The 288,358-nt window shown below is 36.3% G+C and overlaps 2 long non-coding RNA genes and 1 pseudogene across 4 annotated transcripts in view; all 3 read left to right on the top strand.

Moving 5' to 3' along the window:
• The first annotated feature begins 78,266 nt into the window (after positions 1-78,266).
• LOC122220186 lies at positions 78,267-237,335 on the top strand. Of its 3 annotated transcripts, none has more exons than XR_006202712.1 (7): positions 78,267-78,635; positions 88,658-88,750; positions 200,367-200,505; positions 200,702-200,782; positions 209,559-209,746; positions 210,109-210,270; positions 237,265-237,335. It is a non-coding gene; the product is annotated as an uncharacterized LOC122220186 (long non-coding RNA). The 3 variants fall into 3 exon arrangements; XR_006202713.1 differs by having other exon boundaries at positions 200,699-200,782; XR_006202714.1 differs by lacking the exon at positions 209,559-209,746.
• On the top strand, positions 136,900-137,778 carry LOC122220185 (annotated as a pseudogene).
• A 32,148-nt stretch (positions 237,336-269,483) lies between the features above and the next one.
• LOC122220184 overlaps positions 269,484-288,358 on the top strand; it is a 24,775-nt gene continuing 5,900 nt past the window's right edge. Inside the window, exon 1 of the long non-coding RNA XR_006202711.1 lies at positions 269,484-269,625. This is a non-coding gene — a long non-coding RNA (uncharacterized LOC122220184). The remainder of the gene's footprint in view (positions 269,626-288,358) is intronic.

Genomic DNA, 288,358 nt, shown 5'->3' with positions numbered 1-288,358 from the left:
GAGTCTAAGGGTCTTGTCCTACGAGGGTTAATCAAAGGAAGTGAAAAAATTAAAGTATTGTGAGGGGAAAGAAAGAACAGATTTGAAACAACTAGCAGTAAAATCACAGGGTCAGAAACATGAGTTGTAAGATAGAGCACAGGCTCTGGTGAGGGCCTGTGGAAGAACCGTATTCTGCTCTCTCTAGGAGTTGAAATTCCAATGATGTCCATTAAAATTTCATATAGCCCCCAGTGAAACCTGGGTGACCTAAAAAGCTGCTGTTTGGCTCCCATGTACATAGCCTGGTTACAGTAAGTCTCAAAGACAAGTGCAACAAGGTGACCGAGTGGCAAAGTGGCAGAGACTGGGGAAGGAGTCCCAGCAAATGGGCCCTAGGACAATGTGGAGAGTCCCTGAGAATGCTGTGTGTGAGCATAGTGGAGGACAGCACAGTGTGATGGGACGTGTTTCTGCTTCAGCAAAGGCTGTGACAAAGACAGAAAATGACTTCTAAAAGTCTAGTAGGACTCCTGTACCAGACCCGTTACTCACTGATATTTGGTTCTCTTCCCCTTCAGGCCACTGGGAAAGGTTACATTTTGAAGTTAAACATGGCAATTGGCCATTGAAATGTGACAATTGGTAAGGTGCTAGTGTGTGTGAATCTCTCTCTCTTCCCCGCCTTGGCAACTGTGAAAACATGTTTAAATGTCACCATCATAAGAGGATGGAGCCTCCGTCAACCTGGGTCATTAAGGGGCAAAGTTAGTGGTAAGACACTTGGGCAAAGCCATCTGTGGACCCACTGTGATCCCATAACATGAGAAAGCAAGTTCTGTTGCTTTAAGCACTGCGATTTTGGGCCCGTGGGACCATCTCCCCTGTTTTGGTTAATTCAACCAGCCATCGAAGAGGGCAGCCATAGTGTGGCTCTCAGACAAGACTGTCATCTCCTGATGCCAGGATAAAAGAAAAGTCCTGCCGAATGAAATCGTTTCAATGAACAAGGGAAGAAAAAGAAAAGAGAAGGCTCTGAAAGCAGACACATTTTAAAAGACTAAAGACAGAGGGTTAAACTGGTGGCAACTGTGTTCATGAATTAGCAAGATTCAATTTCTCAGAATCAGCAGAAATAAAGACAAAGTTCATTCAATTAGGGGAAAATAAAGGTCATATTCATATACACTATTTTAGGGATTAATGTGGCCATTAAAAGTTATAAGGTACAGAAAATCATAATTTTAATGATACAATCAATTTAATTCAAGAATATATGCTGGTGAATAGGCCCAGTGAACTCTTAAGAACACAGTATTACAGAGTAATATTTGTGATTTCACGAGACCTCAATGTTACTATCTGTCCTTTCATGATTTTATTTTAAATAAAGGAAGTATTTTTCAATTGGGCTCTCTATTCATACTGAGATGATTATGTCCAGGAATATATACCTTAAAACAAAAGAGTATATAGAGCAGCAGAGGAGAAAAATAAAGATACCCAATATTTTTAAATGAATGAATTTAGAGGTCTAAGTGTGTTTGTTTGTTTGTTTTTGAGGGAGAGAAAGAGAGATAGCACATATGAGGGTCAGAGAGAGAGGGAGAGAATCTGATTTTTCTGTTTGTTTGTTTGCTTGTTTTAACTCAGGTTAGTTAACATATGGTGTAGTCTTGGCTTCAGAAGTAAAACCCAGTGATTCATCTCTTCATATGACACCCAGTGTTCATCTAGAAAAGTGCCTGTCTTAATGCCCATCACCCATTTAGCCCATCCCCCATCCATCTCCCCTCCAACAACCCTCAGTTTGTTCTCTGAATTTAAGAGTCTCTTACAGTTTGCCTCCCTTTCTGTTTTTATCTTATTTTTCTTTCCCTTCCCCTATGTACATCTGTTGAATTTCTCAAATTCCACATATGAATGAAATCATATGATATGTCTTTCTCTGACTTATTTCACTTAGCATAATAACCTCTATTTCCATCCACATTGTTACAAATGGCAAGATTTCATTCTTTTTTCATTGCAGAGTAGTATTCCATTGTGTGTGTGTGTGTGTGTGTGTGTGTGTGTGTGTGTATGTGTGTGTGTATATGTGTATATATATATATATATATATATATATATATAGTATATATATACCACATCTTCTTTATCCATTCATCGGTAGATGGACATTTGGGCTCTTTCCATAACTTGGCTATCTTAAGCAGGCTCCACACCAAGTGCAGAGCCTAGTCTCACTATTGTGAGATCATAACCGTGAGATCATGACCCAAGCCAAAATTAAGAATCAGATGCTTAACAGACTGAGCCACCCAGGCACCCCTAGATGTCTAAGTTTTATAGACGTTGTTTGTTTAAAATGTTGGAAAGTGGTGAACACTCAGCAATGGGCTTATAGTAAGGAATGATACCTACAGTGGTTGGCATAAAATTCCAGCGACTGTTCAAAGAATTCTGAATACCTATATTGCTGTGGAAAGGTACTGAGGCCACTAATCACACTCCTCTTATCATCCTTTGCCAAGTAAGTAATGGCCATGTTGCCAGAATCGCTAGCTTCAAAGGATAGACAGAATTTGATCTGTCATTTTAAATTATAAACTCAAGCCATTATTTAATAAAAGTATTTATTATATCAACATATTAATTTATAACATGACAACATCCTTAACAATAAATATCAATAAAATACAACATGCTTTTTATTATGGCTTATAGTTAAGTTATAATTGATAATTATAATTATTATTTTACATTATAAATAAATTGGATACTTTCTCATTTGAAACTGACTTTACCATTTATACATTAGAATTTTCAAGACACATTTAAATGACAAATTAAAAACAAATCTTCTGAAATAATGAACACTTCAAAAAGAAGGAAATCCTGCCATTCATGACAATATGGATAGAATTTGAGGGCATGATGCTAAGTGAAACAAGTCTGACAGGAAAAGAGAAATACTGTATGATCTCACTTTTATATGAAATCTAAAAAACCCGAAGTCATAGAAACAGAGTAGGATGGTGATTACCAGGAACCAGATGTTGGGGAAAAAGGAGAGACATTAGTCAAAGAATATAAACTTCCAGTTATAAGGTAAATGGTAACTATTTAACAATACTGTATCACATCCTTAAAGGTTGCTGAGAGGAGATCTTAAATATTCTCACCACACACACAAAAGGAGAATTATGTGAGGTAATAGAAGTGTTAACCAACCTAACTTTGGTCATCAGCTCACAGTATATATTTCTCAAATCATCACATTGTACACCTTAATCTTACATGATATTATATGTCAATTATATCTAAAAAAACCCTTGCAAACATTTTTGAAGTACACGCGCACACACACACAATGAATACTTCAAAAATGAATTGTGTGGCTTGGTGGCTCAGTCGGTTAAGCATCTGACTTCAGCTCAAGTCATGATCTCACGGCTCATGAGTTTGAGCCCTGCATCGGGCTCTGTGCTGACAGCTCAGAGCCTGGAGCCTGCTTCGGATTCTGTGTCTCCTTCTCTCTCTGTTCATTCCCTGCTCGCACTCTGTCTCTCTCTCTCTCAAAAATAAATAAAGATTAAAAAATTTATTTATTTATTTATTTTTATATAATTTATTGTCAAATTGGTTTCCATACAACACCCAGTGCTCATCCCAACAGGTGCCCTCCTCAATGCCCTTCACCCACTTTTTCCTCTCCTGCACCCCTGTCAACCCTCAGTTTGCTCTCAGCATCCAAGAGTCCCTTACGGTTTGCCTCCCTCCCTCTCTGTAACCTTTTTTTCCCCCCTTCCCCTCTCCCATGGTCTTCTGTTAAGTTTCTCAAGATCCACATATGAGTGAAAACATATGGTATCTGTCTTTCTCTGACTGACTTTTTTTTTAAGTTTATTTATTATTGAGAGACAGAGAGAGACAGAGTGTGAGCAGGGGCAAGGCAGAGAGAGAGAGAGGGAAACTCAGAATCCGAAGCAGGCTCCGGGTTCTGAGCTGTCATCCCAGAGCCCGACGTGGGGCTCGAACTCACAAACCGCGAGATCATGACTGAGCTGAAGTTGGATGCTCAATGGACTGAGCCACCCAGGAGCCCCCTTACTGACTTTTTAAATAAAAAAAAAAAAGTTTAAAATTTTTTTAATAAAAAAATGACTTGTCAAAGCTGTGGGTGGCTAAAACATGAAGATAGTAGAACCTGCTTTTAGTTTAATAAAAATAACTATTGTTCACAGTCCTCAGATATTCACACTGTGTATCACACATTCACACATTGTTGCTTTCGATTGCAAGTGTCCTGAAATTATTTTAATTTTCTAAACCAAGTACTCCATACTACGGTGGTATACTTAATGTTCAGAGTTTGAGAAAGAATTCATTTTAATCGTGAACTACTCATGTGAAGAAGAGTGTAATGTTATCAACTTTAAAAACTTATTCATTTTTACATAATTTTGAATGAAAACTCTCTACATGCACGTATGTGTTAGTTAACAATATGGAAAAAGAAGAAAACATTTGCTGTCGGAGCTCAGCTATCTTTATTGTCTATTTTACTGCTATTCGAATTGTGGTCTATAAACTGTAGATTCCTAATCACTGGTGAAATAGTGACAAAAATTGAGAGTGAGAATTTGTAAAGTTTCATGACAGTTTGGCATTGCTCATGACATACAAACACAAAAATCAGTGGACTCATCTCATTGAAGAAGGTATAGACCGGTTCCTATTTGGTTTAACTTCTGTCTGTGTGAGTCACTTGTAGTTCAAGCTGCCTAGTTAGACTGGTCTAAGATAGACTGGAGGGAAAAAAAAAAAGGAATAAAAACTGATTTTTACCATGGCTAATTTGAGAAGCACTGGTCTGCATCACGCATGATGGATGGTAATCTCAGGTCAAGATAGTTTACTTTTTGGCTTTTGTTATTAGCATTTGTTTACATGATTCTCTAAATTAAGCTGCAGCTGATTATCAGAGTAAGTAGCTATACAAAATGCTACTTTTCTTGTAAATAATTTGCATATACTTGAATATAGTTAGAGTGAATTTTTGAAGTTACACATGAATGGATTTAATAACTAATAATAATAAATATAACAAAATAGCTAGAGATTATATAGCACTTGCGACATGCCAGGTTAAACACTTTAAAATCATTATGTCCTTTACTGTTCACAATAACCTTAGAAGTACTGTACTTTCTACTAATTATTTAGGAAGCCAAAGCACAGAACTGTTGAGTAAATTACCCAAGGTCAAATATTTAGGAGGTGGTATTTCAGGGATTTGAATTTTGGATCAATAATACGTAGGCTCTGTACCTCATTTCAGTGCTTCCTAAACTTTACAAGAGCTTTTTAAAGAGATTCCCAGTCCAACAAGTCTGAGAATGACTGAAGAATTTGCATTTCTAACAAGCTCCCAGGAGATGCTCCACGTTGCTGATAACACACTTTGAGGGGATTCCATCATTCAATCAGAGAGCATTATGGGACCCTCTGCTATGGAGAAACTGGGCAGTCAGGGTGCCTTTCTCTTCTTACTAGGTATGCTATGCATTGTGAAAAGATGATGACACCATTGCCCAATAACTACAATAAAAAGCACAAAGCTTCACTTATTGTGGGAGAGCTGTTCTGGTCAGGCATGGCCTCTCTGGGCAGAGCAGAGGACTGATCTCATAGGATTTGGGGGAAGGGTTGAGTACGGGCATTGACAAACGTTCATGACATCCTCTGTAGATGCTTAGTTAGTGGCTCCTTGTTACCGCGGCTACAGAACAATCCATCTTTTCTTAAATTTGTGGAAATGTTTTTCTTCTCACCACCAAACCCATATTCGCGTATTGCAAATATACTGCCACCAAATTCAACCATGATTTTCAGACCACTGTTCTCCCATTTGTGCGAACATATTTGATAGCTGAGTCTAGGCGAGCACCTAGCTAATTATGTGACAAAGCCTTGATCCATCAGTGTTTAGAGAGTTCCTCCTGGATTTGTAGTAGATGCTCAATGCACGGTTGCTGAAATCGTAAACTTGGTAGAGGATTTGAAACAAAGTAGAGGAGTACCTGGGTGGCTCAGTCGGTTGAGGGTCTGACTTCAGCTCAGGTCATGATCTCACGGTTTGTGAGTTAGAGCCCCACATCAGGCTCTGTGCTGTCAGTTCAGAGCCTGGAGCCTGCTTCAGATTCTGTGTCTCCCTCTCTCTCTGCCCCTCCCCTGCTCATTCTCTGTCTCTCTCTCTCTGTCAAAAATTAAAAAAAAAACAAAAACCAAAAAACAAAAAACAAAACATTAAAAAAATAAAAAAAAAAAAGAAACAAAGTGGGAATCTTGAGGATCAAATAATGGGAATAAAGGAAACATCCATGGGCATACCTAGCAGATGTGGGAAAAGAAAGGCTCTTCCAGAAGCTCTCATTCATATATATTCTAATTCTCTATCTGGGATGCATAATTTTAAATATTTTTAGTCTTCTATTTATTACCAACATAATCATCAATGTACTACTCACTCAGGATACTGTGTTTGTATGCACACTGTATGTATGTATATAAATTTATGTATATCCATGCATATGTATGAATATGCATGTATATAAAATATATCACATGATAGACAACAATTTCTCTTTTTTTCTGGCATATGCTATTTTTATTCTTCTTGAAGTTAGACCCTGAGAATGATGAATGAATTCGCTCATTACTAAATATTTAAAAGTACTAATTGAAATATTAACAACACCACAGAAATTCTGTGTGCCATGTAGTTAAAGTTAGTAAATAACATCACTGATTTGTTCTAGTTTCTCTTATGGGTCTGACTGAGCAATGGGACTTACTTTTAGAAATATAAGACCGATGTTTAAAAGTGACAGATAACTCACAATTTATGCAACTACTTGTTTTGCCCTAGAACTAATACTTTTCTCTATGAAATGTAATTTTGTAATTATTTTCTTATTAAGTGCTCTGTGACTGATTACATGTTTTTATGCTTCTTTTCCAGGGATTACCCTGGAAATACATAACCAGAGAAAAAGATTATTCTAAATAATACTAATACTAAGTAGGTAAAATACTCATTTATTAATGACCATTTAGGTAATACCACCATTTCACCCATTCTGAATAGGTAAAGAACAAAGGTTTAATGTAATATGTAGCCATCAATATGTAATTCTTGGATGCAAAGCCCCAGTATTTGTTTAAATTATGCTGCTTCACCAAAGAATTAGCAAGGATGATGCACCAAAATTTTCTGTAGCAATTATGTGCTTCACTTGCTCAAGGACACGAGGATTGAAGCTCTTGGCTACACTAAAGCAACAGTTTTTTGCATTGAGAAGAGTTTGGTATACAGTAAGTGCCCATATCTTGAGTTAATGAATGCACTTCAGAGTAGTCTTGTATGAGAACTTAAGTCACAGAACCAATAAATTCAAAAGCAGGTCCCTTATGGAGAAACCACCTCGAAGTTGTTTCATCTAGTGTTTCTCCAATGTTAACATGACTTGTAAACAACCTGGTGATCTTGTTATAATGCAAATTTTCATTTATTAGGTCTGGGCCGGGCCGGGCCAGATATTCTGCATAACTAACAAGCTCTCAGGTGTTGGCAATGTAGCTGGAACCTGAGTGATAATTCAAATAGTGAAGGTTTATTCACTTCTGCTTGAAACCAGCCCTGACCCCTTCTTACACAGTAATTGTGGCAACTAATTGCATTATAAAAAATGGCAAGCAAATTCTATACTGGGCATATGAAAGTAAATAAAGTATAATGTCATGTTATTGTTCATGGTTCTCTTTGTAAATTTGCTTTGTAGAACTTTGTAGTCTTAAGTGATTACAAAGCCATGGAGGAAGTGTGCTTTTTCTTCTAACAAAAGGGTCTAAGTCTTAAATGGGAAATAGACTGAAGTTGCTGTCAGTTAAGTTAATTGATAGTTCCTGCTGGAACCTGTGAATTGCCTCAGGTGAGTGCAGTGAAAAAGTCACTTTGTTTGAATAAATCTACTTGGTTGACACTTTAGGTCCTCATTCACCCTTCCTCTCCACAAGGGAGAAAGTTTGTTTTTATGTGGCTTAGTCCTTTATTTCTTTGAATAGGATTTTCCTATTTAGGAAGTTTTTAGAAAGTGTGGTAAGTTGGCCACAATTTCTATTGTATGAATGTAGAGAAAGTAAACGTTTTGTGTTGGCAGGACTGTAGCCCATTCCAAACTTACGGAACAGACGAGAGCTCTAAAATATAGTCAATGGAATAGAGTAATCATACTTGGGGTATAATGTAGCAAAGAAACAAGACTCTCCAAGCCCCTTCTGTGGCATGTTTGATCACCCTAAAAACAGGATATGAAAACAACACTGTAACATCCTGCTGCTTTTAAAGTCTGGGTGGCTTGACAATGCAGAGTGTATTGAGCAATACACCAGATAATCCTCAAGCTACCTCTTTTTCAAGGTCAAGCCCATGCTAGCAATTACACTAATGTTTGTTGAAATTACTTGAATGGCAGGTATAAAGGCTGCCACTTTACCAAACTGGTTGATCCGGTGACCTTGTGAATTTTGCTTCTGACTTTTGCTTTAAAAGAGTCACTTGTGTGGAAAGAGAAAAAGTTACTGGCCTAGCCCAGTTAACTATAGAGCTAACAGTGACTTGCAGATAAACCTATCAAGCATCCCCACATAATTCAACAAAATCCATTCACATTTAATTGAACACAATCCTTAGATTCTCACCATGTGGACAGCCCAAGATTTGGGAATAGAAATAGTCATTGGTGTTCTTCAGTTGTGATTGTATTCACTGAAATAGGAACCAATGAGAACAATCTCAATGCATATGATTAGATTTTTAAATTTGGGGACAGGCAAGGGTTGTGTGTGTGTGTGTGTGTGTGTGTGTGTGTGTGTGATGATTGGGCCTCTAAGTCCTAATATCTTCTCATTTTTACCCTCTGTCACTTTTGCATACCTGTATATGTGAGATGATTTGGGAACAAACTCACCCTAACTAGCACCTGGCATAAACCAAAACAAAATATTTTGGCTGGAAACTTTTTCTACACAAAGCAAGTATACTCGGAAGAATGACATTTTAATGGTGACCTTAAATGCAGAAAACAGATCTTTCAAATAAACTTGAAGTATATTGTGAGTTACCATACTTATTTCAATATAATTTACTATAGAAACTATAAAATAGTCCTTGATTATCAACATTATCACAGGTCATCATTTGATTGAATAGATTGTATAGGTTAGTTGTAAGTATTCATCCATTATGAAAGTAAATATTTGTTCTGAGTGTTGGTTGCTTATTACATGCTTGGTTAATATCAATTTTCCTTGGGATGACCAAAAGATACTGTGTTTGTGAAAACAAGTTCTAAATTAGTATTTATACTATCAAATCAATTTTGAATAAATCAAAGTGAAAGCATTTCCACATACTCTTACTTATCTCTAAATGTATGTTTATTTGCATGGGTGCATTAGCCAGGGTCAGAAGGATTTTTCTGTGGTAAGATACAATCTTTAAATCTCAGTGATTTAGAGCAAGAATTTGATGGTTTACTGGCACAGGTTCATTGCGAGTGTGGCAGACTGTATTACCAGGGTAACTGTCCTCTCCAGTGACTCAGTGATCCTGACCCCTTCAGTCATCTTCTCTACTGCCTGGACAGAAGTTTGCTGGTTGACCCAGTAGGAGAATAAGGGAACTTGAGAACTATACAGGGCTTTGAACACTGTCTTTGCTTAGAAGGGACAAATACCATTTCTCCTCAAATTTTATAGACATAATTACTGAAATGGACTTGCCTAACTATAAGGAGGCTGAGATATGTAGGGGAGTACATGGCATATTTGGTATTCTGTATTCTCACAGTAGGAAATGGCTAAAAAGAGACGTCCCTACTTGTTGGGGGAGTGGAAGAGAAGTGGCGAGGAGACGTTACTTTTTATTTTATTCAAATCTAAATTATTTGTGTTTTCAACAATGTTTTCTTTAAAATTAAAATATATTTTAAATTTTACAAAACCTTATAATCGCTTTTGAGGGAGCAGGGAAGTTCTTTTAGGCTTAGTTTTTATAGAAAGGCTATGACTAGTTCAGCATCTTGTATGACATTTAGACTCCTTTTCACTCATAATTGTCCTTTTAGTTTTCGTTCCTAGTTAACATTTTCGTAATGTGATCAATTCTCTCTTTTTTAAACAATTTTTTAGAGAGATAAAGAATGCATGCATGCGCACATGCGCACAAGTGGGGGAGAGACGGAGAGGGAGAGAGAATCTGAAGCAGACTCCGTGCACAGCACAGAGCCCAATGTGGGGCTCGATTTCACAACTGTGAGATCATGACCTGAGCTGAAATCAAGAGTTGGATGCTTAACCGACTGAGCCACCCAGGTGCCCCTCAATTCTCTTTTTATAACCAAAATGTTCTGGACTTTTTTACTGCAGGTCAATGACTTTTGATATCCAATTTGCGCCTACATCCTTAATAAAATAACTCGAAGGTAGACTTTTCTAGAAAGTCCTCATGAATCCCAGTGGAGTTCCATCAGAGAAAGAGTGACCTGTAACCATGGGAGAGTGTTTCCAATAATAACAACTTCAGATATATTTTATTGAAAAAGTCAGAATGTAAAATTCTGTAAGTTGGATAAAGCCCTAGGAAGTCACAGGCTTTTACCGCTCACAGTAGGAAAGAGAAAACTGTTTAGTGAATTTGCTTGCAAAATGACTTCAGGGAAATCCCAATTTGTCTTTGGTTAGCTAATTTAAGAGCATCTGACCTTTTCTAGGCTTTTATGTTCCCCTAGCTCACTTTGAAGGTATATAATTTGTTATTCTTTTAGACACATATTATGTATTCTTTGGATGTGAATAGTGTCATATGAATGTAATACTTAACAAGTGCTACCTATTGTTATTTTACATATAATATAATTATTAAACAATTGCCACTACCAAGTTTTAAAAAATGTGTATAGAGTCAGGCAAGATAGGATAGACTAAAAGTAAAAAATCACAATGGAAATTTGAGAACTCAGTATTCTTCAAAGAGTTATTTGCAGTAAGAAAAGAAATATTAAGTTGAGGTAACCATATTAGGAAATGTAGGATTTGTTAAAGGAAGCCAAGACCTAAAATGTGCAAGCAAAATGCAGGCTGAAGCCTGTATTACAAATAAATCTGACTTAAAGTCAGATGTCTCCCTGATCACTGCATAATATTTTCAGGGACAAATTCTTACGTGAGAACCATATTAGTTGGAGAAAACAAACTTCACTGTAGCTAATATAAGGGAAATAAGGGCTATGTAGTTCACAGAATCTTTAGAAGACTCAATGAATCGGGTTAAGGCATTATTATAGCTCAAAGCTACACAGAAAAAAAAAACAACTCGGGAAATTGTCTAACAACCTAGGTATTGCTACTTAAGGTATAGTCAGTACCTGCTACTGATCCACATACTGTTACTAGTCTGGGATGAGAAAAAGGGCTTGCACCAGATTGCAAATGAACTGTGTTGCTAGGCACACTATTTAGTTAAGCTGACAATTATTTTCACAGTGCGATTTTCTCAGTAAGGAAGTAGTGAGGTAATTTACATCCAGGTGCAAGCTAAGATGGGCACATTAAGCAGAGACGTTCGAGGGTGTACCACTGCCTTCACAACCTGCCACTTGTCACCTATGATTCTGAAAGTGGAGGCCAAAACACTACATTGCAGCCACCCCAGAAGAACCAAATGGCTCCATCACCTTCTCATCAGGAGGCTCAGTGCACTTTTGAGCTACAGATGCTCACCAGGCTTCCATCTGCTTCCAGGTCTTCTGTGTGGGTTCCTCGTCTTGGGGGAATTGGATAGTTTCCCAGTCCCTAATGTGCAAGGGAGTCTGGAAATTTGGTTTTTAAGCTGTTCAGCACCTATAACAGGACGACAAGGTAAAAGGAAGTTGGAAATGCATGGGACCCTAACACACACTACCTATGACAGTGAACCCTCTAAGGCAGAGGAATATTTGAAAAGAGATATCACTGAACATTGCTGATGTCTCAAACGTGCAAAAGGGAAGAGATGTGTAAAGGAATCAGTTAAGGCTAGATGACGGACAAATAAATGAACATATGGAGTCTCTGCCAAGGATGGGCTCATTTCGTTGAAAAAGCATATGGTATTATTTTTCTTAGATTTTGTTAGGAGCACATTGGTGATTTATTTAAGTTATAGGGTTTTTTAAAAAATAAAAAGTCTGAATTATTCACATGAATCAAGAAGTTAAAGGGTTACCATATTGGAAGGGAACTTTGAGGCCAGCTAGGTAAGCCTTCTTCATTAAAATGTTTTTTTGAATCAGATGACAATCTTTACCAAAGTATATAGTAAATAATAACTAACAGCATTGTCAAATAAATTTCTTTGGGGCATGTCTTAATAAATAGTATGGTATGTAATTAACACATCTTTTTATGTGAATAGTGATTCTTAAAAATTAGTTGGCTTATTTAAGTGGAATAGGCATTTACTGTGAAAGTTACAATTGTTTAGTAGGTCAAGAAACATTATGACTGAATATCCCTCTCAAAAAGTGGTGTCAAATTAATTAGTTTTTTTTTTGTATTTATGAAGTGGAAAATTAGGCATATTACTCATATGCTCTTATCATTGAACACTAGTTATACATACAAGCTGATGATGGCGAATAAATAATAGTAAAAAATAAAGCGTACTGTTTAATCAAATATTTTGAGTAATGAAAAACTATCATCTAGAACATTGCTTCATAACACTTTTCAGGTCATAAATTATTTTGAGAGTATGATAAAAGCCATGGATGCTATTCCCAGCAAATTGCACATACACACAATTGTACATGGGCTCATAGAAGATTTATGGACCTTTCAAAGGCTATCCTCAGACTTAGGATAAAAAATCCTGATCCAAAGTAAAGCAGAAATTACCAATTTTACCAATAATTTGATTTTAATATATAACTCTATATTTTTCATAAAATGATATTTCAATTTGGAGCTGAAAATTGCAATTTGATTTATAACTCTTACTGGCAACATGATGTGGCCATATAAACTCTTCGAATCTCAATGATCTCACTTGTAAATTGGAGATGATAATCATTATGTCACAAGATTACTATATTTCCTTTGATATATATCTAGCACAGTGCCTGTCACAAGAAATATCTAATAAATGTTCATTTGCTCATTCATTCATTCATTTATTCATTTTTTGATTATTAATAAGATTGCTCAAAATCTCTTGATTACTTTGTGGTTATGCAATTATGTTCAACAAAAATTTATCGAATGCTCATTTTGTACTAGGAGTTATGCTGAATGTACCCATAGATGACTAGGAAAAAATCATTGCTCCAGAGGTATTTATAGTACAGTGCCCTGTGAAGAGGAGAGTCTAATATACTGTAAGAGATATAAGAAATGAACATAAGATCATATGGGAGCCTGTAGGATAAAAGGAGCAGTGTAATGGATACTGAGGATTCATGGAAGGACCCATGGTGGAGATAATACTTAACTGGGGCCAATAATATTAATAAAATAAACTTTCTAATTGCTTACTGTATGTTGATTATTTTTCTGAATATCCCATATGTACTATCTAATTTGATCCTTAAAAAAAAAACCCATGAGGTATATATCTATTTCCTTTTTAAAACTACCCACTTAACAGATGTGGCCACCAGGCTAAAACAGAATGAACAAAATTTCAAGAGCCATACAGTACATTAGTGACTGAGTTTGAATTAGCTTTGGTTTCAACCCTGCATTCCTTAACAGTTGAAGAGAACTGAAACAGCATTTCATTTAGGGGAATTATCTCCAGCGAGGCATAGAAACATGGAATTACTTGAATAACAAGAACTACACAAAATAACAATAATAACAATTTTAATTTTGTATACGTTTATTTCTGAGAGAGAGAGAGACAGTATGCACAGTGCACGTGCAAGTGGGGGAGGGGCAGAGAGACAGGGGGACAGAGGATCTGAGGAGAGCTCTGTGTCGACAGCAGAGAGCCCCAGGTGGGGCTGGAACTCAAGAACTGTGAGATCTTGACCTGAGCTGAAGTCAGACACTTAACCAACTGTGCCACCAAGGCGCCCCATCAATTATAACAATTATAAACACAAATTTTAATAATTGGCCAGACACAAGCAAGTGATAATCCCACATAATATAAAGATTAATTTGTTATATAAAAAATAAAAAGGGTAAGTAATCACAATTGAGTTATAAGTGTCTAATTTGTGGATTATAGTTCTAATGGGGCAGGAGCTAGTTTAGGTGTGGGAGGATGACGCAACCAGGATTGGATAAGTTAGGACATCCAGGAGGAAGCTGGATATAGATGAGTTCTTAATCCAGAGATATAGTCAAAACTAGAGATAAACTATGGTTAACATTAAAGATAGCAAAAAAAATCATTAGAGTACATAAAAACACCCAGTAATATAGAAGGAACACGGCATTGAACAATGTTTATTTTGACCAAAAAACACCTATATTCCAAAAGATACAGATGTTAGCTTCTTATTCATTCTTTATAAATTAATTAAAAATTATTTTATATTGCCTGTTTGCAAACAAAATGTGATAAAAGTAGAATCTATAGCTAAAGAAGGTTAAAGAAGTCTTGGTTGAAAGTAAAATTAATCAATTATCCTGTTTACTCAGTGAGACTATGTTCAAAAAGAGCACTCTATAGATGAATTTACTGAAGTTCATATTAGAATAAGTACTAATTAAGGGGCGCCTGGGTGGCTCAGTCAGTTAAGCATCTGACTTCAGCTCAGGTCCTGATCCTGTGGTCTGCAGTCCATGGGTTCGAGCCCCACATCAGGCTCTGTGCTGACAGCTCAGAGCCTGGAGCCTGTTTCAGATTCTGTGTCTCCCTCTCTCTGCCCCTTCCCCACTACACACACTCTCTCTCTCAAAATAATAAATAAACATTAAAAATTAAAAAAAATAATAAATACTAATTAAAATAAAACAAAACAAAAAAAACTTCCCCCTTTTTTTCTTAATTTTGTGATTTGAGTATAGTTGACACACAATGTTACATTAGTTTAGGTTTACAACATAGTGATTCAACTTCTCTATATGTTATGCTATGTTTGCCACAAGTGTAGTTACCATCTGTCACCATGCAACATTGTTACAGTATCATCAACTATATTCCCTACCTGTGTCTTTTATTCCTGTGCCTTATTCATTCCATAACTGGAAGCCTGTATTTCCCACTCCCCTTCACCCATTTTTCCCATCTTCCTCCCTCTTTCTTTCTGGCAAGTGTCAGTTTGTTTTCTGTATTTCTAGGTCTGATTCTGCTTTTTATTTGTCATATGAAACTCTGTGTTTTGGGGGTGGGGGGAATTTAAACTAATCTGGGAAGAGATGATCGACAGCTTTTTTTGTTTTTGATCCTTTGTGCCCAAATTTCTCCAGATGATCCCATTGATATTCTTATTTATAAATCTCTTATGATAATTTTTAAATTTTAACTTATTTCTCAGAATATCTGAAGGTAATATCCTGAGGCTGAAAGAAAGCTGGACTGTTTCCTGATAATATAGTCCCTTAGTAGAATGTTCTGTTTAGAAGACAGTTTTGTTAATAAGACTGCATTTCCCATCTTAATAGTTTAATTAAAGGTTAAAGGAGACCACGTGAATAGAAAGTTTTGATTTTCCCATTGCATTTATTTTCAAACATTCTTAATATTATTATAGTCAACATCGTTGGAACACGAGAGGGATAGGTGACTTGTAGGAAGACATTTTCTGTAATTACATAGTAGCCTCTCCAGACTTACTGATCGTTTCAGATACATGTGTAGGTCCATTGACCACAAACTTGCTGCACTGTTAAATGAACACATGTACAGTTATGAATCTTGGACGGGATCCACATGTAACCTCAAGAGAGATCAGAGAAGGCCATGAGAACATGACACATCATCCTGTCTTTAAGACTTTGGAAATGTCAGGGCAAGAGAGATGCATGTCTAAATGTGCCGGGAAGGGAAATCCAAATAATTGATCTTTTTTCCATTAAGTTTTGAGTTCTTAAAGCAAAATTCTCATCTGATAAGTAGTTCACTTATCACTCCACTATTGACTGGAGCCTTGTATGTTTGTGAATGTATAATTCGCATGTCTGCAAATGTATGATTCTTCCTAGGCCTTTCAAAATTTTTATCTTTCAACTTTCAAGCTTTCCTATGGTTTTCATTGTTTAAACACAAGGATGGGGCGGGGGTAGGGGGAGATGGTTATTCCATTAGTGCATAAGAGAAGGCAGTCCAAAGCCAGGTTAGAGAGATATTAAGCAAAGGCCAAGTCGAACTATTCATGAGCTTATTAAAACGGATAAATAAAAAATGAAGACCTCAACAGCAGGAATAAAGCCACTCTTATGAGAGAGATTGATATTTCAAATATGAGGTTGGCTGCAGAGGTAGTGTGGTAAGTACAATGCTATGTGCCCAGAAAACCCCAAATGCTAACTTATTGAAAACATGTTGAGTGTGCATTTATAATAGAAATAAAGTCAGCAATGCGGTTATGGGCAGTATTAAATATTCTAACTTGGAAACACTTTTAATAATGACACTCATTATCTTCTTGAGTCTTAATATAGCTGAAAGTTGGTTGTATGTTTTAATTGTCAGGAAATAACCTACAGAATGTATCTTATCTGCAGCTTTGATTTTTGACTATTCAACAACCTGATTATAGCACAATAAATTTGTGGCGAGACAAATGAATTGCAAAAAAAAAAAAAATTGGAAGATAATTTGACTTTAAAAAATTATTTGATGCTTTAGACACAAAGCTAACTGCACCTTTAACCATTTCTTTCATTTATGTGTTTTTAATCTTTCTGCTGAAACAGTCCCCACTGAGATTCATGATTAGTGGAATATAATTCTAAGGGAAGAGGTCAGGGAGATTAATTTGTGTGGAACCATCTCACTGGAGATCTCGGTGGCAGAAATTCCAAGTTGAGAGATAAGTTTACCCCCAAAGATCAACTGTTCTATTTCAGCTTTTTGGCCACCTAAAAGAAAAGGGGCTGTGCATAAAAAGAAGAAACCAAAATATGTCACATGTGAGAAAGCTAGTAAGTTGATAGCTACTGCACTCTACCTGAGACTCTGAAAACCCTGAGAAAGTCTCTAAAGTCTCTTAATAAAGGACAACAAGAAGAAACTATAATAAGCTTAACTAGAAAATTTTATTTAAGCTTATATGTAAGAAATGTAAGAATGACAAGTAATCAACAACATGTATGAACAATAATATTTTATATATTTTATATAAAGTGCCTGTTTATATAAGGTGCCTGTTGGTGTTTAGAGCTGGCTAGCATTATGTAAGCACACCTATTCTCTCTATCTACTTCCCTCACCCCTCAAAAAAGGAAGAAGATAAGAACTAAAGGCTTTCACGCATTAAGTTAAAGTTTCTTTTGTAGAAATGTAGAGATAAGTTTATTGAGTTTGGCTGATGAAGGATAAGGTTATAGATTGGAAGTATGTTACTAAGCTAGCTAACTAGTATAGTTTTATATATCACATTCTCTCCTTTATTACTAATTAATAGACTTTGTTCTGTTTCTTTATCATGTTGATATGTAGTCACTATAATTTATCCAGTAATAGATTTCTTTTGCCCTCTATAATTGCACATTATAAAGCACTCTTGTGAAATTCACTGGCATATAAGTAGAACTTAATTCTTTGGGTAATAACTTAAACTTTGGTATTTATATATTCAGATCAATAGATTTCCAATAACCTAGGTGATATTTAACCCACTAAATACCTATGGACGAGCATTTCTTTAGCATCCTGATCCATTAAATTTCACTTTATTTCAAATTTTAAGACTTTTCAGGTAAACATAGTTCCTTATCTTTTATAACTTCTTTAAAAAAAAATTCCTGGGGCACCTGGGTGGCTCAGCCAGTTAAGTATCCGACTCTTGATTTTGGCTCAGGTCATGATCTCATGGTTCCTGCGTTCAAGCTGGGCTCAGTGCCAAGTGTGGGGAGCCTGCTTGGGATTCTGTCTTCCTCTCTCTGCCCTTCCTCTGCTCATGCACACGTGCTCTCTCTCCCTCTCAAAATTAATGACGTTTTTAAAAAAAGTCTCAATGGTTCCAATCCCCATTTTGACCAGCAAGTTCTGTTTCTTATCTTTCCTCCATACTCAGGGTCTCCTGGTCATGAGGATACTGCATAAAGTCTGAGCCCTGGACTATGCACAATTGGAAAAGATCCCAAAGGCAAGAACAGCAACCCTCTCACCTAGTCAGCCGGCAGAGAAGATAGTAAATGCCAAATGAACACTGCAAAGAGAAAATAAAGAGGATACTCTCAACTCGTTTTACTTTAAATTATTCTCAGCAAACTATAAAATTATAAAATTAAAAATTAAAAAAGGAAAATTGCAATTAAGCCTCCACAAACAGCTGAGTAATGTAAATATTTTAGGCAAAATGATTCCCAGAGATCCATTTAAGTGCATCAATTGGGTTGAATGGCTGTTTATTTGTAGTTTGTTTTCATTCAGCCTCTTAACTGAAAAATTGGAATGCATGGCTTGGCAGGAGAGAGACTCTTGTAAAATTTGGTATATGTTTGAATATTACCAAATAAAGATACGAAGTTTTTTTGTTGTTATTTTTGTTAAGACATGAAGTCTGATTGCTCTTACACTGAAAGAGCCTCATTTATACAGACATAGTCAAAAATGGGTACAATCTATGTTTTTATAGCTATGTAGTCCTATACTTCAGCTTTATGTATAAACATATATAAACGTGTAGCTGTGTAAACATACAGCTCTGTCGTATTCAGAATTTTTAAAAATTTATTGGGACTCCTTTGACAATTGTAAAGAACTTGAAAGTTAAATACATATAATAATGTTAGGTAGTAAGGTTTGGAGAGTACTGTCGCCATTATTAGGATAGACTATTAGGTTTTACTGAAACCATATTTCTCTAAAAATAGTAAGGAGAGTTTAAATTTAATTTAAATAATGTGTTAGCACCCAATAAATGTTACAAATAAACTTTTAGGAGAATTTCTCCTTATATTACCCCTTGCCTCCTAAAAACCCTTAATTTTTAAATATTACTTTCATTTTCTTCCTGAATTTTTTTCCTCTAAGTTTGTCCATTTTGAAATAGGAGAGTCATTTCAGTGAAAGTGAAATTTCTGCAATATTTTCAAAAGATACTTAATCGTAAGAAAAGAAACACGAGTATAAAAGAAGCATGTCTGATTATCTTATGTTTGACTCATGCTCCTGGCTAGCATGGGGATGAGGCCAGTCAGTAATCACTACACTCCTTAAAGCAGACCACAGCTATTGATTTTCATTATCTAGTATGGCATCTATTACTGTGCACAATTCTTAGATTTTAGAGGACACAGACTCCCAAGCAGAAAACTCTAACTTAAAAAAAAATCACTAACACCAATTAAAAGATGCAGAATCCAGATGATTTCAACTCTCAAAAGTATATATAATTATTAATTTTTATATGTAATTTAATTTAATTTTAATTTATATTTAATTTTTATATTTTTTAAATAATCAATTGAAATCATTGATCATAGATCTGTCTTAAAATAATATCATGACTTAAATCCTTACATCTTGGGGCCTCCTGAGAGGCTCAGTCTTCAAACGTCCGACTCTTTATTTCAGCTCAGATCGTGATCTCCTGGTTCCTGAGATCAAGCCCCGCATAGGGCTCCATACTAACAGCATAGAGCCTGCTTGGCATTCTCTCCCTCTCTCTCTGGCCCTTCCCTGCGCGCTCTCTCTCTCTCTCTCTCTCTCAAAATAAATAAACTTAAAAAATAAATCCTTACATTTTGTACATACATAATGATACTTTTACCCACTAACCTAATTACAATATTTTAAACCTATTAATTTACTCTTCACCCACTTTGCTCTTTTTCTCTTCTATGGGATTTGTTTTGTTTGCCTATTCTTAAAACATAACATGGTTTTAAGATAAAAGCACTGTATTTAGATGGCAATATTGCAATACATAAATGTATCAAATCAACATGTTCTATACCTTAAAAAACTATATTTAGCTCTTCACTTCAAGGAATCAACTACTGATTACTTACCATTTATGAAATAACTTGGACCTTGTTCCTACTTGGGAAAAAGAAAATTACATAGGATGCAGTTAGCACTACCATAGAGGAAATTATGAAGAGAATGAGTCTTAGCAAAAGGAACACTCTTTAATATTAATTGCTAATTTTAAATGTAGGTCTATAATATTCTTTAGCAAAGAGCTAAGATACTGAGATGGCATCCTAAAAAACTCTTTGGGACGGCACGGCAAAATCCTTGGTTCTCAGTATGGTGTTCTATGTGCAAGTTGGCTCTGCTTTAAGTTTAAAGAAAGACATCTGAATGACTTAAAGATTATAAATGCATGGTTAGCTTTAACATTAATGACACCATTCTGATGAAGTAGGTGGATAATGAATATGGATGTTTCGATTACACACTGCATATGTATAAAGTAAACATGAATGCAGGGGTGAAGTTGTTGAGAACTCCTGCACACCCTGATAAATTCTGTTTTAAGTGGCTTTGTTCAACTGCCTACAAACTTATTTCATTCTGTCATCACCTCTGCGTTCTTTGATCCTACCTGACTGACATGCTAACGCTTGGAGAAAGGCGGAGAGATTTCAAACGGAGGAAAATGTACAATTTGATTTTCAAAAAGGCATTTAAAACATATGCATCTTCTTGACCCATTATTAACTTTCAAAACATTATCTTTCATTAAAAATGGATGCCCAGTTTTGTATATTTATGGTACCTAATGAATAATAAAAAGCTATGACTCACTTAATAGACGTCATGCTAGACAATTTCAAATTAAAACCCTGCAACACTCTGTGTCGGATAAGCCACGATGGAAGCAGAAAGATTCACAGTCTCCAGTACACCCTTAGTAGCTGCTGGTAAATGAGTTACTGGTAAAGTGCTGAGAGGTCATCTGGCTGGTTTCACGGAGAAGCATGCTGACCTAGACAATGTGCTACCCAGGGAGCCTCTTGACCTTATAGCTAAGATTGTTCACTTCAACTCTCTTAGGCAAAAATTTGTGGGACCAAACAGGCAGTATCAGCATGACTGTCCTATCTTAACTATTCTATGATGGCAATCAAGGTTTTCAAGGCACAGATGAAGGCAAAAGCGACTATGATTATTCTTCCTCCTGCTGTAACTTTTGAACCAATGTCCTGGCACGATTTAATGTATGATATTCTGATATGAGTGCTCATTCTCTCTGGACAGGAGGCCAGTGGTGAAGGAAGCTATCTCCCGGCCTGACATCGTCGTGTGTGAGCCCTGCATGTTACCTGCCATTCTAACACCTTAAAGGATGCTTGATGGGCTACTGATGCCCCTGTCTTGCTCAAAATGTTTGCTGCCGCATGAAGCAGGAAGATACTGTGAAAGAAATGATTTCATAGGAAGAATATGAATTTCTCATTGAACTTAGTTATTGGGAGGGGGAACAACTATTTGCACAAATGAACTGGACAGTTAGGATTCTAATTTTATTTTGTGAATTCTAGTACCTTATTACCTTTTTTTTTTTCTAGTCCAAAGGTGCTTATTAACTCCCCAGATTTCTCAAACTATTATCTAGTGGATCAGTGATAATACACACCATAAAATATCATGGTCCCACATACTTATTTTCATTGAATTTGACTTTAAAAAAGCCATTTTATAGTCTCCTTTTCCTGTCCTCCTTTGTCCTGTTTCCCACACCAGGTGATTTATACTTTAGTTATCTGATCAGGCCTGACTTTCTGTTGGAAGAATGAAGGTTAACAACATTTTCTCTCTTTTTTCTATCCTCTGTTACCAAATTTCATCTTTCAGTGGATGACAAATCGACTTTTTGATTAATACAATGTTAAATGTAGAACTGCTGGATCTTCTATAATAACAAATGTTGTCTTGTTTTGGGGAAATATGAGAAAGAATTTGTGGAATAAATGAATACGAATTTTGAATGTTTATGGAAAAAAAGCTGTCTGAAGATGTGGGAAAATGACTAAAGAAGGAAAATATGAGGGGCCCTGTTGGCTTGGAGAGGTAGAAGAGATCTTGAAAAACAATTTGGATTTGATGTAAGGAACCATAATTTTCCAGCTGGTGCGGAAAGCATTATTCTTGAGTAATCGAAGACAAAAATATCTGCCAAAGGCATAAGGGAAGTTGCATTTATATTGAGAGAATGGGAAGAAGTGAGCAGTAATAAGAGTAAATGAGTAGATCTGAAGGTGAGACATCTCTTAATCCTTGGTTAGTGTCAGTCCAGACTCACGTCTGGGCTGGATCTTAGGAATCACTCTTATTTTTCCAGGGTGCCTAAACTTCCACTTTTATTCAAGGGGCTGAGTCACATCAACCCTGGTGATGACCAACCATATGCTCTATTCGCAGCCCTTCAATTTAGTTGTCAAATTATTAGACATAAATAGGTAAACATTTAAATAAAAAGTACCATTAGAGGTTCATATTTTATGGACAAGAAATGGAAATACAGAGGGTTGAATGATTTTCCCAAGGCCACCTAGATGCAATTTTAATATCTAACTCTTTTGTACAATTTTATGCCTTACTACTCATTTGCAAGCACACACTCTTATGAGATCTATATCCACCCCCGTGAAATATTATCTGAATGAGCACACACCTTTTGCAATGTCAGCAGATAGGCTTAAGGGCCAGAGCTGGATCATGGCAAGACAGGGTCTAGTATAGCCCCAGCTCTTTTTACTACATTGTGTTTCCTCCCACACTCACAGCTTGAAAAAGCAGTGAGAAAAGGCTGACGGTAACAGATTTACTACTGCTATTAGTATAAGGTGAGAGTAACTAAATTATTTTTTTAGTGCAGCAATCATCTAGCACTATTATATGTGTTGTTCAATAGCAATATCAAGGATTTAATTCACTTTTAACAGAAATATTTTCAGCAGAAGTATGAAGAGTAGACTATAACTTAAATGAAAAGTATATCACCCAATTATATTACCCAAAGTACCTATGGGGTCCTGTGTGTGTCTCTCTCTCCCCAAACACCAGCAACTCTGTAGAGTACAAAAGGGTAAATAAAACACAAGACTGCTCTCTGTTACCTAGAGGGGAACAGACAGGCTTATATGAAATAATAGAGAGTGCAGAGTGAAGAGTGATTCAATGGAAAATGTTTAATTTAAACCATTTCCCATACTTTTAGAAATGTAGTAGGTCTTCAAGAAGCCAGAAGTAATCTGGGTTTCTTCTGAGAATCTGATCAAGCTTTTTTTCAGAACTTCCAAAGGGGTTGAGTAAGAGCATCATGTCAGCATCCCCTTGACTTCTTCTTCTTCTTTTTTTTTCCCCCTTTGAAATAGGCTAAGAAGATCTCAGGTTAAAAATTTAAGATCTCAACTATATGTTTCAGAATCTTTTGACTCTTATAGTCTGTAAATTCAATTAAACATTTTCAAGTAAAATGCATGATGCATCGGCTTGACTTTAACCCCGCTCTACGGGTAAACTCCAAATATTAGGGAAGGTTTTATGTGGAAGTAAATTTAATTTTTCTCCTCTCCATTCTTTGTTATGGCTATTCCAGGTAACCACTCCCAGTTGCAACTTCATATTTCTATCCTTATAGGTATGAATCATAATGTAACATATTCTTATGGTTTAAAAACAAAGCAAGCAAAGACAATGACAATAGAATTTCCAGGCTACCTAGTTTTGTTCATCAAGCTCTGTCTAAAAACCAGTTTCAAAGCCTGGATGAGCTCACCAGAAACCACAGATGAAAGGACATGTGTCTGTCCCCTTAACGACAAAACAAACAACCGACCTGTAAAATGATATGGCATCCTAATGAAATGAATTGATAACATGCCGAGTCCTGTCTTGAGTGTGTGACGTTATCTGCTTCTGTCTGTATATGTGTGCAATTCTTCAGGGCGAAAGAAGGAATGGAAAAGGAGAAAAAGAAAAGGATTAGAGCCTTAGGTCACGGTGAAATTGCAATGCTCTTTTTAGTGTGGTGATCAGTTGTAGACATCTGAAACCATGTAAATGATATTATAGAAATATTAGCATGTTGAAAATGCTGGCAAGAAACTAAAGGTCTAGGTTCTGTTTGTACTTCCTTACACATGTTTGTTTGTTAAATATTCTGAGGAAATAAATTATTTAAATCTAACTCTATCGGGCCACTTTTCTTTTTCCCCTCTGACTTTTTGGCGATAAAGGGATTCAAATGAATGTAGCTAGTTGTTCTAAGCACTTTAAAGCAGATATTTAAAATCTAAAAAAAGTCTTTCAATTACTGTTTTAAAAGCGGAGAGCATTTTCTTAAAAAGGAATAATGATTGAATACATTTCTCATCAAAGTGAAGGATTAATAGCAGCGAATAAAGTTTCTACAAAGTTTTACACAATGTGCTGCGAAATTTCATTTCCTTCTTTTTTTCTCTCTGATGTTTTGGCTCCTTGCCCTTTATACTGCTAACACATTTAGCTTCGTCAAGTTGGGGAAAGCCCAGTCGATCATTTTATATGTGAACTAATATTTGTGTATGCCCTTTTATTGTCCAACAGTAAGAGTAGTCTGTGGTCATTGGCTTTTTGCAAAATGATGGATCTAGCTAATTGCACATAATTTGTGTTTATTGTTTATGGAATTGGTAGAGTTTCATCAGGGAGCTGAAAATGTTCAGTATCATTAAAATATTTAAACATTCTCTGAGAAATTTAGAGAAGCTCACTGGACATTTTAAGGACTTTTATATTGGCTCCCTGACTTACCAGCCTCAGATAATTACTTTTAATTAAAAGCAGATGGAACATCAACACAATGGATGGGACATTTAGCTAGACATTTAGCTAGACAAAATCTGAAGAAGGAGCGGTTTTTAACTATACTTAGTATTATATCAATGCATTTAAGAATGTGACTGTATTGTTCAAGTTTTTGTACGTAAAATTCCTATGTAAGGGAAAATAATAATTTATCTCACTAGCTGTGAAATTAAAAGCTTTTGTACAATGAGACAAACTTCTCTTTCTGAATAAAGATGTACCAATTTAAGAGATGATTTTTTTTTAAGACTACTTTGGTGTTTCCAAAGATTCTATTGTTTAATCTGCCAAGAAATTCCACTGCTACATCAGTAGAAATTTTAAAACTCCAACATGACCATACTATTTCCTCAATAATAGCAAGGGAATTAACTTTAATGCAGTAAATTCACAAGAAACTCCTCTGATAAAAAGACGCTGCTCAGTGCTATTATTTAATTGATCTTTTTGGAACAGTTCATTTGTACTCCAGAAAAAAAATAATTAGATGGGTTATTAAGTTCTTTCAAATGTATGAAAACAATGGTGACTAATGCCCAGATATCTTTTTATGAAAGGCTTTTGTATTTGAACCTTCTAAATTTTAATCTCTAATAGGTGGTTCTAGGCTTACTGTTATTATTATTTAAAGCCTTAAACTTCCTTAGTGGCATTGAAATAAATTTCATTTAAATTCCTTTTATTCATTTAAGACTGCATGAAATGGATTTCACTTGCACAATGTGAAATATGTTAAATTTCAACGCATCTGCTTTACTCTTCATTTCCTGTCTAGTCATTTAGAGAAAGCCATACTGTGTGGCAGAAAAAAACACCAACTGAGCAGTCAGGAGACATGGGTTCTAGATATTTGACCTTGAATTAAACTTCAATTAACTTCTTTGTGCCTCAGGGTCCCTATCTGTTACAAGAAGGAGTTGTCGGGGGTTGCAAATCAGCAGCCCTGACTAGATTCAGCCCACAGATATGTTTTGCTTGATCCGCATATTAAAACAATATGAATGAAAATCATCGTATCAACTTACATCCATCAGCAGGGCATGGGAGCCAGTCGCTCTATATGTTTACCAATACATGATATGGTCAACCTTTTTCAATCTAGATATTTTGGTGTGTTTGTAGTCATATTTCATTATGGATTTAATTTACCTTTTTCCTGATTACTAATAAAGTCAAGCATTTTTTCATGTTTCTCAGCCTTTTGGATAGCTCCTTTTGTGAGGTGCCTGTTTGATTTTTTTTTTTTTTTTGCCTTTATTTTGTTGTTGTTGTTAAGTTGGATTGTCTGGCGGCTTTTCCTATTGATGTGTTAATGAGTTCTTTAGATATTCTGGATATGAGTCTTTTGTTGGATAAATTAATTCAAAGCAGGTTCTCTCCCCTGCCTTTTCACTCTCTTGAAGGTGACTTGATAAACTAAAATTCTTAATTTTAATGAAGGTCGAGTTTTCAAACGTTTCCTTATAGTTATTGGTTTATTTTAAAAATTTAAGAAATATTTGCTTCTTTTAAGTTTATAAAAATATGTGTCTTTGTTATCTTCTAGAAGCTTCATCTATAAAACATCTGAATTAATTTAGTAGATACTCCTTGCCACATGCTATGATTCAAGTAATTTGATTTCAAGGTATATACCTGGAAGAAGTGCATACATTTGTGCAGCAAATAATATGTGCAAGAATGTTTACAGATTCATTATTCACAATGGCCCCAAATTGGAAGCACTTGTGGATCAATTATAAAATGGATTGGGATATATTCATATACTGGAATAGTATATAGCAAGGAGAAAGAATGAACTACTACTTGCAGTCAACATGGGCAAATCTTACAGATGTAAAGTGAGAGAGCCATGCATGAAAAAGTAAATGCTATGTGATTTTATTTATGTAAAATTCCATACTAAGCAAAACAATTATGATAGTTGATGACTGAATACTGGTTACCTTTTGGAGACAGGAAGGTTAATGCTGGAGGGGTAGTGGAGGGAAGATGCCGAAAAGATACCTGGATGTCAAAGAATATTTTATATTTGGATCTGGTTACTGTGTGTCCAGGTCTGTCCTCCTGACAAAATTCATCAAGTTGTACACATAAGACACGCCCTTCTCATCATTATTGAGTATTAAGGAAGAGAGATGCTTGCTGGGGCTAATATTTTAGGCATATATAAGGATTATAATATCACTGATATATGGAATAGAACTAAAATATTAGTTCAGAGTAATCTCTATTAATCTATAAGGTTTCTAACCAGTCATAGTTCTAATTTTCTTGCTTAATAAAAATAGATTAATCTTAACAAAATACTCACTTTCAAACATATTGCCTGCCTATTTAGAAACCTTTAACAATGTCCATCTAGATAATAAACTGTAAATGTTAAACACTTAAAGTACTGTATCTGTTAACTGGAGGCTGGATGAGTGTGAGAAGTAACCAATAGGTAGTGGGAACTAATTACAGATCAGGTGCATTAAATTGGTTACTTTAGTGAATTTAACCCTTGCATCAAACCTATAACTTAAATAGCATTACATCAGATTTTAGGTTAAAGATACTAAGTTTCTACACAACAGCAGCAGCAATAGGATAAAAATATAGGTCTCTAGGACTCCAAAGCAAATACTCTTTTTATTAGACCATGTTGCACCTACAGTCTCATATAAGTTCCCAAACTACTTTATCCAATTTCTCATCTTCCTAACCTCTTTATTCCAAATTAACTTTGTTCAAAATGTGCCTCCCTCAATCAGTCTTATACTTGCTGATCTCCTAATTTTTCCTAATCCTGATTTCCTCTTCAAAGATGTGAAGTATTTTTAAAAACATTTTCTATCTGCATATGTGTTATTCATTCTTTCAGATCACTTTGAAAGTCTACCTTTATTCTAAGGCTTTGCTTAACCACCACAGTCTGAATCATCCTTCTCTCCTCTGAAACCTTAACTGTAATTATTGCTGGTTACACATCATTCATGATGTATAACACTGTGATATTTCTTTCATATTTCCTTGAAATGTTATTTAAATTCAGGTTTTTTTTTTACTTGATGATTTTCTTGTTTCTTAATTATGTTGAAAGTTCCTGAGTGCAGAGAAAATGTTTACATTTTTTCATCTCCTCCCTCAGAAGTATTAAAAAATAATGGAGATTTAGTATGATCTAGAAAAAGTACTGTAGCAGTTTGAATTTTATAGTTTGAGGGTAAAAATACATTTCATGGGGATCAGTTTTATATGAAATCCATTATGCTCTTTATTTAGATAGATAGATACATGGAGCATACATGATAAATCAATAGCCTAGAGATTTTTCTAATTTATTAAAAAAACAGTTCTTCCTATCTCCTATTTATTCTCTCCAATTCACTCCCATTTTTCGGTTACCCCCCCCCCACCCCAGCTCCCACACTAATTGGGTTGCTCTTCTCAAGGTCAACAGGAAGTCACTGGCCTCATTTCACTTGGCCGCTCGGGAATTTTCACATTGGACTAGTCTTCCTTTTGGAACACTATTGTCTAATTTCTGTTGGGAAACGCTTGATTTTTCTCGCACTTACTACTCCATCACAGTCTCCTTTGCCTCCCCTCGCCCCTCTACCTTCACTCTTGATGTTGGTATTCATTCAATAATGTATTCATTCTTTTATTAAAAAGTTTTATGGAGTGTCTGCAGTGTGCTAGTCATACAGTCACTGGCCACCCAACAATGAGCGATTTTTCCAATATCCTGCTTTCACGGCATTTTCACGGAGGAAGATAATTAAATAATAAAATACAATGGGTTAGAAGTCGGTATGTACTATGGAGAAAAAGAAATCAAGGTAAAAAATAGAGAGAGGATTTGAGCTGGTAGTTACAAAACCAGCTGTATCATTTCTGGGGCCCGGTGCAAAATAAAAATGCAGGGAACTTGGTTCAGAAATTGTTAAGATCTTCAAGACAGCAGTAGCAGAGCATTAAGCAAAATGATGCACCCTTTTAATATTGGGATCTTGTGCAATTATACACACCAGATCCTGAGTGGTGGCAGAAATCACTGAGGTAATATTTGAGTGAAAACCTGATGGAGGCAAGGAACTGAGGCATATGCGTCTACAGGAGAAGAGCATTCCAGGCAGAAGGAACATTAAGAGCAAAGATAGGAGGCGGAGCACGTCTGGTGGATTCAAGCAATGGTGAGGTTAGCGCTATGGCTGGCTGGGGCACAGAGATGGAGGGGTGAGTGGGAGAAGATTAAATCCAAGATCTAAATGGGGGCCAGATCAGGTAGGGTCTCACCGGTCACCATAAGATTCCCCCATTTTTTAAAACGTTTGTTTATTTATTTTGAGAGAGAAAGAGAGAGAGAGGCAGAGAGAGAGAGGCAGAGAGAGAGAGATGGGGGCTCGATGCCACAAACTATGAGATCGTGACCTGAGCTGAAACCAAGAGTCAAGAACTGGACGCTTAACTAAGGCACTCAGGTGTCCCAGATCCTCCCCCTCCCCTCCTTTTTTAAAAAATCTGAGGAGCATTTAAGCCACATGACTTAATTTCCCCCAGGACCATCTCACTTCTATGTTAAAGAATAGATTTTAGGAAGCAAGAGTCAAAATAGGTGGGAGATGATGGTGGTTCGAAATAACCTAAAGATTTGGAAGGGAGTAGTGGCTGGATTGGGCCTATGTTTTGATGAACTTCAGTATTTTGTTCCAGGACTTCTTTTCTTCTCTTTTACATGGTATTAGCCCAGTCTCATGGCCTCACATGATATTGAAGACCTGATGCTTCCTATGTACATCTCCAGTGTAAGCCGGACATGTCAAGTCCTACCTGACACCCCATTTGGCTTTCTCACAGACATTTCAAATGTAATATGTCCAATAAATAATAAGTGATTTCCTCTCCCTAATTTGTTTCTCCTCAATCTTCCCTTTATCAAAAAATGGCATCAGTATTCATTCAGCTGTTAAGCTAGAAACCTTGATTCTTTTTCTTCTGTAATCCCCCACATTTAATTAATCAAAGGCCTATCACTTATCCCCAGAATAGAGATCTTAAATCCATCCACCAAGCTGCAGCCTTCTCCTGTACAGCAATAAACTCCTAACTGTTCCTTTCACTGTTTGTGCTGTTTGTAGCAGCTCAAGTATTCATTTTAAGATGCAGATAAGATTGTATCTTTCTCTGCTTTAAAACCCTTCAATAGTTTCCCATTGTATTTTGAATATAAGCAAAACTGCTTGCCATGTTCAACAAGGTTCCATATGATCTGGTTTTGTTCACGGTCTCCTGCTCTGCCTCGTGCCCCTCCCCATTAGCTCACTAACTCCCCATTATCCACACTGTTCTTTTGATGACTTCTACACAAATTTTAACTCTATAGCAGCAGTAGTAATTCATAGCAGGTGAACACTCAGAGGAAAGATTTTCACAAATATTTGGCCACATATTTAATCATGTAAAATACTTAATGGTAAGAAGAAGGTTCTCTTGGTCACCATTGTATCACTAGCCAGATTAAAGTCAGTACAATATTTTAGGTATACTATAATATGCAGTGATTGAATAAATACATAAAAAGCAAGTGCTTGTTAGTTCAAGCTCTAGTTCTTTCTGAAGCAGTAAATGTTCTACTAAGTGGAATTCATAAACTTACTTTATGTCTAAGACTTTAACTAGTTTGTGATACATTTTTCAAACACATGATACTATAGAAACATAACATTCTTTTCTTTTTAACCTCATTAACATCTAATAATCTCCTTAAACCATATGCAATACTTGCCATACCTATGGTTTTCATTTCTGAACGTGAAAATAGTTCAAATGGCAGATTGACTTGTTTATAAGGTATTTCATAATAACTGTTTTTCAGTACAGTAATTTGGGGACACAAATAATACCTCTGAGGTGAAACTTAATTATGTGATATAGCAATAACATTATATCATGAAGAACTAGGGAAAAGATTGTCCTACACATTTCAGAGTGGCCATATACTTGATAATATAGTATTGTGTTTTGGAAAATAATTTTTAATTTGTTTTGCAAAATTTTTGTCCTTTCCATTTGGGTTATTAGTTACAAAAGAATACTGAAGGGGACATTTTTGAGGTAAAACTGGGATAACATTGAATGTTAATGTATTTCTCATGGTAGGAGGACAACATCTACCTATTGACCTTCAGTTTTTACCTTCACCTCTATATGTATATTACATATACTTCACCACATTGGAAAGAGTCACAGGGCAACAAGACAATGTGAAATGAAAGCCACACTTTTAGCTGCCTGTTTTCACCATGTCCATGATGATCTTGATTGGATGGTGACTGTAGTTTGTGGCCTTTTCATGTCACCAGGAGTCTTGAGAGAACCTGATAAATTGAACAGTTGAATATGTCCAGTCTCTGCCTCTCAGAGACTCTAAGAGACTCGTTAGCAAACTGGGGTGATTTTGTGGAAACGAATGCACTTGTGGGCCTGGATTGAAAACTTCCAGGAAAGTTTTATCTTAGGACATTCAGCAAACTTTACCGTGTCGACAGTAACAAAAGAATTTGAGAATTGTAATGATTATAATTCTAGTGTCCTTGAGGAATTCACAATCTCATGGAGGATGTGATAAACAAACATAGAATGCTAATATTGTTTAGTAAGCAGGATATAAGATAGAGGAGCATCTAACCCAGTCTGGCAAAAATATCTTGAGGACAAGGAAGTCTCTTTGATGAGATAATAATGATGAAAAAGTGTGGAGAAAAAGAAAAAGAGAAGTGGAGGAAGAACAGTGCATTCCAAAAACTGAAAACCCTTGGGATAGATGATCCCTTGGGTTGAGAAACTGGAACACATTTGGAAAAGTCCATTTTCATGACAGGTAAGAAAGTGGTGATACTATAAGACGGAAAAGAGGGACGTCTGGGTGGCTCAGTGAGTTAAGGCTCTAACTTTGTTTGGCTCAGGTCATGATCTCACAGTTGGTGAGTTCAAGCCCCACATGGGCTCTCTGCTCTCAGCATGGAGCTGGCTTCAGATTCTCTGTCACCCTCTCTCTCTGTCTCTGCCCCTCCCCTGTTCATTCTCTCTCTCTCTTAAAAATAAATAAACGTTAATTTAAAAAAAAAGATGAAAAAGAGGTTCCAAAAGATCTCAGGATCAAGATTGATCTCAGGATCAACCTACTCCATATCTGATTTTGTATGTGTGTGTGCGTGTGTGTGTGCAGGTCTAAGGCACCGTCTTAAGGATATTTCTGTTCTGACTTTCTTAAAATGAAGATGTTCTGAGAAATGCCCTTGTCTTCAGCGACAACAGTGTCTGTAGGCCTTTATTGTTTTCCTATAACTCTACTCTGATACTTTAAATATTTCTTCCTACAATGTCTCTATTCAAATACTAACAAGTCAGAACGTACACTAAAAAAGATACATTACTGCTGCAAAGTTGTAATAATAAGATTACGGCTCTCAACACCTAAATATGACACCTTTGAGAAAGAATTTCAATCTGCCTTTATTAAAGAATCACATGAAGAAAAAACTGAAATCTGAACTCCTTCTCCTTTTAGGTTTCTCATGCTTTTTTGGAAAGTATGCTGCACTTGCATTGAAAATTATCCTTTGATCTTCAGTGAGTACAGATATTCTGTATCTCATTTATGCTTAAGACAATGCAACATGTTTGTTTTGTCATTAACACTAATCCTGCTTTGATTTCTTTGAACTGTTGGCAACAGGTAATTGAACTAAAGTCTTTTCTAGACAGATTTTGTTCTTTGTTGGATGATGAAATTTCTCTGGTGTTAACATCTAAAAAGACTGTCTACTTTCCCTTTCCTCTTCTAATTATTGGATATAGTGTTAGACTGCATCCAAGAAACCAATTTAGCATTTGAATTGAGGAAGAACATTTTAATTTAAGCAGCTTCTGACCTGTCTTAAAAAAGAAAGTTCAAAAGACAATCAAAAAGTTAACCTAAAACTTCTAGGATTAAAAAAAAGAGATAATCCTTGCTAACAAATGGCTGGGTATGATCATTCATATGTCTTTTTTTTTTCTATTCTATATTTAATACTGTTGTGCTGTAAGCATACTGGAAACGTCCAATATAAAATATATTATAAATTAATTGCGTTCCTTGTTAAAATATCAATGACTTGGCAAAAATGTGCAATGGTGAGCATAGATAAATACGTTTTTCATGTATTCTAAACCAGGCCTATTTACCAAAATAAAATTTTAATCAATTTCAAAATGAAACCTCATTTATTCTTAAAATTTTCCAGGCAATATATATTTGTACAAACACTTGGCAAATTTCTAGGTATCACATCTGGTAGGTGTGGATGAAATTCATTAGACTAAGTCTTCTGAGCATCAACGTTTGCCAAAGCTTTGATATGACAAGCACTTATTCCCAATGGCAGCCATTTATTCTTTGCCAGATCATAAGTGCTTCCTTCTAGCAGTGGATTGCATTTCCGCTGGCATTTGAAACATTGGCGACCATGTCACTGTATATTCGAATACATGGGCAGAGACATGACTACCAATCCAAGACAGCAGAATGGAAGCTGCATTTTCCAGAAGTTGTTGAGCTAAAAGTCAACAGAGGACTCTTGGCTTTAGGGAGAGAATTCTAATAAGGGAAGGAAGTACACATACATGACTAACGGGTCCCTTCTTGAGTATTTGATTACAGACAGAAATAGGTTTACTTTAAAAGGTCTTTTATTAGGGGGAAGATAGGAGTTAGACAGTCTGATAACAGAAAAAAAACCTTCTGTTTTCTACTTTAGGGTCTCCCTATAAGCAACTGGAAAATGCTCTGCATTTTTCTTCAAGTGGACATGGAAGCAAGTGGTTATCATGGGAGCTATTTGCAGATATGACTTAGGTGCTAGGAAGAAGGGTTGACAAGGAAATGATTCGCTTTAAAGTGATCCTAAACAATGAATACAAGATGCCCATTGTTAACTTGTCTTTCTTCCTCAGCATATGTTTTGAAGAGATTGAGCCTCTAAGACTGAAGTAATAGATGCTTATAGAATGCTTTATTTGTAAGAACATTGTGATGACACCTGGAGCAGATAGGAACAAAGAATATATACACGTGTGTGTATGTATATTACATATATATGTGTGTGTGTGTGTGTGTGTGTGTGTGTGTATGTAGTGTATGTATATGTGTATCTATAATATGTATATGTATAATATATAATATATAATATATATGTGTAATATACATATTATACATATATAATATATAAAATATATATATGTATTCTGATACTAAACTGTAAAAAAAATACTTCTACCCCTGGCCAGATGTTTAAAATAATGAGATTTTAGAATATATACCCTCAGTGACCAAGTTTGACCCAGTCATTTCCTATCCCAGAATGTACTCTAAAAGAGCGTAAAACCAATGTGTCTGATTTTTGTAAATAATGTCATCTTTTGTGTACATTCTTTAAATTATCCCGGGGATGGGGGAGTTCTTTTGGCCTCTATGTAGTTTAGTTACTTAGAAAAGTCACTACAAAAGCATTTGCAATACTGGCGCAAGTAATGTATGCTTATTTGTTTGTATATGATAGCTTTAGTTATTTTTAAATTAAGGGATGCGGAGACTTTATGTGGCACAATGCTGAATTTTAGCAACTGAGTAATGTCTACTGTTGTCACTAGATGTGCAAAAGCTAGTTAAATAAGATTTGGCTTGACACACGAGGTACAATGCTATCATAAATTATCTTGGACTCACTAGAGAGATTTTGCTTATATCCAAAGCCAAAATAACCAGTCATGTAAGTAAAGCAACTGTCAATTTAGGGAAAATGCCAGTCATATATGATGTTTGCCTCAAATTATCTAGCACATTAAATAAAAACATAACCAAATAGAATCCAGTTACATATCAATGGTGCACAGGTCAAAACTCTCACAAATTAATAGAAGCGTGAAAAAGGACTACTACGATGAAAATCAGAAAGGTCCTAGAAATACATATTTGGAATTTAGTGCTTGAAGAAATAACGACTATTATCAAACCTGTTCCCACACTGTCTGGGTCAGCTCCGTCCAGGAATAGCTGCGTCATGTACTTACTTCTTAAGGGTCAGAGGAAATTAGAGACAGCCACTCAGGGATTTTTAAGTACCAAAGGTGATGTAGAGACTGCATTAGTTAGAAAATCAAAGAAAGACTTAAACAAAAGTCAGAATTTTGCTTGGTGGAAAATTCCATTTAATGAATTGTAGATGCCAGTTGTTATTTGTTAGTAACTCCAAATGAACCATTTCAAATTTCGATCTCAGTTTTCAAGTGAATCTCATTCTGGAATACATTTTACAAGGGAAACACACACACACACACACACACACACACACACACACACACTAAACTATCTTAGACCTAGGATTCTAATACTAAATAATAGAATAAGTCAAAGAGTAGAAATTCTGAGAGAAATGTGATTTAAACATGGTAGATTCGTATCTAATTTCTTAAAATTAGCTAGGATTCTTCTATGAAGAACCTCCCCCGCGCCATAAAGATAATGTGGCCTGAATCATTTATATGGAGCTTTTCAATACTTAATTCACTGACTGAAACTCCTTTTTAGTTTCTGTTTTCAAGTATTCCAAATTCCTTGCACTACAAAAATAAAACTTCGTTGTCAGGTTGTGGAGAATTTGGAATACCTTCAAGTTCAAGAGGTCTTCTAATCCTTTAATTGGAAGGTACACATTGCTGGAAGCCACGCTTCCCTGTGATAGACTACCTGTGCCACGGGGGTGAAGCTTCCTTACTCTGGCTGCTCATACTGAATATAGTCAATGTTCTACTATATAACAGGTAGCACTCTAACCCCTCTCAGCATGTAAATTTACCTCCAGTTCTTCCAAGAAAATTAAGAATATGTGACTTGAACCAAACCAGTGTCCTACTTCCATAACTATCGATTCTTCAAAATCTATTTTGTGTCTCTTCTGGTTGCAGATGATGAAATCTTTAATTTCTCCTTAAAAGCTGATACCTCTACCTACATTTTGACTCAGTCTCCTGACAGTTTGTTGTTGTTGTTGTTGTTCCATGAGTTAACCCCTACTTTTCTGGTTTTCAACGTTTCAGTCTGTATTTGCTACTTGCCCTAACATTATAAATCATCTGTATTGTTTGTTTATTTTTTGTTTGTTGGTCGAACCTCAAATGACAACATTAAGCAAAGAAAGAACCATTACCACAGAAAAGAACAATAACAATGACACCAAAATTCTGAAAGGTGTTTTGATAATTGAATAACTTAATAAAAATAAAGCCCATGGGTCTGTGCTTAGCATATACAGAATATTATATAAAAGTTGGCTGTATTGTATTTTTTTAAGTTTATTTATTTATTTTGAGAGAGAGAGAGAGAGAGAGAGAGAGAGAGGCAGAGACAAGGAGATAGGCAGAATCCCAAGCAGGTTCCACAGAGCTCAGAGCCCAATGTGGGGCTCAAATTCACCAACTGTGAGATCATGACCTGAGCCAAAACCAAGAGTCTGATGCTTAACCGAGAATTGGCTATATTGTTATAAGAGTATGGCACTTACTTATTTTCTCTTTTAATTGTGGTTACCCATGCAAATTTTTTTTTTCACTCTGAGTAGTCTGCAGAATATAGAATAAATTAGTTTGATGAGTGAATCTGAAGCGTTCCAAGATTATAATTAATATTGATTAGTAAAAATTTTCATTCCATCTTTGTGTTTTCTTTCCTTCTCCTTTTAATAATGAAAACAAAGAAATTGAGTTGAGCTAACAGGGAAAAAGTTAACCAGAGAAAAGTTGGAGAGAAGCAGGATTTTGCTGGCATGCACAACAATCAATTGAGGTGGTCAGCGAGCCTAGTCGGAGTCAAAGCACAGGACAAATCTCTCAGGGAAGGTTTGAAAATCAAATTAGTTTATAAAGGAAGAGAAAACACTTCTCAGACAAGTTACATAAATAAGGTCCAAGATGAATAGAATTACAAATCATAGATAAGCTACATATTTATATGGTTACCTGTGTGTATATATTGGTTGATAGATTGCATAATCTAAATAGGCTCTCTAGACTTGTTTTGGTGTTTTCCTCCTAAGTAACAAATTTTAGGCACTGGTAAAGAATACACACAAGGTTTTGCCTAGTAGCAGTTGGTACCTCCCTAAAGTTTCTAGAATACTTCTCACTGATTAGTTTACACAGCTATGTAAATGGATCCTCCAGGTTGTAAACAACTATATTTTAAACAGTGAAACATGTCGTACACATCCACTAACCCCTATGAATTGTTAACTCTTGTTTCTGCCCTGCTCACTTTTGCCTTTGCTAAAAAGGATTGAGAAGGCTTACACAGGCCTGTGGCAGATTAACTATGATCTTGCATTGAAGTCGGAGAAGGATAAGCCGGGTTACTATGTTTTTTCCTTCTAGTTGAAAGGTAGTTTATCTGCTTTCTCTTGTTTCTACTCACAGAAATGTTCTTAGGAAGAAAACCCGCATGTACCTTATAGTCCAAGATAGCATTACTTCACAACTATTTTTTTATATTATTAAATACCATAGGTTCCTGACTGCTGAAGTAGACACACACCCACACACAGGATGATAGGCTACTGTGAAACCTTCAGTAGAGAACAATCCTACTGACAGAAGTTCAGCAGAGAATTTAGTAGTTCAGTTTCTGGTAGGCACTCCATTGATAGAGTCGAAAGGGGCCACAGGGCACAGATCAAGATTTACTAGGGTGCATACTGAACGTTTAGTCATCAGATGCTATCTAGCTGGAAGGTGCATCTAGCTTCTTAATCTATGGGCTGCATCTTGAGATAGAGAATGACATGTAAAATTAATTGTTCAAGAAGTATCTTTTAAATATCATAGCTGATTACAAGAATAAGGTTTGGAAAAGCTGTCAACTAAAATCTAAGCTGATTATTCTTTAGAAATTTTTTGGTACATTAATGAACTAATCACCAGGAAATGAAATGTAACAGAGTTTGCTCAGGCATAGAAGGTGATGGCGGAAGTTTGAGCGCATCCAATACTACACTCGTGCTAATAATGATTGAGAACAAGAAGGGAAGCATCTTCAGCAGTAGAGTTTTCAGGGATAGACTTGCAAGCTAAGGAAAGATCTCATTCCATGACTTCTGCACCAAGTTGTCCGGGACTGGAGTGCTCAGAACACAAATAGGGCTTTTGTGCCACTGTGTTGGAGAAATGAAATGACTGAGAAAGCAGTATCTTGTCTGGGCCCAGTTTCTCACTGGGCTTAACAGAAACACGGGACAGAAGGATTTCACTACAGAACTCATCTCAGTACAGGTATGTTTTATCACTTACTACGTACAGGGCAGGAAGGCGGCAACAAGACCTCCAACCAACAAGTCTTTTGACTCGTGTTATTTCTAGTCAGACCAGAGAGAAGAAAGTCAGGAATATGCCATATTTGGGGGATGCATTCTTCACATTAAGAGACATTTTGCAGAAGGAAAAAAAAAACTTGCCTAGTATATGTTCATGGTTTGGCAGTTAGTCCTGGCAATCTAAACAACAGTAAATTAGGAAGTAAGAAGTCAGAGGGTAAAAGCACAGAGCAAACTGGGACACATGTAAAGAAGTGGAAAATCCTTCAAAAGATTGGTTTGTTTTGTGAAAATAGCAAAACTGAAGAGAAATCATTTGTTCCTGGTTCAGCTCTGAGTGCAGCAAAACTTCTTGAGCACAGTAAACGTAGCCCACAATAAACCATACTTCCTAATTCTACTGAATTTCTACTGCCTTTTTATTGCCTCCACCCCTTGAGTCTAGGCTGGGTCTGGGACTAGCTTTAACTAATAGAATATGGCAGAAGTAACACTGTATCAGTTCTGGGCCAGGTCCTAACAAAGCCTGACAGATTTCACTTTTGCACTTTTGGGAGTCCTAAGCCACCACGTACGTACGGTGTCTGGCTATTTTGATTAAGAGACTGTGTGAAAAGACCACATGGAAAGAGTCCTTGAGACTATGTTGAGATGGGGAGAGGCCCAGCCATTTAGCATGCCAGGCAAATGTCTGGATGACTTCATCCTCAGCTGACATCTGAGTGCCACACCATTATTCCAAGTAGAACAGCGGAAAACTGCCAAGGTGAACCCCATCAACTCACACAACTATGAGAGTTAACAATGTTGTTATTTTAACATACTAAGTTGTAAAGTTGTATCTTTTTCAGCAGTGTATAACTAAAACAATAGCATTCAGTTATAAGGAATAGAGTCAGAATAGAGACATGCTAATTAGATAAAATTTTTATCCACATATCCTATTTCTACTGAACACTTTCAAGTGGGATTGGAGTTTGTTTACTAAGAAACTGTATATAAACATAAAGCAGTGCATCTTTAGAAGGGCAAAAAAAAGACAAATTCATTTTGAGGTATGTATTTTTTCTTTTTCTTTGTACTTTCTAAGCTTTGAACCATATTTTCTTATGATCATTTATAACAAACCCCAAAGAAAGACATTAAACGTTGAACTGCTTTGATGAAATGATAGTGTAGCCTGCCCACATGTCCACTCTTCCCTCTCCATGGAACCACTAAGACTCTATAGAACACAAATTAAAACCACAGATTTTAAGGGTAGAAATAAATATTTACATTGTGAACTTGGGGTTAACTCATCTAAACCCAAATTAGACAACAAATATTGGTTACAAATCTCCCTCCCCTCCCCATGACAGAGAGCACAATATGTTACAAATCATTGACTGATGAAAAGAAGATTCTAAATTTGTCTGGGGGAATAAGGTTGAGCTGGACTGAATTATTTAATTATGGGCGGATTTTGTAACAGATATTCTTTTGTAAGGACTGTATGTTAGTCATCTCTAACCTGACAATGGGAAGCGATTTTTGTTGTGAACGGATAAGTTATGTCATCAGTCAAAACCCAAATGTTTTCCATGCCTCTTACAAATACATGCTAAAGAAGAACAAATAAAATCATAGAGGTGCCTTCAGCATAATCAGAAGGCATAAAAACATAAGACTTCAAATTATTTAAGTTAAAAAAAGCAATTTCCAACAGAGCTTACTCTTGAGCTCCTGTTGCAAACATTTATGGTGGCTTGGTTGCTAAGGTGGTGCAGGAATGCTGTGTAAGAGAGAGAAGACAACAGTAGATAAAATTTCCTTCCAGAAGGAAGGCAACTCCAAGTGGGAAATACTAAAAAGCCATAGTTAATCAAAGTTCTGACCATAATGAAGGGTCTTAAAACTTCCTTGGGATTCAGTAAATTAGTCTTGATAAGGCAATGCTTCTAATGAAGAAGATAAAATGAAAGGGACAGGAAAATTTGGAGACTGTTTAATGGAAAAAAAAAAAAAAACCTAGTATGCTTTTAAAAGATACAAAATTAACTTGAAAGATAGTCCTTATTCTGCACTAAATGACTCAACATCATAAAGATGTCATATCCCCTAAGTTAATTTATCAATTTAAGAGATTTTGAAAAAAACAAAACAAAACAAAACAAAACAAAACAAAACAAAACAACCAAATGGGGTGCCTGGGTGGCTCAATCGGCTAAGCATCCAACTCTTGATGTCAGCTCAGGTCATGATATTGCATTTCGTGGGTTCGAGCCTCAAGTCTGGCTCTGTACTGACAGCGTGCAGCCTGCTTGGGATTCTTTCTCTCCCTTTCTCTCTCTGCCTCTCTCTGTCTCTCAAAATAAATAAATAAATAAACATTTCAAACACAATAAAAAAAAAAGCAAAACAACTAGCTTCTTAGGTAGCCATTGTTGATGCTTAGGTTCATATGGAAAATAAACATTCAAGGGTAGCTAGGAAAATAGTGAAAAGAAAAGCTGTAAGGAGTGCCTGGGTGGCTCAGTCGGTTAAACTTCAGACTCTTAGTTTCCGCTGAGGTCATGATCTCTCATTTTGCGAGTTCAAGCTCTGAATCGGGCGAAGAGCCTGCTTGGGATTCTCCCTCTCTCTGCCCATCCCCCGCTCACTCTGTCTCTCTCTCGAAATGAATAAATAAAAAAGAAACTTAAAAAAAAAAGAAAGGAAAAGAAAAGCTGAGAGGGCACACTGATTCCAGCAGGTATTAAAACATACTGTGAAGGCTCCACCATTGAAACAGTGTCATGATGATGCAAGTGGAGACACAGTTTACTGAAATATCAAACAGTTTTTTAAAAGTGCAGAAATAGGTCCAAGCACATGGAGACATTTTGATGTGATCGAAATTTTGCAGTGATTAAAGTGGCATCTAAAATCATCCAGGAAAAAGATGAGCTGTTTAATAAGTGGTACTGGGACCCTTGAGTAACTTTTAGAAAAAATATTAAATTAGACTCAGGCCACACAATATGCCAAAAAGTAAACTCCAAATAATTCATATATTTAAGCATAAAAAATAAATCATCACCCACGTATTAAAAAAGGGTGACATCCTGTACAATCTAAGTTCAAGGAAAGCTTTTCTAACTATGAGTGAAAATTCAAATGCAATGAAAATACATTCATCTACCAAAACCCCTACATTTGCATTGTAAAAACAAAACAAAACAAAAAACCAATGTAATCAAAGAAAAACTGAAAGACAAATGACAGAAAGAAAATATTTGCATCATATATGCAGATAATGGGATGATGTCCAAAATACACAAAGAACTCTTAAAGCTGGAGGAAAGCAAAATAAATTAAACTTGATACAAAAGCAGGTAAAAAAAAACATGAACAAATTATAAAATATAAACGTGGTCTTTAAGTTTATGAAACTATAACTACTCAGTGATATAATTTTTCCCCTATCAGATTGACAAAATGTTAAGAATTTGACAACCCAGTCTGTTGGCTGAGAGCTACGGGGAAGTTGGCATGCTCATTACTGGTGGGAAGAAAATTGGTATAAGCTTCACGGAGAGGAATTTGGCAATATGTAACACATGATACATACATTTTCTTTATTAAAACAGCAATTCAACTTATAGGAATTTGTCCTGATGTTCCACATTCAACAATTTAAAAATATATGCACACAGTTATGTATTGTAGCATTATTTAGAATTGCAAAATTTGGGGAACAACCTAACTACTAATGTACCAAAGAGTTTTTGAATACACTATAATAGAAAGAAATGCTATGTAAATATAAAACAAAATAAGGGAAATATGTAGGAATATATATGGAATGGTTCTCGTGATATATTAAGTAGAAAAGAGCAATGTGAAAAAAGTACCTATAGTAACAAATTTTGTGTAAGAATGGAGGGAATGTATAAAATTCTATCAGATGGCTTGAAATGTGGCAGAAGCAATGGGGAGTGAAAACAGAGTGCAAGGGAATTAGGAATAAGAATAGGGGGAAGTAAGGAGTTGAGGAACACTTTTCTGAGTACACCTAATAGTATAGCGGCTCCTGGAACCATGTTAATGCTTTACATACTAACTACCAACACCACCACCAATAATATATCAACAAATGTGTAGGGAAAATTCTAATATTAAATACTAACAGAAAGATACTAACAGAAAGGAGTAACTCTAACTCAATTTTAAAAGAATAATATAACCACAATGATCAAGTAGAAAAAGAACCAAACTAAGCCAAGTAATATTGGAAAACATGTTGACTATACATCCTTAGGCTAAAGACAGAAAGAATTACAAGCAAACATTGAACTCTGGTCAGTGGGTTTGATTTTGCAGTCTCTGAGAAAGGTTGGCAATTTTGAAGCTACTTTCAGTGCACTCTAGAATTGAGTAAATAAGTAAATATATTGAGTATAATGGGAGCCGGATTTCATTCTCAAGGGATGAGAGAGATAAATATGGAAAGAGGGAAGGCTAGGATAAACTCTTTGATGTTGATTTGGAATTGGAGGCATCAGCATGAACTCATGGCATGTATAGATACAAAGATAAAGTAGAAATAACAGATATACATGTGTTGGAGAGAGACAGAGACAGAGACAGAGACAGAGACAGAGAGAGAAGAGCATAGACCTGTTAGCTCTCTGCTGAAAGAACCAGTAGTCAGTGTTTTTCCAGTAGCAACAAGCATACCTACTGCTCACATCTTGGTATTTGAAACATTCTCCACTACGAGAAACCAAGACTACTTGGAGAAATGGCTGACTCCAGGTTGGTGTGGGAAAAGGAGAAGATGGGCCTGAAATATCCTGGAATATAAAGATGGACAAAAAAATGATGAGGGCATATCAAAAAGGCCCAAGGGCCTGCTTGAAGGGGATTCTACTGGCCAAAGCGGGGACCATTTGAATTTCCAAATAGTGATAACAATGGAATAACTCATTAAAGAAAATGAAAATCTTGCACCCCCTGGGTGGCTCACTTGAATAAGCAAGGGACTTGATTTTGGTTCAGATCATGATCTCGTGGTTCATGAGACGGAGCCCTGCATTGGACTCTGTGCTGACCAGGCAGAGCCTTATTGGGATTCTCTCTCTCCCTCTCCTTCTCTGCCCCTCCCCCCACTCGTGTGTGCTTTCTCCCAAATAAATAAACAAACACTAAAGAAAAAGAACATGAAAATCTGTAACTTCATACTGATAGAAATAAAAATATAGGGAGAAAGAAAAGCTCTTCCTTACAAATAATAACAATAACAATAAATAATAATAAAATAAGTAACAATAAATAGTTATTTGCAAAGGGAATAATAGCAACTTTATAGTGGAGAAATGTGGCAAGCACCACCTTAACAAGTACTCAAAATTAACATCTTGGAAAACAGGGCAAACCTATATGAGGGCTTCCTTTCTAGGGTGTAGAAAGAAATACACGTCACTTCTGGGTTACTGTCCAAATAAGCACAGCTCTATCTAATTATGAGGAAAGTCAGACTTGCTCAAGCTGAGGAACATTTATAAAATAGTTTCTCTGTATTATTCATATCTGTCCAGGTCATGGCAGTCAGAGAAAATCTGTGGAACTGCTCTGTATTAAAGGAGCCTAAAGACTGAACATTTAAATCTAATGTGTGATATTGGACTGGATCCAATTTATTTTCCTTTTACAAAAAACTTTATTGTGACAATTGGAATAATTTGAATAAAGTCTTAAGTTAGATAATAGTATTGCACTAATGTTAACTTTCTGATTTTGAAAGTTTAAGTTTGTGTAGTTGTATAGTTAAGAGAATGTCTTTATGAAATATACACGGGAGTTTTAGAGTTCAGGGGGCATCATATAACCTTTCAAATGTTAAAGCATGTAAAGAATGTTAATGTCACTAAACATGTCTCAAAAGAATAAGATGCTAAAAATTGGGATGTGATTAGACACTGAAATCAGAATAATTTTTTCATATACATTAAAGAAAAATAAACAAGCAGAATATATTTTCTAGAAGGCTGAGCAAAATATCAGTGTCCTTCTTTGCAATATCATTACATTGAATGGTAAATAACTTATGAAAAATATATAAATTTTGAAGTTATGCCAACATTCATTTCTGAAAAGCATGAGATTAATACAGGTGATGCATTCACCTTTTTTCAATAGGGCCAAAAACATCTATTTTGACACCTATGTTAATAGCTTTCCTCTGCTTCCTCATGCAGTGCCTTCCTGTTATGTTAACTGAGATTTTCTTGTTAAAATTTAATTTAAACTTCACAAAACTAGGCTCACAGAATAAATTCTTAGGACATAAGGAATATTTTGCTGTTAAGTGGCAAATGGAAAGTTGGAAGATGCCTGTCATCTCATGTCATGGTGGAAAACTCCTACTTCTTTTTCCTAACCACTTAGCAAAACTTTATTCTATAAAGGTAATCATGTAAACTTCTTTTATTTATTCATGCGTTCAACAAATATTATTGATCTGATGTAAATTGAAACAAGCAATTAAGCAAAGGGGAAACTCAGTCAGCATGAGTCCCAAGATTCTCATAAAAATGAGCTCTTACCAGGTGAAATCCACAAAACCACTCCATGTTTAAAGGCTACAAAATGACCAGACTAAACCCAATGCATCTAATGCAATCTGCTGTACCGATGGGCTCTGTGAACAATTACTATTATCACCACAATGTTTCTAAAAACATAGATGACATTCATATAAAAATAAAGCCAAATCTCTTAAGCAAGGAAGGGCTTAAGAATCTTTATCCTATAGTCATAAGTATAGACAAATATACTGCCTAAGAGATTTCAATTAATTAATTTAGCATATTGTTAAAATAAGAAACAAATAATAAAAAGAGAATTTAAAAGTAGAACAAATCGGGAATTGCCTTGGATGACAGAGAATAAAGCCAACATCCAGGAGTGGGGCTGACACTTATGTGGTGAGAACAGGGTCTTGGGCCCAGACCTAAGCCAGAAGAGTCAACTAACACAGAAAAGCAAAAGCCATCTATTTATATTGCTAATGTCAAGACTTTGAATTATGATCAATTGTATCAGATGGATCAAAGGCTTTAACAAAATACTTAAAAATGTAGTGTCCTAAATATGATTAAAGTTTACTTTGCTGATCCATAAATCTAAAGATGATTGGTACAACTCAGTGAGTTTCCATGTTCCCTCTGACAGTTCAAGAATCTAGATTTCCTCTGTTTTACTGTTCCAACTTTTCCTAAGGTGTCTCTCCCTTTTGCATGGCCAAAATAAAATAGCAGCCACATAAGACCAGAAAAAAAATACAGTCCAGATATTTTATTGCATCCCTTGTTTCCACTCATATCTCCTCGTTCTGAATTCAGTCACATGGCCTATCTCATTGAAAAGGGGGATGAGAAATGTACTTTCAATCCTTACAGACGTGTCCAGGAGAGCCTATTGCCCAAGGGGAAGGGGAAAAGAAAAAGGGAAAATAGTGGAGACAGTTTGTAATGTCTGCCTCACATATTATTCTATGAGATAGAATCTTGATTAGAAGTGTTAGTTCGGAAAACTCAAAGTGGGAGAGAAAGTAAATCTAACAATTTACTTCCAGGCTTCAAAAGCAGCTTAAATCCTGGAATCAGACAGAAGGAAAAAAAAAAGAATAAAGACACCAAGAATACATTAGAAAGCTTGAAAATTCCTTCAGCACCCATAATTATTTGGTAGAATGACTTACTAAAATTTAGGTATCTTAAGATAACTCCTTTAAAGACTTTTTTTTCCTGCTTCACTTTAATTAATCTTCTCACTAGCTCCTAAATTCCAAAATGTTTTTAAAATTTTTGCAAGGGGAAAAAAAAAATCAAGCACTCCCACCTGGTGAATCAGCTTCATAAAAGTTTTAACACTTGGTATGATTCAGATGGAGTTCACATTAACATGTATTTTTTCTATGTATCATGCTGATCATGTAAATGTAGCTAGCATTCTGAAAAAAAAAAAAAGAAGAAAGCACACAAATTGTAACTGATTAGATGCTACTGCAATCATACAGAACCAGTCTTTTTTTGGGGGGGAGGGAGGAGGGGGGAACTGAATATCACTTCTGTATGAATATAAATAAACTTCACTTTAATTCGAGATTATTTTGTCCTTATGAAGGAGAATGATTGAAAACGTAGAGAGGAGGTTTCCTGTTTTGTGTGGAGAGACTGCTGTTTGAGGAGGAATGGAAATGCTATAAGTCATCTGTCTGGTCCCAAATACATTCTGTTCAATTCAATAAATATTTATTTAACTCCCCTTCCGGACATGGCATCTAAAAATGGGAAACTCAGCTTTCCATGGGCTTCCTGTAGGCTTCCATGGGTGCAGGGGAAACCCCGGTTCTTCCCTGTGTTGCTTCCCTGTGAGTGTCCTCTCCTAACTCACACAAAATGATATCCGACAATTCTGGTCAGCAAATGTGTGAATATTTTCCCCCACACCAAATAATATTCTGTGACATCGGCTGGGTGTCCCACGATCCCACCCAATTCTGACACTATCTAGGGTTTCAGGAGCTCTGTGCCAGGGACAGAGGTTAAAGGCTCATATTAGAACAAGAGATGCTCCAAATGTTCTTATCACTGAGGAAATTACAAGGGCTTAGGGGCTCTGTGCCAGGAATAGAGGGCAGAGACCAGTGCATATTTTCTATTCTCCCACAGCCCACATTGGAGTCTCTGGCCACAGGCCCTTCATGGCAAAATGGTAACTAACTCGAAAGATATTGGCACATTACTTGAATCCTGTGCAATCATCCGTAATCATCCCAATCCATCGTCATATCATATGAAAAATGTCTCCCAGGGCCTAGCCTCTCAGATCTGTAGGCTCCCATGCTGTCTTGTCAGATTCCTAAAGCAGGAGTGTTCCAGGTAAACAAATAGCTTTACCCTTTCAGGCAACCGATGTAACTGAGCTCAGAGACAATAGCATCTCTTATTCAAAGCCTCTTCTGAGGTGTTAATGTGATATTGGATTTCTCTTATTAAAGAACTTACTTATTCATTACTTTACCCTTGGCTACCTTTCTTCCTTCTCTCCATTTATCACCAAACTCTTCTACCTGTGAAAAGGCCTTCGGGTTTGCCCAGTGTGGAGGCCAAGTTGCCTCCCCTTCAGCCCACTCCTGTTCACACAGAGTAAGGTTGCTCAGGGGCAGAACTAGTGAGCGGAATTCACCACCAGGCAATGTGGCTGGCTTCACCGTTAGCCCCAATTTGGTCAAATGGGGTGAAGGTGCACCCTGACCCATCAGGCCCTTAGGCATTCTGATAAAAGGTTTAAAGTAGAATTGCAACTTCTTGCTGAGAAAGCATCTCCGTCCCAGCTCGTGTAGTTGCAGCCCTCATCCTAGGCCCACTGCATCAAGTCGGGGAAAAAATTGAGGGGATGTGGTTAAGAAAGTAGACCAGCATCTTCCCCAGCTTTTCTTCCCCAGATCCACTAGAAAAGCAGGAATCCATCCAGAGGGGACACGTTTTTAGTCTTTTTTTTTTTTTTTTTTGCACACTCATAAAGATGTGTAAGCTAGCCCTTCATGCTTTTATCTCCTCCCTTTTAGACAACGAATGTTTCAATTACCTGTTCCAATTCTCTGTAAAACTAGTCCTCTGAGGAGGATATCTCTCTGCCCTTAGTTGGATACTATAAGCTGTAAACTGTGCCCCTTGGTTTAAAGCCATCCAAGTTGGTGCAATATCTTCTGTTCAGGTTTTTTTTTATAGGATCCTGAGCATGAGAATCTACCACTGGGTAAGCAAAGCCCAGTCTAGCTAGAGTCAATGCCTATTCCTGTTAGGACCCATTTGTCACCCCTGGGGCCACCAGCATCAGTCTTACTTGCCAGCTGTGGTCATGCCTCTCCCCTCCCCCACCTAGGGAATTTGCCACATAGCCATCTGCAGTGATTGTCTCTTTTGCTAGGGAACAGAACAGTTCTTACTGGCACCTTGTGCCTCAGAGGGTGCAAAGAGATTATGTGCAAATTCGGCCCATTTCTGCACAGCTGCAATACTCACACATCCATTTATTTCATGGACCCAGGTGTCCACCTTAGCTGAGCATGCAGGGATATCTGCTTGTTGATTTCAATCAGCTTCTAAACCTGGAAGGGGAATCTTGCAATGGGCATAGTCATGTCCTACTTTAATGTACCCCTCAAAGGCCTACAGTGATTTCATTAGGGCTATTTCCCATGTGAATATCCCTTTAATAGGCCTGGTTTCCATTGTCCTCCTGCCAGAGCATATAACCAGGCCATTGGCCACTGCCCAGTAGTCAGTAAAAGCCCAAACACTGGGGCTCTTTTCACCACATTCTTCCATCACTGCTAGAAAACAGTGTACAATGCAGCCAACTGAGCTGATTTATTTTCACCTTCTTCAGTCAGGGTGGTGACATTCCAAAGAGTATGTTGTCCTTTCACTGTATAACTGCCATCCACAAACAAGCCGTTCCATGTCGGTCAGTTGAGAGCTGTTTATAGAGCACTGTCCAAGTGACAATAGTATCCAGTAGTTCTCCACAAAGTTCCAGAATCAGTTCTTGGGAGAAAGAGACTTCCTGCTCATGAGTATCTCCTTCTTGCTTTTCCCAGGCAGCATGATCCTGTATAAACCATTTTCATTTAATTATGGAAATCTTCTGGGCATGGCCATCCCCATTAGAGTGTTTTCCTGACATCACGCTAAACATTATGGATGTTTTAGTGTTTTGTTTTGTTTTTCAGAGAGAGAGAGCAAGTGGGGGAGAGGGGCAGAGGCAGAGAGAGAGAATTTTAAGCAGGCTCCATGCACAGTGTGGAGCCTGAGGCAGGGCTCAATCCCATGATCCTGGGATCATGAACTGAGCCGAAATCAAGAGTTGGATGCTCAACTGACTAAGCCACTCAGGCGCCCCTGGATATTTTAGGTTTTAAGATCATTTTATATCATTCATTCATCAGGGTCACTTCAACTAATGTCTGATAGCAGGGTAATAAACACCCTTCAATGGAAATTCTCTAATCCAAAGTTGCAGTGGTCATTGCTGGGAGTTGCCCACAGGCTTTTGCCATAAGACCCAAGGTAGGCGGCACATCAGGCTGTGACACAGAGAGTTTGTCCCTACCAGAACTCCAGCTTCTATCACACACGGTGTTCACTCAGGCAATATTTCTGGTTCCCATTTAGCATGTCCAGTTAATATTGCTTGAAGGGTGAATTTATATGCCATCTGTTTTACAATGTTAGGTATGGGAAACATTCTCTAGTCAGGCACAATGTCTATTCCCCAAAATACAATCAGGCGATCTAGCCTGTTCAAACATAACAATTCTCCCACAAACTTTTACTGTAACTGCATCAACTCTTATGTTCCCAGCTGTAGCCTCTATTAGGATTTCATCAACAGGTTTTGGTTTTACAATGCTAGGTAGGAGGAGTATTCCCCAGCCAGACATAATAGTCATTCTTATAAAACATTCAGGTAAAAGAGACACAACCACTTCACGTAAAGCCTGTTTGAACATTCCAACTTTCATAGTCTTATTGGCTTTCACATTTTTATGTTCTCTCAATCTAACTGTAGCCTATGTCAGGACTTCACCAATGGATTATGGTCCCACAGTGCATGGGCTCCTGTATCAGCGAGTGCTGGAAATGTCTCTTTTGCACCCTTTGACCATCCTACTCACTCTGTGAAAAAGACTTTGAATCCCTGTGAGGGCTCAAGCCAAGGGACCTTGGCCTTTTTACCCCAAGGGACCCTGACACTTTTGTCAACCTTGAACTTGAGTAATCTGCTTGCCACAAGTATAAGCGATCATTGCTCAGTTTTCCCATAACAATTTTTAAAAGTTTATTTGTTTATTTTTGAGAAAGAGAGAGGGGCAGAGAAAGAGGGGGAGAGAGAATCCCAAGCAGGCTTCACACTGTCAGCATGGAGCCCAACATGGGGCTCCATCTCACAAACTGAAAAATCACGACCTGGGCCAAAATCAAGAGTTGGACGCTTAACAACTGAGCCACCCAGACACTGCCGGTTTCCCATAACTTTTAATCTCTGCCTTCATGCTCTTAAAATTTTTCTGAACTCTGAGAAATAGACTGGACTTATTGGGGCACCTTAATATTGGAGTGCCACCTGGGATTCCTTTGCTCACCCACCCTTTGGTAGTGCTATAATAAAACATTTGTTCTAATCCCTTCAGTGTCCATTTTATTCATCCCATTTCTTAATAGCTATCTAAAAATTTTCCCTGCTGGGGTGAATCCCATGACTCTTCTCTTTCTTTTTCCTTTTTGTTTCATTTCTGTCAATATTTGCTTTATTCATCTTATTCTTTAATAACTTTTTAAAAATTCCTGCTCTGTTAAGACTGGTGTCTTAATTCTCTTCTCTGCCTTGTCCCATGTCCTGTTAATTAACCCAATATTTTGTTAACATCTCTAAGACCCATGAGGGGAAGATGAGACAGCAAATTCAATAGAGCTTTGCAACTGTCCTTTGGTTTTGCACCAGTGAAGTTATATGGGGTGCCACTTGGATGCAGCCCCCTTAACTATAGCATTTACCATGACAGGATAATGGGCATATTCCATGAGCAAATATCCCATTCATCATAAAGCTGGTCCCACATGGTTTATATACAAAGCATATCAGCTGCTTCCTCTTGGTTATTCTACTTGGTATTCATAGGTAGAAATGGACAGTCCTCCTTTTCAGATTAAACAGACCTTACAATGGCTTTTAAGCACTTCACCAGATTGGTTGTTTCCTGGGGAATAACCTCCTGTGTGTCTGGATCACATATAGCCATCTGTGATTATCCAATAGTGAGCTGTGGGTCTTATATCAACCCAAACATGCGTTACTTGAAACCAAAGAGCAGCCCCCAAATTTATCACTCTCACAACTCACTTCAATAGACGTTCCTCAGGAAGCTGCTGACACTGATTAATAAAATGAATTTCTTCCTTCATATTCTACTCTGGTTCCAATAGTTTCTTGGTCTATCCACCCCCCGCCAACCTTGATTACCATGTTGGCAACCAGCAGATTCAGAAGTAATTTCTACTGTCCCTGCACAATTTTGGGGGGAGTGACTTTGGGACTAGTAACTGAAACTCAGTCTCAGTGAAATCTGAGTTTGGTTTAGCATCAAGATCCAACCCAGCATGTTCTTTTACTTTTAGCTATCATAGATAACAATAACCAAAAGATAGAATATTTTGTCTTTTTCTCTGGTTTGTATTTCTTATGCATCAAGTGAACCGACTTCCCAGGTGTTACATCTATCTCTAAATTCCATGGAGAACTTTTACCTTTAGAACTGATTCCAGAACAGCTGCTGCCCTATATCATGGGTGACTGAAAGAAAAACTCCAGTTTTTTTTTCTTCTTCGTATATAAGGAAAAACCCAGTTTTCCCCTACTATGGATTTTTATCCTGTGAGTCTCCTTTACTAGTCATACAGAATTCTTCACTTCTGACACTTTGTAGTTTTCCTACAAATCAACTCAACAGATTCCACAGGTTAGGTGTTTAGTCCTATGAGACTAATCCCACCTCACTTTGGATGGCAATCATCCCATCAGCCAGAAGTCAGAGGTTCCAATGCCCCCCTCCTTGGGTTCACTTAATTTGCTAGAGTGGCTCACAGAACATGGGGAAACATTTATGTTAGCCAGTTTATTAAAAGATATGATAAAGGATACAGATGAACATCCATATGGAAGGGATGTGTAGAGCAAGGTATGTGGAAAGAGGTGCAGGACTTTCATGCCCTGTCCAGGCATACCACTGTCACCACAACTCTCTCTACTCACCAACCTGGAAGCTCTCAAACTTCTTACCTTGGTGATTTTATGGAGGCTTCATCATGTAGGCATGATCAACCATTTCCAGCCCTCCTCCCTTCATAAGAGAATGGGGGTAGGCTGAAAATTCCCAGATTCTGTTGATGGCTTGTTCTTTCCCATATTAGCTCTCATCCAGGAGCCATCCAGGAACTAACCTAGAATTGCCTCACTAGAACAGAAGACTTTGCTATAATCCAGGAGACTGCAAGGTTTTCAGGAGCTCTGTCAGAAACAGAGGTCAAAGACCAATACTAGAACAAAAGATGTTCCTACTGTTCTTATCACTTAAGAAATTACAAAGGTTTTGGGAGCTGTGTATCAGGAACTGGGGGCAGAGACCAATGCATATTCTTTCACAGCATTGTTAATGTACTTTGGCTTTTGACTAAATAAAAAACTGATGAGGGGACACCTGGGTGGCTCAGTTGGGTAAGCCTCCAACTTTTGATTTTGGCTCAAGTCATGACTCACAGTTCTGAGATTGAGCCCTGCTTTGGGATTCTCTCTCTCCCTCTGTCTCTGCCGCTCTCCCTCTCACTCCCTCTCTCAAAATAAATAAATAAACATTTTTTTTAAAAAGAATGAAGTGAATATCTTCACTTTCACATCTGAACCGAATTTTTCAGATTCAGACATAAAATTAAATAGCTTCTTTCTCTTTAGATGAAGCAACTTTTCACAGAACATCACGGACCCAGTGTATGAATACAACAAAGCTAACTTTCATGTCATGTCACCTCCTGTCGCTGCCAAAAGCCATAGAGATGAAAAGGGGGGACTTCCCGCCAAAGAGTGTTACTGGAACTTCATGGTTTCCCTCACTGCAAGGAGATTAGCATTCACACAGGCAGCTGGAAATGGGTGGTGGAATCCTTTCCTTACAAGCCAAAGGAAAGAGAGAAATCCATTCAGTGGTTTCTAACACAAGGAGTGGCACGGTGGGTAGTTGCCCCGTTGCTCACTGTGATCTGAAAAGAATCCACCGACATGCCACCTACCTATCATGGCCCAGTTCCCTCACAGGACCACTTGGGTTTGGTTTGACTTTTTTTTTTTTTAATTTTTTTTTTTAACATTTATTTATTTTTGAGACAGAGAGAGACAGAGCATGAATGGGGGAGGGGCAGAGAGAGAGGGAAACACAGAATCGGAAGCAGGCTCCAGGCTCCAGGCCATCGGCCCAGAGCCTGACGCGGGGCTCGAACTCACGGACCGCAAGATCGTGACCTGAGCTGAAGTCGGACGCTCAACCGACTGAGCCACCCAGGCGCCCCTGGTTTGACTTTTAAAACAAAGCTTACTTATTTAGTTTGAGACAGCGTGTGCGCGCTTTCATGAACCATGAGATCACGACCTGAGGCAAAATCAAGAGTTGGTCGCTTAACCAACTGAGCCACCGAGGCACCCTGGGTTCGGTCTGACTCTTAATGAGAGAGTCCATACTAGGAGGGACTGAACTGCTGATGACCAAGTGTGTGGTATTTAGGCTGCACTTACCTTACACTATTGTTACAAATATAACATTTGTATCTGAGTACAATAGTAATATGAGAAGTCTACATTAATCAACTTTACATCTGATGCTTACAGCTTTCAATTATTAGGAGAAAGATCTAGGAACCAGATACAAAAGGTCTCATTACAAATGGCATTTACCTGGAAGTTCCTTAGCTCCAGAGGTAATAGTCTCACTAGAAACTAGCTGAAATTAATCAGAGAGGCTATTTTATATAGTATTTCATCCCTATATTCAGAATTCTTGTGTTAAATGAACTGCAAGTATAAAAACCCTTATTGGAAGGGGACAGAAAAAAAAAAAAAAACAACCTTTATTACCTAACTTGAGAGGAACAGCAAAATATTTGCAAGATGGAACTCAGCTAATGAAAATAGCATTTGAGTTTGCATATTGACTTAACATAATCTTAAATTAATTTTTTTCTTAAATTAAAAATGCTTCAAAAAATACTTCACAAAGTTGAAAAGGTGGAAGAGGCACATACATCTTGTCTCCTATCCCTCCCCAGATTCCCCCACCCTCACCCCCAGAAGCATAGTTAAATCGAACGTGAAGTGTATTGAGACTAGCCTTGGCCCTGTCCTACATCTGGAAGAAACATCACCTGCCCTTTCTCTTTGCTCTTTTATTTTACACTTCAGAAAAAGAAAAAGAAAGTAACAGAGAAACAAAATTTGATGGAAATAGCACCAGCAGCTGAGTACCTGTAGGGTAGGCAGAGGACAAGTGGACAACGGGACTATGAATGAGCCTTTTTCTGAGTGGGAAGGAAACAAGTCTCTGGAGAACTATGAGAACACAGGTCAAGTGGTCTGAAACAGGATCAAACAGAGAGGAAAACAAGGCACAAGGAAGTGAGAGAAATCTGAGAGTGCTAGATTCAGTCGTTTTTGGTGAGGGAGATTAGGCATCATCATGAGAAAAACTAGAAAAACATAATGTGCATTGATGAAGGAGGTGGCAGTCAGGACAAGAGAATATGGAATAATTCTTTTCCTTGGAGTCAGAGGCCATTTGTAAAATGATTATAAAAACAGTCCGAAGCACTGTGTGAAACGCTTCTACTGAAAGTGGTGTGTGTGTGTGTGTGTGTGTGTGTGTGTGCATGTGCGTGTGCGTGTGTGTGTGTGTGTGTGTGTGTGTGTAGACAGTGAGTATGAGGTGGAAGGTGGTTTCCTGTGTCCTCAATTATTCAGTAAGACATCAGTGTCCTGTGCTGAAAGCAGGCCTACCAATAGAATTCACCATTCTGGGTGAGATATTTGTTTATACATTTTTAGATCTTCTGTTCTAAGGACTGAACAGCTCAAAAAATATTTTGAGGGGCGCCTGGGTGGCTTGGTCGGTTAAGCGTCTGACTTCGGCTCAGGTCATGATCTCACGGTCCGTGAGTTCGAGCCCCGCGTCGGGCTCTGTGCTGACAGCTCAGAGCCTGGAGCCTGCTTCCGATTCTGTGTCTCCCTCTCTCTCTGACCCTCCCCCATTCATGCTCTGTCTCTCTCTGTCTCAAAAATAAATAAACGTTAAAAAAAAAAATTAAAAAAAAAATATTTTGAGTTTAACCAGCAGTTAGTATATGTGTGTGTATATGAATTCTAATTTCCTGATGAAAATCATCCTGTACAATTATGATCTCTACGAACTTACTCAGTGAAAATAATGATCTGTATGACTTGAAATGGACAAGCACAGTCAGATTCATCTACCTTGGGTGATACCAGAATTTCGGAGGAAAAAGCACTTACCGAAATTATTTGAAAGCCCTGAGTCATTTAATGAAGTAAATTAGCACCAAGTAATGTGACTTCTTCAAAAGACTGCACAGATGAGAGTTTTGGGGGCCACTAGTCTCAAGTATAATGAGAAACTGCTGCTAAAAGAAAGGCAAAAAGAGAAAAACCGAGGCAGGCCAAATTAACAAGTAAATATAATTGACTGAGGCTTATGTGCTTTTGGAAAAGTGTTTCATACCAAGAATCAAACAGAGAGGTAACTCTGGTAAAAACAGCAATTAGGCACAGTCTTGCCTGTGGATGGTTTACCATACTAATTAAGTCAGTCTACTTTCCTGTTATTTATCAGCTACTTCTAAAGAATAGGCGTCAAATAATTTGCTTCAGGCTTAAGGTTTTTAAACTATAAAAAGATATTTGCTTCCATAAAATAAAATCTTTCAAATGCCAAAATTTCACCATCATATATGTGCCTCAGGATGAACTAACAGAGCTTAGTAAAAATATACCAATGTGGGAAACCCATCTTGTCTCACTTGCATGCGGATGTGACTCCAGAGACGTGATGCGGAGCCCAAGATTCCATATTTTTATATGCTGCGCAGGTAGTTCTGATGGGAACATCCAAAAGATCATATCCACAGTCTTTGCAAAGGAACCATTTAGAAAAACGTGGCCAATGTAGGGTGAGGTCATGCATAGTTACACAATCCCCCTTTTTCTTTGTTTAAAAATCTTGAGTTGTTCCATAATCATTTTGCACTTCTGATAAATTATTATTTTAGAATTCTGAACTCAAATGGACCTTGCTAATGCATTCCGGTGCAAACAGCATATAGGTGAACATGGATTGTAAACTGCAAAGTGATTTATAAACGTTGTGATTGTCATTCCATTACAGACAACTGTGGTGTGCAATCCGAGGAAGCAGGACTTGTGTCTGGAAATGTTGGTTTTCAGACTTCCTGCACCCAGCTCATCTGGAATTATGGTGTCATCTGCAGTATGACATAAAGGGAAAGCAAAAACTTCACAATTTTTTCAATAAGCTTCATATTGTGCTTAACATTAAAGGCGCATTTGTAATACTGCCTAGTAGGAAATACTCAAAAAGCCAGAGAGCTCGGGGAAAATTGTGACTTGTGTCATAATAGCAGGTATGTTACCTTCTCAGGATAGACGCTAGACGTTCAGGGCGTGGGGTAAGTCCTCACCAAAGTCCCTGGCATGAGATTGCAGAAGATAAAGAATAACTCTGTATTATTTGTACAAATAATTTTGAAAGGATAAGTAAGCAATACATCCATGAAATTGAGAAAACTCCATCTTGGAATGGTTGTAACAGTCAAGGGACAGAGCGATGGTAAGTAGGAAGATTTTCCAGATTTGGAGGGATCTATTTGGGAAAACATTACTTCAGTTTGCCTTTCACTAATTCTGAAAAATTTAGCCACATTGCTTTGTTGCAAGTGATGCAGCTGCAAAGCATTTACTACCTTTCTTTAAAAAAGAAAAAAGACAAATATCCCAAAGTCCAGCAAATATGAATGACTGAGTGTAACGTCTGTGGTTACTGCTGGATTTCCCATCTAGTCCTGTGTCTCCTACTATTTTAATTTGTGTCTGTAACCTTATCTCTGGCACATACTCATAACTGATCACTGTGACCCACTGTTCATTTAAAAATTCTAAGTTATGGTTGATAATCTGAAGTGCAACTAAGACAATTCTATGTTCTGATCCTCATCTCACAATATTTTTACTTAATGACTACTTCTACATATTTTTGCACAATTTCAGTTTTGCCAATATATACAACAGCAATTTTTATTAAGATCTTTTTATTGCTTCTAATGGCTTTTGATGTAATAGGCTGATACCAAGGTTAACAAGGATCACATATGTTTTCAACTCATCTAGTTGAGGCTTTATTTATATTGCCTAAACAAGAGACTGGAAAATGAAAGTAGTGATTCCACTTTTTGAATGGCTCTAGGTTGAATGCTGCTGGAGTTGTGAACAGGGGCTTAATCAAACATGGGCATAAATTTGGGCTTAATTTATTAATATGCAAATTCCATAAATATTTATTAAACACATGCACAGTACGAGGCTATTTTTTGGCTCTTAATATTATAGTCAAGGCGCTGGCCCAACAGTGTATATTTACTAGTATATTTACTAGTCTCTGAATCCCTGTGGTCCTCACTGGTCCCACTCCTTCCTTGTTCATTTTGTAGATGTTAAAAACCATTACTTCTGCCGACCTCATCAATAAATCATTAAGCATTTTGATAGAAATTTGAGACAGGTGGAAGTGGATGAATCAGAGGTTCTGATCTCCAGGCATCATTAATCTTGAAGAGATAAAAAATAAATGGAGATGGTATAGAATCAAATGTTAAATTCTATAGGTGACAGAAGTTTACAAACAGGATTGAACAGTGTACATTGAAATCATCAGTGAAGACTTCAGAGCACCAGTGACATTTGAGCAAGAATGTAAAGGATGGGTACAATTTGGAAAGGAAGAGAAAAGTTGATAGTGCATCTCAGATGGAGCCAACACATTCAATTAAGAAGAACTGAAGAAAAGAGAGCAGTGGAGAGTGCTGGGAAGACGCCTTGTCTAAGGGAGGCGATCTCTCATAAGGGCATAGTGACTTCTCTAATTTATTCATCAATAAGGAAATTTGTCTTCAGCAACCATTGTGAACAAGGTGGTGTACAAGGATCTTGAGATAAAGTGATATTCCAGCGAAGGAAAAACCAATTAAAGAGCTACTGAAAATTGAGAAGGGTTGGTGAGAAAAGATTTGCCTAAATATATAGGATAGGGACAGGTTATAAAACCCAGTGGTCCCCAAATGTATCCTGGCTGCTACTCCCTTACTGTAATGATATAAGATATAAGGATAATTTCTGAATACAGATTTAAGTGTTTGACAACTTTTTAAGTTCATGTTCTTTCCTTTCTGTCTTTTTTTCCCCCAAAAAACACATTTGCCTAAGAGAGGCAATCATACATCGCTTGATGTCTCTGAAAGTTCAATACATTGATGAATTTGGGCTTGTTTTAAGTTTCTATGGATCCAGAATTCCTTTAGGTTGACAGGACATTGTCTTATTAGAATTTCCTCCTTTTAACTCAGTACTGGCTGCCAGAGGCCTCCGGTGGAGAAGGCAAAGCACGCTAGACTTGAATTTAGATCACTGACTGTATTTTTGCAACGTAGGGCTCACCTACCTAGTCATTCGATATTTCCACACATGACCCTTATGTCTACATTTAAAAAAAAAATAAAATGTGAGTAAGATAACATTTGAGATAATATTTTAACCTATAAGGAGTTATATAAATATAGATGCAAGAGTTGTCAGTTCTACCCAAGAACCTCTGCTTTGAATTCTTTTCTATGTATGCTCTTGCCATTAAGACTGCTCTGCTCCTCCCTTTTTTCTGTGACTTTTCTTCACCTATTGTTGCTGAGCTCTGGTAAAATGTAGGAGTTTAAGGGGCCAGGGAACACTGGTAAAATGGAAGAAGTCCCTTCACTGCTGACTTAGGGTTGAGGGCAGTGGAGCTCAGGCCTGGCACACTTTCTTGAAAAGTATAGATTGAGTTAGATGCAGACTACTAGACAAACATTCTTGAGAGAATTATGAAATAAATTTAATTTTACTAGGTGCAAAGTAATAGAAATTAACTAGATTATAGAAATAGATAATTTTCCAATTTTGATATTGTTATTGGCTGAAGATTATTTGTTAGCAGTTCAAGGATAGTAAGTGAAATTAAAGATAATTAAACTATGGCTCCTAACTTCCATATCCTCTATCACTGCAAAATGAAATAGAAGTTTGAGGGAAAATATAAGGCTCACTCGGTTTATTCTTATTAAGAGAAGGCTAGAAAGTATTTCCCAAAGAATACTCAAAGTAACGTTCATTACGTCAGAGAATTTTCAATAGTCTAGGTTAGGTTGTCGTCTTTAGCAACAAACAAACAAACAAATAAAGTTAAATTTAAAAGGGTGATTTGATTTGATTTGATTTGACATAAACAACACACATACATTTAAATGTTGCATGAGACATGTTTATACTAAATATATATATAGAGAGAATATAAGTATAATATAAATATACGTAATATATGTAGTATATAAATACATGTGTTTAGTATAAGTATGTTCCATGCAACATTTGGATATATATGTGTATGTGTATATATATATGTGTGTGTGTGTGTGTGTGTGTGTGTGTATAGGGTATATATAGTATGTATATAATATTTATACCAAAATACATTTATGTGTACATGTATATTTAGTATAAATATGTCCTATGCAGTATTTGGGATGCACCTAAATTTCGTTCCCTGTTTATCTGAAATACAAATACATCTGTATATTCTGCATTTTATCTGACAACCCTAGTTCAGGGTCTGGTCCTCAGTTCTCTAGACTAAAACAGAGTGCTGCTGGCACATTGAAAGCAGATCAAATCTGTCAAGGTAGCCTCACGTTAAGGATCCCCCCAAACTGATGCATTCGGGTACAATGCAGATTTATTACTTGTGAGGTGAGACAAATAGCAGTGATAGGAATCTCAATATCCTTGTTAGCTTTTCCTCTGCAATCTAGAAATACCTCCACAGCTACCATCCTGGCTCAAGCCCCCATAATTTCTCACCCAGACTATTGAAATAGTCTCCTAACACTCTGCCTCTATCTTTCATTTATTTATGTATTGAGTTAACAAGTATTTATCAAGTGCCTGCTAAGCGCCTGGCACTATCGTAGGCTGTGAGGATATGATAATGAGTGAAAGGAAAGCCCTTTTATTCATGGAACCTATTTTTAAGTGGGGAGAGACAGGTAAGTAAAATATATCATGTGGCAGATGGTGAAAAATAAAGTAGAAAATGGGGAGAGCTGTTGGAGGAGTGTGCATTTCAGTTGGTGATCAGTGAAGGCTTCCCGGAGAAGGTGACATTTGGACAGAGCCTTAAAGGAAAAAGAAAAGGAATGAGCCAGTGACAATCTGGGAGAAGAATATTTCAGGCTGGGGAAACAAAACAGGTAAAATTCTGTACTAAGAGAGTTTTAGGAACATCACGGAATCCAACAAGGGGGAGGATAAGAGAAAGTGGAACATGTTTTTATAAGCCATGGTAAGGAATGTAGACTTTACTCTGCTACTTAGAGGTATGATAGTATCTGACTTATATTATTTTACTTATTTGAATTATTTAATACAGACCAATCCTACTACAGTATTAGAGGACTATTGTAATAATTCAGGAGCGTTGTGTTGGTGGCTTCGTCCAGAAGGTAATAGTAGTGATGATGAGAAGTTGTATGTTTCTGAATAAATTTTGAAGATAGAACCAAATGATTGGCTGACTGATTTAGATTTTGTGAGTGAGAGAAATCCACGATGACTTCAAAGGTTTTGGCTTGACCACTGCAAGGACAGAGCTATCATTTATTAAAATAATGATGAATATGAAAGGAGGAGAAGTTTGGGGAGGGAATCAGAAGTTTGGCTTTGGATCAATTAATTTTGAATCATGTATCATTCTTCCAAGTGGAGTGGCCAAGCCTGGGAAACAAAAAAGAGCCAGGCTGGAGGTATGAGGTTAGGAGTCATCAATGGATATGTGCTATTTACAGCTTGTAGACTAATAAGTAAATGAGGAAGTGAGTATAGAGAAAAATGACTAGTGTCTTAATGTTGGAATTGAAGGTCTGAGAGATGAAGAGGAACCAGCAATATTGTCAGGTAGGATGGAAAGCAGGAAAATGTGGTGTCCTGGAAACAAGTGAAGAAACGTTCCATTAAGAAAAGACAAAAACTGGGCTAAATGCTGAGGCTAGACTGAAAGATTGAGAAGTGACATGAGATTGATCAGTCTGGACCTCATGAGTGACCTTGACAAGGCAGTCGTAGGGGGATACTGGGGTAAAAGGATGGCTAAAGTGCATCTAAGATAAAAAGAGGGCATGGAATTGAAGAAAGACATCATGGAGAACTCTAGGGAGAAGTTTTGCTAGAAAGAGGCACAAAGAGTTGGTGCAGTAAATAAGGGAAAAGTAGATCAAGAGATGATTATTTATCATAAGATGTGACTGTTAGCACGTTTTTGTTTCCTTTATTTGCACATTTGAGGAGCTGTCTTACTGAAGCAAATGAGTATTGACACACAATGTTCACATGATAGTAATATCAGAGACACAACATTGGGCTGCACCGGTTGCCAGTTGGACAAATAGCAGCAAATTTCTCGCATTCTTACATAATTAATGAGTTTATGTTAGCGCATTTAAAAATTTTTAATTGTTTTTTAAAGAATAAATGCTTCTGAAATTCAAAATCAGCTTAGGTGCTTCATAATACTCCTCTAAGGCTGTTGTCTTCATCTTTGTCTAAAATACGTGAGCTCAACCCGATTTCCGTGAGGTCTGGGATTATGTTATGTTCTCGTGATGGGATTTTGATAACATGGAGATGTGCCTTTGTTATCTGTCTCGAGTATAACACCCCAGCTCTATCCTGGCTCTACTCCCAAGATCCCTGGTGGCTAGCACTTCGGAACAAATAGTGTGAGCATCAACAGCCTAAATTTAGACCTGTCTCAGTAGAAAGGGAATTTAAGCCAGGCCTGGCAGCAGTGGGATCATGACTAGAAGTGGTAACTCACCTCTGCCAGGCCTTCGATTTCCCCAAGAATAATAATAGCAGGGCCAACGACTCAACAGACAGGAAGTGACTGGTGAAAAGGAGAGAGAAGGACACGGTGGGAGATGGTTGGAAGGGTCCAAAAGATCAATATTACCTTGTCCTTACAGCTTTAAAGGTTTAATTGTATATCCTATCCAAATTTAGAATCTTTACATTTGCAAGTTTTCCCTAGAACTACAGCCTGATCGGTTCTCCTCTTTCTAAGCCTGGGAGGAAGACCCCCGTTATCATAATCCCATACCCATTCTTCCCAAGCAGAATTAAATCCCCTGCCTAGCAGGAGTCCTGCTGATAAATGAACATTCCGAGGGGGTCTGGCAGTATTTGGGAGCCCCAGGACAGAACTGTAGCACAATCGTAGCGTTGGAATACTAACACATATCTTGGGTGCATTTTATCATGTGTATGTTTTCAAGGCTCATAAAAAAATACACACAGCAATTTGTCCTAGTTCTAACACGCGAGTCAGGCATTTTTGGTTTTGCTATTGTTTTTGAATAAAATTAAGAGGGTTACATAATGTGGGAGAGGACAACTGAAAGCACAGAAGCAAGTGTAAGATTAGCTTCACAACTGGGCCCCACGGAAACACCGCACAATTTAAATAATCAACGATTATTTAATGATAAAGTGATTTTTCTTATCTTCCTATGTTGCAGCAATTTGAAATGCTGCTCTGGGCAGGACAAAGCAACACAGGGGATAAAATGTTAAGGGAAAATGACAAAGTGCAACATCTTAAACAATGTGTAAGGTGTTCTATGAAAACACTCTAAAATCATCTAGCAGTTATGTGGAAAATTAGGATGAGACATTTTCTTTATTGTTCAAATTGCTGTAACATGAACGTGCATGCTATCACAGACACTTTTTTTTTTTAATGGAAATATGTCTCGGAAATAGACTGCGTGGGTTAAGCAAACTTTTTATCTTGAGAACTGACTTTATTGTGAAAATTCTCCTTCTTTATCTAACTTTGTGTAACGGAGCTAGAGTCAACTAATACCTAATGCTCCTCAGCTCCAAACAAACAAAAATGACCCATGCCTTGTGCAGGTTTTATGGAGCTGAGCAGATGTCTGAAGCAGCTGACAAGACAGAAAGTGCCTTCTAGCAGATAACAATACTAGAGCACATTGTTTAGAAACGTCTCGTCTCACTTTGCTCCGCCAGCGAGTTCAGGGAGTTAACAATCAAAACTGCCTCATGTATTTAAACTTTGTGCAGTGGGTCATATAAACATTCTTTGAGTTAAATGGTGTAATAGATCTAAAAATCTCATACCCACTTTCTCTTCTCTCTGAGATTTATCATGCTGTGATATAAATACCCACAGTATTTTACAAGACAATGAACTTGGCTTTTTCTAAGGCCAGTAATTTGTGCTGAGTAGTGGAAAGCTAGAAAGCTATAAAATGGCTGCCTGACACAATTTTGAGGCTTTTAGAACTGCATCTTTAGAATATATTTGAAATTACAATATGATCCTATTTCTAAAACTAAAAACATCTGAATATACACAAATAGTCAGAGAAAGGATAAAGCATGCCAACATCCCATGTCTAAGAAAACTGCTAAATCCTGACAGGTAGCCAGCCCAGAAAACTTGTATTAGTTAATTATCTGCATCTCTTTATTTCTCTTTTCTTACCCTTCTGGGGGATGGGCCAATTGGACAGAAGTTGGGGATGACGGTTTAAAAGTTTTAGTAATTTCTCCCTTCTTGTCTAGTGTAATATGTCACGTGTCTGTCTTGTGCACTTTTGCCAGTATTAGCTGTGGCCCTCTGGGGAATTTCATGGTTTTAAGGGACTGTTTTCCTTTTCCCCTCCTTCCACTGTTTTTCATTACGGAACGTGTGATGTCATCGCAATGGTCTATTAGCTCTACTGTGACCAGAGAAGCACATTATCATAATACAAGGGCTCCAGTGCTCATTATCAGGGAAGGGACTTGGTTCAGGAGTTGCCTTTTCTCTATGTAGAGAGAGACCTGTACAGAGGGAGTCTTGGAAAATGAAGACATCAAACACTATTGGGATCCAATGGCATTCCTCTCTTCAGTCCTCACAGAGTGGGCCTGAAAAGCAAGTCTCCACTTATTTGGGTCCTCACAAAGACTGAACAATGGGTGGCTGTGTGCAAAACCTTTTTTTCCTATCCAATCTGTAGGCATTATCCAAGGGATCTCCATTCACATGAAGATAATGCCCAGGCCTCTCTTCTTGTTTAAACTACAGCTCACTCTATCTGAGGCCTCCTCTCATTTTCTTTTTGCCATTTTAATCCTTAGACTTAGAGAGTTACTCAAGAATCAAACTAAATTAGAAGAAAATGTTGATGTCTCCAGTCATGGAATCCTAAGATAAAGGTATCTTTGTTTTTTCTCCTCCAGATGCTAACTGTATTTGTGTTAAGCATCTTCAATAGGGACAACTGTGAATGATCTTCATTCTGAATCTCAAGAGGGAAGTTGGGAAGTAATCACCCTCCTTTAGAGCCATACTTGCTCTGCTGGATATTATCTAAAAAGGTTTATTTTTAATTTACTCTCATCTGGCAACAGTCCCCTTTGGGGGCAAAGAAAGTTTATTTTTAGAAGTAAAAAAATAGTGTTTTGCTCCAGCAAAACATGAGATGACATTTTCAAGAAAAGCTCTTATTATATATTTGATTTTTGAAAATGTGCTTATTGAATACTTAATTTATGGATAGACATAAATGCACACACTTGGGTGGTTTGTGAAGAACATGAAACAAAAGTTACAGCTTTTTGAGCCAACCGCCAAGCCATTGTTACATTTATAAAATAACTAACCCATATATTAAAAGAATTTCAGTAGGTGCTTCATAGTTGAACTGAGAAGGTATGTCATCTACCACATGATACAGTAAATAAAACATAAATATAAACTGTAGTAAGTTGGAAATTGAAAGTAATAATAGCAATCCAGGGTTCAGCTAAGAATCTACTATCGATTTAATTTCAACTCCGTTTCCCTTAAAAAGTTTTCTGGACTCTTGATTGTTAATACCATAGATTCTTAATTATTTCAAAGAAATTTTAAAATCTATGGAGTCAGTGAACCCCAGCCCAGGTATGTCTTCTTTCTATGGTCATTTCAATCGTAGGTTTGGTCTTTTCAGCAAAGGAAAAATGACTCCAATAGGTTTGGTAAATTATAAACAATTTCCACATGAGGCAGGCAAAATAGGATTCACCATTTAGATATGTCTCATTAGTTTGATATGTCTCAGTCTTTACATGTAGAAATGAGTGAATCTCTAAGGACTTTTTGTTCTTGAAAAAAATTCAGTTTGTATAGTTGTACATGAGAGAAGTTCGATTCAAAATAGTCCAATCAAAAAAGAAGGAGGAGGAGGCAAATGTTGGGGAGAAAAAAAGCAATTTATTGACTCAAGTAACTGTGAAGTTCTAGGCTGGTTTAGTAGAGGTTGGTACAGAACCTCAAAGCCTGCCTTCCATCTTTCAGCAGTCCTTCCACTGTGTATTGTCTTCATGGTCTCCTACAGCGTGATCTGCAATCAGAGAAGACAGAGATCATCAGCTGTGGACTTATAAAACCCCAAACTGGTAATCTCAGAGGAAGAGAATTTATTCCTCTTTTTAAAATTTTTTTTTGATGTTTATTTATTATTGACAGAGAGAGAGAGAGTGAGACAAAGTGTGAGCAGGGGAGGGGCAGAGAGAGAGGGAGACACAGAACCTGAAGCAGACTCCAGGCTCTGAACTGTTAGCACAGAGCCTGACGTGGGGCTCAAACTCATAGACCACGAGATCATGACCTGAGTCAGATGCTTAACCGAGAGAGCCACCCAGGCACCTGGAGAATTTATTCCTCTTGATTCAATGTGTCAAAGGAGGAAGCCATTTGATTAGGCCACATCACAATGTCAAAGAGCATAAGGTTCTACAATTAATCAAGGTTGGGTCATGTGGACCCCTTCTCTGTCGTAGAAAGACAGTTTTAACACAGTGAGAAGACAGGGAAAACAATATCCTGGGCAGCCAAATCCAAGAGAGTGCCTTCTAATAACTTACATTATGAATCTAAATAATTAATTGTGGAAAATTACAAAGAGTATTTACATTTAAATTACTTTCCCTTCTGAATTATTTGCCATAGCACATGCAGAATAAGATTCACAACTTAGATATGTATTTAGCATCCCAAACTTTAACATGTTCCCAACTGAGACCTCCCAACCCTGCGCTTCCTGTGATCTCAATGTTAGCAGATGGCTACTGCATTTTCCTCAGCTCTGTAGACCCAAAACCTTATGGTCATCCTCAACTCCTTTTTTTTTCTTCTCAGAGCCAACACATCAGCAAAATCTATGGGCTCTATGGGTGAAATATATCCACAATCCAATGATCTCTCACCATCTGTACCAGTACCACTCTCAACTAAGGTGCCATTATTTTATGTCAGGATTATTGTAATAACCTCTTAACTAGTCCCCCTGCTCCTTCTCATGACCCCTTTCAATCTGTGTCCTCCACACAGCAGCCAGAATGAACCTTTAAAATCCAACTTCAGTCACGTGACCCCTCTGTACAAGACTCTCCAGTGGCATCTCATCTCATTCAGAATAAAAGCCAAAGCTCTTCAATCATCTAGCAAGGCCCTTTGGGAACTTGCTTTTAGGTACTTTTCTGATTGCATCTCCTATTACATTCCCTAAGCTGCCTCTCTTCCAGTCCATGGGCCTCCTTGTTCTTGAACACATCGGCTCTGCTCCTGCCCCCTGGCCTTTGCATTTGCTGGACTCTCTGACTGCAATGCTTGCCCCAAATTTCTCCTCTCCTTCACTTCCACCAAGTCTTTAACTTTACTTTTTTACCCATATTTTCTTCAGCTACCCTATTTAAAATGGCATCCCACCGATTTCTGACCTTCTCTCCCTATTTTTTCTCCTCAGCACTAATCAGTATCTAACATTTCATGTCTTTTACTTAAGGACCTTGTCTCTTCCATATAGGCACCATGTCTACAATAGTGCGTACCACACTGTGGGTACTCAATAAACATTTGCAGAATAAATAGATGAAAAAATGAACAAACCGCTCAAGGAGAGGTGTTAAAGACTATTCAACTCAGAAGGGATCAGGCCACCAGAACAGTAAATTCACCTCATCATGGACCACAAGGTTCAGGTGTCACAGCACATGGGGCACTGATGGAACGGATAAACAGAGTGTATGGTGATAGGCATACATGTATATTACCACACGCATCCTGCCTTTTCTTTTTCTTCCCTTTTACTGGTGTTTCTCAGTGATATTTGATGGAGAAAAGTTTCTGTTCCGATCTGCTTTTGTTTATGTTTACTTACCGGAGGAAATAGGCACTCATTTCCTGTTGGAGAAGGATGTGAACATATATGAATGGAAAGGGTAAATTTGGTAAAAATTTTCCACAGTTTGTAAAGGATTTAAATGATGATATTGTTTGTAAGGCTGATCTAACTAGTCCATCACCCTTATTTAAATAGAAAGTAGGGTCATATCATTACAATAGCTATTCCACATCTACGCTTCTCAAAGGAACTTTTCAGCGTTCACTGGTAACATACGCCTGAAATTATGGCAATTTTAAAACTAATGAAATGGTTTTAAAATGGATCATCTTTCTTAATTTTCATTGATTATTGCTCTTTCCTTCTGGTAGATACTGTCCCCACAGTTAACAGAGAGCTAAGGATCTTGTGCACTCATGTAATTACCATAATTTGTTACAGCTAACTGACCATTTCCCTGTGTGGATTAGTTTGAAAGTTGCATGTGGCATATGTTAATCTGCAGCAGCCTTTCCAAGTATGTTGAATTATGAGCTTTGCAGAACTCTTTTGATGCCTAATTTCATCCAGCCTCACAATTTGCCAAGTTATATTCCTTTCCTCTTGTAGCAAGTGAAGAGTCTACTAGCTCTTGCCCCTCAACCCTGAACCCCCATGCTTTTAAGATTATCCCTTGGTCTTTGTTTTTCCAAAGTTTTACTATGATGTACCTAATGTGATTTTCTTTAGATTTATCCTAGTCAGTTTGGTAGGGATTCTTGCCTTTCAGGTCTGATATCTTTTGACAGTTTTGGAAACTTCTTAGTCAGTGACTATTCAAATGTGATTACTGCCTATTGTCTTTCTCCTCTTCCAGGACTCCACTGATACTTCGTTTTGGAACTTTTTATTGAGACCCATATGTCTCTTACCTTCTTCTGCATATTTTCCATAATTTTTGCTCTTTGAGTAAGCCTGATATTTTCCATTGACCTATTTTAGAGTTCACTAATCCTATCTCCTGCTATTAAATACATCTATTGAGTTTTTTAATTTCTATAATTGCATTTTCAGTTCTAGAGTTTCCATTTGATTCTTAATTTCTATATCTGTCATCTATTTTCTTAAGCCTGTTAATTAGAGACCATATATGATAACTTTACTAACTGGGTTGTCTCAGTTAGTACAGATTTATAAATAACAAAAATTTATTTCTCATAGTTCTGGGGGCTGGAAAGACCCAAATCAGGGCATCAACATGGTCAGGTGTTCGTTGAGGTCCTAGTTCCTAAGGGCACCTTTTCACTGTGTCTGTCTTCACATGGTGGTAGAAGCTAGAGAGCTCTCTGGAACTTTCTCTTTCTTTCTTTCTTTCTTTCTTTCTTTCTTTCTTTCTTTCTTTCTTTCTTTCTTTCTTTCTCTTTTCTTATAAAAGCACTAATCCCATTCCTGAGGGTTCTACCCTCAGGATCCAATCATCTTCAAAGGTCCTTAGTTTCTTACATCATCACTTAGGGGTTAGATTTCGACATATGAATTTTGGGAGAACACATTCAGACCATAGCATAGGACATCTGTAGGTCTGCTGATTATCTATTTTCCCCACTTTGGGTTCTGTTTCTATAAATGCTTAGTAATTTTTTAAAATTAGTTTTTAAGTTTATTTATTTGAGAGAGTGAGCGTGCAGGGGAGCGACAGAGAGAGAGACAGACTTCCAAACAGGTTCCATGCTGTAAGCTTGGAGCCCAGTGCAGGGCTTGAACTCACGAACCGTGAGATCATCACCTGAGTAGAAACCAAGAGTTGGTTGCTTAACTAACTGAGCCACCAAGGCACTCCTAAATGCCTAGTAATCTTTAATCAAATGGCTAACTTTGTATATGAAATAATACAGAGGTTCTAGGTGGTACTATCTTTCTCCAGAGGGTTCACACCCTTCTGGCAGATATATAGAATGGGGGTTCTACCTACTAAGACTGGGCCAAGTTTTCATAAGACTCCATCAAAGTCTGGTTCTCCTCGATAGGATTTGGTCCTCCATCGGTCCCAGTTGGGAGGCTGGAGTCTTTATTATGGCACTTCCTTCTCAACATTTTCTAAAAGCCCAAATTTAATTCCTTGGAATCATAAAACAGACAAAAACTTCATTCTCCTTTGGAGACACTGTTTGCTTAACTTTTTGGTCTCTAGTCTTGAATAGTTTAAAAATTTGGCAAATAGCTGAAGTGGAAATTCCTTAGCATTGGGTTCACTTCCTTGTTGTTTCTTTCTCTCCGAAATCTTGTACCTCAAATCCCAGATGTTTAAAAGTCCTAAGCCCCAATTTTTGTATTCCATCCCCTGAAGGCCACCAGAAGCTCTGGTGGCTTCTCTGTCTCCCAGAAGAGGACAGTGGATTCTCTAACTCTTTTATTTCAGCTCACATCTTTGCAAAGACCTTCCTCCTAGGTTTCTGCTCTCGAGTATGGTTTGCCTCAGTAGTTCTCTGAGGTCTTCGAATGATTTGGGGGGGTGGGGGGGTAATAAATCTGGTTTCCATGGTTGTTCTTAACAAGACAAATAGTACATGACATTTAGAAATGGAATTTGGGGATTAAATTTCTCTTTTGAATTTTTATTTTAAAATTCCAGTTAATGTGTGTGTGTGTTTTAATAACTTCAGCATTTCCCTTTTATCAGTCTAGAGCAACACTATTCAACAGAAATAAATGAAAACCACAAATGCAAGACATGCATGCACTTTTCAGTTTTCTAGTGGTCACATTAAAAACAAAAGCTAAACAGATGAAATTAATTTTTATAATATATTTTATTTCACCCAAATGAAATATCATCAACATAGGAATTTAAAAATTATTAATGATACATTTTACATTCTTTCTTTCAACCTCAGTGTGTGAAATATAGTGTATATTTTGCTCTTCAATGTCAATTTGTACTAGCCATATTTTGAATTCTTGTAGCCACAGATGGTTAAGTGGCTGTTGCACATGACTATGCATATCTAGACAGACAAGAAAAATAGATTTAATCAGCAGTGGGGTGTATATAGAAAAGAAAAAGGTAGGCTAATTGTATTTTGAAAGAAAGCTGTCACTTTTGGTGATATTTCAGTGAACTAACTTTTTGGTTTTTATTTACTCTATCCCTCTTAGAAAACTAAAGAAGGGAAGTGGAACTTAATTGAAAACCTTTCCTTAGAATAACAATCATGTGAACAATTTAAATAAAGGAGGACAAATTAACAATCTTCTATTGTCCAACATTGAAGAAAAACAATTTTTTTTGAAAAACACATACCAATCATCATTTTTAATGCTTTGATATCTGCTTTACATTCCTGAGAGTGTTTGCACTGAGCAGGCTGTCTGTGTAGGTAGAATTAGTAAAGTAAGGCTATCTACTCTGTGATATGAAATCACACCTTTGGGCCTGAAATTCCTTTCCAACTCATTCAGAGCTGCTGCCATATCTGTGACAGATGGCAAATGCTTAATTGCACAATTAGAGAGGGAAAAAATACCCTCAAGAGTTAAATAGCACTGAAAGGGTAACACATTGACTTAAATTTTAAGGGAAGAATAGAGTCTTTCTTGACCTTTCTCCCTTACAAATGTTGATGGTGATATAAGAGAACCAAGCATTTAAGCAACGGGGACTAGAAGATAAGAGGGAGATGGGGTCTGGTAAAGACAAATTGTCAAGCATTATTTGCTAATATTTATTGGGCACCTGTTATGCTTCAGACTTTGTTCTAAGATTTGACATTGATTAAGTCTTTTAGCTTTATAACAATCTCTAATGCAGGTGTTATAATTATTCTCAACCATTCTGAAAATGAGGAAATCAGGGCACAGAAAGGGGACCTGTCTAAAGTTCCACAGACAGTAAATGATGAAAGTGGAATTTTAACTGAGATTGACTCATTCTGAAGTCTGATATCTGAATTACTACCTTCTGCTGTTTTCTACATATAACATACAATTTTGCCTTGACCTAGATGTCCTGTTAAAAACTGGCTTTTAATTTTCTATGTAATGCATTGCATAGGCATGTCAGAATGAATTTAGATCACCTATAAATACCTATTAGATTTTCTTTGAATCATTATATTTTATCTTCGTAATTTTAAGGAGTATTTGAATTTCACCAGTCTTGAGAAAACAACAAACCAACAGGAACAAAGGATGTCAGTGTCCTGGGTTTTGATTAGATAACTGCCATTTTTCCTATAATTCAGGGCTCTCTGACAGCTAAGTCAATATTAAAAATATTAGGGTTAATATTGTTTTGCCTGTTATGCTCAACAGGGCATTATGCAGTAAATGATTCTGCTTTCATACCCCAAGATATTTTGTTATCAGGCAGATTCCATTTGAGCCATCATTTCATTAAGCTGTATTAGCTTTAAAGACAACCACACACTGGACTGCACAGTGTGAGGAGGAAAATGCTTATTCTATTCTATTTTTTGTTTGTTTGTTTGTTTGTTAACATTGTTCATGTGCCTGGGTATTGTATTTCATTTGAACATATCATAAGTCACTCCAGCGTTAGGAATGAGCCCTCTCCACAGCCATGTCACTTCCATTTTCCCACTGTGCTGCATCCTGTATCTTTAGAAGTCTCATCTCTCCGGATTACTGCTACACACAATCACTTTCTAATGAAGATCCTTCTCACTCTCTGATGTTTGTGTGGATTTTGCACTTGTGAAAAAGGTGCCAGACTGACAGATGACACTGATCTCTTTGTCACAAGAGTGGCTAGGAGGCAGGCAACCCTCCCTCTTTATGATAGCCTGCCAACATGGCTGCTTCTGGCCAGAAAGGAGAGATGCTCCATTGCAGCCTCTTTGCCAACCGTATCATGGCAAATGCCAACTGTGATTATGTGTCTGCTAGTCTCAAGCTCCAGGACTAATACAGAAGGAATAAACTAATAAACAAAAGGTTTCCCTGGACTCCCGTTGAACTATCTTTATGTCCTCCTGCTTTATCAAAGCAACCTATTTCAGAAATGTTGCCAGTTCCACAGCTGGTCTGGCTGCTGTTGCACACCTGTCTCTTCAGAATAGATATCTCATAAGAGTCCAGAGCTGGTTCTGAGTGCTGACTTTTAAACTGAAGAAATTAAAAAAAAAAAAAAAAAAAAAAAAAAAAGAAAACAAACAAAAAACCCACGCTATTTATCATCAAGTGAGTACTTTTTTTTTTATTTTGTCTGTTCATAAACTGGAAGAAGTGATTAACACCAAGTGATTTGAGGTCACTTGTTTTTAAACAAAATAACAATAAAGAACTTGAGCTATGAGTTGTGGGTTCACTTTAGCAAAGTAGTGGTGGCAAAATAATTTAGTACTGAAGATGTGTAACACGATACAATCCCACAATCGGAGAACTTGAAGTATAGTATTGTAAACTCAGATTTTCTTTCTATCTCTTATTTAACTCTGCAAATGAACAAGTAAAATGAAATCCAATAGGGTAATCTCAGGAAGATAGCAGTCTCTTTGGTAAGTAGTCTCATAACATATAGTCTATGGTCAATGAAACATAAAGAAATACACTAGAATATATTTGATTCAACTCTCTACAAGAAGAACATTTTGAGATTGAAAAAGAAAAAAAAAATTATTTTTCCAACAAGTGGAAATCTTTATTTAAAAAGGAGGGGATGGGTGCTTGGGTGACTCAGTCTGTTGTGCATCTGACTCTTGATCTCAGCTCCGGTCATGATACCATGGTCGTGGGATCAAGCCCTGCATTGGGTTCTGTACTGGCATGGAGCCTGCTTAAGATTCTCTCTCTCTCTCTCTCTCTCTCTCTCTCTCTCTCTGTCCCTCTGCCCCTCTCCCTGGCTTGCATGCTCTCCCTCTCTAAAATAAAAAAAAATGAAAATATTTTTAAAAAGGAGGGTAAAAATATCCCATACCTTTCACAAAACAATTCCACCTTCAGGAAACTATCTTATAAATGTATATGACACATAAGGATGTATAAAAAAAAATTTTTTTTACTATAGTGCCATTATAAGTAGGTGGAAAAGGGAACTTCCTCAATATTCTTCAATAGGAAAGTTGCTGAACAAATTGCTGCATATCCAGTATAGAATATTTTGCAGTATAGATAGCTAATGACTTAAGGGCAGATACTAGTTGTTAACTTAGGAAAGGAAGTTTAAGAAATAAAATATATGATCCCATTTTGATGAATAAAATGATTTTTAAAAAAACAGCCTTACATCCCTAATCTATATACATGTGCAGATAATGTCCTTGTATGCACATGGAGAAAGACATGAAAGGATACAATCCAGAGTTTAGAAAAAGGCCATGCAAAAAGGAAGAGAACTTAAGCAAAATCATTAAAAATGATAAACAAAAAGATACTTAAGCTCAACTCTGTGAGGCCATCTGCATGCTGCTATCATAGAATTACTTAAATACTCACCCATTGCCTGTCATAATTTCTTAATTTTCCACAATAAGAATAATTCTGGTGATTTTGTGAATCTATACATGCAAGTCTATCTGTGAATAAAGTCATTAAGAGCAATCTATTTTTATCACAGTGATTTGTCAGGTGAGGTAAGTGAGACTGAGAGTATCATCAGGTATTCCTGGGAGGTGAGTCCTAGAAGCACAGATAGTTGAAGCAGGTCCAGGCATCTCCAACTCACATGAGAACTTCCAAAATAGGGTGAATACTCAATTTGGCATATCCTTTTAGAAGAAAAACTTTCCCGGCATGTGCTCCTAACATCTCATTGGTCTGATTGGTATCACACCCAAAACTAAACTAGAATTGTCAGGTGGAATGGAACTTTCCTAATTGGCTTAGGTTGATTAACATCCTACCCCTGGAGTTGGGGAGGGGGCCCATGAATCAGATGGCCTCTCAGTTTCTGAACAAAATCAGAGTCCTTAGTAAGAAGCAATGTTATAGCACATCTGGAGTGTTTTCCAATACCACCATGAAATTCTCTAATTCTTAGTTGATACTAACTGGGCCTCTTACAAATTTAACTGATTTCTGGCACTAGTTCCCTGAAGATAGCATCAGATTTCACAGGTTCAGGGCTCAGCCCTGCAAGACTGCCCCCACTTCCAAAACCAATCACCAAGTCTAGGTTTTCACCTGTACTTCTGACCTAACAGCTGTAAATTGGGTTCCCATGACTCCTGTCTCAGATTTGATCATTTGCTAGAATGGCTCACGAAGGTCAGGGAAACATTTACTTATGTTTACCAGTTTATTGTAAAGATATTATAAGGGAGACAAATAAACAGCCAGATGGAGAGGTACATAAGGCAATGTTTTGAAAGGTCCCCAAGTACAGTGGTTTCTGTCCCTATGAAACTGGAGTGTGTCATTCCACCATCAGGTAGATGCATTCACTAGCTCTGAATCTCATTGTTCCAGAGCTTTTATAGAGCTTAATCTCTAGTTTCCTCTCCCTGTCCCTAAAATTTGTGGGTGGGGCTGAAAGTTCCAACCTATGAATCACTTGGTCCTTCTGGTGACCAGCCTGTTCCTGAAGCTATCGAGCGGTCCCACTCTAAGTCACCTCGTTAGTATAAACTGAAGTGTACTCAAAGGGGTCCTTTATGAGTAACAAAAGACGTTCCCATTCACTTAGGAAATTCTAAGGGTTTAAGGAAAACAGTGCCAGAAACTGGGGACAAAGACCAATTATATTTCTTATTACACCACAGTAAGACACAATGGCCAGAGAATAGGCTTACCAACATTGGCTGCCACAGTTTTAGTTTATATATTTTACTGAGGCTGGTTTGCTTGAATGACTGTCTTCCTACTAAATCAAAATCCCCTTGATAACAGTGCTGAGTTTATTCTTTTTTATATCCCTTGCATTTAGCACTTAAAGAATGCAATGAAAATGAACCTTCATTTATATGATACTCAACAATTTTGCTCAATGCCGTTTTCCTCTTACCCCATTGTGAAAAAAAAGCTATTCTCAGGTGCCACCTTGCTCACCGGTATCTACTTCAAAACTTTAGAAAAGTAAATGTGCCATGGTTTCTGTAGATTCTTTATGAAGTTATGCATGGCTGCATGACTGATTCATTAGTTAGCTGAAGATAGTAGGAAAGTTGACTTTTAATTGTTTTTTTAGTATAGGAAAGATTGTGAGTCACAAAGTTAAATTTTTAGGTACCCCGTTAAAAAGCTAATGATATCACATGTAATACAATAGTCTCTTTTGTAAAAATGGATCATAGCTTTTTTCTTGAACAAATTCACAGATCTACATTAAACTTTTTCCTTAGATTCTCCCCCACCAATTTCCAACTCCATCTTTTTGAAAAGTTAGAGAATCAAAATTATATTATCAAGTATTCTCCCCCACTGCCCGCTCAGTTTTATTGAGAAAGAAGAGACATGTATCATTGTATAAGTTTAAGGCATACAGCATGATGGTTTAGTTTACATATATTGTAAAATAATTATCAAAATAAGTTTAGCTAACATTCATCTTCTCATATAGATACAACATAAAGAAAACAATGAAGAACATTTAAAAAAAGAAACTACACTTTTACTTCTCCCCCCTCACATTTTAGGTTGTTGTTACAATTTACATTTTCTTGTATTATGTAACTAACAAATTATTCTAGTTACAGTTATTTTATTGTGTTATTTTTTTTAACTTTTAAGCTAGAGTTGTAAGTGAATTATGTACCATTATTAATCCATTACCAAATTACAGAATCTAACTTTATATATTTATGATTAATAGTGAGTTTTATGCTACCTTTTCATGTTTTTATGATGTTAATTAGTGTCATTTACTTCCACTCAAAGAACTCCTTTTAGCATTTCTTGTAAGGCAGATCTAGTGGTAATAAATTCTCTCAGGTTTAGTTTGGAAAAGTCTCTTACCCTCCTTTATTTCTGAAAGACAGCTGTACTGGATATAGTATTCTTGGTTGATAGTTTCTTCTTTCAAAAATTTGTATATGTCAATTCATTCTCTCCTGGCCTAAAATGTTTCTGTTAAGAAATCTGCCTATAGGGGCACCTGGGTGGCTCAGTTGGTTAAATGACTGGCTCTTGATTTTGGCTCAGGTCATGATCTCACCGTCTTGTGGGTTCAAGCCCCACATCAGTCTCTGCATGCTGACCATGCACAGAACCTGCTTGGGCTTCTTTCTCTCCCTCTGTCTCTGCCCCTCCCCCAATTGCTCTCTCTCTCTCTCTCTCTCTCAAAATACATAAATAAACTTACAAAAAAAAATCTACCTATACTCCTATACTCTTGTGTGTTATTTTTTCATGTATTTTTTCTTAATTCTGTTTAGTTGTCTTTGTGTTTAGTAGTTCATTAAACTTCTTTAAGAGGGTTATTTTGAATTATTTATCTGACAGCTCATTGAACCCATTTCTTTAAGATCAGTTTTTAGAGCTTTATTAGTTTCCTTTGATAATGTCACATTTACCTGGTTTTTCAAGATCCTTTATTCCTTATGTTGGAATCTTCAAATTTGAGTAGTTGGGTTTCTCTTCTTCACTTTGGAAGAGACAGACCTTCAACAATCAGCTCAGTTTGGGTTTCTAGGTATGTCTACTGGTAATGTCCTTAGGCAGGTGGGATCTTCTATTATGATCCATTTTTGGATAAGGCAACTGTTCCAGCTCTGAGATTGGGGATGGAAGGTTGGCCACTGACAGAGAACGGCTGAATGACCACTGGCTTGATTTCCTACTCAAGTAAGGGTGTAGGATAGACTCTGTGGTCACCTGGATTCTCAGGTGAGGCTACCCAGATTCTTAGGCATGGGTACTATAGTAAATTATAGATGGGACTGGACACCTGGGCAGCTCAGTCAGTTTAGAGTCTGACTTTGGCTCAGGTCATGATCTTGTGATTTGTGAGTTTGAGCCCCACCTGAGGTTCACTGCTATCAGCGCAGAACCCACTTCAGATCCTCTGTCCCCCTCTCTCTCTGCCCCTCCTCTGCTCATGCTCTTTCACTCTCTCTCTCTCAAAAATAAATAAAACTTTAAGAAAAATTATAGATGGGGCTATGAATTAGTCAAGGCAGGGAAGCAAGGGGGCAGCCCAAGGCCTATATGGCTTGTTGTTTGGGGACCTGAATCAGACAAGAGTAAGCATGAAATTCTTTGGTCAAGTGAGGCCAACATTTTACTCTGCAGGCAGAGAAAGCAACCAGCTGTGTTCTCTTTTCAAATGCAGTCATAATCAGGGCTGTTGGAGGGGCTGTGCTGTTTCTCATGTGCTCTGATTAGGTTCCCTGATCAGGCAGGTAGAGGCTGTACTCAGTAATGAGTGGGGGCTATCAATTAGTTCTGTGCCTGAGCACAGTGAGAGATGCAGCTCTAAGGCCAGGAAAGCTCTTTGTTGTCCTAACCCAAGCCTTGCCCCGAGTTCCCTGGCCTAACAGTTTCACTGGCTTTGCTCTGCAAACTATCAGTTCTGCTTACTCTTCTTTTGGCTCAAGTGTCATTGTGTCACACAGCTTCCAGGTGTCCTCACTAATCCTTCTGGTCAGATACAGCTAGGAGCCACAGCAGGTAGGTGGAGCTATGTCTCAGTTCCCTTGCTTGGACAGGAAGGGGAGGGCCTAAGCCAGGCAACTCTCAATTTCCCAAGCAGGCTTTCTGGTTAGAAAGAGCTGGAAACTACCCTTAGCCTTGGCTATGAATTAATCCCCCTGCTTGTGCATAGCATGGGACTTCTCCACCCCTGGTACTGGCTTTGCTCTGGGGGCAACAGCCTAGCCTTGCCACCTTGCCTCTCTGCTCAAGAACCACTGGGCTGCACAGCCTCCTGAGGTTCTCTCCAGCCCCTCTGGTCAGATGTGGTAGGGAGGCACTCTCCACAGCATGTGAGGCCGTGACTCAGCTCCTTGCTTAAGTGTAAGCAAACTAGGCTCTAGGGCTGGCAAACCTCCTTATTTAAGATCAAGCAGATCTGTACCCTGCCAATTTCTCTAATCTGAGTGCAACGCCAACTTGGTTTTGCAGATAAGCAAAACCCCACTGGTTCGGATTACTACTTGGATGCTGCAGGTATGAACTTGGTCTGCCAAGATCCACATACTGGTTGTTGTAAGACTCTCTCCTCTCTGTCATAGTCAGATTCCTGGTGGCTGGGGCACCCTGAAATCCCCGTGGTGCGAGTTCAGACTAGTGGCTCCCACGAAGCGAACCACACCTGCTGGGGGTGGGTCGATAGTTGCCCTCCCTGGGTCCTCCCTGGGTTCCCCTTTCCCAGGGGAGGAGCAGGAGGCTCAATGGTGTCTTGTCCTTGAGAAGTTGCTAGTTGTTTTTGTGAAGGGGAGCAGAGTCAGAAACAACCTATGTTGCCGTTTCGGCAGTGTCGTTACCTAGCGAATATGCTCTTTTCAAGGTTATATGTGAGCATTTTTACATTACTTACCACACTTATTCTTGTAATTTTCCAGGACTCTGTAACTTCCAAGGAGGGTTTTGGTATTAGTTCTGACTTCTAATTTAAAATATTGGATAGCTAATGAGTTCTAATAACAAAACAAATACTGGAGTAAGCTTTAGATAAATGGTTTTCGGAGAAATCAAATACTTATTTGTGCAGAACTCGTATCATATTTACTTTTGATATAAATTTTACCTCAATATTTATTACATTGAAGTTATGCTAATCTTTATTTTGAAAGCCAAAAAATAAAGCAAAAAGAAAAACAGCTGAAAAAAGCTCATTTTCTTTAAAGTGTGGTAGGTAAGAAATTGTTTTGAACATGCTTCGGAAAATGAAAGGCAAAAATACGTTTTTCATGTATATATTTTATAACACAAATATCATTTGAGACATGCAAATATGACACAAATTTTTATCCAAATACTTGTTATTTATGTACTAAAGTGGCATAGGTATCAAACTTTCTTCTGATTTCTATGAAAAGCATATCATATTTTACCTTTCTCATTTTCTCTTTCTATTTTTTGGTAATCTTGTAAATGGTAGAATTGACTATGGGCAATAGGGAAACCTTGAGTTTACTAGAATGTATCCACCTAGAATAAAAGAAAGATAGGATCAAATTTCTCAGTGATAAAACATAAGAAACTGTGCCATATTGTAACAGAGACTAGCTATAGTCTAGATTCTTTCTAAAGTATATTTCGTGGGTTCTAGTATCTAAAAAAAAGTCAGCTAAAAGAAATAATATGTAAGATCCTTTGAAAGATATATAGTGCATCCATTGTTTTGCACAGTAAGCAATATACTCCTAAATTAAGCCAGGCCATTCCAAAGCGTGTTAGCCCCCTCGTAGGATGGCATTTACTAAATGAGGTCTTCGTAGGAAGCCATGGGATGACAACTATGACAGATAAATCTATGGAGTTCTTAATGTTGCTTACCAAGAGGTAAATGCTACCGAGTATTGCGCAATATTACACTATGTCCTTCTTACAAGTATTCTTTAAAGAAATTTCTTTCTCATTCTACAATCAGAGAGAGATGTCTGTGCCTCCCTCGGTGTTTGGTTTCACACTTTCTTAAAAACATTGAGAATCTGATCATGCAACCAATCAAACTCTTCCCATCCAGCTTAAATTCTGTTCATAGCCAACTTTTGGAAAGTGTACGGGATAATGGCATACATTTTTTTGAGATCTTCATGTCTAGCTCTTGTTCTTTTCCTTGGCCTAATCTTGTTATGTACATGGAATTTATTTTATTTGTCCTTATTTTGTATACGTTTTAAGTTTCTTTGAATCTATTTTGGATCAAGTTCCAGATGTATACTTAATTTTTTTTTTTAACGTTTATTTATTTTTGAGACAGAGAGAGACAGATCATGAATGGGGGAGGGTCAGAGAGAGAGAGGGAGACACAGAATCTGAAACACGCTCCAGGCTCTGAGCAGTCAGCACAGAGCCCGACGCGGGGCTCGAACCCACAAGCTGTGAGATCATGACCTGAGCCGAAGTCGGACGCTCAACCGACTGAGCCACCCAGGCGCCCCTCCAGATGTATACTTTAAAGAAAGAGAAGGGGAGACTGAGAAAATGTTGCTTTGTACTCTTCCTAGTATGGCACATAGCATCTTGAAACAGCGTCTAGTTGAAAAAGAATCGGTACTTTCCCCTCCACTTTATAATAAGCACATTTTTTTCCTGTAGAAACTGGAAGAATTTGTCGATTTGTTAAATAATACTCAGATTAACTTCCAAGAAAGCTATGGAATTAGATCAAAATAGTTTGAGTTTCAGATCAAAACAAAAATTGGAAGGTTTAGCAGTCGATAAATAGGTTTTATTAACTATGAGTCTGGACAGACTAATTTTAGGAATTAAAATAGGGTGTTATTTATACATTTATACACTTAAGCGATATCTGGATTATTTTCAGGTACAGATTCTACCCTCTCTTCTGGTCCATGATTTTGGGTTTTTCATTGAAACCCATTACCATACTGAAAAAGATTCCTTTAAGAAATTGTTAAATCATATCACCTCCTAACAAGATACCAAAACAGCAACTCTATTAGGTAATTGTTAGCATGAACTTTACTGATAACTAAGTTTTGAAAAAAGACAAATGATTTTTGTTTGGGTGGGATCAAATGCATTTCATGCAGTTTATATTATTTTTCCCCCAAGATTGGAAAAACCTCGGCCTGATTCCAGAGCTATGAAAAAGAATCAACTTGAACGTTAAATGCTAAAGCATTCATTGAAAGATGCAGTCATTTGAGAAAGTTGAGTTCAAAACAGGAGAAAATGAAAAACACAGCCTCTCAGACCACTCCCTTCTTCCACCTTCTCATATTACAAATACAATATTTCCATTATCAGAAGATCCATTTTCAAGTAAGAGCTGCTGCTAAAACAGCCTAACTGGAAAAAAAAAAATGGCAAAACGGTAAAAGAAATGCTTTGTAAATCATCCTTCAAAAGCTGTCCTGGGAGGAATGTGATATACCTCAGCATCTTAAGTGTTTAGCAAATAATTTCAGCTGTGCATTCTAAATGTAGCTTTCCCTCCTTTACCTAATTACCGAAATATGTGCTGCAGTTTGCAGAACTTTGCCACTGTCGTAACTTTTCTTGAAGTTCAGCCAACCAATGATAATAAAGCTGTCACGAGATTAAAGGGGGCTGCAAGTCATTGCCTCTGACATTTATATGGAACATGGGAAATGCAAACAAGTATGTGGAGTTATTAGTAATATTATGGGCTTTGAATCCTTAAAATAGAGTGCTTAAGACATCTGCCTCGGCAAGGAGGGTGAGAATGAGGTAAATCCAAATTGCGTCCTCCTTTTGTTTAGACCAGGCAACAGCCTGAAAAAGCACAGGGAGCAAGCAGCTCATTTCATTTTCTTTGGATAGCATCAGTATGAAGCCTGTGCCTCAGATGCCCGCCCTCAGAAGGGTTAAGCTTGACTGTGGAGGGAAGAAAATTGTCAAACTTTACAGATGACCCTGGGGCCCCTTCCTGGTCTGACCTGTTTCAGTGCCAGCTCTGGGCAGGGAGCAGCTCAACGCGGTGTGGGGGAAGTGGGAAAAGTCTCCTTGGAGGGCGTACCTCTACGCCCAAATTTCTTCTGTTTGTTTTTGTTTAGTGAAGGATACCAAATAACAAAAGAGGGTTGAGAGAAAAAAAAAATATTGTGTTGTTTTAAAATCTGTTGGGGAAAAAAAAAACAAAAACAAAAAAAAAATAAAATCTGTTGGGGAATCACCCATTTCATCCTTGAATTTACCCCCTTTTTTTTTTCTTACTCATGTCTCTCAATGGGTTGGGGGTGTATCAAGAAGGGAATCGTTGAAGGTCTGGACCATGTTTGTCCTTTACTCCAATACGTAGAAAAGACAATGCATTTTGTTGTCTTTGATGATGATGATGATAGACGGCCCACATCTACCTGATTAGACTGATTTGGAGCTTTGCTTCATCAAACACTAGAAAACTTTCGCTTTTTAAATTGTTATGTTGATGCCAATATTCAGGTACAATTAGACCTCTGGCAGGAAGTCCATGAAAGAAGAAAAATAATGGTTATTTGTGGTTGGTACTCTAAATAATTTGAAACAAGGGCCTTTTCAGGAAGGTCTCTGATAATACTGCACACAAGCCTTCCTGATTTGTTCATCCCTTTCCTGCTCTTGGAAACAGCAGTTTGAGTGTGATTAGTGCAAGAGTGATCAATTGCCTCGGACAAGGTGCTGCAGGTTTATAAGGGGAAATAGGATATGGGGAATGGGACTGAGAGCCCTGGAACATTTGGTCTAGTTCCAACTCTGCTAATAACTATAATTATCACCAAATGAGCACCTACTATATTCAAGGCAGTCCCGTTAGGTGTTTCTACAAATGGAATTGCATTTAATTAAGACTTAATTTTTATCTGCCATGATCTTATTTAAGAACGCAGTGATTTTTTTTCTTCAAATGATTAAACATTGCCAAGAGTAAGTTTTGCTTTAAATCTAAGTTCAGGACTAACTATCTCCATTTAGGGGATGAAAACAAATCTGACTAATGGTTCCTGTTTGTTTTATAATTACCTATTGTGAAGATGAATGAACGAAAATGGACTTGAATCTACCAGTGATCAAGGAGAAAACTGCTTATTTATGAAAGTCTGCGAATGATTCTCTTCATCAGTACCTTATTTTAGTCAGCTAAACATTGTATTGTGTTGTCAATATAAATTAGCACGTGTCTGTCTAGAAGAAATCACTGGGCTTAAAATAGATCAGACTAACAGAAATGTCATCGTTTTCCTAATACATTGAACGTACCACTTAGGATGGTTAAGTTATTATCAATGGTCTAGTAAATAATATTAAAATTGGCCTCCGGTCCAAAAATATTTGGGAGGTGAGTTATAGACAGTGAGTATTGGGAAAGTTTCATTAGTGATGGGCTTGTTAAAGAGCCTCCTGTAAGCACACCCCTCCCCCACCATACATTTTTCTCTCTCGCTCTCTTTGTGTGAAACGATTACCTGCCCACAGTGGACCCTATATGCATTTTAAATTATTTTACACAGTTTTTTAAAAGTGATATTGGACTTGCAGGAGTGTTACTATATGAAGAAACTACTGTCAATTGCAAAATTTCAGAGAAATTGAATTGTAACTTTGAATTCAAATTCTGTCTTAAGGAGGAATAAGTTCAATGAGGTGTACAAAATGACTCACAACTAGCAAATACAAATTATTAAAAAAGAAGTGATAGCTATGTTATTATTATTATTATTATTATTAATTTAAGTGAATTACTGGGGCTCTAAGGAACATTGACATGTAAGATTTCAAACTTCTAGAGCAAAAGCCTTCTAAGCATTCACTCTAGCAAGCCCTGACTTTCTCTGACATGCTTGATGTGCATTTTCACATGACCTTTTCAGGGATAGAACTAAGACTAAGAAGTTTTACCAATAAGGGAGAAGAAAAGAGTCAGGCAGAGGAGCAAAGCAGAAGTGTAAATAGTGAATACGGTTTGGAATGAAGATATTTGAATCTGAATAGTGAGTTAATGATTCAATTAGTTTTTCACTTTGTTAAACTACATTAATCCTTCTTTACCAGGTCCCCATATTGAAGCTCTTTGAAAAGAAAAATGCAAAGGATCTTAAGAAAAATTCTTAGAGCCAGAGCCTTTTAAAATCATTAATGCTTCCCAAATACATGCTGCCTAGAGCAAAGGATGTAGATTCAGGAAAGAAATTGTTTTAGAGATCCCAAGACTTGAATAGGGATAGTTCAGTGGCCATACAGTAGTGGAGAAGTGGTTCCTATCAGAAGGAGACTTAGAAAATATGCGCTCCATGGAAAGAGACAACTATTTTAAGGGAAAAAAAAAACTGAGGAAAAGGGGATTTGAAAAGAGAGGATAACATCCATCATCAGAGTACTTAAAAAATAATTACTAAATGGGAAAGGCAAAGGTGACAGTGTTGAAAATGTTTGTTGTGTTGTTTTACATTTCATTTTGCATTAAAATCTCGAATAGCCGCCTTAAGTTATAAAATAAATCCAGAGATTTAAAGCTTCAAACTTAGATTATCACTGTCATTTTTGTCATCCATCTAATCATCACATCAAGCTTTTTATTAAACATTCAGGCATACCTGATGCTAGTCTCACAAGTGGAAAGGAAGACCCTATCTTGAATATTTGCAGTTTAACAGATGTTAAGTTGATTTGCTAAATATGCTAAGGGTATGAACAGCAATGGAAAATTACTAAAAATTAACCCACAGGATGTGAAACACGACCACGACAGTCTAATCATATGGGGTCAAATTGCCAATTAGAATTAACTAAGATTTCGAATTTTTAACAGAAACAGGTTTTATTTCAAATTCACACAAAGCTAAAACTCCAACTCTGTTAACAAAGATATGGCCATGGTCTGTTGGAATTCACTTACAATTATGCTATAATTGCCTCTATGTTTATATGTAGATATATACATTAGACAAACATTTGTTTTCTTTTAGCATGCTAAGCATTTTTCAGGGATATACTGTTAATATCATTTACTTCCTAAGTTATTATTTTAGTTCACTGGCCTATAGGTCAGACTAGTCCACTTTTAAATGATCATAAAAGTTGGACAATGGCTGTTTTTGATAATATGGAGCTGGCAAATGAATGTAGTGAATAGAGGTAAGGAAGAAAGAAAGAAAAAAGAAAACCATGAAAGTGACATGTTTTGAATAATAAGAAAAGTAGATCTTTTCTTATAGGAGTTTTTTTTTTCTCTTTCTTCTTTTTAAAAATTCCATTATTTGGAATACCGGAGGCTCTTTTTATTAGAGTCATTTTTATAGTGCTTTTCAATATAATTTTCACACACACTGATTTGAGCAAGAAGGTATTTTGTTTTCCATGTTAAATGATGCTTCACAGGTGTGAAGGTAGAGTCAGGGAGGAAGATCAGACATGCAAATGAAGAAAATGAAAGAAATAATGTAGGTGAAGTTAGATCTACAGGTGATTCACAACTGTCACACACACAAAAGAAATTGTGCCTCTGATTTTACAAACCTGGGGATTACCATCAAAAACATGGCCTCTGAGGTCTGCCATCTTGGTGAATATTGAGCAAGTCATTTACACAGTCTGTGACTCAGTTTCTTCATCTGTAATGTGAGGATAATTATAATTCTACTTCTTAGACCTGCTCTGAGTATAGAGGGAGAATAAGGACACAAAATTCTTAAGTCAGTGTCAACAACTTACCAACTACTGGATAAATATCAGCTATTATTATCGAGATTTTCTTGGACAAAACTTGCCATGTACATTTCTCACTTTAGGGTTGAAAATTATGACTCCAATAGGATAGGCATTGGAGGAGTGGGAGGGAGTTATCTGAGAGAATTTAGTGGAAAGTTTTCAGAATCTCTTTCAAATATATAAAGACAGTGGGTACAAGCTTTCAAGTTAGATATTAAAAAATTCTGTTACTTCATTTGTTAAGTTTTAAGAAATAAATTATTCCACTTTTCTCAATATCTTAAGAACTGTTTTCACATTGTGTTTTTCATCAGGTGTTTTTTAAACTTTTTTCAAATTTCATTCTTTATATATGGTAGATGAGTGATTTCGTTTTAGTATTTTTTTTAAGTTTATTTTTGAGAGAGAGACAGAGAGCGTGAGCAAGGGAGGGGTAGAGAGAGAGAGAGACACAGAATCTGAAGCAGGTTCCAGGCTCTGAGCTGTCAGCACAGAGCCCAACAAGAGACTCAGACTCATGAGCTATGGGATCATGTCCTGAGCCGAAGTTGGACGCGTAACCAACCAAGCCACTCAGGCACCCCTAGATGAGTGATTTTAGAAGTCCAGATCTGAACTAATTCAAATAAAGGCCTTTTGTCTTTAATGATTAACTTTGGGCAAAGAAAGTTAATCTAAAACTCCGCTAATACGTGTGATTTTTAAAATACTTAAAAAAACTACTTTTCAGCCTGCCTTTATACACCCACTGTTTGTAATCGCCAAGTTAACTGTGAGTTACGATCATTTTTTTCCTCTACTGATCATATATCTCCTATATCACCCTTTTATAAATCTGACTAGGAATCTACGCTCCCCCTTTTTCCTGGCTCCAATATGGATTATTGCACTCCATTTTGCCTCATAACAGCTTTTTCTGGGGATCAAACTACTTTTCTTTCTGATCCCAAAACCTAGCGTAAGATGAGTAAGCAACATGTCTTTGATCCCTACAGAGCAATTAGGCTGAAAACATTGGATCCTGTTAGTCTATCAATGCAGGGAGTAGAGCATAGTTTATAACACATGGTTCCAACAAATCTTACTGAAGTATTCCCCAGAAACTCCAGTGCCAAACATTTACAACTTTCACCAAATTAATAATCCTGAGCTTCTTTGAGAAAACAATTAGAAATGTGGAACTGATTAACTTGCAATAGGTTTTTATCAAAGTGACTTTAACAAAGGCTGAATACTTTCTCTTGTATGGAAAAATTAAAAAAAAAAAGACACTGGAAACAAAACAAAGGACACAGAAATCTATAATTGTGAGTGTTCTTTGAAACACTGTAATACTTCATCAAAAGTTAACTTTTGTTAGGACTGCCATTTGCTAAACATTAAATCATTGCTGAAGAGTTTTACAAACAATGTAAATGTTGAATATTTGGGTTTTTTGCCCAAGGCAAGCACTTTATATCCCAGGCTAACCTATCCCAGATTAAAACAGTTAAAAAAGAAAACACAGGCCCATCCCTCTTTCTCAAAAAGGAGAACCACATTCTTTTATTACTGCTAAGCGTTCCTCTCAGAATTAAGGGAAGAGGGCCAAGAAAATGCAAAAACTGGATAACTGCAGATGGGACCTCAGAAATTTTCCTTTCTCCAGGCCTTCACCATCATGGCTCTGGTTGCCAATATTATCGGAGCACCAGTCACACCTGTAAATAGCAGAACCCCTCCAGTCTAACTCTGGAGTCATCATTTATGCGAAAACACTCCCCATGCAAGAACTCCGCCATTCCTTTCTCATCGTCCTCTCAATTGTCCCTGGAAGAAGGCTTCAGTTTGCGACCAGGTTATCATCCCTCCTTTACTGCTTAACAGATGAAAATCTGTAATTGTGACTTTTTATAACAGAAACAAAAACTGCTTGGATTTCAGGAATGCCAGTTCAGCATTTCTTTATAGCCACGGCTGTTTTCCACTTCTTCCTGTTCCGCTAGTTATTTGATTAGAGTATATATGTTCGAGGCTGATCTTTCCTGGGTGGCCACTGGTAATTGGCTCTCCCTTATGTGTAAGCCTTTAGAGGAAGACGCTGATGAAGAACAACAGGCTGTGCTTCTACAGATTGAGTTTATGCCTTCTTTCTTTTAAACGCGTTGTCTTCACAAATAATGTTTCTGGTATTAATCTATTCTACTCCCTGTTGACTATTTGGTCAAATTCTTTTATTTCTAGTCTTAAAGACTTATATGGGCTTTTCAATGCTCTCCTGGCACCGAAATGTTTGGGCCCAGGCATAGCGACTCACTTATCTTGCAGTACAACCCCAAGTATTCAAGCAGTGTGAGCATGTTTGCATTACTTTAAAGACTTGAAGGGGGGGCGGTGGATGGAGAGGTGAGTAAAGCAAGATGTGTTTCAAAGGAGTTCTTGAATTCCACTTGGAATGCATTTTATTTCTTATTAATTTTGAACCTCAAGGCACATGTGCTTCCTTACCTCCAGATAAGACTGACCCCAAAGGGAAGTCGTCATCAATGACTGTACTTTATAAAAATTCAAAGGTCATTTGAAGTTAAAGATCCATCAGAGTTCTTGAGAGAGAGAGGCAAGGTGGGCAGGAGTTAAGAGGGAGGAGGTGACTAATGCATACGAAGCACTTAAGAGATGAAAAGCCCTGATGAGTGTTAACAGTGATGATAAGTATTATAACACACTCTGGAACATTTAGTCGGCTACCTCCTCCACAACATTTTTGGGTTGGGGGATTAAGTGGTTTCAGTTTAAAAAGAAAAAAAAGAAGAAGAAGAAAGGTGGCACATTGGATGAAGAAAAACTAAATGTGCTTAAATCATTGATAGGTAACCAAGCCAAAGTCTCAAGGACCCTTAATGTTCAGCTTCAAAGAAGTGAGTAAAATAAGCAAGATTAGCCTGGCCAGTACTGGATAAAGGGTAAGTACAGAACCAAACTGCTACTCACTCCATGAAGTTATGAGAAATGACAGAAACCTTTGTCATATTTTGTCTATGAAAGTATTTTTTAGTTGTTATGGCTGAACATGGATTTCTTTATAAAAATGACCCTCCTATCATTTATAATTAAAAAGAGAAGACCTATGCTTTTATCATTTATTAATTTTAACCATCTTTAAAACCTTCCACTATAGCACTAGCCTCCAGGATTATTACTAACTCTATCACTGGGAGGATCATGTCCCTTGTAAGATTGCTTCAAGATTTAAACATTAATAACATGTGTTAAAAGGAAAGCATGTTATCATTAGGTTCAAATTTATGGGGTAAAATAAAAGTTAATAAAACTCTTAATGAGTTAAAAATTTTTAATTTTTTTTTTTCAACGTTTTTTATTTATTTTTGGGACAGAGAGAGACAGAGCATGAACGGGGGAGGGGCAGAGAGAGAGGGAGACACAGAATCAGAAACAGGCTCCAGGCTCCGAGCCATCAGCCCAGAGCCTGACGCGGGGCTCGAACTCACGGACCGCGAGGTCGTGACCTGGCTGAAGTCGGACGCTTAACCGACTGTGCCACCCAGGCGCCCCATGAGTTAAAAATTTTTAAGTTGGTTATGTAGCTTAATAAACTTAAAACAACTTAGTTTTTAAACTCATAATTATGGTATTGAATTTTAATAAAAATTTAATGTTTCATGACACTAATGCTTATTATACCAACTAATTTTACTTCTGAATTAAGTGTTTTGAGTGTGTGAGTACACCCTATTGGCCAATTTACAACTACGGTGATTTCTATGAATCTGTTTGAAAATAATGTACATATGCACATTTTAAGGAAGAAGGTAATGATTCTTCCCTGGTCCTGGAAATTTCATGAAGAGGGCCATCCATTAGTGAAACACTCATGGTGCCTCACCTCCCCCTTACTGACCTATGAGAGGTAGACAGAATACTGTGAGACTCAGGAAACGGATTGAGTTACATGGTCTCAGCCAAAGAGCTAATGTCCACACAGAGGACTTTATCATACATGTTTCTATGGCTTGGTCTTGAACTTAATGGATGCTGGCATCCTAAAATATGTGTACAGGCTCTATGGAATCTTGGCAGACCAGGCAGGATACAGAGGCCCCAGAGCACAGATGAGGTTCTAGAATGAGGTTGTTAGTGTCGACACCGGCAGACAGTATACAGAAGAAATGGAAATCAAGGGCTTTGTGGTGGAGAAAGAAAGACACCTCAAAAAGGACCAGTCATCACTGCAAATTTATAAACATTGCAAGATGTTTTCAGTATCTCAAATACCACACTCAAAGAGAGGAGATGTGCTTGATGGAATTTTCCCCAGACAGTGGAACAGCCATAGTGCAGAAATTAACATCTTGCTCAGAGAATTCTCCCGGTTAAATAAATTCACAGAAAATTAGCAAAGACTGACTGGCATCCTCGTGAGGCTATAACCAGGAAGGTTTATATTTGTCCTACTTCACTCAAACACTTCTGAGTCATTGCTATATCTTTGGGAACATATTTACTGTCTTCTAGGAATATAATTGTATCTTGGATAATCACTGTGGAAGCTAGGAATGGCTTCCTTTGAGGCCAGTGTTATGATCATCTTGCAAATTACATGAATTTATTAGGGTTTCTAAAAAGTGTGGCATATTAGAGATCTGGCATTGAGCTAATTCAACTTCTGAAATCTTTAAGAAAGCACAGTTATTCCCATGGAAGATGGCACGTAGTTGGGTAAGGAAATTTTGGCTCCACCTAAACATCAAGAATCCCTATGGTTGAAACAGGATTATAAGTAAGAGGTGGGAGGAGTGCAGATATCTTGGATTTTTAGCACAGAAAAGTATGTTGTGTATTAATTCTCGCTGGTCTTTGAACTTGGTCTTACAAGTAGTTTTGAAACAGTCTGAGAATGTGATAAAGCAAGGTGTTTTATTGACATGTGGGGCTTCTTTCTGATATTGTATCATTCGAATGTGTTCATGTAATTATTAAAATTCATAATATGATATGTAATATATATTATATATGATATAAAATAATTCATGTAATTATTAAACTACCTCTGTACTATTATTAAACTTTATATTGCAGATTTCTGGTGAGATCTAATGGAAAATGTGAAGACACATAATTTGGAATAGGAAATAGAGCAAATCATGTGCAGACTACACTGGTCACTTGGGTACAGAGTAGTCTTGTGGTTGATTTAATGCAGAGTTTAAAACTATTTAAAGCCCTTTTATGGGCAAAATCTGTTTGTTGTTGTTGTTGTTGTTTGTTTTTTGTTTTTTTGTTTTCTATATTGTTCCTCAAGAGAATACCCAGAAAGTAGTGGTTGGCATGGACCCAGGAAGATACTAGGAAGCCCTGTTTTAATAGCCTGTTCTCCATTTGATCCCCCAAGGCAATAGGCACTCTCTGGGAGATAACAGGCTAAGTGAGACAATAGCCTAATCAATGGATTAAATTGGGAAATCTTAGGATTACAGTTAATTCCCCTTCCTAAGGGTTCCTTGCATCTAGAGACACATGCTAACATAGCACTCCTCCTCTCTCCCCACCCCTCCCTCATTCCTTCCCCTGAGAGGAAGAGAAATCTACAAGATCTTACTGGTAAACCTAGAAAGAGAAAGTAGCCAGGTCTCTCCTCTCCTTTCTTTGGGACTGAGCTGCCCACAGAGCATCTGCTCTGTGACACACTACACGCTGTGCCCATTCAGAGGGGACACTTCAGGGGGTGGAGCCATTCAAGGACCAGGGAGGATTGGGGAAGCAAGCCTGACTCTGGTGTCAATATTCGAGGGCTCAACCATGCTGCATGCATGTCACATTCTCCAATCTCAGCTCTGCCAGCAATGGATGATTTTTTCTGCATCTTCCTTATTTTCTTGCTCTATTTCTCAGTTTGCTTTGAGTCCAGGTGGAGAATAGGAGTGCCATTATTGGGACCCCCAAACCTTCAGCGTTATATACGTCATATTGAAGATGTTACCAATCTTGCACGCATATTCAGTAATAAAACTAAGGTAGGAAGCCTCTTTCTTGGGTTTGACATTAATTTATGGTTTCTCCTGCCAAATCTATGAAATGGAACAATGCCAAATTCAGAAATGTATCTGTCACAAAGAGAGAAAGACTACTTAATAATTGGTAATAAAACGGCAAAATTATTAGGAGCAAGAGAAGCTGAATGCCATCCTCAGATCATATTTCATTTGATGGCTTTCTTTCCAACATGTGATAAAGAGAGATTAAGAAATTGGTTCCATGGGTTTAGTTTTTTAAAGAAAGGATAAAAAAGCAGAACTGAATGGAATATTTTGGTACTATTATTGACTCCCCCCCCCCAATTCCATTTCCTCCCCCTGACTCTTCCTGTGCACACCCACCTTCCCCCCAAGTATTAATATTAGTTAATTCTTATTGTGTTCTGACCACATGCGGGACAGCATGCTGGGTTCTCATACATACATCATTTCACTAAGTATCACAATTCTTTAAGTACGTACTATTTGTTTTTCAGATGAGACACCTGAGGCTTTGAAAGGTTAAATACATTTTCTGTAGTCACAAATGTGGTAACTGACAGAACCCAAATTCAGAACCAGGTTTGTCTGAATTGAAAGGCCAGATACTATGCTGACTTTCGGATTCTGTTACCAATGAAATTAACATGTGGAATGACTACAGCTGAGATTTCTTGCACCACCTGTGATGTTATTTTCTCAATTAAAAAATAATATCATCTGCATAATACGTTACTGCAGAGGGAGTTCAGCCTCTTTTGAAAAAAATATAAACAACCACATTATATCTCAAGTCTCATTTCCTTGTGTCTCATGAAGGTTAAGATTCCACAAATTCTGTCTCATGGATGCTTTTTTTTTTTTTTTCAAAGCTAGAAGAAAACAGAGTGGCAGCCTGTGAGAGTTTATATATTCTGTGTCTCTTTTCTAAAATAAATCAAAGACAATTGTCTTGACTAGTCGGACACAAGATCTGCTCACAAGGACATAACTGTGTAAAATGATTATACAAGAATATCTCCTGAAAAAAAATAGAAATGATTATACAAAACAAACTTTTCTAGGATTATTATAAAGAAAGTAAATAAAATCACGCAAACCCAGCATTACACAGGCAATTTGAGATCTCTCCTATTTGTTCCACAACCAAATTTAATAGAAGACTAGGACTTACATTAAAAATTTAACTTGACATGTTTCGTTCTTTCTTGAAAATGCATTTGCTCATCATATGCAGACTAATGGTTTACATGAAAAATGCAGTTTATAATGTATTATAGAATACCACTAAATGCTTTCCACTCTTAAAAATGTTTCTTTCTAATAATACAATTCGGCATACATCATTTAAGATCAATGCCTATGCTAAGTGTATATAGTTAATTTTGATTTAGGTTTGGCACCTTACAGAGGACACAAAACATTTTGATTCTGAATTAAACACACACACACAAAATATCTGCTATGGTAAGTTGTGACACAGATTTCATTTTGTGCAGCGTTTGGGGATAAAATTCTATTCAGTGCCTATATTGCTTACCATAAGTCAGAAACCAGGTTTGACTAAAAATTCCCAGCAATTGAGGCACCTGGGTGGCTCCATCAGTCAAGCATCTGACTTCAGCTCAAGTCATGATCTCAAGGTTTGGGGGTTCAAGCCCCACGTCAGGCTCTGTGCTAACGGCTCAGAGCCTGGAGCCTGCTTCAGATTCTGTGTCTCCCTCTCTCTCTGCCGCTCCCTTGCCCATGCTCTGTCTCTCTCTCAAAAATAAATAAAAATTTAAAAAAAATCCAGCAACATTTTGAGGTAAGTCTGATTTACCCTAATTTATAGAAAATAAAACTTTACCCCAGAGAGGTTATGTAAAATGGGCAATGTCCTACAACTAGTTAGCATCCAAGAGGATCCAAGAAGTACAAATCTGGCAGCAGGGTCTATGCTTTTATTCACAAGGCTCTTTTGCTGCCCAGTATGCTAAGGATTGAATCTCATTAACCTTTTCTCCAGCAGTCTATAGTTGCTACCTCCTTCATTTCTTAATTGCAGAGTTTCAATTCTTATGAGGTTTTTCTTTTAAGTGTAATTTCTTTTTCAGCTTTATAATCTTCCAGCTCTATCCCAGAATTCTTGTAACTACTAAACTGGATTAAAGACTGGAATTTAGATAAGATTAAAGATGAAGAAGCTTGAGGATAACAAGATAAACATTTAATAAGTTTTGTCTTCAGAGTAGAAATGTATAAAGCTTAAGCATGCAGAGAGATGGACAACAACAATATGACAACTGCTTTGGGCCTTTTCTGAGTGTAGAGAGATTTCAGTATCACAATTAAGCCATTTTCTCAGGCTGCAATTCAATCTCTTAGAATCCCATGGATCTCTACACACCCCTCGGGTCAGTGAACTTAATCTCCTCCAGATAAAGGAATGATGGCCCCTTAGAAATAATTTTTAATTGTCTTAATCCTGCAAGACTGTACTACAGGTATGAAAACATTTCTCCTATCATTATCAGTGAGTTTGCTTTTCCTTTCTTAATTGCTCTCTACTTAAAGGAAAGATTCAATTATAGAGTCAGCTGATAAGAGAGTTTTGCTTTACATTTAGAGGTGGTTGTAAGAGAACCCTGGGATTAAATTCTTTTTCTTGAGTTTTTAATTAAAAAAAAAAAACATACAATTTAACTATCCATACATTTTCTTGGAAAAATAGTTAAATGACTACAGTGGATTATTTAGCATTTCTGTGAAATTGTAGCAAAGTCTAAAAATAACTGCATTTTTGTTCTCTTTGTTTCATTATTTCCATTGTTCAGAATTGTGTTTTCATAGAACATTAGCTAGACCTTCCAGGGCAATGCTTGCTAGTAATGGTGATGGTAGATATTCTTGACTTGTTTCTATTTTTTTCCAGCTTCCTAAGAGAGCATTTTTCTCTTTCTTTAAATTTAGAAATTGATGTCAAATCTTATCTAATATGTTACCAACATTTATTAAGATAACCCTTCTTTTACCTTAAATCTCATAGTACAGCCAAATGCTACAGTAAAATGTTACTCTATTTCTGGGGTAAGTCCACCCTGGCCATGATGTAATAAACTTTTATCCTTTCCTTGAATTCAAACTATTAATATTTCACTCATATTTTTTCCTACATGTATTCACATGTAAGTATGGGCTAGAGGTTTTGTGTGTGTGTGTGTGTGTGTGTGTGCATGCACGTGAGTGTGAGGTGTATTCACTACCTTTGTTAGGTTTTCACAGCAGAGTAATGTTAGAATGAGTTGAAATATGAAGTAAATTTTTATGCTATGGAATAATTGAGATGATAATAATAAACTATTCCTTGAAGGTGTGATAGACCTCACCTATAAATCTACCTTGATCAGATGCCTTTTTTGGTAGATCCTTGGCTATTTGTTACATTTCTTTTGTGTTTATTGGTCTATTTGAGTTTTATATTTTTATTTTCCTGGACCAACTTTGATGATTAATATTTTCATGAAAAATTTTCTCATTCATTTGTTTTTCCAATATATTGAAATAAAAGTATCTCTACTGGTCACAGAATTTTTTAATCCACTTATCTCCAACTTTGTCCCTGTTCTCCTTCTTAATGTTATGCCTATTCGTTTTTTAAGTATGGGGTCTGAATAGCAAAAAGAAAAAAGATTAGCTTTAAAATTTTTTTCTTTTTTTGTTAACATATTTTATTTTATTTTGTTTTGTTTTATTTCACTTCATTTTAGAGAGAGCGCCAATGGGGGAGAAGTTGAGAGGAAGAGAGATAGAGACAGAGACAGAGACAGAATCTGAAGAAGGCTTCACTCTCAGTGCAGAGCCTGACATGGGCTCGATCCCATGACCCTGGGATCACAAGCTGAACTGAAATCAAGAGTTGGAAGCTCAGCTGACTGAGCCACCAGTTGCCCCTAAAATTTTTCTATTTTATTAATTAGTAGATGTCATTAATCTAATTAATTAAGGCTTTTTTTGGTCCCCCTAGTTTCTTGAATTATATACTTAGTTCATTACTTTTTCACCTTTCATATTATCTAATATGAATATAGTATATCACTTTCCTGCTCATCGATCAATTGACTAAACCTCATGCTTAGGTCATTTGAAATTTTAATTCCAATTTTTTATATAGATTTTTATATAGTGAATCAACAAACTTTATGCTTATCTGTGTTAGTTTATTTTTTTTTCTTTTATTTTGTTACATTTTCCACACCATTGTTTCTTGTAATCCATGCTTCCTTTACTTTGGATTTATATTTAATTTTTACTTTGTTTTGTTTTATTACTATTTCAGAATTATGTATTTATAAGAAACATGATAAATTACTTCATTTCAAAAAATGTCTACAACTTATCCTCATACTTGAACACTAATTTGATTTTAAAAGGAACTTGCGTTTCAAAATCGTTTTCTCCAGTAGCCATTGTTCCCTATAGCCTCTTATAGCCTTTGTCTTATACACTCTAGTTAGTGAGAAACCTAATATTAGTCTGATTATTAATCTTTAGTAGATAGCCTTTATATTTTTTATATCAGTGTTAAGATATTATTACACTGTGTTTCTATTGATTTAAATTTTTTTTAAATGTTTTTATTTCTTTTTGAAGGAGAGAGAGAGACAGAGCATGAGCGGGGGAGGAGCAGAGAGAAAGGGAGACACAGAATCCAACGCAGGCTCCAAACTCTCAGCTGTCAGCACAGAGCCCCATGTGGGGCTCAAACTCACGAACTGTGAGATCATGACCTGAGCCAGAGTTGGACGCTTAACCGACTGACCACCCAGGCCCCCCCTTTTTCTATTGATTTTAAAATACCTTTAGTATATTTTAGTATCAGTCCTTTTTTTTTTTTTTTTAAACAGAAACTGGTGAGCCCTTTTGATCTTTGATGTCTGTTCAATTCTTGGAAATTATTTGATAATATTCATTTTTTTTTCTATTATTTCACTTTTTGCTTTCTTCTCTTCATTGTCCCTATGCTTTCCTTCCAGAAATCTTATTATATGGGTGTCAAATCTTCTAAATTTGTCTTCTGAATCTCTTAAATTTTCATTTATTTTTCAAACCTTTATCTCTTTATGATTTATTGTAGAAGATCATCTTTTTACCTGACTAACTAGCTTTTTTGTTGTGAGTATTTAAAAAAATTTAAATGTTTTATTTATTTTTGAGAGAGAGACAGAGACAGAATACAAGTGGGGGAGGAGCAGAGAGAGGGAGACACAGAATCCAAAGCTGGCTCCAGGCTCTGAGCTGTAAGCACAGAGCCCGATGTGGGGCTCCAACCTATGAACCATGAAATCATTACCTGAGCCGAAGTAGGACACTCAACTGACTAAGCCACCCCCTGGTGTCCCTGTTGTGACTAGTTTTCAACTTGTGGCTTTTTCATACTTATTTTGCTAATAAAATAATTTAATTTCCAATATTACTAATTATTTCTTTTACAGTATATCTGTATTTATTATGGATGTGATATCTCTTTGAATATCTCTAAGGATAACCGTTTTTTTTTTTTCCTTTTAAAATTTATCTCTTCAAAAAATGCTTTTACGTCTTACACCTCTTGGTCAAGATCCTGGCTTTCCTTAAATGTTTTCTGATGCTTGGTTGTCTGTTAGTATTTTGTCTGTAAAAGACTTTTTGCCCGTCTTTGGATGCAGGTTACAATTAGAGGAATTTACCTTGTTGACTGGAGAGAAAGCAGAGGTCTGTTTGTGGTGGCAGCACCTGATAGAGGGTGTTCTGAGTTTTTGTAATTCCAGGAAAGACCATCGCTGCTTGGGCATGTTTATTTAAAAATTCTATTATCTTTATAATAGAAATTAACTTAATTTGTATGTATTTAGTCAAAATATACATTGAAAATAATTTAATGGACCAGAATACAAATATAATTTAAGATTTAGCTTTGTACTATACTCAAGTATTAAAGCAGAATGTATTATACAGCATAGTATGTCTCCAGGCTTTAGAACTGAAAATAATTATTTCTGAATCCTAAATCCTAACTCTGTCTGTGTTTCTATCTATGAGAATTTGAGCAAGTTATTTAACTTTTCTGGGCCTGTTTTCTTACCTGTGAATTGTGCTTACAATAGTAGGTAGCCAGTATTTCATATAAACAGGAAATGCTATTAAGTGTTATATTCAGAGTAATGCATAAACGATATTTGGTGCTCACTCAATATTGGTTCCTATGCATTTAGATAGGACAAAATAGCATAATCTAGTATAAGAAAGTGGGTCTTGCTCTGTTTGGTGATAGGAACAGCTCTCCTATTATGAACTTAAGTTTATTAAACTCGTAGATATGTCTGTTATTATATGGACAAAAGGGCTTAATTCTTTATTGGAATTCTTGACTGGATTATTGAAAAGAACAAAAAGAATAGCTATACAATTGCCTGGCTGTCAATTTATAGAAGCTAGTTTCTAGATATTAGAGTCATTCAGTAACTAGTGAATGACTATTATGTTCCAGGCACTGTTCTAAATTCTGGCAGGGTGGAGTATTAGTAAATGTGTATTCTCATTGATTTAATTAAGATACTGTTTGGAAAAGATAAAAAGTAGATAAAGTAGATCCAAGTCTGCTGTTATTCCTATTAAGCAATATGTGATCAGCTATCCAGTGTCATATGAAGCATACTGGAAATGCCCCCTTCCCTAGAATATTATCCCACATTGTACATAGATCTTCACCAAATATTTTCATTTGATAAAGAATACTATGAACTCATACTGTGGTGTTAAGCCTTACCATTGCATGGTCACATATTTTTATAAGATGTAAATATTTAGTGAAATGCTGAAACATTTAGTAATCACAGGTTAATGCTAATTGATTTGTCATTTAATTATCTTTCCTTATGTCAGTGGAGACCTAGGGAAGCCTGAAGGCATTAAATTTTTGGAGGAAAAAATGCTGAAAATCTATAATGAAATGAACAAAGGAGATACAGCATGGCCCTATGGTGATTGCAAAGATTGTATTGAATACAGACTTTACCCAATTTACAATTACTTTATTGAATTGTTTTGGATGCTGAATCCACTTAGCACTCATATGTGAGCCTCTTTTAAAACGGGTCTACTTTCCTTACTTTTACCTGGCCACCGAGGTGTTGGAAGGTCCTATCCTGATTTTTGACCTTTTATCCTCTTTCAAAGCACATGGGTTTATTTACCCCTTTAAAGTTTTCCAGAACAAAAGTAACAATCCCATTCCTAGCCCTAAAACAAGAGATTTATTAGATTTATTTTTTTAACTTATTATTATTATTTATTTTTAGAGAGAGAGAGAGTCTGAGTGAGGGAGAGGGGGAAGGGAAGAAAGGTAGAGAGAATCTTAAGCAGGCCCCATGCTTAGTGCAGAGCCTGATGAGGGGCTCAATCCCACGACCCTGGGATCATGATCTGAGCCAAAATCAAGAGTCAGATGCTCAACCGACTGAGCCACCCAGGCACCCCTATTAGATTTTTTAGAAAGCATACCATGCAGCAAGGATAAAATATGTGGTTAACTGCAAGCAAACAAATTCTAGATGCTGTCAGATTGGCTATTTGGTGTCCTTGAAGGGTCACTCATTGGTTTCTATCACATTTGTCCTGGCTCTGACAGCATTTCATGGAGTTTTGTAAAGGGCGGTCAGAGGGTTCAGCGGACAGATGATATTGCAGGTTTAATTTCTGACTTTGTTAAGACCCAATAGCCTCTCCTGGGGCGGGGTCTCACAAAGCAAAATTGTCCTTGCCTTCCCTCTTCCCCTACTCCAACCACTGTCACTTGCTTTGCTACATATGCACTGCAGTCTTTCTCCAAATCAGTAATGTGTGAGAATTGAGACAAAAATATCATTATTTTCTGGGCTTTCAAAACATAAGAAATCTGTGATCAGTTACCTTCCACCCAAGCAACAGTTTCTTAAATAGGTTGTGGATATAGAGAGGTGTTAGGAAGTTGAGATTGCACAATTTACCAAGGACCACAAGATCCAGGAGGACAATAAATCATTGTTCCCATAATCTCTTCAGATTAAAACCAAGGCATTTCTTTGTTTACAAAAAAATACTTATTTGGTAAGGGAAGTAGGATGTTGCATAATGAATGTTTTGAAGAAAAATGTCAGAGTGTGTGTTTGATAAGTATTTAAAATAGGCCTCTTGGACTACTTCACAGGTGTGGTTCACCATCTCTCCTTGTCTGGAAGGAAGGGTATATCAAGGACTTTCCTTTTTAAAGAAGAGGGATACTAAGGACCTAGGAATAAATATCTGTTAGTCCAACCTCTTTAAAACATTTCCTTTCAGATGGCTTATAGTTTTGATTTGAATCTTCTAAAATATGCCATAGTAATCACAGATTTATAATACTGATTCCCTACTTATGGGAATCATGATGACTCACTTGTTTGCTACATTCATTTTTTTTTCATGTAAAAATATTGTTCACTTGTTATGTGAGTCACAATAGACCAGGTTATGTTGTGTAGATGAAATCTCAATGAATTAGCACGTAAGAACTCGTGCAATGTCTGCTGCATATCCAAAGTCTTCCCAGGGTGGCTCCCATGTGATGAATCAGGAATCCATCTTTGGCTCCATGAGTTTAGCATATGGCTTCCAGGTCACCATAGCAGGAGAAGAGTGAGTATGGACTCTCAACTTCTCTTAGATGTTGGAACTCATAAGTGATACACCTTATTTCTGTACACAGTAAAGATCACATAAGTCTACCTAACTAAAAGGGACAGGGAATTGTGGTGCAGCATATTTGGTAAGTAAATAATGCCTCTACCTTACTTGGGCAAGATGTTTCTCTCCCCTTTGCTCCTCCACATTTATCATACCTTTAAATCGTTATTTCATGTCAGTCTCCTTATTATGTATATGGAGAAGGATAATAAGTTGAAAAACTTTCTCATTCTACCTATTTAAAAAGCCAATCATCACCAGTGATAAACAGTAATGGGTTAATTTAGAAAAAAAAAAACAAATTTTGTGCTTCTATATAATAAGATACAATATATGCTTCCAAATAACAGAGATGAATGATGATCACAATGGACATCTGGAGATTTATTTTAAATATTGAAGATTAAGAGGATAGCCCTCAAGAAATAAATCTCCATTGCTCTCTTTAAATACAAACAAACAGTGAGACAAAGTGCCAGAGACATCGCTACAAGCATGAAACCTACGTACATCACAATGACTCTAAACCCATATCTTTCTATAGTAACACTGAATGTAAATGGACTAAATGCGCCAACCAAAAGACATAGGGTATCAGAATGGATAAAAAAATAAGACCCATCTATTTGCTGTCTACAAGAGACTCATTTTAGACCTGAGGACACCTTCAGATTGAGAGTGAGGGGATGGAGAACTATTTATCATGCCACTGAAAGTCAAAAGAAAGCTGGAGTAGCCATACTTATATCAGACAAACTAGACTTTAAATTAAAGGCTGTAACAAGAGATGAAGAAGGGCATTATATAATAATTACAGTGTCTATCCATCAGGAAGAGCTAACAATTATAGGTGTCTATGCGCCGAATACAGGAGCCCCCAGATATATAAAACAATTACTCATAGACATAAGCAACCTTATTGATAAGAATGTGGTAATTGCAGGGGAGTTTAACACCCCACTTACAGAAATGGATAGATCATCTAGACACACAGTCAATAAAGAAACAAGGTCCCTGAATGATACATTGGATCAGATGGACTTGACAGATATATTTAGAACTCTGCATCCCAAAGCAAGAGAATATACTTTCTTCTCGAGTGCACATGGAACATTCTCCAAGATAGATCACATACTGGGTCATAAAACAGCCCTTCATAAGTATACAAGAATTGAAATCATACCATGCATACTTTCAGACCACAATGCCATGAAGCTTGAAATCAACCACAGGAAAAAGTCTGGAAAACCTCCAAAAGCATGGAGGTTAAAGAACATCCTACTAAAGAATGAATGGGTCAACCAGGCAATTAGAGAAGAAATTAAAAAATATATGGAAACAAACGAAAATGAAAATACAACAATCCAAACGCTTTGGGATGCAGCGAAGGCAGTCCTGAGAGGAACATACATTGCAGTCCAGGCCTATGTGAAGAAACAAGAAACATCCCAAATACAAAATCTAACAGCACACCTAAAGGAAATAGAAGCAGAACAGCAAAGACAGCCTAAACCCAGCAGAAGAAGAGAAATAATAAAGATCAGAGCAGAAATAAACAATATAGAATCTAAAAAAACTGTAGAGCAGATCAACAAAACCAAGAGTTGGTTTTTTGAAAAAATAAACAAAATGGATAAGCCTCTAGCCAGGCTTCTCAAAAAGAAAAGGGAGATGACCCAAATAGATAAAATCATGAATGAAAATGGAATTATTACAACCAATCCCTCAGAGATACAAACAATTATCAGGGAATACTATGAAAAATTATATGCCAACAAACTGGACAACCTGGAAGAAATGGACAAATTCCTAAACACCCACACACTTCCAAAACTCAATCAGGAGGAAATAGAAAGCTTGAACAGACCCATAACCAGCGAAGAAACTGAATCAGTCATCAAAAATCTCCCAACAAATAAGAGTCCAGGACCAGATGGCTTCCCGGGGGAGTTCTACCAGACGTTTAAAGCAGAGATAATACCTATCCTTCTCAAGCTATTCCAAAAAATAGAAAGGGAAGGAAAACTTCCAGACTCATTCTGTGAAGCCAGTATTACTTTGATTCCTAAACCAGACAGAGACCCAGTAAAAAAGGAGAACTACAGGCCAATATCCCTGATGAATATGGATACAAAAATTCTCAATAAGATACTAGCAAATCGAATTCAACAGCATATAAAAAGAATTATTCACCATGATCAAGTGGGATTCATTCCTGGGATGCAGGGCTGGTTCAACATTCGCAAATCAATCAATGTGATACATCACATTAATAAAAGAAAAGAGAAGAACCATATGATCCTGTCAATCGATGCAGAAAAGGCCTTTGACAAAATTCAGCAACGTTTCTTAATGAAAACCCTCGAGAAAGTCGGGATAGAGGGAACATACTTAAACATCATAAAAGCCATTTATGAAAAGCCCACAGCTAACATCCTCCTCAATGGGGAAAAACTGAGAGCTTTGTCCCTGAGATCAGGAACACGACAGGCATGTCCACTCTCACCGCTGCTGTTTAACATAGTGTTGGAAGTTCTAGCATCAGCAATCAGACAACAAAAGGAAACCAAAGGCATCAAAATTGGCAAAAATGAAGTTAAGCTTTCACTTTTTACAGATGACATGATATTATACATGGAAAATCCAATAGACTCCACCAAAAGTCTGCTAGAACTGATACATGAATTCAGCAAAGTTGCAGGATACAAAATCAATGTACAGAAATCAGTTGCATTCTTATACACTAACAATGAAGGAACAGAAGGACAAATAAAGAAACTGATCCCATTCACAATTGCACCAAGAAACATAAAATACCCAGGAATAAATCTAACCAAAGATGTAAAAGATCTGTATGCTGAAAACTATAGAAAGCTTATGAAGGAAATTGAAGAAGATATAAAGAAATGGAAAAACATTCCGTGCTCATGGATTGGAAGAATAAATATTGTCAAAATGTCAATACTACCCAAAGCTATCTGCACATTCAATGCAATCCCAGTCAAAATTGCACCAGCATTCTTCTTGAAACTAGAACAAGCAATCCTAAAATTCATATGGAACCACAAAAGTCCCCGAATAGCCAAAGTAATTTTGAAGAAGAAGACCAAAGCAGGAGGCATCACAATCCCAGACTTTAGCCTCTACTACAAAGCTGTCATCATAAAGACAGCATGGTATTGGCACAAAAACAGACACATAGACCAATGGAATAGAATAGAAACCCCAGAACTAGACCCACAAACGTATGGCCAACTCATCTTTGACAAAGCAGGAAAGAACATCCAATGGAAAAAAGACAGTCTCTTTAACAAATGGTGCTGGGAGAACTGGACAGCAACATGCAGAAGGTTGAAACTAGACCACTTTCTCACACCATTCACAAAAATAAACTCAAAATGGATAAAGGACCTGAATGTGAGACAGGAAACCATCAAAACCCTAGAGGAGAAAGCAGGAAAAAACCTCTCTGACCTCACCCATAGCAATTTCTTACTTGACACATCCCCAAAGGCAAGGGAATTAAAAGCAAAAATGTACTACTGGTACCTTATGAAGATAAAAATCTCCTGCACAGCAAAGGAAACAATCAACAAAACTAAAAGGCAACCAACAGAATGGGAAAAGATATTTGCAAATGATATATTGGACAAAGGGCTAGTATCCAAAATCTATAAAGAGCTCACCAAAGTCCACACCCAAAAAACAAATAATCCAGTGAAGAAATGGGCAGAAAACATGAACAGACTCTTCTCTAAAGAAGACATCCAGATGGCCAACAGGCACATGAAAATATGCTCAACGTCGCTCCTCATCAGGGAAATACAAATCAAAACCACACTCAGATATCACCTCATGCCAGTCAGAGTGGCCAAAATGAACAAATCAGGAGACTATAGATGCTGGAGAGGATGTGGAGAAATGGGAACCCTCTTGCACTGTTGGTGGGAATGCAAACTGTTGCAGCCACTCTGGAAAACAGTGTGGAGGTTCCTCAAAATATTAAAAATAGACCTACCCTATGACCCAGCAGTAGCACTGCTAGGAATTTACCCAAGGGATACAGGAGTACTGATGCATAGGGGCACTTGTACCCCAATGTTTATAGCAGCACTCTCAACAATAGCCAAATTATGGAAAGAGCCTAAATGTCCATCAACTGATGAATGGATAAAGAAATTGTGGTTTATATACACAATGGAGTACTACGTGGCAATGAGAAAAAATGAAATATGGCTCTTTGTATCAATATGGATGGAACTGGAGAGTGTGATGCTAAGTGAAATAAGCCATACAGAGAAAGACAGATACCATATGTTTTTGCTCTTATGTGGATCCTGAGAAACTTAACAGAAACCCATGGGGGAGGGGAAGGAAAAAAAAAAGAAAAAAAAAAAGGAGTTTAGAGTGGGAGAGAGACAAAGCATAAGAGACTCTTAAAAACTGACAACAAACTGAGGGTTGATGGGGGGTGGGAGGGAGGGGAGGGTGGGTGATGGGTATTGAGGAGGGCACCTTTTGGGATGAGCACTGGGTGTTGTATCGAAACCAATTTGACAATAAACTTCATATATTGAAAAAAATAAAAAATAAATACAAACAAACAACAACAAAACATACACACACACCACAAAAAACCAAAAAGGAAACAAAACAAAAACAACAAATCAAATTTGTCCAGCTTTAAAATTCTCTCCTTCGTGGAAGTCTGAGCAACTTTCTTTTTCTCATTGTTCTTGATCTCCATGATCCCCACTTTCCTTGTAACACTTGGGAATAAAAACTCCAGCTCTTTATCTTTTCAACATCTACCTCTTATGGTCAGCACTACTGAAGAAAGTAACACATATGGCCACCATTTCACCATCTCTAACCTTAAGTGGGCCTTAACATTTTACCCAGCAGTCCTACTCTTCATGTCTCTTCTGAGCATCTAAATGACCTCCATACCACTAAATCCAATGGACATTTTCCCTCACCATACTCCTCATCTTCTCTTTTTCTCCTTAGGGTGACTACAGTTTCAGAGGTCTCTGAGGGAGGCATTCAATGAGATAACAGCCCAATTTTTTCCTTCTGTCAATTGGGCACCCTTGCTTCCATTGTCCAATGCCGACTGTCTGGATGCTCACCTCCATCTCAATCTGCTTTCCGGAAAATGTACTCCTTGACACTGGTTTAACTTCATTTTGCAGGTCTCAGTTTAATGTTCTTTCCAATGACAGTGCTTTCCTATTTGTTCATTCTCACACATATATCAACCCCTCCCCATAGAAATGTCCTCATATGGTAATCTATTGTTTCTGTTTATAATTCTTATCATGCTTTCCTGTTTATTTATATTTCTTACTTACTATATATTTCCTTGCCTTCTGAGGAATAGGACAGGAGCAATGTTTATTTGATTTTCCAGCGTATCTGTCCCCAGTGCCTGACACAGGCGTTAAAAGATTGGGAGAAGGATTACCGTATCAGGGCTGATTGCTGGCACCCAAAATATTTTCTGGGCATGCAATATTTTGAAATAGGAGTTAGGAAGGAGAGGAAATAGAAGGTAAATTGGAGGAGGAGAGAATAGGTCTAGTTGTTTGTTTATCTCAGAACTACTTTTCACAGAATGCCCATTAAAATCTCACAGAATACTAGGGTTTTTGGTATAATTTTAGCAGCACGAATTGAATCTCAGAGTGTGTGTTATATTAGAATACTCAGAGAGTGGACACAACTGTCATCCTTTTTGAAGGAGTAAGTCTATATTGCTTCTGAGTAAAGGTAGCATTTCCCATATGTGCTTTATATTGGAAAAAAATTACATCCAGATTCTTGCATTGTGATTAGTTCGATCTTTTTGAGTAATTAACTATTTACTTATGTTAAGTAATATACATAATTCCACATAAGAGTGGCAGTAAGCTTCACGGTTTGGACAAAAAAGATTTTAATAAAGTCTTTCATATCTTGTCCGTGACTGATTAGATAGTAAATGACACAGCGAATTTTAGATAATTTGCTGCAGAAAAAGTGAAAAGTAAAACATTCCTGATAGTTTCAAACTACAATAACGAATATAATTGTGTTTAGTGCTTTTCATTACATGACGAGCTTCTCAAAGGTATTATAGAGATTTACTCATTGTTGAATCTCTGAATAAGCCCAATATCTGGCCCATAGTTGGCATGTAATTAATGTTTATTTGAATGAATATATTAACAAATCAATTAAAATGTAATAAATGTATGTACTTTCATGTGCGTGATTTCATTTTATTCTAACAGTAGAACTGTGAGATAGGCAGTTGACTTGTTACTAAATCCATTTAACAGTGAGACAACTGAGAGTCAGATGGTTTAAGGAACTCAATATCTTAGTCAGAAATTGTTGGTTGAAATGAACAAAACATCAGTCTCAGGAAGAAATGTGAGTTTTTCCAAGGACACAAGAAAATGTCACGGAAAAGTGGAGCTGGAAATAGTGTCAGGACTCAGAAGTCATTGTAAAGTCACAAGAGAGCTAATCACATACTCTCTCTGTCCGTCTGCATCTCCCTCTGACTCTCTTACTCTCCAGATACATGCTGTCTTATCTCTGCTTCTTATTCCATCTATTTCTTCTTTCTTAGAATAACTCTCTGTTTTCTCTTGGTCGCTGTTGACTCAATGACTTTGGCTTTCTGGTATATTTAGTTGCCTTGCCATATTTCCAATGGGCTTTGATGGACTCCATATGACTACAGGCTACTACCATTTAAATGAAGTCTTTTGATTGTAATTATGGTAAGAAAATCCATGACTCTTCAACCAGCCAATGAATGCGAGGAATGTGCCATCCAAGTATAACTACCCATGAAGCTGGGAGTCTACAGCAGTGCCCCTTCTGTGGTCTGAGGATAAGACCCATATACTAATCAAAGTTCAGACTGCTAGGAAGTAGCCAAGTAAAAATTGAGTGCACAGATTTCAATTCCTGGTTTAGTCCTCTTTCAAATGTTGCATGGGTTAAAGAGCAGTAACTATGTGCCAAGAACTGTGCTATGCACCAGGCAATAATACTAAGCAAAGCCAGAGTCTATTCCGACGCTCATGAATATAGTAAGGGAGGTAGGGAGTAAAAGTGAAATTAAAAAACATAAATGAGCTAAGTGTAATGAAGTAAGGGTACGTGGGAGCTTGTGATATATCCAAGAGACAACCTCCAGGTGGCAGTTACAGGCAGTTATAGTAAACAGAAAGGGATGTTCGAACTGATATATTAGAAGGTGATGGATTTTGAATGGGGAAGTGACATGATAGTGTTTGTATCTTGAAAATGTTACCCTAAATAAATCTGGAGGCTAGCCGGGAGGTCAGAAGGTGGGAATGTAGAGAAGAGTGTGGGTGTTATTTCAGTGGTAACTGATACGTTCAGATGAAGCTATGCAAATTAACTATAATGTATATTTATATAAAACCATATACATTTATATTTATAATTCATATTCCATAACACCAAATAACCTTTGATAAAGTTTTATTTCCCAAATTTATTTGCAGTTGTTCATTTTTAAACTTCTAAATAAGAATTGTGTATGTGTATCTAAAGCTTAAAGTTCACATTTTTTTCAATTAAATCTGATTTTTACTGAGCTACAGTAGAAATTTACTTCCCAAAAGATTATTTTCCATTGGATCAGCCTTTTATTTCTCTAGAGATTTTTTTTTCAACTGAAGCAGAAAGCATATTGCTTATTGTTGTCATTAGTGAACATATTGTAAACCTTCACACTAATCATAGAGAATTATGTCAATATTTCGCTATCTAAATAACAAAAAACCCACATTGTAGTATTTTAGGTCAAAAGTTTTCTTATTAAAAAGTGTCAAAATATGGGACTCCACAATTAGAGAATAACAGCTGCAGTTGAGTTTTTTTAGGCTAATGGTTAAATAATCTGTTGTCAAAATTAATTCTTACATGCGCATATGTATTTAGATGATAGACCAAAGTGACTTTGAAGAATTGTTATGGTCTACTTGATAATTAATACATTTAAAAATAGGCATACTATGCGAAATCACATGTATCTAAATGGCTAGAAATATGCTTTAATTCTGGTTAAATATTAATATATTTAATGAAACCTGGCCTTATCAGTAGGCTATACAAACTTGTAGAAAGATGTAAAAAAGAAAAAAAAACTTTCTGTCAAAGTGAATTTAAAATGTGAAATATATTGAGTTGCATAAGATCAAGATGGCAACAGAAATGAAATATAACTAAGATCAATAAATCAACCAGCAAATTTTTACTGATTGACAATTCTGTGCAAAGGAGTGTTGTTACTCATTGTTAGGTATAATTTCTAGAACTGGAGACAAAATAGAAAGCACCAAAAATAGTCATGTTGTAATGTAATAAAATATATGTGTTCCTAGCTCAGTGCTGACAAACTTGATTTCATGTAAATCATATTCTGCTAGGAGTTTATAAGAAGAACTTGAAAATATTTTTAGGAAGAATTACTGTAACTATCAAAAGAGATATTTATGCTAAAGAGCTTTGAGTAGAAACTACATACAAATATAAGAAATTTTATACTGGGGAAGAAATGCATGTTATATCAAAACTTAGTTTTCTCTTCATTATGGCATTAATATGATTTTGCCTTTTTATTCCTTAAATGACTGTGTTTCCGTGCATTTTTTTGAGTTAGACCTTTGCTTTTATGTGTTTGTTTCCAACTACTCATCATTGTGCTATATTAAAGGGTCCTATGTTAACAATTTCTCACCTTCCTCAAGAAAAATGGATAAAAAATTCCTAGTTTCCTCTAGATAATAAGAATTTTTCATGGATAATGGATGAAATACTTTAAGAAACATTTGTGTATCTGTTATGCGCCAGCACTGTGCAAGGTATCAAGCGCACAAAGATGGAAAGGCATCTCCTCTTGTAGGTGTCTCCTGGTGAGAAATTCCATGTGCAACTAACCTTTCTATATAGGTCATATCTTAGATTTATCTATTTTGTTAGTAATAATCGTTTCAAAATGTCATATTTATCACTTGGCCACCAGTTTATTTCAAGCCTTTGACAGAGTTGGGGACTCACACTAATGTTCCCATGGCCTGAGCAGCCCTCTTTACTTTCCCAGTCTCCAATCTCCACCATCTTGATAAACTAACTTCCTGCTCATTGTTTAGAATGTAACATCCTCATCTACATTATGAACTCTTAGAGCTTACTTCACTTTTCCTGGCATTTTTATAACCACAAGTAGAAAAATAAAATTGGTAATGATTGTTTAATGTCTGCCTCTGCTACTCGGATGAAACTGCATGAGAGCACTGATCATGTCTACGTCCTTTTCCACTGACTCCCTGACTTCTAGCTCAATATGGGAGGCACAATGTAGACACTCATTCAACGTTTGGCAAATAGACAAATGGCACGATGGAACAGAACAGGCTATCTGACCACATAAATGGAAGCCAGATTTTCATAAAAGGCAGCATGGTTTTTATTATCTACAATTCCAAAGAAATTGCAAATAAATTCCTAAGATAGAAGTTGAATGCAATTGTTTGAGTAGTTGATTGAGCTCATTAGTTTCACTTATTTGTCTTCTATTTTAACATTATTTATTTAAGTATTTATTGAGCAGCCCCCACGTGGTATGCCAGTGTGCTAAAAAAAGTGAATAAGGTAACTCCAGCAGTCCACAAGAAACCCAAAGCCTGGAGAAAGACTAACAGTCATTACAACTTAATACAAAAAGTGCCTGAAAGTAATATACAAATTGTTGTTGGACCCACAGGAGCTAATAATCAGTCTGAACCTTATTGAATCAGGATTTCGCCAGTCTGGCTAGAAAGGAAAGTAGGCTTTAGGCAGAGAGAACGATATATGTACAGGCACGGAGGTGCATTCCATTTGAGAGTTGTGTGCTCATTTGCTACACTGCAAAGAGGAGCATGGCAGGAAAACACGATTTCAAATAAGTGGATGCAGCTTACGACATGATAAATGTACAATGAAACTATAAAAATAAGAATAAAGGATTGTTAAAATGTGACTTGAATAAGAGATGGACACAGAAAATCCAGGAAAAAGGAATTTGCTGCAAATAAGCACGAAACTTAGGGCTGAGTTTTCTGGCAGCAAAAATAAAAATACAATAGTTTTCAAAGAAAGACGCAAAATCTTTAACATAATACAACTAATTCATTAGGAGCCTTAGTTTTTCACTAAAATAAACTTAAAGAAGAATTTATGTCACGAATCTTCATTTGTTTTATATCTTTCATAGAATGGTCTATATCTAGAGTTAAAAATTTTAGAGTATGTTGAAAACTTCTTAACAGGCACACTGTAAAAAAGCTTCCTTTATAAAGTTATATCCTTTTTCTCATTATAAATGAATGTAGACCTGCTATAGAATATTTGGATGCTATTGATAAAAAAAAATAAGGAAAAAAATAACTTCCTAAAATCATACTACCTCGAGATATCACTGTTAACATTTAGATTTATTCACCTCCTTTCATATTTCTCCCTGAGTCATGGCTTTATGAACACCTACAGTATCTATGATTTCCATTAAACTAATGGCTGACTTTTCAGACCACCCCCAATTGTGATCCAAATTCAATACTTTCAAAAATACCCCCCAAATCCCAAATCTAAGGAATATATGTTTACAATGAAAATGTTTAGAGAATGCAGAAAATTTTCCTTAAGAATTTTCACAACTTAACTGAAGATTGATGGCATCTCAGGGATGAGTCCCACTGCACAGGACATAGCATTTTGCTCTGTACATACACAGTGATGTCCTCTACCCAAAGTTGTTTCCCTGATTCTATCTAGACATCTGACACTCAGGGTCACAAGCCATTGGTACAGAATGTATACACCCACGCACACACACGCACACATACATTTGGTCTACACACCAGAGGTTTGCAAAGTATGGGAAATTATACAAATGTTTATGCTTCATATAAAAATCCACACTTCTACCTTCTCATCTTCAAACATAGGCTTTTATTATCTATGTAATAGTCACAGTAGGAATGCATAAAAATATATTTAACCATTCTCTTATTCTTGGAAATAGCAAGTTTTTTTTTAATTTTTTTTTTAACGTTTATTTATTTTTGAGACAGAGAGAGACAGAGCATGAACGGGGGAGGGTCAGAGAGAGAGGGAGACACAGAATCTGAAACAGGCTCCAGGCTCTGAGCTGTCAGCACAGAGCCCGACGCGGGGCTCGAACTCACGGACCGTGAGATCATGACCTGAGCCGAAGTCGGCCGCTTAACCGATTGAGCCACCCAGGCGCCCCAGCAAGTTTTTTTTATGTAGGTTTTTTTTCTTTTTTGTCTGACAGTAATAAATATTGTTAGGAAGAAATCCTTTAGTATAAACAGTTGAAGGCAGCTCTGCTTATTTCTTTAAAGCTCTTGATTACTTATTAGAAAGATAAGTCAGTGGCTAGCTTACCACGTCTCAACTAGCATTGTGTTGATTCCCATTTAAAAATATATGTAATATAAACACATAAACTAACACATAAACTATTACTTATGAAGATAAAACTCTTTCATCTGTCCATATTTCATCTATATTACATTTATACTTCACGTTGTGTGAATTTCCTCGTTCTTCTCTTTGTTTTCCTCTTCGGATATGCATCACCCACGCTAACCTAGATCTTGTTGCGTTACTTTTCAATGACAAGGGCTTTTTTTTTTTTTTTAATTCCTGCTACATGTTCTGATGGGATGACTGGGGCCCTGCTCCTTGTTGTCCTCATCATCATGCTGGGACCCAACTGACAAAGCAGTTCTATCTAGAGCTTACCCTTTTGTACAAACAATAAATACTAAACATTCATCGTACTCCCATTTTATCTTTATATGAATATGTAGAATTAAATTATATATAAATACAAATTATAAAAATTCATAAAATTCTTTTAGACTAGAATTTTGTCTATTTTTAATAATATTTTTTACTCAGCAAAGAAACTATTTTGCCTCCTGGGAACCATAGTGTTGACATCTCAAAAGGGATTAGAAATTATCTAAAAAGGCTTCTCAAACGGGTAAATATGTTTCTCTCTAATCAAGAAGGAATAAAGTAGGGGTGCCTGGGTGGCTCAGTCGGTTAAGCAGCTGACTTTGTCTTAGGTTATGATTTCGCAGTTTGTGAGTTTGAGCCCCATGTCACGGTCTGTGCTGACAGCTCAGAGCCTGGACCATGCTTGGGATTCTGTCTCCCTCTCTCTGCCCCTCCCACACTCATTTGTTCTCTCTCTCTCTCAAAAATAAATAAATAAACATTTTAAAAAAAGAAGGGACAACATGTATAGGGGAGGAAACTTGCCTAACCTTTTGAAAGACTGCTGTCAAAACCTTCAGCAATGGAGCTCTTAGCAGCCACGATTCTGCGCTTCCACTTCCTAGCAGGTGCAAGCCACTTCCGATTCCCTCTGACAACCTCCTTTCCTGGCCTCTTTTTCTGGATTCTCCTCTTGTTGGCCCACCTGTCACGTTTCTTCTTCTGCCCTTCACAGTTCAAGGTTTCTCCACTTTGCCCTGGAGCCAGACCTCACAGTAGAGTAAAGCAAGAGGGAACAGTCATCATCACCTGGAGCCAATGACGTTTTTTCTTCTCTAATTATGGCCAGAAGGAATATGGTAAAACATGAGAAAAAAAATTAACTGGTGACTTTATGCTGCCTGTTTTCTTGCTACCCTGAGATTCTGTTGAAGAAGGTGAGATTAGTCACCTTCTTTGATCATTAGGTCTGTATGTAGAACTGCCCATTTAATGATACCCTGCAAAGATTTTTTTTCCCCTAGTTTATAGTATTTTATAATGGCACATATTACTTGATCAGTGTTAATTTTCTTTACAATTCACTTTAAATTGATTCAGTTTAAGTGATTACTTATGATTTACAGGGGCTTTTTAAAATTCTTTAATGCAAGTATTTCATTTCTAAAAACATTCTCTGAAAATGACTTATGTATGGGGATTCTCTTGCAATTTTATTTTCAGTAGTAAAGTAAGGAGAATAACCCAATTATTCGGCAATAAGAACTTAGTTTAGAAAGCATGGCACCTCATATGCAATCATTTAGAATTATGTGTGAAAATACATCAATCTGTGTATTGCTAAATGGAAATTAGCGCACATAAAATATGTATCATATGAAGCCATACAAAAACACCTTTACCTGTATGCTTAGAAAAACATGGAAAGTTATGTAGAAAATAGTAATTTTTTACATTATTTTTTAATGTTTATTTATTTATTTTTGAGAGAGAGAGAACACAAGCAGAGAAGGGACAGAGAGAGAGAGGGAGACAGAGAATCCGAAGCAGGCTCCAGGCTCCAAGCTGTCAGCACAGAGCCCAATGCAGGACTCAAACTCACGAACTGTGAGATCATGACCTGAGCTGAAGTTGGTCACCTAACTGACTGAACCACCCAGGTGCTCCCAAAATTGTAAATTTTTTTGTGTCTGAGATAAGGTATTCTATGTAATCTTCTTTACTTTTTTTTTTTTTTTTTTTTTTTTTTTTTGAGAGAGAGCAAGAGAGAGAGTTTGCAGGGGAGAGGGAGCAGAGGGAGGAGAGAGAGAGAGAGAGAGAGAGAGAGAGAGAGAGAGAGAGAGAAAGAGAATCTTAAGCAGAATCCACGCTCAGTATGGAACCCAACTCCTGGCTTGATCCCATGACCCTAGGATCATGACCTGAGCAGAAATCAAGAGTTGAACACTAAACTGACTGAGCCACCCAGACGCCCCTGTTTGCTTTTTATAATGAAAAACATTACTTTGGTAAACAAAGAACAAAAAATAAAACAACTGTTCTTACCTGTAGAAAACAAAATGATGGTTACCAAAGGGAGGATGGTGGAGGGATGGGTGAAATTGGTGATGGGGATTAAGGAGTGCACTTGTGATAAGAACTGGATGATACATAGAATTGTTGAATAATTTTATTGTACACCTGAAACTAATATTACACTGTATGTTAACTAACTGGAATTTGAATATATATATATATATATATATATATATATATATATATATATTCAAATATATATATATTCAATATATATATTCAATATGAAATATATATATATTCAAACAGCTACAGAGGTGCCTGAGAGGCTCAGTCAGTTTAGCGTCCAACTCTGGATTTCAGCTCAGGTCATGATCTGAAGGTTTATGAGTTTGAGGCCCCCATCAGGCTCTGTGCTGATGCACGCTCAGAGCCTGGGGATTCTCTCTTCCTCTCTCTCTGCCCCACCCCTGCTTGCATGCTCTCCCTCTCAAAATAAGTAGAAAAATTTAAAAAAAACAGCTGTAAATGTCACAAAAACTTGCTACGTTCATGTGTGTGTTCATATAAATATATAATAAACTTTCTTTCAAAACATTTTCAGAGTTATGATGAAAATAACAGAGGAAACAGTCAATGTAGTAACATCATCTTTGGGACTACTTTGCCTCTCCCTTCCTCCCACCTCCCCCAGAAATATTAACCATATTTTAAACCCTCTGCCATAATTACCTAGAAATTAAAATTTCCTGGCTACATGTATTTTTTTTTCTTTTATTTCTTTCTTGTTTCTTTCCTTTTTTCTTTTTTTCCTTATTTCTTTCTTCCTCTCTTGCCCTTTCTTCCTGCTCTCTCCCTTCTTTTTTTTCCTTCTTACTCTATTTCCCCTTTTTCCTTTCCTTTCTTACCAACTTCCTTCTTCCTCCCCACTTTGATTTTTTTCCTTCTTTTCTTCCTTCCTTTCATCATGACTTTTTTGCCTATTTTTACTAACTATATGTGATAACTGCCACATATTAATAACTAATATTTTTGTGCTATGTGCTTTTAAATATTTAATGCAATTTTATCTTTTCAGCAAGTCTGACACTTCTTTATCACTCCCAGTTTACAGATTAGAGAAGTAAGAATCAGAGAGAACGGGTAACATGCCAGGGTCATGCTTGTCAACAAGAGCTAAATTTTGAATTCAGATTCTATCCAAATATATTGCCAGTTCTCTGTCCATGACCACAATCTCACTTCTTCCCAGGGCTTTCTTCTTCCTTATTGAATACGCACCTATGTGAGAGTTTAGACTTGACCTGCGTGCTTCTCTCATTGTATTGTTTTTTCTCACATAACCCATTTACTCTCATGGCTTCACCCACTGTCATAGAATCTTAAATCTTGGCATCTTAAACCTGTATGCTTACTCTTGAGCTACTTCTGGAGTTCCAGTCTAATGTCTCAAGCTCTAAATAATAGATACCTAACACTTAATATGTGGTGGTCATTGTTCTCAAATGTTGCCTTAAGTTTATTAATGCATGTAATTCTCACAGTGTTACCAACGAGCTCCATGCGTGGATATTTTTTTCTGTTGGGGAACTGAGGTTCAGATAAGTTGTAAAATTGCCCAAAGACACAAAGTTTGATATTTTCCCCTTGGATGGCCCTACTTTCACCAACAGCAATACCTAAAGGTGCTTTTACCTTAGGACTCTCTGGAAAAGAAAAAAGATTTGTTGGGAGTTATTGTCTGGCCCCATAATTTAAAAGGTGACATTTATTTGCATCACCAACATACTTGTATCTGGCCATATCTACAGAGTAGACATTGAATTGTGGAATCAGTTTGATATCACAAACTGATGCATTCCAGAACGAGGAGGTATTTAGTGGGGCTTCCAAGATATTTTTGTGAGATTCTCCTCTCAAACCTCCATTATGTCATCAGTGGAGGTCTTACCCCATGCAGTCCAATGTGTATTGGGATGTTTAATTCTTAATTCAGGGACCTTATACATGATCACAAACACCTTTGGAGTCTATCAGTCATGTGCCAGACATCTTACTAGGTACTGGGGAAACAACAGATGTATGAGAAAAGATTCCTGATCCCTATGGAACTTCAATTTATGACCCATTGCTCTTGTACTCAGTTCAGTTCCTTCCACCTTCAAGGCCAAAATCAGATGGGCAAATGCTTGTGTCACCTTCATGCTCCCTTAGACCTATGGCATAGCTCTGAGTCCTAGCCTGTGGCCCTTGAAGCAGCCATAACTTACTTAAAAGAAGTTGTTTATTTCTTGGTAGTTAATTAAGTTATTGTGCATTTCATGACATTTCCTAAGTTTTCTGAATCAATTTTCCTAAAGATATATATTGTCCATAAAATAAAAAAAATACCCAAATATTTCCTCAGATTCTAATAATTGGCAGTGACTTTGAAAACTTTGTATCCTATTTCTATTCACACTTGTCCTATAAATATTAACAAACAATTTGAGAAAAATAATTAACCATTTATTTGGACAATTATAATGTTATTTAGAAAAATATTTAAAAAGGAAACCATCTTTTCCAACAATGTACCCAGATCTGTAGTTCAGACCAAGGATTTTTTCCCATATTTTCATATCTCACAAACATATTATTCTCCTCATTAAGGATTAATATTCCTCTTTGATACCTCAGAAGCTTCCCATTGTCAGAGACAAATGAGAAGAACCAGATTTTGATGGTTTCTGTTTGTGTGTGTGTGTCTGTGTGTGTTTATTTGTTGTTCATTTTGTTTCTGAAAGAGCAGACAGTATTCTTTATTATTAATTGATGAATATTTTGGTCCAACATAAATCATTGATTCACCCATTATAAAGTAGTTGTGCTCACTACATAATGCTCTTAAATCAAATGAATATTGAATACTACCATAGAGTAGAAATTTGTCATTAAAAGGCCTTCTATCTGGATGCCTGCAATGGCCAATGCCTTATTATAAGCTGCTTTCTAAGTCAGACTGAGAAAAGGTAGGACGAAAATAACACTAAAAATGCCCACAAACGCAGTTATTTACAGTGACTTTTCATCCCATATGCCCCAAATAACTGTTTTTTCTCCCTTCTTTTATTCCTCCCTTTCTTTCCATAGTATTGTGACCCAAAGTAGTATATTTCAGTTACAACACATATAAAAGTTTTTGTGATCATTTGCATTGCAAAACTCCTGCTTAAAAAAATATCCCACTGGAATTTTGCTATAACCTAATCCTCAGGGTCAATTCTATAGGACTTTTTAATAGGTGAGAGCTCTGGGTAAAATAAATAAGCCATTGTTCCCCTGCCCCCCATCAACCACCCCCCCTTTCCAAACGATGGAAATACAGGTATTGTGAAAGGGGAAACAAAGGAGTTTAAAGTTGCAGCCCTCATGAGGAACAAAGATAAGCTTTGTCACACTGGCTTAAAAATACAAGATGTTTTCTGAAGAAGATATAAAAATGGCAAAACATTATAGAAATATTTTCTTTCTAACCTTATAACTTGTTAAGTATGAAATAAGCTGATAGATGATTTCTTTTGTCCTGTTTTTCAGATGTAAAAATCTATTTTATGGTTATCAATATTAAGGAGCAATTACCCTATAAGTCCTTTAAAATGAATACCAGGAAATCAGCATTTTCATAAGTATTGTTATTAATCAAATAATTTTAAAAATGATAATGGAATATTCTATTATGTTGATCTATTACATATATGAAGCTGGAGGGGAGAACCTATTTCTAACTCAGCAGGAAGTAGTTTGAGGCTGATAAAATAGATGTTGCAATAAGTTTTGGAGGCTTGTATTTTCTGCATGTATCGTGGTGATGCCCATAAAAACTAATCCAGACTTTATGTTCTCCAGGTAAAATTCCACTTCAAGGGGAGATAAATAAAATACAACAGCATAGAAGTTGTTTCAGGTCAAATCCCTGATTTCTTTAGCTCCAGTCTGATTTTTTTTAAATTCTAATTATTTGAATAGTTATTAATGGCTCTATATGGATATATTTTGTACTGTGTACTATTTGACTTTTCAGGGGTCCCAGGATCAAAGCATTGCTAGTGACAAAATCCAGCTACCAACAGTGTATGTATTTTAGATTATATATATACATGTGTGTATGTATGTGTTCAAATATCTATATATAAATAAATATGTATATGTACCTATACATTCATGGGCTTTAACACATCAATCTTCAAAAAATATTACAACAATATCTAACAATGCTCCTACAATAATATTATATTTGAAATACTAAGCAAAATTAAAATAATCTATCAGTTGTCACCAATCATGTTATATTTCTGTGACCCCTTTCCAGTCACAGTAGTCAGGCTATCAAAGGTTTTTGAAAAGCACTCTGAAGGTATGTTGTGCATCTGATGGAGACAAGCACATCTTCAGATTTTCACTTGGTTCATTTTAGTTCTCTACTTTCTCAAAGAAAAAGAAACAAAGCGCTTTCTTGCTTAGTTATACACATGGGCGGGGGAGTCTTTAACCCAAGCATTCTGGTAAACCAAATCACTGGATTTCAAGTGAAAGGGAGCATCTGGGATTGCTATATGGTGCCTAGAAAGACATTTTTCTTCTTCCAAGTTTGTCTTCTAATTAAAGAAATATAATTTGTTTCTTTTTTGTTTCCTCTCCTTGTTTTCTTTTGTTTTCATTCCTCAGAAGTCTTGATTTCCACTCTGGAAATTGGAGAAAGATGAAACCGGTTTTAGTTAAACGTGGAAAATGTCTCGTAGGTAGTTTCTAATGTATAGTCATTGCTGTTTATATATCCAGAGGCTCGAGGTTTTTTGGTTTCTTTTACTCTCTTGATAACACGGGAGTTTGCCATTTCTCATTTTTAGGGAAAATCGTTTCCCCTTTGGTTATATTTCCTAAATTTGCCATGCAAAGAAATGTCAAAAGGAAAAGGAAAATTGCATTAAAAACCTTTTTTCTTAGTTTTGATAAACTGTGAGAGCCATTTGTTTTATATTTTTGAATAAGATGTTCCTTTAGGGTTAAATTAGTTTTGAAAGGGCGTAACTAATCATAAAGGCAACATTAAATTAGGAATTTTATGTGCACCCTTTTGACCTTTATTTTGTATTAGTCTGTCCTGTTTTCTTTCCTTTGCGCCTCAGCCGTTTTACTAGCTGTATGACCGTGTGAAAGTTAATAAACACTTCTAAGCTTTGGCTTCTAGTTTCCTAAGCTGTAAAACAGAGATAATATGATGATATAATACATGTAAGAATATAAAGCATGATAAATTCCACATGTGTATGTGCAAATGCTTTATATACATGTATTTATACACTGTGTATGTGTGTGTATATACATAGAGTATAGGTATGCATATGCATTTAAATATACATATACTCACATACAGATGTACTGTGCATATATGTATGTATATATATATGTCATTTATTTGTTTCGTTCATGTTTCCGTGAATCTTGACTCCAATCATTTCCTCATTTTGCCATTTTTGAATAAGGTGTTTGAAAAAATCTTATCCAAGAATCAATGAAACACTTTAAATATATCAAACTAAATGTTCACTTTCACTTTCTTGGGGAAAATTTGTGTGGCTTTTGGTCTGGGCTTAGTGGTTTCATTTTTAAAAGGTTTTCTGAGGAATTTTTGAAATTATTGAGAATGATGGGCTGTTGGAAAAGAAAAGAAGGACTACGAACTTAAAGAAACATTTCTTTAATTATATGTAGTCTTCTATTTCTTTTGTCTCTCTTTTTAAGTTAATTTTATTTTCAATTTGTTTCACAAGTTAAAAGGACAACATAGAAAACTATAGGAGATAGAAATCAAAGGTTTGTCTGAAATAAGAGAATTGTGAAATAATAAAGAGTCCTTTCAAATCATCACTGAAAATTGAATTACATTCTAATTTAAGTAGAGAAAACTTAGGAAGTAGCCTATAGGAATTTCCCCTCAGGCTGGAGCCAGACTTTCTTTGCTGATTTAGGCCCTTAATTAGGCATAAACTAATCATGCTGTGAGCTCTAGAGAAGAAATGACACATAATTGTTAGTGCTAATTTCTTAATTGTTAGAAAGTGATACTTCAGTTCGTGCTTCATCCAACAAGAATGATCTGCAATGTGGCATCTCTTCTCTCCACGTGTCAACAATTTACACTTCTAACATTGAAGAAAGAATACTTAACAATGCACTTAATTCTCTTTACAGGGTCTTCAGAACAAATTTGATGTTCTGAAATACAACCCCTTTCACTAATAGAACGATTGATGTGGCTTCAGTACTGAGAATGGAAAATTCAGTCAAAATGTAGAAAGCTATATTCCTGTCAAACCACCAGTGCTAAGTTATCCAGCAGTAGGTCCAAATGCCATCTATTGGATACATCGACTTTCCAAACTTGCCTCCACTTTCGTTCTCTTGAAGATAGAAGCCAGTGTAATAAGCAAAATCATTATTAATTCATATTCATCCTATGCTACGACTTTAAAAGAGGTCAAGAAATCAAACATATAATGGAAATCTGTATTTCCTCCTTTTGAAAGAGAGCTAGATTTCAGGAGGGCCATAGTCATTATAATAAGTGCTTTACTTGCATGTTCTTGAATAAGTAATGAAAAATATGGAATTAAAAATTCTCGAAAATGACAATTAAGAAAATGAAAGTAATATGGGAACAATACAAGAACGTCTTTGTCTTTGTTGGTTAATGGACAATGAGGTATCTCTAACAAGAATCAGGTAGGAATTGTTCTTGTGCCTCTGGATCACTTAGCCATCATAAGTCAAAGGTGGGACCTGATATACTTACTAAAGGAAAGCTCCAATTTTTATCCTGTCCGTACAAATCCTATAGGCTTAAGATAGAGTCATACATTTTCTTCTTCCCACCACTCATTCCCATTTGTGTCACTGAGTGGACCTCAAAGGAATAAAAGCAGCCTAGCAGGAAGGCTTGTGTATTAAACTGAAATTAAAAGGAGAAATCAGACTTTAAGGTGAGGTTATTAGTGTGTTTTGGTATATTATAGTTTGCACAAGTAGAATTGTTGCTGTTTTGTTTTCAAAATTAATTTCAGTGACTTTTTATACTAACAAGATAGCAGTATGCATCTATTTTTGTGATATCTTAATATTGGAATGCAAATAGAGAATTATGAAAGCATGAATTTTAAAAGTCCTGGGAAAAATAATTGCAACCCAGCTTTAAGCAGTCAAGAAAGCCTAAGCACAGCCTGTGCTCCACGGACGGAGACACAGAAATGACTGTTTTAGTGCTGCCCCCCAGGGGTTCCCAGACTAGTGATAAGACTCTTCTCCAGAGCAATTAATAACGATGAGAGCTGCACAAGACCTATGAACATAGTGTCAGGGGAACAGAAGAAAAGAGAGAGACCCTTGTCTTTAAATGTCTTTTTTTAATCAATAGAACAGCTCTGAAAGTTCTCGCAATGTGCTCTACCCCTTGCTAACTTCCTAACAGATAAGTAACCTTGTACGTGAGAATATGTTTATTTCAATATCTATGTATCTTACCTTTTCTAACAATTTACCACTTGTTCTTGATTTTTTCCTTTTCTTTTAGGAAGTCTATACTACTCTTTACAGAAGTCCAATTAAAGTATATTTCAATTTAACAGTCTTACAGTGTTGACACATTTCCTATGAATTCATTCCACTTTGATCTTGATTTATATTTTTCAAGGGATAATATCCTCTTCTTTATGCTTATTTTCTTAAAGTTTGCGTATTCCTTGACTACACTACTGATAATGTCTTAGACAAGGATCTTTTTAAGGGCTGAATTAGATTTGTACTAGGTAGTTTTTAGGCTTTCATAGGAATATAATTTGTAATTTTCATATATTCTTAAAAGTATTGACATTAACAATATGTGCAATATCAAGTAAAATGAAATACTTCAGATTACAACCATAGTAACAGGTCAACAAACTGTAGCTATACAGTCAAGCATTCTTCTATCTGATAAAATTAATAAACCAGGAAAAGTAATGGAGTTAACACATATACACACTGTGAAATTTTGCACATAAGGAACAAAGTATGTGTTTCTGAGAGAGTAGCTAAAGCAAAACAGAGATATAATTAGGTAAATTACACTTATGCTTTTAAATAGCATGGTTGTGTAATATACTAATACCCTATTACTAGAAACCTCATTATCAGTAATATTTACAATATATTCAAACACTTAACATATCACCACAAGATTTCTTGCCCCCAAATAGATTAGCGTGATACACACACACACACACACACACACACACACACACACACAGTATTATGAGTTTCTAACAAGTTCATTTAGGTTTTATAAATAAAGCATAATATACTTAATAATGATTTGCAAATGTGCTTTAATTGTGTATTTATGCAAAACTCTTTACTACATTTCCATTTATTGGAATTACTGTCAACACTACATATTTAACTCTACTAAACAACTAATCCAACTGAGATCTGGTAAAATCATCTTTGCCCGTCATCAAAACGTGATTTTGGAAACTATACACAACCCTTATGTCTATTGTTTCACAGATCACTGCACTATTCAATTGCATTATTAACCTTTATATTTGATCTTAAATCTATTTTATTGGATATCTGAAATCCATTAATTGCTGACTTGCTTCAAAATTAGTTGAACAAAACTCAGCTGTTATTGTAACTACAGACTTTCTGGAGAAGCCATTTCAAATAAATTTGATTACACCCAAAAGGTATTTCTTAAACATATTATATAGTCTGCAAGATGATAGATAAATAAAGATGGGTACATTTTAACTCTGTATACAAACATATTTAAAACAGTAGTCTTAAAAGGGAAAATATGATACTACAGGACTGTTATGTAAAAGATACAGCAATTTTCTGTCTCTAGAAGTGGAGATTAGAATTTACCTTCGGGACAGAGGTCTTTCAACAAAATTGCTTAGCCCTTTTGTTCATATAGCTGTGGAGAAAATACCTACCGATTTTTCCTGGAGTTCTTCCCAAATGCAGATGGTGAAAAATAAGTTATATGTTCAATCTCTTAAGGCAAATTGGGTGCTTCTGAAGGTTCAGACTGATTTTCCATTCTTATATTTGGAATTAGACTTCCTGATGCCTGAAGATTATTGATTGTTTTAGAATATGCTTTTAACTTTTTGTCATCTTGTCACAAGATTGGAAGCTAAAACCGGTATGCTAGTGAGGATTAAACTTCTTTTTATTTCATTCTTTACAAAAGCCCATGAAAAGACAATTGTCTTCGTTTGGGTCTCCCTAGAAGCAGGCTCTGAGGCAAAGTTTTTTTGCAAATAGTTTATTTGCAAAGTGAAGCCAAACCTGAGAGAACACCAGTAGGAGAGTAGCACATGAGGCATGGAAGAGGGTGTGTAAGGAAACCGATGACCATAGATGGCAATTAGAACTCATTCTTTTGGCCAAAATCTGATAGACAGTATAGAACATGCTTTAGAGTTACCCAGGGAGGTAGAAGTTAACGTATCTGTCACTAATACCTTGTCCATTATTGGCTGATGGCATATTTGGGGAATATTCATTCCTGGCACTTAGAGTTTGCCCTGTGTGGGAGCTGAACATGCTCCCGTGTCCAAGAAAAAGCCTTCAGGCCAAGAGGATCACAGCATTCACAGTCAGCAGGCTTTAGTACATAGATATATATTAAAGAAAAAATAAAGACTATAGAGACCAAAGATTGAACACTGAGTGGAAATAAAAAGTTTTACTGCCAAGCAGGGAACTTAATCTACCATGGAGTTTCAGAAGATTCTTGACAATGAGGAATAGGGTGGGAGAAATGGAGTGGGTCTTCTCAACTGAGAAGATTGCAAACTCCCACTGTCCCATATTAGGAGAGCAAGGTCTCTGAACGTGGCTGAGGAACTGACTGTATCTGAGTTCGTTATTTAAACTCTGCATTAACTGGAGATGGCCTGCTGCATGCGTGTGTGGTGCTCAAGCTGTGATTATGTTGTCCAGGTGCTTCTGCTTTGCACGTGAGTTCTCCACCTCGGGATTCTGGAATTCAGCTGACTCTGCTTGGTGCGTGATATGCTGGAGTTGAGATTCTCTTGTGGTCAGGTCTGCTCAAGTATCAGCAGCCCGAGTGAGTGGCCCATTCAGGGTTTATCAGATGACCGTCAGGAAAGAAAATAACACCATTTTTGAGAAGTGTTGTATTAATTTTAGACAGCATTTGGGGAATAGGCCACATCTTTGCTGGTAGAACTTGCAATTGGCCCTGAAGGAAAATGATGTCCTCACATGGGACTTGGGAGTCTCAAGGAGGAAACTAGGTGAGATTTTCTTAGTCTTAATTATGTGATTTCTAGAAGTTAAATGTTGCAGTGATTATGTAAGGTTGTCCACATTCTGTAATTCTGGGACATAATAGAACTACTTATATATGGAGAAAGATTTAGCAAGGTTTGGCTTAAAAATTTGTGCCATTTTTTTCCCCTTTGGCCTAGAAATTTATCCAAGAGAAATTAAGTGTATTGAAAAGATGATGATGAGAAGGAAGAAGCTAGCACCAATGGGTGTCTAATAGGTACGTGCATATATTAATACAGATACAAGGGAAAGATGCACATTTTTCTCTTATATTTTCAGTAACCCTAATTTATAAATTAGGAAATGGACTCTTCCTAAGTAAGGGTATTATGTACCTCCCATGTAATGCTCTGGAAAGGATACCCCTCACTATTACAGCATTTCAGCCAGCAATGCATCTGAATCTACTCATAAAGAAACCTCAGGCAAACCCAAAATGAGTAACGTTCTAAGAAGTGGGGAGAAGGCTATGTTCCTCAAAAATGCCAATGTTATGAAAACAAAAAAACAAAGGAAGATTATGGATATGTTCCAAGTCAAAAGAGAAAAAAATAGGCATGACAACTAAATATAAAATCTGATTCTAAACTGGGTCCTAAAGGGAAATGTTACTATAAAGAACATTATTGGGTCAAATTTTTAACAATGTTTATTTACTTTATATATAGAGAGAGAGCGTGCATGCAAGTTCATGAGCAGGGAAGGGGTAGAGAGAGAATCCCAAGCAGGCTCCATGCTGCCAGTGCAGTGCAATTTTTAAAACATTGGAATATAGTTGTGGAATTATGTAAAAGCATTGTTTTAAAGTTAATATTTACTGAAGTAGAGAGCTGTATGTGATGATGTAAGAGAATATCCTTATTTGTAGGGAAAACATATTGAGGAATTTAGGGTAAGTGACCACTTTGTATGTAACTTACTCTCAAATGTTCAGAGAAAATATTATACATATCTATATAATATGTATATGTAGATATAGAATATATTAATATACAATGTATAAATATATTTATTGTTAATATTCATATGCTAATGTATATATTATTAATCTATACATTTATAGTATACAGTACATATAAAGAGAGAGAGAAAGAGCATGGCCAAGCAAATGAGGCAAGCTGTTAGTGAGAGGTGAGTCTGGGGACACCTGGGTGGTTCAGTTGGTTGAGCGTCCAACTGTTGATTTTGGCTCAGGTCATGATCCTGGGGTCATGGGATGGAGACCCACATCGTGTCAGGCTCCATGCTCTGCCTAGGATTCTCTCTCTGTCTCTGCCCCTCTTCCCTGCTCGCTCTCTGTCTCTCTTTCTCTCCCTCTCTCTCTCTTTCTCTCCCTCTCTCTCTCTCAAATGAAAAGAAATGAAAAAAAAAAAGAGATGGGTTTAGGTAAAGGGTATTGGTAATGGGTATTTATATACTTTCTTATGTTTGTCACTCTCTGCATGTTTGCAGTTAATTCCAAAATTTTTAAAATGCATGGGGTTTGATATCAGAAAGATACACGTTGAAATTCTGAGTGATCTTAGATAAGCCAGTTGGCTTCTCTCTGTCTGAATGTTCTCTCTTTAAAACAGAGATAATCATATCACTTTGCACTATTATCGTGAGAACAAAATGAATTGCTATTTGGAACATAACAAATAGGTGATCAGCAAAGGTTAGCACTTCCCTCAGAGTCCAACCTCATCACCCAGATAAATATCATCGCTAAATCCAGTTGCCACAAGATTGATTAGATCCTCATGTCTTTTTAATAACCTTTACATTTCATATTTTAAAAGTTACACAATGGTAGAGATTTTAAGCTGTAAACTGTGCTCTCATTCTGATAGAATGGGAAATCTTTAAAGTTCAGAAATATTTTGTATTCGTGTTGGCATTCCTAGCACTTAGTATAATTCTTGGCACTTAATAGATATTCATTGTGTGTTTATTGGAATGAGGTGAATAATCCACACCAGATATAGCTAAAATTTGACATAACTATGAGGTCAAAAGGATAATATTACGGCTGCGCTGTAACATGGGCATATGGACGGCCTGATCACTGAAGAGCCATGTGGCTGGACTGAGGTGAACTGAACTGAGCAAAGTATCTCTCCTACTGTAGCTCTCACAGCCGTTCAGATCTAGACCACATACCACACGATTTTTCTTCTCCCTACAATCCGTGTTGTTTCTTACAGAGATACTCAATGCCAAGCCTGCAGTCTTCTTCCTTAGAAGAGCTTGGTTCTAACATTGTCTTTAAATTCTTCTATAACTTTTTTTGAAGTAAACATTGTTTAAATTGAAATCAGTCTTTGTTTCCTTCTTCCTCATTTAGAATCCAGGAAATGTGTTTAAATGGAACCAGTTAGGGCAAATATTGATTGAAGTCTCATGTGTGTGGTAGTCCGTTCAACACACTGGTTCTTAACCAGCAAGATTTTGCCCCCAGGGAACATAAGGTAACGTCAGGAGACATTTTGGCTGTCAGAACTAGGGGTGGTGGTGATGCTGGCATCTAACTGGTAGAAGCCAGGGATGCTGCTAAATATCCTACAATGCACAGGACAGGCCCCACCAGAAGAATTATCTGGCCTCCAATGTCCACAATGCTAGAATTGAGAAACCCTGATTTTAAGTGAAGGGGAAAGGCTACCATTATGAATATTTAGTTAGATTTGATTTTCAAACAGAGGGAAACTATAAATTACTGAATCAAAGTCATAGTTGTGTTTTGTAGACAAGTTTAATTGCATTTCAGCTTTGTATTTACCATTACAACCTGGCTAGCACAGATGTTTGTAGAATGTCCATACTATCATATTATAATAACGCTTTCCATGTATCATCACTTTTCTGTGGCTCGTCCTACTGATTTTAGAACAATCTAAAATTTGTAATCCAAAAACAGGTTACAGTTCTTATTTTTTTTAAGTTTATTTATTTTTGAGAGTAGGGGGTGGGAGAACACATGGGGAGGAGGGGCAGAGAAAAAGAGAGACAGAATCCCAAGCAGGCTCCCTGCTATCAGCAAAGCCTGATGCAGGACTCAAACTCATGAACTGTAGGATCATGACCTGAGCTTAGATCATTTAAGCTCAGTTAATCACTTAAGTTGGTTAAGTCAGACACCTAACCAACTGAGCCACCCAGGTGCCCCTCAGGTTACTTTTTTTAAAAAATTACTTTTATTTCTCATAGATATCTGAAATTTCCTACTTTCTCTGTAATACAGTGAATATATTTTCTCTTTTCTCACCCTGATGTAGAGGTTCTTGGCTTAGGATCTATACTGGTAACACCTGGGGAGCTTTTAAAATCCTAATGCGTGGGTCCTACCCCAAAGATTTTGATTTGATTACTCTGGGGTGAGGCCTGCCCTGCGTATCCGTCATTTTAAGAGGTCCCTAGGTGATTATATTTAGCTAAGTTTCAGAACCACCTTAGTATATTCTCTTTAACCAAATTCACGAATTACAGCTGCAACATGTTAATTATTAAAGTGATTTATTTAAAAATTTAATTCTGAAACTAACATAATAAAATGATACACTGTGAGTAGATCCTGAGTAACAAGTCCTTAACTACCAAATAAGGTTTGTTCTTGCTCCAGGAGAAGTTTTTTTAGTTAGCCTCTTTCTCCACCATTTAATGAATGAATGTGGGAATGATTCTACTAGATTGAGCTTGTAAAGTGGGCTATAATTTTCTCTGAACCTTTAATTTTTAGCTCTGTACTTGACTACTTTATATAGGCTGTCAATATCATGGAGCTCACATGCTATTGCATGTTAATTTATTATCCTTTATCATGTTCTGGACCCTATGGTAAGCACTTATGAACATCATGTCTTCCAATTCTCAGAATCTTAGTGAGATGCACTGGAAATTATTTTCCTTCTTTACTGATGAGAAAAATGGCTTCAGATATGAAGTATCTTACCTGGGGCTCAAAGCCAGTAAGTGGCAAATCTGGAATTTGAACTCCAGTCAATCCCTGCAAAACCCATGGTTGTAATAACTGTTGTAAATACTCCCTGTGAGGTTCACTGACTGGTTGATGCCGAGTTTCTCAGAGGTCAGAGGAAGAAGCAGAGATGGGCAGGATATGAGATGTTTTCCTGCCCCTTGTCACCTTTCTTAATCCTCCTGCATTTTTTTCATTTCTTTACAAGTCTGTCTGGAGAGGTTCCATTTTGTGAAGTGCTTTGGCAGAGCCTAGTTTGTTCTCAGGGAAAGCCTCTCTGCTGACAATATGAGGCGGAAATTGCACAGCAGCATCCTTAGAGAAGGCTGGAGACCATGCTGATAAGCACACAAGAGCACACCTACCAAAGGATCAGTAGGATTCTGGCTGGAGTATCCTCCTTTTCTCCACTGTTCTGTTGATTCCACTGGGGAGGAGAGTGGCTAGGACTCTTTGGTGGCAGGCAACTGAAATCAACTCTGGGGACCTGGATCAAACAGGGATTTCTCTCTCTCTCTCTCTCTCTCTCTCTCTCTCTCTTTTGAAGAGTATAACTGGAAGAGAAGGCTGAAGAACCAGGAGAAAGGCAGAGATCAGACAGTTACCAAAGGTCTTCGCAGAAGATATCACTCCATAACTTCACTAGCACTCAATGGTTGTTTGTTTGTTTGTTTGCTTGTTTATTTAATTGGTTTTGCATGTTTGTTTATTATCCTTACATTACTGAAATGCAAAATCTCAGGACAGAAAGTTGAACTAGCCAGATTTAGGTAACGTATCCACCCTTTACTTGTTTGGGGGCAATGAGAGGGTGAGTGATAGGATCTGGTGGAAGAAGCTTTCTGGCTTTTTGTAAGAGGAGGCTGACGTGGTTTGACTTATCCTCCTACCAACATTATTTGCACACAATGTGGATTAAGCAGTTACCCGAAAAGAAATAGGGATGTAGGCAAAACTGACAAATGCACTGCTGGGTCTCCGCGGAGGGCACCACACAACAACAGCACAGAGCCAGACTTGAGGTTGCTGAAGGAGTGGCTGATGTTCTGACAGTCTCCTGACAGGCACCCACTGACTCAGGCTCTACTCACTCTCCCGAACAAAGATAACACCCTTTGCAAGTAGGAATGAGATAGTAAGATGGTGACCCTTCTTCAACATTTATCCTGGGTAGGTGATTTATTTCTCCTGCACAGTATTGGAGAGATAATAGTATTTGTGTGTTTGTTTTTAAAACTGCATAAATAACCATTAAAAAAAAAACAGAATAGAAGCTTTCACATCTAGATATAAGTTCTCTTGAGAGGAACACAATCTGCCAATTGTGGACAAAACTCTGCTGGACCAGCAAAACTGCCACCTCTAGACAGGCGTGAGCTCTCCAGCTCGTCTTAGATACCACCACCTATCCGTGGCCTCCTTCCCTCATTTTCAGTACCTGCATGGTCCCCAGAGTCCATGGGGTTCTGGAACTTTTCTATGGGGGCTCTCTAGGAACCTCCCTGCCGATTCATCAAACTTTTGTGCCAAGAATTACTATTTTAGTTGCGACCCCTTTACATCTGATTGGATCCTTCATCCCTCTTTCACTGTGGTTTTGTCCACTCCTATATTTCCAGAAGTTTGGGACCAGTACTACCAGATCCACATCTGAGATCACAAAACTGTGTCATGATGACCTCTTCTGGAGCTGAGCTCTGACCTTGCATATGGTTCTTCAGGCCAAGAACGTCTTCAAAGTTCTCCGAGCCGTGTATTCACCTTCTTTGCACCCCCTCTTCCTTAGTCATTCAGTTTCTGTCATTCTGCCAAACTACCAGTTCAGTTCATGAAGGCATTTGCCACTTGCTCTGACCACATGTATCTGTAGACCCCTTAGACTTTGGCATTGACCTTTTTCCCATAAGCAAAGTCAGAATTTGTTCTCCAGCTGGTCCTGGGAGGAGAAGTGATTCCACTCAATGCCATGAAGGCACTTAGAATGATGATCTTCCCCTACTGTCCCAACTTCACCCAGCAGGTGAAGCATCTATGGTTAATTATGTACGGCCTTTGCAGCGGTCCATTATAGGGAAGATGTTTACTCTTTAGTTGACTGTGCTGACATTCTACAGTGACCTTCATGCATCTTTCGTAGCTGGCCTTTAAGCAGTCTTTTTAGAAATATCTGAGGATTAGAACAAATTTCATCATGTCACACCCACAGTATATACTTTTTTCTGATAAATGGAGTAAAAATACTGAAAAACTAAAGAGCTACAAAGAAAAGTGAGTGATGCAGCTTGGAAACGTCTCCCTTAATCACTCTCTCACTGCTGTCCCTGCTTTGCAGGATCAGAAGAGCTTTCCCAACAGCTGTTCTGATGTAGACCACGACGTGGAAGGGAAGCTGAATATTTCAGGCCAGGAAGCCAGTCCAGCCTCCTACCCATTTCTGTGGCCCCAGCTCCTTCCCAGTGGTCCTTTAGTACATCCAGAAATTGTTTTACATGGGTCTGTGGGAACATGGAGACACATGGGAAATTCTGGGAAGGGAGTTTGTGCAAGAGCCTTATCAGTGGAGCCCACTGAGTCCCAGGGGAAATAGAGTGACCATCCTGAGCTATTCTAGGAGCTACCTTGCCCTCTTCACAGTTCTTTTGAAAGTTCTGCTAGAATATTAACCACTGATTCATCACTGAGTCCCCCAAAAAGCAGTTGGATGGTATGTAGGGGCCATGCTTTATAAAAAATGAGTAATTTCAACATTAGATTCATCCTCTGGGGGCAACATGTTCCCATTGATATCGGAACACATGCTCATGGAGTAGAATGGAGAGAGATGCAGGCTGAGACCATGCCTAGCACTTAATCTCTTATATAGCTTTAGAAAGTATTGAATATATGTGAATTACATATTGTATACATGTGCCTATATAACTATGTTAAGAAATATTGCTAAGATAGAAATGTTTTTTTTAAGTTTATTTATTTTGAGAGAGAGAAAGAGTGTGTGCATGCACGAGCAGGGGAGGGGCAGAGAGAAAGGGAGAGAGGGAATCCCAAGCAGGCTCCGTCCTGCTTGATCCCACAAATCGTGAGACCTAAGCCGAAGTCAGGAGACTGAAAGCTCAGGCAACTGAGCCATCCAGACTCCCCAGATGGAAATGGAAATGTCTTAATTGAATTTTTAAAAATGTCTTTTCCTCTAAATATGTTCGATGGTTATTTTAACACATAAATACTAGTTGTCGTTTTGTTTTTCAGTTCTCTAGAGAGTACTGTACCGAATGTTCATTAGCTTTTGTAAATAAAAAAATGTGGCAAAATAATTCCATTGGCACTGTGCTCCACATCAGGCTAGTTAGATGAAGAAGTAAGGGAAAACTAAAAACGAACGGGCACATACCTATGAGAGCAGAGGGTGGGGGTGGGGCTGATATGATTGGGGCCATCTGCCTGCTTTCTGCCACATAGGTTGATTCATTCTGATCATCTTTGACTGCAGGTCTCTAGTTAACTTTCTTCAGCCATACCTACATTTCAGTGTTCAAATTGAATAAACTATTGTTAGTTCCGCACTCCCTCCCCAGCTCCCCCACATATGTTTTAGCTTAAAAAATTGTCAATCGAGATTACGAGGCCAAAACAGGATTTCTTATGTTTGACTACCACTTTATCCACTCTTCTTTGTGCTGTGCTTTATTTTCGTCTTTTTGAAACAAGCTTTATTCTAATTTTTTCCCACTATTTTTAGTGGCTTATAGATCTGTATTCAAGCTATTTGGATAATACCTTATTATAAAACTGGTTTAAATGCAAACAAAAAATAGCAACAGCAGCCCCAATTCTTTCCTTAGAATTTTTGTTCCAGAATATTGCGGCCCAGAAGAGGCTATGACACCTAGAGAATGTTTTATCCTGCTGTATTCAAAAGGATAGGAAGAAAGGATATAAGGAGGAACAAAGCAGAATTTCAAGAAGGGCAACAGAGTAAAGGTCTGGGAGGGCAGAATGTCCTGGAATCCTTTCAGAAACCTGTTCCAGCTTCTTCATGATGACAGGTATGGTCCCTGCACATATGTGAGTACAGAGGGCTCAAGAAAAATGGCAGCATAGAGAAGACCTATAATTACACCACAGACACAGACTTATAAAGGGACTCCTTTTAACTCTTCCTTGGGGTTTGATTAATTACTTGCTTATTGCTGACGACAGGATAGAGTGACCAGAACTGGGATTTTAATGGAGAAAATGAGACAGCAGTTAAACAGTTCTTAGTAGAAAGAAGTGATGCACTAAAAATGTAAATGCTTTGGATTGAGTCTATCTCCTCTTCATGCCCAGAAGTAGGGGAGCTGGAGTTTTCCTTGGCTGCTGTGGATAGCAATGTGAGATTTAGCACTCAGATGAGAAGGCTAATCTCATTTGTTACATTCCACTTTAGAGCTATTTGGGCAGCTAGATCACCAGACAATAATCATGAACAGTTTACCGGCATGTGTCTCTAATAACCCAGGCATTTGTGCTCCGGGGTTTAGTGTGGATTAGAATATATATTAGCTGAACATTAATGCATGTAATCAATCCTTTTTTTTAATTCATGAGATTTTTTTTTTCACTTCTAACATTTGGCCTTTCAATTTTCGTTCACAGACACTCTAGTAAGAAATAACAGAGGACTAATTTTATTTTATCATCAATGCCATCACCATCATCATATAATCTCATGTAGTTTATAATAAGCATCGATGTCAGTACACTGTTCTGGGCACTGTGTGAGCAAGATTCTGTTGAAAAGCAGTTTGTTTTTCTTTCCCCTAAATCCTGAACAGAGGCCTCACTTGTATTTCTGGTCAGGCATCAAATAAATGTGAAATATCGTCATAAAGCAAGAAATCCTTCACTACTACAGAAGAAAAAACCCACAAACATCATCTGCAGACAGAGAGTGCACACACATATGCATTCACACGTACACAGATAGACATACACAGGGAAGAAAACATTTATCATACTAAGAATAATGGAACCAAAAGTTCTATAAGAAATACGGTTTACTTTTATTACCTTGTTCAATTGAGTGCAACAAACTTTGAATGAGACCTTATTCAGAGACATAATATGTGCTAGGTGTTAGGGGTAGAAAGAGGAGCAAAACACGATCTCTGGCTTTGCGGACCCTGAAGTCCAATACGTACTTAGAAAACTGGAAACATGGTTCACTGCTCAGGAATTGTGCACACATCATAGGCTATTGTTGTAATTCATTGTTTGTTTTTTTTTTCAAACTAGTGACCTGGTGAAAATAAACAGGCCACTTTGGTGATGAGGGTGAAAGAGCTTTTCATTTTATCCTACACACTTAGAACAACGTGCAAAGAATATACAGTGGGTACGATCTTAGCTATTTCCTACCAAAGAATTGGCGACCTGCGTTACTCAGTGATGCAATAGCCCTCATCACTCTGTGTGTGTGTGTGTGTGTGTGTGTGTGTGTATAAAAATGTGTGGATGCAAGCTTCTGTCCTTGTATGTCCAATTGTATCAGTTTCCCACCGAAGCTGTAATAATTTACCACAAATTCAATGGATTCAAACAATGTAAATTTGTGATTTTATGGATCTAGACGCCAGAAAGACTAAAATCAAGGTGTCAGTAGGACTGTTTCTTATAGAGGCTCTAGGAGAAAGGATGCTTTCTTGACTTTTCTAGCTTCTAGGGGCATCTTGCATTCCATGGCTCATGACTACTTCCTCATGTTCAAAGACAATTGTAGCATCTTCAGATTTCTCACTCTCTGATTCTTCTTGCATCACCACGTTGCCTTCTCTGACTCTGATCCCTCTTTCCATCTGTTATGCGGTCCCTTGTGATTAATTATACCAGGCCCACATGCATAATCCAAAATAATCTCTCCTGCAACAATTGGCAACCTGTCTTCATGATTATTTCAGTCTTTATTAGCAGAATGAAACGTCCCCGTGTAGAGATTGATTGGAACACCTCCATGTTGCATAGCACTAGGTCTGACAGTATTGACTCTCTCTCCTCCTTGCTTCCTAACTTGTACCACTTGAAGCATTCAAAAGGAGAGTCAGCAGTTACCGAGCACTCAATATTTTCCACACACTGTTCAGCACACCTTCCACAACATGAACCCCTGTAATCCCTAGAAGCTCCTGTGAAGAAAGTACTGTGGTTGTCTTCCTTTTATAGATAAGCAAATCCAGATCATTTGGCCCCATGGCTTATGCTCTGGACTGCTGTAATCTACAGGCTCACTATGTCAAAAATGTTACCATTTAATCAGCTGATGCCCAATTTAGAGTCACTTTGTTTTCAAAAGTAAATAACAGAAGAGCATATCCATGGGCTAAGCTTATATTTGGAGCAACCGCCCACAACTTAAACACTTGTCAAAAATTAGAGAACTTGCTATTGGTTGCCAACATTGCACTATTAAGTAGAATTTTCCTTTCTTTCTTCAGTTCTTCTTTAAAGTCTACTTATATATCACAGAAGTAGTGTGAAAATGTTTAACTTTTAGAACTACTGATAAAGAGCAAGAAAAGAAGCAAATATATTAAACTTCAAATGAACTTATCTTTTTTCTAGCCATGAATATAATGTTTGCTGTTACTATTGCAAACCATTGCATGATGTCTATATTCTATTTTGGGCACTTCCTTTGGTAGTGTCCATCCCTTTTGCCCATACCTCATAAGAAATGACCTCAACTACAGACTTTCTTGGTAATTTCTTTATGTAGCAAATTCATTGACAGAAACACTGTTAAGGTATTACATCAACAAAGTGTAAAACCGAAAGGAATTTAAGTATGAGATTGGGAGGCTATCAAACCTTTGGAATGGGGACAAAAAGAAAACTTGGCAAAATTGTACGTTGCTTTAGACATTCAGTATTTGTGGGTTTTGAGGGCTTTACTGATGGTATAAAAGCCTTCTTAATATTAAATATATTGAATTTATTTGAGCATAAACAAATTCAGTAAGTATTATAGATATGTACATATATGTGTGTGTGTATATATATATATATATATATATATATATATATATATATATATAATAAGAATAAATACAAGGGCCTGTATGAGCAGAGAAGTCACCTGCTAATTCAAAGTATAGGTAGAAAAGAAGAGGGAAACATTTTCAGTTATTCTTTATAAATATAGGAAATGAGTGACAGGAACTAAAGGTCCATGCCAAGTAGAATGATATGAGCCAAAGAATTGTCTTGGCATGAAATTGTCTTTGTAGTTCTCATTCATAAGTAGATTTGGTGACATCAAAGATGGCAAGTATGAAAAATAAAACTAAGGCCTTCCTTTTTTTCTGCTGGTGAAATCTCAAGGTAAATTACCAAAAAAGGTACTTTCAATTTTTACTTTAAATTTTTAAAAAACCGTCAGTTTTACCATAACAAAAATAAAATTTCAAAATAAAACCTTGAAATATTAATCTATTACACATATATTTGGAGTTAGAAGTGTCAGCTGTAAGATAATTATGCATAATTATACAAACAGTTGTGAGTCAAAAGTATAGAAGACTAATAAGAATCATTAACATATATACTCATTAAGTGGATGAATCCACTATCATAGTAGGAGACTTCAAAACCTCTATATCATAAATGGACAGATCTAGTGGGCAGAAAATCAGTTAAGGACATAGCTGAGCTCAACAACAACATGTAGTAATCAATTGGATATAATGGATATCTATGGACTACTTCATCCAACAACAGAATATTCATTCTTCTCAAGTTCCCATGGAATATTCACCAAGATAGAGCACATTTTGATCTATAAAGCACACCTTAACAAATCCAAACAAATAACAATCGTATAGTGTTAGCTCTCAGACCACAGCGGGATTAAACTTCAAATCAATAACAGAAGGATAACTGGAAAATCCCCAGATACTTGAAGATTAAAGAACACATTATCAAATAACACATGGGTCAGAGAACAGATCTCAAGAGAAATTTAAAAATATTTTGAACTAAATGAAAACAAAAACACAATGTAGCAAAATCTGTGGGACACAAGAGACGGGAGGGTGCTGGGCTAAGAAGTTAAAAGCCAATCAGAGTGGTAAGAGTCGCACCACAGCTAAGGCCGTGGAGACGGGAAGGCCCTCCGAGGACCCACCTCAGGCCAATCCATGTCGACGCTCGCCCTTGCTCTCCTCTCCCTGTCCGCATGAAGAAAACAGAGCTGATCCAGAAAGCAAAGGTGGCCCAGGAGGCTGAGCACTACGATGACATGACCACCTGCATGAAGGCCGTGATGGAGCAGGGAGCCGAGCTGTCCAGAGAGCAGTGCAACATGCTCTTCAAGAACGTGGTCCGGGGCGGCAGGGCCATCCTGAAGGTCATCTGGAGCATGAAGCAGAAAACCACCACCTCTGACAAAGAGTTGTAACTGAGTAAGGTCTATTGGGAGAAAGTGGAATCTGAACTGAGGTCCACCTACACCATGGTGCTGGGTAAGTATTTAATAGCTAATGCAACTAACCCAGAGAGTAAGGTCTTCTATTTGAAAATGAAGGGAGACTACTTGCGGTTCCTTGCCAAAGTTGCATGTTGTGACGGTGGAAAACAAACTATAGATAATCCCCAAGGAGCTTATCAAGAGGCTTTTGATATGAGCGAGAAAGAGATGCAACCCACACACCCAATCCACCTGGGCTGGCTCATAACTTTTCTGTACTGTACTATGAGATTCTTAATAACCCAGAGCTTGCCTGCACACTGGCTAAAACAGCTTTTGATGAGGCCATTGTACAACTTGATATACTGAGTGAAGACTTATACAAAGATAGCACCCTGGTCATGCAGTTGCTTAGAGACCACCTAACATTATGAACATCAGACAGCGCAGGGGGAGAATGTGACGTGGCCGAAGGGACAGAAAGCTAAACGCATACAGGTGTCATGGTTCTTCCCTTCAAGAAACCTTTCACGCATCTCCATTCCTTATTCCATTTGGACTTACTGTAGCAAAGAAACCCATTCATGTGTATGGAATCAACTGTTTATAGTCCTTTCACACTGCCGCTTTGGGAAAACTCCGCTCCTTGATTTGTGTTTGTCTTGGCATTCCTGGTATGCAGTTACTGCTGTAGAAATGTATTAGTAACTTCATTTCATACAAACATAAGTAATTTCCAAACACTTATGTAGAGGACTAAAAATGTACCTGGTATTTAAGTAATCTGAACCAGTTCTGCAAGTGACCATGATTTGTATTACTGTGAAGATATGAAAATGTAGTTCATTACAATTTAAAAAGTGTTCCACATGACTTCTTAATTTCTACATTCCCTTCCTTACTCTTCTTTGGGGGGGTTTCCTTTCAGTAAGAAACTTTTCCATGCCCTTACTGTATTCCTTTTTGGTAGGAATCAAGAAGTATTAGATTGAAAGGAAAAGCATTTGGCATTCCTGGGGTGAGGGTCACAAATCGAAATGCCTCCCTTATTGTATATGATGGAGGTCTTGTGTATCTGTGATAATAGGAAGTTTTCTTTTTTTTTCTTTTTTGTAATTTTTTTAACGTTTATTTATTTTTGAGACAGAGAGAGACAAAGCATGAACGGGGGAGGGTCAGAGAGAGAGGGAGACACAGAATCTGAAACAGGCTCCAGGCTCTGAGCAGTCAGCACAGAGCCTGACGCGGGGCTCGAACTCACGGACAGTGAGATCGTGACCTGAGCCGAAGTCGGACGCTTAACTGACTGAGCCACCCAGGCGCCCCGGAAGTTTTCTTATTAATTCTTTATTTGCTGCTGTTTTAAGTTGACAACTTTCCTTTCTGATAAAAATTCACTTACACCTCCAAAACTCCAAAAAAAATAAAAAGTTGTGGGATGCAGTGAAAGCAATGCTTAGAGGGAAATTTAGAGCATTGAATGCCTATGTTAGAAAAAAGTTGAAACCAATAATCTAGGTTTACACTTTATTAAACTAGTAGAAGTTGAACAAATTAAATTCAAAGTGAGTAGAAGAAAAGCAATAATAAGAATTAGAGCAGAAATTAATAAAATTGAAAACAGGATATCTTTATTGATATAAATCAATAAAACCAAAAGGTGGTTCTTGGCAAAGACCACTAAAATCAATAAGCCTCTAGCCAGACTAATTAAGAAAATAAGAGAGGACACAAATTACTAATATCAGAACTGAAAGGATGATCACCATGGATCCTTTCAACATGAAAATTGTAATAAATACTATGAACAACTAACTCTATGCCACAAATTTGATAACCTAGATGACTTGAATCAATTCCTTGAAAGACACAATTTGCCACAACTCATCCAAGAAGAAATAAACAATCTGAGCAAAATCTGTTAAAGAAATTGGATCAATAATTAAAACCTTCCAAAATAGAGAGCATGAGGCCCATATGGGTTCACTGGTAAATTTTACAAAACATTAAAGAATAAAACTGTATAAATTCCTCATGATCTCTTTCAGAGGATGGAGGGAATAGTTTTTAACTTATTCTATGGAGCCAACATTACCCTAATGCCAAAACCAAAAGTCATTGACCAAAAGTCATTATCAGAAAAGAAAACTATACATCAATATTTCTCATGACCACAATGCAAAATTTCTCAAAAAATATTAGCAAATAAAATCTGACTATGTCTATAAGAGTTATATACCATGTGGGACTTATCCCAGATATGCAAGGCTGGTTCAACATTCAAAAATCAATTAATGTGATTCATTATATCAACAGGCAAAAGAAGAAAAGTCACATGATCATATCAATAAATGCAGGAAAAAAAACATTTTACAAAATCTAACAGCCATTTGTGATAAGAGTTCTCAGTCTACTAGGGATAGAGGGGAACTACCTCAACTTGACAAGGAATATTTACAAAACACCTGCAGCTAACATCATAATAGTGAAAAACCCAGCTCTCCCCATTAAGATCAAGTACAAGATAAAGATGTCATCTCCATCACTCCTTTTTTTTTTAAGTTTATTTCTTATTTTTATTTGAGAGAGAGAGCACAAGTGGGAGAGGGGCAGAGAGAGAGAGAGGGAGAGAGAGAATCCCAAGCAGGCTCTGCAGTGTTAGTGCAGAGCCCAATGCAGGGCTCGAACTCATGAACAATGAGATCATGACCTGAGCCTAAGTCAGATGCTTAACCAACTGAGCCACCCAGGCACTCCTCCATCACTCCTTTTTAACATTATACTGCAGGTTCTAACTAATGCAGTAAGAAAAAAAAGAAAAGAAAGAAAGATATGCACATTGGGAAAAAGAAATAAAGCTGTTCTTGATTGCAGATGATGTGATTGTTTATGTAAAAAATCCAAAAGAATTGACAGAAAAGCTCTCAAAACTAGTAACCAACTATAGCAAGGTTGGAGGGTATAAGGTTAATATACAAAAGTCCTTTGCTTTTCTATACACCAGCGATGAACAGGTGTAATTTGAACTTAAAAACACAATATCATTTATATTAGGATCCCTCCAAATGAAATATTTAGATATAAATTAACAAAATATGTACATGATATATATGAGGAAAAGTAAAAAAACTGTTATAAGTGAAATCAAAGAATAAATACATGCAGAAATATTCTATGTTCTTGGTTAGGAAGACTCAATATTATCAAGATGTCGGGTTTTCCAAATTTGATCGATAAATTCAATGCAATCCCAATCAAAATCCCCAGAAGGTAATTTTTTGGATCCAACAAAGTCATTTCAAAGTTTATAGGAGAGACAAAAGATCCAGAAAAGCTAACCCCTACTGAAGGAGAAGAACAAACTTGGAAGGTTGATACTGACTGGCTTTAACTATAAAGTTACAGTAATCAAGACAAGGTGATGTTGGCTGAAGAATAGACAAATAGACTAATAGGAGACCCAGAAATTGACACATATAACTATAGCCAACTGATCCTTGATATAGGAGCAAAGGCAATGCAATAGAGCAAAACTAGTATTTTTAATAAATGGCACTGGAACAATTAGACATCCATACTCAGAAAAGGAATCTAGATACAGATTTTACACCCTTCACAAAAATTAACTCGGAATGGATCATGAACCTAAGCGTACAATGCAAAACTAAAAGTTTTGGGAGATGACATAGAAAAATACCTAGATGACCTTGGGTGTAGTGACGACTTTTCAGATACAATACCAGAGACACTATACATAAAAGAAATTGATAAACCAGGCTTTGTTAAAATTAAAACTTCTGCTCTGTAAAAGACAATGTTGGGGCACCTGGGTGGCTTAGTTCGTTAAATGTCTGGCTCTTGATTTTGGCTCAGGTCATGATCTCATGGTTTGTGAGATCAAGCCCTGAGTCTGGCTCTGTGCTGACAGCATAGAGCCTGCTTGGGATTCTCTCTGCCCCTCCCCTCCTCATATGAGTGCATGTGCACTCTTTCTCTGTCTCTCTCAAAATAAATAAACTTAAAAAAAAAAACCACGATGTCAACAGAATAAGTCAGAGACTGGAAAAAATATATTTGTTAAAAAGATAGTTACCAAAAATATACAAAGAACTCTTAAACTCAACAACAAGGGAACAAACAACCCTATTAAAAGCCAGGCCAAAGACTTTGATAGACACCTCGCCAAAGAAGGCATACAGCAAATATGCATATGGAAAGGTGCTCCATACAATTTGTGGGAAATGCAAATTAAAACAACAAAATGGCACTACATACCTATTAGAATGGCCAAAATCTGGAACACTGGCAACACCAAATGTTGGCGAGGATGTGAGGCAGCAGGAACTCTCATTCATAGCTGGTGAAAAATGCAAAATAGTACAGCCAGTTTGGGAGACAGTGTGTCAGATTTTACAAAACTAAACATACTCCTACCATAAATTCCCACAATTGCACTCCTTGGTGTTTACCTAAAGGAGCTGAAAACTTATATCCACACAATTACCTGCACGTGGATGTTTATAGCAGCTTTAATTCATAATTGCCAATACTTGGAAGCAACCAAGATGTCCTTTATTTAGTAAATGAATAAATACATAATCTCTGGCACATTCAGACAATGGATATCATTCAGTGATAAAAAGAAATGAGCTATCAAGCCATGAAAATATTTGAAGGGAGCTTAAATGCATATTACCAAGTGAAAGAAGCCAATTTGAAAGACCGCATAGTGGGGGTGCCTGGGTGCTCAGTCGGTTAAGCGTCCCACTCTTGGTTTTGGCTCAGGTCATGATCTCACAGTTTCTTGAGTTCAAGCCCTGTGTTGGGCTCTGTGCTGACAGTGCAGAGCCTTCTTGGGATTCTCTCTCTTCCCCTCTCTCTCTGTCCCTCCACTGCTTACTTGCTCTCTCTCTCTCTCTGTCTCTCAAAATAAACAAACTTAAAAAATTTTTTGAAAGACCGCATATTGTACGATTCCAAATACATAGAATTTTGGAGAAGGCAAAACTGTGGTACAGTAAAAAGATTGCTAGGGGTTGGTGGGTAGGGGTGGATAAATAGGTAGAGCACAGAGTATTTTTCGGGCAGTGAAAATATCTTATATGATATCATAATGATGAATACATGTCATACATTTCACTATACCTATTCAAAGTAAGAAATCCAGAGTGAAACTGTAAACTGTGGTCTTTGGGTCATTATGATGTGTCAGTGTAAGTTCATCAATTGTTAGCAAATGCACCGCTGTGGTGAGAGATGTTGATAATGGGAGAACTGAGTATCTGTGGGGATAAGGAATATATGGGAAATCTCTGTGCCCTCCCCTCAATTTTTCTTTGAACTTCAAGCTGCCCTAAAAAAAATAAGTCTTAAGAGAAAGTAGATACTGTATTTTGACACAAAGCCCATTATTTTTCCCTTCTGAGGTTGTGAATAAGAGTTCAAAGAACTGTATATTCAGGAATTAAATACAGCCATAATTGCCTCTGGCAGGGGTGTGAAAAGAATCATACTGTTTCTTGTGTAGGAGAAATCAACCTCCTGACTTAAGATTGAGTTTCCAGCTTTGTGTAAGAAATTGGTGAGAAAAACATTTATGGCGTCCTCTACAAGGTTTAGGTTAAGTTGAATACTTAATAACCCAGACATAAATGTTACATAGCCTATGAGGGAAGTTGCAAGCAAACGTTCAGATGAATTCTATTTCTAGTGTCTTTTGATTAGCATTTACCACAAACTGATTGTATTTGATTTGCCACAAAGTGAGAAAGAGATACTAAGGTATTAAAGAAACAAATTAGCAGTCTCATTATGGAGATTGTTTTGACGAGTTTTTGTTTTTGTTTTGCTTATTTGTTTTTGTTTTTGGTAAATTGGGTTGCATTTGCTGGCCAGGAAATAAATTATTCATCTAACTCAATATGTCCTTACATATATAGGACAGCTAAATATTTTGCAAAATGAATATCTAGAGATGAGCAAGTTCATTTCCAAATCACTCCCAAGTTAATGTGCAAGATATTTAAGAGCAAAACTGAACTTAAAATGATTATTTTAGGAATTGAAAGATAATATAGACTGATGAAATCTTTTCTAACATGGAGCTTTTTCAACTATAAATTATTAAAATGCAGATATATTAGTTATTAACCTCAGTGTTAATGTATGGCTACATTTGCATACATATATTTATATAAGAAAATATTGCAGTGTTACTAGTAACTTTAAAAGGAAAAATGAAAACAAGCTATATTTCTTTCTCTACCCCTGCCCCTATGTTTGGTTTATTGTCACTGAAGCATTGTTAAATAATAATAGTAAACTGTTAAAGGGGATTTCCTAAATTAAGGCCGTCATATTTTGGCTACCGTAACTTTATTTTAAATCACAGAAGAGAATCATTTAACAAAAAACTCCCCTAGAATGTTATTAATCGTAAGATACTTGTTATATAAAAAGTGCTAGATGGGGTGAATACAACTTTATGGCATAAGTGAGTGCAGCATCTGGATAAGAGCATCAATTCACCTTGAAGTTGGAGGGACAGAGGCTTGAATTTGGGCCCTGCAATTTACTAGCTTTGCAACACTGGGTTATGTGTTGATAGTCTGTGGCTCTTCTTTTGTCCTCCATAAAATTCTAACAAAATACGTTCTCTTTAAGGCTATCAGGAGGTTTTTAATTACATAATGTCTATTAAATGCTAATTCTTGTATCTTACACCTAGTAAGTGCTCAAAAAATGATACTCCTATCCTTAGAGGCAGAAGCATCTGTTGTCCAAGTGTGAAAGTGTAGTTGCTGAAAACTTTTTTAAAAAATAAAGGAGGATATGATCTTTTTACTGTCTTAAATTGTGGAAGTCCCTATACCTGCAGACAGTGACAGATTTGCTATTTCAGAATTCTGTTTTCACTACAGGTTAGTGCTGGAACACTGATATGTTAAATTGGATTTCTTTTATTTAATCTTTTCGTCAGCAGCAGCAAAATATACTTGAATTTCCCTGTTGAGAATAATGTACACTTGCTCTGCCATTTACTTGCCTAGAGAAGACATTAAAGTACTTTTGCTTCGCAAATGTTATATTGTTGGATTGATGCAACCCTACAGATACACTGTAAAGTATAATTTAATATCTGAATGCAATCACACCTACTCCAGCTCCTCACCATGTGGCTGTTTCTACACAAAGCCTCTTAACATGCTTTGCAAATCAGCAGACATTACTAATGATCATAAACAACACACTAGGCATTTGTGACAACTGACTTCTGCCTACTTTCCATAAAGTTGCCTTATTTTAGAACTTCTCCAAATAGAAGCTTGTGTAGAAAGCCCCTATGGATGGCTCTTTGAAAACGAGGATAATACTGATAATCTGTAATATCCGGGTCAATAAATTCTGGTAATAAGTGTCCATATGATAACTCCCAACTCAAAAGAGAAGATACGTGTCTTTTAAAATTTTTCTCATTTCAGTGTTCTTCATGTATTTATAAAGTAAAAGTAGGCATTTTCATGTAAGGGCATGGCCTCTGCTCTACAAGTTCCTAATGCTTTGTTATTACGGTTAATTTCCATAGAAAATCTGGTAGCAAAATGCTTGACTTAAACATATTTTAAAGGAATGTATATAAACTTCCAAGGACTTTAAAAGTTTGGAGGAGAATTTTAAAAATGAAATTTCTAAATATGTTCTAGTGGAAAATCTTTGGGCACCTAAATGACAACAATCTGAGGACAGACCAAAATCTTTATATAATGTTTAAATCTCTGTGTTCCTGTCACTCTCAGAGAAAAGATTTTCTTTGGTCACAGCAGACCTGCCATCTTAAAGAAGAAAAAAGAAATGGCAACAGAAAAAGTTAGAAATTGTATGTTTAGTAATATTTTCATTTCTTTAGTTTCAAGTTTGTTGTTAAAGAAATCCAGCTGTTCTTTGTGTCCTTTCTTTCTAAGGATTCATTTACAGTAGAATACAATGATTTTCTCCATTAATCGCCTTTCATTAGCTATGTAAGTAATTACCTGCATGGATCTATCAGTCAGAACCTATGTCTTTTTCCTAGCCTATAATCTAGTTAACAGAGGATCTCTCAAACACCTATCACTGGGGGAAGATCAATCCAGCCACAAAGAAGGTAATCACACATCCAAATGGGTGGAATTGTTCCTCTCAGAAAAAGATGCTTATTCTAACCGAACTGCCCTAGAAACTTGCTGGTTCAGAATTGGGTGTGTGTTCCTTCCTCCTTGGAAGATACCCAAAGAAACTTAGGTATAAAAAATACCAGAAAGCCTTAAAAATTAATAATGCTTTATCTATAACATTGTGCTCTGTTAGGACACTTTGTAGACTATTTTATTCAGTCATCGGGGAGGGTGGGGGCCTAGTATGTTTATTACCAAACAGTAATTCCTACATTGGACATCCGTCTCTAAAACCTATTCCAAGAATCTTCCATGCTAGTTATCGCAAAATCACTGGCAGGAGTCATGCATAGGATGGACATACACAAGGGTATGGTTTGCTTTTATCTCCTGTTGACCCAAAATGGGTTTGAATCAATTTTACATGGGATAAAAGCCATTTCCTTCAAAGATTTTAACTTTCCCCCACAGATTTAAGAATTATATAGATAACTTTATATAAACCTTTTCCTTTGTAGGAAATGAGAAGGGTGAGGAGGGAGGGTGGAGTAGGGGAGAAAGAAAGGCAAAGTATGGCCCAGTGTTACAGTTTAAAATGGAGGAAACAGACATTCTGAAAAAGAAGGCATGGATATTCTATTCCCTGGCATTTTATTTCCAGCAATTTCCACTAGCCAATTTAATTTTACAGCTCTAGGATGAGGCCAGCCAAGTAGGGACTGGTTTTCTAAAATCCCTGACCTTAGAGAAAAGCTCTGTTGCGTTTTTTCACCCTACTCTCTGGTTCCAGAATGAGGCAGCTTCCAGATATAATTATTCAAAGCACATGCCTTCTTCGGGGTCTAGTGCTACAAGCTATAACTGGGGTCTTACCAGTTATCGCCACACCCTCTAAGATTCCTGGAAAAATGTTCCCACAATTCTCTCTCGATTAAAGTAGCCCAGAACTTTAATAAGCTACATGACTTGTCATTTATATTCTGTACCAGTGAATTGAATCCCTACTAAAACATACTCTCCTTAACATCTGAAACGATAGTATTGATTCAAGCACACACAATTCTGAAAGAACACAAATGTGTTATAATAGTAATTAGACTTTACCTATCATTTTGAATCACATATTTAAATGCTTTCATTAAACCTTTTCTCTCAGGTTTTTATAACTAGGCCAATGCTCACATTGAATAATAAATCTAGCTCTTTATAATCATTCTTATTAGCAATTTGCTAACCTACCATTTTATCTTTGTTTCTGATGGATATATAATATAAAATTATATATTATATATTATAATTATTTTATTATTATTATTTGTTTTGCAAATTCTCCAGCAACCTGCCTCAGAACTTTCCCTGCATGGATCTCCTTAACCTTATACAAACTGATTTCACTTCAAATTTGTTTTCCCATGAGTCATCCAGTTTCAGAATCAAGAAATCTCAGGAATAGAAAGTTTAGTGGTCACCTAGTTCAATCAACTACTTTTGGGAGAAGAGGGATAGAAGGGACAGTTTAAATCCTAACTAAATGACAAGATGTACCCACCTATTGGGATTTAACCCCTACATGAAAGCCAAAAATAATTAATCTACTTGACAACCTATACTTAACAACTAGTCAAGTGCGTTGGCCCTAGACTCAATGGAAATCAGTATGTAAGCTGATAAATAATAGTACTTGATATATAGTCATCACTGGCTATGTGTTTTAAGTTATACAAAAATAATATGGACATCACCCTTGTCCTCAAGGGAGATGAAGGGAAACTTTGGCACTTGAACCTGTTGGATGGAGTTAACTTTCCACGTGTAAGCATTGACAACAAATGGGACAGGACTTCAAAGGGAAAATCTTAGTGGTATAGACTATCATGGGAGAAAGAAGCCATAACCTGGATCTTTAAGGATTGGAAAAACGTGATAGATAAATGGGTGACAAGATACAATTTTTATAGCCAAATGAATGGAATAGGTTTTAGATATGTAATGTGAAGAAATTGCATTCATAGTGCATTATACAAAACCCACTATTAAGGGTGTCATCTGTATATTAGGGAATAATGAAAAATAATATGTATAAACATACACACTGACACCATCACACATTCTTGCATAGGGATTTGGCCCAATAAAAAGAATGTTTTGAGAAAGTTTGCCTAAGTGAGAAGTTTAAAGACATGTGACTTCAGGATACTGAAGATAAGAAGAGCAAGTAGGAGACCATCAACTGATTTGGACATGTGATAACAAAGAACAGGATAACATGATGGACATGAGTGTAGAGAAGAAGAATGGAATATAAAATTTCAGAGAAAGAAATGTAAGACCTTGCAAGAATACATATGAGACAATAAATTGTATGAATTCTTTTTTTTAAACTTTATTTATTTAAGTAATCTCTACACCCAATGTGGGGCTTGAACTCAGGACCCCAGGATCAATATTTGCATGGTCTTCCAACTGAGCCAGACAGGTGTCCCTAAATTGTATGAATTCTGAGTTGAAATGAGAGGGTGGATGTTTTTCTCTTGGGATCGAGGTGGTCTTCCAAGAGCTGAAAAAATATTGTACAATCATTGCATAAAATATTGTACCTCCACTGAGGTGGAGACGGTGGTAGATATATACCCAGTGGAGCTAGTATACAGGTAAGAGATAATGAGTGATACCTAACTTTGGGAGTGACCCAAAGAGGTGATAGTTAATAGTCGAGTAAGTAGTTGAAGTAGATACATTTTTATGTGCCTATTTGTCTTTGGATTTTGGTGCCCGTCTTCCTTTCTGTTTCTCTGATGTTATTTTACACGGAGCTCCATTTTGACATTCTCCAGCCTTCACATCAGGCCAGTGAGAAATAGATCACAGCAGAGTTGAAGAGAGTCCAAGGCGCTCCTGGCTTCATGTTGAATCCACCACCGCCCCCTTCAACTATAAAAACTGATCTTGGGGGGGAAAAACCAAGAGCCATCGTGTGTGTGCCTTATTACAAATCTTATCTAATACATTCCCTCAATCATGAATATTTACGCTTTAAGCCTTATCTCTATTAGTGCATTTAAAGATTTTTGTCCTCTGGTCAAATCATTTCAAACATTTTTGAACAGCGAAGTTTAGCCTGGGAGGTACACCTCTGAAATTGCACTGGTAGACAGCCTATGTTTAACTCTGGGCCCATCATAAATGACTCCTACAGAGCTAACTGTGAGGGAGCAAGGCAATGACTATCTTCTGAATTATTGAATATTTAATAAACTCTGCTTAATGCATTTTAAGTATGTGGCTATGTATTCTGAATCTTTGAAAATGCTATCTTAAAAAATTAAGAATCAAGTAATTGACCAGAAAAAAAAAAAAAAAAAACCTTACTCTTTTTATGACATAATATTTGCTATGATCCTTTCAAAGGTTTGGTAACTGTAAAGACTCAGGGACAAAGAAACCCACATCTCCAAATTTTAATCCACAGGACTGTTTATTTTTGTCACTGATGTGTCAACCCTCAATTCCATTTGTTTAAATTGTGTTTAGGGCTCCTGGGTGGCTCAGTTGGTTGAGCGTCTGACTTCGGCTCAGGTCACGATCACATGGTGGTTTAAGCCCTGCATCGGGTTCGCTGCTGTCAGTGCAGAACCCGCTTTGGATCCCCTGTCCTCTTCTCTCTGCCCCTCCCCTGCTCACACTTTCTCTCTTTCGAAAATAAATAAACATTAAAAAAATAAATTGTATTTCAGTTTTCACAACCAATCTTGATCTGACACTCTTCCCCATGAAGCCTGTTGTCATAAAGTAGAAAATAAAAATAAAAAAAAACATTCTACTGATATTTTGAATTGGTAGACTTTCAAAGTTGATTTTGGTTATCATAGAAATGGTCACTATTGAAAAATATATTTTGTTTTGGTTAATTCTGTTAGATTCAATGCTAAGGGTTTTCTGTTTGGCTATTCATAATGTCATTGTAAAAACTTAAGAAACCATTTTTCCTGATCATTAGCTGTGGGAATAAACATAGATGCTATATATTTTTTAATTAAGCAATTATTTTTCTTTAATTTTTTCACTGAACATCATTCCAATTGATGCATGTAGAAGTTTCTCTAAATAAATTGAGATGACTCTAAAGGATGCCTGAGGCATGTGTAATCTGCAAACAAACCAACAGTTATATTGTAATGCAAGCATATGGTAGCTATATTCCTTCTAAAATTATGATGTAATTTCATTACTTTCACACCAATTATCCTGGCACTAACCAAGCTCAGTGTAAAATGGCTATCAAAGACTCTAACCAATTTACTGACAGGCTGTGCCTGGAGAAGTACAAAACAATATTGAATACTAGTTTTATTTGCTACTGATATTTATTTATAGAAAGTGGCAGCTATAATTAATGTAGTCAGAGTTCATAAGATGTAAATAGGCTGCTAGAACACAGTGAAACTAGATATATTTTAAAAATTGCAGCCAACTTGCCTCATAGAGGCAGAGTTGTATTGTGCATTCAACTCTAAAATGGCACCCCATGGAGGTTTCAGAATTCGTTTTGAATTACCATTGGTTCTTTGCACTGTCAGGATTGGCCAGCTGGAATCCAGAGGCAGTGGCATTACTTGCTCTGCCAATAGATTCAGCCATAGTTTAATGACAAGTGAAGTCTAACAAGATTTCTTCAATAAATATAGATCCAGCCTTCCTACAGGTTTTTTTTTTCCCTATGTAAGTGAACCAAACTATTTAAAGGACTGTTACCACTCCCTACAGGAGAAGCAGAAGACTATGGAGTCATGGAAGAACGCACTAACAATACTAAATAATTCGCCAATTATTTACTGAGAGCTCCTTATGTAGAAAGACTATGAAAATGGCTGTGAACTTAGAGAACTCCGAATAGGTTCTATTATGCAAGGTAAAGATTGTGGAATGTTGTGCAACCAGCAGTCTCTGTAGCCAGAAGACAAGGATTCAAATCTTGAGTTGTCCATTTTTCAGGTGTATGAATAAAGCCAGACGCTTTATCCTCCACCATCTCAAGCTTGCTTCTCTGCCAAAAGGAATATACCTAATAGGTCGTAAGGCTTTTTTTTTTTTTTTTTAATGTTAATTTATTTTTGAGAGACAGCGAGTGGGGGAGGGGCAGAGAGAGAGGGAGACGGAATCCGAAGCAGGCTCTGCATGGTCAGCGCAGAGCCCCAGGTGGAGCTCCAACTCACATACTACCAGAGCTGAAATCAAGAGTCGGTCGCTTAACGGATTGAGTCACCCAGGCGGCCCAGGTCATAAGGTTTTTGTCTGGATTGAATATGATATTTATAAAGTACCACACAAGGCTTGGCACATAGTGCTCAAAAAGTAATGCTTCCGGTGCTGTTACTATTGTCAGTGCTGTTACTATAATGAGGTAAATGCTCATGAAGCACGTTAACACGATGCCAGTGGGAATACAAAGGGGCTCAATCACGAAGAATGGAAAGGATATTGTCATATACAAAAGGGTAATATTTGGGCAGGAAAAGAAGAGGAGTTAGAATAAGCAGAATCATGAAGACGTGTGACTTTGTTTATACCCTGGCTTCCCTCCCTAGGTGTGATCATACCAGATCATACGACTTGCTTTTCCAGTAGAGTGGAAGCATAACATATGTATCACTTCTAAATGAAAGTGTACAAGAGCCCGTCCCACATGTTCCATGTTTCCTCCGCCCAGCCCTTTTCTGAAGGGGCCATCAGTGAGGAGGACGTGTGGCAGAGTTCTCAGTCAACTTGTAATGAATACGAATAATGAATGAATGAATATGTAATGAATATGAAATAAACCTTTGTTGTTTTAAGTCAGTGATAATGTTGTTTCAAGTCAGTAGTACGGCCTATGTCCATTCCTGGCACATTTGGGGAGTTTAAGTGTGGTTAGAATATAAAGTAAAGAGATTGGAAAAAACCTGGGAATGAAACTGTCAACGACCATAAAGCACCTAGAATGTTATGATGAAGAGTATAGACTTTGTTCTTATAAGCCACATAAAAACATCAGATTTACTCTATGCATGTTTAATACAGATAGTTGACATAGCAGATTTATAAAATATGGCATGTGGCAAGTAAAAACTGGAGTTTTTACTGTGCTCTCACAGTAGACAGTAACAAAAGAAATGGGAATGTGAAGGGAAACAGGAGGGGGAAAATTAGAAAGACTTCAAACTATTGGTGGAATATTTTAGTTAAATTTATAGGATACAGGAGAGCTCAGATATGGCCTCTTACTCTGTTGACTGGGTAGGTGTTAAATGAAGCCAGCTGTGTTAGCTAACACAAGGACAATTATTGAATGTATGTGATTTTAAAATGGCTGAACTTTTGGGGTGCCTGGGTGGCTCAGCCGGTTGAGCATCTGACTCTTGATTTGGACTCAGGTCATGATCTCGTGGTTTGTGAGATAGAGCCCCGTGTCAGGCTCTGTGCTGACAGAGTGGAGCCTGCTTGGGATTCTTTCTCTCCCTCTCTCTCTGCCCCTCCCCTGCTTGTGCTCTCTCTCTCTCTCAAAATAAATAAACTTAAAAAAAAAAGCCTAACCTTTAGAAATTTAGGGACACTTAAATAATCTTGTATGTAGACAGTAGGACACATTTAGGGAAGTTATTAAACCTACCTTAAGACGTGTATAAACTTCATAAATAAATATAATAGTCACTCAAAAAGTTTGAGTTGTTGGGATGCCTGGGTGGCTCAGTCAGTTAAGTGTCCAGCTTTGGCTTAGGTCATGATCTAATGAGTGTGAGCCCCACATTAGGCTCTCTGCTGTCAGCACAGAACCCCCTTCTGATCCTCTGTCCCCTGTTGCTGCCCCTCCCCCCACTCCCTCTGTCTCTCTTTCTCAAAAACAAACATTAAAAATTTTTGAGTTGTTTTCATTTATGAACTGTTTGTTGTGAAATAAACAGAAAAATTAGACCAACTAGAAATGAGAGTAAATAATTAGGGAGATCTCCATCATGGGTTCTGTGGCTAATGATTCCTGTAATTTCATTTAAAAACTATTTGCAGTGAGATATGAAATCAAAATCTGTTATATGTGTGCAAAGTATTAGTTTTCTAAGATAACCAATTAACAAATATAATTTCTTTTCTGGAATATATTTGCATGCTTGCATAAACAATTTAAATAACAATCCATTCCTTTCTATAATACTATTTGGATGGTAACAAAACATATTTAACTGGAAAAATATATATATTATATATTATAAATCCTTAATTGTTAAAATCTATTGGTCTCTCCTACTAGACCTTGAGCTTCTGGATGTCGGGGGTAATACAATTTTCCTTCTTTGAAATTTTAGTGCATAGTAAGTACTCAATTAATTCTTGTTGGTTACAGGAACTGAGTCGGTGGTACTTTTTTATGCAAAACATTCAAAGATGTTTTCATTTGTCTAGTAGAAATCTCCTGAGAAACAATTTTATGGTAATTCAGAGCACTACACATAAAAAGAATGACAAACAATGAATGTTCCGAAAAATACCCATGGTTTCAGAATGTAATTATGTTCGAAAACACTGATATAAAAGCTTTAGAAAAGAGCTTCAAATTGTTGGGCTACTAATACGGAGTAATTTTATTTTTCCCGATAATTGCCACCAACTGCTTGTTGTTACTCCCTCTCTCTCTGGGTCGCAGACTTCATTGGTAGGAAATATAGCAGTCTGACTCCCGAACTTTTCATTCATTTTTTGTTTGTTTACTAGAACAATTTAATTGTATTTTTAAACACTCCTGTTGCTTTGAGATCATGACTCTAACAATTGAATTATATCAGATTGTGACTTCAATACCTTGAGCCTCAGGTAGGGCTTCTGTTCTGAGACATAACTCTTTCCCTGTGTTAGCATCATCTGGAATCATTGTTTGATCTTTTTTTTTTTTTTTTTTTTACACTCCAATATACCTGATGACAAGGGGCTCTCTCCACCACTGGTGGTTCTGACTGAAATTCACTTGGGAGCATCACACCTGGCGGCCTCATAGGACTGTAGCCTCCACTCTTACCCACCTTCCATAATCCCCAAATTCATGTACAGTGGGTTCCATAGCACTTGAAAACTGAAAAAAACATTGAGGTGGTAACATTGGACTTCTTTTTGTTCTTGCATCTCAGCATCTGTTCATTTGCAAGGCTCCTTTGCTCTTTGTGTTAGTCTGTATTGGGCTGCCCGACCACTAGCATAGACTGAGTGACTTAAACAATAGACATGTATTATGTTACAGTTCCGGAGGCTGGATGTCTGAGATCTAGGTCTAACCTGGTTAGGTTCTGGTGAGAGCTTTCATCTTGGCTTGCAGATGGCCACCTTCCCTCTGTGTCCTCAGATGGAGAGAGAGAGAGACAGAGAGACAGAGGTAGAGGGAGAGCACTCTTTTGTGTCTCTTCTTATAAGGGCACTAATTCCATCAGGAGAAGCCCACCCTCGTGACCTCATCTAAATTCAATTAACTCTGCAAAGGACCCATCCCAAATCTGATTACATTGGAGGTTTACAGCTCCAACATAAGTATTTTGGGGGAAACAATTTAGTTCATAGCACCCTGTCAGCAGCAAGTTGGGTACCTTGACAATATCCAATCAAGAAATCCAATCAAGAGTCGATAACTCTTGCTATGTTACTTCCTAATTTTATGAGAAAGTCCTTTTCTTATGGGCTCTCTACCTGACTCTATTATGGGGAGGAGTATACACCACATTTTTCTGCTACAGCAGGGAGGTGAGGGGAGAGGATATTCTCCTTTTAAAAGTACTGCATTTACTTAAAATGTGATTATGCTCTTTGGTCTCCTCCCCAGTCATCCTCCTGTGCTTCCCAGGGAGTATGATGAACTGGGGCAGTGCTAGTCCCTTGGCTGGACTGGACACTCAGCAAGCACTGGCTACCTGTAGAACTTGGACTGTGGTGTTTCTCGTGCTTCCTGTGTTCAGCTATGATCTCAATCAGTAGTGATTCTTAAAAAGAGGTTCCCATTTAGAATGTAACATGGTTTACCTTAAGCTTGAGCTACATGAAATTGCTAATATTTGACATAAAAATGTCAATGCCATACAGTATAACCCAGTCCATTGGTGTCTATCAAGATTTATAATCTGCTTGAGGGTGCCTGGGTGTCTCAGTCGTTTGAACATCTGACTTCGGCTCAGGTCATGACCTCAAAATTTGTGAGTTCGAGCCCCACATCAGACTCACCCAGAGCCCACTTCGGATCCTCTGTCCCCTTCTCTCTCTGCCCCTCCCCTGCTCGTGTTTTCTCTCTCTCTCCCTCCCTCTCTCCCTCAAAAATAAATAAAACATTTGAGAAAAAAGATTCATAATCTACTCATGTTTTGGACTGTGTATGGATCAGGTAGAGAGAGGAGTTATCCTTAGAATATTTTTCTTGTTTGGTGATTAGAAGCCTTGAAATACAACACTATCACTGTTCATGGTAATACACAGATCGCCTCTCCATACCCTGGTCTCTAATGAAGTGGGGAGTATCAATTTGCCATAGTTTGACTCTAGCAGATGTGCTCCATGTGACAAATGACAAACATATTGGAAATTCTCTATTCCAACAATGCAGCCTCTGTGCTCTGAATTTACATCCTAAGAGAGTGTCCTCATCAATGGGAAGTGGTGTAATGACAAAACAACCGCATTCTATCTGTCCATTTAAATTGTTTCAACTTTAATTCACGTTGAGTTAAAGCCTTTTCATTACCCAAAGCACAACTTACTTTCTAAGTTATTTCCAGATGCCACTTTTATTTCCGATGTGAGTGAATCAAATGTGTGGCAGTGTCTCTTTGGAGTGTGCTCTTCTCACATTGTGGGCATGCATCTTGAGGGCGTCTCTCTGACAAGGCAGATAGCAGGCCAGCCTGAATGCTGAACTGGATTCCAATTATAGTTTCATTGGGATTATCTTCTCTCTAATCACTCATTCATAAATGGTTTTTATGATTTCCAATTTTACAGTAAAAACTTGAACATCTTTGATTTTCTAAGTCAAGAATATAATATTTCTTGAACTAGGTTTAAATTATAATGGTTTGCTTCTAAAGGAAATAATTTTTAGTGAAGATATGAATTATACCCATAGCACATGGTACAGAAGGCTTATGAAACCTTGGTAACCTCTGAAACAATAATGAAACATGCTTTCTTTTAAACTTTATGTTTCTATTTCCCATTGGCCAAATCATATTCACGTTTAGCCCAAATTCATAAAAATTTACCAGTGTGAAAAGTGGGAAAGTTTCTAAATAGTTGAAAAGTTGTAGCTGTCTTTTGTTACTACATAACAAATTATTTTCTTTGTGTGCAAACACACACCAAATTCAATAACCACTGAACAGAGAACATTTATATTAGTCTTAAGCTCTGGACACTCCTTTCCTCTGGCTTTGTAATAGGAATTTTTTTCTTTACAGTTATCTTTAATGATTGTTTTTCCATTCTGAGGTAATTTTTATATAATTATGGTAGATCTGTTCTGGACAATTCATTTCAAGAGTTATACCAACTGGGGTGTCTGGGTGGCTAGGTCAGTTAAGCATCCAACTTCGGCTGAGGTCATGATCTCACGGTTTGTGAGTTCGAGACCCGTGTCGGGCTCTGTGCTGACACCGCAGAGCCTGGAGCCTGCTTCAAGTTCTGTAATCTCCCTCTCTCTCTCTGCCCCTCCTCCACTCACACTCTGTCTCCGTCTCTCTCTCTCTCTCAAAAATAAACATTAAAAAAATTAAAAAAAAAAGAGTTATACCAACTGATGCTGTGGATATTAGAATAAAAATAGAAGTGTGCTTCTAAACTAGGAAGAGGTATTTTTTAGGCTTCACCAAAAGAAGGTGCCAGAGTGTTCTTGTAAGTTAGTATAGAATGTGAGTGGAGATATAAGTAAATTAATGAGTTTGAAACTAGACCTCTAGTGTCTCTCTCTAGGAATACTGTTATAACACTGAAGTTTATTAGATAAGAGTAAGAGTAAAAGTAGTTCTTTTTTTTTTTTTTATAATGACAGATCATCCTATGTATAACAGTTTTTCCCCATTATTGCATATGAATGACAGTATTTTTATGATTATTTTATCCAATAAATTATCTCTGGGTCTGGATCTACTTATAACATATTTATATTGAAACTAAGTATTCAAGTGTCCAGAGAAGCACAGGTTTTCGTCATATCGCAAAACACATGCCAATATAAGCCCAATGTCTACTCTCGCTATTCCCTATGTGAATTTTTTTCCTTATGATATTTTCCTAATAGTGTTGCCTTATATGATAGGGAATAATTGGTTTCTTAAGGAATAATTTGTTTTATTAAGACTCACTTAATAAAAAATGTATTGTGACTTACTTAGAGGTCATTGGCAAGCAAATTAAATCATAAAACACTAAAAATGGAGCATACCTAACTGCATTAGGTGAAGAAATGATAAATAATCAGATAATGAATTGATACACCTTAAGAACATTGAATTTTGAGATAGTAACAGAGATTGTCAAAATTTATCTAGCTTTTTTCTCCATTCAGCCAGCTGAAGAAACAGACCTGTGTTTAGAAATGTATCTCCGAATCAAAGATGACTGCAGGATTTGGATTAAAATTCTTGGCATTAACTATAAAATTGCAATAATCCACTTTAAGTTTTCCTCATGTAATTGATAATTCTGGGGGTATACCAAGGTCACAAAATTCTGCCTGGTAAATATAGTCACAAAATTCTGCCTGGTAAAATACAAGCTGTGCATGTTGACATTGTAGATTCCATTTTAAGGAATGCAATCTAATCTAAAATTATTCACGGTAGCAGATGACATACTCAATTTTTTCTACGTATATTCACCATTTTTGGTCACTGAATGGTTTCACAACCCATAAAAAGCCAGAAGCAAATATTCTGTGGAAAAAGAAATCACAAGAAAAATGTAAGAAATGCTAAAACTCTTTAAAATATTGTATTCTTTTTATTCAGGATTAATGTCAATACTGAAGATATATTTGAAATAAACACATTTCAATAAGGCTTAAATGCAAAACAATCTACCTTCTTTTCAATCTGAAAATTATCTCTGTTACAGAATCTGAAAATAAGAAAAAAGGATGTGAATATACTATTCAAAAGTTGGCTTATCCTTAGATGTCGACAGATATTGGAGGAAAAATTTAATCAATAAGAAAAGGGCAATGTAGCCAAACTGTCTCTAATTAGAGACTATCTGGGAATACCTTCTGGAAAAACAGTCCTGCATAAGAATTCTAAAACAATCTATTGTTTCTATTTGCCTTCTACCTATATTCTTTACCTACATCTGCTCAGGCCATGACACTTTTGTAAATGCAAGTATAACATACGTCTATGAGATAGCCCTGATAAAAATATCATTACTTCGTTTTATCATGGAGCAGCCACTAGGAGCCTGAACAAAGTTAAACCCTAACATGATCTCATATGGGTCAATGTGAGCTCCCACCCAGATTCTGGTTTTTAAGCAGTTTGAATGTTTTGAAATCTAAATGTTCACGAGTATGGACATTTGTAGATGGATAAAATCCTTAAATATTTTCTTGGAGATTATGTATGCATATTACTAAACTTCTTTAAACTCAACACCTTGTATAGGAGAATACGTTTGAGAAATGTCCTGCTTTGGAGGGGAGGTGAGCCAGGGATGGGCTGAATGGGTGAGAGGTATTGAGGAGGTCACTTGTGGTAATGAGCACTAGGTATTATATGTAAGGGATGTATCACTAAATTCTACTCCTGAAACCAATATTACACTGTATGTTAACTAACTAGAATTTAAATAAAAACTTGAAACAAACAAAAATAGTTGCTCCCTATTAACGACCAAAAAAAAAATTAAAATGTCCTACTTAAACTTATTTTAAAAGGCCTAAAATCATTCAATGAAGGGCTTCAGAATTTCATTCTCAGAAATTTGCTTATGCCTATAAATTATAAGGCTTCAGAAGAAGGAAATCTAAGTAGACCAATGTGTCACCAATTTATAAATTACACTTGGTATATCACAGGTTTGTGCTATTTACTTGTAAAATTTATGTGTACTAAACATTTACAGTTGTCAACTTAAAAATTACACTTTAGCTAATCAGATGTTTTAGACTCAGAGTAGACTGTTGCCTTTTCAAAATTTGAAAACTGACTAGTGGGAAATACAGAGAATACCATTTGCAATGCAAAACATCATTTTATTACTACATTTACAGGATGGATATAGAGTTCTTTATTGCAAGTATTTCATACAGTTTTCCTTTCACCCTTCATGATCATTCATCTTTGAATAAAAGTTACAACATTTTATTCTTACAATTTCCTAGGGAATAAAAAATATAGTCAATGTGGTAAACTCTGAATTAAATTAGCAATGGCAAATATATCTTCTAATTTAGGGAAGATGTTGATATTTACAATGGGTTATAGTGCCCTGAGTTTAATATTTTTGTAGGTATGTATTTGTAAAACATTTCCTTTAAGAAAATGTGAAAATAATATTTTTGTCATTTGAAAGAAGTAGTTTATTCTGACTAGTAGTTGTAGCTAATTAAACTTCAATACATGGAATCTAAAGTAAAAAACGGTTGACAGAAAATGGAAATAGGGAAAATGTTGTAACTTATCTAGTCTATCCTGAGGCTATCATAAAATTGTCCCTTGAAATATATTTTCTACTGTTTTATCTTCCCTATAGTAAGCCATCAAGTGGCCCCTGTTCAAAATATACTGAGTAATTGCAATGCTTGACTCATCACAAAATTCACGCATGATGGAGTTCTAATCTTTCGAGCCACGTTTTGTGGTGGTTGGATTATCACACATACAAATACCACAACCAACACTCTCATGAAGGGATTTGCTTTTCAAGTGGTAAATTTAACATTGTGTAGAATAGGGATTAGCTAACTAGGGCCAGTGGGCCAAATCCAGCCCTACTGCCTATTTTTGTCAATACGCTTTCATCGGAACACAACCCCATTCATTCATAGCTACAACCATGTGGTCTATGGCTGCTTTTGCACTCCAGTGGTAATGCTGAGTAGTTGTGACAGAAACTGAATGACCTACAATGGCAAAAATGTATGCAGTCTGGTCCTTTACAGAAAAAATGTACTGCCTTTTGGTATAATGGTCCTAATTGAACAGAGTCGAGATTGGCTTGTTTTTCTCATCCAACATATTGTATGTGTGTGTACACACTAGATCATTTCACCCTCTTTGTTCAAAATATGTGGCCTTGTGGTATTATTCCTTTTATTTTACAATTACCAATTATCAATCAATTATCAATATTACAATTATCAATTATTTTACAATTATCAAATAGATTAAGTATTGTAGATTTATTACTTATTGTTTGTAATCTTAAGTGAAAGAGTTCACGCTCTTCTTTCTCACTGATTAGGTGATATTCATGTGGAGAATAGCAAAGGCTAATTAAGCCATAAGCTTTGCCACCCTCCCAATGGTGCCTAAGATTGTGTTTTACACTTGACAGGAACGCAATATGTGTTGAGTTTATGTCATTTACATTTCAAATTGATTTCTCTAATAGATGGAATTCTGGCACATTTTGAAAAGTGAATGGTTTCATTTCTGTAATTTCATTAGATTTCCATCAACTGTCTGGTATTTAAATGACTATTTGAAATGCAAATATCCAGCTGAATAAACCCCAAATAGTATGATAAGAAATGCATCTACAATAAAAACTTTTGGGGGGTAATAGGGTAGAGAAGTTCTGTTTTGACCTAGTCTGCAACCCACTATTCATTAATTCTCACAATCCCCTTAGATCATTGAGATCAAGAATACTTAAAAGTAGTCTTTCAAGTACTGTTGAATCCCCACAGGTTTTACCTAGACTGTGATGTTTTATTTTTTTTTAAGAACAACTTTTCCTTTCACTTTCCTGCAAAGTTTAATTCTTTTATTAAAAACACAAGAAAGCCCTCACTGTGGATATACATGCATATAGCCATTTCAACATTGTAAGGATGAAAGTTCAAGCATGGCTTTCATGGCTGGAGCAGATGCATCCAGAATGGGAGCGAGGCCTCTGCTCTAAGTCTAGAAAATTATCTATAAGTAGTCTTTCACAGGGAGTTGTCTTTTTATTTTAAGTTTATTTATTTTGAGAGAGCAGGCCAGGCAGGTACAGAGAGAGAGAGAGAGAGAGAGAGAGAGAGAGAGAGAATTCCAAGCAGGCTCCTCGGTGACAGCACAGAGCCTGATGAGGGGCTTGAACTCACTAACTGTGAGATCATGACCTGAGCTGAAACCAAGAATGGGGCGCTTAACCTACTGAGCCACCCAAGTGCCCCATATCGTTTTCACTTAAAATGTGAATGTTCGCAATTTAGAGAGGTTAAATAAAACGTCTCCACGTTAACAGTTTAAATTGTGAGTAGTAATAAAATTCTAGTGATTTCAAATCAATGATGCAAATATATTTTTAACTTTGCAACTTAAATTTTCCTTGTTAAATGATTGTGATTACCTGGACATTTGTATTTTACATTTTCTGTTTATTTTAATAAGGAAGAGACTTGCCCTAAGCAGATGCTATTATTGCCAGTTTCCAATTTCTCAATACCGGCTAGAAGTCATCATGAGGCTACATTGCAAAGCTCTAGCAATCTGACTGCCTAAGAGGATTAGGAAAGGGGTCTGGGCTTGTTATAGTCTCAACCTACCCAGGTAATGAGAAAATGCAGTACATGATCACATTCTCACAAAGCCAAATGGATTATCCATGACATGCATTCTTTCTATGAGCGTCAATCCTCAGAAACCTCTAACTTCCTAGTTCATCCTCCCCGCTTTGAACAGAGGAAGAAACAGACTCTTATCATTCATTTATATGTTCAATTTCCAGTTTAGGAAATATGGTTAAAATCCAAAGAATCCTTCCCTAAATGGTAATTGTAGGGACCCTTTCATTTTTTAATGCAAAAGATTAACAAAATGTCTAGTAATAAAGCACAATTGTGGCGAATATCATAGACGTATAATCTACCCTAAGTTCCCGGAGCTTCCCCAATTACTGCCAAATATCACTTTGGAGATAGAATATTAAAAATAGATTTAGGAAAGAATAAAAAGGTAAGTAGGGGAAAGTCCATTCTAAGATACACTTTTTTTCAGATTTAATATGCAGTTTTGTTATATTTTGTCCTAAAGTCATAGATCCAAGTACCACCAGAGGAAGTGAGAAACCAGGTAAGCCTGGTACTAGGAGGCGAATGTGTTTGCCTTGTTGTGCTTTTTACTCGTTCACTTTGGAGAGTGGCCTGGTGACATTCATATTCTAACTAGATACCTCTGCCCAAAAGCTCCCTAAATCTGCGTATAAATGATTCCTGAAGAAAATGACTTTCAGGGGTGTTCTCTATCTTGTAGCTCTTTGGGGGAATAAAAGAGCACGTTTACAGTATTTTTTCTCAAGTCGGACCAAGGCAGTTATTTGTTGTGAATGATGCTTTTAGAATTGCACACTGGATGGCTTAGTATTACGGGACATAGGATGCATACAGCAGTGGAGCAAAAAGCAACAAAAATGATGAAAATGATGAAACAGAATTGTCTGGCCACACTGGATAGTACCAATACGTTTTGGAACACTGGCTGGCTCTGTAGGTAGAGCCACAGAAACAGAATCGTTTCCCCAAATATGCAGGTTCTTTGCAAGGTCTTCTGAAAGCAAAAACCTTCCTCTTTTAAAGACAATGTCTGTGGGCTGCAACTCCTGGGTGGCTCAGGTGGTTAGTTAGGCATCCTGATTCTTGGTTTTGGCTCAGGTCATGATCTCAAGGTATGTGAGTTCAAGCCCCACATCGGGCTCTGTGCTGACAGCGCAGAGCCTGCTTTGGATTCTCTCTCTCCCTCCCTCTCTCTCTCTGCCCCTCTCCTGCTCATGCTCTCTCTCTCTCTCTCAAAATAAATAAACTTTAAAAAATGGGAAAAAAAATAAAGGCCATATTGTGTTGCAACTTCAGAATGGCTCATTGAAGACAATAGTTTAGTAATCTCAAACCGCATGAATTTAAAGAATTGAGCATTGTTTTCACAAATTTCATCATTGTATTCCACAGCAGAATAAGTACATCTACTTTCTTCAAGGTTTTTGCCTCCGAGACATCTGGCAAAGCATTGTTTTACTCTAATGTGCCTTCAAACTGAGAGCTTGTTAACCTGTCCAGGTGATTCTGATTCAGAAGAATCAATTTATTGCTTATTTGGTTGTTTTTCATTTTCATGATTTTCGTTTAAATGACTATTAGCTACATGGAATTGAATTGATCTTAAAGTTTTTATGCCTGACACTCTTTGGCTATTCAGATTGGGGCCGAAATGCTGCATTTTTATAAGCTCCCAGATGATGGCGGAGCTGCTGCTCTGAGGAACAAGTTTAAACAGCAAGATTTAAAAGGTCTTCTTATAGCTTAGAGGTTGAAATTAGATGCTGTTCAATGGGTACAAAATTTCAGTCATGCAAGATGGAAATTTCTAGAAATTTTTTATACAACAATGTGCTTATACTTAACAATACTACAGTGTACAGTTAAACATTTGTTAAAATGGTAGATGCCCTGTTATTATTATTATTATTATTATTATTATTTTACCACAAAAAAAAGAAAGAAAGAAATTAGGGCACTGCAGGTACTTTTCTCCATGGCTACGAATTCATATTGATGTCTTATCTGTTCTTGTAACTTTCTTTTAGAGTGGCAAGATGAGTTTCATCAGTTTGCAGAACAGCTCTGTGTCGTATTGAGTATTTCCTAGTGGAGTCTTAAAAATATTCAAGCATAAACAAAAGAAGTCATAAGATTTCAATAGAGTAATTTAATCTGGGAAACATTATTACCCTCTTCTTGCCTTTTTTTTCCCCAAGTCAACTAATGTCCCCTTAGGAACACAAACCTTGAGCATGTTTGTTGTGGGGATAGGACTCACAGATCATTTGTTGATACAGATCGAAGTTCATGTTCTCTCTTTGGTGAGTAGCATATTTTCAAGTTTGCTTGCTCATTTGTTTTGAAGGAAGATTTCCTCGATTTGGCAAAACTATTCTAAACCAAACAGAAAAAAAAAAAAAAAAAAAGACCAGCCTTGATATACTCTTAAATTGATAATGATATATAGAGAGAGTAGATGGTTTTTTTTTCATTTTTTAAAGTTTAATTCCAATATAGTTAACATACAGTGTTATATTAGTTCTAGGTGTACAGTGTAGTGATTCAACAATTCTATACATTGCTCAGTGCTCAAGATAAGTGTAGTCTTTAATCCCCATCACCTATTTAACCCATTCGCCCCACCCCTACCTCCCCTTTGGTAACTATCAGTTTGTGCTCTATAGTTAAGAGTCTATTGGAGCAACTGGGTGGCTCAATTGGTTAAGCATCCAACTCTTTAAAAAAAATAGTGTTTATTTACTTTTGAGAGAGAGAGATACGCGCGCGTGCGCACACACACACACGCACACGCACAGAGTGGGAGCAGGGGAGGGGCAGAGAGAGGGAGTCACAGATTCTGAAGCAGGCTCCAGGCTCTGAGCTGTCAGCACAGAGCCCAATGTGGGGATTCAAACTCATGAACCGCGAGATCATGACTTGAGCCAAAGTCAGATACTCAACCCACTGAGCCACTCAGGCTCCCCTAAGTATCCAACTCTTGATATCAGCTTAGGTCTTGATCTCAGGGTCATAAGTTCAAGCCCCATGTTGGGCTCCAAGCTGGGCATGAAACCTACTTAAAAAAAAAAAAAGAGTCTGTTTTGGTTTGTCTCTTTTTTACTTTATTTGTTTGGTTTCTGAAATTCTACATACAAGTGAGATCCTATCATATTTGTCTTTCTCTGATTAACTTATTTTACTTAGTATTATACTTTCTAGGTCCATACAAGTTGTTGCAAATGGCATGGTCCCATTCTTTTTAAAGGCTAAGCAATATTCCATTGTGTATATATATATATATATATATATATATATATATATATATATACACACATATATACCAAACCTCCTTTATCCATTCATCTATCAATGGCTGCTTGGGTTGCTTCTATATCTTGCCTGTTGTAAATAATGCTGCAATAACCATAGGGGGTATGTATCTTTTCAAATTAATGTTTTCATATTCTTTGGGTAAATACCCAAGTTACTGGATCACACGGTAATTCTATTTTTTAATTAATTAATTAATTAATTTTTTAATGTTTATTATTTTTTGAGAGACAGAGTGTGAGTGGGGGAGGGGGAAAGAGACAGACAGACAGAAACAGACAGACAGAATTTGAAGCAGGCTACAGACTCCGAGCTGTCAGCACAGAGCCTGACACAGGGCTCAGACTCATGACTGTGAGATCATGACCCTAGGAGAAGTCAGACGCTTAACTGAGCCATTCAGGTGCCCCTCTATTTTTGATTTTTTGAGGAACCTCCATACTGCTTTCCACAGTTGCTGCATCAGTTTCCATTCTCACTGACAGTGCACAAGGGTTCCTGTTTCTCCACATCCTCGCCATTCTTGTTATTTTTTTGTTTTTGATTTTAACCATTCTGACAGGCATGCAAGGATATCTCATTATAGTTTTGATTTGCATTTCTTTGACGATGAGTGATGTTGAGGATCTTTGCATGTGTCTATTGGCCATCTATTTGTCACTTTTGGAGAAATTTATTTGTCATGTCTTCTGCCCGTTTTTAATTGTATTATTTTATGTGTATTGAGTTGTATACGTTTTTGTTATATATTTTGGATACTAACCCTTTATTGGATATGTCATTTGCAAATATCTTCTCTCATTAAGTAGGTTGTCTTTTTGTTTTATTACTTGTTTCCTTAGCTGTGCTGAAGCTTTTTATTTTGATGTAATTCCAACAGTTCATTTTTGTTTTTATTTCCCCTGTCTCAGAGGACATATCTAGAAAACTGTTAACTATGGCCCATGTTGGAGAAATTACTGCCTGTGCTTTTTTCTAGGATATTTATGATTTCATGTCTCACATTTAGGTCCTTAATCCATTTTGAATTTATTTGTTGTGTATAGTAAAAAAGTGGTCAGGGCACCTGGGTGGCTCAGTCAGTTAAGCATCCGACTTCGACTCAGGTCACAATCTCGCGTTCTGTGATTTCAAGCCCCGCGTCAGGCTCTGGGCTGATGGCTCAGAGCCTGGAGCCTGCTTCCGATTCTGTGTCTCCCTCTCTCTCTGCCCCTCCCCCGTTCATGCTCTGTCACTCTCTGTCTCAAAAATAAATAAACGTTAAAAAAAAATTAAAAGAAAAAAGTGGTCAAGTGTCATTATTCTGCATGCAGATGTCCAGTTTTCCCAAGGCCACTGTTGAAGAGACTCTTTTTCCCATTGCACATTCCTGCTTCTCTTAATTGACCAGATAACTATGGGTTTATTTCTGGACTTTCTAATTTGTTCTATTGATTTATATGTCTATTTTTGCATCATTACCATACTATTTTGATTACTATAGCTTTGTAGAATAACTCCAAATATGAAATTGTGATACCTCCCATTTTTTCCTTCATTTTCAAGATTGCTTTGGCTACTTGAGGTTCCTTTGTGGTTCCATGCAGATTTCAAGATTATTTGTTCTATTTCTATGAAAAATGCTGTTGGTATTTTGATAAATATTGCATTAAATCTGTAGATTGATTTGAGTAGTATGGACATTTTAATGCTAATCCATTAATATGGAATGTCTTTCCATTTGTTTATGTCAATTTCTTTCATCAATGTTTTATAGGTCAGAGAACAGTTCTTTAACCTCTTGGTTAAGTTTATTCCTAGATATTTTATTCTTTTTGGTGCAATTATAAATGAGATTGTTTTCTGGATTTCTCCTTCAGGAATTTCATTATTAGTGTAAAGAAATGCAATGGATTTCTGTACATTGTGTTTGTATCCCATAACTCTGCTGAATTCATTTTCAGTTCTAATAGTTTTTTCATGGAATCTTTAGGGTTTCTTATACAGTATCATGTCATCTGCAAATAGCAAAAGTTTTACTTCTTCCTTACCAATTTGGGTGCTTTTTATTTCTTTTTACTTCTGATTGCTATGGCTAGGACTTCCAGGACTGTGTTGAGTAAAATTGGTAAGGGTGGACATCCTTGTCCTGTTCTTGATCTTAGGAAAAAAGTTCTCACTTTTTCCCCATTAAGTATGATGTTAGTTGTGAGTTTTCATATATGGCCTTTACTAAGTTGAGGTATGCTCCCTCTAACCCTACTTTATTGAGAGATTTTATCATGAATTGATGTTGTGTTTTGTGAAATGCTTTTTTCTGCATCTATTGAAATGATCATATAATTTTTGTCCTGTCTGTGTTCATGTAATGTGTCACATTGATTGGATTTCAAATAGTGAAGCACCTCACATCCCAGGAATAAATCCTGAGATCATAGTGATCACTTGATCATAGTAATTGATGATTTTAATTAATTGTTGGATTCAATTTGCTAATATTTTTTGAGGATTTTTGTATCTATTTTCATCAGAGATATTGGCCTATAGTTCCTTTTTCTTTTCTTTTTTTCTTTTTCTTTCTTTCTCTCTCTCTCTCTCTCTCTCTCTTTTTTTTTTTTTTTTTTTTTTGTAGTGTCTTTTTCTGGTTTTGGTATCAGACTAATTCAGTCCACATAGAATACATTTGGAAGTTTCCTTCCTCTTCTCTCCTTTGGAATAGTTTGAGAAGAATGGGTATTAATTCTTCTTTATGTGTTTGGTAGAATTCACCTGTGAAGCTGCTTCGGGACTTTTATTTCTTGGAAGTTTTTGATTACTGATTCAATTTCGTTGCTTGAATTGGTCTGTTTAAATTTTCTGTTTCTTACTGAATTAGTTTTGGGAGGTTATATGTTTCTAGGAATTTGTCCATTTTTTCTAGGTTGTCCAATATGTTGACATATACTTTTTCATAATATTTTCTTATAATCCTTTATATTTCAGTAGTGTTGGTTATTTCTCTTTTGTTTCTGGTTTTGTGTATTGGAGTCTTTTTTTCTTTTTCTTTTTTGATAAGTGTAGCTAAAGGTTTATGAATTTTGTTGATTTTTTCAGAAAACCAGCTCCTGATTTCATGATTTGTTCTATTATTATTATTTTTTTTAGTTTGTATTTCTTTTATTTCTTCTCTAATCTTTATTATTTCCTTCCTTTTACCGTTTTGGGGTTTTGTTTATTCTTATTTTCCTAGCTCCCTTAGGTGTAATGTTACATTGTTTATTTGAGATTTTTTTTTTTCTCTTCTTGAGGTAAACCTGTATCGTTATAAACCTCCCTCTTAGAACAACTTTGAGGCACCCAGAGATTATGGGCCATTGTTTTCATTTTCATTTGTCTCATGTATTTTTTTTTTAATTTTTTCTCTGATTTATTGGTTGACCCATTCACTGTTTAGTAACATGGTTTTTAACCTCCGTGTATTTGTGTACTTTTCAGATTTTTTCTTGCTATTGATTTTTAGTTTCACAGAGTTATGATTGGAAACATGCATAGTATAACTTCAATCTGAATTTGTTGAGACTTATCTAATATGCGATCTATTTTGGAGAATATTCCATGTGTACTTGAAAAAATGTGTATTCTACTGTTTAGTATGGGATGTTCTAAAGATATCTATTAGATACATCTGGTCTAATGTGTCATTCAAAGCCACTGTTTCCTTGTTGGTTTTTCTGTTTCATTGATCTATCTATTGATGTAAATAGGGTGTTAAAGTCCCCTGCTCTTATTATATTACTATAGTCACTTCCTTTGTGTTTGTTATTAGCTGCTTTGTGTATATGGGTGCTCTCATACTGGATGCATAAATATCTACAATTTTTATATCTTTTGTTGGATTTCTCCTTTATGATTGTATAGTATTCTTCTTTGTCTCTTGTTCCAGTTTTTGTTATACAGTCTATTTTGTCTTATATACATATTGCTACTTGAGCTTTCTTTTCACTTCCATTTACATGATAAATGCTCTTTCATCCCTTAGCTTTCCATTTGCACTTGTCCTTAGGTCTGAAATGAGTCCCTTGTAGGCATTATATAAATGGGTCTTGATTTTTTATCCATTCAGTCACCCATTGTCTTTTGTTTGGAGTATCTAGGCCATTTACATTCAAAGTACTTATTGATGGGTATGTACTTATTGCCATTTTGTTACTCGTTTTGTGGTTGTTTTTGTAGTTCTTCTGTGTTCCTTTCTTTTCTTGCTCTCTTCTCTCATAGTTTGCTGGCCTTCTTTAGTCATATAAATGTATTCCTTTCTCTATATTTTTTGCATATTTATTACTGGTTTTTGATTTGTGGTTACCTTATGTTTGTATATAACATCTTTGCATATAGCAGTTTATATTAAGTTGATGGTCACTTAAATTTGAACCCATTTTTTATGCCTCTTCCTGGCCATGTTTTAGGTATTGATGTCATATTTTACATCCTCTTATTTTGTGAATCCCTTAACTGATTTTTACAGATATACTCATTTTTACTGCTTTCATGTTTTTCACTTTTCTTACTCCTACTTATAGTCTTTCCTTTCCACTCAAAGTCCCCTTTAACATTTCCTGTAGTGCTGGTTTACTGATCATGAATTCCTTTAACTTTTGTTTATCTGGAAAACTCTTTATATCTCCTGTTGAGTGATAGCCTCTCTAGATATTCTTGGCTGCAGTTTTTTTGTTTTTGTTTTTGTTTTTGTTTTCCTTTCAGCATTTTGAATATATCATGCCACTCCTTTCTGGCCTGCAAGGTTTCTGCTGAGAAACCCGCTGAAAGCCTTATGGGGCTCCCCTTATATGTAACTGTTTTCTTTTTCTTGCTGCTTTAGTACTTCTTTCCTTATCCCTACTTTGTGCCATTTCAGTTACTCTGTGTCTTGGTGTGCCTTGGGTTGATTTTGTTGAGGGGTCATATTTTTATTAGACAGAAAAAGACAAAGCCACTTTTAAAGATGACAACTGAAAATTATAAAATTTAACTAAAATTTTGCATAACCACTCAAATATATACTTAAAAAGCTGATTTAAAAAGAAAACAGGACATGAATGCGTATACATGGATGTTTTCAACAACATATATTTAGAGGCCAGCACTATATATGTGTCACACATGATGCTGAGTGAGAAATCATCATAAGAGATCCATCCAGGATTGTGGTGGCCAAAAGTCTGTTTAATGCTATCACACAAGTTCCACAGAACTTGCAATGGTTTCCATGATTCTGGCCAATGGGGGAAATCATTTTTCAATTTGGATGCCAATCAGGAAGCTAGTTCCTTCTCAAAACATTATAAAGCATAGCTTCTTTCCCTGTACTATGATCAGAATCATAGACTGGGAAACATTGAGATATAGGAAATAGATAGGAAGGAAGCTAATATGCCTCATAAACATAAGCAGAGAAGCATAAGCCAGCAGAAATGATACCAGTATGAGACAGAGAAAACAGAAGAACTTGGAAGAAAGCAGAGGAATACTCATGGAACAAGAATGGAAAAAAATAGTCTCAGGAATAGTGGTCTCTTCTAGGTTTTTAGTGAATCACTAGGTAACATATATTGATGTTGGACTGAATTATTTAACAGTCAAATTTTGGTAAGTAAACTTGTGCATAAAATAATTGCACCACAATATGTGATTCATTTTTTATTCTGATTCCATCTTGTGTTTTAAATCACTCAGATTAGATCATTTGTGTTCATAAAGTTCTGATTTAAAGCACCTCTCATGTACGGTATATATTTAGATATCCATTATGTGTACTCTGTCTACCTTTAGCAGGAGTTTCTGTGACAGGAATAGCTCTCTGTATAAAATATTTTTGTTATAAAATTTAACTTGTAATTTCTGCTTTTGTATGTTGTCATAATGTTACAATAAAAATTATTATAAATTTTTTCAGAATTTTTAGATTTACTTCTACTGTCTATGTATTTCCAGATTTAGCTGAGCTTTCTTTTTGAATCAAGAGAGGCTCCTTAACAGTTATTACTTCTGATTATGTAAGTCTTAACAAAAGATCACTTGTACTGTATGTAACTTTTACCTTACATTCTAGCTTTCAGTAGACATTTTAAACTTGATAGCACAGGTACTAAAAAATTTGCTACAAGGCCACCAGGGTGGCTCAGTCAGTTAAGTGTCTAATTCTTGATCTTGGCTCAGCTTGTGATTTCACAGTTCATGAGATTGAGCCCCATATTAGGATCTGTGCTGACAGCATGGAACCTGGAAGCTGCTTGGGATTCTCTTTTCTTCTCTCTCTGCACTGTCCCCCCCCCCCAAATAAATATACATTAAAAAAATATGCTTCTTCCAGGAAATTTTCCCAGAATTATAAAACCCAGCCTTACCCCAAATTTGCAGAAAATGCATCCTAATCTTTTCCTCTTAACTTCATGTAATCTTGTGTTGCTTAGAAAAAAGGAGTTGCCACTTCTCCCTCATGCCCTTCCTACTCCATTATTCTTTTGAAGTCATTATCCCTGACAATGGAAATCTTGTGTATAGAACTGTTGAAAATACTGCCTACAATATCAATCCACTATTCTTATATTGATGAATACATACAAAATTCCTCAAAACATATTTTCTTTCAGTTACAAAGTAAAAAAAATAGACTAAAAATATGCAAAGCAAAAATAATGTACATAAGGAAAGCATCCAATAGGCCTACCTATACTTAGTGTATATAGGTCTGTATATATTAAATAGGCCTGTATACTCTATACATATATAGTATGCATTAAAAACGTAGGGAGGTTTAATGAGATTGAATTTATAAAATTGACAATCTCCTTTAAAACAAGTCGTAGGGTGACCACCTGTCCCATCTTGCTCATGACAGAGGGTGCTTCTTGAGACAAAGGATTTTCAGTGTGAAAATAGGTACAATATTTGAGCAAACTGGGAGAGCTGGTCACCTAAATAGGTATGAGCAGTTGGAATCCCTGGGGCCTGTTTTCCTTACATAATTTAGCAGGTAAATTATATTCTTCTAATTCTGAGCTATATTTCATTAGAACAAAAGGAAAAGAGAAGGATAACTAATTATTTATTTTGAAAAGTTAATGAGAAGGAAGAGAAATATTTGAAAATCCCATCAGAATGACTGTTTGGATTTTGTGTCTTCTGTGCTGGTGTTTTTTTTTACTATATTAACGGGTTTAGTTCTATAAGAACTAAATCACGGCATTTGTCTGTAAGGTTTAATTACCTTTTATCAAGAAGAAGCCCTGCTGTTAGGGCATCTGGTCAGTCTCTCATCTTTATAAAGCGAAGGGAATATAGGATTCTAGCCACACATCTCAGGGCCCAGTTGGTTCAGTAACATGGAGTTGTCATTCTGTGTAGCAACTGTGTTGCTTTGTAATTAAAACTCTGGTGAGTAAGTCTGTCAGGCTCAGTAGCTTGTAGATCATGAAAGAAAAAAATCAAGAGAAATTTACTTCACCACATGAGTCAAATAGCTAAGAAAGAAATAGAACAAAGATGTAACCGTGAAAGTGCACTTACCTTTCAATGTTGTTTCTTAGAGTCACAATGATTTATTTGAGCTTGCCAGGATGTTCCTTTTTTAAAAGACCTAATTTACTAACAGTGTGGGATTTTCCAAGTTTTTCACTCCCCTCAGATTGCATTTTCATTTGCTCTAGCAATAAAGTTCCCTAATGCAGAGACATCACAATTGAACTCAGTGTGGGAGTCTCTCCAAGGCAGAGACATTCCCATATATCTTTTTGTCTGGCATGGAACTTTTTCAGAGTCTTCAGGTCCTAAAAATGGAGAACAATTTGGCCCTTATTGCAATATATTATTGCTATTGACCTCCTTTGCTTTTCTGGTTCAGTTGAGAAAGCTGTGTGTTACTGGTTTTACTTTTTTTTTTTTTTTTTTTAACCAGGTTAAATACCCATAGTAACTCATCAAGAAAAATCTGTACTTGGACTTCAGCTTTTGTTTGCCACTCTAGATCCTAATGGGGTAAATTTTATTTCTTTATTTTGAACTTGGGGAACTTTGGCATTTTAGACTGGGAGTGCAAAGCTTTAAGCAGGGTAGCCCCTCTAGAAATAGTGGCACTATATAGTTTATCATTAAATATGGGCACCATTAAGCATGAAAGGGGGCATTATTAATAATTATGCTTGGACATCTGGTGAAAACCACTTTTGTCCCAGACAAACCAGGTATTGTAGTCATCCTTAAGAGCCTCCAGGGAGAGTATCATAGTGCTTAATTCCAAACTGGATTAAAATGGTCACCAAGAAAGGAAGGTCAAGGAATCAGTATTCATGGCTACCCAGTCTGCCTGTAAACCTGATCCTACAAGACAGGAGTACGCTGGAAACTCCATCTTCAAAATACTCTCGGCTTGAGGGAATGAAGGGGAAAAAATGCTCATGTAACAAATACATTCTAGTTACTTTCTCATGTTCTGGGAATGGGACTATAATGTTGAGCTAAAATAGAGTCCTTGCCTTCACAGAGATTATAGTTTTGTAAGTAAGATATGAATGAATGAAATAATCACAAAAAATGTATGATTACAAAATGAGATCTCAAAATATAAACAGCAGTGCACAGTTGGAGAGAGCCCAAACCATATCTGGTGCTCTAGGAAAGGAGTTTTGAATTGGAATTAAGTGGTTGAGGAGGTAATCATTTTAGGTGACAACAGCAAAGGCCGCTTGTGCTCACTGGCTTTTCAATATTCCTTCATGGTTACATCTGAAGGGAAATTAGAAAATATGTCTTCCTTCGGGGCTGAGCAGATTTCTCAGTCTGCTTTTAGCTAGAACAAGGTTCGGAATGCAAAAGTTGTTTTGTGAGTTAATTAGTCTTTTAGTCTAATGGTTCTTTTGACCATGCAGTTCTCTTAAGATCTCAGAGTCAGCTTTTTATTTATTTGGTTACAATCAGATCTGCATATAAATGGCCCAAATCCGCATTTTTAATGAGAAGTCTCTCTGTATTTTGCTGGTGATTTAAGTCTATCAATTTTCTTAAGATAACTATACTGTTAGTTGCTTCCTTGAGCCATTTTAAACAATTGAAAAGATTCACTGGGTGCCTAGATTTCTATAGATTTTCTTTTCTTTATCTCTTCTCTCTTTCTTTTCTTTTCCATTTTAAGTTGTTACATGTGTGCCTTGATTTATTCCTTATTTTCAGGGAGACTTTGCTTTAACCGGCCATTGTTTTTCAAAGGCCTTCTTATTTATATCGTTCACTTGTTGTAAATGACAACCAGTTACACGTTCTACTCTACACTTTCTGGAATTTCAGGAGTTTCTCAATTGTCTTCCAAATGCGTTTAAAATCTGTTAAAATCTCTTTTGAACTCATTTCATTTTGCAGTGGCTTGCCAAATACAACCAACTCAAGCTATTAATATCTTCTTTTCGTACGTCTACAGCCAAAGCCAAAATGTGCATTAGGTACATTGTCTGCTTTCTAAGATACAGCACATGAGAGTTTTACCGGTTGTTTTGCCACTGCAAACATATATCATCATCTTTCCAACCTTTGTTAATAATTTTCTCACCACCCACTGATACTCGACTCAGTATTTTGGTTCTGTTTTTTGTTTTTTTTGTTAGAGCAGAATTTCACTTTTGGGTATCACTTTCTGCATAATCAGCTTAACTAAATTAGGCTGATAATAAATGACACCCCAAATCTCAGTGGCTTAACGACAACCATTTATTTCTTACTCATGGTACTTGTTCATTATGGGTCAGTTCAGTTCTTCGCTCCAGAGACCAGAATAATGGAGCATCCCTTATCTTGGATATGGACAAATGGAATAGGGGATTAAGCAATGGTTCTTAAAGCCTCTCAGAAAGGTGTCGCATGCCACTTCCACTCATATTTCACTGGCCAAATTAATAGAATGGGGTTATTATTTCTTCATCAGAAAGGAGCTTAAAAAAAAAAAAGGTTCCCATTTTGGAAAAATTGGGCTATGAGGTCACTAACTGTCCCTCCACTCCAAACCTCTACAGGCACCTAATTCACCCCATGCTCTTCCTTAGGGAACTTTCCCACTCTGTATTCTTTGTTCAATGAGATAAGTTCAAAATATTATGGGCAGGTTATAAATGAGTATATTTAATATAAAAAAAAATCCCCCATGTCTATTTACCAGTAGTCCAGCTTCCTGTTAGAAGATAAAACACTAGAAAAGTAAATGGATTAATATTGTTTTACCCTTTTCCATAAACCCTATAGACTCTAAATGACTGAGTAGATTTATATTTTTAATATATACTTAGCAAAGAACAGGTATGATTCATGCATTTTGATAAGAAAAATATAAATAAAAGGAAGGATAAAAGCAATATAATTAAATACAATGTTAACCATATTTCATCAAACTAAATGAGTGACAATTTATAATTTTATACATATATTTGTATCAAAACTATTTGTATCACTTTTAAATTCATGGGAGATGATGCAGCATGATGCAAATGTTTGGATTTGGGTTATAGAATTTAATCCTAACTTTAGCATTTACTAGCTGTATACTTAGGGTGAATTATTTGTAAAACCAATATGAACTACTACACAAATTGAGGTTGAAAGAAGGGATAAGAATTCTGCTAAATTGAGGCACCTGGGTGGTTCAGTTGGTTAAGCGTCCGACTTCAGCTCAGGTCATGATCTCGCAGTCCATGAGTTCAAGCCCCACTTCGGGCTCTGTGCTGACAGCTCAGAGCCTGGAGCCTGCTTCCGATTCTGTATCTCCCTTGCTCTCTGCCCCTCCCCCACTCATTCTCTCTCTCTCTCTCTCTCTCTCTCTCTCTCTCTCTCTCTCTCAAATAATAAATAAACATTAAAAAAATTAAAGGAAAGAATTCTGCTATATCTAATTCATTTCATTTTTCTAATTAGCCATTTAGTTCACCTTACCTTCTTATCAGCATATTATTACTTTTGGGCCATCCTTCTTCATCTTTCCCAGAAGTTTACCAGTCCAAAGAATTTCCACATTAATCTTACAGGGAACTGGAATCTAATCAGCTTCCTAGTTATCACTCTTGAAGGTTTTTCCCTCATTATCTAACTGGTGATGCATTTCTATGATTCTTGAAAGTGCTGTTGCTAATTTGGAGACCTTCCCAGAGCTTACTGGTTCATCCAGGGACAATTGTCACACTCTCTCAGGACTAAGCCTGATCAAGAGGGACTACACTTGAATCCTAAAGTCAAAACTCTCAAAATTCACATACACTGCACCTGTTAGGGAATCCACCAACCATGGGAGTGAGAGTTTTGGACAAGTACCAGGATCCTGCAACTCAAAGACACAGAAGTGAGTCCCTTTGTTTCCCTGAAAATCAATTCACTTCAGAGATAAGAAAACTTCTTTCCTTGTGTTTTCTATAAAGGAATCAAAAATAAAACTAAGAGGTTTTGTTACTATCTCTTTTCTGAAGACTATCTTCAAAAGTTTAAAAGTGATTTTGTACCTTAAAATTGAAAAACTTGAACTGGCCATTTTCTCACTAAAGAAGCGAGGAAGAAAATTTATATCTGGCAAAATACTCTTCCATTTTAGCACTACACTATTTTTTCAGTTTCCCACTATAAAAAATGGGAATGACAATATTTAGTTAATATTGTAAATTTAGAATACATAATATATGTACAGGACATAGTTCATGTATAGTTCATTTCGATTGCTCAATAATTTTTGGAGGTATTGTTTCAGGAAAGTTCTAGTTTAAAGATACAGTTGTATGAAAGTCAAAGGAATGGTAAATATTCAGGGAAGGTTAGAAATGTCATAATGCTGGAACACAGAAGAAGTAGGATCCATGAAAAATTCATATACTGTAATTCTTATGACTCATAAACCCTTTATAAAGTTTCTTTATTCTCTACTCCTCCTATTCCTACGAGGTACTTTGCTCTCTCTTAATTTTGTTTAACTTGTCTCTACCTTTGAGCTCCTTCTTATTCAAAACCTATACTTTATGTTTCATATATACCTTTATTCTTCATAATTGCATCATTCAAGGATGTCACATGACCATAGACTAGTTTTCATGCCATTGTTAAGCTCACAAATGGTCTATCATTGCTTTGATCTTTGGAAAATCACTGGAAAATTCTTCATTGACTTCCCCAATAATATCTTTACCTCAGAGTTCTTTATACCTATGTGCTGGTAGTGGCCGTTTCATACTTCAGACAAATCTAATTTGGCTACAAGTTTAAAGGACAGTGTCTGGAATATTGTAAGCAGTCAACATCTGCTTGTTGAATGAAGGACACTTTGTGGAAAGTTTTCTTTCTTATTGAACCAAAGGGGGGCAGTGAAAAGAAACTAGAATTTCTACCTGGATCTTGCTCATTTCAAAAACCAGAAGAACCTGTGTAACTGGGCAACATAGGAAGAAGGAAGATTGGAAGACTTCTTTGGAAATTCCATGGGAATAGAGACACAGGAAATAGCATTTCCAAATTTTCTAGAACACGGTACATGCTGAAGAAGCTGGAATCTGGGGATGAAGCAAAAGAAGAATGATAAAAGCTTGATCGAAAGGGATTCCTGGTAAGCATACAGTTGATCTCGACTAAAATGAGGAGATAACATATTAGGAATTTGCTGGTTAGCTAACAGCCAGGCAATGATTGGTCACTGAGAAAACTAATACTCAGGGAGGAAGGACTTGAGTTTTGTTTGTTTGTTCGTTTGCTTGTTTTGTTTTGTTTTTAATGCAATAATGGATAAACACCTTCCATTTCTTTTGTAGAGATATACCCAGTGGCAGAGTCAAGTTGGAAACCATATATACAAGATGGAATGGTTGTGCACTTGACATTTTACAGGCTCTCTTCTCCCTTTCCCCACCATCTTCCCTAGAAGCAACTCCATATCATAGAAAGGTGAGACAAATGTGGGAAGTGACACGCAATTTCAGCTGAAGAGGGAGCTTATAAATAAAAGCATAAAGTTGCTCAGCAATCTAATTTTATTTTGCGAAACTACAAGTCAGCTTTGAATTCATGAAAGAGAAGACTTCAGGCCATCCTTGACATTTATTCTTTTGTTTTTCTAATTTTGTGCATGTGAAATAGCTCAGTGTAGAATTTTGCCAGGAGCTTTAATCAAGCAGTTTTTGGCAATTTCCAGAACGGATCCTTTGCTGCCATTGAAAAACCAAGGCACATATGAATGTTTCCAGTCCTCTGGCATGTCTCCATTCCATAAGCATTTTATTCACAGATTCTTTAAAGTCCCTGGAAAATTATTTGGGTAGGCCTAGCACCATGAAATTCTTTAAAGTATCCAAATGACTCTTTTATGGTCTCATGGTCTATCTTGTTTTTGCTATTTTTTTCCTTTTCCTTTTATGTTGTTCTACTCTTTTGATTATATGTGTCATCTTCTAGTTCATACATAGACAATTCAGTTAAAAAATCATGTGATGTTTTCAACATAAACCATTCTTCTCTTTTATATAAAATAAATATAGTAAATTGTATTTATACTTTTCACAATTCTCTACGCTCATCTATATGTGACTTCTCTGCTTATATCAGCCTATGTAAGTATAATTTATTTCCCATCAGACAAGAACTTGCTTTGAAACCATGATATATTATACAGTGATGACTCAGTCACAAAAAGACTACCAGGTAGGGTTTTGTTTTTGTCTGTTTGTTTTTAATTCTTGGGGTTATCTTAGACTTAGCTTTTTTTTCTTGTGTTAGAATTTTTGTTTGTTTGTTTTAGAGGGTAGCCTGTGCAAATTAGATTCTAGATGGGTGGCAAACTCCGAAAAGAGTTAGAATTCCCTTTCTAGCAACACTTTGTGAACAATATGGATATCTTGAAAGTGGGGAGAGAGTGAGCTGGTGCAAGGGGGAGGTGATATTTGTCAAAGAACAGTTTTCCCTGGAGCTTACATGCTGTTTCCCATCAGTGCTTAAAACCAGCAGGGTTTTTTAACTAGTTACAGTGTTGCAGATGTTTCAAGCCATTAACATATGGTTTAAATACCATTGTGGTAGGATTTGCCACAGATATATTTTTGTCTTGCAAACTGGAAGTTAAATGTCTTTCCATTAATCCACCAACGTAATCTTTATTTGTCCCCAGAAAAACCAAAGATTTGGTTTGCTACGCTTTATACTCACACACGGTGAGGTGACAGGGTTTGACACCTGTCAGTTCTTTCCATACCAAGTATGTGAGAAGATTCCCCAGGAAATTGTTAGCTGGGTACTACATCTATTTGTGAAGTGGATGATAAACTATTGTTCCTCTTGTTTCATGACCACTAGGGAGATGAATGCAATTTGCACAGTGCAATGGTAATAACTAATGTGACATTTTCAAAGGAATCTAATCATGGATTCTAAATATTCATACCCAGAGCCTCTGCTGAGAGTTTTTTTTCTTTGAAAAAAGTGCTCTTTGAATAGACAAACACATTGTATGCCTTCAGATAGGTAAATATTACATTTTTAAACATATGGTTTGCGGAGCACTCTTCCTGTAAGTTACTTTGGAACATTTAGTGCTAGTCATTAAAACCTTATAATTAGGTGACCATACAGTTTATTATGCAACCTTTAGAGTGCAGAAGACACCGTTAATAATTACCCAAAAACAAGAATCTTAAACTAGTACTGTCTTGGGTACACAAAGAACTATAGTCAGTCTACACATACTGGATTTTTAAAATTATTAGCATTGCAAACTAATTACTTTGGAAGAAGTGAAACTCACATATCACCAGAGAGCTGGAAATTCACTGTGATGTGATGAAGAGGTAAAATCTCAGTTCTGCATTTAGGGGGTCCTATTAAGAAAGGAAGCTTTATAGTATTAATATCTCCCTGTATGCACTCTAAAGAATTTCGTTGGTATCTCCGGCTGGAGTTTATTGGTTTAGGCTCATTGATGGGGTGAGATCATTCCACTCTCCTCACTGTCCTTGGCAACTGGCTATCAGTATGAAATTCTGTGGATATTTTCTGTCTCAAGGCATTTTATTTTCAGAGGCCTGTATGCTAGATTATTCCAAGGAAAAAAAATGGCAATAGTATTGACATGAAGGACAAGATGCTTTCCAACTACTTCTTTCATCTCATGTTTTTTTTTTTTTTTTTTTTTTTTTTTTTTTTTCAGTTTCTGTTACAGGAGAATTTGAATTTTTAATGTGACTTAACCCTAAGGAATCCTGCCTAGGAAATAGCCAGAAGGTGTGTGCTGTTTATACAAGTTATTTAGTATCAAGAAGGGCAGTGTGTATATCCTGACCTAGCTCTATTAATTTGCCTTGAGGCTAACCAAGAGACTGTGCATTTGAAGGAGATAAAAATTTCCTCTTCCAGAGTCATTTTGGATTGAGGAACATGTCCAGTTTGGATGAGATTAAAGAAATTGTACTATAATCAAAGTGCAGGGTAGCTATTGGGTTTGCTAATGCTTGAGAAGAAGAATAACATGGAAATGTGATGTGTGGACATCGTGGGATGGTGACAGTTTACAAATGGGAGAATAAGAGTCCCTGATAATCAAGTTGGGGAGTCAGAACTGTCAACTGGTTTGATGTAATAGAAGTTAAGGGAATAAGAATGGAGAGAAGCTGGGATAAGCTAAATAAGATGAAATGCTTAGTTCAGGAAAGTGGAGCATGTTGCTAAGAGCCCAGAACAAGAAAGTTAATTTATAGTGTTCCTTTTGGAACATTTGATAAGATGCGAGCAATTTACAATGCAAGTAGCTGCAAGGACAGCAGTTTTGACTTGAAGAGGATGGATGGCTCTGCAATCCAGAAAGCAAGGAACATTTTACTTCTAAAAAATTATAAACTAAGGGAAAAATTATACTAAGGGAATTTGTTGAACTTCAAACTCAAAATTGTCTTTATAATTATTCTTTCATCTTTATCTCCAAAGAAAAGTGTATTATTTCTAGTTTCCAAGGCTAACGTTCATACAATCTTCAAATAAGCATTAGGTTAATACAAGGTGCTAGCCATTATGTTTCCATTGTGAGGTTCGTGCATTCTTTCTTCCTGTGTATCCTGTCTCTGTCATCTCTAACATCTCCTTTTCTTGTAATTTCTTTGTCTTTCTTCTTATGTATGTTTCTCAGATATTGACTGATCCTTCACATGTCTTGCTGATTTTTAAGCACCTTTTATTTAATTTAGCAAATTTCATGTTATTTAATTTTTTTAGTTTTTATTTAAATTCTAGTTAGTTAACATACAGTGTAATATCAGTCTCAGGTGTACAATATAGTGATTCAACACTTCCATAAAACACCCAGTGCTCATTACAAGTGCACTCCTTAACCCCTATCCCTGTTTAACCCCTCCTCCCACCTTCCCCTCTTGTGACCCTTAGTTTGTTCTCTATAGTTCAGAGTCTATTTCTCGGTTTGCCTCTCTCTCTTCCCCCTCTTTGCTTGTTTGTTTTGTTTCTTAAATTGAACATAATAGTGAAATAATATGGTCTTACTCTGACTTATTTTGCTTGGCATAATGTTCTCTAGCTCCATTCATGTCATAGCAAATGGCAAGATTTTTTATGGCTGAGTAATATTTGATTGTGTATATATACCGTAACCTCTTTATCCATTCATTAGTCGATGGGCATTTGGGTTCTTTCTGTAATTTGGCTACTGTAGATAACACTGTTATAAACATCAGGGTACTTGTATCCCTTTGAATTAGTGTTTTTGTATTCTTTGGGTAAATAGTGTAATTGCTGGACTGTAGGGTGGTTCCATAATTTTTTTTTGAGGAACCCCCATAATATTTTCTAGAGTGGCTGTATCAGTTTGCAATTTTACCAACAGTGCAAGATGGTTCCTTTTTCTCCACATCATTGCCAACACTTGTTGTTTCCTGTGTTTTTTATTTTAGCCACTATGACAGCATTAAGGTGATATCTTATTGTAGTTTTGATTGTATTTCTCTGATGATCAATGATGCTGAGCATCTTCACTTCATGTGTCTGTTGGCCATCTCTATGTCTTCTTTGGAAAAATGTCTATTCATGTCTCCTGCCCATTTTTAAATTGGATTATTCTGGTTTTGGGTGTTGAGTCTTAGTCTTTATCTAAGAGTCTTTATCTTTTTTGGATACTAAGCCTTTATTAGACACGTCACTTGCAAATATCTTCTCCCATTCTGTTGGTTGCCCTTTAATTTTGTTGATTGTTTCCATTGCTGCACAGAAGCTTTTCATTTTAATGTAGCCCTCAAAATTTATTTTTGCTTTTGTTTCCTTTGCCTTAGGAGACATATTTAGAAAAATGTTGGTATGGCCAGTGTCACAGAAATGATTGCCTGTGTTCTCTTCTAGGATTTTTCTGGTTTAGTTCTCACATTTAGGTCTTTAATCCGCTTTGAGTTTATTTTTTTGTATGGTATAAAATGTGATCTTTTATTCTTCTGATCATTCATTCTTCTGCATGTAGCTGTCAAGTTTCCCAAACACCATTTGTTGAAAAGAGTGTCTTTTTCCCATTGCATATTCTTTTCTGCTTTGTTGAAGATTAATTGACCATATAGCTGTGGGTTCATTTCCGGGTTCTCTTCTGTTCCATTGATCTATGTGTCTATTTTTGTGCACTATCATACTGTCTTGGTTACTGTAGCTTTGTCATATAACTTGAAGTCTGGAATTGTGATGCCTCCAGATTTGCTTTCTTTTTCAAGGTTACTTTGGCTTCTCAGGGTCTTATGTGGTTCCACACAAATTTTGAGATTTTTTGTTCTAGTTATGTGAAAAATGTTGTTGGTGTTTTTATAAGGATTGCATTAAATGTGTCAATTGCTTTGGGTATTAAAGACATTTTTACAATATTGTTCTTCCAATCCATAAACATGGAATATTTTTTCCATTTCTTTGTGCCCTCCTCAATTTCTTTTTATCAGTACTTTACTGTTTTCATAGAACAGGTCTTTTACACCTTTGGTTAGGATTATTCCTAGGTCTCTTATTGTTTTTTTGTGCAGTTGTAAATCGGATTGATTCCTTAATTTCTCTTTCTGCTGCTTCATTATTGCATAGAAATGCAACAGATTTCTGTATGTTGATTTTGTATCCCACAATTTTATTGGATTTGTGTATCTGTTCTAGCAGTTTTTTGATGGAGTCTTTCAGGTTTCTATGTAGAGTGTCATATCGTCTGTGAACAGTGAAAGTTTGAACTCTTCCTTGCCAATTTGGATGCCTTTGATTTCTTTTTGTTGTCTGATTGCTATGGCTAGGACTTCCAGTGCTATATTAAAAAACAATGGTAAGAGTGGACGTCCTTGTCTTGTTCTTGATCTTAGGAGAAAAGCTCTCAGTATTTCCCCACTGAGTATGATGTTAGGTGTGGGTTCTTTCATATATGGACTTTATTATGTTGAGGTATTTTCCTTCTAAACTTACTTTGTTGAGAGTTTTTTGTCATGAATGGATGTTATACTTTGTCAAATGCTTTTTCTCCACCTATTGAGAAGATCATATGGTTCTCATCCTTTCTTTTATTAACTTGATGAATCACATTGATTGATTTGTGAATACTGAACCAGCATTACATCCAATAATAAAATCCATTTGACTGTGATGAATGATTTTTTAATGTATTGTTGGAGTAGATTTGCTAGTAGCTTATTGAGAATTTCTGCATGTGTGTTCATTAAAGATATTGGGCTATAATTCTCTTTTTTTAGTGAAGTCTTTATCTGGCTTTGGTTTCAGGGTAATACTGGCCCCATAGAATGAGTTTGGAAGTTTTCCTTCCTCTTCTATTCTTTGCAATAGCTTGAGAACGCTAGGTATTAACTCTTCTTTAAATGTTTGGTAGAATTTTCCTGTGAAGCCATTTGGCCCCGGACTTCTGTTTGTTGGGAGTTTTCTGAATACTGATTCAATTTCTTTCCTTGTTATTGATATGCTCGAGTTTTATATTTCTTCCTGTTTCCACTTTGATAGTTTATATGTTTCTATAAATTTGTTCATTTCTTCCAGATTGTCCAATTTGTTGGCATATAGTTTTTCATAATATTTTCTTATAATCCTTTGTATTTCTGTGGTGTTGGTTGTTATTTCTCCTCTATCATTTGTCATTTTATTTATTTGGGTCTTTTCTCTTTTCTTTTTGATAATTCTGGCTAGAGATATATCTATTTTATTAGTACATAACCTGTTTTTTATAAGGTCATTAGTTTCAGGAGCAGGAGACATAACTGGCTTTTCTAACACATAGAAAAATGTGGACACTTAGAGAAAATGCCAGGACAGAGGAATTTATTTCAATGAAAAAGTAAGATAAGGCCATGCCTAGCAAAATGGATATAAGTAACATGTGTGATGGAGAATTGAAAGTACAATCATAAAGATACCCACAGGGCTTGACAAAAGAATAGATGTCAGTGAGACCCTTATCACAGAGATAAAAGAGTTAAAAAAGAATTAATCAAAAATGAAGATTGAAATAAATGAGATTGGAAACAGGTTTCATTCAATGAACAGCAGGCTGGGCAAAGCAGAAGAATGAATTAATGACCTAGAAGACAAAATAATGGAAAATAATTAAGCCTAACAAAAGAGAGATGAAAGAATTATGCAACATGAGAATAGACTTAGGGAACTCAGTGACTCCATAAATGTAATAACAATCCTATCATAGGAGTCCCAGAAGGAAAGAGAGAAAAGGCTGCGGAAAATTTATTTCAAGAAACACTAGCTGATAACTTCCTTAATCTGGAGAAGGAAACAGATACTCAGTTCCAGGAGGTACAGATTGGGGACTAAAACACATATCCAGTTCCAGGAGGCACAGATAACTCTCAACAATGTTAAGAAAAGCATGCCAACACCAAAACATATTATAATAAAATTTGCAAAATATAATAATAAAGAAAAAAAAAACTTAGAAGTAGCAAGACAAAATAAGTATTTAACTTATAAGGGAAATCCCATAAGTCTAGCTGAAGATTTCTCAACAGAAATTTGGCAAGGCAGAAGGGAGTGGCATGATATATTGAAAGTACTGAATGGGAAAAATCTGCAATCAAGAATACTCTCTCCAGCAAATATATCATTCATAATAGAAAGGGAAATAAAGGGTTTCCCCAGACAAGCAAAAACTAAAGGAGTTCATGACTACTAAACCAGCTCTGAAAGAAATATTAAAGTAGACTCTGAGTGCAAAGGAGAGACCAAAAATGACAAAGACAAGAAAGGATCAGAGAAAATCTTCAGAAACAATGGCAAAACAAGTTACAAAATGGCAATAAATACATACCTATCAATAATTATTTTTTACATGGACTAAAGACTCTAATGAATAGAAATAGAGTGTCAGAATGGATAAAAGATAAGACCCATTCATATGTTGCCTATGAGAGACTCATTTTAGACCTAAAGATACCTGCAGATTGAAAGTGAGGGAGTGGGAAAACATTTATCATGCAAATGGATGTCAAAACAAAGCTAGAGTAGCAGTACTTATATCAGACAAAATAGCCTTCAAAGCAAAGTTGTAAAAAGAGACAAAGGCACTACATAATCAAAAAGGTAACAATCCAACAAGAAGATATAACAATTTTAAATATTTATGCATCCAACATGTTAGCACCCAAATATATAAAACAATAGCGAACATGAAGGAAGTAATTAATAATAATACAATAATAGTAGGGGACTTTAATATCTCACTTACATCAATGAACAGATAGATCATCTAAACAGAAAATCAACAAGGAAACAATGGCTTTGAGTGACACACTGGACCAGATGGACTTAACAGATATATTCAAAATATTCCATCCTAAAATAGCAGAATGCACATTCTTTTCAAGTACACATGGAACATTCTCCATGATAGATCACATATTAAGTCACAAAGCAAACCTCAACAAAATCAAGAAGATTGAAATCATACCATGCACCTTTTCTGACCACAACACTATGAAATTCGAAGTCAATCACAAGAAAAAATCTGGAAGGACCACAAATACATGGAGGTTAAAAACATGCTACTAAACAATGAATGGGTCAACCAGGAAACCAAAGTGAAAAAATACATGGACACAAATGAAAATGAAAGCACAATGGTCCAAAACCTTTGAGATGCAGTAAAAGCTGTCCTAAGAAGGAAGTATACAGTAGTACAGATTTACCTCAAGAAGCAAGAAAAATCTCAAATAAACAATCTAATCTTACACTTAAAGGAGCTAGAAAAATAAGAACAAACAAAACCCCAAACCAACAGAAGGAAGGAAATAAAGATTGGAGCAGAAATAAATGATATAGAAGCTAAAAACGACAATAGAACAGATCAATGACACCAGGAGCTGGTTCTTTGAAAAATTTAACAAAATTGATAAAAAACCTCTAGCCAGATTTGTCATGTTTATCTAATGAATACTTACTGAGTATATACTTTGTGCCAGGTACTGAATACAGTGGTGAGCAAATAAATGCTGTTTCTGCCTTCACAGAATTTATAAACAACCAGATTAATTAAATAATTACAGAAACCAATGCAATGTTAAAACGGTGCTCACCTTAATCAAGATTTTGGTACTGTAAACACCTGTATAATGGGAAATAAAAGTTGAAACAAGAGCTTCTTTGGAAAACATGTCCTGGATGATTGAAGAAAAGACAAAAATCTGTCACGAAGAACTCTTCCACACATGAACATATGTGGGCCAAGTGTGAGGATATAAAGAATGGACAGAAAGCAGTTGAGACCTGAATAGAGAGAGAGGCCACAAAGGTGCACAGGGGTCAGATCCGTTAGATTTCTTATAGATCTATTACATGTTTTCATTAAGTTTTTAACACATGAATCAAGGAAGCCATTGAAGCATTATGTGGAGATAAGGTGATTAGATTTATACTTGGGGAAAGAAAAATCGCAGTGACTACAATGTGAAGAAAGAATTAGAATGTGTGATAGATGGTATAAAGGCAAGACAATTAGGGGGTTCTATACCATACTCTAGGTTGAGAGATGATTTAGCTTGGTCCTAGAAAGAGTTGGTATATGTGGAGTGAAGTGTAGGTAATAGATATTTGGGAGGTAAAATCAAAGAGCCTGATATTGAATATGGGTTTATAGAGAGGAAGGAGACAGGGATGTATCCAGCTTTCTGTCTGGCTTAACTGCATGGATAAGATTGCCCCATTTAAAGGGATAAGGACCTCTGGAAAACGAACACTTCATGTTGAGAAAAAGCTTGAAGTTTCAATATGTTCTTGAAGTTCCTTTAAATGGCCCCAAAATAGATATTAAATAAAGGGTTGACATATCTGGAGCTCAGAGTAAATGTTCACCCTAAAGACACAAATTTATGAGTCAAATGCATTTAGTTATAACCTAAGGTCTTGAGGAACTCTAAATTAACAGTTTAGAAAAGGGGATTTGACCTGTGAAAGAAACAGAATAGTCAGAGGAGGAAAACTAAGAGTGTTGTACCTTGAAAACAAAAAAGAGGTTGTATCAGGAGTGTGCATTAAAAAGTTTCCAAACTGCTGAAAGGTTAAGGTAAAGACAGAAAAATACACTGGATTTAGTGATCTGAAAGTCACTGTAAGTCTTAGTCAAAACTTTGTATGGAGGGATGGTTGGGCACTTGGCCCTATTGGAGGAGGCAGAAGAATGAGGTATAGCAGAAAAAAAAAAAGAGTGCACATGACACGCCATTTTGTCTTTCTCCAATTAATTGTTTCATAACGTACAACTTAGGGTTTGTTACATAGGAAATGACTAAGAACTGCAAATTTATAGGCTAATAAAACTATCATAAACTGGTCAAAATTTCTCAAGTGGGTGAAACTAACTACATCTGCTTCTTCATCAACTCTCAGATTTCCACAACCTGACATCTACTTCCAACAATTTCGTGAAACTATTTTCTGAGGTTTCCAAAGAACTAGTTATTACAATCAATGACTTTCTCAGTGTCCATTCTCACGGTCATCTGTGAATATAATATTGACCAACGATAGCTTTCTAGAAATTCTCTCTAAGCTATTACACTTTTATTCTTTTCCTCTTCTCTCTGTCAATAACTGGTTTGTTTCTTCTTAGCCTCTGTCCTTCCCCTAACTGCAGGTGTCCCACAAAATTCAGTCCTTGATCCTTTGCTGATGTCCCAATAAATACTCTTCCATGGGGAACATACCCATTTTTGTGGTGTTATTTATTATAATGGGGGTGTAGGGGAAAACACAAATGCCTACCAATAGGAAATCTTACTCTCTTTTGATCTGAGATCTTCACTATATGTAGAGTTTCCTTCTTGGAATACCTGAAGAATCTGTGGGAGTAAAATAGTTGCTCGTGTATATGTTAATTTTCACTTCTCTGAATACTAGTGATGTTGGACATAATATTTATTTGTTTACTGGCTAGTCTCTCTTCTGTGAATGACTTATTGTGTCCTTTGTAATTTTTATTTCATTAGACCAATAAAAAGAATATCCTAAAGATGACTTTTGCCTCAGGAATGGAAATACACCACTGGCACATTCTTGACTGAATAAGAGAGCCCACCTGATAATATATCTCTCATCCATTCTGAAAAATCCTTAGTTATGATCTCTTCAAATATTACTTACCTACAATTTTGTATTCATTTCTATCTCTATTATGTATCTTTGCCTCTCTTTCGTATAAGTAGTCATTATCTTTTTGTGCTGCCCTTGACCATAAAATCTTTAGGCATATTTTTCCAATTCACCAGTTCTCTATGGAACTTTGTTGAGTTTAGAATTTACCCTATATATGTTTTTTATTGTCTACCTTTCATCGAATTGAATTCATATTTTGATTGTTAAATTTGATGGATGTGCTTCCTAATAAAGTTCTCCCCCTAGTGCTATGACATATCTGTAAGTTCATTTGGGGTGACTATTTCTCTCTTTCTCCACCAGTTTCTTTTCTTTGGTAGTAGTTTTGCCTATCTCCACCTGGCCCCAGAAATCTTAAAGACAGAACAGGGGATGGCTTGTCTCAGATACAAAGATGATTTCTTGGTCTCCCATTCAGGGAGATTTTTACTCTGTTTTGCAGGATCCATAGCTCTATGTCAGTCCCAGGTTTCAAGCAGTAAACTTGTCTCCACTTTCCCTAAGTATGGAGAGTCAAACTTCTAGTCACTTCTACACTAGACTCCTGGCTGCTCTTGGTTTGGGCCCCTATGTAACACTTTGTGTTTTTATTCTATTCTAGAATTGTAAACCTCACTCTTTGTTATATAATAATAATGTTCTAAAAATATTATCCATTGGGGCACCTGGTGGCTCAGTTGGTTAAGTGTCCGACTTCAGCTCAGGTCACGATTTCACAGTTGGTGGGTTTGAACCCCGCGTCAGGCTCTGTGCTGACAGCTCAGAGACTGAGCCTGCTTCAGATTCTTGTCTGCCTCTCCACCTCTCTCTTTCTCTCTGTCAAGAATAAATAAACATTAATTAAAAAGTATTATCCATTATTGGTGTGTTTAAAGTTGAGGAAGAAATTCAAATCTATCTTGGCATAAAGTCTTCTGGTATTTTTAAAAGAACAGAGTACTCACACTTTATTTTTTATTTTTAACGTTTATTTATTTTTGAGAGAAAGGGAGCATGAGTGGAAGAGAGACACAGAGAGGGAGACACAGAACTGGAAGCAGGCTCCAGGCTCTGAGCTGTCAGCACAGAGCCCAATGCAGGGCTGAAACTCATGGAGAGATCATGACTTGAGTGAGCCTAAGTTGGATGCTTAACCAACAGAGCCACCTAGGCGCCCCAAGAATAATTATACTGTATGATTGGTACTATTGTTTGGGAATGGCCTTTCACACACCAAAATCATATCTAAATCAATTTCTTACAATTCTTTAATGATACTACTTAGAATTTTAAATTCTTTATGTTGAATGTATCTTGCCTGTATGGTGTACAACATTTTGTTATATTTTTCCAAAAACCTCTCATATCTGAAGACTAAATAAGTTTCTCATTGATTTGCAAAATTGCATTTAAAAAATATTCTAAGTAAATATAAGTACTAGTCCACGGATCTGGAATACATCAATACTACACTGCTACCTATTGTTTCTTTATGATTTTTGCTCGGTTGTTTTTTGGTAAAAATAATTACAAGGTTTTCTCCTTCACAGCCTCCTTTTTCAGATCTTTTATTGCCTTCCCTCACCTGTTTATTCTTCTAAGAAAAAGGAAGAATAATTTCCCCAATTCCAAATGGATTACATTGAGATTACTTAGTTAATTATGAGTTAATTGTGAAAAATTAACGTTTAATATTATTAAACCTTCCCACCTAAAAATGGTAAGCTTTTTTTCTGTTTTGACCTACTGTAAAATTCTGGGGTTTTTAAAATATTCTTTCATATTTCTAGTGATTTCTTTTATTATTTTTTCTTTGTGACCAGAGACTTTAGTTGTATTATCCTAAGGGCATTGTTTTTATTTATTTTTTTTTAATTTTTTTTTAACGTTTATTTATTTTTGAGACAGAGAGAGACAGAGCATGAACGAGGGAGGGTCAGAGAGAGGGAGACACAGAATCTGAAACAGGCTCCAGGCTCTGAGCTGTCAGCAGAGAGCCCGACGCGGGGCTCGAACCCATGGACAGTGAGATCGTGACCTGAGCTGAAGTCGGACGCTTAGCCGACTGAGCCACCCAGGCGCCCCAAGGGCATTGTTTTTATAAAGTGCAAGTGCTTACTATTCAAAAGTAAACAACACAAGAAACTATTAAAAAGTAAATAGACACTACTAACTTAACCACAAATAATAACCACTCCAAATATTAGTAAGCGATATGGCAGCCATTTATCTCTACAAACCTACACAAGTGTTGACAAGCAGATGTGAAAAACAAATTAGTAACAAAAATGGGAGCATGCTATGTATGGATATTAATGAAAATATCACATTTGATTTAATTTATATTTATTAGAAGAAAAAGACACAGATGTGAACCTAAAAAAAAAAAAAAAACTTACATAGTTTTTTTCATAGTAGTTTACAAAAAATATATACTACTGACTAAAATATTTATCTCGGGTTAAGTAAAAAAATATTAAGAACATAAAATTCAAAATCATTCCGCTTTTCTTTAACTACATGTATCCTTTTAGTGTTAATTGATCACTTGCTCACAAAGACTGATCTCTACTTCTTGGATTCTTCATCCCTCTCTCCTTCCCCAGCCCAGATATAAAATGATTTTTTAAAATGTATCATGTCTAGATTTGTTCTACAAACACAACATCTGTTGTTTTATTTAAGTTCTATATATAAAACAGATCTTGGTTTCACACTCAGCTTTTATACTGTTTTTTTTTTTTCCTTTCTGAGTTATATATTTTGATTCATCTATTTAACTGACTTATTCTTGCCAAGTGGTTTTTCAATAGGGACCCCTGGGTGGTATTTTCCTGAGTTATTTCATCTTTAGAATGTCTGTCTGTTGATTTATACCCTGAATGACAATTTGACTAAGCCTAATACTCATGGATCAAATTGTCTTCTCAAAACTGGGAGACATTGTTCAGTGGTCTTTGGCATGGAAAGTTGCTATGCCAAAGTATAAAGCTAACTCTATTTTTCCCTTCTTGTAGGTAGTCTTTTCTCTCTTTGTCTAGATATCTAAAGAATTTTCTTTATTTTTGAATTTGAAAAATCCAGGATATATCTCCTTATTAATTGTTTTGTATTTTTTTTCTTTTCTGTTTGAATGCAAATTATTCTTTATATACTCGAATTTGGCACATTTCATTCTTTCTCTATTTAAAGAGATGCCACTCTATTATGCCTCTAAATATATTTTCTGTTCAAAATGTGAGTTTCCTGTTGTTTTCATCATCATATCTCTTTCACTCTCCTCACTCACATACAGTACATGCTTATGTGTATGCAAATGTTCATATGTATGTACATGAACAATACACATATGGATATGTGTGTGTCAACAATCCTCTGTAAAATTTACATATTTGTATTTTTCTTCTATGCTCATCCTGATGACCTCAAGCCTTTTACCTACATGTATAATTTGAATTTTAACATTTATTTGTTTTGAGAGACAGAGAGAAACAGAGTGTGAGCAGGGGAGAGGTAGAGAGAGAGGGAGATAAATCTGAAGCAGGCTCTAGCCTCTGAGTTGTCAGCCCAGAGCCCGACGCGGGGCTCAAACCCACGAACCAGGAGATCATGATCTGAGCCGAGGTCAAACTCTTAGCCAACTGAGCCACCCAGGCACCCTGTAAGTGTATAATTTGAATTTTAACTATATCTGTTCTAGGCCTGCTGTCTCTGATTATTAATTAGTTTTGTAATTCACATTGTTTCTTTCCCGTTTTTTTTTTATTAGAATCTCTCTTAAATTTATTTATTTGGGTTCTAGTTAACATACAGTGTAATACTGGTTTCAGGAATAGAACCCAGTGATTCATCACACATACAACACCCAGTACTCATCCCAACAAGTGCCCTTCTTAATGCCCATCACCCATTTCGCACATCCCCCCACCCAACACCCTGCCAGCAACTCTAGTTAAGAGTCTCTTAAGGTTAGCCTCTCTGTTTTTATCCTATTTTTCTTCCCTTCCCATATGTTCTCTTCCTCAATTTTTCATCTAAATTAGTTGCTTTCTAATCTCCCTGTTTTATTGAATTCGTATTTTTTAGACTCTTCTTAGTGTGGAGATTATAAGGCTTATTTTTCTGTTACTAATCTTATTTCTTCTAAGGATTTTTCCCTTTTATATATCATATGTTTACAAAGTTGCAATATCATATTTTTCCAATTTCTGGCTTGCTTAATAGGTAGATATACTAATTGCTTTATTTTTTATAACAATATTTGTGAATTTTCTTTGACATCCATCACCTAAAAAGATATTAAAGTAGTCTTTGGGAAAGGACATGTATAGCTTTAAATCCATTTTCTTTAGCCTTGTAGGGCCAGGAAAGGAGGGGAGGAAAAATGGAAATTTGCTGGAATTTTCTTCTGCCTCATCATTCATCATGCATCTCTTATACACAAATGCCAGTTGCACTCCACTAAACTTTGACTCCTAGTATTTTGCTTTCCTACTTTCATTAACATATTTTGAATTATTTCATAAGGTTGTATCCGTTTTCTTTGCTTTTTGCTGTGGTGAATTTTCATGATTTAAATTAAAATAATTATGTGTGTTAAGAATTCAATGATCCAACTTCTTTTTACTATAGAAGATTTTCTAACTCAAAATTATTTTTCTAGACTTCTCTTCTTTAGTATTTGTTATGTTTTCTGTTTTATTGTTTCTTTACCAATTCATTGTGTTTGGTGATTAAAACAATCAAAAGTACAGGTAAACCTTATCTACAGTGAAAAAGGAATTATGACAATAAATCTTATTCATATTAAAGAGGTCATAAAAAGTTATTAGAAACATCTCAATACCAATGAATTGAAAATACAGATTGTATGGTCTAGTAGCTAAAACAGTACAAATGACCAGAATTGACATAAGAAAAATAGAAAGTATGAGTGGTTCTATGTGTATGTATATATATATGCACATATACAAATATATGTATATATATATATGCATACATATATGTTATGATATTGCTATATATGTATAATGATTTATATAGGCATATATATATATATATATATATATATATATATATATAAAATTATGTATTTATTAAAACCTTTCCAAAGGAAGAAGAATAGGTCCACATAGCTCAGAGATTATTTTTCTAAGAATGCAAGATTAGTATAACATTTGAAAAACAAATTTAATTCACTACCTTACTAGAATAAAGAAAAAGTCATATGATCATTTGGATAGATGCTTAAAAAGCATTTGATAAATTTTAGTGTTTATTAAGGATAAAAACTCTTTGCAAATAAGAAATAGAAAAAAAATTTCAGTGTTATAAATGTTACCTATTTAAAGTTAACACAAACATCCTATTTAATGGTGAAATATTGAAATCTCTTCCTTTAAGATTGGAAATAACAAGGATTTCTGCTCTTTGCAACTTCATTACAGCATTTCATACAGGTTCATACCCATAGTTTTGTAATTTCAGCACTATTTGGGGGCAGATAAATCTTTCTTGTGGAGTGCTGTCCTATGCATTGTAAGATGTTTCGCGGCATCCCTCGCCTCTACCCACCAGATGCCAGTATCACCCTGCCCCAACCCATCTATAAAAAACATAAGTATTCCTAGACAATGCCCATGTTCCCTGGGTGGATAGGGGAAAATCTCTCCCAATTGAGATCCAGTGTTCTACCTACTGTGATTAAATAAGAAAAAAAATATATATATATGAATTGGAAAGAAAATAATATATTATTTGTTAATGGTATATATATGTAGCAAATCAAAAAGAATCTATACCTAAATTATAGGAATTAATAAATGCAGTTAGCAAGATTGCTGGGTAAGAGGTATATATATCCATATGCAAAAAAATTATTGAAATCCATTATAAGAAAGAAAATGAGGGGGCGCCTGGGTGGCGCAGTCGGTTAAGCGTCAGACTTCAGCCAGGTCATGATCTCGCGGTCCGTGAGTTCGAGCCCCGCGTCGGGCTCTGGGCTGATGGCTCGGAGCCTGGAGCCTGTTTCCGATTCTGTGTCTCCCTCTCTCTCTGCCCCTCCCCCGTTCATGCTCTGTCTCTCTCTGTCCCAAAAATAAATAAAAAACTTTGAAAAAAAAAAAAAGAAAGAAAATGAAATAGAATTTAAAATATTGCAATTTTTGGCGCACCTGGGTGGCCCAGTCTGCTGAGCATCTGACTCTTGATTTCAGCTCGGGTCATGATCCCACAGTCATGTGGGATCCCACAGATCCCACAATCAGGGAATTGAGACCTGCTTCAGACTTTGCACTGAGCATGGAGTCTGCTTAAGATTCCCTCTTTTTCTCCCTCTGCTCCTCTCCCCTACTTGCACTCTCTCTCTTAAAAAAAAAATTACCATTTTTAGTGATGCTAAAAATTTTAAATTTAGAAGTAAATCTAATAAGTGGTATGTCCATTCTCTAAAGTGAATGATAAAATATTATTAAGAGTAATTTTAAAAGACACAAATAAGTGAAAAGTTATATCATTTTCCATGAATTTGTAAAAGGCAAATGAGTCAGAAGGAAAGACCTTGTAAAAGAAGGACAAGGAGAGGGAGAGGATTTATAGAAGCAAATATCAAGACATTATAAAGTTATGATGATTAGAGATGGCATTAGTACAAAATGAGAAACATTTATCAATGAAACAGAATAGATAGCTTAGTAGTAGACCCACGCTTATATGGACACTTGATTCATGACAAAGGTTGTATTGCACGGCAATGAGGAAAAAGCATTCTTTCCAATAAATGTTACAAAATCTGTTGAGTATCCATAATGGGAAAACATAAAACTTGGCCCCTACATAACATCATATACAAAAGGCAATTCGTGGTGTATTGCCAATAAAAATCTAAAAGCAAAACAGTAAAGTTCTTAGAATACAAGACAATATTTTCATGAACTTGGGATAGATGTAGATTGCTTACACAGAATGCAAAAAGCACTAACCTCAAAGGAAATGATTGTTAATTTGTGCTCCATTAAGATTTAGAATATTTCTTTATGAAAGTTGATAGTAAAAAGATACCCTGTGGATCAAGTGACACATACAAGTGACAGAGGGCTTGTGTACAAATATAAAGAATTCCAAAAATCAGTGAGAAAACAATAGACACCTTACAGGGAAATGGATACAAGGCATATATAGGCACTTGTTGAAATAAGCAAATGAAAAGTATTTAATTTCATTAGTTATGAAGGAACTACAGATATTAAAATTAAATGAGATAGTATTATGGTATTATGCATCTCTCTGAATGGCTCAGATCAAAAGAATAACAATTTATAAGTGTTGACAAGGATGGGAGCAATGGAGATTATGCTCATGGGAAATTCTCACTAAAGCTTATGGGAATTTCATTTGATAGATCCACTTATGAAAAAGTTTGACAGTATCTACTAAAGTTGTATGTATACATGTGGTACAAACCAGCAGTTTCATTTAAAGGTATATATCTTACAGAAATGGGTGCATGTGTGTACTTAGAGACAAGTAAAATGATATCCTTAGCAACACTGATAATAAGAAGCAAAACTAATGAAATAGCCCATATATCCATCAACAGTAGAAAGTATAAAGTCTGATTTATTCATATGGGTTAACCAATATGGCAATAAAAGATAATAAGCAATGGCTTTGAAAGTGAATGAATGGCTGTTTTATGAAACATGTATAATTCTCATTATATAATGTTTCCCAAGAGAAGCTAGACAAAAAAATATATATATAATATAATAAATTTTTATATAATAAAATATATTTTATATATTAATAATATATAATAATATATGTATATAATATATAATATATAATATATAATAATATATAATATATAATAATATATTATATAACATATAATAATATATAATATATAATAATATATTATATAATATATAATAATATATTATATAGTATATAATAATATATAATATATAATAATATATTATATAATATATTATAATATATTATATATAATAATATATAATATATTATAATATATAATATATTATAATATATTATATAATATATAATAATATATAATATATAGTAATATATTATATAATATATAATAATATATAATATATAGTAATATATTATATAATATATAATAATATATAATATATAGTAATATATTATATAATATATAATAATATATAATATATAATTCCATTAATATAAAGTTGAAAAACAAGTAATAAACATACAGTCTTAGAAATCATAATAACAGTTCTCCTTGGGGAAGAAGGAGGATATAATGACTACAGGGCACCATGAAGTGGCCTTCCAGTGTACTGAGAATATTCTACTTTCTTGACTGGTAATAGCTACATAGATGTCTACTGTGGGATAAGGTATTGAGCTTTACATTCTTTTTATGAATTTCTAAGTTCATACTTCAATAAAAAGTGATCTGTGTATTTTAAATAAGTGATCTGTGTAATTTAAATAAGTTTTCTTTTCCAGTTTTGAGGTAAAGATTTTAATTTGCAACTATTGAAATCAAAGCTAGTAATGGTATTTTCTAAATCCCGCATATCCTTGATTGCTTTTGTTACCCTAACCTCTTAAAGAATGAGAGAATTTATTAAAACTTTCTATTCTTATTCTACTTCTGGTGTTTATTCCACTTTATCTCTGTTGTGAGAGTTTTTGTTTGTTTGTTTTGTTTTGTTTTGTTTTGTTTTATGTATTCCAATGCAGTATTGTTGGATATATTCCAATCATTCACAAGGTTCCCATTTGTGGTATGAATTATCCCTTTTTTGCTTGCTTACTATTTTGTTCATTAGTAATTCCTGATTTCTTTTAGTTTGTGTTCCTGTAGCACACTTTCCTTTCATTTCAGCTTTGATTTGTTGGGATCTAACGTTGAGTTCTGCCTTTTTGTTTGTTTGTTTTGTTTTGTTTTGTTTTCTTTCTCTCCCGCTTTCCTTCATTTTTGGAGGTTTTGGAAATTCAGGTTCTATTTTAAATTCTCCAAGTGGTTACTTTACATTTTTCAAATACATTCTGTAATTTTCATTTTTCTAATTGTTAGGATCAAGTTTAAAATGGGATCTTTTTCATCCTTTTTCTTTTCTTTTTTTTTTTCATTCCTATTCAGTATTAAAATTTAAAACAGTTTCAGTGCTCACCATCAGTAAACATACTTTCTTCAGTCTTGAACTGCTAATTTGACTCTCCATCTCTTTAGGTTAGATTCTATTTTGACGAAATCATTTTAAAAATGCATGTGATTAATCTGTTCTCTGTGGCCTTAATTATAAAAGTTATTTTCCCTTCTATGTTTGTTGATATTTGTGTCATTTTCCTTTTCTCTCTATCAATTCTTAGGTGAATAATTTCTATGCAGGCTTGGTGTTTGGATCAGATAGAGTATACAGCTTGTCCTTGCCTGGATTGTTGACTTAGATGGCTATCAAGTTTGGGGGTACAGGGCTGGAAGGGAGTCTAATGAACACCGCTGTTGGTCTGCTCCCAGAGTGCCCTGCATTCACCAGGTGGCTTTAATTCAACTGTAAGACCTGCTCCACTTCCATCACTGCTCTATGAGGGGGCTCAAAGGATGTGGTGAGACTCCCAGTCAGTACTTGCTCTAAATCTGACCCTTGACTGCCTCACACGTCCAGAGACTCTGAGGTGCTGAGCTGAGCTGGGCTTAGTTATACTTTGGATCTACACTTGCTCTCAATTCTGGCAGTAACATTTCCCCCTGTCTCTTCATAGCCAAGAGTCAGCATTGCATAAAGGATGTGGATTTTATCTTCTTTTCTGACTTCTTGTAGTTTTTATTCATTTATATTTTTTGTATTGCATTTGTTGTTTAGTTGGTTGGCTTATTTTGTTTTTCATGGAAAATGAGGAGGTGCTGAGTTGTACTTTTCTATACAAGTATCACTTAAAAATAAGAGTCCAAGTCTACTTTGAAGGGAATTCAGATTTAATCTTAGAAAAATAAAGAGATGTATTAGAGTAAGAATCCTGAGGAGGGGGGGGTGGGGAGAGAGAGATCCATTTGGGGAAAGGATGTTACAAGCTGCTTTTTGGCCTTTAGCAGTCAGAGTGAGTTGCAATGAAAAGTAAGTAACACCTGTATCAATAATAACACACAGTAGAAATGAAGGGGTCATATTTTGAGAATTTTATCCAAGAAAATCTTTAGATGGTAAGAATAAAATAATTATAAAATGAAGCAATAAGAGTGGTAAATATTGACCTGAAAAGTATTGATTCATAGGCTTGGTGGTTGTTTTTTACATACCTGTTCACATTAATTGACTATAATGTGTTAAGTAATTCATAGGCATTATTTCATTCAATTTCCACAATAAATATGAAATGGATATAATTTCTCCATAATATAGGTGAGGAACATACAGTTAAAATAATTTATCTAAGGTGACAGAGTTACCTTCATTTCTTGCCTATGATCTAGAACAACAGGTATGTTCTCTTCAATACTTGGCCTCTCTACCTGGTAACATTAATTTGGAAATATTGTTTAATAAATACAAAATGGAGTTACAAAACATATGCATCATTTATTTATTTATTATTTTTTTAATGTTTATTCTTGAGAGAGAGAGAGAGAGAGAGAGAAAGAGAGAGCGCAAGCGGGGGAGGGGCAGAGAGAGAGAGAGGGAAACACAGAACCCAAAGCAGGCTCCAGGCACTGAGCTATCAGCACAGAGCCCAACTCAGGGCTTGAACTCACAAACCATGAGATCATGACCTGAGCCAAAGTCAAACGCTTAACCCGGGCACCCCAAACATATGCATTATTTAAATATAAATGTAATATGTGTGTTTGGCAGGATTATGATGTATAGCCATACTTTCTTCAATCATGCAGTACTGAATATAATTGCCAGATCTTTCCTAATTATTCCAGAACTAATAATCCCCTAACAGCAGCTCTCCTAGGTGAAGACATACTTTACTCTTTGGACTCTCCTAAAACTTCAAATCTGTTTCTAAGAGAAAATATCAGATAAATTATAATGTTATAGGAAACATCCCTTGAGAAGTCAAAATGGATGCAAAAAGTATTTTTATTATCAGATGCTTCTCTACCTTCTTCAGTTTTATCCAAGTTAAATTCCACCTGGCCTAAGAAGTAGACATTGAAGATTCTTATTTTTTTTAAGTTTATTTTTATTTATTTTGAGAGAGTGGGCAGGGGGAAGGGGGGGGTGCGGAGAGAGATAGAGAGAGAGCACATGTGTGCAGGGCAGAGAAAGAGAGAGGGAGAAAGACAATCCCAAGCAGGGTCTGCACTATCAGCACAAAGCCCAACACAGGGCTGGATCCCATGAACCATGAGATCATGACCTGAGCCGAAATCAAGAGTCAGATGCTTAACCAACTGAGCCACCCAGGCATCCCTGAAGATTCTTATTAATAACACAGGAAATGGCAATAGACTATTCACACATAGAAAAAGGGTAGAGCAATTATTCATGTAGATATTAACTTGGTAAGGGCAATAGGTCCTGAGTTGTAGCTCATATACAATTACTCTTATTAATCATATCTAATACATTAGTATGAGTTAGAAGACTTGCTTAATTATTAACTTTAATGTAGAAGGAGTTGATGATATTACCTTAAGACTTTTGGCTAGAAAATGACAGTTGGCATGCATCAAGGACTCCTGGCTTGCCAAGAAGTGCAATGTTAACACCCACATAATGAATCATAATGTTGGTTGTATGCTACATACTATATTTCTCCTTGGAACTCCCAGACCTACCATGAAATAAAGGCTGTTAGATGTAAGTTGTACATCTTTGAAAAATGAAGACCTAAGTCTTTGTGTACTGCAAATGTTCACTTCCATACCTCTACAACAAAATGTGCTACTTCTAGCTAAGGTTTCCTGTTCATAATCGGCTAAGTAATATTCAACACTGAGTACCTCTAGGTGTCAGATGGCAAAGGAGACAGACTTCCAGCACTGGGGTAAGTTTCCTGAACTTAGGCTGCAGTGAACACTTTGCTAGGGATGACGTTTTGAATCCTGTTGCAGGTTTTAAACTTATTTTGCTCTCTTTTGTGCTTAAAATAGAGCCTCTACTTAAAAAACACCATTCTAAAAGGGGAGGAGGACGTTAGGTATTAGGGTAAGTGCAAAACACTTTTTCTTGAGCTTTCTACAGGATTTTTCTGTACACATTTTTCTTCCTATCACCTATTTTTTTCCCACATGTCCACACTGGGGAAAATGATACACAGATGATACACAGAGTGACTCAGAGATGTCTTGCCTTTTCTTAACCTTAGTTTAGAAAATATTTTCTACAGTCTGGTGGTCAAACTGGGAAGCCAAATGTTAGGCAGATGTGTGCTGTCTTACACAGGTGGTTGTGCTTCCCTATCTCACCACACTGACCCTTTATTTAATGAAGATGGAGATGGGAAGGAAAAAGGAAAAAAAAAATCAATGCATTTTCCATACTAGCAGCTGGTGTGCATATCACCCGGGACTCAAGTCTAAGGGTAAGTAAGGTTTTATTTTATTATTTTTTAAATCAGTTCACAAAGGAAAGAAACAGTAGGGGGTTAGGAACAGAGATCTGGAAGGCAACCTGGGCACAGGTGAAGTTCATTATAGCTTTCTTGCTGCAGTTGTATTTTGGTAGCACAGCTTAGGTAGCTGCAAACAAGAGTAATTTATGCTCAGTTCTCCCAGCAGGACCTACCCCCAGACAGGCTGTCTGGTCAGCACTCCATTCCAAGGAGAAAAAAGAAGAAAAAAAATCAGCGAAAGGAAGAGGTAAGACTCCATTTGCTTTTCTGGTGTATTCTTTTCTCTAAGTTTCTTAGGAGTAAAACCTTTAGGATGAAAGCCCAGTGGAGAAACTAACTTTACCTCATGATGTGGCTAATTTAAGAGAAGCTCAAAGACTTGATCACTGTCATCTATTTCTGGCTCTCTGATTTAGCAGACAGATGAAGTGCACTTATAGCTGACAGATGTGGAAATCCATATATAGCCAGACAAATCTCTAGTGGCTACTGATGCAAAATAATATGAGTTGTTTCCACAAAGGTCAGTTGAAATTTGCATTTGAATTTTTCTTCCTGGGGTGCTTTTAATGATAGGATCAGGTCCTCAGGCTCTTGTAGTAAAATATGCCCTCCAAATTTGTCAATTATGTTAAAGGTAAAATCTGGTTGAGGAAATGCTCAAGAAAAAAATGTGCTTTGAATATTTACCACACACACAGAGAGTGGCTGAAAGATAACTGAATGAGAATTGTGACATTAATCTACCCTTGCAATTATTCTGTTAATTGGCAACTCGATTATCAAAATTAGAGTTCATTAAAGGTAAAATGTTTCTTCTGTAAATTTCATCTCCTGTACAAGATAATACAAAATATGAGGCTCAGTGGGGAGACTATTTTATCCACTTGATTCTTTTTATGGCTTACATTTCTGAATACTAAATTGTGATTATCTGTCTGATTCATTCTTTTTAAAGAACTCATCATTGCTATTGTTTTTATTTATATGAAGTTAGATTGCTTTCATAAACTATCTAATCCCAACTATCTGCACTCTACAGTATGTGGATACACTTAATTTAATTCACATTTTCACTTTTTATTGCTGAAGAAAATAAAACAAAATCCTAAGATTATTAAAAGCCAATTTAGATCTATATACTATTCCCTTATTGACCCAATTTAATAATATTTAATTAGTTATTCCAATAGCTTGACTGTAGAGTTAAAAAAGTGTTGATTGTATAAAAATAGAGGAGTATAATCGATATTATAACTTAGCTGGAGTCAATTTGTTTTGCTTGTAGGGGGTCCTCATTGTGAAACATCTTGAGATTTTGTGCAATAAAGAGTATATGAGGTGTTTGTTTGTTTTTTTTAATTTCCATATATAGGACTGTTTGTTGGAATGCCATAATTTAAAAACAACAACAAGGAAAAAAGACAAGCTACTTTAATAAAACTCGTCCCTTGGTCACTGCCAGATGTGATACTAAAGACAGAGTATCTCAGAGCAGTAAATTCAGTTGATAATCTTTTCCTAGAATATAGTGCAGATTACCTGTGTACTCTCACAGCAACCATCTCCATGTAACTGGCATTCAATGAATATTTTATGAATAGATTAGTAACCACGTAAGACAAATACTGTCCTTCCCAGGAATAATTGTAAAGCTGCTTTGAAAAACTAGATCAGTTGTTTTTGGTGTGTATATAGGCATCCATGCATGTGTCTTTAATCTATTGCTATAAAGTGTAGTATTAATGGCTCAAGCGTATGAGTGACTTTTGTAACAAATATACATTTAGAAGCAGAATCAGAAGTTAATTCAAACGGAAGCCTAAATCTCTCTTTCTACTTCTGAGAAGCACTATAGCATATTCTTTATTTCCTCGGAAATTTCTGGGAAAAAGGATTCTTTCTTCTTGCCAAGAAAACGTATTTCAGTTAGAGTTGAAATGTCATATTCTAATTTTTTAATCTGAATCCCATCTGCTGCTCTCTTAACCTGCTTCTCCTTGTCTTGTCAGTGTAATCAGAATAGTCTTCACTCATAATTACTCACGACTATGATGACTGCAGATAATTCCTGCAGTGTCCTCAGATAGACAACATCAAGCTCTGAACAACTGTCATATTTAACTAAAGTCTTTTTCTCATTTTGCTGGGGACTTTTGTGAAGGCTGGTTTTTTTAAGAGATACAATTTGAAAAATATATTATGATATAATAATAAAAGATATATAAATAATATAAAATAACACCGTTATAATTTCTTATACCTACATATATAATATAAATATAAAACAATATTATACAACAATAAAAGGCAAGAATTTTGATATATGAAACTTAGATACATTTGCCATTAATTGCATTAGGACACTGATCGCATTTACTTTCTGAAACATAAAATTATGTTGTAAGTCTACATAGTCAGTTTCCTATTATTCTCAACTACTACAACCAAATTTTTCTTCCTCAAAGCTTTTTTCTTTATTCTTTATTTAAGTTTGGTGTTTGTGATCAAGCACTATTTTTAGCTATATTATGTGAGGTAAAGCATAGAACACTCTTAATCAGCAGAATAAAATATAGAAAAAAAAACCCCAAAACATTGCATGCATTGACCTTTCCTTTTTTAGGTACTTTATGATTTTCTATTATTTCTATAAGAATTTTTTCTCTATCAGATGGCAAACTCCTTGAGAATTAGGCACAATTCATTTTTGAATATATCTATGCAAACATATTTTGAATATATATCAATATCATATCATATCATATCATATCATATCATATCATATCATATATCATATCATCAGTCACAGTTTGTTATACATTCCAAGTAATCAAAAAGTACTTATGGAATTAAACCAGAATGAATACTTTTGCTGGGCTTCTATTGATTATAAGGAAAGGAAACTCACTCAAGACAGCTCAATTTGGTGACAGTTTATTATAAAGATATGTGTGACAGTAAGAGAGATTCTATTTAAAATCCAAGATTGGACTATCAACAATAGCCAAAGTATGGAAAGAGCCCAAATGTCCATTGATGGATGAATGGATAAAGAAAATGTGGTATATATATACAATGGAGTATTACTCAGCAATCAAAAAGAATGAAATCTTGCCATTTGCAACTACGTGGATGGAACTGGAGGATATTATGCTAAGTGAAATTAGTCAGTCAGAGAAAGACAAAAATCATACAACTTCACTCATATGAGGACTTTAAGAGACAAAACAGATGAACATAAGGGAAGGGAAACAAAAATAATATAAAAACAGGGAGGGGGACAAAACAGAAGAGACTCATAAAGATGGAGAACAAACTGAGGGTTACTGGAGGGGTTGTGGGAGGGGGGATGGGTTAAATGGGTAAGGGGCATTAAGGAATTTACTCTTGAAATCATTGTTTCACTATATGCTAACTAATTTGGATGTAAATTTTTAAAAAATTAAAAAAAATCCAAGATTAGAATATGTATTAGTGTGTGGCCTTAGAAATACCGGAAGTGGATGAAAAGTTTTGGGTCTGAGACAGTTCTGGCAATTCCAGCAGCAAGAAGTGATGAATCATGGGAATCTACTTCCAAAGCCAAGAGCACACCATATACGCTGTATGTTAGCTAACTTGACAATAAATTATATTAAAAAAAAAAAGAATTCATGAATCTTTACTCCTGCACCTCACTATTACTGCTTCTTCATAACTGTCCACAGTGTCTGTATGGGACTTTCTCACTTTCTACTCTGAATCCCTTACAAGATATTTTCAAGCTTTTTGCACCCCCTGCTCTGAGAATCTTCTTTTGCAGAAGGTACATTCCACACTCCTGCACATTAAAAACCACTGTTACAATGTATACTCTTTCAATATTTCATTTTTCTAGTTTCTACATAATTTTTTTCTTGATATTTGACTCATCTTGCCTCCCTGAATCTGGTCTTTTCATTGTAGACTTTACAGCTAATGACTTGATTCTTTCTGTATTTCAAGGTTCAAGAATAAGGACTGATTGGTTCAGCTAAATTAGGGCAGAACTTTCAAACCAGACCACTCAATAGATAAATAGCCAGCCTGTGATTTGGCTGTCCCTTAGTCACAAGGTTTATGTCTAGGAGTAGGGAGGGACACTCATATGACCTACCTGTGATTGTCCCTTAGCTGACACTGTGGGTGGAAAACTCCCATAGAAGTGACTTCAAGTATGGCCTTATGTCTTAATGGTATGTCAAATACAACACTTCCTGTGAAATGTTACTTGAGGATACAAATATGTCAACCCACCTATTTTTTAATCTTATATCTGAGTTTCTAATTACAGAGTTATTTATATTTTCAAAATGATAAGCAAGAGTTTCAATTACTTGGTGTGAAGAAGTTTGCGATTTTAAAGTTGCCATTAATTAGAACAAACTATAGTCTTTATTATTTTTACCATGCGGGCTCTTGTTTTCCTAAAGTATATGAGTAAATAATTAAGAACAATTCATTACTCTGTTTGGCCATTTAGTACCTAAGGAGATTGAATGAAATATTAAAGGAGTGTGTGAGCAAAACCAAAATGAAAATCATAATATGAAGAACAGTAGTATAATACATATAGGGAGGGATAGTTAGAGAATAATAGCCTGAGATAGAAGACTATACTATAATGGAGATAATGCAGTTATATCATGTGAATTGAATTAATTTAAAATGTCTCCTTTCTATAAGGACAAATGTGTACACACCCACACACTCACACACACCCACACCCACACACACACACAGTTTAAAGACTTACCATCAGAGAAGTGGGATGTGAACCAAGAAAGAATATATTTCACTGAATAAGGATTGTAGGAAAGTTAATAGGATGCAGAAAGTTAATAAGAAAAAAAAAAAAAAAGGAGCCGAGATAAGGAAAGCAAAAAGGCATTGAGGAGAAAAGATGAGGTTTTATAATCATATCAGTAAAAGGGAGAGAGAGAGAGATAAAAAATAGGCTCACTAATAAATTAGGAGAGGTATGAAATTAAAGAAATCAGTGATAACCTCAAATGACTGAGATACTAAACTACTTAAATAAGAGAAATGAAGAAAAGTAATATGGATAATTAGAATACAATGGAATCTTGCAGAAGTAGTAACTTACAAAAGCTGGAAATGCACACTTGAGAAACTTGGCTGAGTTAAATAAAGCACGTTGAAATAATCTATTTTGCATCAGTTTCAGGAGAGCAACATAGACTTCACATGCGTTAACCCCATAATGCTCAAAATATGCCTTTGATTAAATAGAAATATTATCCTTTAATTGCCAATGGAGACATAATATGGAATTACAGCTGTTGAAATTTCTTTAAAGGAAAAGACAAGTTTGAGTTAGTCATTAGTAACTAAATAGATGTGTTACAATTTTAGATCATTCCCAAGTAGTCTCTGTTGTCACTGCTTTAGTAAATAAAGGAAGCTGGAGGGGCACCTAGGTGGTTCAGCCAGTTAAGGGACTGACTCTTGATTTAGGCTCAGGTCATGATCTCATGGTTCATGAATTCAAGCCCCAGTTGGGCTCTCCACTGACAGTGCAGAGCCTGCTCAGGATTCCCTCTCTCCTCCTCTCTCTTTCCCTTCCCTGCTCACTCTCTATCCCTCTGTCTCTCAAAATAAATAAATACATGTTTAAAAATTTTTTAAAAATTAAAGAAATAAAGGAGGCTGGATACATAGTGCATTAATCAACTAGTATACAAATTGTATACCATGGCTATGGTGATACAAATTCATAATCAAGAAAAGAATAGAAGATGGGGCTTCTGGGTGGCTCAGTCAGTTAAGCATCCGACTTTGGCTCAGGTCATGATCTCGCATTCTGTGAGTTGGAGCCCTGCATTAGGCTCTGTGCGACAGCTCAGAGCCTGGAGCCTGCTTCGGATTCTGTGTCTCCCTCGCTCTCTGCCCCTCCCCTGCCCCCTGGTCTCTCTTGCTCTCAAAAATAAATAACATTAAAAAAATTAAACAAAAAAGAATAGAAGAAAGAGCAAAGCATAAGCCATTGAGAACTATTTAAATGTGAGATTGAAAGGGTGTATTTGAAACTGAATAAAACATAACATTTTTTCCTATTCCATAGGCTTGTTTAGTAAACCCCATGATTGTACATGTACAGCTTGTTTAGACATTATTTAAATATTATTTGATATGCTGGCTAACTGGACTTGGACAAGTCAAATATTTGATCTTCAGTTTCTTCATCTGAAAACTGGGTTGTTGGAAGGACTAGTATTAATAGAATAAATGACACATAAATGATGGACATTATCAGGTCTAATTCTGGCATTTGGTTAATGTTTCCCAATCAAGTAACAATCCCTGTCTTAAATCTTTTTATTTTTTCTTAGATTTTGAAGTCCTCATTATTTTTCGCTAATCCTAACATTTTAACAATGTTCTACCTAATTTCTTTTGTCCTTGGTTAAGTTTCTTTTTTTTAACTAAATATCAATTTAAACATTGAATTGAACACAGTCCTCTGCCTGTAGTTACATGGAGTTATATAGCATATGTTTCACAGATTTTACAGTATATGGCCAGACTCATTTTGACTGCAACTAAAAGCAAGCTGGTGAAAAATGAAGTCAAACATCCAAGGTCATAGTAATTATTTCTAACCCTTGCTACTCGTGGCAGTGATGTTTAGATCTGATACCTCTGTGTATATAGTCAGCTTGAAATAGCTAACATCTTTCATTAGACTGATTTACTAACACTAGCAACACCTAATAAACCTTTGCTGAATAATGGCAATATATTGCATTTTTAGTTATAGGTAACTTTCAACTAGACAGAAAACAATTGTGATGATTTAGCGTTTTGACTTCTTAAATTGTTATAATTGTTGGATCCTCCATTATAAGCTGAATCTATTCAGTGTTCAATCTAAAGCCCTGAGGCTGTGTTGGAACCTATAAACTTAGGAAATCTATTAATTCTTACAAACACAAATTACCTTTGGCATATGAGCAAATCACGTGAACCAAATTTGAGGATGTAATGTGGGACAGGAGGATGGTGGTTGAGAGGAACTGTTTCTGTTCTTAATTTTAAAAGCAGGAGTTCCAGGCAAATGTAGCACTTTTCATGATAGTAGTGGGTCAAAAAATGTAGTCCTTTGGTGGGCAGTTCAACATCACCTGGAAACTGGTTAGAAATGCAAATTTTCAGGCTCTGCTCCATACCTATGATAGGGCCCATTTAATCTACATTTTAACAAGCCCTCCAGGTGAGTGAGATGCATGTTAATATTTGATACTAAATGTAATATGTGGGCAGAATTATTATATTTTATATTGGACAGACTCCAGCTGTCCTGTGTGTGTGTGTGTGTGTGTATGAGATTTGGCCAAAATGGAGCTATTGGTTAATTTTGAAAAACACATAAATGTTTAAATTGAGTACTGGTAATTTATAATAGCATAATTATCAATACCTGCTCATATGTCTGGTACTTTGAATTATTCCATTTTTCACAAGAAGTCACACTACTTAGACATATATCAATTTTAGATTATTTCAAAAACATTTTGCTTAACTTTGAACAGAGGCACAATAAATTAAGTATTCGACATTTAAATTCATAGGTAGATAATTTCTTTATGGTTTAAATAAGAACAAGAAAAATATCCTAGTACAGTGGTGTCTTGTAATAGATTCATTCATTCACTTATTCCATCAACAAGTATTTAAGAATCTATTATGTGGTAGGCCATATTTTTGGTGTTGAGAATGAAATCATTCAAAATGAATTTCCTCTTAATCAAATATATTCTGAATTCACCATTTGGAATTAAAATTTACCACATATCTATTGATCACAATGCTGTAATTTTTCTTCTTGATGACATTTCACTTGTAATTTACTTTCTACCAAATGCCTCTTTGATTAGTTTTGGGATAGTTGAGAAAAATCACCTCAAAAGAACTAGACTTGGGTGCCAAATGCACCTCAGTAGTGTAACTGGATGACCTTGAAAAAGTCAATCTTTGAACCTCATTAATTTCATTTGCATAATGGTAGAGATAACAGCTCTGAACTTAACTGACAAGATTATTTGAAGAGCAAACTAGATAATGAGCTACTGTAACTGCTATAAAGTATTACATGTATTGTTGAGTTTTTTTTTAATTGTCTGTAACAAGTCTCTATTTATAAATTAATCAAATGCACATATTTAAATTCTGGCTCTGATACTCACTAGCTCTTTGAACTTGGATAAATTGCTCTTTGTGTAAGATTTTGAACGAGAATTTCCTCAGATTCAAATGGTAGTAATGTTAGGGAACTCGTAGAAATGTTTTAAAAAAGAAATGGTGTAACAATTGTGCTTAGACTACTGTTTAGTATATTGCTTACAGATTTTAAACACTTACTGTCATTGTTATTAAACTATTTCAGAAACCCTTATCATTAAAACACTACTTAGCTACACTTAAATACCTAGTGCTCTGTATTTCCTCATACCCAAGAATATGAAGATTAATCTCTTCTTATAAGTTAGTAGTTTCATTTAAACCTGTGCTTACTCCTTGACACACTTTAGAATATGTTTGTTTCGAAGAAAAAACAAAAAAAAGATTAATGTTTTAGCTACTTCCTTGACTCTTTTTGCTAAAACAATAGCTAAGAGAAGAGGAAGTTATTTGAACTTTTTGACCTTTGGTTTTCAGATGAACTTAAATGTTCATTTATCGATATAATTTCAGTGTACTCCAAATTAAACAAAACCCAACTTGCGGTTACTGGCATTGAACAAGACCTTTACCAAAGGGTAATTTTGTTGGCTGCTTACTTACTTTACTTGTGTCTCAATGATGTGGATAGTTTGCCACTGAATGAGGTAGTCATGGCTTCTCACAAGCCTGAACCATGTATCAGGGCAGCACAAGACAGCAGAATAGCTGAAAGGCAAATAAAATTATTATAGTTGGATTAGATTTTTGGTCAGGTAATACAGACTGAACTAAATGGTGGTATTTCTCCCATGCTGCAGGTAGTCCACAAAACCATGTGGATGAGAATTATGTGAGCCCCTTCTGGAGCTGCGAAAGCCAGTGTTGTTGAGAGGGAGGGCAGTAGGGACCGAACAGCCTCAGCCAGACCGAAAGAAACATCTCTCCTCTGCGGCTGCCTTCGCAGACTCACGACCCGGTGAGCCTGGTGAGGCTCACCTAAGGCCTGGTGAGGCGCATTTCAGATCTGGGCACTGATAGGTCCCAAAGTTCTGCATTAGCCTGACTACCAGGTATCCCTGGAGAACTAAGGAAATGACTGCTCCCTGTCTAACAGAGCCTACTTATCCAGCAGGGTTAATAGGGTAGCTCACTGATGGATAACACATCTGGAAGGGAAGCAGCAGGAACCACACACCTGCGGTTTAAATCTCAGAAAGTTTCCTGTGCTTTCTTTGTTACGTGCTGTATTTCAGCATAGATATAAATAGGGTTCTTTTCTCCCCTCAAAATGTCTTAAAGTTTTGTTTGTGTCACGTTTCACGATTCTCTGGTAAACCCAGCCTTTGCTTATTTATTTACTTTACTCAGACATTCCTACAAATTTCTGGCATGCTTTTTGTCATTTTCCAAAATGCACCATCTCATTAGAACCCAATGAGAATGACCGTAAGGATGACTGACTTCAAGCTGGATGGCTTTGACAGAGCACTGCACACCTTCCTGGCCATCAGCAGATTTCAGCAGGCTCAGGTGAGTTGTGTTTACTCTGAGTGCAGTTTTAAACAGAATGGGTACACGGGTTAAACTCATTGTTCCAGACACACATGAACATACCATCTTGTAGAAGCAGAGGTTGTGCTCAAGCACCATAGAAAGGCAACATCTCCACAACAATCGGTGAGCTTTGGAATAGAAATATGGTGGAAGCAAGCACATGTGTCTCCATGAGTTGGTCAACAACAAGCAAAACAGCCCCCAAATTCAGGGAAAAAAAATAACTAAATAAATACACATTTAGAGGATCACAATTTGGACTTGCTATTACATTTAAAAGGTAAATATCTTCTCCTCAGCAATTATAGTTGGGGTCTTTTGTTCACTCATTGCCTTTTGTTCATGCAAAAGTGTAAAAAAGAGACTATGATAATATTAATTGCAGTAATATTTTGTAATTGAAAAATATGTAAAGCACCTCACTGTCTACCAATAAGGAATGTTAAGTATTGTATGATGATTCTAGTATTACACAGTTGTTGAAAAGAATGAGGAATGCATTTATGTACTGGTATGAAAAATTGTCTAGAATAAATTCTTAGATAAAGCAAAAGTTACAGAATAGTGTCTGGTATGACAGTTATGAAATAACTTTCTATCTTTCTATCTCTACCTCTTATCTGTTAATCTAGCTATCTACTAACTTATTCATCTATCTTCATCTATCTTTCTATCTATCTATCCATTCATCAAGGCACATAAAATGTCAAGAAGAATGAACAAGGACAACAACAGAAATGGTAGCAATGATAATTTCTGGGAAATGAGGTATGGAGAATCTGTGGAGGGAGAACTGTTATATATCATTTCACAATTTTCTGTATGTATGAGTTGCCTGTTGCTATATAACTCAAAGATTGGTGACTTCAAACAATAGCTACTTATTTGCCTACAATTCTGTGGCTACCAGTTTAGGCAAGGAATAACTGGCACAGCCTGTCTTTATGCCATGTCACATCTAGGTTCACTCCTTCTACAATCAGTAGGTGGGTTAGGGGCTGGCTAGTCCTGAATGGCCTCCCTCCCATGTCTGGGCCCCTTGTTGGAATGGCTGGGATGGCCAGGCCTCTCTCTCCTGTGAGTTCTCTCTAATATGTTTACAGTCAGAGTTTTTCTAAAAGGGCAAAAAGGAACACTGTACATAGGCTCCCTTGAGGACAAGTCTTAGTAGTCACCCAACATCACTTCCACTATATTCTGTTGGTCAAAGTGAGTAGCAAAGAATGAGAAAGTAGACTCCATTTCTTGGTGAGAAGGGCAGTAACAACTTTGTGGCCATATTTACTCAAATATACTCTACTATTTGAATGTGTTATAATAAGTATCATAATACCCTTATTGTTTTAATAACAGCAGTAAGAAAAATAAAAAGAGGCGCTAAGCGTTTTTCTGTCATGGAGTATTGGTTTCTCCAATTGCCATCTGTATCTTTGAGTTACACAAGAGGCTGTTTCTATTTTCATAATGAAATGTGATTACTGGTTAGTTAGGAATGATCCTATAACTCATATATGTAAAAAAAAACACTTGAATACGTTTCAGTCTCTGCAAAAAGATTCATTCCAGATGTGAAATTCCAACATGCATGTGAAGTTCACATAGACTTTTATTTACAAGTGGGCACTAATGACTTTTGCACAACGAGTAAATAACCTTATATGAAATCACATTATCTTCCATGTGTCTGTGGGTAGCTTTAATAGAATTAAAAATCTTTCTTCCTTACAAACATTTGTCATTCAGCACTTTAGTGGCAAAATGTTCTCTACTTCGTGTAGCAATGTGCTACTGAAAAGAAATTTAAATAGTGAAAGTATTTTACATGGCTTCTGTAATTATTCTTTCATTTTATACCAAAATGAATTCAATGATTAATTTTCTTATTGAAGGTAAGTAAACCCCAATTTTTCAGATTCAATGTGGACAAAGGCTGTGATTTTCTGCTGCATTCTTGGAATGTACTTGTTCCCTCAGAGACTCTCTACTTTTCCTCATCCCCCTGCCCCGAGTTTTGGATCTCTCAGTTATAGAAATCCCTACCAATGTAATATGAGTTCATTGTGTCCTGGCAGAATTACCTCTCTAGTACTTATCTTGCTTACTCTGTACTTTGCCTCTTCCCTCTCACTGGTAGTCCAAAGCCAGTCCCCTCCTCCAGTCCTGACTAACGCAGAAACAAAGAGGCAAAAGCAACAATTCTAAGGAAGCACTAGCCAGTGAGCCAAATGATAAGTCTTAGGCAATGCTTTCTTACAGAGCCTAGCGTTTTGTTTTGTTAATTTGTTTTGTTTTATTCATCTCTGAAATTAGCTATGATCTTCCCTGGAGAAAAGACAAATGACTATCAGTGGTAAAGCTAATAGAAGGGAAAGAGAGAATGAAAAGGCGAAGAGTTCTCATAGATGGAGCTGAATTTTTCTGTTTCTCAGCAGAAAATGGGACATTCAAATTAGGATAATGCAAGAGAGGGGTGATAAAATAATCATGTTCAAAGGTATAAGTGGTATGTTCAGAGAAACCACAGGGGAGAGTGCAATACTCTGGAGCTGTTACTATACTAGGATCAAAGGATGAAGGGAAAGACTTTGTGACTCATTGGTTAAGGGACTTGGTCAATTGGAGATGACCCAGAAAAGCAAGGAGCTGAGGGAATAAACACCCTGAACTCAATCCGCTCTTTTCTCTCTACTCCTGGTGTGGCTTTCCATTGGCCAAACCCAAATGAAAGCTAGAAGGGGAAGAAGTCTATTGACATAGGCCATTCAGGGTCAGTTTCCTGAGCCAAGAACAGGGTAGAGAAGGGCAGAAAGGCACAGAGAAGATATATGGTCCAAAAAGAAAAGAGCAAAAGGAGGTGAGTGAGAGTGAGAGGAGAAGGAGGAAGGGAAAGAAAGAGAGGAGGAGCAGGAGGGGAAGAGGGAATGAGAGGGAGGGAAGGAGAGAGAGATGTGAGAGGGAGGAATGCATGAGGTTGTAGTTAGTTGTCAAAGTTTTAATTATGAGCCCTAGGAATGTCTTTAATTATAAGAATTATGAAAACTGATTATGGTAATTACTATTCATCAACCCTGTAAATATTTATGTTCTATTTCCTCCCATAGGTTAGATTGTAAGCGACTTGAGGGCAAGGATCCTGCCAATCTTACTTACTCAAGTATCCTCCTAAATATTTTTTTGAATCACATTGGAGGATAAGAGTACCTTACTGATTTTAACTGCATTGAAAAGTCAAGAATAGCTCACGGTTAACATTTTTAAGGTTATGTCACAGGGTCCCAGTGATACCATCTTACAGTGAACTAGAACATTGCTTCCCTTCAGCTGTCAACATTGTGATTATTAATCTACCACAACTTTGCTGACAACAGAGAATCTCTGTTCTGATAACAGCAATATAAGTAGGTTTGCCAGAGAAGTTTACCAACAGCTTGAAACTTTCATGATGAAATGACTGGTCAAGTTAGTGTTGATGGCATCTGGCTGGAGCCATCCATCACTAATCCTGGGAAGCAAGACTATCTAATGGTTCCAGTTTTATTCAATCTATTTTATGCAGCCATGCTTGACTATGCAACAAGAGACCTCAGGGTTGATATTAGGATATATTTTGATCTTCTGAAAGGCTTTTCCACTTCAATAACTTGCAATCCTCCTCAAAAGTCCTTGAGGCAGTCGTTCATGAACCAATGCTTCCTGATGACAACATACCCAACTTGACCTAAAATGGATTTCAGAAAACTTTGTAGTCTTGTGTTAGAAGTTGTCTATAAGCTAGAGATGCCTTAATATGTGCCAGATTTCACCTACAAAGTTCTAAAACAGTTTAGCAACACTAAATATTTTGAAAGAAATTGTTGATAATTTGTTCCTTTGTCATTTTACAAATTGTCACCAAATAAGAAAATTCAGAGTAAAAACAACATATTTGTGGCTAGCAATACCACCAATAATTACTACTCTGGAAAACAAACTACAGTGAATTGTGTCTTCCTGAATGCACAAATTGCTCATTTATTGATTGACTCTACACTGGGTTTGAGTGAATCCCTATTGGCGATATAACTGCTAGACATTGAAATGATAATGGGGAGGTCATCTAGACACACAATACTTAAGTTGGAAGCTTTCTGAGAGTTTATTATCCAAAGCCACTCATTTTATATATAAAAAGTAACTGACTTGGCTAATATCATACTATTAACCAATTTCAGAAACTGGACTATGCTCTGAGTCCCTTGACCACTTCAATGTTATTTTTATTATTCTAATTTGAATGTTATGGTAGCCAGTTTCCAAGACAATCTCCAGTTATTTCTACCACCTGGTAATCAAACCCTTGTGAGATTCCCTTCCACACATTAGGGTGTGTGACCAGTAGATTACAACACATTATTTCCCTTCTCAAGCTAGGTCATAGGAGATTCTATGCTTTCCTCTTCACACTGATTTTGCTTCTCTTGGAAGAAGCCAGGTGCCAAGTCTAAGACAATCTTAAGGAGAGGCCCGTGTGATAAAGAGCTGAGGACTACACCCAACAGCCAGCAGGGAACTGAGACATCCCGTCATCAGCAATGTGACTGAGTTTAGAAGCAGATTTTCTTGACTTAGCCGAACCTCAAGATGATTTCAGTGCCAGCCAACATCTTGCCTGCAATCTCATGAAAGATCTCGCACCAGAACCACTGAGGTTGGCCATTCCAAGATTTCTGACTCTCAGAATCTATGTGAGATATTTAAATTTTTGGTTTTAGCTGCTAAGATTTGAAATAGTTAAGATTTATGCAGCAACATGTAACTAGTAATATGTGATAGTAAAAAATGGACTTAGTATGTCAGGCATCTATGAAATGAGGAAGCATGGTAGTAAGGTAGGAAGAGGGAGAGCATCTTGGCAGGTTTGTAATCTGTGATCGATGAATCCCTGGCTGCATGGATAGACTTTAGAGATTGTGAAACCCCCAAATACATGTAAAATTATTTATTTATTTTTAATTTTTTTAACGTTTATTTATTTTTGAGACAGAGAGAGACAGAACATGAACGGGGGAGGGGCAGAGAGAGAGGGAGACACAGAATCGGAAGCAGGCTCCAGACTCTGAGCCATCAGCCCAGAGCCCAACGCGGGGCTCGAACTCATGGACCGCGAGATCGTGACCTGAGCTGAAGTCGGACGCTTAACCGACTGAGCCACCCAGGCGCCCCTCATGTAGAATTATTTAAATACCTGGGCAAATGTGGGGTTTTTTTCTTCTAAAAGAAGGTCTCATAGGTTTTGTTTAATTTTCAGAAGTCTATATGATTTGCTGCATAGTGAGTTACTGGTCTATGGCCCTACTATAATATTATGCCCATTGGGCTCATTGAGGGCAGAGTCAATCATCTTTTTTATTATAACTTCAGAAACTTTCCATAGTGCCTTACATAGTGGGCACTCTGCAGATGGATGTTGGATAAGGGGCTGAGTGGGTTCGTATATTTGTGTGCACATATACCTGTTATGGTTGCACACTCTCAGTAGCCATGTATTCTTAGTTGTTTTCCTACCACGGTATATCTCTCATCTCTTGTCCCCAGTATTATGTAGTTTAATCCATAACTGTGGGACAATCCAAAGCTATGTGGCTCAAACTGAAATTGCTTGTTTGGTCTCAGCATGGTGTATTCAAAAGCTGGGGAGTGAAGTAGCCATTAAGTATGCGTACAAGAAATTTCCTGCACACGTTTTTGACCCTTTTTTTCTATGCTTCACACACAAAGAGTTTGCTGTAACAAACGTGGCCTTTCTCTTAATGTCTTTCTTTGAATTTCAGCAGTGCAGGAAAACCATTACCCCCAAATCACAAAAAAGGGAAGTCATGGAGTCATTTGCTATTCTGACTGCTTATTGCTTCTGTCACAATTTTAGAATTGAACCTACCACATTTACTAACATCCTGCCTGTCTTTCTTAAGTAGTTAATTATAATCTCATGCAATCTTTCTGGGAACCTATATCCATTAACAAAATTGGTTTTCTTTCACTTGTGGCTATAAGTTGATGGATCCCAGTTCACCTATGTTTTTACTAAGGGCAGTGCTGCTCAGGCCCATTCAATGGACCCAAGTGTGCTTATTTTAAGAACTTTGTGGACTTATACCCACTTCCATCTTCAAAGTAATGTTTGAAGTTCCTGCTGTAGTCTTGATGAGCCAGGTACTCACTCACTGCTTACCATTGTGCTGGTATTTCACAAGCCCCTGGTAACACATTCCTCTTTAATTCAACAAAAATTAGTTTCCATCTAAAAGTTACCTTTATGAAATTTCCCTTTGAAAAACACGATTTTCTCAGTTCTATTATTTTCAACATATTTACTTACATCTGGGAATGTTTCCAAAAGGAACTTTAGGAAATTATTGTACACTCATTTGGGGCAGGGGGAATACATCTATTGGAAGGTCTGAATACTGCCACATGGAGAACAAATGAGGGCAATTAATCCTGGTAATTCTCAAAGTGAAAATACTTTATAACATGAAAAATATAGATTTAACAAATTGATTTTCCGTTTGAGATATATTTTCTCCCTTATCTTGAGGAAATACACATAATTGTATTTTTTGTCAAGATGCTAGTTAATACAAAGTACTTAGAAAAAAATAAGCGAGGATGAAAGCAGATACATATGTTTAAGCCATATAAATAATTTATAGCCTCACAATAATGCATTGTAATATAGGCCAGACTCAGCATGGTAATTAAACTGCTCATTAAGTATCTGTTAATGCACACCCACATGTCTCTAACTCTTATAGGCCATTCACAGTTCTGCTCGTTAGGCCCAGAGTGAATTACCCACTCTCGAATCCTTTTGGCTCCAATCATTCTTCACGTTATGCATGCATATAGCCAAAAGATGTTTGTGTTGCCTACTGTACGCTATATGAACTATGATAGGCTGTGGGAATACGGAGGTAAAGAAAAAACAAAATAATAGGACTTACGACTGACCTAAACTCATACTCTGGTCCAACTTCTATTGTATACGAAACAGAAAAAAGGTCTAAAATGTATCCAGGAAATTTCTTCTTTGCCTATCAAATGTCTCCTTTGCTCTGTTTAGCATGGCCATACGCTTTTCACTGCAGCAAGATAGAAGAATTAACTAAAGTTTTCCAAATAGCATATTCTAGAACTTGCGTTCATTTCCACTACCTTTGTCCTTAATCACTGGGGCTCAGAGAAACCAGATGGGCTCCTCTGAGACTGTTTCATGCGGTGCTTATGTTAGCCAAACAAGATCACCCCTGAATTCTTTGACAGACCACATTGACCCCTTCTGTTTATAATGCCCTGAATTAATTTGAGAACTGTTTATATCACTTTCATTTTTAGAATGTTAATGCATTGTGCTGAAGTTTAGAAATCTAAACTTGATGACATGTGGACGGGTGGATGCAGGAAGGGCATCTGTTGTCTAGGCTTTGTGAGTGGATAAGCAACGGTGATCGTTGATTTTGATGTTTGCTTAGAATTTTTTAATTTGAGCCATATGCTATATATTTTACTTTCTACCTAAGAATATATTTTAGAGTAATTTTAAAGAAGCCAAAATCAAGGAAATCAATTTCTGAAATCTGAGGCTATAACGAAAGAGACAGAAGTGAGAGGGTGAATAAACATAAGGCAGAAATCAAGAAGAGAAAATCAATCATTTCACAGAGAACATTACTGCGGTACTCTTGGAAAGATAAAGGATTGAGAAAACTATACACTGAGGAGGCATGATTTAATTACATAATGCTAAATCTATATAAGATGCCCAATGACTAGTTTTGAAATTCTTAGATTTAATAAACTTTGCATCTGTGAGAAATATAAGTCAGATGCTGAAAAGCTTTACCATTTATACACTTTAAACTGAGCTTATGTAATTTCAAGCCACCTTAACCCCCCCTAGACATACTCACTCCTGAGGAGATTGTAATTTAAATGGTCTTGTGTTTACTTTTGATGGAATCACATCATACACGTACCAAGGTGCAAGTCATAAGCTCAGTGAATTTTCACAGGCTGAAGGTAACTGTTTAACTAGCACCAAGATTAAAAACTATCACCAGCGCCCTGGTGGCCTCTCTTATGTTCCTTCGAGTCACTGACCCCAACCAAAGGGTGACTGCTTTCCTTGCTTCTTATACTGTTGACAATTTTTGAAGTTTACATAAGTGGAATCATACAGACTGAACTCTTACTTCAGACTTCTGTTTTCTGCCTGTGAGATTCATTTATATTTAATATTAAAAATAGTCATTTTACCATATCTATTTATGTATTTTACAGTTTCAAGTTTTTACTTAAATTCCAGTTAGTTAACATACAGTGTAATATTAGCTTCGGGTGTAGAATTTGGTGATTCATCACTTACATTAACACCCAGTGCTCTCATTCATATTTATAGAATATAATTGTAGTTTGTTCATTCTCATTGCTGTATACTGTTCTATTCTGTGAATATGACACAGTGCAATTATTCATTTTACTGCTGATGGGCAAAAATGAAGAGCATTTTGGAAGCTACCAGTTTGGGCCTATTGAGCACCATGCTGCTATATACACCCTAGTACTCGTCTTTTTTCTACTTTATTTTATTTTTTATTTTATTTATTTTATTTATTTTATTTTATTTATTTTATTTTATTTTATTTTATATTTCATTTTTTTTTTTATTTTGAGAGACAGAGAGAATGTGTGTGAGCAGAGGAGAGGGGCAGAGGAAGAGAGAGAAAGAGAGAGAATCTTAAGCCATGGGGCTCAGTCCCACAATCCTGGGATCATGACCTGAGCTGAAATCAAAAGTCAAATGCTCAACTGACGGAGCCACCCAGGCACCCCATTACTTGTCTTTTTCTGGGTTATTGAGTAAGCCCATGTTCAGATTTAGTAGATACTGCCAAAGGATTTTAAAAAGTAGTTGCAAAGTTTGGGTTTAAAATACAAAGAAGTCAGCATTCTTTGGTAAAAATTGAATGGCTGAATTTGTAAACTGTAGGCAAAATTGGGGGGGGGTGGGATTAATGAAACATTGGACTGTGAATGAGTCCTTCCATTGTAGGCCTTTTATGTTTTCTGTCAAAAAGCACATCTCCTACGGAAGAATGTGTAGACAATAGCCATTACTCTTCTGATATCCTTCTGACACCAGTGCCTCAAAAAGAGGTTCATTGAAACAGTCTCAATATTTAGAAGTGCCTTTATGTCAAAACCTGCTTGAGGTTGGAGTGAAAGGGAAAAAGAAATATATCATATCATATGGACATATCATAGGACTTCCTAACCTATGCCAAGTGAGTAAGTGAGTAGAAATATTTTCTCACCAAACAATAAAGTGAGCGGCATGCATGTTATCTTTACAGCTGAAATGGGGAAATTGTGAGAAGGATTAGGTACACAGGAAATTTTTTTTTAATGATGCCTCTCTGGAATTTTCAAAATAGTTATATCTCATTATGATATTACCAATTTTTTAATAATCATTTTTATTTATTTATTTTTTATTTAAGAGAGAGAGACAGAGTGCCCGTGAGGGGGGGAGGGGCAGAGGGAGAGAGAATCTTAAGCAGGCTTGTTGCTCAGCCCAGATGTGAGGCTCGATCTCACAACTGTGAGATCATGACCTGAGGCGAAAATCAAGAGTCGGAGGCTTAACCAACTGAGCCACACAGGTGCCCCAATCATCATTTTTAACCAGTGGTTTTCTTACTATGATATAAGCTTTGAATTCAGGGGAAAATATATTTTTTTTATAATCCTAGTTACACACTTTGTTGTGTTACACTGGAAGGTAATTTAATGTTTTTTTACTCCGTTCTTACAGACATACTTTTTTGTAGCTATCTTAGCATGAATAGAAGATGAAATCAAATGTTTTGTAAGTGTAGTCATCATCTGGACATCTTGGCTAAAGGTGGGTACTAGATGAGTTTCACCAAAGCTGAGTCCAGTGTCTTAGCTCTGGAATGTATCACAACTTTTGTTCTTCAGCAAATACACTAAATAAAATTTTTCAGGATGTGACAACACATAAAAATATATTTCTTTTTTTTAAGTTTATTTAGTTATTTTGAAAGAGAGAGAGTGAGAGGAGGAGGGGCAGAGAGAGAAAAAGAGAGAGAATCCCAAGCAGGCTCCACACAGCCAGCACACAGCCAAATGTGGGGCTCAAACTCACAAACTGTGAGATCATGATCTGAGTTGAAACCAAGAGTCAGAAGCTTAACTGACTGAGTCATCCAGACACCCCAAAATAAATTGTATTTCCTAAGCACCAATAGTTGTTCCAAAAGAATGGCAATGAAAGTGACTTAAAACACACAATTTGCACCCATGCACACACGAATGATCTTCGCCCAGGGATTACTCAAATATGGAAAAGAGCGGCCATGAACATTTTCATGTTTCATAATGTTGGGAGTTGTTTGGGAGGCATCCTTCAACTAATATCAGTACAGTAGAATCGTTCTTAAAATACTCAAAATAGTTTCAATGATTTTGAAGTAATGATCTCCTTCATCTCATTTTAGCTTTATTAGCTTGGGTTTTATAAACATTTTGTTTTGTTTATGCTATGGACTGAATAGTATGCCCCCCCCAAAAAATTTATGTGTTGAAGCACTAAACCTCTATGTGACTATTTTTGGACATAGGATTTTTAGAAGGTGATTAAGGTTCAATGAGGTCATAGGGGTAGTTCCCTGAGCTGATAAGATTAGTGTCCCTGTAAGAAGAGACAGCAGAGAGCATTTTTTTTCTACCTCTCCTTCCCCGTTGGCTGTGTGAAGATGTGCTATAAGAAGGTAGCCATCCACAGGCCACGAGGTGAGCTCTCACCAGAGACTGAACTTGGAGTACTTTGATCTGGGACTTCTAGCCTCCAGAACTTGAAGAAAATAAATTTAAACAATGCCATCCAGGGATCCCTAGGTGGCTCAGTTTTGGTTGAGTGATTCTTGATTTCAGCTCAGCTCATGATCTCCTGGTTCGTAGGCTTGAGCCCTATGTCAGGCTCCATGCTGACAGTGTGGAGCCTCCTTAGGATTCTCTCTCTCTCCCTCTCTCTGCCCCTCCCCTACTCACTCACTCTCTCTGTCTCTCATAATAAATAAATAAACTTAAAATAAATACTCCATCCAGTATGGAATTTTTTAGGGCAGCCCAAACACACTAAGACAGTTCATTAAAAAGTTGAATTTTTTTCCTTAGTTCAGAGCAAAGTCCTCACTTTTGTTGAAATCAGTTCATACTGCATAGTGTCCAAAGAAAAAAGGTCAAGGAAAGTGGCACTTGAAATGTAATATTACCCTTTCCCATTTAGTCTACCAGAGGTCTTAGAAAATGGCCAACCCAGATCAGAAATGGAACCTTCTCATCAAGTATATTGTGTGTTAATTTTCGACTGATTTGCACATATTTTGCTCTTTGCTCTCTGAATGAGCACTTCCTTTGGAGTGACTGTCTCCTCTGACAGTGACATACAAATATTTGATTTAAATTTAATGCTCTAAACAGCTCACAACACTCATGGTAATAAATATATCTATGGTATTTATATTCACAAAATTTTTATTCCCTTGACTATATTCCAACTAAGCGTGAACCATGATGTATGAACTGACTCCTTTCCACTCCCATCTGCCATCTTTTCTTCTACCAGGAATATATCTCTTTACAAAAATTTCAGCTTCTGTCCCAGAAGTCCTGACGTTTCAGAGTCTTTATTTAGTTCTGCTTTTATACAAAGATATTTTGAAATGGTAATATCACTTGTAAAGAGTCCTTCCTTCCTCTGGGACTAGTAATCGTGTTTTGTATTGTTTCTGAAGTGCAACATGGGAAAGAGGTAATCTATCTTTCAGGCTGAATGCTTTCATTGTCACTGGTTTTCATTTTTCACACAGACTTTGACATATTTCAGTATTGTTGGTGGTGATGTTGTGAAAAAGCTAGGAGGCTGGTTTCTAAACATCCCTGGCTTCCCCCTCTTTTTCCTTTCATATAAAAATTGTAAAACTTAACAGGTGATGACTAGCTTAGTAGTGTTGTTTTTTTTGAAATTCTTCGTGAACCTTGTACTTTGGCTGGTATTGATTTTTTTTGCCATTATCAGTGCAGTGGACTGAGTCTTTGGTGTGCATTATCCTTCAAAGATCAATATGTAACTTTTCCTATAGAACAACTTAAATTTGGGGATAGAATTCAATGATCCAGGAGATATAAGTGAAATTATACCACAATAATTATTTGGTAGATGTTTAATAAGGTTATGAAAAATTATGAAGATAAACACTAAATAGCTTTATAATCTTGTATATCAAAATGTGGAGTTCTGTTTTCTGATCTTTTCATAAATCAAAAAAAATTATGCCTGTCTGCATAGTGAGACATAGAGATTCATACAGAGAATATAATTACCTGGGCACTTGAGTGGCTCATTCGGTTAAGCTTCTGACTTCAGCTCAGGTCACGATTTCATGGTTCATGGGCTTGAGCCCCGCATCAGGCTCTGTGCTGACGGCTCGGAGCCTGGAGCCTGCTTCGGATTCTGTGTCTCCCTCTCTCTGCCCCTCCCTCTCTCTCTCTCTCTCAAAAATGAATAAACATTAAAAAAAAGAAATTTTCAAAGAATATAATTATCATCTAAGTTTTCATCTTACCTGAAAAAGCAGCTCTTATTTTAAAAGTGATAACATCTTTGTGACAAAATAATAAAAGAAATGATTGTAGCATTTTGGGAATGAATAATAGACAATAATTATTGTTCTATAATTGCATTACTTTTAAACAATGAGCATAGATGTCTCAATTGACCCTTAATTTTACTAGTGTTATTTTCATGCTAACTTTTCACAAGTATTTACAATGATTAGAGTAAGTAACATTTTATTTTTCATTATTTGCATCTTTAATTACAAATGCTATGGCCTAAGACTTTTCAATTTTATATTTATTTTCATAAGTACTATGACACAAATTTTACCTAGGATTTTAGGATGTGTAGTTGATTCCAGTGGCAACAATCAAACAATCACAACCAGATGTGCTGTGTTCTTTTTACATAATCAAATTTGTGGCCTACAGTCTAATAAAAGCATATTGCCATTTGTTCATATTTTCTTTATTTTTACCTACGGATATAGCTTGCTATAGCATTTCTTTGGCCCACATCAATTTTATCATGTAAAATATTGGGGTATTTCATATCTACTTATGTTATAATATTGCACCATTCCATAACTTGTGCTATGTTGCTTTGTTCATTTCTTCACTGTGACACAAAAAATGGGAGTTACGATTCTTTAGATTCATGGTTACTCTAAATGAGAATCCCACAAACAGAATATTTTTTTTAAATTTATTTATTTATTTAAAAAAGTGTTATTGCTTTATTTTTAAGACAGAGAGAGACAGAGCATGAGTAGGGATGGGGCAGAGAGAGAGGGAGACACAGAATCTGAAGCAGGCTCCAGGCTCTGAGCTGTCAGCACAGAGCCCGAGCTGGGGGTCGAACTCACAAACTGTGAGATCATGACCTGAGCCGAAGTCGGACGTTCAACCCACTGAGCCACCTGGGCGCCCCTATTTATTTATTTATTTTTGAGAGAGAGACAGCATGTGAGCAGGGAAGGATGGTTTTCCTTTCAAACCATATAGAGGAATTCCACCTCAATTTAAAAATGTGAGCTCCTGAAAATCAGACACAGCTAAAAGGTTGTATTTATTATAGGATCTAGTACATTCTGATTTATCTATAAAATGATCTCAAATTCAGATCAAATAACTGAGGAAGCCTTTGGCAAATATGCATAGAAGGCCAGAAACAGGTCTTACGCTACAGACATTGCCTCGATTGTTTATTGTTCCATATCAAATGTATCTTTAGCGAATATATATTATGTTTTAGGTTGCAAAGATGTGGAAACTAATAGGTCAATGTTTTTAAACTTAAAACTTGTGGAGTTCGGGTGTTTGAGAGGATGCTTACATAAACAGGCATGTAGGAAAGTGTTTATAAATTTCCTCAGAAGATTAATGTGACATGCCTCTAGAATACACCAATGTTCATGGTAGTATTAGTCACAATAGCCAAATGGTGGAAACAACCGAAATGTGCGCCAATGGATGAATGGATATATAAAATATGGCGTATCCATTCAGTGGAATATTATTGTCTTAAAAGAACTAAGTTCTGATGCCTGCTAGCATACGTTTGAAACTTAAAAACATTATCCTTGTGACATAAGCCAGACAGAGAAAGACAAATATTTTATAATTCCACTTATGTGAGGTACCTAGAATAATCCAATTCATAGGGATGGAAAGTAGAATAGTGGTTACCAGGAGCTGTGGGGAGGGGAGAATAGAGAGTTATTGTTATCGCTTAATGGGTATCGACTTTGTATTTGGGATGATGAAAAAATTCTGGAGACGGATGGTGGTGATGGCTGCAAAGGGATGTGAATGTACTTAATTCCACTGAATTGGACACTTGGTTACCATGGTAAACTTCATGTTAAATCTATGATACCACAGTGAATTTTAAAAAGTTAAAGAAAAAACAAATCCTGTGAGCCGTAGAGGAGCACACAGACTTTCTGCAAGAGTCGGTGCAAGCTGCGTGTAGAGTGGCTAGTTGTGAAGCCGAACAGGATTTTGCTGGGTAGACACAAAGAGAATGGGCAGTTCCTGAAGAGCAGCAAGAGTCTCAATGGCAGGGAGATATGCAAAAGCATAACAACATTTTAGAATCCCAAATAGTTCTTTGTGACAGGAGAGGCACGCTTGTCTATGAAGAAATGGAAGGAATTAAATATGGAAAACGTTAGCTAGGATCAGGTCAGAAAGAATGTCTGTGGCCGATTGTCTTTTCCAAAGACAATGATGCTATTTCCTGTCTCGTGTATTCTTACGCAAGCTTGTCATTCCTCTCCCAAGAAAGGGACTCTAATTCCTTTCCCTCTGAATCGAGGAAGATCTGTGAGCTGCTTGTAGACAATGGAACGTTGCATCAGTAATGTTCAGGATTTCTGTAAGACTTCTCAAAGGCATAAAAAGTGAATCAACTTTCACACAATCCCCCAGAAACATTGCTCTTGGAGACTTCAGCCACATTGTCAGCCATGCGACTGTGCAGTGGCCACCATACTGTGCGAAAACCCAAACAGACCCCACACAGAGAGGCCCTGAGACCGCATCCGGAGGGGTAGCAGCTTAGCTCTCAGCTGCACCAGCCCCTCACTCTGCTAGTTTTAACCTCTGTCTGCCTGCAACTTCATGAGAGATCCTGAGCCTATACTGTGGAGCCAAACCCTTCCCCAATTCCTGACCCACAGAAACCATCACAGGCAATAAAATGATTGCTGTTTTAAGCTACGGAGTTTGGAGGTGATTTGTTACACAATACACAGCAGTCGTTAACCTGAACAATGTCATATGTCAGGGTTTGGAGTTTGAACCTCACTACTCTCTATGTTATGTGCACACCTTGCTTTTTACCTTTGTTCATACTCCTTTCTTTGCCTGGAACGCTATCCACCAGGATTACTGTACATTAAAAGTCTTTATATTCTTTAAGGCTCAGTCACAAGATATGCCTTCATTATTCTGACTCTCATAGCTGAAAATCATTGTTCCTTCTCTGAATAATAGTATTTGTTTTTATGGTACAGGTGGCGTTTATTGCATCTTATACCAGTTTTTGATTATCCATGTTACCCTTTAAGAGAATGTGATAGACTTGAGGTCATGCACAGTATTGTACATATCTTTCTGGTCTATGCCCTGTCTGGCACTGTGCTTTAGAGTTCCTATGCTAAAACTGAAAATAATTACTGAAGGGGCACCTGAGTGACTCAGTCAGTTAAATGTGCAACTCCTGATTTCAGTTCAGGTCACGATCTTAAGGTTTGCAAGTTCGAGCCCTGCATCGAAACTGCTTGAGATTCTCTCTTTCCCTCTCTCTGCCCCCCCTCTGCTTGTGCTCTCTCTCTCTCTCTCTCTCTCTCTCAAAAAAAAAAAAATAAGTATGAAAATAATTACCGAAGGTACAAAAAATACAAAGGATGCAGAAAACAGTTCTAATTTATGGAACATTATTTTCATTTATCTAGATAGTATTACTGACTGTCATAAATGTACCTTTGTTCTTCATTCACATTTAAACATGTATATATTTTAATGATGTATATTAGGTAAAGGAAACTTTCAGAAAAAAAGGGTTATTTTATTTAGCTTTTATCTAAAGCAGGTAATTTGGAAAGGTAGCCAAAATATTCAGAAAGGTCACAGAATTCTTGGGAATTCTTGTCCTAAATGTATAATCAGAACTTTTTATGTCTATGTAAACCAGACAGACTTTACTTTTAATAACAACTCATCTAAATTTTGGAAATTGTCCAGGAAAATACAGGCTGTCCTAACAGCCAAGTTTTCCACCGATTTTCTGGCAGCAGTGAATGCTGAGAAATGAATGCAGGAATTGCTTTTATATTCTAAAGCTTCATCATCCTTTAAGCTAAACAAATGACAATCAAGCACACTTCCAGCAAGTATGCTTTCCTCGGACTGACCTCAAGAAAATCATTCACGAGGCAGCAACCACACTTTTCTTTAGATTAAAAAGTCCCATTAGACTTCAGATAATTTGCAGAGTAATGAAGATATCTAGCAAGGCAACCATAAAATAATAAATGTGTCCAAGATCATCAGACTTACAAAATGCCGATCTGAGTTATACTGGGAGTTATGATTTTACATTTTCAAAGAAATTCCTATCCTTGTTCAATGCCAGCATTCGATGAAGGAAGTTTGAGAATTCACTCCTTTTTTAGATAGAAAGAGAGAGAGAGAGAGAGAGAGAGAGAGAAACAAAGAGCAATGCAAAATCTGGAATTCCTCTGCATTTCACTTATTACTTTCAAGTATAAAAACTTCAAGGTCTCAGCTACTCGTCTGTTGTGTCTAGAATTAATCTGTGAGGAGTCTGCTTGGAAAGTTGAGCCTTGAGATGAAATCAGTTTAATTTATAATGCAGGTTGGAGGGGAGATGGGAGGAGTACAGGGAAGGCCAGTTACATCAACAACATTTACGGAGGCTAAGCGTGGCCCTGGAGGAAAAACAGCCAATGTCAGACCTTTGCTGTTCTGCCATGACATGATTGTGATGGTAGAAAAACCTAGGGACAGGCTGATGCACAATACTTGGCCTTGCTTTAATAGACTTCAATTCCTCGGAAGCTTAAAGAACACAAGATGGTAAAACTATTGAGAAAGAGTGAGTTTTACTGTCTCAATAAAATCTTTCTTCTATAGTTTCCCCTTGCCCTCACTTATTTCTTCTAGAAGTTGATTTTTTTTTTTAACTGCAATATAAAAATCATCTGATTTGCATTTTCCTTCCAGGGTGTGAAACACCACCTACTTCAAATGTACTTACCATGTCTATCTATACTGATGATGGTTATATGAGATTATCTCACGTCTCATTCTCTACTTCCCAAAGTTAACACAAATGAAGAAAATTCAAGGATAGAATAAATAAAGAAAACAATAGATAAGAGATATTCTCTGTGAGAGTCTTGGGATGGCGTCAGTTAAAATCCTATGTGTTCTCTGAGGGAGGTCTGTACATTAAACTATTGCTATATCAGTGGTCTTATTTGCCTATTTAGTCCTTCTTGAAGAAAGTGCGAAGATAGGTTAAAACTATAGAGATTATAGTGAATGTTTTAGAAAAACATAAAAAAATGCTTAGCAAAGTGCACTTGAAGAATTGAATTATATTACAGAAGGAAGCATTGGGGATATTCAGTTTTAACATTATTATTTTTGAAGACACTACCTTTTCTACAAATGCAAGATAGACAATCCTAGTGATTATATTTTATATCTTCTGTTTACGTGCACATGATTTGTTGGCTTAAGATTTCTAAATATCACTGTAAATTATTTGACAAAAGATATAATTCAAGGTATCATTCCTGTGAGATCACTATTAACATTTTAAAACTAAAAGGGAAGAAGATTATCAGCAGAGATATTCAAAGGGAGGAAGAGAAATAAGTTAGAGATCAAGTTTAGTTGCTCTGAACCTCTTGCCCTCCTAAACCAGTCTTTGGTTATAATGTCGTAAGCTTGTGATTTATAAAGACACTCAAGATCAAATATTCTGGAAATAGATATTGAGTTTACTTTTTTTCTTTTAGATTTTGTAATGTTTTGTCCCTGTATCTGTGCCACTAAATATTGTTAAAAGTACTGAATGAAAGGAGATCTAGCAACAAGGTTCTCAAGTTAAATACTGACGTTTATTGTAAATTAAAAAAAATGGTTTCGAAATGAGTTTTATTCCAGATTTTACTGGTACTCAAGATAGGCGCAAAAATCTTTTAAATTCTGAAGGGACTTTCTAGAAAGATATGGTCATTTAGACAATTTTAAACTTGTAACCGAATCATTTGATTGTGGCTTTTTCGCGAGGAGAGTCCCTTGGCCATCATCTCGGTGTCACTATTGCCAGGATGTGATGGGCTTTCTGTTCTCTGTGAATGCTGCCCCTAGAGATAAGCAATAGGGCAACCCTGACGGTGGGGCTCAGGAGAGATAGATACCCCTATCTGCAAATATCGACATCATTTGGAATTACTGACAATTGCCTTTGTACTTACATAATGGAATTATTGTAAGAAATGTTATCTTGGGAATTTTAATAGAAAGGATTATAACTTTAAAATCTGCATGAAATTTATTATGCATTATTATGAAATTATTTCTGAATTACCTAGGGAAATTTGGAATTATTTCTGAATTGCCGAGGGAAATTTGAAATAGGCCCTATGGGAATTCTCTTGAAAATCAGTTTTACTCTTCAAGATAGGGATGGGACAGGGGCAGGCATGGGGAAGAAGAGTTGAAACAGTGGTCAAATAAGTCATTCCCAGGTAAGAAGTAGGACACCTAACAACTGTTATCTTTTTAAGAACTGAAAGACATCCATTGCCATGGCAAAGTGTTCTATGTATAAAACTCACATTGGAAAATCACTATGTCTTGATTGCATTCATCTACCCATCAGGGATTTATAACTGAGATATAAATATTTCATTGAATTTTTAATAAAACCTTAATGTGCATGATATACAGAGAGTACACTACTACTTGAAAGCCCTGATATATGGAAACTCCAGCAGTTTTGAGGTGGATCAATAAATTTCATGACTTTGTGTTATGAGGGTTTAGTATCATCTTGTCATTTACCATCCATTTCTTAAAAGAAAATAACTACGATTAGAGTCCTGGGCTGTATTTTTGGTAAGAAACCAAATATCGCCCAGACACATCACTGTTCTCTGGGGCTATCTGCAGTATCCAATACGTCTGTTGCCTGATACATTATTTTGTTTTTGTTTTTGTTTTTGTTTTTGTTTTTTTATTTCAGTTTTGCTCAGATTAAAAGCAGGACAATGGAATACAGCATACTTCTTTGCTATGTCATAAGACAAGATGGTAAATAGAGCCAGAAAATTACTCTATGAGGAACTAGAGTTTTGGGAGTACATCTAAGACGATGCAATGGGTCAGATTTTACGATACCAAGTAACAAGAGCCCATGAGTTGCAAGCCCCCTTATTAACGGCACACGAGAAATAAAATCACAATGCTTCTAATGACTTCGGTTGGAGAGTCGTCTTAGGATGAATTCATTCATCTGTAAAATGAGAGCCTTGAACTGGACTAAGTTCTTTTCTTGTTCCAAATGCTTTTTCCCCCATGTTTGTGCATAGGAGCCATACACGAAATTTAAACCGTAGAAGGAGCTTTAGAGGAAAGATTTCAAATCCCTTGAGAGATTCTATTTCATTTTCCACCTTTAGAACAAAGGCCCTGTAAATAGTATAAATTCATAGTCCAGGAGAAACCAATGAGCTGATGTATTGTGAAAGTTTTCCTTACAATGTCTATTTTATTGTTCAAAATTGAAGAGATTTTCTAGAATTCAGAATCTGGCTGGTCTATCAGTAGACTTATGTTTTAATGAGATTCTAAAAATTTATGTGTGATGCTCTTTGCCCTGTAAATTAGATAGCATTGCAAAGCACTTCACTGAAAAATATAAATTATTTACATACTTCATTTATCTTGACCTAAATTACTAAATGGGCCTAGTGTGTTTGCATAGATATTCGCCCTTGCTCTCTCTCTCTCTCTCTCTCTCTTTTCTTTTCTTTTCTTTTTCTCTTCTTTTTTTTTTTTAATAAAATGTCATAAGCTGAGAGGAGCTAGCTAAACACCTACACTTTCAGCCATGGTGTTTTGTTCTTTGAGTAATGGGTATTAATTCTATAAGGTCACCTGAATTATATAATATGAAAAAAACACTTCCTGTATACTGTGCCAACCTCAATTGGTTTACACACTCTGTTGACATCATTTTGGAGATTAACCAATTTTTATCATTGGATTTTATGTATTTCCCAGGAGATTAAATGTTGGACTGGCTCTTATTAAGTTTTTAAGGTATTTCTTAAGACCTTTAATGATTTATCTTGACTAAGTTTATTTTTGTATCATAAAATCTGGAGATTTTGAAGGAAGTAAACTGAGATTTGAAGGAAGTAAACTGTTCAGATTAAAGCAATCATCAGATTTAAATACTACCAATTCAGTTTTAATTTTAAATTATTCACTGCATTATTGAAACAAAAAAGCCAATATAAGTTTTTCTTACTTGAGTACCCTACCCTTGATTCCTTCTAATTCATTGTGAACCTACCTAATGTTAGTCAGGAGGTGGTTTCTAGTGTTCTTAGGAAGAAAAGAGTTTACTGGGAAAAACAAAAGGTATTTCTAATTTAATTATTCTCTTGAAGTAAGCTTTAAGACTCTTTTTAAATAAGTATCATATTCAGTTTTTCCTTTAGACTTATTTAAAGCTTAAGTTTCTTTTATATGTATTGAGGGTGTGTTCTCTGGGGCAAAGAATGTGATAGTGAATCTAGGATTGATTGGATGGATAGCCTCAATTAAATGGGGGAGAATGATTTTTTAAAAAGCATTCTCAGGCTTAGCACATGGTTGGCACTTCATAGCTATTCAAAGGTGTTAGACTATTGAATGGATGGTCGTGCTCAAGGAATTTGATTTTCTTGGTTAAGCCACATGGTCTGTACATTTACATAAGTAGCAGTATTGTTGTCATTGTCTTAGTTTTTATTTTACTGACCATACTTTGTATCTGCCTGTAAAGATGGGACCTACATGGACAGCATTAAGTGATGATTCTTCAGTATTAAACTCACATGAACATGGATATGACTCACATTTGGAGCTTTCAGGAGGTAATTCTCAAGGGTGTATGTATCCCCATCACTCCTTGTCACAGCGCTGCAATAGCTAAACCAATCTAGCTGATGATAGTTTGTGCTACCTTCAGCAATGCTTGGGAGAAAAAGAGATTAAGTAGTCATTATCGTGATTTTGGTCCCTGGGAAACAGAGAAAATAGATGAAGTAGACTTTTGGACTAATTAGGAGGCTAGGTGACACTCAGTGATGTGCTCCCATAAGGGAAACAGCAAAGATGACCAAGACACTTTACTATCTCCAGAAGCACTGAAACTGGCAACTAGGAAAAGATTTACTTTTCGGGGTAATCTACTTTAATCATTCTAAGGGAATGAGAGTTTTGTTGAGGATGGGAGGGAAAAGTTTATTTCAGAACTGAAAGGAAGACAGATGGAGAAGGAGGGAGGTAAAACTAACGTGGGTTGCAAGGGTGGTAGGTGTTTGAACTACTTTAGTGGTTATTGAACCCTAGTCATTTGGGCTTCACTCCCCAACTCCCTTTACATGTCCTCGAGGAAAGAGACGAAGCAATGGGAGGGACTTAGCAAGCAAAATGTAAGCACTTAGTGAAGTCATTTCTTTCTCCTATTCTTTGGTACTATTTTTGTATCTCGAGGCTCAGCTCGGGTACTTCTCCAGCACCAATCATTCCTTCTTGGGTCCTCTAACAGACGGAATTCTAACCTATTTCTTATTTTTGCATTCATTTAAGATTTTTAGGGAAATTTCATCACATTAACTAAGGAGAATCAGTTTTCAATAATTACCAAGGTAAAGCATTTCCAAACTCATAAAAATAAATCCTGACATTAGGGATTAAAGTTGTTCTCCATACAAAGGAAATTACAATTGACCTTGTATTGATTAATTATCACTAGCTATTACCTCTCCTATATTTGCTCAACTTGATGCATTGACTTAAAAGATTTCAAGAGTGGGGTTCCTACTTTGAGAGATGTTTGTTTGTTTGTTTGTTTGTTTGTTTGTTTTGGTCGATATTCCTCACAGATTGTAGACTGACCAGGGTAGGGAACTTGTCTGTTTCTTTACCAACACATACACATACCCAGGCCAGTGCTGCACATGGTAGAACATGACCTTAAAGGAAGCAGATGCTGAAGCCAGACCTCCTGAGTTGGCTGTGATTCTGCCATCTTGTGACCTTGAGTGTCTAATATCTGTCTCCGAACAATGAGATACTGAGCGTCTCATTAATAGTCTGGTACCAAATGGGATAATGATATAGTTTTTACCTTGCAAAGTGGTTGTAAAAGCTCAAGGATTTAAACATTCAAAGCCCTTAGAAACCTCCCTGACATGCTGGCATCTTTATTTTTGCTGTTATCATGGGTGGTGTGGGTGATGGTAGCACTTAATAACTAAGAAAGGGAGGGAAGATCAGTGTTTTCACAGACTTGTAAGAGTTACATAAGATAATATATAACAAAAGGAGAAACTGCTAATCACCACTGACAAGGATATTCCATATTAGGAATTAGTGTCAAGAATCTTTGCCTTTCTCTGTTCTCACAGTGCTGGTGGACGTATAGGACTTCACACACACTTGGCCCCCACCTCGAATACATCTAAATACCTTCTCTTCCTGACACACTCTCAAAAATGCCTTAGAGCCTTGGCAAATATCCTTTCCTTATGACTTCACCTCAGTCATTTCATCCACTCCCAAAGTATTGTCCATATCATGCTTAGCTGCAGCTTTTCTAATGGTGATGTGTAAAATGCTCATGTGAGATGATTAATAGGTGTTTTGTTTCTTAAATGTTTTCACTTGCGAGTCTGGCACACTGGACTTGACTCCTGAAGCTGCTCTTGCCATCTGTAATGTGTTAATGTACTTGGAAGTTTTTTATTTAACTCAAGTAATAGGTTTATTTTCCAAGTTTACTTCAGCCTGTAAGTAACCCTTTTTAATGCTTGAGAACATCATCGAATAAGTCTTGGACAAGTGTAAAATGTGGATTATTCCAATAATTTGATTATATGATTTCTGCTTTCCTCAAAGGAAAGTAACCTGTGTTTATACCTTTCTGTACTTCTGTTGCCCAATTAATGTATGGAATTTATGGACACTTTATTCAATAATGATTGAGATTTAATTATATGCTAGACCAACTATAAGGCCCTGGAGATACAAAGATAAACATAATATGACCCAAACCCAGTTGAATTTATTTTCTAAAGGAGTGCTTCTCATAAAGTCTTCATGAAAATATGCATTGTTGTAAACCTGTACTTCTGAGGGATTTATTCAGTGGATTGGCAGAAAGCAGTCGTTTCTTGGGAGCTCACCCTGGTGTATTAATTAGGGCTTTTCCTTTTCACAAGAAACCCCCAAACTAAGTTGCAAAAGACAAGTGGCAAAACAAAAATATGCTCAACTTGCCTTATGCAAAAACCGAAAATTTTACCCAACAAAATGGGAAAGTCTAGGCATGGTTAGTGCAAGGTCTTCGAATAAGGGAATCATCTCTCCCTGTTGGCTACTTATTGTCCCTTTGTTGGCTTAATTCTTAAATGGGCTCTCCCATTCTAGAAGCCCTAACCAGATTTTTGTGTACATTCTCACAGTAAAGCAGCACAAGAGGAAAGAGAACTTTTATCTCCTGATTGTTGTAGTATAGGCCCTGGAATTCAGTTTCGTTGACTTGACTTTGGGCACATGCCTGCCCGTAAAGCTGTTCCATAGCTTCAAGCTCACTTCAATTACATAGATGTAGGGTGAAGAAGTGGTAAATTTCCAAGGAAAACCAAGGTGCTAATTCCCAACACCCCAACTCAAAAGAAAAAAAAAAAAAAAAAAAACAGAAAGAAAGGAAATAAAAGGGTTGAATAAATGCCAAATTGGCAAATCCTACTGATATCCATGTTAGCTGGTATATCAGATGGCCTGATAAATTAAACCTAGATGTAGTAAACATTCTTATAAGACTATTGTGTATGCATATGAAAGAAATAATTTAAATGTTTTCTAAATAAAGATTTCAAATAGCGATAATATTTTGTCTTATTTCTTATATAGTTTCTGTGTCAAGATCAAGACAGTAAAAAAAAAATATTTAAGAAAATATTTCTATGTGAATTGAATGATTGCAATTTATACCCAAATTTTACAGCTGAATATATTTTTTTTTTTAGAAAAGAGAAACCAAGTGACCCAATGCATACTGTTGGCAGCTTGTGTTTGTACTGTATTTATTCACCTCCAGGGAAATAGTTACAGACTACTGAGGAAATTATCATTTTTGCCTCATTATAATAAGGATGCCATCAGAAAACAAAGTGGTGATATGTTCAAATATATATTCCTACATGGGTAGCACATGGACAACTTAGGTCCTGACCCAACAAATAAAATAAATCATTCTCTATCCTTTGCTTCCTTTCATTCTGACAACTATAATATAATTTGTGTGGTTATCAGAACGTCCTGATGGTTTTTACTTTTTTGAATATCACAAATTTAATGCTATGTTTCTATGATTTTAGCCAGCACACATGTCCATGGGAAGACCTGATTCAGGAAACACACATATTCAAATTTGATTATAATGTCGGGAGAAGAAAAAAAATCCAGCTTTAGTTAGTTTTTGCAATTATAAACTGCCTTCTTTGCTAAATTACTATTCACCTACTTCTGAAGGAAAACAACAAAAACAAACGTACACAAATAGCTAAACACAAGTTCTCCTTCAAGACCTACTGCTGAACTGTGTCTTATTTCTTTCATACACTGCTTGAAAATGCAACAAATGCCAAGTGCTGAATGTACAGAAAATACTTTGGTTGTTGTTTTCAGTGTATTAGTTTACAATTTATATCCCAAAGGATTGTGGTTTTGTTGCTAGTGGGAGGGGCTATCAGTACTGGGAAATAACATTAGAAATCGAATGTTTGCACTTAGGCATGGGAAAGGCATCTGAAAACAAAGTTTCCGCTTCCAAAATGCAACAGTAGCATAGAGTTGGTTGAAATTTGCACAGGAAATCAAGAATTACAATAAATTCAGTGGTTGGGGAGAAAATCAATCCATGTTTGCAGCTGATGCCACTTTGAAAATTCTACCCCATTTAAGAAATATTAAACGAATAGGAGGACAAGAGAAGAGAAGAGGTGGAGGGAAGGCTTATAGTGAAATATGCTTTACATTTCAAATAAAAGGATCTCTTGAAGGTCTGGTTGAGATGACGTTAGCAATTTCCCCATGTTACAACATCTAATCCTCAGTCTTGCAGGCTTCAGTTCTTGTCAGAGCCCTAGAATAGATTCTATTCAGACTGAATTACAATTAATACGCACATAAAATTCTGCTACTACCACAAGATAACACCCAACACATGGAAAGATAGTTTAATAATTAACATTTTTATGTGCATACCATACCTGTTCTGTTTGTTACCAGTCTTGTGATTCCATGTCTCAATCCTGCTCATCAGGACTTTCTTCCTTCAATATGACTTGCTTCCTCTGTGACCATTAACAGCCCATTCAAAGCTCTTTCTGACCCAATCTTTTCTGTCTTTGCCACCTGATCAATAGTTTACTTGCTGCTCAGATTACAGGTTAGCTTTTCTATCTGTACAAGTACCCACAGCACTGACTCCATCTTTGGCCGTCCATCTTGTTCACGCCCTTTTAATTATTTCCCTCGGGGCTATGTGTTCTGGGCCCCTGGAGGTTCAAATATACGCCCTGACCTGCATGTGCAGAGGCGTGTTCTGAGCGTCCCGCAAGGGGTGCACAGAAAGCGTCACTTTAGCTAACTAGCAGAGCTAGTTAGAGGGGACTGGTGCACAGGTGGCGCCACTCTAGATAACTACCCTTTGACCTCCCCACAATGCCCCTCGTCTGTAAAACCTGTGGGTGAAGGCCCGGGTCTGGGGTGAAGCAGAGTTGTGTAGCGGCTTCCATCGTTTTCTCCCACCCGTTTGCCCCTGGCAGAAAGTTACCTTGGATAAAGCTCAATGCAAGTGGTATGGAGTGGCTTGCTTCCTTTCTCGGTCCCAAAGTGCCCTCTCAGTCTGGAGGACGCTTTACTGGCCCTCCTCCGCTTTCCAACAATATTGAAGAAAATGCCTCACTGCCCCTCCACCCCACCCGCCCAAACTCTGTCGTGGCTGATTTGTACTCCTATGGTGCTGCCGTTCTTCTGCCACAATGAATTGCACTACTGGACTGTATTATAATTGCTTTTTAATTACCCGATTCTCAAACCAAATTGGAAGCTCTGTGAGAGCCAGAAATGTGCCCATTAGGGCCACACTTGTACCTCCAGCAGCTAATGTAGCAACTACAGTGTTAAATGAAATGGTAACAGCGTGTAATTAAAAAAAAAAAAATTTCCAGATGCAGAGTGGATTATTCACGCATGCCATTAAATTAGAGACAAAACTGAGTCTTTTCTGAACTGTTAGAAGAAAACAACCTGAAATTTTGGATTGTTCTCTGTACTGCAGATCTGGAAGGAGCATCATGAACTTCCTATCCATCCTGGCTTTCTGCTAAAGAGAAATGTAAAAAGTCGAGAATTCTTCAGGATGCCTTTCTTTCATATGCTTTTCTATTTCTCTCTTGGCAGCACTAGGTGCGCATGGGCCTGGCAGGACCAGTGGACTGATACCTCCTCTGAACCAGTGTCCTTCATTTGGGGAAAGAGTTTAGCCACGTGGTGTATTGCAGCAGGTAAGCCCTTAAATGATTTCATATGTTTGTAGTTCAAACTGTGATTCCACACATCTCAGCACTCACCCGATGGGACAAGACACAGAAGCCTTTTGGAAAGAACCCCTGTGATTATGTTTCTGTTTCTATTATTTGCAGTGAAACTCTTAGGAATTTAGAATTTCAGCATCCATCCCTAAAATTAAAGTGTGTCCTTTCTCCAGTTTTAGATCTTTCCAGGAAAAAAAAATACTCCTTAACTACAGTTGATACCTACATTGTAACACATTGTCTAGTTACTGGCAAAGGAGAAAGATCTAAAGAGGCTTCAGTTTTGCCCCTGAAAGTAAAGGAGCAGTACATAATAAGTAACACAGATTTCAGTTTGTAGATTTTTTTTGGCTCCTTCTATCTATGAAGATCATAAAAACACAGAAGTGGTGGAACAGTGATAATACTTCATAGCATTAAGTACATTTCACCTGTCAAATTAGCATTGTGGCTTGATAAGAATAGATGTGAAAGAAAGGAATGTATTTGATGATTAAAATCACATTGTTATTTAGCTTTTCTAGAGCACTTTGGGAATAAGAAGTGTAACCTGGAAGGAAAAAGCACTCAGATTGCTTGGTTTCTTTAACGTGTGTGTGTGTGTGTGTGTGTGTGTGTGTGTGTGTGTGTGTGTAGGGGGAGGAGGAGAAGTAGGTAGGATTGAGAGTGTTAACACCCTCACACCCCTCGGTTTCCATTTGTTTTAATAAAGGAGGCAATTTAGTGAATGGCCACTAGCAGCTCATGGAAGATAATGTGCTATCAAACTGAAGAATGACTTTGGTTTTTAAAATCAGCTTTGTCAAGCCCATTCAATGGTTTGTCCTTGTCAAATTGTGGTCATCTCCCTCTGTCACCCCAAGAGGCTAAAAATTCTACAGTCGCGTGGGGCTGGAGTAGGGGATGACCAAAGGCATGAAGGATCAAGTGACGAACATGTAAGAAGACAACCAGAAAAGCCTAAAGTTTTCATGTTTAAAAGGGTCAAATTAAATGCAAGTTTCCCCATTTGTTCTAGTTTTCCATCTGGGATATAGCACCGATAATGCTCTACTGGCTTCATGCATTATTAACTAATTAATTAGTTCCTACACTGTGAAAATCTTTGAAATTAAACCTGCCTATGTAAAAGAGCTAAATTTGCAGTTTAAAAGGATAAACCTCTCAGAGCCAGTCTTGCATTTGCTTTCATTTTACTATAATTATAACTTTGACATATTTAAATTTGAAGGAGCTTGCACAACAAGTGCTGCTGTGAGAAAGGTAAACGTACACTTTAATATGTCCTATTGGGGGAGATATTTTAAAAATAATATACTTCAAGGTCTGATATTTTAAAGCAGTTCAGGAGGGAAGAATGAAAGTTACAAAGATTACGTTATAGCATTTATATGTAGATACATTTATTATACACATTAAAGAGGCTGGAGAACAAGAGGATACACTTGATTTTGACGAGCCTTATAGAGGCAGGTTATAACAGAACAAAGACAAGACACTGTCATGAAGTATACATCTCCCTGATCCTTTACATATGAACCTATACATGTAAACACACACACATAAATACAAGCATATAGCCCAGAAGTCATCTGAAAATCAGACATCAGGGTTCCCTCTTTGGGTCCAGACTTGACCAAAGATGAGGTCCTTTCATCCCTACTACTGTAATTTTAGGATCCTATTACCAAGAATTTAATTATCAAATGTACAGTTATGAGTTGAAAGACAAAGGCAATAAATCCTTGCCTTTAGAGTTATGGGAAATATTTTATTCAGAAAGCCTGTTGTTTATATAAACTATCCTTCCTAATTAACTAAATAACCACAAGCCACATTAACAAAACCACAGCAATGCAGTAAAGAAAATCTGTGTTTCCAAGTGCCCTCAGGGTCATCTTCCAGACTTCTCCAAATCACTATAATTAAGAGGCAATTGACAACTCAACTCCTCATTGGCCATTTTTTGATTTGGAAAACTTATTGAAACAATTAACAGACCTAATATAAGAGGCAAACTTAAAGGAACTATATAAAAGCGACTCTACCAAAACCCTGTTTAAAAAGTTGGCATTTGTGTTATTAAAGTAAGAAAGCTTATATTAAATTTTATAACCCTATGCGTTTTTATTGTATAATTAAATACAGCATTTCAAAGGAAATACCCTTTCTTCATCACTCATCGCATGGTGGTCACATTAGCTAAACAGTTCCTTTTGATTTGTCAGCTCTTTATGGTTTATGGTTGAGTACTCTATGGATTGAAATTATTTTTCTTCTCTGTATCTATATTGTTGAATTACAAATTATTATTGCATACATAAAATCTATAACATCCAAGCGTTCGTGATTACAGCAGAAGTTTATTGGGTATCAATTATATACTGGGTCTTTGGCTATTTCCCTGGGCTACAATGTCAATGGGGAAAAATCACTGTCCTCAAAATTGTTAAGGCTTAATTTGAGAGTAAGAGAAAGAAATCTCTGTTTATAATAAAGTGCAGTAAGTACTCTACTGCAGTTTTCTATAAATGGCACTGAGGCCAACTTCTAACTCCAAATAGGTGACCATGGAAAGCTTGTACTTAGTTTGGGAAATGAGTAGGTATTATTTAATGAATTAAGGGTGGAGAAGAGAGGACTTCTTCTTTTTTTTTTTTTTTTTTTTATTTTTAAAGGAGATAGAAGCTTATTGAATACACCACAAAGGAGCATTGGCAGGATGTCAGAGGAGAGGCTGTCAGCCAGAGAGGCCTTTTTTGAGCTTCCAAGCAAATAAGTAATGTCAGATAGGAAATTGCCAAATAAAGAATGATATTCTATGTTAAGCAGTGGCATTTCAATATTGTCCTAAAAGCTACAAGGAGTCACTGTAGGATTTTAAAATATCTAACAGTATGGTCAGATCTGAATGTTTAGAAAGTCCTCTGTAGGAGCAGAGTGGGGGATGCATTGCAGTTATGTCCACGCAGGAAGTAGAAAGAAAAGCAGTTGGGAAAACTACAAGAATAACCCACCTGACAGGTAATGAGTTTTAAATTTAGGTATTAAAAATGGGGAAGGAAAGAAAAGAGATGTGACAAATCGCAGATAGATAGATATAGATATACACGTTTAAGGCATACATAAATTTTGATTCAGAAATATGAACTTTGAGATATTTGCATAATTTCTGAGAAAAGGCATCTGATTGTCATTTAGTTATATGAGGCTGCACTCAGAGCAAAGGTGTGCAGATATTAAAAGCGTCAGCCGAGAAAGATGATGGATTTCAAGGGAACAGATGCATTTAGTAGGTGACTGACATCTCCTTGCAGGAGACTACTGAAAAGTAGACAGGTGGAAGGTGAAGTCCCAAATGGCAATAGAAGAGACCTTTGCGTGTAACAGAATTTCTCACAGTGATTAATAAAATCCAAAGAGGCAATTCCATACTTCTTTCCCAAGATATGTTAATCCAGAGTTTTACCTTTTCGACTTTCTGTGATGGCCCCACTGGCAAGAGCAAGCCTGAAAGAAATAGGTATTAAAAACGAGAAAAACAGCTTTGAAAATTCCATAACCTGGCAAAATTATCCCATAAAAATGAGAAGATATCATGGTAAGAAGAACATTCCTAAAATGTCAATCAGTTTATTAGACACCGACATATATATTATGCTAGACTGATTCTGAAAAATATACATACAAATATACATATACATATATATAATATGACACTTAGGCAGACTTGCCTTCCTGTGCAGGTTAATTTATAAAATTTATTTCATTCAGAATTATCTTGACGGTACATACAAAAGTTGTCATTATAATGTCTCCAAAGGAAATGTCACCCTACATTTCGAATGTGTGGCTTCCTTGGTGAAGATTGTGCCCATGACAAGTCTCATATTTGGAGGCCTGAGTCTCAGGTCAGAACTTTCCTCTTCTGGGAGCAAATATTAGGCCCCTGTGAATACAGCATCCAAGGATACTGACTGGCTTATAAAGTGGCAAGTTTTCCTTCCCATCTTCTCCTTCCTTATGCCCCTGAACCACCTGTATATGAAGCTTTTTCCTCCCTGACTTTTAAAGATTTTCCTTCTACCATTTACTACAGACAAACATATGGGTGACCATAATAATTGCAAAACTAGAGAATTTACAAAGGTTCTAAGGACACACATGTTCTTTAAAATGATTATTAATTAAAAAAAAAAAGACATCCTTAAGACCCCTAATTCTCAGCCATTTGTATGCTACATTTTACACATGAATCTTTTGCATGATTTTCTGCACATACCTATTTTTTTCTCTGGGATCTCGTCACTTTCCTGGAGACACTGTTGGGGAGGTTTGCCCTGCTCTGGGCACTACAGAGCCGTACCATGGGAGTGGGAGAGAAGACAATCTAAAAGACACCAAGTCCTATAAAAACTCATACTTGACTCTGCCCTGTTTTTTTTGGATGAAAGTGATCTGTTGTCCTTCTAATTTCCTGTTTGTGAATAAGGGAAACCTTCTCTGGTGGAAGGTAACACATAAGAGAGACTTCCCAATTCTCATAAGCCTATCTTTCTCATGAATAAATTAGGGAAAAATAATCAATGGGCTTTAATCCTATATGCAAAGTTGGACTAAGATTTATAAATCAGTCAATGTAATTTGCTCAAAAGGGAGGAAAATCATGTTTATTTCAAAATATGCATAAATATCATTTGAATTTTTTTAAATGTTTGTGTATTTTTGAGAAAGAGAGACAGACAGAATGCAAGTGTGGGAGGGACAGAGAGAGAGGGAGACACAGAATCCAAAGCAGGCTCAAGGCTCTGAGCTGTCAGCACAGAGCCTGACGCGGGGCTTGAACTCATGAACTGTGACATCATGACTTGAGCTGAAGTTGGATGCTTAACCGATTGAGCCATGCAGACACCCCAGAATAAATATCAATTGCTATAGCAACCATTTATAATAAAAACTCATAGTAAACTAGTAATAAAAGGGAAGTTTCTGTACATGATGAGTACTTTTTGCAGACTCCTTTAGCAAACTTCATATTTAATTGTAATGGTGAAAACTTTTATTCTGACATCAATAATGAGGCAGGCACATCCATTATTACTTCTTCTATTTAACACACTGGAAGAGAGTGAAAAAGTCCCAAAAATTTGAAAGGAAAAATAAAGCAGTCATTATATTTGGTTGACGTTATTGGGAGTGTACAAAATAGGAAAGAATATATTGTTTATCTTTAAATTTTTAAGCAGTAAAAATTTTCCTAAACAGGGCACAAAAAAGCACGAACCATAAAGGGGAAAAAAAATATGACGTCTAAATTAAAAACTTCTGTTCATCAAAAGACATCATTAAGTGAATGGAAAAGCAAGCAACAGAGTCCGAGGAGATATTTGCAACAAATAAATGTTACAGTTCTCCTATCCAGAATACATAAAAGACTCTAAAATTTTATAGTTAGTCTAAATCAGACCACTCAATAAGAAACAGGCAAGAGAGAGAGAGACACTTAGAGGAAGAAGGGCACTACACATAAGATCCTTCACCAAATTAGTCATCAGGAGAATGTAAATTACAGCCACCATAATTGGATACTAGTACAGCCATCAGAGTGGTTAGAGGTAGAAGGAGAGGGGAGCATAGCTACTGATGCTCTATTTTTGTGTATGATGTATGTACTAAGGTCTGCTCACATTGTCAGAATATACAGAGTTGCATGGTGATGATTTGTGCACATTTATGTACATGCTATGCATCAACAAACATTTTAGGGAAGAGACAAAACTGAGAAATTAAGGAGAAAGCATCGCTCTAGCTGGAATTTGATTATAGGAAATTCATGCCGATAATAAGGAGGGCTCATGGAATACCAGTCATTCTGCCGAAAGAGGATCTGGGTCTAGGTTACAGGTGGTGAGAGAGGAGCAGAAGCGGGAGCTGCCTGCGGGACATCACAACCAGAAAGATCCACAGAGTACACATGAGGAATGCAGAAACTCAGTCCTGCATGCTGTAGAAGGGATGCTGTGTGGCATAATACATTTCAAGGAGGAAAAATTTGTACAGGGAAGAACAGAGAAAGGATGAGCATTTGGACTTCCTGCTAAAGTTACCATTTCCAATGGATTTTCATTTCCAGAATGTTAGTGCCATGTGTTTATACTTTTCCCATGTTTTGGGGAGAAGGTACAAAAAATAATCAGGCAATGTCAGGAAAGGAATGATATCTGGCTGTGTTTGTGAAGTTTTCTTCTAAAATGATGTGGATCCCTATTGATCTAGTTTTCTGTGGCACGTGCTTCCTCTCATTAGCTGCTAAAATCTGCTTGAATGTTTCCATATAAAACAAATACATAAAATTAGCTAACCAAATGACTGAGGTAGCTATTTTTTACAACTGTTGACAGTTTACTAAAAACATTCTAAGGGTGCCTGGGTGGCTCAGTTGGTTAAGCGTCCGACTTCAGCTCAGGTCATGATCTCACAGTTTGTGAGTTCGATCGCCTGCATCAGGCTCTGTGGGGACAGCTCGGAGCCTGGAACCTGCTTCAGATTCTGTGTCTCCTTCTCTCTCTCTGCCCCCCACCCCCGACTTGTGCTCTGTCTCTCAAAAATAAATAAAGGTAAAAAAAAAAACAAAAAAAAATTCTAAATGGAAACCAGTCATGCCTATCCTTCATTAATAAGACGATTTCTCTCAACCACAAGGCAATAATCCAAATCCTCCATTATGCACAAGATACAATTCTTTACAGACTGAAATTTGTGTGTGTCTGCAACATCAGCCCCAAAGCCCTCCTGTTTTCAAATCATAGTCAGACTTTAAAAAAAAAAAAGGCTTTTTCAAGCTTAGTGATATTTTATATTAACCTCTAAATTTCAACCTGCCTCTTTTGTTGTAAACCCCTTTTACTCATTTTAAAGTATTGGATTTTATCAAACAATCACAATAATCTGATTTAAGAACTCTTACAGGTGTCATTATAGCTGCTTATGGTGCTTAATTTATCCTTAAAGTTGAATTTACATTCCATGACCATTGACAACTGGCAATCTGCATTGAGAGAATTCGTTCATTCACCAAACATTTGTAGATCTGCTGTAGGTAGGTAGGTAGATAGATAGAAATATTTATTGATCACTTACCATGTGCTAGAGACTGAGGCTACACACAGTCCTCACTCTTGGCACAGTAATGACACAATCATCTGTTGTTTTATTATTATAGCACCCTTAATACCTACCATAGGTCTGGGCCCCAATTAGAAGCTCAATAACTGTTTATATATGTAAAGAATCTAAAGAAGAGAGGGGAAAACTTAACAAATTTTATGAATAAGTTTGCCAAAGGGAAAAAAGACAAAGGAATCAACATTGTGTGATGTTTGCTATAGTGTCAAATAATACTGTTTTAAAAAGAAGTTCTTATTCCCATATATATTCTAGGTATTACCTAAGTTACCTCAGAAGTCACATCATATATCCTTGATATTTGGTTTAGCGTAATTAAATTATATTCCTGAGATTTCCACACACATATGGTGGCTAGAATAATTCAATTGCACATGTGGTAAACAAACACCGAGAGGTCCACGAAATGGTACGTTTGGTTTGTTATGACTGGATAACACGACCAAGGCATATGTCAAGAGCTGGGCATTCCTGGGTCACCGTGGCATGGTTCTGCTGGATGATTTGGCTGTAACAAACCCAGCCAACCATAAATTATAATAGACCTGACTGTCTAGGCTTTTGTTCTGCTAAAGCTGGCTCTCGACTGAGTGGTAAACAATTAAATAAATATACCACCTACCAACTTAGCTGTGCAAACTCTTATAATTATACCACTGACCCGAAAGAGGGCAAATCTAAAGACATAATTGCCTTCATGCGATCTGTAGTCTGTCAAGAGAAAGAACACACATGGTCTACAAAAGAAACTAATTTAAACCAAAATGTCATCAGCACTGAGGCCTTATATGTTTTGTGGGTTTTTTTCACTGAAGCAGGAAGAATATTCAGTTTGTAACATATTGGTATGATTATTTTAAACTGAGTTGATCTTTGCTAAAGAAACCCTATTATGTTGCTCTTTGTTTGATTGCGAGGATGCCTCTATTCAGATAGGAAAAATCCATTTGAATCCTATTTGTCAAGTTTTAGTATATCCAGGGCAAACTATGCCTATGCAGTTTTGTAAGTTTTACTAATCAAAAAAAGAAACTAGGTTCTAGTATATCATTACAAAAGGAAGAGTCAAAGAAGACATCTGTACAAAAACATTGCATTGTTAAGCATTGCTATTTATATAGTTATATAAATGTAGTTACACAAAATAGGCAAAACTTCTAGTTTTTGTACGGTGTTATTTGAAAAAAAAGTCCAGCTTAAATCCTTATAATTAATTATTCCAGATAAGCAACAGTAGTTGGAACCTTGAAGATTTTTTAAAAAGTAGAACCCATTTGTAGAAATAGAATGCTTGTCTCTGTAATGCATGTTTAGTACAAAATTTAGTGTCATCACATCAGCATTTGGAGAAAAATAATTTGGTTAACTGCAGTTAAGATGTTCTGACAATCTCTGCCCATCTGTGAGTCTCACTTAAAATAGTCAACTTTTATACTTTATGTAATGGGCATAATTTAAGGAGTTAACAATCAGTTTTGATGAGTGTCATGAAAACTGTGATGTAGCAAAGGACAGACTACAATCATGTTTCAGAAAAAAAGAAAAGCAGTAAGGTTGCTTCAGTAATTTGGTTGCTCCACGATATAAAAAGTGGAGTTTCAATTAATGAACCTTTAATCCAGATCTGAGTAATGCTGACCATTTTTAGATAGGATCTTTCCAGTAGGTTGATCATGGACCTATTAGAGCTGGAGATACTCTGAGAGATCATGTGGATGCATCCCTTGATTTCACAGGTAAAATCAGACTTAGGGCACTTGTCACTGACTTTGAAGCATAGAGACCAGTTAGCCGGAGTTCTGAGAACCCTGGTCCCCTGTCTCCTATTGTCTGTGATAATACTTTGCCTTCCTAATTATCAATATGTACAACAGCTTTTTGAGATTTTACGATATTTCTCATCTAAAATGTGGAAAAAATGTAAAAATGGAAAGCGAAGAAATAAGCCCCAACTTTTGCATAGGTTTGCTATTTCAAACCAAGCAAACGTTCTTTTCAAATTAACAATTATTCTACTTATTTGATTCCTTTGTTGCTTTGTTGGTATGTCTCCAGGTCCCTGCGTCTCCTTGATGGCAGGTACAGCACAAGAAAAGCCTTGTATTTAACTACCTCTTCTCTACAGAAAAAATTGTGAATTGAAACCCTGTTTGTGGGGAGAGGTGGTTTGCCTTTTCTAAGAATGTTGGACTTCCAGGGGAGAATGAGCTGGAGTGAAAACCAGGGGAAAATCTCCCCAGGCAGAAGTGGATTCAGTAATTATAGATTCTTTTTAAAGATACATTTCAAAGATAATCGTAAGATTTGCTTTTTGCCGTTAGCCACCTTGTGCCTTCTCATATTGGTATAAAGAATTGAGAATAGATTTTGATTTTTACATGTGTACTAGAATTCTAGGTCTTTAAGCCACTATAATTTAAATGGTAATGGTATAAAAAATGTGATGTGGTATTTGTTTTTAATAGTCTCATTCAGCACTACAACCCAATAAAAAGAGAAGGAGAATTATAATTAATTCACCAAATAGAAAAGAAATGATATCTTTATTGTGTATAATTTTCCTATTAAGAAAGTGAACCTATGTAAGAAGAGATACTCTGGGAGAGCAAAAATGAATTTTTGAAATTGAGGCAAAGATTAGCCAAAATTTTTAATCCTATAGATCATTGGAGATAATTTCTGCTTTTTTTTTTCAGGCTTAGGAATGTGTCATCACCTGTGCACCATTTCCTAGACAATAGTTTGTATCATGTATTAGGACAACTCTGAGTCCAGTGAAATCAGGACACTTCTCTGCAATCCTTCCCATAGGACATTAGACCCTAATGACTCCCTGCTGAGATAAAAAAACATTTTAGTGTTATCTATACCCATAAATCAAAAGTTCTGTCTTAGGACACCTGGGTGGCTCAGTTGGTTGAGCGTCCGACTTTGGCTCAGGTCATGATCTCGCTGTCAGTGAGTTTGAGCCCCGCATCAGGCTCTGTGCTGACAGCTCAGAGCCTGGAGCCTGCTTCGGATTCTGTGTCTCCCTCTCTCTCTGCCCCTCCTCTGCTCATGTTCTGTCTCTCACTGTCAGAAATAAATAAACACTAAAAAAAAAATTGCTCTCCTAAAATCTTAAAAATGTAGAAATGGTTTTAAAAATCATCCTAGAAGATAAACCAGGGCAGGATAATTAACATTGTTTATTTATTTAAAAAATTTTTTTTTAATTTTTTTTTTTTTTTTTTGAGATACAGAGACAGAACATGAGCTGGGAGGGGACAGAGAGAGGGGGAGTCACAGATTCTGAAGCAGGCTCCAGGCTCTGAGCTGTCAGCACAGAGCCTGATGTGGGGCTTGAACTCATGAACCATGAGATCATGACCTGAGCCCAAGTCGGCTGCCTAACCGACTGAGCCACCCAGGCACCCTGATGATTAACATTGTTTAAACATGATTGCTGAAATACTACTAGAGAAGTTACTTCCCAATAAATTTCTTACAGAATTAGGACCTTGTTTCCCCCCACCCCCACTGATGCAAGATTTTGATTGCATTTGTTTCCGCCCCCCCCCACTGATCTTGATTTTCAAGATTGTGTTTGCAGTGATGTAGAATATCTCCCTCTCTCCTACTCCCAGATTTAACCGTCTTATGTTGTCTCTTTCCCTTCACATTTTTGCACACTGGTTGCATTTTGAACTGTTCAGATTAAAAACACACCTTAATCACATTTGCTCAATATCAGACAATTTATTTCGTTACATATTTAGTTCTGCTTATCTTGCATGGTAATTAAAACATTGACAGGAATCATGTTATATATATATTATAATTCTATAAATTACAATTTTTAAAAAAATTTTAATGTTTATTTATTTTTGAGAGATGGACAGAGTGTGAGTGGGAGAGGGGCAGAGAGAGACAGGGAGACACAGAATCCAAAGTAGGCTCCAGGCTCTGAGCTGTCAGCACAGAGCCCAACACGGGGCTTGAACTAAACCGTGAGATCATGACCTGAGCCAAAGTCAGATGCTTAACTGACTGAGCCACCCAGGTGCCCCTGTAAATTGTAATTATATATCATATATTATACACTTGTATATATCCATCCATGTAATATATATTACATATTATATCTAGTACATATATTTGAATCAAATTACCTGTCATTCAAACATAAACCTATGTGTAAGTTGCATACATTAGTATATATGTAATGTCATGTTTTTAAATATATACATAAAACATAATTCATATATAGATATATTACTATGAAAATAATACTATTTTTTCTTCAAATATTTAGTTATTTAGGCAAAAATTTACCTTTGAGGTTCTATTTTACAATTATGCTTTGGTCAGCATTTGATTTAAAAAGTTAACCTAACACAGACTCAACAGAGATATGAAAATGATTTGGAAAAATGTCAACTAAATTTAGGCTGTGATTTTTATCTATGTTAATTATAACTTTGATGCTAATTGAGACTTATTTTTGTTGTTAGTGAATGATAAAGGAAATAATTTGGTGGTTCCATGAGTCAAAATACCCTATTTATCAAAATTTCTAAATCTAAACTAAAATCAGTTTTGCATGTAAGGTACACTAGTTGCATTTTTTTAAATGTAGAAAACTCAACATGTTTTCGTCTTCTCATGACATTAACATTATATCACCCCCTAGATAAATAATAATGGTGTATGGGTAGGAAAAAACCTTCTTCCCTCTACCCTCTTAAGTTTCTTTTTGGGGGCCTGCAAATTAAACTGGAAAAAGGCAGATTAACTGAAGAAAAGGCAGACACATTTTGAAAGTATTTTTACTTTCACAGGGGCTTCAAAGCAAACAAGTGACAACCCAAAGGAGCAGTCAGGTTTGGGAGCTTTTATACCACTTTAACAAAAGGCAGTCATTGTGACTAGACAAAGGAAAAGGGAGTTGGGGCTCCTTGCAGTAATAAATTGGGGGAAGGTTAATAGCTAATGTATGGTAGGTAGGGTTGCTTATTAAGGTCTGTCAAGCTGGAAATGAAGTTATCATGTTCTTCCTGGTACTGAGAAGGGGGAAACTTTACAAATGGAAATTTACATCACCTTTGCAAAGGGAATGTATGCCCTGCTTTTAGTCAGAAAGGGGAAGGACTGGGAGGTTCCTCCTATGTCTATTGTTTCTCAGTTTGCTTTCTGCTCAGAATAATCTTATGTCACAGTGGCATATGTTGGGCTGGCATATTCTGATTCCCCTCCAAGGTGAACAGTCGGTCTTCTGCCCCAGTTGTGTATGTGAACAGGCAGAACAAAGAGGGATAGAGGGAAAAAGAAAGGAATCCACAAAATAAACTATTGGTTACTTTAATACAATTGCTAAAAGAAAAATATCTCCTGTATTTGAGATTTACTATTTACGGACAATTTTATTGAGCCATTCGTTTATTTATGAGGATAGCCTGCTTGAATTCTGTTTTCTTTCCCTTCCAGCTGGAGATTTATTGTCACACATAAACGCGTGTGCTGAACCATCTCCATTCACTCAATTTACGGAAGTAGGTATGATTATCTTTCTTGATTAATGAATAGAAATAAAAAGTGCGTAAGCAATCTCGGTACCTAGCCTAATCAAAGTTATCTTTGAATTGATCGCATATCAGTGAACTGATACATGACTCTGTGAAACTTCATTTACTGACATACGTTTAAAGCTAAAATTAGTCTGGGTAGATTTCTTTAAAAGAGAGTCATACTAATTACTTTTCATCCGTAAATGTTTGCCTGTCTTTATCTTGTGTCTGTATTGAGTGCGTTAAATCAGTTTGCAAATGTTATGTATAAAATATTGATTCTGTATATTAAAATTATTTAATAGTTAAAAGTACCATTTTTGGAACTTGGAAAAATTCACATCTTTCTCTCTTTTTTTCAATAAAAGAGGAAGAAAATGAGTGCCCTTAGAGAGAGCTGCTGTCAGTGCTGGTTTTTGGAAAGTTCATGTCACACAGTATGACTTTCCTAATAGCTGCTTTCAAGAGTTATGATTGATTAGGGCTTACTAAAAATTCCAGTGTCAGTTGCAGCCTTAAAGGCAACAATTCACCTGTATTTGTAAAAAAAAAAAAAAAAACCTAACTCTTTAGATCTTGATTTTTTTCTCTCCTCTGGAGGAAAGAGGTAATACTGTCTCCAGCAAAAGCATTGCATGAACAGGATATAATTTTTAACCTTAAATTTATTCATATTTTTTCCACAAACACATAACTGTATTTTATCTTTTTTTATTAAAAACAGAAGAAATTGATTAGAATTTAAAGTATCACTAAACTTAGGTTCAAGGTTTTTTTTATTTTAATATGTGAAGGTTTTTTTTTGGTGGGAGAAGGTGGGGGGTTTTTTGCTTTATTTTGTTTGTTTTGTTTTGGTCAGCCTTTGTAGGTCTAATTATTTTTTTTAAGTTTTACTTCATTTTCCTGAAGATAAATGTGATGAGTCAAAATAGATTTTTCTTATGTAAGATAACATTTACTAATAGCATAACAAGTTATTTAGCAAAGTGCTATAGACTGGCAAATTAATGACTGTCATGGTATATTAATGAATTTGATCATTAATGACATAAAAAATAAAAAGTGAAGACAAAAGTTGTTTCTATGATTAAGCAGAAAATTGCCAATGTAAATCTGTCAAATTTAATTATTGAGTTTCAATTTCTTTCCAATTTGAAAAAAAAGTGGCAAAACAAGAAAGTTTTGGGGTCAAACATTCAATATAGCCATTTCAATGGGACAAAGACAGCCGAGAATAATCAAGCAAACAACACCATAAAACAAGAACAATGCCCTGCCACTGAAAAACTTCCTGCATCTGTATTTACACAGTGAACAGCAGTGAACCTACCAAAAGCTTTAACTTTTCAGTGATGTCATAATAGTTGATTCTAATGATGGTATCTTAAGGGGTTAGGCCACATTCCTATATTTAGCAGAAAATAGAATTTACTGGAAGGCACTGAACTATATATACACTTAATAAATTATGTTTTAAAAGTCATTTTGTGAGTTGAGAAAAGCAGATTCTGAAGAATTTGGCTGAGGTAGAGTCTTCTTCAGATTACTCGGGGATTAACTCTTAGGAGGAAAAAAGTTTGATTTAAACCAAATTGTGAAGTCTCTACTTCAACAATTATAAATTTAGTGTACACTTTGTAAATTTTCACTGAATAAAAACTTTCTACATAGCAGTGTGGTCTTTTCAGTATTCGGGATATCTCTTTTAATGGGGGGTTGTTTTCTGAATACTGGTAAAACTTTAATCTATCATGGCATCCAATGGTTTGATATGGAGTTCTTACTTAATTTTCATATAGCAGAACTCAAAGCCCATTAGACTTTTTTGTTAAATCTTGTTTATGCTGATAATGTAGATTGATTCTACACGTGAATAGAACCATAAGTGCGTCCCTATTTTGAGACAGATCTAATATGTTCTTTGTAATCAGCAAATATTTGCTAATATTCTATTATTTAACCCCTGTGTGGAACTTATTAATGGTCAAAGTTCTGCCTTGATAAGACATTATGTGTATTATGAAAGAATTAGAGGAGATAAAACAATCTATCTAAAATATCTATTCAATAAAACATACATTTTCTTTAAAAATTCCTTGTGCATTTCTAAGAGTATAGTTATATAACTTTGGACTATATATTATACAATAGTATTTTAATAAGTTGTCAAGAGTAGGGATGTTTTTAATGAAATTTATTGTTTTTTTTTCCATGTTACATAGAGATAGTGAGATAGACACACAATCACATAAAAATCTTAATTTTGGTTCTAGCTGTCCTTTTAGATCAAGAGTAAGTTATTTCTGACTCTTTTTGCTAACGCTTATTTAATACCAAACAATAAACTCTGGATGAATATTTAATTTTTCACATGATTTTACTCAGGTTTATATCACTTGAACACAAAACACCACCACCCACCCCCACCCCCACAAATGAAAACTGATACAATAGATTCATGTGGGTTTTTTCAGTTGAAGGAAGAAGGTAGTATTTGAACCAGCGAAATAAAAATTTTGTTTTAAATTTTTACATGGTACTAAATAAAAGATTTAATCAATGCATATGGTAATATAACTTCAGAATTCTTTTTTTGTGTATCTTTTAAACATATAACAAGTTAATTGAGACTTTCAGAAGACTAAACAAAGTTATTCTGAAGTGTAAACTGGTTTGAAGAGTCACAGAATCTTCCAGCAGGAGAACCCTTAAAGATGAATGAGTTTATTCCACATAGTATGGAGTAAGTTGTTATATAAATTCTATGATCAACTGACCATTCTTTCTGCTTAAACACTTAGTTCTACCTCACTTATCTCTACCTCTACTTATCACTACCTTTTGGGATAGCTTAAAAAATGTTGGAAAACTTTTTTTAATGTTTACTTAAAGAATAATTTCTGCTCATTGATTTCAGTTCTACCCTCTGGAAATTTCCCAGTTATGCATGATCCCTTTCCTGCTATATAGTTTTTCATATATTTTAAGACCATTTTGTATTTTCTAAAAAAACAACAACAACAAAAAAAGAAATTCAAGCTTTAACATCTTCAGCTCTTTTAATTACTGTGTAGGTCTTTAGGAAGAATCGAGAAAAGTTGTACCTAGAGAAAGAAAGCTCATGTACACAGGTGAGACCTGATATATCTCAAGCCAATTTGATTGCATTGTAAGGCTCACAATAATCATAAGTAAATACGTTTCAAGGTGCAAAACCAATGTGTTCCTGCTTATATAGTGAAACAAACATGGTCTCTTTAAATGAACGTTACAATAGTAGCTACCTCCTAAATGCTCAATATCTGAGCATAAAAATCATCTATTATTCTAGATACTTGGCTATTTGATCTGTTGCTCAACATTCCAGATACATGCCTTTCTGAGATTTATCTGCCCCTTAAATAAATAAATTACATAAAGTAAATATCCTGAAGACTGAAACACCAGTCACTGTTAGATTCCACCTGAATCCTCCCATTCTCAATCCCATTCCTACTCTTGAGAGATATTGTGCTTGAATTTAATTAAGAACTTGTCCAGCATGTTAATTGTTCCTCCCTTTTTGTGTCATCAATAAATTTAGTAATTATGCTTCATATGTCTTCAGCTAAGTCATTAATATGAAAAATGATCATTTATAAAGTGAGATGTTCTCATCCCAAGAATTTCACAAGACAATCTGAGCCACTGGGAAGGAGAAGATAATATTAGATGACTTTTACTTATACATATTTTATCTATACAATCACATAATACCAATTTTTACTAATATTTCAAATATTAATTGATTCATAATCCAATGAGGTTTTACTGTCAGAAGGAATAGAGAGGTCTTTAACAGAGGTTTTGATGACTACAACCTAAAGAGTTTGTTCATATTTAGTATATTGCTATGTCTTGCAGTTTGTGTTATAAGTGACTTTCCTGGTGATTTAAATGTATAAGTAGCTTAAAAGATTTCTGCTAAGAAGGTGCAAATAAAAATAAATATCATTTTGCAAATGTAAGCAAAGGAAAAGAAAATGATAGAGATGATACTGTCCATCCAATATAATCTCATAATCAGGCTCATTACACATACCTTGAGAATCTAAACAGACTTGGTAAGAAGGGTAAACACAGCAATAAATGTACATTGTGCCTTGGGATATTGCTTAATAATTAAGTGAAAACATCACAAATAGTAAGACATTAAAAAAGGTACTTTATGAGTGTCATTTGTAATATATTTTTTGTTTAGAACAATTTTTGAATGTTCATGAATCAGATGTTATTTTGCTTAATCTTTGTCTTATTCTTGTCAATTTTACCTTCTTGTAGGTTTTATAATCAACAAAATTTTAGTGTATAAATATGTAAATAGTTTATATGTGAATAAATACATAGAGTAGATACTCAAAATTGTTTTCTATATTCCTTTTTATGTTCAAACCAAAAAAAAATGATGATTGCCACTTTAAGAAACTTTTCTCGACTAAACAAAGTTCTATAGAAAATATTGTTCAACCAGGTATGAATTTTCCCAGCAGTCCATACTTCTTTTTTCTGACAACAATGATATATGAAAGACTTGCCAAATATTCAGCTGAAACCCAACAAGGTGGAATTTCCTGATCTGCTGCTTTGTTATCTGAGTTGAAAAGAAAATATACTAATTTTGTCATGGTTCTTGTAGATCACTCTTCTTAAATATTCACAAATCATCTCTTTAGTTATCAAGGCTAGGATTTTTCTAGGACATAGCATCAAACTCACCTTTCTTTCTTTCTTTCTTTCTTTCTTTCTTTCTTTCTTTCTTTCTTTCTTTCCTTCTTTCTTAAACAACAGAAATTTATTTTCTCATAGTTTCAGAGGCTGGAAATCCAAGATGAAGGTGTCCACAGGGTTGGTGTCTGATGAGAGCTTTCCCTTCAGGTTGGAAGCAGCCACCATCTTGCTGTGTGTTCAAGGGATCTCATTGTGAGCTGCTAGGGGAGGAGCACTAAACTCACTTTTCATAGTTGGGATATTTGTATTCACTTAAAATTACTAGATTTCTTATATGTCTTTATTTTATTTCATTTATTTTTTAATTTACATGCAAGTTAGTTAGCAGATAGTGCAACAATGATGTCAGGAGTAGATTCCTTAATGCCCCTTACCCATTTAGCCTATCCCGCCTCCTACAATCCCTCCTGTAACCCTCTGTTTGTTCTCTGTATATAAGAGTCCCTTATGTTTTGTCCCCCTGCCTGTTTTTATATTATTTTTGCTTCCCTTCCCTTATGTTCATCTGTTTTGTATCTTAAAGTCCTCATATGAGTGAACTCATATGATTATTTGTCTTTTTCTGACTAATTTTGTTTAACATAATACCCTCCAGTTCCATCGGCGTAGTTGCAAATGGCAAGATGTGGTTATACCACATCTGTTTTAGGCTTGAGCTTACCCTTTTCAATGTTCATTCTGTCTTGCAATGAAGAAATATTCTAAACAACATATGAAGTGTTTTGCTTTATGTGTTTTTACTGTTATGTTTAACAACAAGCCTTCCCCTATTGCCCTGGCTACAAACTCCTTTGAATACTAGTTTAAAAAACATACAATATTAAAAACTGGAGAATAAATTAAGAAGATATATGCAATAAATGAAGCAATAGATAATATACTCCAGATAATGATAATGTGCTTTAAAAATATAAACATACAGTTCTAATAATTAAATGAGCAAAAAATAAATAAATTATAATTTTTAAGAAAGATCTACTAATAGCTAAAAAACATATAAACATATTCAGTATCTCCAAGAACTAGATAGATACAAATTAAAACAATGACATGTCTTTTGTTAAGCATTGGACTAGTCATGATTTAAAAATTGTTTATAAAAGATAGCTTTTTTACTGTTATTGAACAAAAAAGATGTTCAAAATTCTATGCAAAGATAAGCTCAATGTTGTTTTTTCTACAGAGTTCTTTTTTTTTTTTAAGTTTATTTATTTGTTTTAAGAGAGAAAAAGAGAACATGAGTAGGGGAAGGGCAGAGAGAGAGGGAGAGAGAAAATCCCAAGCAGGTTCTGCACTGTCAGCTCAGAACCCGATGTGGGCTCAGACGCATGAACAATGAGATCATGACCTGAGCCAAAACCAAGAGCTGGTCTCTTAAAAAACTGAGCCACCCAGGTGCCCCTTCAAAGTTCTTAAGATGGCTTTCAAAAGTACATAAATAGGGGCGCCTGGGTGGCTCAGTCGAAGTGTCCGACTTCAGCTCAGGTCACGATCTCATGGTTTGTGAGTTCGAGCCCCGCATCAGGCTCTGTGCACAGAGCCTGGAGCCTGCTTCGGATCCTGTGTCTCTCCCCTCTCTGTGCCCACCCCCCCGCCACCATGCTCATGCTGTGTCTCTCTCTGTCTCTCAATAGTAAATAAACATTAAACAATTTTTAAAAAATTTTAAAGCACATACATTAAAAAACAGTATAATTAAAAGTGAGAACAAAGGAAGTATAACTTAATACTGGGAACATCCAATATAGCCAGATTAGACTTAAAAAAATAAATAAATAACACCATGATAGGTATACTTGTCCTCTCTTCCACATTCAAGCTTCACATGAAAGTGTCTGATTGACAGAACCTAAATCACATCCTGAAACCTAGCTACAAGGGCATCTAGGAAATGTAGATTTTACGTGTCCCAGCTTCTGCAGTACAGGAAGACATACAAGAAAGAGGTTGGACGGATATTGAGTTAGTCTGTCTATCATATCTGCTACAATGCAATAGGCAAGCGTATTTTTAAGCTGAGGGAAGGAAAACAAAATTTAGAATAGAAATGCTTGCTGTTTCCTCTTAGCATTGCAACAGGCCTCAGCTCCTTCAGAGCTTGAATCTCCTTTATAATGTCTTTTCAACTGGGTGCCACTCTTTTGTGTTTGTCAACCTCTTCTTCCATGTTGTCGTTCACATTTTTTTAGCAAGGTGAAGTTTCAATCAGTTCCCCTTATGCTTCCTTGAAATTTTAGACTGCTTCTTGGTGTGTTCCTCATGGGAATCATTGTAATTGCACCACTGAAATGTTGTGATACTTACGAGGCAAAGCTATAAATGTACAGTGGAGAAAAATCCTTAATGTATGGATCCGCACAGTTTCCCTACTTCTGTCCCATGTGCTTGCTCTATCAAATTCTTGGGCATGCATTTTTAAAGAATCAAGATAATGGGTGAATCAAGTGAAACTAAAGAAGCCCAGAGAAGCCAGGTTTACTGATAGTGCAGAGTTTAGAAGAGAGGGGCTGTAGAAGCAAGAGAATCCTAGGTAGGTTTTTGGAGGGTAGACTCTATATTCATCTGAGGGATATGGTAAGTTTGAAGTGGTTGTCCCTTTGAACATTCAAGCCTCTAACTGGGTTTTATACATGAAGATACCATTTCCATTTCTGTGTATGATAATTCTACTGTTCTGCTCTCTGAAATGCTTCTAACTATATATACTTTTTTCAGAATTTCCACCATTTTCTACCAACTAATGCCATGCCTGAATAATGAAACAGCTTTTTATTGGTCACCATGAGCTATTCCCAATCTGCTTCTCCTACATAGACCTCAGTTAATTGTTCTCCAACAGAATTCCCATGAAATCTTACAAGGGTGTTCTATCTCCCAAAGCAAAAACTTACCTGAAGAATGGCATGTGAATTGTGCATTGAAAATGAATTTACTGATCAGTTTTTCTCTCCTTGCCCTGTCCCTTTTCCTCTGAGCCCTGATGGTCCTCTGTGTTTTTATAATTGCTACCAAAAGCTGCTACACAAAATTACCTTCTGCATCCTGTCGGTATATTCCCATTTGAGAGGAAGGCAAGTTTCAATGATCAGATGTTGATGACTGTTAAGATGTCTTTTCATGTTGCTTTAGGTTTTAATGCTTTTTTGTTTCTCAAGAATAACATTAAGAATTTCGAGGTTGACATGATCATGAAGTACAGAACTTTATATGTAAAATGAATTGAGAAAGCCATTTTAACGAGAGTTTAGTGCTGTTTTGTAAATACACACAAGCCTAACAAGCCCTTTTTATAGTGTAACAACTGGAACTTGAATTAAAGTAATAACCAAAAATGTAAACAACTACCTAGAATTAATGAGAATATCTTGATGATCAACTTTCGTATTAACCATATTTTGCTTTAGAGTGGCAAAAACAGAATCTTAACAGGAGAAGCTTATTTATCTATCTAAGTGACTACTGATCTATTACTATACACTATTTAGTTGACATGTAAAGTATCTCAACAGTATAGTTATTTCTTTGTTTAACAAATATTAATTAAGAAACAGTGATTGTGATGAATTCATCAGCCAACTACATGTTTCCTGCCATAATTTATTTTAATCCTCCCTTAAACCATATTACTCAGTACAATTTGTCTGTGTGATGGAGCTCATTGTGATGCACGTGATGAGTAATGTCCTAGCTGCTTTCACTTTGACTTTATATCAGAACCGAAAATATGTTTTGCCATGCAAACACATAACTAAGAGCAGAGGGCTTTTCCTTAAGCTTAACTTTGGAGCTGATTTGGCCTATTACATAGCTTATTGCATTTTGTTCAGAATGTTGTATAACCCAGTTTGCTATCATTGCCTCTGTTCTGCTGAGAATATTCAGACAGGCTAATTTGTTCTTTGGTGCCAGTGACAGCATGAATAATATGTTGTCTGGAATACAACAGGAAGGGAACCATGTTCATCCCTTTCCTGGAATCTTTCCTTATGCTGGATGCATGTTTTTTAGGCTGCCCCCAGAGCACGCTCCACCCTGAGGTCCACATGGACCAGCTTTTAGTTGGAGGGAGGCTCCAGGTTCCTGTGACGGGCCACTGCTCCCCCTGCTACTTCTCCTCCCTCTCTCCTCTCTCCTCCTCTGCTGGAAATTGACATGCACCAGAAGGAAACTAAACAAATTCACAACAGTGGTCAAAGTTTGGTGAAAGAAACGAAATTATGTAAAATACGATAGTATAAATATATGATGTAAAAACTCTAGTCTTCCCGATAGTCAACTGGTTTTCTTTTCTACTGGTTTCTAGCTCATGAAGATGAAGTGGTATGATGGGAACATAGTTATTTTCTGCTTGGGGGTAGGGGGCCCTAACATTACGAGCATGAAACAGTGTAAAGATAGGACGTGGTGTATAACACGTTTGCTCTAGGTTTTAAGGAAGAAGGTCTCTTTTTTTGGTCTCTTCTTATATTGGAATGATAAGAACCAGAGGAGCAATTCTTCCTTAGGAAGAATTCTTCCTTAGGCCTGCTTCTACTCTAAATCCTAGAAGCGAAGAGGAGGGGTTTCACCACTCATGTGGTCCAGATTACTAGAGTAAGGAAGGCAGATACAGCTGGTAAAACAGAGTGTTTTCCAGACTTGGAACAACAGGAAGACAGGGACTGGCATTTTTGCTATTGTATTCCTACTGCTAAGTGTATACAGAACACACAACATTGCAGGGACTCAGTAAGTATTCATTTAATTAACCATATTATCTGGCTATGGTTTCATTGATTAAATGGTTAATTCATGTGCTGGTATATCCTGAATCTATACCATGGAACCTGGTTGAGAAGGAGGCTCCATTTGATACAGCTAAAGCATCCTGAAGAAAAATGTTAGCTAAACTAATTGTAGATGATGGAATGTTGCCCATGGAACATGTTGGTTTTTCTCCAACCAAAGATGAACGGTTCCCAGTCAAAATTATGTTTGCCTACTGTTGTTGATAATGATAAAAATAAGCCCTACTTTGTAAAACTAAAGTAGGACTGTGGCCTTTGGCCAAACCATCACATGCAGATATAAGCGGATAAGGTTATCGTGTCAGTTGTGTGAAAAGGATACTGGCAAATATGGCCACCCCAAAATATTTTTCCTGACAACTCTCAACATGACTGAAATTCCATAACTGTAGATGTTTCACCGTAGGTAGTGAATGCTTTTGGCTTTCAAATGTCTTCTTTTATAATGCCTAGACTTCAAAATGTTTCTAAACAAACCCCTATTTGGAGGATGGTCTCGTGGGAGTCGGAGCCCTATAGGAACGTATCTAATTCATTGAGACCATCCGTTTCCATTTGTGCAGTGGCTATGAGGTGGCTAGGGAGGTACTGCTGATTCCATCGATGCTTTTAGGCATGTTTTGTATTTATGTTTAGAATATTTATTTTATATGTAGAGTATTTTAGATAATTGGGCAAACCAGTTCTTTTTCTAACCTTAATAGGACACAATTAAAACGTCAGGATGTTTAGAGAGAGAAGCCATTTGTGGTTATAGCATTACAGAATTTAAGAACATAACGATTGTCATGCATCATTGCTTCTGGGTCTTCTGACTAAATTCAAATATAACATCTAGCTGAGGTGCTTTATTTTAGAAATGGGCAAATTAAAGTGTATAGAGATTAAGTCACCTCTCCAAGTCTGTATAGACAGGGTGAACCCAGACCAAAGCCAGATCAAGGGCTGACAGAGGTGGAAGCTTTTTTCTGATTCTCCCAGTTGCAGTCTCCCTCCCATGATTATCTCTCCTTAAAGATTGATAACTGTTGCATCCTTGAGTAACCAGTCTGTTCTCATTCCATCTACTGCTACTAGAGTTGTTTATATTGTTAGTAAGAGGCCTCATACACAACCCTCTGCTACCGACTCAGACTAGCTATTTTTCCTGGATGCTTTCTTTTCTGTTGAGAAGCCAAAGATTACAAAAGAAAGAATGAAGCATGCACCTTTGGGGTGCATAAGGCTTTTCAATTAATCAGTACCTAAGAATTCAATTCATGGCATAATGTAGAGAGAATGAAAGGGGAAGCAGGAGACCTGGATTCTAGTACTGACTTGATGAAAACTGTAAGGTGCACCATAACTTGAATCACGTCATTTTGGCTCACTTGTATCCAATTGGAAGATAAACCCTTGGACCAAGTGATCTTTAATGTTTCTTTTTACTCTAAAACATCGTAGGTTTTACTAAATGTGACCATTTGCACAGAGGCCCATACTGATGTTTTTGTTCTACTTAGTTCAATATAATATTAACTAAATTTAGAGACAGGGTGATGGCATCTGTTAGTCTGTCAGTATCCAAGCATATTTTCTCCAATGGAGTTAAAAGAAACCATTATATAATGAATTGAAGAATGTCTTTATTTCTCAATGTCCATATATTCCTGATCAAGTAATTCTCATCCTATTCTCCAAAAGACCCTGAGTTCTGGAAATCTTGACTTTGTCCTGGGGAAAGGAAGGAAGCATTTGGAATGTAGGTTTTAAAAAGTGAAAACACAAAATTTGTCTCAAGTCTATTTTATCCTTAAAAAATTATGTAAATGTTGCATTTGATTTACAACATCTCTTTTTTAAAATGAAAAGTAATATTTTAAATGATTACCAGGTAGTAAAATTCATGTTTCTGGAAGAATAAAAATTCAAGAAATAAAATTCAAGTTTCTGGAAGAATATCCAGTGAGGATATTTCTACCTCATTGTGAGAAGGATGATGTGAATTCCTCTCCCTCCCCTCTGGAACTCTATTCCCTACAGGTCAGGCAGAGAATAGACCATATGAATTTATTTTTTTTTAATTTTAAATAAATTTTATTTATTTATTTTTAACATAAACCCCTTGCCTAAACTAAAATTTATGATAACTGGATATTGAAGAAAGTAATTGCTTTCATAAAATGGTTGATATTTTGAACAACTGTATTTAACATTAAATAATTGTAACAGGATGGGGTGCTTGGGTGGCTCAGTCAGTTAAGCGTCCAACTTCGGCTCAGGTCATGATCTCATGGTTCCTGGGATCGAGCCCCGCATTAGGCTCTGTGCTGACAGCTCAGAGCCTGGAGCCTGCTTTGCATTCTGTGTCTGCCTCTTTGTCTCTGACTCTCCCCCACTTGTGCTCTGTCTCTCTTTCTCTCTCTCAAAAATAAATAAAAACATAAAAAAAAGAAAAAAAAGAAAAAAGAAATAAATAATTGTAACAGGATGTATTAGGATAGTTTTTAAAGTTTTACCCAATATTGGTTGATAATGGCCTAAAAGCAAGGGCATATTAATATCAGAGGAGCTAGGGTTTTAGAAGGGTTTCTAGATCCCTCAGGAAGAAGGTTGCTGAACACATAGGGGAGGTTTGTCACTCTCTTCCTTCACATTTCTGCCTGATGTCTGTCAAGGTCAGGAACAAACCTTCCTTCTAAGTACCATTGAAACCAAATACATTGCATGCTCCATGCAGAAGGGATGAATAGCTATTTTGAAAACTTCTTCAGATAATTCAAGCACTCTAGTGTTGACCAAAGAACATTTAATATTTTACAGTCTGAGAAAAACTGTTGTGGTTAAGAGTAGAAGTTCTAGAGTTCAACTGACTCACATCAGGTGCTGGTTCTGCCATTTATGGCTCTGCGATCTTTGGCAGTTTTCCTATTCTCCGGGGGTCTTAGCTCCTCATTTTAAAATGAAGACAGTAAAGATACTTCTCTCACACAGAGCTGTAGGCAAGGTTACTGAGATGCTACATATAAAGCATTTAGAACGGCACCCGGCATATAATAATAGGACTAGCGATTATTACACAACTCCAAAATCCCCAGAAATATATAATATAAACCCGAGATATGCCCATTTGTTGGAAAGATTATTTCATGGGCTTCATAAAATTAATGTATACGTTTATATACATCTTATGTTGGAGGAAAATATATTTGCTATGAAAACTAATTTTGTTAAGGCTCTGGTTTGTTATAGTATAGGAGTATGCTCCTAAGATTCTTGGAAAATTTTAACTTCACTAATATAAGTTGTATTAGTCTATGGGCCTTCAGAGATGAATAGGAAAAAATAAACCCCACAATTGTAAACCACACATCTTAATATTAATGCAACAGTGGATAGTTCTGCTGCAGCAAGTCAGAGTACATTTTTAAGAATGCATTTGGATCATTGTATAACAACTTTCTGCCCAGTGTTATAAATTCCCAAACTTCTAAAGAAAGCACATATTGAAGGGAGGTATAGAACATTGTCTGAAGACCATTTTAAAAAAATGTTTAAAATTAAATGGTTGATGATGCAAGTCTCATTGGTGTATTAGTACTTGCACTTCTGCTATGGAAAATTTAATGGATGCTATTAATTCTAATTCAAGACTTGTATTAATGTCTAATATCAGTGCATACGAGATCAATGCATCTTTGTCATAAAGCATCTTGGAGGATAATTTTCACAGCATTTCTCTCAAATTTTTGTTGTTGTTGTTGTTGTTTTTTAGGTCCTCTAAACTAAAGTCAAAATATTTATCAAAACTGATTTTTCTTTTTGGAACTGACTTCAGTCTTCCCCTTTCTATTGGGGCACCAAATTAAGAGATTTATGATTTTAGAGATGAACATTTGTTTTAAAAATAGAAAAAAGATGAAAATGTGTTTGCTTTATATATGATAGGGATTCAAGCTCTAATCTTATCATCTTTCTGTATTTATCATTCATGTATTCAATCTGAAATAGACTGATTACAAAAAATTGACTATAATTTGTCCAAGTTGATATGATTATTTTAATAATAGACTTATAGGCCTAATATGCTATTTTCCAAAGACTGAATCTTCTAAGTCTTTATGAACTCCTTCCATTTCTCTGTCTCTATATTGTATATACATGCACATATATTGTTTAAATACTAGAACTGCCTGATAATTAGCAACTTTATTTTTATTTTTCTTGCTCATGCAAATTGTTCTCACATTCTGTAACATATTTCTTCTCTTTGCAAAATTGAATACTTTTAGTAAGCTACTGAAATGGGTTAGATCTTCAAATATAGCTTTTATATTATTATATTTTAATTGTATTGCTTGTCGATAAAAATATGGTCCTGGTTTTTTTTTTTTTAAGTTTATTTATTTATTTTGAGAGAGAGAAAGTGAGAGAGTGGAGGAGGGGGACAGAGAGTGGGAGGGAGAGAGAGAGAGAATCCCAAACGGGCTCCGCACCATCAGCATGGAGTCCAATGCAGGGCTTGAAGTCGTGAACCATGAGATCATGACCTGAGCCAAAATCAAGAGTACGGTGCTTAACCGACTGAGCCACTCAGGCACCCCTATTTTTAAACATAGTTAAGTATAAAATTTAAGAAGTGGGAACTCTAACATTTGTAATTCTTACTTATTTCAATGATACTATCTTTCTGTAAGACTTACGACAGCCTGACATAAACGTATGCCTCCCCATGATTCTTGAATCTTGACCTATATTTTATTTTACCCTGTTAAGTGTAGCATATCTGAGAGTGATTTGTTTGAACCTCTAGGAATATTCATTTTCCTGATTACGTCCCTTGATTATATAGGTAGAACACAGATGTTCGAAGTCTGAGTATACTTTATAGATATATTTAGAAGTTCCCTCTATTTTGGAAAATATGATTTTAATCATTTTAAAACATAATGATAGACTGTGTTTTATAAAGTGTCTTTTTTTCTGAGGCACTTATTCATATTGCCTGACATCTGTGAGGTGGAAAGGAAGGGTCTATGCCATGAACTTTGTTTTTACCCCAAATTAGTTGTGATTTGTCCAAACTGACATGGCCGCGAGACTGATGTGACTTGCACTTTTATATTCGAAAGTTTACTCTTCTAAACGACTTCATCTGCCAGTACCCTTTGGTTGTGTCAGACACTGCTGTTCCTATGCCTCGTGTATTGGGGCACTGAACTGGTTTTCAAAGCATCTCCCTAGAATGGTAGTGAATTGCGAACCAGTTGCCTTATCTAGGAACTGGAAGATACAAGCAAATACCACGAACGCTACTATATTGATATTTATTTGGGCAAAGTTAAAGTCTCTAATGTGCTCACTTATGAAAGACAAACTGATACGTAAATAATTGGTCTTAACTATGAATTGTTCCAAAAAAAATGGGAGGACAGTAATTGGTATTTACGGAGGCCCGATGTGTTTTTAGACAATAGCACTAACTGATCGCAGTGAAATGTTTCCCTCATAAAAGCATGTAGAATTTGCCAGATTAATTTACACGAATATGAGAATCTCAGTCCTTGTTTATAGAGGAAAAGGTGATTATTATTCTGTTGGCATCATACACAATTTTTAATTCAACATCCAGTGAACTATTACAATCCTCCTCTCCCCAGTAACTACCAAACACTAGTTGAGATGACAGGAACTAATTTCTAATTTGGTAATAATAAAAATGACACTACAAGAAACAAAAGAGAAGTAGACCAATGATTAAGATGCTTCGTTTGAGTTATAGATGATACATGAAGTCATGATTAGAAGCTCTCAGATCAGTTACACATTTTATGTTTCCTTTTTCTATACTCCTTTTTATTTTGATTAAATTTTTATCTCTGGCCACAAATTAAACAAAGCCCAATGAAAAGCACTGAATTAATGCTACCACTTTATTCAAGACATGTAAAGTACATATTTACATATTAGATTGGCCTTATTTCTGATGATTTTGGTGAGAATTTTACTGAATTACTTAAATGGCATTACTTATGAAAATGAAACTTCTAAGGGTGCCTGGATGGCTCAGACGGTTAAGTGTCCAGCTCTTGATCTCAGCTCAGGTCATGATCGCACCATTTGTGAGTTCAAGCCCCACGTCAGGCTCTGTACTGATGGTGTGGAGCCTGCTTGGGATTCTCTCTCTCTTTCTCTCTCTCTGCACCTCCCCTGCTTGGGTTGTCTCCCTCTCTCTCTCTCTCTCCCTTTCTCTCTCTCTCTCTCTAAAAAAAATTAAATATATAAAAAATAAAAAAAAACAACTTGTAGTGGCAAGAGGCATAGACAGTTTACATAGATGAACAGATATATCTGAACTAATTCCAAAGATCTCTTGAAATAGGAGAAATCACAGAATGAACTACAGTGTTTCAGAACTAAGTACACATGATGCCACTGGAGATATGTAATAAAAACTTGCTTGAAAGGTAATATCTGATAATTACAGGTGTTGCTTTCATTACTACATTGAATAAAATATAATGTATAGAGCTACACTAATTAAAAGACAGCAGTAAATCAGGGTGCCTGAATGGCTCAATCGGTTAACTGTCTGACTTCAGCTCAGGTCATGATCTCATGGTTCATGAGTTCGAGCCCCCGCATCTGACTCTATGCTGACAGCTTAGACCCTGGAGCCTGCTTCAGATTCTGTGTCTCCCTCTCTCACTGCCCCTCTCCCACTCACAATCTCTCCCTCAAAAGTAAATAAACATTAAAAAAAAATTTTAAAAAGACAGCAGTCAATCTATATGCATAGTTATGATTCATCTTTCTCTCTCTCCACACTCCTCATGGAGTGGCTAGTGGGAGCTGGAGACCTAACTATTTGTAGGAAGGGAAAGAAAGGAAATTAAGAAATAAAAGGAAGGCAAAAGAGAAGGAAGCCAGGAGGAAAGGAAGGGAAGAAAGAATCAGGGGTATTCATAGAGCCAATGTGTTTCTTAAATGCGAAAAGTATTCAAAAGAAAATAATTTTAAGCACATTGTTAGGAGACCAAATGCCCTTTTATTTCATGAATCTGTATTGCTTATGTATAGGCAATAGATTCTAGAAATAAGCTAACTTTGTACTACTTGTTTTCACCCCCAGCTGATTCTTTGATACAGACCCCACATGGCCTTTCAGTTGCACAAAAGCTCAGATCTTCCTTGGATCACATTTAAATACGTGGAAATACCTTAGAGTTCAAAGGCATGTATTTCAGTTTCAACTAATATATACTTTAACAAAGTGAGGACCAGAGATATGATGCCTAACTTAAATGTCATTACTCGTCGTTAAAATGCTTCTCTTCAAAAATCTACAAAGGAAAAATAATTTGCGATGTATATTAGAGATTATTCCAGTAGTTAATATGATACTTTTTCCCAGGTGAAATGCTTCTGGGATTGTGTGTGAATGTGCTTATCTAGCAACTTTCCTCCTTTTATTATATTTTTATAGTATAAGAATATAAGATTATTTTTACACTTACATGAAAGGATTTCTTTTCTTTTTTTTCTTCTTCTGCTTCTGGTGTATATATACAGTGACTATTATTATCATTCCCAAGTGCTGAAACTTACATCCCTGGTGTCCTAGAATTTAACTCTTAGTTTTGAGACTACATTACGAGACTTTAAAATTTGTTCCAGTGAATTCTTACCCAGGAAGATAAGGCTGTGAAAAATGTATAACTTTATTGTTTTCCTCCATAATTTCAGAAAAATCCATTTATCTAATCAATAAAGTGCTCAACCAACCTCCTTCTCAGCTGGTCAAACCCACTTGCCTATCAAACAATTGTCTATTCACTGACATTCACTCTTTGTCTCCCTCTGTCTTCCAGTCCTAAACTATTAAGAACTTCGCCCAATATCCCCAGTTCCATCCCACATTAAAAGATTTGCCTTAAACCATTGGCAAGGTGATCCCTAACCTTAAAAATGTCAGCTTTAATTTCCCCTTCCAAGACACTACTAAACTTCAGGATGGTGTTTTCCTGTTGTAGTAAGTAAAACACTAGACTTTGCTTGATCAACAACATGTCATTGTAGTGTTCTCTTTCGAAAGTGAACAGTAGACGCTGCTTTCATTATTTATAACAAAAAAGTATTGAGCTCCCTAGGAGAACATGCTCAGAATCTAGCCACGATCTATGAACAGAATCTAGTCTTACTCTATAGATGCTGTGTATTAATGTAAAGTAACCATTAATTATAAATGTGCATTAATGTAAAATGTAACCCTTATCCTGATGGTGAAAAAAGTGAAAAATGGCTCAAGAAAATGTGAGACAGTTCTTTGGAATAGTCCACTTAATATTCTCCCAATTTGGGTATGAATGAACATAATTATTATCCATATTTTAAACACCAATTTTCTTTTAATAAACCTGAAGTATTATATTCACTTGCATTATCTATAGAGAGACTGCTAAAAAAATTTTACCTTTAATTAAAAGTTTCACATATACTAATTTATAATTGTTTCATGTAGTTGTATATAGACTTTTAATTATAAGACAAATTTATTTCCATTGAACTGCTTGTTCTTAAACGTTAGTTTTAAAGACATAATACTTTCTTCTTAAACACATTTAAATGGCTTTTAACCTTTGGGGCTTGAAGAAGGGGAAATGTTATTAAATGTTATAAACTATGAGGTGCAATTTAAGATCTTGGGACTTTTAGAAGACCTGAAGTTCAAGAAAGTTTTTCAAATAGCTATTTTACAGTATCTATAAAACCCACTATAATTAAATGTGGCTTTCAGTGTGAACTGCTATGATTTTGTGAACTTTTCCCCAAACAAATAGTTTTAGTTTTGAGCTGATGTTAAAGGAAAATGCCACCTTTGTAATTGCTTTTGCATTTCTAAAGAAGATAATTAATGAACACTTCTTTCTTAAATAAAATAGAACTGGAGGCATGCTACTTTTAAGCTGAAGCTGAAAGGTAATTTATTTGAAAAAAACATTCTTTACTATATGATCTTTTGAAAAATTAGATTTTAAAATAAAATAATACTATTAAGATCATATTTATAATTTCACAGGATAAATAGATTTGATCATGCAAAAATTTCCCCCTCTCCTAAAACTCTACTTATTTACCAAGGAAGTTTGATTATATTCAAGGTTGCTGACCTATTCTCCAGTTCATGTATTAAAAATGGTGAAATCCTTTTGCCAAAACTATGTTTCTAATAAATACAATCATTACCCAAATTCTTTTTTTTTTTTTAAGTTTACTTATTTTTGACAGAGAGAGAGAGAGAGAGTGCGAGCGTAAGCTAGGGAGGGGCAGAGAGAGAGGGAGACACAGAATCCAAAGCAGGCTCCAGGTTCCGAGCTGTCAGCACAGAGCCCGACACAGGGCTCGAACTCACGAGCCGATCAATGAGATCATGACCTGGGCCAAAATCAGACGCTTAACTGACTTAGCCACCCGGGCACCCCCCCCCCAAATTCTTTATAGAACATTCAAATTAATATCTTAACAATTCTTCATTTTGGAATTCAATACCTATCTAGAAAGTGGACATTTCTTCCCATTACATTCTAAATTAAAATATTCTCCAGAGTACTACCATTACCTATCAAAAGATAATCACATCAGTTATAACTGATATTTTATATATTGTGTAATGTTAGCATTTTTCAAAAAACTTTTTTTTTTCTTAACGGGAACCCTAATTTGCACTGGTTTTAAAAAATGTGCAGAATACAGAATACATGAACACGTTTTTTCCTTTCTCTTTTTTCTTTTCTTTTCCTTTTTTTTCTTTTAACAGCACTGATTTACACAAGAAGCAAAATGCAAAACTGGAAGAGCAACAGCTACTAAGACCACCACCAAGGTGATGGGAAGGATTGAAACAGACCCTGCTCTCTCCAGGACTAGGTGTATTGGATACCATTTTTCACACAAAGTTCAGAGGTATACATTTCTTTTAAATTGTCATATCAAATAAGTAAATTGAACATAAGAAATAATTTATATTATGCAAGCTAAAATTAGCAATGGAATAGCAGTGTGATATTGCTTAGGATGGCAGGGAGCTAATGGAAAATATGGTAATGGATGTATCTTGACTGTCACTCCCAGTCTAAATTCAGTTTACTAAATAATCACAATAATAATTCCCTTTTGGTTTCTCACCACCAGCTTCTTCTCATGCTTTATTTTTGCATTGTTTCAAAATCATTGCTTCTATTTATAAAAATCTCAAATGTCATATTTACATGTGACCTAGAAGAAGGATCAGAATTCATCTCTAAAAGAGAAAGATAATTATCTATGATACGTTTCCAGCCTTTTCTTGATGAGATGTTGCATCGAACGATCACGTCTTTAGAGCGGGTACGCACAGCAGAAAGGCAAGGGAGGCAGAAAAGGAGCCGCAGATGATGCAGGGGAGGGGAAAAGGGCAAGGCTTTGTAAGAGCTCATTCCGAATTAACAAAGTAAGATGTCCAGATGTCTAGGCTCCAGATCTGCTTTTCTTATTGAGGAGAATCTCATGTTAAGTTGTTTTTAATGATGTAAAACTTTAAATTAAAACATTGTTCTTTTATTATGAGCTATAATATGTTGGTAAATTTAAAACTTAGGGTGTTCATTTGTAGATATTAAGTAGCATTATTTTCTAAGAGAGAAAAATAAGGGGAAGAATGATACATGCTTTGTTTTAAAAATAGATGTATTCTGAATTATGATTAGAAGTCAATTATTTGGAATCTAGTTTGGGGATAAAACTGTTTCTTTCAGAAATATATAGTAATTTTCTGCCTCAGCTGGTTAACATCATACTTATTTATTGATCACTCTTTATTGTTTACCTTTTTTCAACAAAGATGCCATCGTCTTCATATATGTCCTAATTTCAGAATCAGATATATGGATGGAATCTGAAGTCTCTTTGGTATCTATGTAAATGTCAGATGCTACTGATGTCCTTATCGTACTTAATGTTTGCAACAACCTATCAGGACAGATGGTATTAACTCCGTGGTATGGCCAAAGACACTGATACTCAGCGAATTCAACTAAAGTGTCTCTATAGGCAGCTAACACATGTTGGAGACACAATTTGAGCCTGGGTCTACCTAATTGTAACAACTCTCAATACAAGACATTCTCCCACGAATTTTCCCTGTTAAATTACGGCTTACCTTTGCCTTGATCCTATACTTATTGTTCTTTATTACTATAGCCAGTTTTAGAATTCATTCAAATCCTAGAATTTGTTTTCTTGAGGATTCTCCTCTTTGTAGTGAGTACTTGCTTGAAAATAGATGACACTTTTAAAACTTATGACTTTCTTATGCACACATTTGTATTTAATATTAATGTTTTCATTTAGATAAAATAATGCATATTTAAAATTTTGTTTTAATTTATGTTTATTTATAAATTCAATTTTTTAAATTTTTTTAATGATTATTTATTTTTGAGTGAGAGAGAGACAGAGTGTGAGTGGGGGAGGGGCAGAGAGAGAGGCAGACACAGAAGCTGAAGCAGGTTCCAGGCTCTGAGCTGTCAGCACAGAGCCCACCGCCAGCACAGAACCCGAAGCTGGGCTCAAACTCACGAACCGTGAGACCATGACGTGAGCTGAAGTTGGACACTTACCCGACTGAGCCACCCAGATGCCCAGTAAATTCTATTTTTATATTATATTATATTTTTAGTTTGTATTTTATTTATTTTTGGGGGGAGAGGCAACATGGATTCACATCAGTTTTGTGTGTGAACATTGATTAAACGCCCACGTGACAGGAATGTTCTTGGTGTCAGGGTTACAGAGTAACCATTGTCTCTGACCTCCAAAATCTAACAGGTCTAGGAGAGAAGATAGATATGTGGATAGTGGTATCTTAGATGGAGTCTATAACAGAGATTCTGATCAAAGAGGAAAAATGCATGGACTTGACCATCCAGGCCTGAGAGAAGAGATATCAAGAGTATACACAGGGCAACAAAGAATAGGAACCTTCATCAATCCAGTCAACTAAATTTATCAAGCACTTTCTATACGCCAAACACATCTTGGTGTTGGGAATAGCATAGTGCAATTGTTATTTCAAGCTTTCAGATCAGTGGAGGTTAGCTATGGCTTTGTATAGGCAAAGAAATATTCTATTGCTTTTTATTTACTTGCATTTACACCTCAGCCAGAGTGAGTACAGAACTAATGAATCTGCATTTGTTCACACCCTGGGAGAATATTTTGAGCTTGAACCAGTGTTGCTTTGACCTCTTTGGAGAATCCAGGGGAATTCCAGACCAAAGTGGAAAGGGTGGGTGGCGGTTAATACTTTCCCCTTGTCCAGGTTAGGGTCTTTCTAGGCTGAGGAAACAGAAGAGAGATTTTTATAACGTGGTTCAGGTTCAGAAAAGGAGAATCCATTTAGATAATGCTCAAGATAAGCTAGCCGGAAATTAAACCTGGCAATATGAGACGTCCATTTTTTTAGATTTTTCTTTTTATTCTTTTATATATTTTTGCCGGGGACTGGACTACCTCTCCTAATGCTGTCCCACTTCTCCTCCAGCAGTAAAAGAGCATAGGTCAGCGGGCTGTTATTGAAGAGGAGGCATGTAGGGGTGGGGGCATAAGGAAGAAGGTCAAGGAGAGATTTTGTCTGTTAAGGAATTGTAGCTGTGAATTTCTCTGAGGTGCATGGATAGGGGTGCTCTGCTGATATCAGTTTGATACCGAAATGAGACCTGATTTTATATTCTTCATGGCTGTGTGTGTGTGTGCACATGCATGCATATACATATGTATGGGTATTAGGTGCACTGGTGAAAGGAGAATCTTCTGATCTTCAATTACGGCAAATGTCTTCATGATTGGTCTTAGATAGAATTACTTTAACACCCTACTTTTCCTAAGATGGTCATAGGTATACATATTGTCCCAGTGAGTTTGCTAGGATGCTTATCACTGAAAAGGATCATGATTGGCTGATAAAGTAAAAAGGTCACCTTAATATTAAGGAGTAAGTAAAAGGTTCTACGTAGAATCAATGACTGGCTGCCACTGAAGTCTGATTTTTCTTAATCTTCAGTCACTCTCCCCACCTTGATAAATGGCACTGAACCAGTTCCTCAGGGTATCCCCTGGGTTCTGTTTATCAGGGAAATCTGAGGCGTTATCTCCCTCCAGCAGACAGCCAATTTGCCTGGATATGGTATGTGGGTCTGATATTCATCTCTGCTGCTCAAGAAAACATGTTTGACAGTTGGGGCAAGGGCCACACATTATTTGTCTTTGTGTTACCAGAGTTTAGCACTGATGCCAGGAAAGCATATAATATTTATGGGGAATGCCTTGATTTCCTTTTGCCATTAGGTGACCAGTGCTCTGGCTCCAGTGTCACCATGTGCCATCGAACCTGTCACCTTGTTCCGTAGTTGGAGTGGAAATATGAGCATTGCAGGCCCAACTCTAGGAACAAGTGGACAGGAAGGTGGGTGAGGGTTGGGAGCAGGGTACAGTTTCATTCAACAAGTCAGCAAAGGGACACGCTCATGCAAATCTGAGAGGGAGAGTCTTCTGCCAAAGGAAAATTGCACCAGATGGAATTAACTAAAGGAAAAAAATTATTCAAGACTATTGCAATAGGGAAGACAGATTGAATTCAACTCTGCTGAAATAAAAGGTAGGAGAGTTTTTTAAGGCTGAGGTAAGCTAATGGAAAAGTACCTGCAGGATTTTAGGAGGGAGCCTGGTCAAGGTGATTAGACCATCTGTGTTTGCTAATTGGCTTCTTCCTTCCCACATTGACTGAGAGATAAAGACACTCTCTTTCTTGATTATAACATCTCAAAGGGATGGCTCCCAGGATCTTGAGAACAATATTCTAGGGTTTTATAAGATTGACATCTCGGAAGGGAAGAAAAAGAATTTATAATTGCACATTTCTAAAGCAAATGCTTTAAGAAAAGGGAGGTTAGGGGCCTAGCTAGAGTCAGGGAGAAACCTGTTTAAAGTGTAGTCAAACTGAAGGAAATGTTAAGGCCATCTTGATCACCCTCTACTCTCTGAACAATTGCATCCCACTTAAAAGCTACAGGACCAGAGGGGATGGATGAATATGTGTGGACACCAAGGTTTGAGGTTCAGGTGAAGACAGAGGGCTCAGAAAAATGAAGGGGATCAGAAAATTCCACCCCAGCGTTCCACTTTGGCATGTAGATTATTTTAAGCTGAAAACTCAGGAAAAGTTCTTAACCTGTCCCTTAACTACCTAAAAGAATAGGAGCCCTGTACCAGGAAGAGAGCTATTACCAAAGAAAATGTTTTATACCCAGGAAACTTATCTACTTGGTATAACAAACATTTGTTTCCCAAACATTTGCTATTCAAACCTTTCTGTGATTGTCATCCTCCTCTTTGAAACTCCAGTCCCCCACCCCATTCTTCACAGCTCAGGATGGTATATAAGCCCCAAACTCCCTTTGAGTGTCATGCCTTTGTAGGGCTCCCGTATTTGCATCATTAGATTTGTTTTTCTCCTGTTTCTCTATTTTATGTCAATTTGATTATTAGGTAAGCCAAGGAATCTAGGAGGGAGGAAGGGAAAATTTTCCACCCCTACACAACATTCTGACATTGAGCAGTCCAGGGGGGGAAGAGAGCTACTGGAGGGCTGTCTCTATTTTAGAGATGATTTTGGCCTCCTAGTCTGCATATTCTTTGATGCACAAAGAAGCATCCTCATAGGTCACAGAAAAGGGGAGACAACTAAAAAGGTCATAGATGAGACACTGGGTTATGTGGGTACAAAGGTAGGGGACTCAGCAAAGGCTTAGCAAGGACAAAGGGAATTGTCAATTTGTAGTTAAGTTAGATCCCTCAGAAGAGATTGGCTCATCAGCCTGTCTTCTTTAGGAATGCCACATGGAGTAAAACTTTGTTTTCCTTTTCTAGTACCAGCTGCATCAGTAGCACCTGGAAACTTGAGAGAAAAATATTTTCTCAGGCCCCATCCCGGACCTGATGAATCAGAAACTTTGAGGCAGAGGCCCAGCAATCTGATCCAACAGAGCCTTCAAGTGATTCTGATGCGCTCTCAAGTTTGCAAATAACTAGATGACAAATGTAATGATTTCAGGTCCATTTTTACCCTTTGGTATATTTTGATAATTGATCATGGGGAAGAATGTAAAAAGAACTCATTTTAGGCCTGGAGCTATTGTCGGAACTGATTATTATGTATGGAAGCCTCCAACTGAGCAGCCTTTGACAAAGGGATTGATAACAATTAACTCTAAGCACCAGTGATTAACCTTAAGTAGCCTAGGCTGCTCCCCCAGGAGCCACAATTTACTCAGAGTCTAAGGAGAAGTTGTAGCTAGTTAGCATGCAGATTCGTCCAAGCACAAACATTTTTTCTGTTTCTAAGATTCTATTGTAGTTTCTGTCACTTGTGTTACTTTTTCTTTTTCAGTGTAAGTACGAAGCCCAGAGGAAGGTCACAGGAAAATCAGCTGTAATGAATCCCTACTAGAGTTTGGCACTTACGTAACACACCTTATTAACAGAAGAGGCAACTGACTCTCAAAATGACCCCAGATAAATAAGCACAAACAAAAAATTTTGTCTAACTTCAGAGCTCATGCCAACAATTGAGGGAACAGAGTAGAATTGAAACTGTCTCCGTCTCCCAACAGAATAATAATTCCATGTGAGACCAAGGGGAGCCCTAGTCAAATCACAGAACCTGTAGTATTTCTCAGCATCTTTTTCTGGCTTAAATAAAATTATAAAGGGGCACCTGGATGGCTCGATTGGTTAAGCATCCAACTCTTGATTTTGGTTCAGGTCATGGTCTCACAGTTCCTGAGATGGAGCTCTGCGTCAGGGGCCCACTAACACCACAGAGGCTGTTTGTAATTCTCTCTCTCTCTCTCTCTCTCTCTCTCTCTCTCTCTCTCTCTTCTCTGCCCCTCCCTGTTAGTGCATGGGCTTGAGCTCTCTCTCTCTCTCTCTCTCTCACACACACACACAAAGTAAATGAATAAACTTTAAACAAAAATAGAATAAAAATAAAATTATTATTTCACAATTATTGAGTGCTTCCTATGTGTCAGACACACTACTAAATATTACACATAAAAACTTAACAAATCTTTACAATACACGTGGAAGGTAAATTCAGACATTATTACTGTTAGCCTCAAATTTACTACTGAAGTTACTAAAGCAACAAGTGGTATAATGACTTCTTCCTGGTCATCCAGAAAATTATGGTGGGAACTGGGATGTAAATCTAGACATCCTGCCTCCTGAGTGCTCTTGCTATTGGTGATACCTCCTTCCAGAACTCTTTCCTCACATAACCTGACATTGCAGAGTTTCCTTAAGCAACAATGCCCAGGGCTCCCTAGAGGACTAATTCTTCAGGGTTTGTCTCTTCCTCAAGAATCCATGGGACATTCCCCCAAAATGCATCTCTTCTTTCCCTTTCACAAGCTGCTTGTGACCTTCAGATAGAAACAACACAACACAACACACACACACACACACACACACACAAAAGGACCTCTTTGTCCCAACATCCTCTCATAATCTGAGTGTCACCATGTGATGCTACACCTAACTGATCCTCTCTGGGAACTGGCATCATTCATACAAAAATCTTGTCTTTCTCTCTTTTCAAGATACACTCTTCTTTTCCTAGAAAGGGATTAATTGGTAGTCTTCATAATTGAATGGCTGAGAACAATTTAGTCTAGGGACAGCCATCTGTTCCCAAACATCTGATCCTTTCTCCTTCATGTCTTAATCCCTAGTGAGAAAAAGTTCATGAAGATTCCGACCAGGTGTTCACAGGAAGAAGAGTGTATGTCAGCAGCTTGTGCCCTAGGGAAAAATACATAGATTTTGCCTTATTATTTCTGGGAGACCTAACATCACTTTTTCAGCAAGAATGTCCTTTTATTATAATTAGCTCAGTTTCACACCCAGAAATAAAAACACTCATGGGGAGTGGGGGAGAGGACAGGTGTACTTGACTGGGCTAATGAGAAGATTTGGGATAGGATAGCTGTGGGAGGTTTATTCTGATTATGGGAATATCAGAATAATAGCCATCAGATCAAACCCTCATTGGATATATGAGGCTATGGGATGGGGAGATAGGGAGAAAAGCACTCAAATCATAGAATTTAATCATAGCATTTTCATGGAAAATGTCATTTTGATATTGATAGTAATAAAGAGTACATAATGGAAATTAAGACATGATTATAAATTGTTGTGACTTGCTAAAAATAGCACCTATTACTTAGTTCTACTGTGTTTTAAATATGTGTTCTATGTTTGCTCGTAACCATCTCTTTTTACTTTATAATTAGGTATGAAAAATATTTCTGTCACTTGACATTCTGAGGACTATTTAGGAGTGCAGGATTTAATGCTGGTTGCATAAAGATATTGCAACCTGAGGCAAGTCAATAGCTGAGTATAATCATTTGTTATATAATGCTCAAATTTGTGTGTGTGTGTGTGTGTATAGTTTTGATTTCAGCTTTAATATGTGTCTGTTTTAATCATATCACTACATAAATAAAATATGTGGTGCAGGGGCATATAGAATCTTAGCTTCAAATGTTGTCTTATTGACATATCAAAATAGATATTATTAAAAATTAATTTATTTTAGATAAATTTTTAATTATGTCCATGAAGACATACAGTCAGTTAAGGCTATAGGATCAAAGGACACACAGAGATTCTTAAAGAATTTAAGCAGATTATGAAAGCAAGTTATACAATAGTATAGGAAGTTTAGTCTCATTAGAGCTAATTTGGTCATTAAATAAAATTTCGTATTTGAATTAAAATAATCTGAAGCATTAACACAGTAACCAAATTTAAAAAAAAAATGTTAATGTTACATGTAAAGTTTGAGAAATTTGAAACACGTACTTCCAAATATCAGAAGGTTTCTTCAACAGATCGAATTGAGGCTGAGGGGCTAAAAAGGCTGAGGATCAAGTCTGAAATCTCATTTCTGGATGTTTATATTTAACTGATTATATGATTGCATCTTTGCTCTGCTGTGGTTCCCACTGCTTGTAAACAAATAGGGCCTCTGGGACACCCACTGTCACCTAAAAATTAATTCACATTAAATATAATTTTAAGGTATTGTTATGCACATGATAATAAACATAAGAACTACTTGCCCAATAATCCCACCACCAGTGATCAATCTATCTTCAAACAGATGGGTAGTGACAAATTAGGTGAAATGGAGGAATCATGGCAAGATCCTGGGAAATGCAGACAGATGTTTACAGTACAATGACTGTGATCACATTCCACTTACACATTCATAGAATGCTGGTGCCTTCTGCTGCAAAGGGATATTTATTTTGTGAAAAGGGTTTTAATGTCTATATGAGTGTAATCAACAGTTCCCTCAGCATTAGAAAAGCTCGCTTGTTGCCAATTGAAGCATCTCACTCCTACTATAAATGTGTGTGTCTATAGGAGAGAGATGTAGCACATGTTTCATGCTCAGCCCTGACCCATAGGTGCCATATAATTCGGGTTTGGGATTTTTTTCAATTTAATTTCCTATTAGGCTATCAAGAGGCCTATCAAATATATAGTATATATACATATATATATATATTATATATATCATTTCATATTTGTATATATAATATTATATACATAAACACATACATATATTTACACATATATACATGCATACATACATACATATATACATTGAGCCTGAAGAAGAAAGCAAAAGTGATGTGACTCTAATATTCGTCCTGTATATTAGTTTCTTGGCGCTAGAATACCAAATGACTGCAAACTGGGAGGCTCAAAACAACACAAATGTTTTTTCTCACAGTTCTGGAGGTCATAAGTCTGAAGTCAAAGTGTTGGCAGGGCAGGGCTCCCATGTGAATCAGTAGGAGAGAATTTGTCCCCTGCCTTGCCAGCTTCTGGTGGCTACAGGCATTCCTTGGCTTGTGGTCACATCACTCCAATCTCTGCCTCTGTAATCATGTTGTTTTTTCTTTCCTCTCATCTCCCATGTCTTTCTGTCTCAAAACTCCCTCTTATAAGATAACATGTGAGTGCATTTACAGCCCACTAGGATAATCCAGTACGAGCACCCTTTCATTTTTTCATTCCTTTTGACATAGAAGGTAACATTTACTCTTTTTTGGTCAAATAAGCTAATATTCACAGGTTCCAGGGATCAGAACATGAACACATCTTTTTGAGGGCCATTATTTGGCCCACAACATCAGTTATAATCAATATAATTATGTTACTTCAATTATCCTGTTGATAAGGTCACATATTCCGTTAGGCTAAAAATTGCTATCCTTACCATGTTAACATAATTTCCACATAGCCATTTTTTACATCCATCATTTATTTTACACTTAGTGTGCTTATGAAACTTACACCATGGATTTAATTTTCACCTAGTTTTCTTTCTTCTCTCATTCTAGAAGAACCACTTCTAATCCGAAGTTGGTAAATGGGAATAATCAGAGAGGGAGAGCCACATGTATTCTGAATGGCCAAGCAGAATTGAACTCAAAGGGAATTAAGGCAGTTGCAAAGTCACATAAAAATATAGGAGCTGGCAGTTCAAACTCAGACTTTAAAAAAAGAGAGAGAAAGAGAGAGATTCAGATAAAAATACCCTAGTGAAAAGCACATGTTTAAAAGTACAGGTTTATTCTAGGGAGTGAATGACACTACACCCCATGAAATCACTCACCCAGATTGCTTCCTTCCTAGCTTTGCACATGCTCCCATGGCAGCATTTGTGTCTCATACTGTGTTCCATTCCTCCTTGGTGTTTTCCAGGATTGTGATATCAGTAATTGCTATTGCTTCCCCATTGCAAACTGGAGGAAGGACATTTCTTTCATTTATGACTATATATCAAAATGATGGTTGATATTTCAACTTGTAGCCATGATACACAGAGAGCCAAAGCACACTGTGTGCTTTGAAAACCTCCCAAAGGCAATCAGATTTACAAAATGCTTTAATCCATATGCTATGACTTTATATCGGAAGTGTGGAAGGGGAGACATCTGGAAAAGGATATCAGAGAATCCCAAGCACAGTATATACTCATCATGGCACATGAACCAAAAAGAATTAATCTAGAACACATTCTTGTACACACAGATATGAGGATGTGCAAATTAAACAGAGCCAAATCCTACATCTTGAAGCAATCTCTTGGCTGTGCCTCCTTCCTAAGCACCTTTTCTGGTTATCTCATTTCACTTGTTGTGAAACCTTTGGAAGAAGTTGTTTACCTAGGTTGATGACTCTTTATCTAACTCCTAGCAGTCTGGTACTCACCCCAATTTCCACTGAAACCATTTCATCAATCATGCATATATTTGTTCAACAAATATCTTGTGCTAGACTGTATGCTAAGTGCTAGTATACACTGGTGAGAAAAACAGATAGATGATCTCTACCCTCATTGGGCTTATAGTCTACCATAGCCATTCAAGTGTTTTGGTTTTAAATATTGAGGACCCCAGTGAATCTTTGTTATGTGAATTATACTTACCAACATTTACTGAACTAGAATTTAAAACGTACATTTTACAATATGGTCATGGATTGGATTAAGGTAATGGTAGTGGAAATAGGGCTTTAAAACATATGTTGAACGTATAATTCCTACAGATGATGGATTGGGTGTGTTGAGGTTGACCTCCAGATGACATTGATAACAAAATGATTAGAGGTACTTTATACTGAAATATAAATGAGGAGTACAGGAATAAGTTTGGGAGGTAAATCAAGAGTTTTATTTTGGGTATGTTAAGTTTAAAATATATTGTGAGACATTCAAGTGGAGCTGTCAAGCAAGAAAAGTCTGGAGCTGCAAAGAAGGATCCAGACTGGAGAGATTAAAATGTCCTGCCTAGAAAATGGAGGTCCACATACTGTGTGTGTGTGTGTGTATGTGTGTGTGAGCGTGCGTGTAAATCAAATGAAGATACTGTTAAATATAATGTTATCTCCTACTACTGTGACAAGGATATACCGTCATTATGACAAAATATAAAAGTATATAAAACTGTAATTTTTAAATTAGTAGAAGCTAGCAAAGATATGAAAGATAAGTGACAGTAAACAAATACATAAAATAACTGAATTTAATTATTATTGTGCATGTCTGGATATTCCATTGAAGGCTCAACAACTTTTGAATTAATAATATAATGAAAATATATGGACTTAATAAATTAATACATAATTTTTCCATTAAGTTTATTTTTGGCTATAGCACTAATTATTGTAATAAGATACTTAATATATGTGTGTTCTATTGTTAGTAATGCCAAATTACACTAGGTTTCTTATGTTATTTTATTTTATTTTTTTTTTCTTAAATTCAATCAGAAGAAACCTCAATTGGGTGATATTGTAGCAACTGGAATTCATAAATGAACCATGAAATTGACATATCATGTTAAAATTATTAGCACAGAAAATATTACTATACACATACACACATTGTGGCTGCCTATGGCATGATTTTGCCACTTCTTAATATAGTATCTAGTTCCATATATTATCCCTTAATCCCTTCTTTTTTCAATATTTTAATGCTTGGATATTAGGGAGAAAACCAGAATTAGTGGTTTATAGGGTTCAAATAATGGCTCATTGTGTTCCAATATCTCTTCAGTCAAAATTACACCCTATCAATAAATGGATAGAAAATAGTCCTTCAGAAATTAAGTTTGGACTCACTTGTTTATGAAACTTTTTCCTTATAGTCATGCAAATCCTTTTATTTTCTGATTCTTATTTCCATATCTTTTTTTTGGGAATGCCATTTTTGTCGTGTTCCTGCATGCACCTTATTTTACTCTAGGAAAAAAAATAATTTTTACTTATTTTAAAGGTAAAATAATCACTCTTACCTCTCTTTTCTGCTAAGTCTTTGTTAACATTATTAATAGTAAGCAATAGATCCTATTCCAAACTATAACCTGTTAACATAAATTGAGAATTAATTTTATTTCCTCTCAAAGACCCTGATTGACTATAGGACGATCTTCTATTCTTTAGTTTCTTAGTCCTTGTAATAACTTGTATACAGTACATCTGATAGCTTTGGTAGCACTGGTCAACCACTCAATTAACTGAGAGCAATTATCAGGTTATATTTAGTATGTATTTTAGCAAAATACTCCATCTTTTCAGAGATTGTGAGAGTTTTTCTAAGGTATTTGATATTTTGGTGCAGTTGAGACCATACATGGCATGAAGAATCCTTAAGGTTTTTCACCAAAATGCAGTTTCTTACCCTTTAAAAAAAAAAACAAACAAAACTACGTTAATACTATTACAATATACTTGTCTTTGGCAGTATTTTAAATTATATAAGCTGATCTTTTTTAAATGTTTTTTTTTTTGAGACAGAGAGAGAGAGAGAGAGAGAGAGAGAATATGAGTGGGGGAAGGGCAGAAGGAGAGGGAGACACAGAATCTGTAGCAGGCTTCAGGCTCCGAGCTGTTAGTACAGAGCCTGATGCAGGGCTCGAACTCACAAATCATGAGATCATCACCTGAGCAGATGTCGAACACTTAACCAACTGAGCCCCACAGGCACCCCTAAAACTGACCTTTAAGTATACTTTCAACCTATTGAATATTTAATAAGTATAACACTTTGACATTCCTATCATTCAATGATAATATAGTCACCAGCTCATTTTATCCTCAATACTTCTTTTTTTTTAATTTTTAAAAATGTTTATTTATGTATGTTGAAAGAGACAGAGAGAGAGAGAGAGAGAGAGAGAGAGAAAATGTGAGCAGGGGAGGGCCAGAGAGAGAGGGAGAGAGAATCCCAAGTAGGCTGTGCACTGTCAATGCAGAGGCCAACACAGGACTCGAACCCACAAACAATGAGATCATGACCTGAGCAGAGAGAGATCAAGAGCTTGATGCTCAGCCAACTGAGCCACCCAGGCACCCCTACTTCTTTTTTATTTTTGTAAGTCTTATTTATTTTTATTTTGAAAGTGAGAGCACAACTGTGGGAAGGGCAGAGAGAATCCCAAGCAGGCTCCACAATGACAGCACAGAGCCCCATGCAGGGATCAAACCTACAAACTGTGAGATCATGACCTGAGCCAAAATCAGTTGCTTAACTGACTGAACCACCCAGGCACCCCTATCCTCAATACTTCTATGCTTGAAATTCTCCAACAATTTTCCATTGCCTAATGGCTAATGCCTGGAAGTCCTCTTTGCTTCCACAAGGTCTTTATGATTTCATTTTGTCCTATTTCCCAGTTTATGGGTCATTGATATTGGCAGTTCATTGGGCTAGGTGATCATAATATTTCTTTCTAATGCTAAAATGATATAATTTCACCTCCCTGGAATAGAATTGAGGGTCAGGACTGATGGGGAAATGGTAATTGAAGTTTTAGCTAACTTACATAATTTCAGTCTTCCTGTATGTGAAAGGTTTTATCTTAGGTGCTGCGGAGCTTACACTAAGATGTTGAGCTGTTATCTCTATCCACTGAGGGACATGGGAAGCCTAGAATGTTATTGGAAAGCTGTAAATGGTCACTTGATCATGATTTTTTAAAAAGATAGTTTGGTGTTAACCCCTGGTATACTCATAATTGGTTATTTGGGGAATATTTTGTAAAATAGGAATATTCAGATGACATCATAACTACAACATGAACAAGTATGTCAGACTAAAACTCATTCCATTTTTTCTATTTATTAAAATTATTTGCCTGGTAAAGATGTCTAACTTTTTTTGAAAATAATCACATAGACTTTCATTTATTAAAATATTTTTAAAAAACAATTTAATCTGGATAAGGTCATATTACTAGTTAATAATAAAGTTGGAGTCAGAATCTATTTAGATTCATGGCTCAGTAATCTTTCCCAATATCATGTTTATTACTGCACTTAGATATTATGGTGGTTTTAACAGATGTCTATAACTTCTTTGAAGTCCCTGCCATCAAAAGATGAAAAACAGAAAATGTGCTCAAGGAATTAAATGATACAGCTGAAGAGATTTCCAGGTAGAGTGCTTAAGGTGCCATTGAGCTTCTTCTAGTTTTTCTATAGTAAAATGTAAGGGGGGAGAGAAAAGATAAAGAAAAACAAAGAGATAAAGAGAGAGAGAAAAGGATGGAAGGAAGGAGGGAAGGAAAGGAGGGAGGGAAAGAAGGAAGGAAGGAAGGAAGGAAGGAAGGAAGGAAGGAAGGCTTCAATATAAAGGGGCCTGGCCTTTCTGTGTTCAAAAATAAAATAGTTTCTTATTCCCAGACCCTCCAGATTGCAAAAGATGCTATAATTAAATAACAGCTTCCAGGCAAAGATCAAATCTAGGGCACTCTCAGAGAAACATGGTCTAAAGATAAAACCAAGGATGTAACTATAAATCCCTTTGTTAAGACCTCAGAAAGATTTAAGGGGGTGCCATATAGACCCTTTCAAATAGACAAAAGGCCCTCTAAGCATCTTGAGAGAACTGTCTCCACAGCAGTGTCCCAGGGAACTTGAAGTATAGAAGGCTTCGTCTTAAAGAAATTTGTTGAAGGGGTGGGTAGCTTTCGTCTAAGGATTTTTTTTTAATTGTATCCACTTGAACTGAAAGAGGCAGAGACATTACGACGTGAAGAGTCTTTTGGGTTCTGGAACTAGTATGGGCAGTAAGAAGGCTAAGGAAAGTAATCAGCTGCAAACACCAGCCATATTTCATGTAAAAAGAAGGATGACTCAGAGGGTGGAATCAAGAGCCCCGAGGGCAGCACTAAAACCTTTTGAGAACTGTTTCCAGAAATTGGGACTAGCAACATGTGCCTGACTAGAATCTGCCAGAAGTCTCATGTCACCATACCTGATAAAGATAATGAAATCTTAGACTTCAAGTGTGAGCCCAATGCTGTAGAGCCTTTGGAAGGCCTTATGGAGGGATGAGGTATTTTTCATGATGAGGAAATGTAAGTAATCTGTGGCGCACAGAAGAAGGACTATGGTAGCTTTAAAACATGTCCATATTCCTCCCATAAAAAAAATTGAGGCTATTTCCTCTCTCCTGGAATAGGGGAGGCTGTCTTAGGTACTTTCTTCTGATGAATAGAACATGGCATGATACGCACTACATGAGTAGGAGGCTAGGTTCGAAAAAGCACCACAGTTGTGATTGAGCTCTCTTGGGATGCTCCTCTTTGAAATCATCCTTTGTGTCATATGTCAGGAGACAGGTGAGACCCTGTGGACAGGCCACATTTAGGAGTTCTGGCCAACAGCCCTAGCCAGTGTTGCAATCAACAGCCATATTCAGTCTCCAGATTTGTGACAGATTAGGCCTTCATTTAATTCCAGTCTTCCAGCCAATCCCAGCTGACTTCAAAAGGAACAGACGCAGAAGCTTATCCAAGTTACAGATTCAGGAGCAAAATACATGTCGTCTCAAGCCAAGTTTTAGGATGTCTGTGACATAGCATCAGATAACTAGAATAGACACTAAAATTTAAGTTTATTAGTAAAAAGGTAGAGAAGTTATTATATAGTTCATGCAAAAAAACATGGGGGCAAGCACATTAGGTATAACTATATATTATAATTTTATTAATTATTTTCTTGTTTCCCCAAAGTTTAGATGCTTAAGGGTAAAGCCTAGGTCTTTTTTGCCACTGATCCTCTACACTAAACAGTTCCTGGAGCATTACAGCTATTAGATCAAAGTCTTTGCTCTTAGGAGCATACATTCTACTAAGAGAAAGAATATAAACAAATAAACAAATAAAGAGGGAGGGCGGGAGGGGGGAAGGAAGAAAGGAAGGTGGGGAGAAAGGAGGGAGGAAAGATCATCTTTCCTGATAAATATCTATGATATTTATGATATCTATTCATATCATATTCATAGCTATGATAAATAGCTATGAAGACAATTACGAAGCTTGACTTGATAAAGAGTGGCTGGTTGTAGTAACAGCACCAGCTCTGCAGATGGTTTTCATTCAACCTCAAGTTGAAAAACAAGTATGTGTAATGAAGAATCATTGATAGTTTTTAATTCTACCTCTTGACCAAAAATTACAGATGGAAAAGCAGACATCATTCAGCTAAATATCCAAGACGTTCATCATCTCCAGGGAATGTAAAGGGCACTCCTCTTTTCTCAGCAAATGCCTCCTCTATCTATGGCCAGTTTGAACCCAGCCCCATGTGGCTGAATCTGAGTTCTGGCCTCACTGATCATTACTCCACAGCTCCTCTCCAGCTCACAGGACAATGAGGAAACATTAGAACCAGGAATCACCTAGAACCTGGATCAGAGAAGGCCTAGCCTGGGCTAGGATTTGGGAGGTAGGAAGCTGGTCCATTAGGCATTGAGTGTTTGTATCTGCTTTTCTAGAACTTCACACATCAGCCTTTGCCTATCTTGTTGCCATAGTGCACAATTAGGAAGAGCAAAAGTCACAGAGAGCAGGGATAGCAGCCTGAGAGCAACCTATGTCCTCAAAGTGCAGAAAGGAGTCTTAATCTGATGCATGAGTCAACAGAGTAACGTGGCTGTTCACGAATAGTTAATTCAATCAGAGAGTTTGTTTGTATACTACAGTGCCCCCCCACAAAAAGGAGAGTCAGTAACCTCAGTCTATTGCTTATCTGACCACTTTGAGGGAGATTTATTAAACTGTAAGTGCCACAGTCTAAAAAATCATGGATATGTTGCTGAGAAGCATGGAAGTATGATTCAAAACCCCATCTTATCAGGAATAGTTAATATTTAGGCTGGAGAAGGGAACTTTGTAGAAAGTTTGAAGGATAAAATGTGCCTTAAAATATGTTAAACATAGTTATAAGCTACAGCAGAGGTCAGCAAACTATAGCCCTTGGGCCAAAACTGACCTGCCATCTGTTTGTGTAAACAAAGTTTCATTGGAACAAAGCCACGTTCATTCATGTTGTGTATTGTCTATGGCTGCTTTCTCCCTACAACAGCAGAGTTGAGTAATTGTGACAGGGACCATATGGCCTAGAAGGCCTAAAATTTCAAATGTCTGACCCTTTAGAGAAAAAATAATTGCATTTGTACACTAGGGTGATATAAGCATAAACCTAGAAGCAACGGATAAAAGTTACGAGTGAAAGTTATGAGTGAATTTTTTGCCAAATAAAATAAGCTTCCTGGTAATTAGAGCTATCCAAATATGAGATGGGCTGCCACATATAAAAGGGAGTTCTACAACGCAAAATGTATCTAAGACCTAGCTAGATGACATGTAGAGTATGCTTATGCTGATAGATTTTTATAACCTTTAAATTCTTTTCCACCTCTTTCTATAGTCAGTTATTTACCAGGTCTTTTAATAATTTTTGTTTTGTTTTGTTTTGTTTTGTTTTGTTTTTTGGTGTGTGTTGTGTGTGTGTGTGTGTGTGTGTGTGTGTGTGTGCTTTATTTTTTTCCCAAAGGTCTTGTTAATCCATGTGCTTCTGTCTATTCCCACATTTTCTGTTATTGGCCAGTCTTTTTTTCACATCAGCCAACAATTTATATCCTAATTAGTATCTTTGCTCTGGTTTCTCCCATTTAACTATTTTCTACCAATTCTAATGTTTTGGATAAATATTCCTGTGTAGTACTTTGCCTTTGAAACCTATCAAAAAATGACCAGTGTGTTTGCACTATGCCTGTAGGGTAATATCCAGACTTCTCAGACTGCTATTCAAGCCTTTTCACCCTTTGGCCCTTACCACATTTCCAGATGTTACCATCTATACTCTCCTCCGTAGATTCCGAGATGAAAAGAAACGAAGGAATTACACATTCCCAAATATTTGTACATATTTTTGCCTTGAATTTTTTTCATGTCTTTACACCAGCTTGATTTCAAACTTTTCCAAAAAGTTCCTCTGAATCCTTAGAGTTCTTTCTTCACCACGAATCTGGCACTTCGCGTGTATGATATTTGTATGGCCGTTCACTTTGAGGTGGGGGGTACTCACCTCAGATGGATGTTTTTAGTCCTTTTTTGGAATGGAAGTTCTTAGTCCCATCCGTGGATTGGAGGCTCTTGATTGAATACATGAAGTAGAGGTTCTTGGTCCTCTGCTGTTTCATGTTCAGGGTGTCACCCTATCCACAGAAGATGACAGAGTGCCTTCTAAAAAAGAAAGCACCAAATTCATAACATTTTTTTGCAGGATTTTGTCCTTTCTGACCCCTGTGGAAAACTTTATCACATAAGGAAATTAAGAATTAGAATACTCCCTCCCCTTATTTTCCCGGCTGTAACATTCATTAGTTGCTTGACTGTGAGCAATTAGTTTAGCCTCTTCATGCTTATGTTTTCCCATTTGTAAAACAGAAATAATAATATGTAGCTTATAGGAATATTGTGAAGCACAATTAATGTTTGTAAAGTGCTTTTTAACAACTTCAAGGTCATATAAATGTAAAATAGCCTTAATTAAAAATTTAAAAATATGTATGCATAATGATTCACTTAATAAACACGGAAAGAACTATTTATATGAATTTACATGTATGAATCTGGTTTGCAATATTAACAATTTGTTTTAACTTGGAAATAGACTTTGCTCATTTTTGACATTTTGCATTTGCATTTTGATATCTCCT

The sequence above is a fragment of the Panthera leo genome, chromosome B2, assembly GCF_018350215.1.
Source record: "Panthera leo isolate Ple1 chromosome B2, P.leo_Ple1_pat1.1, whole genome shotgun sequence".
In the NCBI taxonomy this organism is placed as follows: domain Eukaryota; kingdom Metazoa; phylum Chordata; class Mammalia; order Carnivora; family Felidae; genus Panthera; species Panthera leo.
The sequence above is the reverse complement of the archived record's forward strand: the minus strand, read 5'-3'. Positions and strand labels throughout refer to the sequence as shown.